The 279,787-nt window shown below is 39.0% G+C and overlaps 26 protein-coding genes and 2 long non-coding RNA genes across 43 annotated transcripts in view; 12 read left to right on the forward strand and 16 right to left on the reverse strand.

Moving 5' to 3' along the window:
- Nucleotides 1-242: 242 nt before the first annotated feature.
- On the forward strand, nt 243-22,775 carry antxr1d (ANTXR cell adhesion molecule 1d). Of its 4 annotated transcripts, none has more exons than XM_077729907.1 (19): nt 243-318; nt 718-1,179; nt 4,003-4,074; nt 4,427-4,498; nt 5,827-5,908; nt 6,007-6,037; nt 6,111-6,184; nt 7,208-7,276; nt 7,360-7,440; nt 7,507-7,567; nt 11,057-11,155; nt 11,698-11,767; nt 14,444-14,522; nt 14,757-14,852; nt 14,940-14,978; nt 15,807-15,905; nt 15,975-16,139; nt 16,251-16,331; nt 22,023-22,775. In XM_077729907.1, exons 2-19 carry the CDS (start codon nt 1,010-1,012, stop codon nt 22,281-22,283), a joined length of 1,701 nt encoding a protein of 566 aa, XP_077586033.1. In that variant the 5' UTR covers nt 243-318; nt 718-1,009; the 3' UTR covers nt 22,284-22,775. The 4 variants fall into 4 exon arrangements, with proteins under 4 accessions (XP_077586033.1, XP_077586036.1, XP_077586035.1 ...); XM_077729910.1 differs by lacking the exon at nt 22,023-22,775 and adding an exon at nt 16,966-18,153; XM_077729909.1 differs by having other exon boundaries at nt 255-312.
- A 2,605-nt stretch (nt 22,776-25,380) lies between these two features.
- Nucleotides 25,381-33,987, reverse strand: rrp12 (ribosomal RNA processing 12 homolog). Its single transcript, XM_077730306.1, has 34 exons — nt 33,790-33,987; nt 33,102-33,325; nt 32,903-32,986; nt 32,668-32,744; nt 32,494-32,599; nt 32,302-32,418; nt 31,725-31,863; nt 31,515-31,642; nt 31,118-31,216; nt 30,951-31,042; nt 30,752-30,863; nt 30,473-30,573; nt 30,284-30,398; nt 30,000-30,142; nt 29,788-29,909; nt 29,642-29,706; nt 29,055-29,217; nt 28,845-28,999; nt 28,704-28,771; nt 28,399-28,492; nt 28,157-28,315; nt 27,989-28,069; nt 27,820-27,925; nt 27,560-27,667; nt 27,278-27,435; nt 27,105-27,196; nt 26,878-27,033; nt 26,628-26,797; nt 26,431-26,538; nt 26,297-26,343; nt 26,115-26,190; nt 25,841-25,908; nt 25,684-25,766; nt 25,381-25,611 (listed from the first exon to the last, which is right to left on the reverse strand). Exons 1-34 carry the CDS (start codon nt 33,926-33,928, stop codon nt 25,509-25,511), a joined length of 3,858 nt encoding a protein of 1,285 aa, XP_077586432.1. The 5' UTR covers nt 33,929-33,987; the 3' UTR covers nt 25,381-25,508.
- A 441-nt stretch (nt 33,988-34,428) lies between these two features.
- Nucleotides 34,429-41,384, reverse strand: ubtd1a (ubiquitin domain containing 1a). 2 transcript variants are annotated; one of them, XM_077730433.1, is made up of 6 exons: nt 41,273-41,384; nt 41,057-41,141; nt 40,602-40,691; nt 36,974-37,201; nt 36,170-36,355; nt 34,429-36,096 (listed from the first exon to the last, which is right to left on the reverse strand). In XM_077730433.1, the coding sequence occupies exons 1-6, from the start codon at nt 41,336-41,338 to the stop codon at nt 35,882-35,884; spliced, it is 870 nt and encodes a 289-aa protein (XP_077586559.1). In that variant the 5' UTR covers nt 41,339-41,384; the 3' UTR covers nt 34,429-35,881. The 2 variants fall into 2 exon arrangements, with proteins under 2 accessions (XP_077586559.1, XP_077586560.1); XM_077730434.1 differs by lacking the exons at nt 40,602-40,691; nt 41,057-41,141; nt 41,273-41,384 and adding an exon at nt 38,933-39,292.
- A 703-nt stretch (nt 41,385-42,087) lies between these two features.
- On the reverse strand, nt 42,088-46,546 carry zdhhc16a (zDHHC palmitoyltransferase 16a). 3 transcript variants are annotated; one of them, XM_077729604.1, is made up of 11 exons: nt 46,427-46,546; nt 44,948-45,211; nt 44,666-44,860; nt 44,497-44,585; nt 44,129-44,157; nt 43,917-44,050; nt 43,693-43,776; nt 43,507-43,592; nt 43,198-43,321; nt 42,943-43,013; nt 42,088-42,859 (listed from the first exon to the last, which is right to left on the reverse strand). In XM_077729604.1, the coding sequence occupies exons 1-11, from the start codon at nt 46,448-46,450 to the stop codon at nt 42,757-42,759; spliced, it is 1,203 nt and encodes a 400-aa protein (XP_077585730.1). In that variant the 5' UTR covers nt 46,451-46,546; the 3' UTR covers nt 42,088-42,756. The 3 variants fall into 3 exon arrangements, with proteins under 3 accessions (XP_077585730.1, XP_077585729.1, XP_077585731.1); XM_077729603.1 differs by lacking the exon at nt 46,427-46,546 and adding an exon at nt 46,134-46,326; XM_077729605.1 differs by lacking the exons at nt 43,693-43,776; nt 46,427-46,546 and adding an exon at nt 46,134-46,335.
- Nucleotides 46,547-46,591: 45 nt separating this feature from the next.
- Nucleotides 46,592-48,304, forward strand: mettl18 (methyltransferase 18, RPL3 N3-histidine). The gene is made up of 2 exons (XM_077730233.1): nt 46,592-46,820; nt 47,215-48,304. The coding sequence occupies exons 1-2, from the start codon at nt 46,719-46,721 to the stop codon at nt 48,121-48,123; spliced, it is 1,011 nt and encodes a 336-aa protein (XP_077586359.1). The 5' UTR covers nt 46,592-46,718; the 3' UTR covers nt 48,124-48,304.
- A 22-nt stretch (nt 48,305-48,326) lies between these two features.
- LOC144205688 (uncharacterized) lies at nt 48,327-51,529 on the reverse strand. 2 transcript variants are annotated; one of them, XR_013328164.1, is made up of 4 exons: nt 51,481-51,529; nt 51,337-51,366; nt 51,064-51,178; nt 48,327-48,685 (listed from the first exon to the last, which is right to left on the reverse strand). It is a non-coding gene; the product is annotated as an uncharacterized LOC144205688 (long non-coding RNA). The 2 variants fall into 2 exon arrangements; XR_013328163.1 differs by lacking the exon at nt 51,481-51,529 and having other exon boundaries at nt 51,337-51,420.
- A 2-nt stretch (nt 51,530-51,531) lies between these two features.
- On the forward strand, nt 51,532-56,075 carry sufu (suppressor of fused homolog (Drosophila)). Of its 2 annotated transcripts, none has more exons than XM_077730232.1 (12): nt 51,532-52,010; nt 52,285-52,419; nt 52,639-52,775; nt 53,424-53,566; nt 53,775-53,860; nt 54,080-54,152; nt 54,419-54,572; nt 54,790-54,886; nt 54,988-55,122; nt 55,306-55,444; nt 55,649-55,717; nt 55,802-56,075. In XM_077730232.1, exons 1-12 carry the CDS (start codon nt 51,862-51,864, stop codon nt 55,889-55,891), a joined length of 1,407 nt encoding a protein of 468 aa, XP_077586358.1. In that variant the 5' UTR covers nt 51,532-51,861; the 3' UTR covers nt 55,892-56,075. The 2 variants fall into 2 exon arrangements, with proteins under 2 accessions (XP_077586358.1, XP_077586357.1); XM_077730231.1 differs by having other exon boundaries at nt 51,535-52,010; nt 54,416-54,572.
- Nucleotides 56,076-57,077: 1,002 nt separating this feature from the next.
- Nucleotides 57,078-58,508, reverse strand: npm3 (nucleophosmin/nucleoplasmin, 3). Its single transcript, XM_077729773.1, has 5 exons — nt 58,323-58,508; nt 58,018-58,103; nt 57,704-57,823; nt 57,492-57,585; nt 57,078-57,352 (listed from the first exon to the last, which is right to left on the reverse strand). Exons 1-5 carry the CDS (start codon nt 58,393-58,395, stop codon nt 57,228-57,230), a joined length of 498 nt encoding a protein of 165 aa, XP_077585899.1. The 5' UTR covers nt 58,396-58,508; the 3' UTR covers nt 57,078-57,227.
- Nucleotides 58,509-59,322: 814 nt separating this feature from the next.
- Nucleotides 59,323-71,183, reverse strand: oga (O-GlcNAcase). Of its 4 annotated transcripts, none has more exons than XM_077729546.1 (19): nt 70,651-71,183; nt 69,275-69,326; nt 68,937-69,034; nt 68,694-68,824; nt 68,136-68,307; nt 67,944-68,042; nt 67,579-67,863; nt 67,335-67,493; nt 67,073-67,257; nt 66,693-66,941; nt 66,412-66,615; nt 65,944-66,118; nt 64,255-64,308; nt 63,103-63,188; nt 62,019-62,123; nt 61,835-61,926; nt 61,486-61,678; nt 61,244-61,403; nt 59,323-60,837 (listed from the first exon to the last, which is right to left on the reverse strand). In XM_077729546.1, exons 1-19 carry the CDS (start codon nt 70,817-70,819, stop codon nt 60,701-60,703), a joined length of 2,805 nt encoding a protein of 934 aa, XP_077585672.1. In that variant the 5' UTR covers nt 70,820-71,183; the 3' UTR covers nt 59,323-60,700. The 4 variants fall into 4 exon arrangements, with proteins under 4 accessions (XP_077585672.1, XP_077585671.1, XP_077585673.1 ...); XM_077729545.1 differs by having other exon boundaries at nt 67,070-67,257; XM_077729547.1 differs by lacking the exon at nt 64,255-64,308 and having other exon boundaries at nt 67,070-67,257.
- LOC144205284 (uncharacterized) lies at nt 70,362-71,310 on the forward strand. Its single transcript, XR_013328044.1, has 2 exons — nt 70,362-70,501; nt 70,724-71,310. It is a non-coding gene; the product is annotated as an uncharacterized LOC144205284 (long non-coding RNA).
- A 1,398-nt stretch (nt 71,311-72,708) lies between these two features.
- wdfy4 (WDFY family member 4) lies at nt 72,709-117,037 on the forward strand. Of its 3 annotated transcripts, none has more exons than XM_077729529.1 (64): nt 72,709-72,821; nt 73,373-73,627; nt 74,790-74,901; nt 75,170-75,279; nt 75,501-75,626; nt 75,711-75,900; nt 76,246-76,435; nt 76,607-76,767; nt 77,648-77,880; nt 77,953-78,092; nt 78,640-78,770; nt 79,049-79,150; nt 79,523-79,713; nt 80,987-81,681; nt 81,769-81,859; nt 82,112-82,326; nt 82,407-82,501; nt 83,224-83,452; nt 83,554-83,630; nt 83,709-83,927; nt 84,014-84,192; nt 84,278-84,509; nt 84,883-85,028; nt 85,101-85,212; nt 85,294-85,484; nt 85,569-85,721; nt 85,814-85,887; nt 86,187-86,348; nt 87,062-87,156; nt 87,250-87,346; nt 87,450-87,652; nt 88,448-88,614; nt 88,767-88,886; nt 88,975-89,136; nt 89,217-89,375; nt 90,190-90,313; nt 90,423-90,574; nt 91,118-91,356; nt 91,446-91,561; nt 91,664-91,855; nt 92,529-92,638; nt 94,741-94,818; nt 94,917-95,108; nt 95,968-96,037; nt 96,136-96,341; nt 97,733-97,881; nt 97,973-98,084; nt 98,650-98,735; nt 98,815-98,877; nt 102,413-102,455; nt 102,865-102,984; nt 103,193-103,316; nt 103,408-103,517; nt 104,465-104,615; nt 104,871-104,962; nt 106,092-106,301; nt 106,372-106,492; nt 108,255-108,412; nt 109,145-109,303; nt 109,449-109,628; nt 109,783-109,965; nt 110,676-110,772; nt 111,362-111,491; nt 116,800-117,037. In XM_077729529.1, the coding sequence occupies exons 1-64, from the start codon at nt 72,801-72,803 to the stop codon at nt 116,813-116,815; spliced, it is 9,618 nt and encodes a 3,205-aa protein (XP_077585655.1). In that variant the 5' UTR covers nt 72,709-72,800; the 3' UTR covers nt 116,816-117,037. The 3 variants fall into 3 exon arrangements, with proteins under 3 accessions (XP_077585655.1, XP_077585652.1, XP_077585653.1); XM_077729526.1 differs by lacking the exon at nt 116,800-117,037 and adding an exon at nt 111,564-114,849; XM_077729527.1 differs by lacking the exon at nt 116,800-117,037 and adding an exon at nt 111,564-114,849 and having other exon boundaries at nt 111,365-111,491.
- On the reverse strand, nt 98,536-101,565 carry lrrc18a (leucine rich repeat containing 18a). The gene is made up of 3 exons (XM_077729531.1): nt 100,816-101,565; nt 100,654-100,738; nt 98,536-99,750 (listed from the first exon to the last, which is right to left on the reverse strand). The coding sequence occupies exon 3, from the start codon at nt 99,744-99,746 to the stop codon at nt 98,967-98,969; it is 780 nt and encodes a 259-aa protein (XP_077585657.1). The 5' UTR covers nt 99,747-99,750; nt 100,654-100,738; nt 100,816-101,565; the 3' UTR covers nt 98,536-98,966.
- Nucleotides 113,543-122,000, reverse strand: vstm4a (V-set and transmembrane domain containing 4a). The gene is made up of 8 exons (XM_077729530.1): nt 121,715-122,000; nt 120,362-120,811; nt 116,974-117,027; nt 116,777-116,884; nt 116,021-116,054; nt 115,798-115,946; nt 115,458-115,522; nt 113,543-114,327 (listed from the first exon to the last, which is right to left on the reverse strand). Exons 1-8 carry the CDS (start codon nt 121,761-121,763, stop codon nt 114,175-114,177), a joined length of 1,062 nt encoding a protein of 353 aa, XP_077585656.1. The 5' UTR covers nt 121,764-122,000; the 3' UTR covers nt 113,543-114,174.
- Nucleotides 122,001-123,250: 1,250 nt separating this feature from the next.
- c12h10orf71 (chromosome 12 C10orf71 homolog) lies at nt 123,251-134,063 on the reverse strand. Its single transcript, XM_077730107.1, has 2 exons — nt 132,090-134,063; nt 123,251-131,273 (listed from the first exon to the last, which is right to left on the reverse strand). Exons 1-2 carry the CDS (start codon nt 133,950-133,952, stop codon nt 123,906-123,908), a joined length of 9,231 nt encoding a protein of 3,076 aa, XP_077586233.1. The 5' UTR covers nt 133,953-134,063; the 3' UTR covers nt 123,251-123,905.
- A 6,684-nt stretch (nt 134,064-140,747) lies between these two features.
- drgx (dorsal root ganglia homeobox) lies at nt 140,748-146,439 on the reverse strand. The gene is made up of 6 exons (XM_077730064.1): nt 146,279-146,439; nt 145,762-145,862; nt 144,988-145,089; nt 142,696-142,868; nt 141,700-141,812; nt 140,748-141,612 (listed from the first exon to the last, which is right to left on the reverse strand). The coding sequence occupies exons 1-6, from the start codon at nt 146,334-146,336 to the stop codon at nt 141,278-141,280; spliced, it is 882 nt and encodes a 293-aa protein (XP_077586190.1). The 5' UTR covers nt 146,337-146,439; the 3' UTR covers nt 140,748-141,277.
- Nucleotides 146,440-149,565: 3,126 nt separating this feature from the next.
- Nucleotides 149,566-165,784, reverse strand: ercc6 (excision repair cross-complementation group 6). Its single transcript, XM_077730301.1, has 22 exons — nt 165,669-165,784; nt 164,759-164,928; nt 164,456-164,684; nt 163,036-163,156; nt 162,831-162,945; nt 161,489-162,191; nt 159,890-160,021; nt 159,383-159,541; nt 158,496-158,631; nt 158,216-158,386; nt 157,904-158,080; nt 156,365-156,481; nt 155,446-155,541; nt 153,897-154,115; nt 153,495-153,605; nt 152,768-152,887; nt 152,273-152,367; nt 151,665-151,810; nt 151,178-151,597; nt 150,941-151,112; nt 150,789-150,867; nt 149,566-150,343 (listed from the first exon to the last, which is right to left on the reverse strand). The coding sequence occupies exons 2-22, from the start codon at nt 164,916-164,918 to the stop codon at nt 149,900-149,902; spliced, it is 4,122 nt and encodes a 1,373-aa protein (XP_077586427.1). The 5' UTR covers nt 164,919-164,928; nt 165,669-165,784; the 3' UTR covers nt 149,566-149,899.
- Nucleotides 165,785-184,758: 18,974 nt separating this feature from the next.
- cxcl12a (chemokine (C-X-C motif) ligand 12a (stromal cell-derived factor 1)) lies at nt 184,759-190,805 on the reverse strand. Its single transcript, XM_077730369.1, has 4 exons — nt 190,641-190,805; nt 187,896-188,013; nt 187,070-187,153; nt 184,759-185,860 (listed from the first exon to the last, which is right to left on the reverse strand). Exons 1-4 carry the CDS (start codon nt 190,705-190,707, stop codon nt 185,833-185,835), a joined length of 297 nt encoding a protein of 98 aa, XP_077586495.1. The 5' UTR covers nt 190,708-190,805; the 3' UTR covers nt 184,759-185,832.
- A 19,908-nt stretch (nt 190,806-210,713) lies between these two features.
- Nucleotides 210,714-215,123, forward strand: tmem72 (transmembrane protein 72). Its single transcript, XM_077729996.1, has 5 exons — nt 210,714-210,867; nt 212,884-212,950; nt 213,999-214,070; nt 214,234-214,373; nt 214,463-215,123. Exons 1-5 carry the CDS (start codon nt 210,792-210,794, stop codon nt 214,870-214,872), a joined length of 765 nt encoding a protein of 254 aa, XP_077586122.1. The 5' UTR covers nt 210,714-210,791; the 3' UTR covers nt 214,873-215,123.
- Nucleotides 215,124-216,872: 1,749 nt separating this feature from the next.
- Nucleotides 216,873-230,287, forward strand: rassf4a (Ras association domain family member 4a). Its single transcript, XM_077729624.1, has 11 exons — nt 216,873-216,968; nt 221,402-221,470; nt 221,558-221,633; nt 225,904-226,010; nt 226,372-226,445; nt 227,274-227,446; nt 227,804-227,905; nt 228,540-228,591; nt 228,700-228,821; nt 229,447-229,544; nt 229,878-230,287. Exons 2-11 carry the CDS (start codon nt 221,418-221,420, stop codon nt 229,945-229,947), a joined length of 927 nt encoding a protein of 308 aa, XP_077585750.1. The 5' UTR covers nt 216,873-216,968; nt 221,402-221,417; the 3' UTR covers nt 229,948-230,287.
- LOC144205476 (C-X-C motif chemokine 10-like) lies at nt 219,218-220,905 on the reverse strand. Its single transcript, XM_077729872.1, has 4 exons — nt 220,786-220,905; nt 220,533-220,650; nt 220,381-220,464; nt 219,218-219,692 (listed from the first exon to the last, which is right to left on the reverse strand). The coding sequence occupies exons 1-4, from the start codon at nt 220,850-220,852 to the stop codon at nt 219,584-219,586; spliced, it is 378 nt and encodes a 125-aa protein (XP_077585998.1). The 5' UTR covers nt 220,853-220,905; the 3' UTR covers nt 219,218-219,583.
- LOC144205322 (uncharacterized) lies at nt 224,059-225,193 on the reverse strand. Its single transcript, XM_077729625.1, has 2 exons — nt 225,027-225,193; nt 224,059-224,624 (listed from the first exon to the last, which is right to left on the reverse strand). Exon 2 carries the CDS (start codon nt 224,621-224,623, stop codon nt 224,225-224,227), a length of 399 nt encoding a protein of 132 aa, XP_077585751.1. The 5' UTR covers nt 224,624; nt 225,027-225,193; the 3' UTR covers nt 224,059-224,224.
- A 1,048-nt stretch (nt 230,288-231,335) lies between the features above and the next one.
- kif11 (kinesin family member 11) lies at nt 231,336-239,658 on the forward strand. Of its 2 annotated transcripts, none has more exons than XM_077730362.1 (27): nt 231,336-231,444; nt 231,652-231,724; nt 232,496-232,625; nt 232,702-232,799; nt 232,936-233,014; nt 233,086-233,271; nt 233,374-233,498; nt 233,586-233,676; nt 233,991-234,136; nt 234,511-234,607; nt 234,773-234,868; nt 235,035-235,123; nt 235,201-235,288; nt 235,441-235,514; nt 235,592-235,706; nt 235,897-235,968; nt 236,194-236,329; nt 236,454-236,605; nt 236,707-236,829; nt 236,917-237,072; nt 237,366-237,493; nt 237,570-237,730; nt 237,807-237,925; nt 238,147-238,348; nt 238,562-238,734; nt 239,005-239,094; nt 239,165-239,658. In XM_077730362.1, the coding sequence occupies exons 1-27, from the start codon at nt 231,351-231,353 to the stop codon at nt 239,288-239,290; spliced, it is 3,219 nt and encodes a 1,072-aa protein (XP_077586488.1). In that variant the 5' UTR covers nt 231,336-231,350; the 3' UTR covers nt 239,291-239,658. The 2 variants fall into 2 exon arrangements, with proteins under 2 accessions (XP_077586488.1, XP_077586489.1); XM_077730363.1 differs by having other exon boundaries at nt 239,168-239,658.
- Nucleotides 239,659-240,126: 468 nt separating this feature from the next.
- paox (polyamine oxidase) lies at nt 240,127-244,143 on the forward strand. Its single transcript, XM_077729657.1, has 10 exons — nt 240,127-240,338; nt 240,411-240,587; nt 240,925-241,055; nt 241,121-241,302; nt 241,959-242,140; nt 242,218-242,387; nt 242,605-242,690; nt 242,970-243,082; nt 243,163-243,317; nt 243,392-244,143. The coding sequence occupies exons 1-10, from the start codon at nt 240,182-240,184 to the stop codon at nt 243,542-243,544; spliced, it is 1,506 nt and encodes a 501-aa protein (XP_077585783.1). The 5' UTR covers nt 240,127-240,181; the 3' UTR covers nt 243,545-244,143.
- Nucleotides 244,144-244,291: 148 nt separating this feature from the next.
- On the forward strand, nt 244,292-248,451 carry mtg1 (mitochondrial ribosome-associated GTPase 1). Of its 2 annotated transcripts, XM_077730365.1 has the most exons (12): nt 244,292-244,518; nt 244,605-244,669; nt 244,750-244,854; nt 245,224-245,310; nt 245,400-245,456; nt 245,639-245,729; nt 245,800-245,861; nt 245,922-246,018; nt 246,148-246,229; nt 246,306-246,418; nt 247,028-247,166; nt 247,869-248,451. In XM_077730365.1, the coding sequence occupies exons 1-11, from the start codon at nt 244,416-244,418 to the stop codon at nt 247,123-247,125; spliced, it is 960 nt and encodes a 319-aa protein (XP_077586491.1). In that variant the 5' UTR covers nt 244,292-244,415; the 3' UTR covers nt 247,126-247,166; nt 247,869-248,451. The 2 variants fall into 2 exon arrangements, with proteins under 2 accessions (XP_077586491.1, XP_077586492.1); XM_077730366.1 differs by lacking the exon at nt 247,869-248,451 and having other exon boundaries at nt 247,028-247,363.
- On the reverse strand, nt 247,243-249,398 carry sprn (shadow of prion protein). Its single transcript, XM_077730367.1, has 2 exons — nt 249,291-249,398; nt 247,243-248,326 (listed from the first exon to the last, which is right to left on the reverse strand). Exon 2 carries the CDS (start codon nt 248,324-248,326, stop codon nt 247,874-247,876), a length of 453 nt encoding a protein of 150 aa, XP_077586493.1. The 5' UTR covers nt 249,291-249,398; the 3' UTR covers nt 247,243-247,873.
- Nucleotides 249,399-249,628: 230 nt separating this feature from the next.
- echs1 (enoyl CoA hydratase, short chain, 1, mitochondrial) lies at nt 249,629-252,122 on the forward strand. The gene is made up of 8 exons (XM_077730329.1): nt 249,629-249,818; nt 250,442-250,639; nt 250,699-250,826; nt 250,925-251,024; nt 251,193-251,297; nt 251,540-251,659; nt 251,752-251,819; nt 251,885-252,122. The coding sequence occupies exons 1-8, from the start codon at nt 249,722-249,724 to the stop codon at nt 251,948-251,950; spliced, it is 882 nt and encodes a 293-aa protein (XP_077586455.1). The 5' UTR covers nt 249,629-249,721; the 3' UTR covers nt 251,951-252,122.
- Nucleotides 252,123-275,930: 23,808 nt separating this feature from the next.
- msx3 (muscle segment homeobox 3) lies at nt 275,931-278,190 on the forward strand. Its single transcript, XM_077730353.1, has 2 exons — nt 275,931-276,396; nt 277,135-278,190. The coding sequence occupies exons 1-2, from the start codon at nt 276,027-276,029 to the stop codon at nt 277,539-277,541; spliced, it is 777 nt and encodes a 258-aa protein (XP_077586479.1). The 5' UTR covers nt 275,931-276,026; the 3' UTR covers nt 277,542-278,190.
- znf511 (zinc finger protein 511) overlaps nt 277,628-279,787 on the reverse strand; it is a 3,254-nt gene continuing 1,094 nt past the window's right edge. Inside the window, exons 4-6 of the mRNA XM_077730352.1 lie at nt 279,719-279,787; nt 278,718-278,951; nt 277,628-278,595 (exon numbers count right to left, since the gene is read on the reverse strand). The exon at nt 279,719-279,787 is cut by the window's right edge and continues 56 nt beyond it. Of these exons, the coding sequence (XP_077586478.1) occupies nt 278,523-278,595; nt 278,718-278,951; nt 279,719-279,787 (376 nt within the window). The 3' untranslated portion in view covers nt 277,628-278,522. The remainder of the gene's footprint in view (nt 278,596-278,717; nt 278,952-279,718) is intronic.

Genomic DNA, 279,787 nt, shown 5'->3' on the forward strand with positions numbered 1-279,787 from the left:
GTGATTATTTGTACATTGAAAATATTCAGTAAAATGAATGCCAAGATACTAGTGATATTTTGGTAGTATTTCTATTTGGCATTTATGCTTTACATCATCAGGTTAGAGCATGGGTCTCTAACTCCGATCCTCCAGTCTGTTTCCCTTGTCTCCCCCCACCAACATACCTGAATCAAATAATTAGCATTCTGAACAAGCTCCAGGACAGCTTGCTGATTAGTTAATCATTTGATTCAGGTGTGGTAGAGGAGGGAGACATGGAAAAGACAGACTGGATAGGTGCCTTCGAGGACCGGAGTTGGAGATCCCTGGGTTAGAGTATGTTTATCCCCAATTTGTTGAATTGACAAACTATGAATCAGTGTGTGCTATGAAAGGTACTTGCGCATAGTATGCAAAATATGATAAGAAGCAAAAAAAAAAAAGCCCCATTGGTTTTGGCCAGAAGCCACATGCTGCTCAAGAGCCATGTCCGCCATCACTGGCTTAAGAGTTATTTTATATAGGGTTGTATAGAGTTATATTTACTGTTTGAACTTTAATGGCTGCAGTTGTACCATTTTTTTCCACATGTTGATTTTATCTAGTTTTTTGTTTACTTGACTAACATTTCACATTTAGTGCCTTTGTGTTGTTGTATTTGTTGCGGATTTTCTTCCTGGCCAACATTAAGTTTACAATATTTTTGGATTTGGTGTCTTTAAATCACTTTTCCAGTTATTCGCTCGGGAAAAGTGGAGTTAGGAGACTCTCCTTGGGTGTCGCTCCTCTCCTCCATCCTGCCGAAGCCTCGAGCTTTTTATTTCCCCCACCCCAGCCCAAAAGAGGCAAGATTTCGGGAGGCCGGCTTCCAGTCAACGCCTGCGTGGAACGACACGAGCCGGCTATACGAAGCAGAATCGGAGAACACGTCGATGATATATTCGCGGATGTTTGGAAGGGCAATGTGAATATTTGCGGGGAGCGGCGGCGCTGTTGCTGGAGAGCTGGAATCCGAGCGGGGGTAAAGATGGCGAGCAGGCGCATCCACAGCCTCCTTTTGCTGGGACTTTTCCTCCTCCATGTGTCGGCGAAAGGAGCGCAACAACAGGAGCAACGGCACGAGGGGGAGGAAAAGGGGGATCAAGAGGAGGAGAGGTCCTGCCAGGGCGCCTTCGACCTCTATTTTGTCCTAGACAAGTGAGTGTCTTTTATTATTTATGGCTTTTTATTACTTTCTCATGGCTGCGCTTCGCCACGCAACCGTAGAGGAGGCTTGGAAACGCGTGGTGGTAGTTCGGCGAATGAAAACTCGGATCCAACAGCTGGATCCAACTTGGGAACCCCCTTTGTTTTCTGTTTTGTTTATTCTTTTTTATATAATGATGACAAAGACAATGCAACTATGACATACTCGGTTGGGTATGGGTTTGGGGATTACTTCTGGTTAGTGCCTCAAGTGTGGCTGGGAACACTGGAGGTGGTTTTTAGTTGGGTTGTGTTGTTCTGTTGGGCCGGTTCTATAGCAAACGGAGCTAGCAGAGCCACGGGATGTGGGTTGGGCCAGGGAGGATTGAGTTTCAGGTTTATGACGCCTTGCCTCGACTGTCTGCCTTCCTGCTTGCCTGCCTGCTGGACACAACAGCTGCAGCAGAGCCATATGCAAGTTCTGTCCTGTGTGGGCTTCATCCATATTTTGTTGTTGTGAAAGTAGTCAAAATATAATGTAAAGCTGCACTATAGACCATATTAGATCACTTTTGTTTAATTGAATGGTATTGAAGGCTTTTTTATTGTCCTTTTACATGTAGAATGAGATTTAAAGTTTCAACATGAAGTGCATGAATACAACAACATAAATAATGAATGCATAATCCATAAATTAGTGGTCCTAATGAGATCGGCAGAGATTTTTTTCCGTTTACAGCACAGATTGCAGAATAAATTTGGTTTGAGCAACTAAATATTGATTTGGCTTGCTTTTACGTGTCCTTAAATACCCTGGTACTCACCAAAAGATTTGTGAAGTGAACAATTTCAATGACATTTCATTTTTTTGGGCGGTCCACAACAACATCTGTCAGTCGCTCTTCACTCTTTACCCTTTGCAACCAAAAGTTTAAGAGGAGCCCGGGGAGAGTGTGTCATGCATGACCAGCTCTCCTGGTGCTTGGATTTGTGCATGTCTCCACAGGCCTCCAGGAATCTGATGATTCCTCTCAAAGTTACTGTCCATTGACCCATTCAGTTCAGCAGCACCCCAGTAGGAGCGAACTGGAGCGTCCATTATGATGAGAGAATTCATTTAGATCAGGGGTGTTCAAACTTTTTCCCCCCAAGATCTACTTTTCAAGGAGTTAACCTTCCACTATCAACTTTACTGCAGACATGCCAAATTCTTAAGAGCCTAGATAAAGAAACCAACAGAGGAGGGATCAAAATGTTATTGTTATGCGGTCTGCCAATAGTACCTTGGCGATCTACCAAGAGTTCCTTGGCAATTTACAGGTAGATCGCGATATACGTAGTCTACTCTAGATAAAAGAACCATCAGCTTCCTGCCTTCTTTATTGTCTAACCAACATCAAATTAAATGCTATTTTCGCTTGAACCCCAAAAGAGGACATGTGCTAGTTACAGTGAAATTTGTAGTTTTGTGCTCCCTTTCTAAATTCTTTCAGTATATGCCCTTTTTAAAGTGTGTGAATATGGGTAATAGTGATGGGTTCATGTCTCGGATGGAAATCATGTGGAAATTAGAGTTAGATCATGTACAGTAGAAAGACTATGGGATTACTGCCAGACATTACAGTGGAGGAGGAGGAGACAATCCTTCCACGACTTAGCCCCGGGCGCAATTTTGCTCTGTGTAATATCATTTTCAAAAGAAAGTAATGGAATTAGACTGAATTGAATTAGCATCTACCAGTTCCCCAGTGTTGCTCTTGAAAATCCTTCATCTGCAATCACAACGACTAATACAAGTGCAAATCTTTGCCTAAAGGTATTGCTTGAATGTATCATGTTAACCCACCTGCATTAACGGCATCCACCAACTTTTGTTGAGCAAATAGTGATTGTAATGCTTTACTTTTCCATTTCAATCAACTTGTGTAACAACTACCCCCAAATTCTGAGCCTTTTCTGTTTTTGTCTTCTGAGTTTGTTCCAAAACTGAAAAACGATGTCAAACCCCTTATATGGTCTTGTAAAGACTGTTCCCAGCAAATCCCTCCTGGAACCTTTATCATGCCCTTCTGTCAAGGAAAAGGATAAGTGGGGCAGGAAGGGACTGGTTAAACGGGTGGTACAAAAGAAAGGCATCATGAATCCAAACTGCTGTGACTTTCCTTCACTTTACGAGCCTCGGACACCCTTTCAGAGCACCACCACCCACTGTCCTTGTCTGCTGTTTGATGTCATTGCAACCCCCCCTGCTGAGTACTACTTGTGCATCCCTCTGCTGATCATGTCGCTGCCTTTTCACTCCCTCAACCTGTTGTTAGCCTGCCTGTGCTCATCACCATCTGTTCCCTCTCACTGCCACACACGAGCAAGCAAAAGGCCATACACACACATGCGCCTGGACACATGCAGGCCAGCTGCCCCGCTACATGTTCACTGCTACAGGCTGCTGCATCTGTCCCACCCAGTCTAACCTCAACCCTCTGGCCCAACAGCAATTAGCCCCCATTAGCAGCCCCCTGGGACTGGGCTTCATTAAGGAGACGGTCATGTAAACAGTTGCAGCATGCAGCACTGTACAGTGCAATATAATGGAATGTGATCCAGGGTAGCCTCGTCATACCATCACACTTCCTTCATACGAAAATGAAACAATAACATCTATATAGTTTCTATATTTGCTCTAAAGTATCATTTTTATTTGTCTTTCAGAATTAATATTGTATAGTGTTAAGGTTTAATGAATGGGAGTTCCCTGATATGAATTAGAAACTGTTTTTGATGTTTTTTCTCAACTATTTAATGCAAAAGCAGAGTAAAATAAATCCTGTTTTACAGATCTGGAAGTGTAAAGCATCACTGGATCGAGATTTACTCTTTTGTGGAGCAGCTGGCAGAGAAATTCATCAGGTACATTGTTGGCATTGCCTCATCAGAGTCAATTTAATATTAGCAAAATGGGCAAAATTTGATACAGATACATATTAATGATCATCTTTTGTTGAATTTGCTGAAAGTTGACAACCAAGTTCCCCATAATGCAATGCAAATGTGGCATGATAAAATTTAATGTAATATTCTAAGGAATTTACGTTTCCCTATTTCTATTGCATTTGTGTACAGTCTTGCTTTTTTAATAGCAAGATTTTTTTTTATTATTGTTTTATCTCAGAAGTTGCCCTTGAATAGTTTAGTTATTCTCAATTATGAAATGTGTAAAAGTTGTGACTTGAAAATGTAAGTGTCATGTGTGTCTTTCTAGTCCTATGCTGAGAATGTCCTTTATTGTCTTCTCCACACATGGCAAAATCATCATGAAGTTAACCGAGAACAGGTAAGATGCAGTACACTTCTGTATTTTATGTTTTGCTCTGTCTCAAGAGGCTGTTTTTTTTGTGATATCTGTCCATGTCAAAAATACTGAGCCAATTTCCATTTAAAAAATGGATGTAGCAAAATCCACAATATAATATGTTTGCTTTTTTTGTGTTGCACATTTTCTTCAACCTTCTGGCTTTTAGCTAATGGAATGCTCAGCGCCTGGAGAGCGCCACATCCCGTTTCTGTTCAAGTCATTCTCTTGACCACAAGTTTAACTCTCCATCCAGTTTTTCCTGTCATAGCATGGGCAACGCTGTTTTATTTTTTTTATAGCATAAAAAGACCTCATCCATTTTGCTTTATGTCAGTGTAAGAAATAACAACCAGCTGCACCACAAACTGAAGTATCCAAGTTTTTTGTATAATTGCAAACAACAATAATTGTTTATATACTGTGGAATGTCATATTTTGCTCTAATTTTATTTAACAAAACTCATAAGAGTCGTGGGATGCTGTCGTCTATCCCAGATACCTTAGGCCACTAGATTGGGTACACTGTGAATTAGTTGCCAGTCTGTTGCAGAGCACAAGGAGAAAAACAACCATTCATTATAACGTTTGTAGGTGTCAATGAGCCTTCCATGCATTAGTTTTAGGTGTGGAAGCAAAAATAGTACCCAGAGAAAACCCACGCTGGTACAGGGAGAACATGCAAACTCCATACTGGAAGACCAGAGCCTGATATTGAACCCTTAATCTCTGAACAATGAAGCAAAAGTGCTAACCGCCATACACTCAATCTACCATTTTTATATGCAATTCATTATAAAACGTTTTTCTAAATACATTTCCCCAAATATTTTCATTCATTTTCAACACTGCTTATCGTTGCATGAGGAAGGGATGCCTGTGTCGCCTATTATAGCAGAAGTTGGGCTAATGGCAGACTATGGTGTAATCTGGTCACCAGTTATAGTCCTAGGGCCCACATAGAGATAGACAACCATTTGAACTCGCACTCATTCTGCCACTGTGTGGGATCGGACCCAGAGTGCCCACACCAAAGTCAGGCAAAAGAACCGCTGCACCATCGACTGGCCTCCCTAAATGTAATGTTAATTATACAAGCAGTGCAGAGGATAGAATTGATTCCACACTAATTATAGTGTGCAATTGCTGGTGCAAAATCCTAAGTATTCAAACATTAAAACGGCATGTCCTTGCTGTGAAAAAAAAATAGACTACTACACTTGCGACATAAAAATGGAAAATTTCTATCAAGATTTATTTTTGTTTGTTGGTGTTGGTGTTTTTATTTTTAACGATGCTTTTGGTTTCAGAGAAACGATCACTAGAAGACTCCTGGATCTAAAAAGTGTGATTGCAGGAGGAGACACTTTTATGAACCTTGGCTTGGAGATGGTACAGTCAAATTTATCGTATTTTGATTAGATTTTTACAAGTATCACAGAAACAAAAAAGGTCTTACAACGCCAGATTTATAATGTCTGTCTTGATAGGCAAATCAACAGATATATCAAGAAAATCAAGGTACACTCTCTTTCTATTGACAATATAGTGGACTCTTTAGTACATGGGGCTTGAACTTTTCGTTTTTCCACAGGGACAGCCAGCGTTATCATTGCATTGACTGATGGGGAATTGAACGAGTGGCAGTTTGACACAGCGCAACGTGAGGTACAATGTGACAATCATGTTTTAAAAAAACATCTGTTTTTAACCATGAGTTCAAGGAGCTAATAGATTGACTACATTTTAGAAAAGGGCTCGGCAAACTATTCCACATAGGGCTGCAGTGGGGGTGTTTTTTTTTTATTCCAAACTATAGAGAGGGCACCTTTTCACCAATCTGGTGTCTGACATGTGCATGACGGGATTGCAGTCAGGTGCTTCTTGTTTTCTGCAGAAATCTCATTAGTTAAATTGTCTGTACTGAATCGGTTGTAACAAAAACTTGCGCCCGCAGCGGCCTTATAGGACCAGTTTGCCTACCACTGCTTTAGAAACTCAGCTACCTTGTTCCATGGTGAATATTATAGTAACTGAATGCTGCCTCGCCCTGCTTACGTCTTGGAACAGAACCCCTTAGGGATCTCGATGTTTTGTAGGGCTTAAACAAATCAAGGATGCATTTTGGGCCAAGTCTTTTAAGTATTTTGTAGACCAGCAGTAGTATTTTATAGTCTATCCTTTGACTCATAGGAAGCCAATGTAATGATTTTATAACCGATGTAATATGGTCCAATTTCCTTTAATTTGTAAGAATCTGGAAGCAGCATTCGGTATTAACTGCAGGTTTGTGACTGATTTTTTTGTCATATCCTGTAAATGTACCATTACAATAGTACAGGCGACTAAAAAATATGCATGAATATGTTTTTCCATGTTTTGTTTGGTTCTTTTAGGCTGATGGTTTCTGATTGAGCCAAAGAAATCCCTATCTTTTGAATAAGATTTGAACCACTGAAACAGTGTTAGAGATCCCCCTACCTATTGTTCCAGTCTGCTCTGTAATATGTTGTCATCGACTAGGTCCATGCAGCACTGAGATCCAGTAATACCTCAACAGATGATTAGTCTTCGTCATTGTTCCGTCGAATATCTTTGATACACAGTCACAGTACTGTGGGCGGAATACAGACTGAAATGACTTATAAAGATTGCTTTCATCACTGAAATTGTTCACATTTTCCTTCCCAGGCTCAGAGGGCCAGATCTATGGGAGCCATTGTGTACTGCGTTGGAGTCAAAGAATTTAACCAGACCCAGGTAGGAAGCACAAAAACAAATAGGATGGATGCAAAAGTGTAACATAAGAAAATACGACATTGTTTTTGCATTATTGTTTCTAGCTTGCTACCATTGCCGACACTATGGAACATGTGTTTCCTGTGTGGGGGGGCTTCCAAGCCCTCAGGGGAATCATTGACTCGGTAACACACACACACACACACCAACATGCTAACTGTGTTATCTCATCAAAACATCTTGTGGTTTAGATCATCAAGAAATCCTGCATTGAAATTCTCGCAGCTGAGCCATCCAGCGTGTGTGCAGGAGGTAAGGTCTGTGTGGTGTGCAAGGTTCCCTCCTTAAGACACCAAAGCAGTTATGCGTGGGTGGGTGGGTGGGTGTGATTTTGTCAGATGACAGCCATCCAAAAGCTTTGGAGTGGACAAAGTTGAGTAATCGCACGGACGCTTATGGCCGCGCGGTGACACACAGCGTATTGTCATTCAGAGCCGGGGGAGATTAGCATAGTCGCTTGGCCCCCCCACATGTGGGCCAAAAGGGGGGGAGGAGGAGGAGGAGGAGAAACTGGAGATGGTTGGCGGAATTAGCCATGAATCTTTAAGCTTGGCTTCCTCCCTGGCCTAGTTTGCCACATCGTATATGCTAAATAGCTACTCTGGCCCCTTCAGCCTCTATTTAAAGCTCATCTTTAAGTATTGCATGCCAGATTAGGAAGTATAAAAAACAACAAAAACAAATAATCACCAAATGAGATAGTGCAGGACCAACAATCAATCGATCATGAGACTTATTAGGGAATATGGTTATAAATTATCATTGTAACTGTATGTATTAATTGTCGCTTAAACAATCCTACAATAACCATAAACTAAAGTAAAATACAAGAGTCAGTCACTGCTACTCTGCTTGAGAATTTTATTTTCTTTAAAAATCAATCTGCCTATTTTTGCATTAGAAATCGCACTATAGTATACGTCAAATTTTTGGGAGGGCAATTTTTATTTGATAAAAAATGAACAAAGTACCGACAGTAAAGCGTAGAACAGGCATCCATCCCCCTTACGCTACAGCGTTATATTTCCATTTGTAAAGAACGCAATTTTTATGTCAGAGCCATTTTCTAGAGCTGTACACGACAACATAAAAAAACAAGAAAATAAATTGCACACAATTAAATATTGCAGGAGGCCACCTGGCCAAAAGGAATCAATAAATTGAATTGAACCGTCATTTTATGAATGCTATTTATTTGATGTACTGGACTGTAATGTGGAAAGAAGAGAAGGATAAGATGATCATCCGAACAATGAGAAGGACAATAGTCAGTGTACTCATGTGATAATTATCTTTAGTTTATTGCCAGTGTATCAGCCGACATGTTGACAAATATTTTCCAGCAGATTCATTTGTTATTCGATTGATGAGCACCCTAATGGTCAGTGAACTAAGAAACTCACTCCGACCAAAACTTGACTCTGGCCTAATTAATGAAGGGCAGCCTCCGTAATACACTGAGCTTATTATTCCAGTGTGCATCCTTTGTTATTAAATGAAGCCGTGTAGAAATAATCACAGCATGTGTGCTTTACACGCACGTTATTGTTGTAGCGTAATGCAAGATTAAGCAATTGTCAAGCACTGGTCAGCGTCTTAAAACCTCCATCTCGACATATTGTAACAATATTATTGTCTCTGTGTGCAAAACGGGCTTCTTAACATGTGAAGATGTTGTTGTTTTTTTTTACAACTCATGCACACACAAATCCCTCACAATGATGTGAAGTGACCAGACTGAGCAGCCTGCAAACAGGCCATCAGACTGGACAGTGAACATTGGGCCACACTATCAGACATGACAGCACTGATTCCACACACATACCGAATGTTGAACCTGAGATCTGACCTGACAGCAGAGATTGCTGCTTTCATTAGCGTCTGACCCGTCCCTCCCCGCCGTTCACTCCGGCGTGGCCCCCTCCCTGCCCTTCGCTGTCCCGTCGCACTAACGTGATTGAAGGGCCGCCGTTCGGACAAGCCGTACCCCAATTTCTGTCGCAGCTTAACAACAGAAAATGCAAAACGTAGACGTTTCGTGAGCAGTCACACACATTTATACTCGTCAAACATTCAGGTGAAGATGGACAAGGACGTGCGGCCACAGTGGTGGGCAGCAGCATATGTATGTTGCAAGTCAGCAGGGTGCCACCAGTCCAGACATACCATGATTGTGACAGTGTTAACTTTTAAGCCTGCTACTGTGTGACAGAATGCCTGTGTAGAGACTAATATCATCTCTATATGATAATATCCATAGAACTAACTATTATTTGTTCTTTTTTTAAATTATAATGACAACAAAACAACTAATATTTCTTGTATTATTCTAGTCGTTGCTGTTATTCATGGGTTAAATCATAGCAGAAAAAGAGCACGAAAAGGGCAAAACAAACAGGAAATGAGCATATTGTATTATTTGCGATTGAGTTTGTGTGTATACAAACTGGGCTTCATATACACTATGCACTAATTTGATGTATTTTTTGTAAAGTTCTGAGAGATTAGTCACTTTTCAGTAACTTTAAAAAGAAATTCAGAACACTTTTGCACTATGGCACTTACCCCAAAACAAAAGATGTTTTGGTATGTACTGTATGATTGAACTTATATCCTAATATATGCCTATCATGCTGACCAATTGTGGGATGCAGATACAAACTTCAAACTCTAAAAAGGCATAGTATTGCCTCTCCAGAGTGTTTAACTACTATTAAATTATACCTGAACTAATGTTTTAACAATTATAAAAATGCAGTGACAGCATGCTTAAGGACTGTAAAAATACAAAGCCAAAAACAATGTAAATTGACATAACCCTGCTTTTAAAAAATAAATAGAATCAAACCTTGCTTAGATATCCAGTTACAATTTGCACTGTGCTATGAAACATATCATAAATACCTATGAACCAACAATTCCACATTTAAAACATGTCTAACATGTCAGCAGAAACTTGTCGTGTAGTATCTGGCGTGACCTTTCCAACTACAGTCTCACGTATACTCCAACACCCCACTGCTTTTATGCAGTGATCTTCACGCTGGGACTTTTAAATGTTAAAGGTATGACCGATGTTCATGTCTGTTAGCCGGGAGGAGGCTAGAGGTGGCCAGCAAACTAGAACGCGAACACTCTATATGTTAAATCGTAGCTCGGAAAAGGCCAAGGAAACAAGTACAAGAGACAAAGTGCAGATATCTTGTGGTTCCATAGGTAAGGTCAGACCCACTTTGCCAGCACTATGCTGTTTTCAGCCCCGCAGGCCATGTTTTTCAACCAAATGTTTTCTTCCCACTCGACAACATATGCTGAGATGCAGCCACATAGACACTGCGGCATATGCTGGCAAGTCCCAGTCAGTGCACTTTAACAGCGCCTGAGGGAAACTAAAGGTCAAAGACGCATACGCACCATGCACACACGCCTCACGGCTGGCGACCACATACACACACACACACACAAATGTGCACGCTCCAAAATACAGGAGAACTTTTAGCATTTACACAAATCAGAGCATATTCAGGATTTTTTGCACCTGCACGCACAAGCACACAGATATATAAACAAACTGTAATGAGGTGTACACAAGCTTAAGTGCACTGTGGAAAGAAGTTGGCCATAGGCAAAGGCAAAGTAATGGGGAACAATTGCACAAATGTTTGTTTCTTTAATTAGAGAAAAGGTTTTCAATGGTTGGATGTGTGGGAAATAAAATGACGCCATTGTGTGTTTTTACAGAGAGCTTTCAGGTTGTGGTGAGGGGAAACGGGTTTCTCCATGCCAGAAATATTAACCAGGTGCTCTGCAGTTTCAAGTTGAATGACACACACACTCTAGGTAAGTTGTGGAAACTCAATGGCAAGATCACAATTGGGCATGAATGGTGGAAGATTATGGGGAAAAAAATGGCATGCTTATTGAATTTTTACATTTAAAAACTAAACAACAGGTGCAATATAGGATGAGAGCATCATATTATAGAAAAATTCCAAAAGGTAGATGAATCTTCCAAAAAAAAATTATCAATCTAATGAAATTTGACAATGATCTGCATCACATTCAGCTGGATTTTCAATGCCCAAATTATAATTTGAAAAGATCCATATTTAAAAGTTATATTCAAATTATGTTGATCAACAGCAGTGTATTCTGACTTTTTGAAACTGCATTTTTGTGGGATGTGTCACTAAAATATAAACACCAGGAAACAAATGTATGCAGAACAAATTTTCATAGCGTGTACTCCCATGTTTTGGTGTAGTTCAAAATTGCACAATATTTGCATACTTTGGAACGTCAGTATACGATAGTACTAGCAAAGTTTGAGCATGGGGAGTCATTGGAAAATCTTAAACAGGCCTGATTTGAATTTTCTGCAGATGAGAGGCCAAATGGGATAGAGGACACATTCCTTCTCTGTCCTGCTCCTGTTGTCGAAGAGGTAGGGAGGTGAGTTGCACAATTTAGCCTTTTACCTATGCACTTTTCTTTACATATTTCGAGAGCAAACTTAGATGTCTTTGCCTGTACGTGAGTCCGATGTTGACGCCACGTCCTTGATAACATCTCGGCCAAAGTCACTGAGCGTGCGTGATCAATCAGAGTTTGTCACAGCTAACGAAGGTAGACACCGATCAGAGGAGGAGAGCCCAAGAACACAACTTAATGAGTGCCTCCTGGTTTAGACTTTCACAGCCTCCTCTTTCTGTATTGTCTGTACATATGAATATGTGTGGTATCCCAATGTGTGTCTGACACTTCATGGGGAAAGAAAGTGTCACAGGAGGTGGCCAGCGAGTGTAAAGTTTTCTCCAAGCATTTGCAGTTCTGCCCTCGGTGATGGCAAACGGAAGTTTTCTAGTGGGGCAGACAGAGCGCAGCTTTGGGCCGAGCTCCAAGTGGACCCAGGCCCGGCGGCGTTCCCGGGTCCACTGCCCCGGAGTCTGGTGCATAATTATACTGTGCCACCCCGTGGCTTCAGACACCTCCGAGTCATCATCTGTCTTGATGCTGTCACTCAGATTTCTTGTGTGGTTTGAGCCCTTCTGCAAAGTGATTTGTTCACACAGAAACACTCCATGTATGAAAATGGCGAAGAGAAATGTTGTTTTTGTAGTGCAGATGATGAGGACATTTATTTAATTTACTGATTTACATACATACACTAGTAAGGGTATTAAAAATAGATTCCGTGATAAATCGGAATATTATGGCTTATATTGATTCAAAATCAGTCTAAAAGGACTCCTATCCAGTAGTACACAGCCGCCATACTTTGCAATCTGCTGAAATAACTGCACATGTTACATGTTGTCAATCAAGCCTTTTTGTGAGGACGGACAAGAATATGGTGCATCATCATACGCCTGAAGTAGTGAATATTTTCATATAGCTGAAGGCCATTATTGCACAGTCAACGCTGCTTGACATCCTTACGTTCGACTAAAAGGAAGTCTGCTGTGAATAGCCCAAGGGCCCAAAGGGAAGCCCATCAATTGCCGGATGATCAGTGGAGAAACACACCTAGTGCACTAACATTTATCAATCTAATTCATTCCACCGAATGGAAGCTAGAGATGGTGTCGTGATTATATTTACAGCTATATTCAAGTCAACTGTTTTGGATAGATCTTAAGGGTGCCAACCGGACCTCGAAGACCTTCAATCCCTTCCTGTTTTATCTGAGCCGTGTCTCTTAGAATGAAGTCATTGACGCCGGCTTCACACAAATCTGTGTTGACTGCAATCCTTCCGGATTCACCGACAAAGAGCGCACACAAACATGAAGCAAAGACACATATAGTGGGGAGATGATGATTGATAGAGATTGATAGCAGCATGTCCCCCGACCATATGACCGGGGAATCTTGGAGTGGCACCTGCACTCCCCATTCTCTCCTCCCAAGTCAGTGAGACAGCCAGAGTCAAGTCAAAGTCGTTCTTATAGAGGCTATGGTGGGCAAGGAAATCAATAGGCATTGGCCCTATGGGTTCTCAAAAGGGAGTGATAATGCTGAAGGGATTTCAGACAAAAAAGGTTCTCTTCATCCCATCCCCCACTTGCGCTCTATGAACACCCCACCTTGCAGTGACCTCCCCCCGTCACCACCCTCTCCTCACATGTGGACCCGAAGCTCAATGCCCTCTTGTCTCTGTCCCCCCAAACCATGAGCAAAGCACAAGAAGCCTTTCTCCACTCTTTTCCCTAAACCAAGAACTACAATTTGCAGCTGCCTCCTTCACAGCTCCTCGATTCGGCTGTTGGCATCTTTTGTTTTGTTCTGTGCAAGACAAATCAGTCCATTCAGCCATTAAAAAGAGCTAATTGTTTTCATTCTGTATTTGCTTTCTTAATGTTGAATACCATCCACATTTGGGTTTATTTTGTGTGTTGTTTCTTTGAGTAAAATGCTATATATATGTATATATATTATTTTATATATATATATATATATATATATATATATATATATATATATATATATATATATATATATATATATATATATATATATATATATATATATATATATATATATATATATATATATATATATATATATATATATATATGTATATATGTATATATGTATATATGTATATATGTATATATATATATATATGTATATATATATGTATATATATATGTATATATGTATATATATATGTATATATGTATATATGTATATATATATATATATATATGTATATATATATATATATATATGTATATATATATATATATATATATATATATATATATATATATATATATATATATATATATATATATATATATATATATATATATATATATATATATATATATGTATATATGTATATATATATGTATATATGTATATATATATACTTTTGAGATGTAAGCAGGCACAATTAATTCATGGTGGTTTAACACACACATTTAAAGTCCCGAAGAGTAGTCATCTTTCTCATTAGAGTGTTGTGTTGAACATTTTTGAAACCCTCATGTGGATATTAACTTTCAACATCACTTGTCCTTGTCAGGGTAAAAGGGGGCTGGAGCCTATCCCAGCTCACTTCAGGCAAAAGAGGGATTACACCCTAAATGTACACTTAAGTATGTTATCTCCATTTTTGTTGCAGGGTGATCTACCTTCAGGTGAGCATGAATGAAGGCCTATCCTACATCACCAGTTCAGTTCACATCACCACTACTGAATGTGTGAGTACACCCCGTGCATCCTCTTAATCTATTATTTGATCTATTTCACTTTTCCTTTCAAAACTTCTTTTGGATTTCCTTCAGTCCTCTTCTCTTCTTTCTGAAGTCTCCTCTGTTGTGTGTCATCAGAGGAGGCTGTGAGTACTGGAATGCCCAGCAGCATAAGTTTGGCTCCATATTATTTTCTCTCTGTCTAATTTGACGTCTGTTGTTTTCTATGTTTCGCCTGGACAGTTTGACGGCACCATTGTGCTGATTTCTCTGCTGGTTGTGTTCTTGCTGTTGGCCCTGCTACTCATGTGGTGGTTTTGGCCTCTCTGTTGCACTGTGGTAAGTCCACATTTTACTATTTTTGTTAAATTTGGAACCAACATGTTTTGGGCCATTATATTATGTTTGACTTCATGTAATCTTCAGGTCATCAAAGAACATCCCCCTCCACCTCCCCCAGAGCCTGTAAGTACATTGCAATATATAGTACAGCATATATTATTTGTGTATTTCACCGTGAATGTGTAAATATCCACTGTAATATTAAAAAAAATATTTAAAGACAACTTAGCATGTGCACCCTAGCCGATTTTTTTTTAGTAATTTTCAGTTTCTGAAGTTCATAATGGGAAATATATATTTTTTTACATCTTAACAAAAAAAAATGTTAGTAGAAATGTTATCGTTGATGATTGTCTGTGTTATTTTAGCCAATCAAATGCAAGTATTCCAGATTGCCCACCCTCCCTCATAATGTCAGTTATACCCATTATGCCTTGTGTTTAATTCCTTAAGTGGTGGCATTTTTGGGGATTCAAACATTATTTACTCCGTTATCAAAAGTCTAAGAAATTCATTTACACGCAGGTACTTATTGGAAAATTGCCTAACAGATTAGTTTCATTTGAATCATCCTGAAGACATGATCACAGCTTAGAAGAGTGTCCTACTGGTTTGCATTTTTGCTTATTTAAAAGCTCATTTACATTCTTGGCATTCAGAAATTGGCTGGGTGTTAACACACTGTGGTGGATCAAATCAGAAGAAATTCATATTCCACTTTACAGAGAATTGAGCCAGATGGCCACCACAAGTATCGTAAGGCAGTAGAAATGAGATTCTTCTTGAATAATGAAACACAAAAAAGGAAATGTGACTTAGCAAAATGAGCCACAACTTCAGTTTCAAATGTTATTCACCTTGTGAAAAAATGTTGCATTCTCTCTGTGGGTATTATACAATTAATTATGATATGCCAGTTCGCGTATAGTTATAGTATTACTATTGTGACAGGAATCAGACGATGAAGATGGGATGCCCAAGAAAAGGTGGCCCACAGTGGACGCATCTTACTACGGAGGACGAGGAGTAGGAGGCATCAAACGCATGGAGGTACACATTTGGACACATTCAGCGCATTGTAGATATGGAATGTCATTGGTTATTAACATGTTGGCGCAGGTGCGCTGGGGTGAAAAAGGCTCCACTGAAGAGGGCGCCAAGCTGGACAAACCCAAAAATGCTGTTGTCAAGATGCCAGAGCAGGAATTTGAGCCATATGAGCCCAAACCTCGCAAAAATAACCGCCGACGTACCCAGCAGAGGAGATGGTACACACCTATTCAGGTTTGTCTTCAAACCATGCGTGACCTTTATTAAGACTTGTTGAGTATCTTCATGAATGATGTGGTTTTTTTTTTGAGTAATCAATGTGTGCAAAATCCCCCCCCAATCCAGGGGAAGCTCGACGCACTTTGGGCTCTCTTGAGAAGAGGGTACGACCAAGTCTCGCTGATGAGGCCTCAGCCTGGAGACCAGGTGAGTTCTTACTGGAATTCTTTCATTTAGTTTGTGACGAAAACAGAATGTGCACAACATTATGACTCGTGCATGATTGTAATATTTTGATGGGGTGGGTTGCAGCCACTTAAAAGCTTTGTTGCAAACAATGTGTTCATTTTGGGGACAAAGATAGAAAACATCTGCCGTCAGTTGCACAGACTGCTCCAATTTCATTTTACACTGTAATAGCAACAATTTTTCTCTTATTGTTAACAAAACCTTCACTTTTTACTTCACATTTCGGAATCTGTGCAATACTGTCAACCACCATTGCCACAGTGACATCATGGTGTAACATAAAGATGTTTAAAAAATAAGAATAGAAACTAGTGTAGCAAAGCGGCCACTGTTTTCTAACCTTAGACCCTCATACTGCACCCCCATAACCCTTGGGACATGTTTTCATCATCATGCTGGTTGCTATGGTGTAAAATCTGCAGTTGTCAATGGTCCCATTGTCACTCACTATATTAGGAAATGTATCAATTTGGCCTCTGTGTCATATATTCTTCGGCATGTAACAGTATGCCTATAGAGTCCATGAAAAAAAAAAAGATGCCATCAGTGGATTCATCCCCCAGTTGTAACTTGTTTTTTTTCTTCTTAATAGTTGCACAATTCATCTTTTTAGGATAGACATTTCTAGAGGTTTTCTCAGTCACTTCACAGTGACGCCTTAACAATGAGCGCAACTACCTTCATGCCCCATTAACTAAGAAAAATGAAAGTACTCTTCACATATAAACAAAAGAAGGAGAAAGTGAAGGGGGTGCACTTCCATGGCAAGTGAGAGCAAGTTTCGGCTGAAAGGCATGGAAGACATAAAAGACTGCAATGACTTCTTGTCAAAGAGAGCTGACAGTTAAGCATTGAGGAGTGACAAATTATGTAAAAAGAAGCAAAAGGAGGAAACGACAGTCTGACAATGTGAAGAGCATTGCATTAAATTGGAAGATCAAAACTACAATATTAGAACCATTTCAATACAAAAATATCTGTCGTGATTGATGAGCATTCCTCAACTTTCTAAGTCTTTTTTTGCCACCTTTTGGAACACATTGCTGCAATGAAATTTAAATTTAATGACTTTTCACGCCCCTAAAACTGGCATTTGAACATTATACATCTTGTGTTTTTGTAGTGTATAAAATAATTTTGAACACATTATACAAATTATACAGTAGCTATTTTTATTAGAGGTGTGACAGGATATTAAAATGTAGAAACTGGGATTTGGTTTCAAGAAAGCAAATAGTGAAAATTGTCTTATTTTTAAAAATGCAATTAGATAAAAGGGACAATTTTGGTTGATATTCCAAATGACATAGTGTGAAAAAATTAAAACATTATAAAAAACAATTGTAGCAATAATCAAAGCATAATAAGCAATATGTTGAGCTTTGAATCCTTAGCAGCAACAACAACGTGAATATGAAAAATGCAATTATTATTTTTTACTAGTGTAAAACACACAAACACCTTCATTCCTTGGCATTTTTCCTAAAAGACAACCTCTAGAGCGCCATCCATTTTACAGCATTTCCACCCATATTTCAATGCCCACAGAGCGCACCTTTTCATGACTATTTAAAAATACAGACTATGAAAAGAAATATTATCCTCTTCTTCCATCGTTGATTCAAATAGATTGGTCATGTACCGCTGTCAAAGGCAGCCAATGAGTCCAAAAATTGATCAACTCCAGTGACGAAAAAAGCACAGCAAAAGCTGAAAAGATTGTTGCTCTTATCCCGCTTTCTCCCCGCATTACTTTTAGCTGGCTGCATCTGCAAACGGCCATCAGCGTGCTGCCACTTTCTGCCACATGCTGTCTTTGCATTTTGTTTCTCAACTGCATGCATGTGTGTGGGCATCCTTGTCACTGTAAGTTGTGTGTCAGCACTGGCGAGTGAGCGTCACACAAACAGATGGGCAGTTTAAAGGCCACGAGCCATATTGTGACACAAGAGATTCCCTTCTTTTGTCCACACAGCTGATGGCACGGATGCTCCGTCACACAGCACAGGCCAGAGCCCCCCCCTCTTCCTGTCACCCAATCACTTTGCTTTAAAGCCTCACTTCGCCCTAATTTCATCCAACACATTTTATCACTCACTTCTTATAGCGTTTAAGAGACGACTTTTAATGTCTGCTACACGTCCAAAGAATCCGTCTCTTGTCCTTTTCGGGGGTGAAAGCTTGGACGTCACCAAGCGAAAATTAGCTTGCCAGTCAATTACTGGGATCATCCAATTTATGAATCTGTATGATAAAATGATAGATATCAATGTTAATTTTTTTTATTGATGGTAAAAAGAAGCGGCTGGGGAAAAAGGCCTTGTTCCATAAATTGACTAAAAATGGACAGAAAAAGCTGAAACTCTGGTGAATGGTCTTCCATAAACTGAATAATGTGTGGTTGTAATTTGAAAAAAAATTGCTTTTTAATCCAAGTCAAAATAGAAATTTTCATGGCTACGCATCTTTTTGGGTCACCCTGTATAATCTATAATTTAACCTTCATCATATTTTGATTTTAACCTTGTAAACGCTAAATTTTAATCTTGTTATATTCATATTACTTTTTCTCTCTGAATATTACAATGCATCACTTAACCGCGGCACACCTGATCATTGTAATGATCACCTGTAATCTGTCATTTAAACAAACTAGATAAAAGTCATCCACAATGTTGATCGGCAAATACATAAAAACGAGTTGTTGTTTCATCTACTCAACTCTGTAGTCAGTGCTGTCATTCATGCTCACATCTTATCTTTCTAAGAAATATATGTCATCTGAGGTTTGAGGCCAGTACTACAGTGTACTAGCGAGGAGCATGGTACACACGTGAGTGCTAGGCAGTAATGTCGTGCTTGGCGACAGGCAGAGCTGTCAAATCCGATGAGTGTCTCTATTCTCACGTCCTTTCTTTACTGCAACGGAACACCAAAGTGCACGCACAGCATATTGACTGGATCATATTTGTTTGTGAGTGAAGGGCAAAGTCTTGAGGCTTGGGAAGACACTGTAGGAGAAACTATGCAAGTGTTTTAGGCTCTTTTCCTTAAAAATCAACGAAGTAAACACTTGCTAAGAGGGAAAATAAAGCTGACAATAATTCCAACCAATCAGGGAAGTATAGTGTAATGTCCAGTTAAGACTAGATTCTCAATTGAAATACTTTTTATCCCTCATGGCATTTTTTTAAGTGCATGTGACAAGAAAGGAAACAATCTATCCTTTATGAGCATCCACAATTAATGCACAGCTATGGCCTGCTGACCTGCGCGGCACAATATAGAGATTTAAAACTAAAAACAAAAAAAAAGATCTCTAAAGTGGAAAAGTAGCAAGAGGGTGGGCCAAATCTGTGGAAAGTTGACACAAAATGAAAGTGCGGAATGCGCTTGTCTAAAATCCAAAAGAACACAGGAACAGGAAGTTTGCTGATGGCAGTTCAGATAAAATTATCTTGTAGATTATGTATACTTGTTGAAACGTGAGCGAAATAGTAGTCAGCGTTAGTTGACCTTAATTTCTCCCTGCGAGCATGCTAATGTGAATTGAATTGGAGGTTTTTAATTGGCATTTTACAATTATAATGAGATTTAAAGCTTCACTAAAAAGTGCACAAATAACAAGAAAAAACACAAATAAATAATCACTAAACAAGTAAGAAATAAGTAGTCAACAACATAAATAAGTAGAGAAGTGCAAACAAATGAACAAATCAATAATCAATCAATAATAAATGCTGTTGTCTATGATTACCTTGGTGTATAATAGATAAACATTTGAATTTAAATGCATTCCCTTTGCCATTCCTTCCTCAGTGAAGAAAATTAAATAATTCCCATGACCAAAAACCACATGATAACCGCTTAACATAATGGTAATTTTCCAAGATTTCTCTCCAATCACCAGCCAACCAATACACCCAATGAGCAAAGTTTACTCTCATTGTTGTTTGGATATAAATAACTTTTTTTCTTTTTTTTTCTTTTAAACACTAATTCCCTTGTCTTGGTCCTGACTTTACAGCCTCCTCCTCCCAAACCTCCCAATCCCTGTTTGTATTCATGAGCCACTGGGTCCATTCAGGCCATATGTTGCGGCAGAGGCATTTCCACACACACAACACACAACACACACTCATATTCATGAGCTTGTGTTCTCATTGTGTCCATATGCTCTGGCTAGTGTGGTGTCGCCGTTTCCCAAACCGGCCCGTTCGCCGCAGCCCGGTGACAAGACCTCAGCAGTCACTCCCCCGCATCCCTCCTCTCCCCAAGTGGACTGACCCCAATCAATTACGCACCCCCTCATATAGTACATACACTGATACAATAGCGCCCCTCAAGCCACAAAGCTACTTCTACTAGGGCCATCTAAATGGCCCCTGTGTGACTTTAGGGCCTCTCTGTTTAATAAGGTGTTATAATCAGACCACCAAGGACACAGAGAGCGCTCTTCTCCATCCCTCACAACAACGCTGACTTTGCAAGCAACCATTAATGAGGACAATAAGAGTATCGTCCCACTTTCTGCTGCCTTGTAAATCATGATTAGCACCCTCTGTTAACTATTGCTGGCATATTTAGAAATGGGCCTTTATGTACAAAACACATAAGACGTAATAAGGCACTTTCTGTTTGGTGTCACAGCACAAGAGAAGGAAAGGGGACGACTGCATAAATACATGCGCCTAATTTTGCAAGCGTCCCTGCTATTGTGCTGCAGGTGTGAAGGCAAGACAGGCGCGTCTCTGTCCGGCTGCAAACACTCTCGCCTCTGTCGCAACCAACTGGGATGTAACTCGCCAAGTCCGTCGTTTAGCTGCTCGTCGCTGTTTCGCTTCAAGACAGCAAACACTAAAACCTTATATCTCCTGTGTCCTAACTGTGGCCCACGGCCTAGTTATCATTACCCCGCCGCGAATGCCGGAAATATTACCGAACATGGCCCGCACAAGAATATTAAATTCGGGCCTACGTTGCACTTCTTAGCTTTAACACTAGATGGTGCTTGTAACTTAAACAGGGCTTCTCCATTAGCTCATGGGTCAAAAGCTGACAACACGAAATGAAATGAATGTGGAAAACTGTGTTTTACCAGTAGTACAAATATTGATTCATTTTCCGTAGAGCTTATCCTCACAAGGACCGTGGGGGGTGCTGGAGCATATCCCAGCTAACCGTGGGGACCAGGCAAGGAAGACAAAAGGAACGGACAAACATCCACCCTCACAAATATACTTTGGGGCAATTTATTCAACCAACCATAGTTAGCATATTCTCCCTGGGTTTTCTTCGTGTACTTTAGTCCCCTCCTACATCCAAAAATATGCTGGGTAGGCTGGTTGAACACTCCAAATTGCCCCTAGGTATTATTGGCTGCCAGTCCCCTTGTGCACTGCGATTGACTGGTCAACAATTCAGGGTATCCCCCGCCTGGTGTCCATAGTTCATTGGGATGGGCTCCAGCACCCCCTACAACACTTGATTGGTTCAGAAAATGAATGGCTTTATCATCCAAGCAAATTACACTAAAACCTCAAAAAAACACTGACAAATTTCTTTGTCAGCAATGAACAAATTCAGACACAATAGCTGAAACATAGCCAACACCAAATAGTTGTTTTCTAAACCTTTCTTTTTTTCCAGGGGCGCTGCATACGCTTTCACAGAGTCAGAGAAGAGTCCCCCACCTACACCCACGCTGTCGCCCCTAAACCCGCTCCCACTGCTTCCCTTCCTCCGGCCCCTGTCGAGCTGCGACCCCTCGTCTCCAATTCTGTTCCTCGCACCAAGCCCCCACCAAGAGAGCCCCGCACCACGCCCCCGTCACGCACACTCCCTCCCGGACCACCCCCTTCCCGAGCGCCCCCGGGGCCCCCACCTTCCAGACCCCCTCCCAGGCTGTGATGAGGAAGAGGGAAGGGAACGGAGTATTTTTCTCTCTTGCAAGCCTAAGGGTCTTGTTGCTGGACAGCAAAAGCATAGTATTTTTATCTTCACATGCAAACTAGCCTGATATTTTGTTACTTTAATACTCACATGGTGACTATTAGGAGAAAGAATATAAGGGTACATGTTAGATTTTAGATTGTTTGTGTACCTGTATCATGTTTGGGTTAATCCCATAAAACACACAGACAACCACTAACATCTTTTAGTAGTCTTCAGTGAACTTAACGTGCATGTTTTTAGAATGTGGGAGTTTAACCGAGAACCTCAGAAGTACAGGCAGATGTGCGAACCACTAATCAGTCACGCGCTTTGATTGTTGCATCATTTTTATTCTCACATAGGAAAAAAAAGCTTACCGCTTTGGTAGAATGTTCAGTGTTTTAAAATTCAAAAAAACAACAACAAAAAAATATTGAATTAAATGCTTTTATTGTCATTATGCAAATATAACGGTAACCATAAGCACATTGCAATGAATAGTGGAGAGATTTTTTTTTTTTTTTTACCCTTTTGAAAAGTTGCAAACATGGCCACGATTCTTTTACATTTCACCACAAGTTAAAACTTAAGTTGCAACTGCAGGGCAGTTTTTTTTTACAGATTTTATTTATTTTATTAGGCATGGCTGAGTCCAACACTATGGTTTTACTTTTTGTGATGTCAAAGTGTTTTTTTTTTTAATAGGTATTATTAATATTAAAAAAAGCCCATTAGACTGATACAATGTTCCCTCGCTACTTTGCGGTTCAGCTATCGCAGATATTTTTTGGGGAAAAAAATACAAATATTTGTGCTGTAGAGGTTAACTCGCGTGATTCCCATGTGAGAGGCTGGAGTTAGATTCCCAGATAGGAAACATTTTCCCTTAGTTGTTTCTATATAGTTGTAGTCAAGACCTTCCATTAATGACAAAAAAAAGTGTGGCTGAATTGTGGTGTAGAGGTTAAGTCACTTGCTTCCCATGTGGGAGACCTGGGTTCGATCCGCGGCCGAGACACTTTTTCACTTAGTTGTTTCTTTGGACTTCTTCTTAAGAAACTCAAATGATTACTAAGAAAAGTGTAGTCACTTGGTTGGCGCAGAGGTTAGATCACAGGACTCCCATCTGGGAGACCTGGGTTCGATTCCCGGTCGAGACACTTTTTCACTTAGTTGTTTCTTTGGACTTCTTCTCAAGAAACTCAAATGATTACAAAGAAAAGTGTAGTCCACTTGGTGGCGCAGAGGATAGTGCACAGGACTCCAGTCGGGGAGACCTGGGTTCAAATCCCGGTTGAGACACTTTTTCACTTGGTTGTTTCTGTGGACTTCTCCTCAAAAAACTCAAATGATTACAAAGAAAAGTGTAGTCACTTGGTTGGCGCAGAGGTTAGATCACTGGACTCCCGTGTGGGAGACCTGGGTTCGAATCCCGCTGTCGTTTGGCTGAAATTGGAATTGGAAAGAAGAATTGCTCAATGGAAAAAGAAGAAGGAAAAAAAAAAAGAAAAAAACTTTTTAATTTATATTAAACACTTAGTCATACTTTTCAGCAAAAGGTTATATTCCGAACTGCCTTCGGCAGTTCGGAAGACAGTTGAAGGACCTGTCTGTGCGAAAGGCGTTCTCGGGTCGGCCTTCGGCCGACCCTCGACCGCTTGCTTGGTCAGTGAACCGGCGACACCGGGAAGCGAACTCACGTTCTCTCGGTGCAGAGGCGAGTGTGCAACCCACTACACCAACTCGTGCCCCACTTATACATGGGTGTTGAAACGTTTTATCCAAGGAAATGGGGTGAAACACTTAGTCATTTTTTTGACAAAATGCTTCATACACCACTGAATACTTATACACTTAAACACTTAGGCATTAGAACTTATACTTTTAATTGAATAATATTTGGAAAATCTTTGCCTGCACTGGGATTCGAACCCAGGACCTCAGAGGTGGTAGACTGATGACTTATCCATTGGGCCACCACCCAGTGTGAGAAAGTGGTAGTACTTATACTTTCACCTCTTTCATTTACCTGAAACACTTAGTAATTTTTTTGACTAAATGTTTCATCCACCACTGAAGACTTATACACTTACACACTTAGGCATTAGAACTTATTCTTTTAAATGAATAATATTTGGAAAATCTTTGCCTGCACTGGGATTTGAACCCAGGACCACAGGGGTGGTAGACTGATGACTTATCCACTGGGCCACCACCCTTTGAAGTAAAATAGTAGTACTTATACTCTAATCTCATTCATTTAACTGAATAATATTGGGAAGATTTTTGCAAACACTTAGACACTTAGGCATTAGAACTTATTCTTTTAACTGAATAATATTAGGAAAATCTTTGCTTGCACTTGGATTTGAACCCAAGACCAAAGAGGTGGAAGACTGATGACTTATCTACTGGGCCACCACTCTAGAGGATTATGCAGTAGTATTTGTTGTTTTGTCACTTTCCACTCCCAGATCATACTTAGTACTTTATTCCCCATTACCCGCGATAACAGAGGGAACACTGTATTAATTTCTGCTATTTTTATAACTTTAGTACCAAAGATTACCTTGAAACTTTCTCAGTCAATGACTGAAATAATCACTCAGTTGCATTATTTCTGTATTACCAGTTTCAATAAAGTTTTTCTTTTTTTAATGTGGGTCACCTTCCATCTAATAAAAGTGATGTATTTCCTCAATATTCGAGATCCTTGCGCAAATATGCTTACAAGACCAATTATGATGTGTATTATTTAGTGCTTCAGTCCTTTTTTTGAATTAAACAAATTGGCTTTTAACTGCTGTCAAGACACTAATAATCCATCAGTGACATTTATGGAGCCACAAGACAAAATTGGACATTTTAAAAATGGTATTGGAGTGTATTCAATGTCATACTTTCGGTATAAACTTTGGGAAGGGAGGGTAAATGTGCGAGGTAAGCTAAGTTTTTCTATTTAGTTGGATGCAAAAATTACCATCTGATAAGCGGCATCTTCTCAAAATGGTTTATTTTATCAATAAAAGCATGCACCTTTTTAAATAGTGGGGAAACACTTTGTACTGCACGGTTCTTCATAGGGATGATTTATTAAGCAATATAACCCAAATATCAAATTTAGCAATGAAATAGTTCAAAATCAACCTTGATTTCCACTTTACATACACATGACTTTTAGAACAAATTAATTCCTATTCTTCAGACTTTCCTCTTGCTCTTCTGCTTTTTCCTGCCCGACATCGCCCCCTTCTGGGCTCCTCTTACCATCCCCTTGAACTGGCCCTGGAGCTTGGCCCGCTTTCTGTTTGGGACAAGCGCAACCTTTTAAGTGGTCTTCTTTTTTTAAAACACAATGATTATATATCATTCCTACCTGCGATTAAGCTGGGACTTCTTAAGCGGGATATAAGCATAAGGGTCCGGTTTGCCAGTCTTCTTAATGTCCCCCTTTCCTTTCTGTTAAAAAAATGATATTAATGCATTTATGTTGATGCAATCTTTGTATTTTTTTCCCCTGATGCCTGCTTTACCTTTGATTTGTACTCCGATCCAAAGTCTTTGTTGCGTCCCAGAGGTCTGTGAATGCCCGAGCCGCCGGCTGAGTGAGAACAAGAAAAGTTCCATTTCAATATAAAAAAAATGTCATACAAGTACTAAAAATCTTAGAGGATGGGTGCTCGGACAAAATAAATATAGTAATTTTTTTTAGTAAAAGACCATTTTTTTGTCAATTTTATCTCTGTGGCCTCTAATTTCTCGGTACAGTCCAACGTTTCATGATGACGTTAAATTTGTGCAGCGTACCTTTATATTTCGCCTGTGGTTCCGTTTCCATTTCGTCGAAATCGGCACTTCGGAATTTACTTTTTTGTGCCTTTTTCTGGAACAAAAACAAAAAAAAAGTGAGATGAATACAGGAAGGAAAAAGGTTCAGAATCAAGAAGAAAGTCAAAAAGTGTCAGACTTTGGAGGAAAAGAACACTTACGCTCTTCACTCCAGCTTCTTCCAAAATATCCTTCAACTCACCATCATCTGTAAGAAGCGTGATGCATTATGTCGAACAAGCTTGCAAATATTGAATATAATAAGTATTAATATCAGAAATATTGACTGCCATACCTTTCTGTCCATCTTGGTCATCCTCCTCTTTGATTATCAACCTCCCGTCTGACGTCGTCTTGAAGCCATGCGTGGCCTTGCCGCCCCTTTTCTTCCCGGGGTTGGTGGCTACCAGAGTGGAAACAAAAATCTCACTGGCCACTGTCACGAAAGCGCTAAAAGTGAGCCGTCAGAAGCCAGCCAACCCTCCTTTTTACCGAGCACTCTTTGTGAAACTTTGGGGTCCAAAAAGTTAAGCGGGTCATCGTCCACTCCCTCCTTGAGCCAGGCCTGACCCTTCTGCTGCTTTCCGCCTTTCTTCTTCCGCCCAACCATGACTTCGTCCTCCGACATTTCGCTGTCCGTCCCCGCTAAGAGGTCTTCAATACTGACCAGACCAGAAAGAAAAAAGACGCGGTCTCAGTTGGACATTCGTGTCAACGTCACGGGCCGTCAAAAGTGTCCTACTCGTCATTGGCAGCTTTGGGGCCCCGCTCTTCGCTGTCTGAGTCTTCCTGCTGCTTTTCCGCTTGTTTCTTCCTCTGGCAGCGAGCCTCCATCTTGCGAATGTTGGCAAGAGTCTTGTGGTACTCGACAGGCAGCATCGTCTTCACTAGCTCAAAGCTGCACACATTATACAAAAGTTGAATTTCTTCCCTGAACTGGGTAGATGTGTACTATATAAACTGACTTACCCAAACTTTCTGACGAGCTTGGTCAGGATATTCTTGAGTTTGCTTCTGAAATGTCTCCTAGCATTATCCGTGATACTTTGGATGCCTTCCATCTGACAGGGGAAAAAAAAAAAAAAAACGTTACAAACTCATGGGTAGGACTCCATCTTGTCGAGATGAGTCTGCCGCCTTACTATGACAGTAAGATGGGATGCCAAGGTCTTGGGGTCCATGATAAAAAGGATGACCTTGAGGAAGCTCAATGCCGCTTTGACCACTTCTCGGGTCCGAGAGGACAGTATCAGACACATGTTTTGCAGAAGCGTCTCCATGGTGGAAACCTCAATAGAGTCTGACATAAAGACAACCAGTTCACTCTTACAGTGGATATAATAAGTCAACGTACCTGGCTTAATTTTATTTTAAAAACCTATAAATGTATATGTATATATATATATAAATATATGTCGTCTTACCTCCATACTCATAAACCAGTCGTGTGAGCGCCATCACGGTACAAGTGATCATTGTAATGGATCCTGTGAAGCCAGCGTAGACCATCATCAGATACTGCTCGATGGCCTCTATAACACAAAGAAATGCAATTACAAAACTAGAAATGTACAAGCTGTGGATGTTTCAAAGTCCAGTTGGGACTAAATCAACAGTTGTTATTGTTAGTCAAGAAGTACAGACCTTTCACTCCTAATTATCTTTACATGGTCTTGTTAGTTACCTTTTTTGTCCCCTAAGAAGCGCACAAACGCATTTCCTATTTCAACCAGCAAGGTGTACGCATTTTTGCGCGCGCCGACGGACACTTCATTGGTGCACACGATGACCTGAAGACCAGAGAATTTAGGCATAAGGGTCAAAGCACCCTTACAGTGTATTTGTTAGATTACCTCCGGCAGGACAGAAGTGATGAAGTCAGTGTTCTCTTTGTCAAGTCTTTTCATCACATGGATGAGACATCTCAGTCGCGGCTGAGGACAATAAGTGCAAGAATGACATATCTCTACCAAAAAAAAAAGGATTAATCGATCATGCCGAGCCCATCAGTCATTTCTCACCCTTTTTGCCGGGGATGCAGCCTGTTTCAGGGTCTCCAGCAAGACCGTCTTCAGAGTGTCAAGGTTGGCCACGATAAATGACTTGCTCGCATCTCCTTCTCCAGCGCACATCTCTTCCAGCACGCGGTATGCCTTCTTCTGCATGCCCGGTTCTTTCATCTGAACGGAAGAGAACAGACAGTTGAGGGAAGTGGGAAATGCATTTGTGAGACCATAGCTTTGACTGCGAGTCAACAATAAACCTCCAAATACGGCCTGATGAGCTGAAATGTCTTTGTCATGTTTAGCTGATCCAAGAATGGCGCCATGGCGACAATAAGGTCCAGCATTGACAACCTAAGACAAAGTGAAGAGTGATATAATTGACAGTCTTGTGTACACTATTTTCTCAAATTGTGGCTGTTTATATTGTTCTTGTTCTGCCATTCCATATCTCCAGGATAGGCTGTATAACCCTAATGTTGTTTAGCAAAAAAAACATGCTTGTGTCCAGTTCTTTTAACATGTGATTTAACTCTATCACATAATTTTATAATAGTTAGCTTACCGTATGAACTCGTTGCTTTCAGAACTGGTCAATCTATCTGCGGCTTTTTGTAAGAATGTGTTGATCATCTAAGGGTGATTTAGGTAGGGTTCAATAAACAGAAGCTACTTCAAAGTCAGAATTTTTCATTTTGTCACCCACCTGCTGCTCAGTGACCGTCATGAAGACTTTGATGGTGTCCAAGACAGCCATCCTGTAAGATCCAGACACTCCCTCAGCAGGCGGCTGGCTGTACACGTTGAAGAGGATAGGCAGGAAGTTCTTGGAGAAGCGACCTACTTCGTCTTTTTCCTCCTCTGCAGAAAGAGAACAGTCAAAGGCGGCTAAGTGACCACAGGGTAACCATCTTACCAGTGGTGCAGCTCTTATTGATGATGGTGCGCAGGGCCTGGCAGATTGTGAGCCGCAGGTCAGGATACTCGTTGATGGCCATGCCGAGAGGCCGAGCGATCCCTTTGAAGGATGCAACCAAGTCTACGGGACAGGTGCAAAATCCGGGAAGCATAGTCCAAATCTGAAACATAGCACTTACTTGAAAACAAATCCATTTACAGTACATTCCATACAAGAAGAAAACGAGATGGAAAAAATGGATTAGCTGTGGCGAGCCCTCATAGAACAAGCTAAAAGTGTATTTGTAGTAGTCCTAGAGAAAAGTTGTTTCCTTAAAATGAAAGGCTTTTTTTATGTGCAAGTACACACAAAACTGTGTTCAGATGTTAGTTAAAGCATCAGTGTGAAGCGAGTGACAATTTTATTGCAATGCATTTTAGTTTAATACAATACTAGTGGGCATTAAATTGTATTGTATTAGTAGTCTGTTGTCACTTTTTCAATATTGACATTTTTTTTTATATAACTTTGAATGACCACTGATTAAAGTGGTGCCACATTGACATTATCATTGTGTTGTCTCAGAATATACCATAAAGGAGTACCTGAAGCTGTAAAGTGTTATAGACTTTGGCTTCCAGGTTTTGACCCGCCTCTTCCAACTCTCCAGCTACAACATACAGGACACAAATAATAATCACTGTCATATTCAAGTTATTTTCAGATCATTCTACCTCCATCAAAATTGTACCTCTCTGCTTGAGTGTGGAAGCTAGAGGAAGGAAATAGGAAATAAAGAAGCTCAGGCGGGTATTCTTCACATGATCGCGGATGACCGGCACCATCCAGCTGCGCGGGAACTCTAGGTCGTCGCTAATGATAACCAAAAAGACAGACACACAGTGCAGTTAAGTCCCGAAAAGATGTACTTATTAAGATTACATGTGAAAACTGAGCACTTACTCATAGCCAGTGATATTGAGAGGCACGACTCCCAATACAACCTCCGGGCCCATAATCTCCACAGCGCTACCGACCGCCAGATCAAGCTCGCCGCTGTATGGGAATCGAGGGGTGGCACGCAGGTCGGCGAGAGACTGCAAAGACTACAAAAAGAGGAGTCAGGAAATAATAGTGGTTTGCCAGAAACAATTGGAACTCCCTCTTATGAGCTGTACAAAATTACAAGAATGGGGAAAACGTTTCATGGCACAGAGACAATGTTTACAACTTGAGTGTGATCTTACCTTGGTCATAACAGAGTGTGCGTATTTCCCTGCAACCTTGTAGAAACAACCAAGTATTTGCAAGACAAATGGCCAGGAGGCATGGAAACGATAGGACAAGCCTTCCTCAACGACGCTGAAACACATTCATGCATATTAGCAAGATAACACAAGATCCAAATTGTTCCCACATAAAAACAGGTTAGGTACCGAAACATTTTGCAGATATAAGAGGGGTTTCCTGCAGAGGCTGTGGCAGATACCATGCCGATTTCCTCCATGTGAGGGCCCACACACTCGGTCAACAGCATCTGTAACAGGAAAATATTCATTTATCTGTTCATTTATTGACTGTAGTATTTATTCTCTTCTTTTTACAAGATATGTTTTGCCCCTACCAATCCAAAGATATTTATTAATTATAATTGATATTTGAATATCTCATCTTAAAGTCAAGAATAGAGAGGAAATAAAGTCACCAAGCGTTACCTTGAGCATATTGGCGGCCGTAGAGACCACCTGCGTGTGAGAGGACAACAAGCAGGACATAGTGGCCGAGAAGAGACGAGGGAGATGGCCTAGACTGAGGGAACTCTGCAAACTGAACAAAAGATCGACTCATACACTGGAACGCAATGATGACAACACATTTGAAAACTCCACAGATGATTGCTTCAGTATGTGTTACCATGTTAAGTGAACATGCGCCTCCTGCATGACGGCAAGCCAGGCGAGGAGAGGCTGCTGGTCATTTTCACTGGGCAGGTAGTCATATAAAGCCTACAGAGAAAGTCGGACACAATTATACTTGTTTTCTATTTTCTCAAGTCATTGTTTAGGGTCTTTTGGTCTTACTGTAATGATTTGTGCATTGAGCTCGGGTGATAACTTTGAGCTGGCTGGTTTCCCACTGAAGAGTCTGTGGAAGGTTTGCATGGCGCTAGCTGTCACCATCTGCATACAAAAGCCACAACAAGAGGAATTGTCGCATGGAATAATTTGACTCAACAATCAACATTGGAAAGTTGAATTTTTGAATCAAAATTTCAATTTAAAAAAATGGAATTGCCATCACCAGCAGATAATGAGCTAGTTTTAAAAAAAAAATTCTTTTAGAAGGTCAAAATTACTTGATGTTCGTCTAATTAAAAGTTAAGGAAAGCAATAAGATTGAATTAGAACACATTGGTCTACTTTATGAAGGAGAACCATTCAAGAAAACTGGCGTTTTTTTTCTTCTACACATTCTCACCACGTGGCTGAGTGTCATAACTCGCAGCAGCGTCTCACAACACGACTTGATGGCTCCAAGGGGGAACGTCAAAATGATCTCCTTTAGGAGCCCCAAAACGTGGAGTGTTGTGGTGTCTTCTCTGGTCCCTGAACACACACACACACACACATTCAAAAAATTACCAGGAACTTGAGGTATTTTGTGACAGAAATTTGAAAAAGCACATACCCCCTGCCTGCTCCACCTCCTTGATGCAGAACTTGGCTGTGGACGCAGCTGCAGGGTGATGGGCAGGGGCTTCATCTGTGAACAGGAAGTCACTCCCTCGGAGGATGGAGCACACACCTTCCTGCGCCGCTCTACGCACCTAATCGGAGATGGTGTTGTATTCGTTAACGATTACAGACACATATAGTTTGGTAAACAGTCCGACTGTGGTATCTCTACTTACCAACATCTCTATATACAAAATATTTTGGTAATCCCTAGATTCAAAGATTTAGTCTCGGGATAGAAATGTAAGTGAGTCAAACACAAAATCTGCACTTGTTCACCTCTACCTCTCTCAGCTATGAACTCGCCCTTCAACAATAGTAGAATATTTTTTGCATGTGTTTGTAACTCATTGAAATGGCTCAATTTTTTTTTTTTGCATGTTTCATACAAATTTGATATTCTTTTAGCACTTTTAAAGAGCTTAACAAAAAAAATCATGTTAAAAAAAGGAAAAACTAAATCATTTCATAAATAAGAGGTACCACTTTAAAGTTAAAGGGAAAAATGTAAAGAAGATGAGCCAGCTGACCTTGGGTTTGCTGTGCACGGTGAAGCTGAGGATGCCATGGTATGCTTGAAGAGTAGAAGGGTAAGTCCAAACAGTGGTATCTTGTTTTCTCAACGTGGTGGCTAAGCAGGGGAGAATCTAAGGGTGACAATAAAAAGACAATCAATCTGATGTTTCATGAAGCTATATAAAAAAATAAAAAGACATGCTCACCCATCTGAGAGACGATGCATTTTCAGACGAGGCCTGCTTGGACATGATGTTCATCAGAGCCTTGGAGGTGTCGGAGAATTTAGACTTGAGCACTGGGACGGGAACCCTGAGAGGAACCAACAACATGACATTTGATGTTTTGACACGATTGCACCCATTTGTGTGAATGCATACCTTTTCATAACGAGGTTTAGGAGATAAGCAACGGCAGATTGGGATTCCGGTGAATCCACCGCTTCCAGAGTAGTCATCTATAAACACAAACAACGTACATGTGTATATTTATATATTGCATTGAAGGCAGCAGAGGTTCCCAAACGGAGAGAATAATTGACAACATGACTAGATGTAGATCAAGAAAACATGTTTTTGAAGTATCACTGCCAAGTGCTCAAGTCAGCAGACTTACCAAAGCAGCAAAATATTCAGTTTCTGTCTCCTTCCCTCCTTGGCTACGTATCACCTCCGTTACGGCTGCCAACACCGCGCAGATCTTCAAAAAACATTTGAGAAGAACATCCCTATTAAAGTTGGCCTCGACTTCAACATTGAATCCTACAGATAGGTATTCCTTTTGAATGACAGATGTCATCCACTTCTCTTCATACCTCTTTATGAGACGCGGAGTTGGACTCCCAGTAGCGTTGTACCTTCTTGAAAGTTAGATTAGTACAGTCCGAAAGACCACTGAGGAAAGTTCCCGATGTCCTGTCCGACAACGCTTGATCTTCTTCCATCCAGGCATCTTTCTGGCTTCCTGTTCTTATCTCCAGCGGACCCGTCTGCAGCTCATTGTGGAGCTTGAGTGCATCAACTGTCAAATCACTTTTGCCTGCAAAAAATAAAATAAAAACCATGATGCAACGAGATACAATTTCATCTCAAAAGGCACTTGTAAACACCAGATAAAACACTTGAAAGTGGAATAATATAGCCTTACGCCGACATCTAAGTATGACTAATGTAAACTTTGAAAGATCTATTTAAAATAACTGACTCCTGAGACTAAAATCATTAGGTAAGCCTGCTTACACAGCTCAACACAGCCATAGTTGTTGTTGATATAATGTTTTGGTCTCCATGCTATTTCGCCATTAAGAGTTGAATGATGTCTGTTGATCATATCAAATCATCTTACGTATTAAGTTTTGCCTCGTTAATAGTGACTTTCCGTGAAATCTTACAACAAAACTACTCAAATAAATAACAATGTTGTAGATCGGAGATAACCAGCTAGCATTTGCTAGAATTACCCCAGCCCCTGAAATCCACGTGCATGGGGGGAGCCACATTTACCAGAAGGTCGGCTGAAAAATCGACTTTTAGCAGCATGTCGATGTTGGTTCGCCTGTGGATTTGAGTCGCTGCTGTGTCCTTTCTTCCATCGTTTGAGTTTCGAAGCCGTGCCAGATCGGATCTTTCCCTTTTTGGCCATTTTCACACTCAAGTCCACTGCTTGTAGACTGCTCGAGACAGATGACTGTCGCTCATCTGATGACGTCTTTAAACAGTACCTTGTTTTCCCTGCTGAGGGCGCTGTATACACGTCTTCAGTCAATACTGTTTTGGTTTGATTTATTTTAATTATATTTATTCATTCATCTTCTAAACTACTGCTGATGAACTAAGCAATATGTTTAGTTTTTGCTCAACTTTACATTGGCTGAACTCAAAGATGTATGACTCTTCCTTCCACAAGAAGGCATACCTCTGGCAAATATTGTTTATAAATCTGATAATCCTCTTTTGAGTATTCTGTATTGGGGGCGTGGATCTATGAACATATTTTAATATGAAAAGCAAGCTATAACGTGCCAGTTTTACACTATTGTACCATGGTTTAAAACTCAATGATTGTTTCACTTCATTTAAAAAGTTTAAAAGAGAATAGTAGAACGTGTTGACTCATTCCTGGAATAAAAAGGAGCAATCATCTGATAGTACATTGTCTTTATGTAGAATAAATAAAGAAAGTCATGGGATGACAACTGAGCAGCCAATTGGCCAAACAACACACGTGTAAATATTTACATTTCCCCTTATCATCCTCTTAAATTACAAACAAAAAAGGGGTGCATTGATTTTCTATGTTGGGACATGATGGGTTTGCCACTGAGTAAGAATACAAACAAGCAAGAAGGGGTGAGTGAAAGTCACAAATCACAAACAGTGACGTGTATTTTGCAATTGTACTTTTCATCTATAACAGGGTTAAGAAACCTGTCCAATATTTCCAAGGTTATGTCAACGTCATACTAAAATCATAGAAAACAAAGTATGAATAATCATCACATCATTTTCTGTGGTAGGTCATGTACACCACCTTCAAATTTTTGGCTAAAAAATACCCAAAATTAATAGATTCATTGCTGAAACAAAAAGCAAAATTTTTGTGTTTAGGCAATGTGTTTGTTTACATAATGACCCTCCAAAGAAAACAATAATTATGATGTGGCATGTGGCAAAAAATGTGTGTATTTTTTTTTATATATGTCTTAGAACATGCAGACAATACGCATTCTGTGTGCAACAAGTTGTGTGTTAAAAAAAATATTTGATGAATAAGTATTCTATGTTCTGACTATATTTGACTGATGTGCTCATTACGATATGATATACATACCCTATTTCTGTTTCGGAATTATTTCCAAAATATGTAACCACGCACAAAAAAAGGGGGGGAGAGAGGTCCTTTGCACACAGCAAACAAGAAAAAAAATAAAAAATAAAACTAACAAAATTAATATTTTTTAATTAACTATTGCCTATTGAACTATGCTATTACAAGTTTTGTGTTGCCAGAGAGGTTATGTCATCACTCGTCACTAGTAATCATAGGTGTAATCTTTTTGTGATCATTATTTTTAAAAATATTTGGATAAAAACCTTTTTAACATACATGTGTATTCTATATTAAAGATTTGGCTTGCTGGTGGTGCTAGAGGAAGGGCAAAAGTGCATCATCAAGTGTCTCTAAGTATTCAATAAATAAACAAAGCAAGAAATATTGACAAACAACAATATCATATTTCCAGAAAGCAAATATCCCTCAGGGCTAAGACCATGGGGATAAAATGTGTTAGTAATTTTGGGACAAAAAGGAGGGTTAAACCATATTTATAATCATACTATGTGGGCATTTGTGGTTTGAAAGGCTCTTGGAATTTGTATACATTTTGTCCCACTGACTGGAGGTTTTCCACCCAAGTTCCAAAGTGTTTAAGTGCTTTTTTTTAAGGACATTATTATTAGGAAAAGAAGGGTAACGAATATAAAAAGGAACATTATAAAAGCAATGCTCTTCTAGAAAATTTTACAGAAAACCCCAGTGCATAAACTCTCTGACTGCATCTTTCTTTCTGGCTATTTTTTTCCAAACATGGCTTACTTAGTTGGTTATAAGTGGAGGGTTCATGTTGACAATGACTTGAACAACAAAGTCTTTTTGAATTTTAGCATCCTGCAAACGAGTCTTGTCTGTGAGGAGTTTGCCAGAGAAGAACCACCGTTGGCGGGACACGTCAATGGCCTCCTGATTCTCCAGCTGCTTTTTCAGCTCGGCGATGGTGTCAGCCAAGCTAGCTGTAAGACGTACATCCTCGCCTAAGAAAAAACAAAAAAAGGTAGTTGTTTTTTTCCTCATGGATTGTCTTTGTTCTTGCATTTGTTTTCTCACCTGAGGACAGTCGAACGCGCAGCTGAAATTCTTGCCTGCAGGGAGGATGCTGCACTTGCTTTTGTATGGATTCAGAAATTTTGATCTCACTGCATGTTTCATTGATTAGATTGACAGGCGGTACCAGTGTGTACGCTGGAAGTTGATAGCGGTTTCCTAGTTCATCGTAACTCTCTGTGAGAGAGCCTGTGCAGATAAAAAAGGAAGAAGTCATTCAAGTGACAATACTCTAAATATAGATATTTCACACATTCCCATATGCTGAATGTCAGCAACATTCTTAAAAACAAAAACAAATTAAGATTTCTGATGTGAAAATACTTAGTATAACAGGTATCATTATTGTAAAAACCTTGAAGTTGCCCTTCTTTTCCAAGTGAATTCCACCAAAATTGAAATTCTGTTGTCAATATGTGTAACCTTCTGAAATAAGCCAATCTATAAAGAAGTGCTTATTTAATTTCTATTTTCCTTAGGAATCTGAGTAGTAATCACTGGCAGGAGAGCTGTAGTAGAGACAAAAATAATTCAACATTGACTAAAAATCTCATAGATTTTTCCATGTAGATGAAAACGCACATGCCAATGTCTTTTTTTTTTTATGTCTGTGTTTGCACCAATCCAGTGGAAGTGGTCACGCAGGGGTGTTATGTAATAACTATCAGTGTGGTAATCTCCAAACAAGTGATGTGTGGCCATCTGCAAACTGACCTCTGACATTTAGAAAATGATGACAAGGGGATTCTGCCCTTGAATTCAGAATACTACACAGTTTGCCTGCGAGGATGTCTATGCAGTGCATACCATGAGGTAATGTGATGCAAGCTCCGTCCACGATGGCTTGCGCTAGCTCCAGGTCATTGCATTCGGCAGCCAGGGCAGCAGCTCGGAGCGCATCCCAGATCTCTTTGCGGCCATCGAAAGCCGGAGCCGTGTCCCAAAATTCGTCCCGTTTACTCCTGAGCTGGCCCTCGGTCATCGGGTACTCGCTCTTCCACTTGGGACGGTCCTTCTTGAGGGGCTCGTTTCGTCCTGAAGGCAAATAAGCGACACTTTCAATCAGTTTGTTGTAGTGAAATAATTGCATAGTATGTACACAATTCTTTAAGTAAAATGAGACCAGAAAACCTTATTCAACCTTAATCCTGCCGCGGAATCTGCATGAATCAGATTTGCATTGCAAACAAACATGATGTATGTTTTGTTTTCATTCATTTTCTGAACCACTTATCTTCACAAGGGTTGCGGGGGGTGCCAGAGGCTATCCCAGTTAACTATGGGGAACAGGCAGGGGGCACCCTAAATTAGTGGGCCAATTGCAGGGCCATTTAGAGTGTTCATCCAGCCTACCTGGCATGTGTTTGGGAAGTGGGAGGCAACAAAAGTACCCAGAGAAAACCCACACAAGCCTAGGGAGAACATGCAAACTCCACACAGGGATGATCGACCTGGAATCAAACCCAGGACTGTGAGGCCAACGCGCTAACCACTCTCCAAACGGGCCGTTATACTGTTTATTGATATATTCCAATGTGGTATAGAAAAATACATATTCATTTCAGTATTGCTTTCTGACAATAACAACTTGGTTGACTATAACTTCATCAAAAAACATGAGCATGGTGATGGTGAAGCCCATTTAAATAGGGTGAATCTAAAATGAATACGGTTAGTCGCTGCATTCAAAAAGTGTCCATCATGTACTGAAAAATGAAATAGTCAGGCATGCATTGAAATTCCTAGGGGAAGATTAAATTCATTTGACCCATAAATAATTCAGCATAGTACAGTAGTCTCTCAGCCTGGCATCTCCAAATACAGTAATAGAAGCACTATTTGAAAAATTGTCATTAAATGAAAAACACACATTGACTTTATCAATCAAAACTCATCCTTATCTTGGTTAATAGTAGCAGATCTGACAGTTGTTCTAAATGTTATGAGAAGTGAGTGGTCATATGCTGAGTATTGTAAGTAGTATTGTAATCAGCATGATCATAATGACAACGTTCATTTAACACAGAGTTGGGGATGTAATTAAAGCGATTCATTCTGGTTAGTCTGGACTGAGTAAACATAGAGTATGCGGGACTGACTGCACACGGGTGGACACGCTTGGATTATAGGCGGTAATCAGGTGCCACATAACAGGATTTAGCGTTCTATGGCTATCCTCAACGGGCATTGGCTGGACACAGGAGCAAGCTTTGGCCAATGACAATCAACATCACCACGTGTAGTGCCTACACTAAAGTGATAGGTATAATACATGCAATACTATCTAATCCGCCTGTTTACCCACTGCAAGATTTATATTCTGTTCTAGCCATCACCATTGTAAACATCAAATTGGATCATTAATATTAAGTCCATTAGTTCATTCTGTTTTTGTTTTTGTTTTCTTTTAAGTCAAATTGTATGGGAAAAAAACTGTTAAAAGATTGGACATTTTATTTAGTAATCTTTTCCTGGGTCAAAAATTAATCTTCGATACTGACTGGCATTAGATGCCAATTTACAATTTGGTGCTGACCACATTATATTCCTAAATTTTAAAAAAAAGGAAGTATTTACAGTAAATAAATATGAGTGAAATGACAGTTTGTTTTTCTGGAAAAAATTGTAATAATTCACTAGTCAACAATAAGGATATGTTATCAAAACAATGAGCAAAAAAAAGGTATAAACTAAACAGCAAAGCTCTCTCGCCCAGCCTATCTATCTATCTATCAAACCAGCCATCCATGCATCCTTTCAACTTACTTGTCAGCAGTATCCTTACAGGTGGATTTGGAGAGTGATAGTAATTGTTTTCCCTGGAGTTGGGGACTCCCATAGCACTATTGCTATTTGTTGTAAATGCAGCCACACCGACAGTTGTGTCAGTCAAAAGGGCAACACACCCCAGTCTGTCTGGTTGAAATGACTGTCCGCACCACCATCTAACCCAAGTGCGTTGGAATAAATGGCTACCCTTCTCCACCTAGGCGCTCGAAAAACCAACAACCAGAAATATCTTGTCCCTGCTTTTTGTGGAAGGAGAGTTCAAACTAGGGAAAGTAAGCCCGACGTCGTGGTTGTCTTGACGGTTGCATCTCGACACAAGGTCTAATCCTATCACTTCTATTTTGGAGTCGGGATGAAAAGGCCAACCCTATTAACAGTCTCGTAAATTCCATCAGACATCCACTAGGCTTGAATCTGTGCACAACCGGCACTAGTGCAAATTGTCAAGTATACTGACTTCTTTGAGATCGTGTTTGGCAACTATGCAATGTAAAAAAATGCAAAAATAAGGCATGGTGTAGGTGAGAAGCAATGTTCCCGCAGTTTTTCATATGTCTGGGCATATAGACAACCTCCTTGAGCACACTGAGGATCACTGTGAGCAACATCAGAAGTGCTTGCAATGGCCACACACCAGTATGACACCTGCACTACTCGGCCTGCTTTCAAAGATCTGCACATGGCCATGGCTCCATTCAGACGCAATGAATAGTCATCCACTTAAATGCAGCCAAAATATTATCTGATGCCAAATCAACAAGAAGATTTAGCCACCTTCTAAACCAGATGTGGGCAATGCACAGCCATTGGGCTATCAATAACCTACAAGAGCCCTTGATACAACCTGATCATCTGTTGTACTACATTTATGCCACTTGATGGTGTAGTGGTTCACTCGCCTGACTTTGGTGCAGCAACCATGCAATCGATTCCTGCTCAGTGGCACTGTGATTGGGAATGAATGGTTGTCTATCTCTCTCACACACACACACACACACACACGCACGCGCGCACACACACACACACAAACACACACACACACACACACACACACACACACACACACACATACAAGCGCGTTGGCCTCACAGCTCTGGGGTCCTGGGTTCAAATCCAGGTCACATATCCCTGTGCAGAGTTTGCATGTTCTTCCCGGGCCTGCGTGGGTTTCCTCCCACATTCCAAAAACGTGCATGCTAGGCTGATTGGCCACTCTAAATTGCCCCAATCGATTGCGATCGGCTGGCCACCGATTCAGGGTGTCCCCCGCCTCCCCCCGAAGTCAGCTGGGATAGGCTCCAGCACCCCCTGTGACCCTAATGAGGATAAAGCCACTGATTCATGGTGTCCCCCGCCTCTAGCTCGAAGTCAGCTGGGATAGGCTCCAGCACCCCCTGCAACCCTAATGAGGATAAAGCGGTTCAGAAAATAAGACAAGACACACACACATATAAACATACACATATGCACATATACATAAATGTGAACCCTATATGATCATCTGTGACTTAGTTAAGTCAATGTTATGCATATAACTGAGCAGTTTTATTATATTTATTCTTTTATCTGGTTGTCTATTCAGAACAGTGATTCAGCATGCAACTCTACATCCGATTTAAAGAAAATACAATACATAGTTGCTTACCTCCGCGTTTTTTGCTCCTGGTCAAACTCCGAACACTCCCTTGGCCATCGCTCCTGCTCCTCCTCCCCACACAGCCCCCCATCACGTTACCTTCGGACATACGTAGAGAATAACATTGATAAAAGATGAATACGATGTATGGTAGACATCGGTGAAGGAAATACTAAAGAATTGGGGGGGGGGGGGGGGGGGGAATTTTCGTGACCGCTCAGTGGGATCTGTCACGTTTACATCACGTGTAAAGCCATCTGACCGTGGCACGCGTCACGGCCACGAGCCGCCACCACCACTCACATTTAGTGGACATTTATATTGCGTCTGTGTGTCTACACACAAACAGTTAAGCATTTTATTGGCAAAGTTACCATGGGTGTTTGTAAAAAAGAAAAGAAATAATGAATAAAAAACAGTAAAAACATTTTTTATGGGTTTACTTTGAAATTATTTTTACGTACCTGAAATCCAGTCTGCTAAATGATGCATTCGTCGCCAGTTGCCTTGCCACATCCGATCTCCGAGTTTTCTCACCTGACCGAGAAACTGTCAAAAAAATGTCAATTTGGGCTTTAAATGGCTTTAAATCGAACACGATCAAATAAATAAAAATGTTTAGAATCAAGACAAAAAAAGATAGCTTTCTTCCACTCAATCCTTCAGAACATCAAGGGTACCATCGGTTTGCATCCATAAAGAATTAAAGCTCGATCAACCTTCGCGCATGCGCGCGTTACATCCATCGCTTCAGGTGCAGTCAAGCTCGCAGAAGTCAACACTGGTCAAAACAAGAAGCCCTTTCACACTAATAGCTCTTAATAGCTCTAGTTATTAAACAAGATGATGCAGGTTGTAGTTCCAAAAAGATGCTATGAATTCCATAATATTACTCATCTAATCTCATTTTGTGAATTGATTATGTAAAGTAGCTATTAATTCATTATATGTGCTGCTTATCCTGAAAATAAAACATTTAATGTTTTTATAGAATTTTTATACGGTTTGAAACTACAAATAATCTAGTAATTTGTCTGGGTTCATTACAAATCTTAAAATAAATGTACATAAATGCATTATGTTAATAAAGTTCATTTATGCATAATTTACATGAATGCATGGTAGAGAATCATGTGGTTCATATTGACCTTACATTATTGTCCCACCACAACATTAATAATTCATAAATGACATATTTTCAAAGCCAGTTCATTCTGAATAACATTCAAACACAAAAGTGGTTGCAACACATTTTCTGTATTGTATTGTGACCACCATATTTTATTTCTATATGTGCATTGGAATAAAAGTCAAATCTGGGATGTGCAAATCATAATCCCTGACTACAGTATTGGCATGGCACTGTGTGCGTGTGCATCGACGTGTAGTCTGTCCGAACAAATTTGTGATGTAACAGACAACAAATGACATGCAGCATAAAGTTAAATTGTTTATGATTGGAAAGGTGCAAGACTGAACAAAACTAGTCCACAAATTAATGAAACAAGATTTATTATTTTAAAGATAAAAAAATCCAGATAAATAAAAGCATTCAACGGGGATCATCAGGCTACAAATGTGTTAGCTCTGGTACAATGTGAGTGGTCAAAAACCTGAAATTATTTGATTCAATTCAATCAAAGCGACAGATAAAATTTCAAACTCAGCGGCATTCCACAGTGTTTTTGAGGTATTGGAAGTTATTATACACCAATTTCTTACACTCATATTCACCAATCTTTCAATCCATCTCTCCTTTATTCGAGGTCGGACCACAAGAGCAGCAGCTTCAACAAGGAAGCCCAGACTTTCCTCTCCCCAGCCACTTCATTCAGGAGCCGAGGATCTACTCCAGCACCTCCCTGATGACCGAGCCCACCCTGCGGAAGGAAGAACAATTTTGGCCGCTTGTATCCAAGGTACCAAATGTAAACATTTTGTGTTTCTGTTGATCGAAAATTTTAAGGCCCAAAAAAATTTGGCGACTTTTCAATTATCCAGTTCAGGGCCCTGGATTCAAATCCAGGTCGGTCCACCTGTGTGGAGTTTGCATGTTCTCCTCCGGGTGAGTTGCTTTCGGTTAATATTCTAAGACTAATAAGGGATTGTTTGATGTATGTGTACCCCACTTAAAATCCACGTAGGCTTGGAACATCTTAACAGGTTAAACTGGTATTGGCTCCTTTTTGAGGGTGAGGTTCTCCCACGTCAAGCCATCCTCAAGGGGCAAGTGGCCGGAGGGCAGTAGGACACGCGTGAGCCAGTGACTGCAAAGCAAAGGTGACAGGTGGTCACAGACAAACGCAAACACTGACGGCACCCAAAGAGAAAAATGTTAACCAAAACACACCTTCTCTTCTTCACACCGAGGAAGACTTTCCAGTTATGCAGCTTGCCATAGTCGAATGGGTTTTTGTATACCTAACAAAAATATATACAATAAATGAACCAGCAATATATATTATATATTATTTTTATATACATACACACACACATAAAAATATGTACATACATATATATACATACATATATACATACACATCAACATATATACATACACATAGACATATGTAGGTATATTCCTCCGCATTTTCAAAGCACACACCTGTCCAATTTTCTCCATTCGACTCTTTTCATTTGAGTTGGTGTGCTTTTCTATGCTGGTCTCGCCTCTGGATATGAGGAGTGCATGCCAGGTGGTCAGCGCTCCCAGCACTACTGCCACAGTGCTGAAATTATACAACACACATCCTTTTCACGCTGTCTTTCAAAGTCAATTTTCCACTTGCGCTTCTATAAACAGCACCAACCCAGAGTACACAGCACATACATGTGCCTGCACTCCTCAGGCAAATGGACCACTACAATATTATTGATGCTACTTTGATAGTTTTTTTACTAAAAAACATTTTACCTGGTGAGCACCCACATGTAGATTATACTCTTATCCATCATCTTTTCCTTAAAAGAGTATGGTGGAGCAGGTGTCACATAATCGGTCTTCCCCAAACACAAAAAAAAAGAAAAAATACAAAATTAGTGAATAACTAGAGGGGAAAAAACTGTAACTCTTAGTGAGTTTATTAAATGAATTTAGTACCTGACCAGTAGGGAGAAGGCCGATTAAAGGTCCCATTCCTGTTACGGGCACCCCAGGTTTTTCCATTTCCAAATGCTTAAAACGCTAAAGCAAGCACCCCACATACACCAAGCATAATGTTAAGAGAGGCAAAGAAAGGCAGTAGCAATAATAAAGCATTAGAAGACAGAATCCCGAGAACCAAGAAGTTCAAAAAGGTGAATTTTCGAGTTGCAACCACTTACCTCGATGGCATTGTATGCAGCCAGGAATCGTATTCTGCCGCTTAAGCTGCAGTACAAACAGCCCAACGTCATAGAGACACAGAAGGAGAAGAAGTAGCGGTGGTTCAAATGACCCACGCAATTATTCAACCAGGCTGATTAGAAGACATTAAGGTTGGAAATAACAAATGTGTCACTGAGTGATGCTCTACAATTAATATGAGAAAGGATACGACAGTGATGGTCCATTTTCAGAATGCACCTGTACAAGAGAAAGAATTTAGTCAGTTCACTCTTGCCTGAAAAACAAATACTACGGTCATAGACAGCGGAATTTATAGACTTTATAGACTTTTAAAAGTACATATTGCCCATAGGCATGACTGTGAGTGGTTGTTTGTCTCAGACTTAACATTGGGCCCACATATTAGACAAACAATCTTTGGATCTTTCCAAACTTTTCCTTTTAAAGGTTGCACACCGAAAAAAAAAAGTAAAATAGACCGGGCCAGGAACTTAATTGAAATCTTATTAACTCTATAAGGCTGTTATCTTCCTAATTGCATTATTTGGGTGCATAAATGATGTAATATTGACTCACCTATTGCAGATGCCACAGTGATGTGCTCTTGCTGGTTTAGGAACGACACATTTTTTACAGATAGATACAAATGGAATGTCATTTTTTTCCTGAAAGCAATGCATGATATTCAATACACTGATTGATCTAATTAATACGTGATTGTGAGTGCTTTGAGTATCTTTCTTACAGTAGGAGGGTGCCCTGGAGAAGTCTTGACAGCCTTGTAGTAATGAAAGACAATCATGACAAGGTTCCAGTGTCCATAACAAATGTGCCAAATAAGCCACTCTGTAGAATATGTCCTGAGTGCGTTAGGTAAAAGGACAATATAGGCAACCGCCAGGATGGAGGTGGTCAATATAACAACCATCCACACAAAAACCTATGAACAAAAAGAAGAAAAAGTGCACCAAAAATACCTGCTTGAATATTGGGTTGGATTCCGTTATACGAGCGCGCACATACTTACAAGTCCAAAATAGCGTGTCAGATAATCCACGGTCCACAATACTGGCTCAAATATAGATTCAAAAACAACATCCGAGTCCGTAAGAGAGTTGTAGAAAAGTGAGTGCATCAATAATTTCATGTAAGCTCTCGTTTTGGACATCCAGAGAGGTAGCCGACATCCCGTCTTCCTGGGACACAGCCGCAATAGCAGGCATCGCAACATGTGCACCAGAGAGAAGGGACATGACCACCACCGCATCCTGCACTTGTACCAGGCAATCATCTACATGTGAGAAATACAAAACATAAAGAGGAGGTTAGGAGATACGTACACTGTTCTTGTTTAATCTCATGTTCAGCATTTTGAATTCATTATATCAAATTATAAATCAACCATATTATATAAGATGTTTCAAAAACCCAATTGAAAATAGAGTTTGTTTTGAAATAAAGTCACCAATTGCCATGCTGTATAAAATGATTGAAATGAAATATTTGTGGAAAAAGGTCTAAAATTTAATAATTGTGAGGAAAATATCTGTACTTGTGTGAATCAGCACCCCTTTCATATAGTTAATAATACACGTTTTATGACAGCAAACGCCATTCTCGTTGCAAAATCTGAAAACCTCAAAGTGGCTTAAATAAACTTCCACACAGACACTGACAAAAATTGGATTTCCCAAACAATAGCAACTAATCCCTTTAAACCAGAAAAGGACCCTTGAAAAATACTTAAATGCCTCTAAACTAACAAGACTGACAAAACCAGGTTTTTATGATCAACAAGGTCAATCAAGTTGGTGAAATTTTAATTTAAATAGCCAAACGAGTTTGGCTGAGGTAGAATGAAGATATTATAAGAAAAAGTCTGACAAACACATAATCATGTTTAACTGCATTCCAAATAGGGTGGAGTCAACTTTTTGGTGGTTCTTTGCGCTTAATTCAGATTTCAACAATAATGTATACCATACAGTAATAGTACATTTATACAATCATAACTGTAATATGTCCCGCTTTGATTGTGTCCATAAAGCCACTATAGTTTGACGTTATTATCGTGGATATTTAAAAACAAATCGGCAGCATTTAAATCCCCCTTTGGCCTCTTTTACGCATAGCTGTCATACCCGTGTTGGTAAATAAATAGGTGCACATCAGTATTACGGGAAACACATTTTTTTTTGTGGATGAGTACTTACTTTCTTATGAATGAAAAGCCTGGTTAAATACATCCCCGATTTGACATTTTCAAATGGATGCTAAAAATCGGGATTACATTGATTTAAAGAGCGACGGGACGCTGGATACAGGACAGGAGGACAAGAGGAGCGACTGTTGAGCTCAAGATTGAGCCATGGACTAGTGCGCACGCGTGGGTTTTGAGTTAATTGTATTCTGGTTGTTTTGTCACAGTACTCATTTGAAACATTTACATATACGACAAAAGTCTTACAAATATTGCTGATAAAATTCATATATAGTCGAGATTTACCGTCATTATCTTTGAAATGTACATGTGAATTGTAGTGCCGACATAGATGTCTCATTGATAGGGCGCTAGATGTAGAAAAGTGTAGTTGACGGTGTTGGTACTAGGTTGCCTTAAAACAGTCTTCTTCAACACGTCTTCTTCGCTCCATTGAATGGCACTGTCACAAAATGCATCTAGCGCTATTTATGTGATATCTGCACACGCAGCATGCTCTGCTAGTATCCTAACGTGGCTCGTTGCTATATACGATTAGATCTTTACTCCAAAACAAATCCAATTGTTGTGAGTCACTATGTCGTTTTGCTTTAATTTTGATGTTGATGAGAAAACAAACACCGATAACGCGCAGGGAGATGCGTCGTTAAATGACAAGACTGACAGCGTCGTAAAACCCGTAAGTAAAACGACAAACTATTTTTAGTTTGTATGCACATGATGAGCATAAGGTTTGTTCGTAGCTTTATGTAAACTGTATGACTGTCATAATATTCTTAATAGGGAAAAACTCCCATCGTTCATAACCGTGCATGCGCACGTGTAAATTCCCCCCACTAGAGGGCGTCCTCACAGTCAGTAAACCCAGCTCAAGTTATAACATTAAAAATGATTAGTATTTGATTGAAAGTGATTATGGCATCAATGGTTTGATTACTACGTGCATTTTAGGACACGAGTATTGCATGAAATACATAATAGACACGTTCAGTGCATAAGAGTTGAGAACCCTGGCTGTAAAAAAAAGGCTTTCATTTGTAGTAGTAACTGAATCAATTCTGCCATACTTTCAGGTGAACGAAAGTGGTAACCCAGAAGTGACAATAAAAGAGGCCAAAGAGCACTTTCCACCCTCTGATCATCAGCACCTGCTCAATGACGCCATTTACGAAACCCTGGCCATCGGCACTCTTCCACCCCTCCACTTTTTGAACGAGACTGTTTTTGAAAAAACGATATATGAGAGGGAGGACACGGAGAATGTTCTGTCCAACACGGCCAATCAAGGTTCTGACCTCATCTCGGGAGTATACGAGGGCGGACTGAAGGTGTGGGAGTGCACGTATGACCTCCTGGACGTCATCGAGAGGGAAGGCGAGACATTCGGCGGTAAGGACGTCTTGGACCTCGGCTGTGGTGCAGGGCTTTTAGGAATCTTATCCTTGAAGAGAGGAGCTGGGAAAGTCCACTTTCAAGACTACAACAGTACAGTTATTGAGCAGCTTACTGTGTCTAATGTCATTATCAATTGCCAAGAAGAGGATAGCGATGATGTCAATCCAGGTAAAGGAAAGTGTTTGAGAAAAACTGACAAGGAAGAAGAGTGTAAAATCAAACCAAAGCATGATGGAAAACATCTGTTGACAAGGTGCCGGTTCTTTTCTGGTGACTGGCGCACCTTTCTCCCTTTCCTGTCAAGTGAAGAACCACTGCTCAAATATGACATTATCATGACTTCAGAGACAATATACAATACTGATTATTACCTTGCATTACACAATGTTTTTCATAAACTGTTGGCACCGGATGGACGAGTCTACCTAGCAACCAAGTCTCACTATTTTGGCGTGGGAGGCGGTTTGCACCTGTTTGAGACTTTTGTGGCAGAACAGGGGGTTTTCACTGTAAATCACTTGTGGGATGGTGAAAATGGACTTCAAAGACATGTTGTCATTCTGCGTTTTAAAAAAGAAATGCCCTAATTCATTGTTTGCCAAACTTTTTTTTGAGCTGCGGCATACTTTTTGTATTAAAAAAATCTCAAGGGACACCAGCCTCTGAAAATTCATATACTGTACCATATGTTTTACAAGTGGAAAACATACATGGATTTAGTTGAAATTTTACTCACAGCTGAAGATGTGTACAATTGTATGATTAAAATTTCTTAAAATTATCCATGGCATCATGCAAGAGTCACTTTATTTTCTACCATACTTCCTTCCCCAATAGACATGTTCCAGTAAATGAGGGAGCGGTTAGAAGGGGGTTGTTCTAAGTCTGTTTAGACGCACCGGGAGTAAAGAAAAGGAAATGGGCTCAGTGACCTTTGGAGTGGTTTCCCCCGTGTTCAAACAGCAGCATGAAAGCCAGGCTTGTTTCTGAAGTCCAGCACCAAATGTCAATTGCAAACTTATCCAGACTGCCTGAGGATGTAAGTTGAAAGTGGATTCGGGCGTCACAGTACGTCAGTGGTCGCTCTCTGTGGGGTCTCTGTACGACTCATTCTGAAAAAGGACCTCTGCTTTTCGTCTTGTGCGCCTCCTATGGAGAAAATAAAGGAAAAATAAAGTGGGGAAGAAAAAAAATGTCTTGGGTGCGGTTTGTTCAAAAGCCCCAAGATGGTTACATCCTGGAACAATGCAAAATACTGCTCCAGGAAATGCAGTAAGCAATATTTACCTGTTGGAAATATGCACCAAGACTGGAGTAGAAATGAGGAAATGTTTTATATTTTATTATCTCCCTGTTTGCTTCTTACCCTAGTTGGCTGGGACAGGTTCCAGCGTTCTTCGCGACCCTTATGAGGATACGTGGCACAGTAAATTCAATTAATGACCTGATTCATTATTTTAATTTTCCATATCTCTCAGCTATTAAGTAACAATGCTGCCGCTCCTACTGGAGTTGGGCCATAGCCAAAATCAGATGTACAGAGTGTCAGCACTCATGATTTACTTTCCAGGGCCACACAAAATGATGCGGCGGGCCAGATTTGCCCCCCCGGGCCGCCACTTTGACACATGTGGTATATAATAAGTATGAAATAAACATTGTCTTTGCTGGTTATAACAAGCATTACCCGTTTAAAGAAAAAAAATTGTTATATAAACATTGACAAACACAGCTGAAAATTACCAAACATTCCTATTAAAGAGCTCGTAAATACCATTTATAAGAAAAACCCACAAAGGCAATATATTTCCCTTTTTGAGAACCAGTCTCAAGTTACAATTTGCATACATTGGGTCAGCATGCGTGTCTGCTTCGTCATCATCACGTCAGGCCGACAGCTGTACACAAGCGTGTGGGGGAATTCCTGGCTCCAACGGTAGACGGACCCTTTCCCCTTCTCCGCATTATGGGAACGGGGAGGGTTGGGGGAGCAGGGTTAGTCAGATGGTTTTCCTCAGAACTATTATGTGTTGATTCACATTGTGGGGGCGTGATGTTAACTCCCACTGTTTCCTTCTTACTGGGAAGTGACTGGTGAATTTACCGATCAGAGGGAGTGCATGAATAACTGACTATGCAGAGGGCGGGCTTGAATGAGGTAAACCGGCGGGTGATGTGAAAGATGAAGGTATTTAAGGTCGGACCGGGATGTCAAGTCAGTGTACCGTTCACTACAATGGGACATGGAGCCTTGAGCACGCTTTTATGCTTCTTCTTTTTTTTGTTTTTCTCCAGCACTGAAATATGCTTTTGTTTTCAACTTTTTGTCTAAAACATTGTTGGGATATACTTGATCAGGAGAGGCAAGTATGAAGGTTTGGAAGGTCAATTAGACTCTATTAAAAACGGACAGAATGGAAAAAGTTATGGGGTAAAGGGTTATTTAGTTACCAGTTTAAAATAATGACGGTTTTGAAACTTTGCTAAGGTGATTTAAGTTGTTGAACCGCTTGTTTCCCTACTTATGCTGTTGGATATTTGTCATTTTCTGGACATGCACAGGTGTAGCCTTTTAAAAAAAAAAAAAAAAAACTATAATTTTGGAAATGATTGGCATCAATCATATCAGCAACCGTACCACTCTATAGCCAATCAGGTTATGGAATGTAGTATACCAGGAAGTAGCAATGTTTCTATTGTTAGTGAATTTACAACTTCCCTATATAGTATTTCAATGACTGTAAATGAGGCTGTTGTTCACGAATGAGAGCTTTGACAACTGCTGAGTCACATTCAGTGAGTAAAGGGTGATCAGTTCTTCAGGCAATCAGGAAGAGATTCTCCTTTCGGTGGTCATCAACCATTTCAAGTAAATCGAAAAGAAAAGTGCTCCACGTTAGATTTCGACACTCTGAACCGGTTGCGTTGGAACTTTTGCAGTTTTGCTTTTGTTTCCCCAAAAAACAAATTAAATATGTGGCACACTAATTATTTTTAAAAATTGCATATTGGCTGTGTTATAGCTATTAAACAACTTGATGGATCTTTTTCCATCATTTTACCCCTGTTGAAATACTATGTTAAGTTGTTCAATTCCAAACCGTAGGTTAACATTTTTGAATTGTAAATGTTCACTATGTATGATACTATGAGTGTTCAAATGTGCTCTACCATGAGAACTGAATTCCATAGATGGTAGCAACATCAGGTGTCATCTATGGGCTCAGTTCTTTTAGGATGGCACTAATGGCGACAGGAAAGCAGACAATGGAAATCTACTACAGAAGAACTTTATTTTACTTGAAGTGTATGTAATTTGTATGGATTTTTTTTTGTGAGAAATAAATGTCATCATTTTATCAGCGATGTGAATTTCTCATGTTATTAACCAAACCAGTAACCCATCAATCATAATGTGATTTCCCTGTATGATTTTGTACACTGTCAATTTGAAACTTGACATTGTTTTGAAAGAGATTGAAATGAATAAAAAAGAGAAAACTTTGCAACTTGGAATTCTAAATTACCTTCTGGAGTTTGCATTTTCTCCCCATCCCTGCGTAGGTTTTCTTCGGGTCCTCTGGTTACCTCTCACATCCCCAAAACATACATTGAAGGCTGATTGGACACACTTAATAGCCCCTGGGTATGTGTGAATATAAATGGTTTGCTGGGTTCATGTGCCCTGCGATTTGAGTGCAACCAACAGCCCATAGTTGGCTGGGATAGGCTCATGCACCCCCACTGGTGTGGATAAGGGTTTTGGAAAATTAATTAATCAATTAATTCGTTTTACTTACTGCTTATTCCCACATGGATCACGGGGGTTTCTGGAGCCAGCCAATCGCAGGGCAGTGGAACATGAAAAAAAAAGAATTTACCACAAGTAGATATCATATGTAGACAGCAAGATGCCAACAGTCGGAGTCGGCGGAGGTGGTGACCTTTTCTGGCAGGCTCTACTACTGTGAATAAATGGGAGAGCGATTTTTTTTCCGGCGGCCCACACACATTTGAATCTACTTCTCTGTATATTTTATTTATTTACACCTACGACAAGCCAAGATCTTACCTCATTGGTTAAATGTGTCGTCAATCTGTGACGTTGGTCCGAATTCCTGACCAATCGCTCCCGTTATCGGAGAGGATGCTCAACAGGGCAGGCTGGCCCCCATCTGGGCGAAACACAACGACTCAAGTCAATAGCGGTGTTAAATTAGAAGTTTTATGTTTTTGTTGAACGCATATTCTAACAGGAAAAGTAGTTTTCTCAAAATAGTCCGACTTGCCTTGTGGTTTTTAGCCTTTTAAAGCTCGATTCGAATATGGATGAAGCACGGCCTAGCAGCGGTGCCCAAGCGCACGGGCTTTCGTCGCTTTTCCCCCCAGGACTACAGGCTATCTACGGGGAATGTCGGCGACTGTATCCCGATCAGGCAAACCCCCTTCAAGTTACAGCAATTGTTAAATACTGGTAGGTCAAACACCAAAACTTTTATTGTTGATCACTTTTTTGGAGCTTGAATTATGTTTACATGAACTGGCTGAAAAGTCTTGGCTAAGAAGCTAACAATCTAGTTACCCGATCTACTTTTCAGAGTGTATCGTTTAAGTTTTACGCTAACATCAGCACACTATTGAAGACATTATGTACCCGCCCCTCTTTGATAGTCACGTGGTCCGTTCAATCAAAAGTGTTAACAATGTGATGTTGTGACGTTTTCTATCATTTTTGTTTTGTTTTGCAGGTTAGGTGGTCCGGACCCGTTGGACTATATTAGTATGTATCGAAATGCGGGCTGTTCTAATCAAGAGGTTCAAGAACATTGGCACTATATCAGTTTTGGACTAAGTGATTTGTATGGAGACAACAGGGTCCATGAGTAAGTATTAAAGAAACTTTTTGTATTTATTTTTTATTCTTTTGCAAACGAAAGTTTCCACAAGCAACTTTTGTTTTCAACTTCTATACCACCAAATGAGCAGATTCCTAATTATCTCACCCCAAGATGTTTATTTTGATTTGTATTGTCCCTTTGGCAAAGCTCATGCATATGAAAGGTTTGCTGTTTTGTGACTCACTACTAGTGTGTTTGTGTTAGATTCACAGGAATCGACAAACCCAGTGGCTTTGGCTTCGAGCTCACCTTTAGGCTGAAAAGAGAGTTGGGGGAGACGGCTCCACCGACCTGGCCTGCTGAACTTATGCAAGGCTTGGCTCGCTATGTTTTCCAGTCAGGTAGGAAACAGTGCACTGATGTGTTGATTTGCATCGAGACCAAGTTGAAAAACACCATTTTTTTAATTATATGCTTGCACATGAGCAAAGATTGTTCCGGATGTGTAACTATTTTGGGTCCAAACTAAATGAAAGCGTTCAACATATACACATATAAATAGAAAGGTGCAACAATATTTTTCCCCATTAATTCTCAAAGAAGCATTTTCTCTGCTCTGCAGCTGGGATCAATTTGATCGTGGGTGGGCCTGGTGTTAGCTCCACAAATGCTAAACCCAGACTGGCCTCCTTCCCTTCACATTTACGTACTTCACTTGCAACTAAATACTGTGCATGCTACCTCCCAAGCAGATATAAATGTAGAATGACAGTTTTCTTGTCACCACAATATGACAAATTTTACACTCACCTTTTTTTTTTAACTTGGTTTTGGATTCGGCAAGGGACATTAAAAATTCTGACTCTACGAACACGGTTTACTCAATTTTATTAACCATGACTTTTGAAAACTACAGTAAATTTGAACAAAACTGGCCCATGCCGACTTGGTGTGATTTTAAAGATGTCACAGAACCTTTTGTTGGTGGTCCAAATGCAAACTCGTGCAGATGAGAGATTATAATTGTCTTTTTTTTTATGTCTCCACAGAAAACACATTTTGCAGTGGTGACCACATATCATGGCACAATCCATTAGATAACAGCGAGTCTCGCATTCAGCATATGTTGCTCACCGAGGACCCTCAAATGCATCCTATTCAAACTCCATTTGGAACCGTTAGCTTCCTGCAGGTTGGTTTGAGCGACACTTCAATAACAGACGTTAAATTCTTGCACATTTTAATTGATGGTTTATTTACATGGCTGTTTTGACAAAAGGGTTGTTTAACCTTTCGGAGTCAGCTCATATTATTCATAATTTTATTCTATGGCCACACCATCAGGCCGTCGTTCCGTGTCATGGATTTGGCCCACATCAATTTTCTATTGTGGTCTGCAGATTGTGGGTGTTTGCACTGAGGAGCTGCAGGCGGCACAGCAGTGGAACGGTCAAGGAATTTTAGAACTGATGCGAGGTGTTCGAGTGTGAGTTAAACTTACAAAGCACACTTTACTGAAAAATAGTCAGTTAGTATTGTTGGAAATTCTTAGGAAAAGGCTTTACAAAGTAATTAGAAAAAAAATTGCTGTATTTTGAATGGATTGATTTCTTAACACTTTAATTTTTTTTTTACTGTTTTCCTCAATGTTCCTACCACAGTGAGTATGAATTAACAATATTAATCCTAACTTTTACTTTTACAGAGCCGGCGGTCCCTGGCTGATCACAGACATGAGAAGAGGGGAGACCATCTTTGACATTGATCCACACCTACAAGTAAGGCTTAATTATGTTCAGTCCACTCAAATAAAGGGGCTTCGGTTTTCTTAAAAATGCAAATGCTCAAAGCCTGAGTTTACACCCTAAGAGAGAAGGTGAAGACTATCAGTGATTGACTAATAGGATCCGACATCCGTTTCTGGCCGCCATAAAAAAAATCAACTCTCTACGATGCACGGTTTTGGACAAACATTTTAGTATTTCATAGCACCGCTTAGCAGGTCTAGTGTTAATGATTGTGTGGGATTTGCTCATCCAAGCAGGACAGGGTGGACCACGGCATCGAGACGGAGGGCTCCAATCTGAGCGGGGTTAGCGCCAAATGCGTGTGGGATGACCTGAGTCGACCGCCCGACGACGACGAGGACAGTCGATCTATCTGCATCGGCTCGCAGCCCCGCAGGCTCTCCGATAAAGGTGCATGGAAATGTGTTTTTTTTTTAATCGATTCAGCGATATATTGCGCTATTGCATTGCAAAATTCTCTTATCCATTCAAAATCAATCTGAATCGATCTGGCTATCTCCCAAAATTACTGCACAAATAGTCTGCCAAGGTAGTAATCGTACTTTGTTAAGTTCCACAGTGGTAGAATTGTACGTACCATGGCTATTTACTGTGCGTTTATTGACAGATACAGAACAGATCCGAGAAACCCTGAGAAAAGGCCTGGAGTTTAACACCAAGGCGGTATTGCCCCCCATCAGTAGCCAGAAATATGACAGACCTCAGTGAGTACACACTCCGAAACTTTTCCACTGTTTATGGTAGTACCTCACACTTAAATTACTGCCACCCACCCTTTGTTGATATTTTTTTTCTGTGTTTTCAGAAGTCGAAAGGACAGTTTGGAAAGCGAGACTTCAACAGCAATCGTCCCTCACGAGTTGGTACGAACGCGACAATTGGAAAGTGTCCATCTGAAATTTAATCAAGAGTCTGGCACGCTGCTTCCCCTCTGCTTACGGTACCTCGCTTTTTAACTCTTTGCAATACAACCTGCTGTAGTCATAAGACTTAAATTGAGGAACATGTTTAGGTATTCTAAATTAATAATTTCAATGCAATACATTGAATTTAAAGCAACGTATTAAGGTCAAAAACGCTGCTTCCAGAGTTGCATAAGAAACCTAAATTGTCTGTTTCATAGGGGTCGCTTGTTGCACGGCAGACATTTTACTTTCAAAAGTATCAACGGTGACACGGCCATTACGTTTGTGTCTACGGGAGTGGAGGGAGCTTTTGCAACTGAGGAGCATCCGTATGCAGCCCATGGGCCCTGGCTACAGGTTAGCGTGCAAAAATTAGATCCTCAAATCCATCACATTCACCATTTTGGAGCTCGAACTAGATGGTCACCTCTGGATAGCCCCACACACAAATTGAACTGTGTTATTCTTTGCTTTGACCGTCAAGGCACCATTTAATATCATCTTGGGACACTGGAAAAAAGACAAAAATACAAGAAAATCCACAAATGTTTCTTGTTTTAGATATTGTTGACTGAAGAGTTTGTGGACCAGATGCTTGGGGACTTGCATGATCTCAACACCCATGAAAATGTAAGTAAATGTCACCAAATTGTTGGTATTTATTTATTCTGCATTGATTTTATTTCCATCTTCTAACTTTTCTTGTTTTTCTAGACAAAATTACCAAAGGAATACAGCTGGCCTGAGAAGAAGCTCAAGATTTCAATTCTTCCGGATTGTGTGTTTGATAACCTTCTGCAATGAGGCAAACATGCCTAATCTCATGGAAAAACAAGTCAAATAGACACATGCTCACAAGACACCGTAACATTGAGGAGTCATCGTTAAAGTCAAATGAACTCTAAAAGATCTGGGCCACACAGTGACATTCTTGGTAACAACTTGTTTTCTATTTATTCTTGTGGCCGCAGTAAAGACAAAACGTTCAGCTACTGGTCCATTTTTCGAAATGTCTTCTTTTATATTGCCCTGTCGTGTACATATATCAAATGCTGGACATTTTTGTTGTTGTTATGATACCAAAGTCGTGTGTGTCAATCACTGCCGGTGTTTTGAGTGAAGTGAGTCAATATTTCAACTCTTATCTTTTTTTGTATATCTGGTTAATGCTGCAGAAACATGTCTCTGAGCCGAGACAATGTATAAAAAGTGAGGTGGTTGGGGTACATTTTAGTTTTTATAAACCGGTCCATGTAGCATACAAAATGTATGAAAATATATAATACAATAACTCAACCATTTTGCCTTTTTTATGATTTTTTTTTTTGGCATTAGGCTGTAGGTTCATCACACTGTGGCATGGAAACATAGTTGTTTGTAGTAATGTCACAATTCACTGATGTTACATATTTAAGATGGCAATCTAGTCAGCCTTATCACCACTGGGCAGCACAAATGAAAGGATTTTGATTTTGTGAGCAGCTTGACAATGATTTTGTGCGAAAATCCCTCAAGTGCTTCAAGTTGGAAAGGACCACACGGACAAAGATATGTTAACTCAGTCACTGTTGACTTACTGCATAATGAACTGGTTAAATTGTATTTTAAGAATATCTACTTTCAGATGGACTTTATGTCAAAAGGAGATATTCTTTTTTTTTCAGCTATGGATATATACATAACATTGTTTTATTCGTCTGAACGTGCCGATTTTATTCCCAAGTACGTTTAAAAGAGTAGCTATTTACACAAATAAAGAAAACACTGAAACAAACATCTATCATTTGAACCAATGTTGGTAGGTTGCGTTTGCTTGTTTTCTATTGTTTTTATTTTTTAGGATGGGAGGATTCCAACGCTAATGTTCGCCGACAGGAATAAATGTCAAAGTGAAAACTAAATTGATCAAATTAAGTTCATGCCTAGCATGGATCACATTGGGGATGACTGAAGAATTGGACTCTTGTGATATGTTAATAAAACAAACAGGTGGACCCAAAGTTTTATTTCCTTACAAAAGAAGGGATTCAATTATTCCATCCAATAAATTTGGTGTACAAATACTTTCTGGTTCTACATGGTAAATCAATGCTTTCCTGAAACGTATTAACAAAAGGGAGAAAGAGGACCACTGTGGCAACTACTGCTGCTTCTTCTTCTTCTTTGCTGGTTTGACGGGACTGTGGTCGTCTTCCTCATCCATGTCATCGTCCTCCTCACTTTCATCGTCTTCTTCCTCCAAGTCTGACTCCTCGATTTCCGAAGCTGAATGGAAATAGCAATGCAATTGACCTTTTAGATTTCATCAATCGACACATTTTTTTTGTTTTTCCAAATAGGAAGAAGCCACATAATAGGATTATTCTAGCTGTAAATCTGACGTAAAAAAAAGGCGCTTGGTTACCGATTAGGTGCAGCCCGCTAATGGTCACTGGTCCTGAGCCAGACTTCAAGCGAATGGTCACGGGAGCCTTGAGTTCAAATTCACCCAAGCTTACCTGAAGAAAGCATTCATGAAAGGATAAAATATAGCAATCATAAAAATGTTCATCCATATAGTATACGTATGTGTGTGTATATATGTATATGTTTAAAAACAGATGGCTTGGACAATACCATTGGCAGGCAGTTGATGTGAAGATTAGCAATGGGTACTGAAGTTGTCTTTCCCTGGTGGTTCATGGCTGTCACCTCCACAACGTTACACTCCTCCTGGGCATCTTCCCCCAGACAAACCTGCAGGTCCAAAATGACAGAATATTTCACACACAAACCTACAGAAATATACATATGTTAAATTGCTAAGAACAGTCTACAGCAGTGGTGTCTTTGGTTTACCTATTTTCTTTTATAAAATTCAATTTAATACTAAGTTTGAAAATGGGGCGAAGAAAGTTTGAGTCTTTTATGTAAGGTCAGTTTTGGTGTACCGTTCTGAGCTCAACGAAGTGCTCCATGTCGTCATCGTCATCTCCTTGGAAGCAGTAAAATGGAACTTTGGAAGAAAGCTCGCAACCTACGAAACACGCACGTAAAAACGTAAGTTTATTAACATGTTTCAGAGAATGCAATAAAAGGCACACAAAACAATTGTTTAAGACACAAACATGTGGAAAAAGAAAAGGTTATGTCCACGGATCCATTGAAATATTTTCGTCGTTTTAACAGGCGGCATGCGTGATTTTCAAACCCACGTGAAGGCGCTGTATACTTTAAAATACTTTAAACTTCTTACTGAACAGGTAGCTCTCCAACTTTGTTTGCCCAGCCAAGCCGGCGTCTAATGATTCTTCGTCTGTGAAAGACATTCTGCCGGATGAAAGTGTTTTAAAAGGTTGTTGCTAACACGTTGGAAACCAACTGATTTCGCCGCGAGTAGAAAGTAATAACGTCGCAGGACAAATACGCAATGTTGACGTCATCCACGCGCGCAGCCTCTCTTCTCAGCTCTTAAAGCAAGCGTACAAATACGAGTGAAAAAGCAGAGATTAGAAACAATACGTTGTACTCGTGCAGGACCATAATGTGTGTGTTCATATTTTATTGCAATTAAAGTATTTCCCTGAATTCAAAACTTGCAGCACGCAGCGCTTTTATTATGGGAAATGAATAGAAGTCATTAGTAGCAGTGTGCAATGCCTCATATATGGCGACAGTAATGGACCGTATATCTTAATCATTACTTTTAAATAAATAAATAAATAAAAACAAATAAATAAAATATATATATTTATATATTTATATGTAGGAACAGAGTTAGAGACTCATAATGTTAACTGTTGTATTGCAGTAAAATTGGCCCTTCAATGCCCACAATTGTACCATTTAGAATGCTTTATTGTCAAGTTTATGCATCATACAAATTTTACATGTAAACTGCATCTGAACCTATAAAAATGAAAATGTACAATCCAATATGAATCCTTTCGGTCTATCAGAGTCCATCACTGTTAATGGCAAGTTTCAGCTACTTCTTTAACTCCGGGCCAAAACTAAGTTTTGACACAATTTAAGTATATAATACAGAATAACATTGGTTTGACAGAATCCAACATGAGTTTACAGTATCACGCTCACAGAGGTGAGTGGCATGCATTTTCCTTATGTGCCTTCCAGTGAGATTCCTCTAAATGACCACCAAGTCTGGCTGAAGAGCAGAGGAACACATTTACTTTTAACCAAAGTGCTTGTTTGTTCCCTCCATGATCCCCCCCCCCCCCCCCCCAAAAAAGACTGAAAATGCATTAGAAGGCAAAACATTCAACATGAATTACATCCCCAAAAAAAGACCATTTGGTGATGAGGGAGGAACAAAATGTCAGCTGTATGGTGCTAAACTACAAAAAGAAATATCATGGTAAGGAGAGCGTGTCAAATATTCCACAGCCCAGGTGAGAAAAAAACTCTGCAGTCACTCATGTAAAAACAAGACATAAATAAAGGGGGAAAGAAGAAAAAAAACCTCACAAGGCATCTCCTACAAAAAAGGGATCATTACTGTATACATTTTTGGTCCCGTAGTAAATTTGAAACTTAAGAATGGAGAATCTACTGATGGTGATACAGTGGGGAACATGTATGCCTCAGTTTTGAGATCAAGGGCTGATCAATAATTCAAAATGGTCCCTTGCTATGTTTGTGCATGCATGGTCATTTGTCTCCTTGTGCCACACGACTGGCTGGCAACATATTCAGGTTATACCATGCTTACTGCCTGCCAATAGTCAGCTAGGATGGGTCCTAGCACCCCCACAACACTGGCAAAGATAAGTGTCTTGCAAAATAGAAGATGAATGAACCAAATAAAGTTCCTTGGCCTTGATATAGATCAGTAAACAACTGACTTAAGAGGAAAAAATACACTGAGGAAAATATCCGAAAACAACAAAACCTTTTTGACACAGTATTAAATGGTTGAAAAAAAAAAAAGACACTTAAACCTAAATCTAACCAATCAAAGGCAAATAACCAAGAGGCAAAATGGTCAGTGGTGTGATGAGCGGGGGGCATTGATCGTGAATGAGCACTTCTTCACTATGTTTAACGAAAACCACCCTTAAGATTTTATGAATTCAAATTGTGCGATTTCACTCAGTCTAACGTTGAACATTGTCCTGTACAAAAAAAGAAAAAATATTCAACTGTGCCTCATGATGAGGCAGTGACTATGTAACATTGTATACATATGTGCTACGCTCGTTTCACAGCTAAGTGTGTGCGATTAGACACTTTAGGCAAGGGCATCCGTGTCGTATCTACATCGTGGTTGCTGGTTCGATTCAGCAAAACAAGGCGGCTAGAGTAGTCCATTATTTCTGGAGGGGGACACATGTTGGGGCTTCAGGCATAACAAACGCACCTTGACTCTTCCATGCTGATTCATCTCCACTGATTAAACTTTGGCCATTCTGGCTCATAATCAGCTCCCTTGAATGGACCAGGCAGGGATTCACACATGCTTAAAACATACTAACAAAAAAAAAAAAAAAAGCATGTGTCCCTGCTAGTAAAGGCGCCATGTTGTATTAAAACAAAAATTGAGCTGGCGTCTCATTGAAGTTTCAGAGGTCGCTGCAGCTTGGCCTTTTTTTAGTCTCCCACTAAAACATTGCCTCATAAGCTTCGTCCCATGATGATGATATCCTTGGGAAAGCCCTCCATCTTGGCCACCTCAAAACAGCCAAGCTTACTATAGAAGTCCAACATTCTCTTGTCAGTCTGGCGCACTTTGCAGAAAGCACCCTGGGAGCCTGAATATAAAAAAAGCAAAAGGAGAGCAGAGCATCATAGAACGTTCATTTAACCCAAAGTCAAAATGGATTGGATGTTTAAGGACGTCAAAGGCAACAACTGACTTAATGAGTGCCCTCTGAATGTTAAGCTAAACATTTGCCAATTAAAAGGGTTCTATAGTACTTGAATGTAAACCATAAAATATTTTGGTTTATTAATAGATCTAACAAGTTGTTGTAGATCTCATTTCTCCAACAACAAAAAAAAACCTGAAATAATGAAGAGAGGGAAATTTACATTAAAGGAGTTCAGAGAAGGTAAAATTATGATCACTTGCCATATTTGCAGCATTTAAAAAAAATCCCCCAGGAAGCTCAAGATTATAAGCTTTTTGTGTGTATTTAATGTCAAAACGAGACCTACCGTTAGCCTTGAGGGACGATAGTAGACATCCCATCATACTTTTAGCCACACTGGGATCGGTGACCTTGGCATGAATGTCAACCCTGATGAGTGAGGGGAAATTGGACAGAAAAGATTCTGGAAGGCCTTCCTCTTCTTCGTGGAAACTTAATATCATCTTCTGCGGAAAGGCGGACAGAAGAGTCAGCCAGTGAATGTCGTGCAAATAGGACGATGACAGAGTGAAGACTATGTGGTGTTACCTCAGCTTCCGTCAGATCCTTCTGACCGTCAGGTTTGTGGTACTTCTCTTGCATGAAAGGAATCCAGCTCATCTCGCATTTCTTGATAAAAGGTTTGACGTCCACGGTGCCTAGCGCGTAGCCGCAGATGCCTTCGTCATCCTCCAGCACAAAGCCATAGTCTGGGCTCAGAGACAGAAGACCTCCAACCATTCTGCCAAAACACATCATCCATTTATACACCAACAATATGTTAAAGTCGGGGTACAAATTAATTTTGATGAAATGCATTGCCATATTTTTCCCTGTAAGAAAAATTCAAGTAAAAATGTGTCTGTTAACATTTCCACCTGTAAAAAATGAGTCTTACTTATCCCCAATGAGGTCGGCTTCTTGCTCGGAGAACGGCTCATCCTCCATTCCTTCATAGTACATTTCTTTACAGATTTTATAGACTGAAGCCTGCCAAACACAAATAAAGACACTAGGTGATGATAGTTTCTTCAGAAAGGAACATGCACAAAAATGAACGCCAGACATATTGGCAAACTCACCTCATCTTTGGAAAAATATGGCCTTATCGAATAGATTTTGGAGGTTGGCAGCGAAGGTGGAGGCTGGTAGAAAAGATCGTTTGCCCCATCGATTGGCAATAATCTCTGTGGAGGTCAAAAGAAAGCGATTCAGTTTCCGTAAAATGCCTGGCTACTCAATTGCTACACTGAAACCACTGTTAAACCAAAAGGAGGAAGATAGTGCTCAAACAAGATATTTTGACTGGATATGATCCAACAAAAAGTCCCATTCCTTGTTGATCTGACAGTGGGCTATCAGAGCAAACATCACTGCAGTGTCATCGTTACTTTTGGAGCACAGCGCAACAACCAACCATATGTTTGCTAAAAAAATATACAGCAAAACAAAACAGGCGAGATCTTTTGGTCTGACCAAGGTTTTACTTGCTGAAGGAGATGCTCCTTTCCCTTGAGTAAGGCATCCTAATATTTCGCTGCGCAACCCTCCTGTTGAGAAAAAGTAATGAGGCTTGCGCTGAGAGAACTCCAGGGGGACGGGTGGGCACATGTCTGAAGCATTCAGGACAAGTGAGTTGGTCAATTTGCCATGTTTTAATTGAATTCCTCAGCAAGGTTGAACAGTGGTGATTGAACGCCAACGTTTGGGTTTCATCCTGGAATTTTCTCCCCATTGCAAATGAGCGGGCGCTGTCGCTTGCGCTGCGATGCTTACGCGGGCGCTTCCTGCAAAGAAAATGAGATGTCATGAAAATAAAAAAGGTAAAAAGCGCTAGCCGAGCTCGCATGCGCCGCCTGCGCTAAGGGAAGAGCAGCATCTCCTTGGGCAGTTGCTGAAAGAAATCCAAATGGATAAAAATAATGACTGTGAGCAGTTCCTTTTGAAAGAGCAACTTAAAAGTCTCTTTCACATATGGAATAAACTAAGTAATGAACCTTCAGAAAAGGTCAAGGCCGTTCAATTCCTCTCTGCTTAACAATCAGCTCACCTTTGACAGACCAAATCCCTTCATTGCCGCACTTTTCAACCTATTTTCTTTTTGGTTTTTGCTTAGAACACGTTTTCTTTTCGATTTGATTGCGACAAAATCTTTGAATTATATACCTGGAACTCTCCTGCTAGACCTCCCCTAAAGGCCCACGGTTCTTGGTCTCCTTTAGGGAATTGTGCTGAGGACTGACTACGACACCCTGTTAGGAGCAGAGCCAAGCGGAGAGTGTTACCAAAGCACGTGGCTCTTGCACACAAGTGAAAATAGCGGGGAGGAAGGAAGGGCAGTTACGGGTTTCTAAAAGCACAATTCAATTGGAATTCAAGCATTGAAAATAAACAGTGGCGCCTCTTTGAAACTGGATCAAGCAACTAAAGCTTACGTGACAACGATTAGAGGAGAATCAACTCCGGGTCAGTAGCACGGGCCTATGTAACTTTCACGTCGTGGAAAACCCACTACCCCATTAATTAAATGAAGACGCTTTTCCTGGCAGACAAACTACCGACCACAAAGAATATAGTAGCGTATTGCATGTAAGCTTCAGCTGCCGCCACCCCTACTGATCGGAAGTCACATTCTCTTCTCATCTGCCTTACACCTGACCCAAGAAGAGCCACGACAGGCCAAAACGCATCTGTCCTTTCTGCTTACCACTCCGAAGCCACAATTCTTAAGGTGTAAATGCAATATGGATGACTGAAAAACCAAAGTATGTCATAACTGGAAGAACAGAGTTATCATGTACTTAAGCGGGTCGCAATATGTGACCAAACAAGGGACGGATGCCTGCTTTACAGAACGCATCCTGATGCCTAAAAGCGCTTCCGACACAGCAAGTGGTTGCACTTATGGGGAAGACGCCAAGCTTTCTTCAAGTCAAATAGTGAAAAGCGTCACGGACTCATTTCACCCACATAACACGCAGGGGCTAGCGGCCAGAAGCGTATAGACGACAACTAAAGAGTACAATAAAAGGATTGTGCTATGGGCAACTTTGAAAGCAAAGGGTGAATTCCCTTGAGGTGTATCTGGCTGGTCTGAAACACTTCTATAAGCCTACTGACAGAGAAAAAAAGCACATGTTAGAGAAGCTGCCAGGGGGTAGGGGGGACATTTGGGTGTGAACGCTTAAAATCGCTGCGCCAAGATATGACTTCATCCGTTTTGGGGGGGCTGCTTCCTTTCCTCCAATTCATCTATCACAATTTATCAGTCGCATTCAAGAGAAAGGCATGAATCTGTTTCGCCCGCACTGCACATACATCGGCCACTGTCGATCCAATAGCAGTAGAAACTTGTACTGTGGATTCTTCCATCTGTACATAGTGAAGGGAGAAACAGTAGAAAAGGATTATTAATAGTTGCACTCAGTACAATAAGAGGGAGGTTGTGGCTAAGTGCCGGCTGCACAGCTTCCAGTAAGATGGGGGGCGCCAATTGTGCACATGACAATGCCGGCATTTAAAAAATAAAAAGGCACATTTTAAGATAAATGAGATGGTCACTATTCTGTAGCAGTAACATTTTGATAAAGGCTGAAATTGTGGCTTTGCCAATATGGGTTTGCTGCCTGCTGTGTACTGAAGTCCCCTGCTTTACCATATGAGAGAAACCTGTAAACAAAACTGTTAATAGAAATGAAACTACAGGCCATGCTGGTGCTTTATACTCTCCTTCCAGCACTTTGTTTTTCATACCAATTTATGTTACTCAACTGAAAAAGAGTGGATCATCCGACATAGTCAGGTAAGGAAGAAATATTGCACTTCTCGAAGTGATTCTGTATTAGAAGGCCTTTCTTCACAAATTTCTGGAACAGAAGTGTAGTAATCGGTGTGACTGATTAAGTTATATAGCTCTGCTGATTAAAAAAAAAGCTTTGTAAATCAAGTGTAAGGTAAGTTTAGCTTGAGTTGTTTGTCCCACACCTACAGGTGGACTTTTCTTTTTTTTAAATGACTACGGCCATGTTTCCAAATCTTTACAATGGCAACTTTATGTAGTAGATTCATCTTCTGTCATTTTAAAATAATCATCATAAAGAATATGCAGGTGACAGAAGCTGCTATTATTATTAACTGCATACCATTAATACATAATTAATTAAATTTAGTTGAATTATTTGAAAGCATTTATATCATAATTTTAAAAATATAAAAAAGAAATGAGATTAAAAAACAAATTAAATGTTACAATATCTATTTTATCAAGAGTAAAATAGTTGTACACCCCACTATAAACAATGTGCCACTGTTAAAGGGGTTGCTCATCTACGGTACAAAATAAACAAACAGGAAAAATACTACTTTGATTTGTAACAGGAAGGAATCCACCCTGATCCAGATTGGGTAAAAAGGATAAAAAGCCCTTTTAGATTGGAACACTGCATGAAAAATGAGATTTCCGTGTTATGCACCAGAATGGCCTTCCATTGTAAGTGAATCAACTTGCTGTTCAAGCTCGCGTCGCATGCGCGTAGGAATGGGTAGCCCCACGGGTGCCCCTCATCACAAAACAGAGATACAAATGGGCTTGCGTTTGTGGCGTTAGAAGGTACACAGCAAGCAGCAGTAGCCTCATATGGGTTCCTAACCACTGGGATTTGTTTGGAACAGTACATCAGGGAAGTGGTAGCAGCACAACCAGCATGTAGTCAGATTTAAAAGGGGCTGAAAGATCAAGGACTACGCCATTGTGGTGGAAAGTAGTGTAGAAAAATAAACTAACAGACAAAATTTTCAGTATGAAGGCCACACGTAGCCTGTATACAGGCTTGCCGTATTCTTTGGACACGCTATTGTGTTTTTGGTTAAAGGCCAATACTGAAAGTAAAATCTTTAGAGCAGACTTTGAAGAAGTCAGTCATTGCACAAATTAAGTCAATGTCTGCTGAAGACTAAACTCTTTCTATTCCTTGAGATGAAGAGCTGTGTGGCACCTCTTATACACACCTAGCCATTGGACAAAGGACTTGACCATTGAAATGATGCTCTTGATGTCCCAGATGTAAGGGTAGAGGTCATATAGGATGGTGCGGTTGGCTGAATTCGACAGGCGTGTAAACATCTGTATGACTGAGCCGCACATCTCCTCAAACTTCTCTGCTCTCAACTCCCATTCTGCAACCTGCAAGACAAAATAATGAGTGGAGCACCTTAAGGCATTGACAGAAAGAGCAAGTTGTTGTTGTTGCCGTGTCTCTGCCACAGGTAAACATATTGATGGTCATTTTTTAAATGGAATGTGTCATTTTCTCTTGTGCATTTACATGGTTAATCAGCGACATGTCCTGGTGAAAATTTCCCTGAATACTCATGCGTCTCAAAGCCAGTGTGGTTAAGAGATGAACAAAGTCCGTTTTCTTTTAAATTAAGGTGAGGGTGTGCCTTATGAACCAAAAACTAAAAGTATCATCCAACCTTCTCATCTTCTTTCATCTTGCGGTTAACACTAACAACGCTACTGTTAGCTCTCAGCCAGTTGAACTCCTTCAACATCTGCAGGGCCTTGGGGCCATGCTCGTACGGCAGGTAAAAGAGTTCGGCCAGCAGACACAGGTCCTCGATAGAGAGTGGCTCCACGGTGAACAGTGGCTTTTCAGTGGGACCAGGCACAAACACATCCTGCGGAGGAACATGTTTAAGCGAAGCCATTAATGGCTGAAATGTTTTGGCAAGTCCTCAAAATGTGGCTGTGGTACCTGCTTGAGTTGATCGTCTGTCTGCATGGGGGCAATATCACTCCCAGAGTCCTCCAGTAGGGACTCTTCAGGAGACTTGGACTCTGCCAAACTCTCTTTGTCCATATCCATGGGTTTAAGATCATCTGCCATTTTGTCAGCAGGGACTGGGACCTCAATTTTCTGCTCCGTGCTCACCACGACGTCAGGCTCCTCCAGCTTCTCCACCACCATCTCCATGGGTTCCTCGTCAAAATCCTTCTTCTCCACCTCAACAGATGCAATATAATCATCGATCCGAAATCAAACAAAACCTTTACAGTTCTAATACAATTATTTCTCTATTTAGTAAGTATTGCATTTTTCGGGTGAGGGTCTCGGAAGCAGTGTCTTACTACTACCTCCTCTTCCCGTTCAGGAGTTTTTGCCATTGGATGAGGCTCCAGTAATTGAGGCGGCATAGCTGGAGACATTATGGGCTGCTGGAACACAGTCGTCACCGTCGTGGCAGCGCAAAGAGAAGGAGAGGCCACCGAGGATACATCGATAACTGTACTTTTGGCACCACTTTGAGGCACCTGCCGGCCTAGAACAGCCAACCAAAATGTGTCGGTTACGGTGCTACCACAAGGTAGGATAAGAAGCGTTGAACATTTCTCTTACTGTTGTATTGATGAGGCACAACAAAATCTCCAAGCCATTCTGTGAGTGCAAGTTTCAGGGCCAGCTGGGGACTGTAGAGCATGTCAGTTTCCAGTTCTTCATCGCTACCCTCATTCTCCAACTTAATTTGGATGGAAACAGTGCTTTCCTCACCGTCAGCTGTTAAGAGGCAAAAGGATTTCAACGTTATATACACGAGTCGCTGTAAAGAATATAACTTTTACCCCGAAAAATCATTACGTACTCATGACTATATCCTTGCGCACGCCATTCATGTTAGACTTATACCAGGTGGCCAGGGTGTGAATGGCAACAAAGTTGGACTCGAACTCGCAGTTAGGGTTGGTGAGGACACCCTTGAGTCTGGGAATGAGTTCTGTGGATCGACCCTTGTAAGGACCCAAGAAGAGCCTCTTCTGGTCATAGTCATTGGCATGAATATTGTCCCAGATAACGGGGGCTCTTCTCAAAATTTTGGATACTTCCTCTATTGACTCAACTGTGATGTCTTTGGATACCACTTTTGGTCCTGCAAATAGAAAAATCGGGTTAGCCTCAACTTCAAATAAGAGGAGTAGTGATGTTTTGAAGGAACTGTGTTGCACATGCCTGTCCAAAGAATGTCGATCCCAGGGAGCAACTTTTCTCCTACCGTGTGAAGGTAAGGAGATTGAGAGACACTTGGGTAGCAGAAGGTTCCACAATACTCTGTTTATTTAGAGAACAGGGGAGGGTGGGTTCATTAGTGAGGCTAGGAATACAAGTGTGTAATTTCAGATAGTTTCTTTTTTTTTTAAATACCTGTGGGACAGAATAAAAAGGTTTCTGGCTCTCCAAGGTATTGGTAAATTTCATTGGTGATGGAGACCTGAGCGTGTGCAAAGGAGCTGAAAACCTCCTTGTCGGCAGGGCACATGTTGTGATCGATGTCATCAAAAAGTAAGGCAAATGACTTACAACCAAAGTGTGTCACCTAATGGACAGAGATAGTTTGGAAATAACAAAGCAATGGTAACCCACATGTTTTAAAGATTGGCTAGTAGCCTGAATAAGATTCATACATGCCCATGTTTTCTTTTTAATTATTACAGAAATGCAATTTTTAGACATGTGCAGACTTCTTCACTCGTTCTATTCATTCATTAAACCATTCCACATTTCACACACAGTAAGGATTTTTTTTTTCGAAAAATATCACATTTCTTCAGAATACCATATATACTTATTGTCTGTTGTTCATTTAGTTGTAGAGCACCATTTTTCTTAAGTAATATTTGGTGGGAAGAAAATAATATAACATTTATTCCCTCTCCTTCTATATTAGGAACATTTTAATTATTATTTATGTAAATGCAATACCTGGTCAAGTTTTCTCTTAAGTGCTGTGACCTCTTTCTGATTGGAGAAAGTGATGTCAAGTCCAGGAGAAATTGCATAGATGAACTCAATGCCGTACTCTTTGGCTGCTCCAATTAGAGTGATAAGTTGCTCTGGAGTTAAATGGGGAAAGAAAAAAATATGTTGTGATTACATGTAATGTACAATCTACACCAAAGTAAGGGCTAACTATAGTTATGTTCCCCATGTGCGCTTAATAGTCACCTGCTTCTTCGACAGAATACAGTTCCCTCCAGAACATTCTGTGTTTGTAGTCATCTTTGGGGGCATAAAGGTATGTATTTAGTCCCCATTTCTGCTGCCTGTGAAACAGTGATTGCATTGATTAGAATCCAAGCAGGCTCACACAAACTAAAGCTGTCCACTTTGTATTACATTTTAGACTTTTATGTGTGCCCCATGAGTGTGTGTGTATGTATGTGTGTGTGTGTGTGTGTGTGTGTGTGTGTGTGTGTGTGTGTGTGTGTGTGTGTGTGTAAATATGGTGGACAAGTATGTAAGAGAGAATCTTGAAACATAGATAGTGGCTGTTGTGTTCTTACCTCCTGAACAACTCTTTTCGTTGTTCCATTGTCCATGGTCGCCCATAAAAGCCTGCAATAACAACCAGTGTTGTTAGTCTTTATACACTGCTGTTAATAAAAGCGACACTTGTTCTAGAGGTCAAACAATAGCCAATGAAATCTAGAAATGATTATAAGAATGCCCACCCTCACTATTTACTCAACACTGTACATATTTACTGGACTGTAGTATGTAGAATACATGTTTACAAGCAGGTAGGCACATCATGCGAAATCAAAGATTGATTGTTGAATCATTTTATGGGGATTTGGGAAGAATACATTTTTGAGATAAACACAGTATCAAGAAAAGTTGACTGTTGTGGCCCATGTCTCGAAGTATAGTTCCCTTTCAGACATGAAAAAGTGCAGTAATGTACCGATATTAACTTCAACACAATTTGCCGGATCAGATGACTTGGTCATTTTTTTGACGATGTTGAACAACACTACCCAGACTGACAAGCTGAATAACGAACTTGTAACATTTGTTTGTCACTGGTCACATGACATCCTCCGTGCCAACCCATGCCTTCACATGGCCAGTGTTGCCAGATCGGAATGGTTCCCACCCAATTGTGCTATTTCAAAACCTCAAAGCAGGAGAAAAAATAATATTAATGAATAAATTTAGGATTTTTTTTAAATTATTGTTTTTATTGCAACAAAAACAACCCTATAGTTTGAGATTCCACTACAAAATGTCCCTCACTCCTAATATATTTTTGCAAGTGTATAAAAATTAACATGGAACTGCTTATTAGTTAAGGGCAAAAGTCGTATCTTGAAACGGCAGATTTTACTATAACCTCCAGACTACCAGGAAATAAAATCTTGTCCAATCACATTTATTTTGAAATTTGCCAATCTATGGGGAGTAATTGGAATACTGCAAAAGAAATTAGATATCCTTGGAAAGCTTTGAATGTCCTCTATAGAAGACGAAGGGAGTTTATTGTATGCACTTTTGAGTTTTTGAGGTTTACAAATGTCCTCTGCAGAGAACACATTTTAACTACTAGTTACTAGTAGTCTATACGTGGGCTGGAAACTCCAATTTGCATCTGGCAACCCTAGACACTAGACTTGATTTACACGCCCACTTTTGCACAACACAAGCTTTGAATTCCCGTGATATTTGGCCTTCCACTCATTGCCACAAAGTGGTTCATTTTGTGACAAATTACCCGAAAATTATTAGGATGTGTAAGTATATGTTTTTATGGAAATCATAACATCTTATTTGTGTGTGAAGGATCCATTACCAGACAAGGGGAAACAATGATAGCATGTCAATGTGGCAACAATCGCATATGCACATAACGCATGATTCTTGCAAATTTATTTGAAATTACCTTCTACCGTTCCACTGATGAATTTTCTGTGGCCCGTCGTTTCCACGATGGTCTCTTCGGACTCTTTCGACAGGCCTGGACTCGCGGCACAAGCCTCTTCCGAGACAGGGCTGGTGCTCGGTCCTGCTTCCACCTGCGTCGTCTCCAGCGCCTTATCCTTTTGAACCATTTTTTAAAAAATGGCACAAAATCCTCAAAGACGAAGGGAAAAGTCGGGATCGAGAGAAAGTAGTATTATTTTGCAGAACGCCGAGCAAGAAAAATGCGTCACGACCAAAGCGCAGCGGAGGTCTGGCGTTTTCGGCGAGCCTGTCAGAAATGGTGAAAAAGTGGTACTCGTTTTCTGTTTACTTACTCAAAATCTCTTTCGGAATTTACACAATTTTTTTTTTCAAGTTTTTAGAAAATGAACCATTATATGGTTGGTTTGATCGGAGCAGTCGCTCTTTCTACGGGAATTGGTCCCGTTTTATTTCAATTCGTTCTTCCTGTTTACACCCAGTGCGCATGCTTCTCAGACTAGTTTGAACTGGTTAAAACCAGATTTTACCTAACAACTAGCACAAATGCACTTCAACTGTCAAGATAGTTCACATCCATTCCATAGGAGTAACGCCCATGCACCAATAAACAACAAACGTGGCATCCTGTGAATGTTAATTATAATATCAAGATTAATGTTTTACCAAATGATATGGAACACAGATGTTTATCATTTTGTAGGTGATGCAGTTGAAAATAACTTTCAAGGGAATAAAAAACCCAAATCTAGACTCACTTTTAAAAAAGTTCATCTAAATATTAATGTTAATAAAGTATGTTCTCCAACTCGTTTTCGAATATCTAATAACACAATTATACATAAATGCTGCGATTTTTAAAACAATTTTCTTTAATCACGAATATCTTTTAATCTTGAAAGTAGCAATATACTATTTCCCCACTAGATGACACTAATTGTTAATTTTATGTTGTGATGTCCTCTCACATTACAACATAAATATGCTGAAATTGATCATTCTGTACTATATATGTAATATATAGGTTGATGGGCACTCCCATACAGTCAAACTTGTCTTCTTCTTCAGCAACTCAATGGGGTTGAGATCGGGTGACTGTGCTTATTACTCCATTATGTAGTTAAACAGTAGTGTATACAGTATATTCTTTAGGTATTATAATTATCTTATGGCAACAAGGCATCTTTCACGAACTTGATGCTTTGTTTTTGGACCATTCTCTGTAGTATACCTTAGAGATGGTTGTGCATGAGAATCACAGTGGAAAAGCAGCTTCTAAAATATTCAGACGAGCCCACCTGGCGCCAACTGCCGTGCCCCATTCAAAGTCACTAACATCCTTTTCTTCCTCTTTCTAATGCTTTGAAAAGCAGCAGACCGTGACTATATCTACATGCATAAATGCATTGAGTTTACAACCATGGGATTGTTTGATGAGAAATTTGCCTTAGTGAGCAGATAGGCAAGTATGCCTTATACAGGTATACTATGTTCATTCATATAAACTTGCAGGTGATCTGTAGTCTATGCCACTGCTTACCACTCAATTTGTGTGTTTGCTGTTCACAATCACATCCAAGCACGTTTCAATGTGTAGAATTAATCTAACAAGCATATTTTTAGAAAACAAAGGAAGCCAAATTAGTAGAAACACTGTGCAAGCACGGGACTTGCATGCAAACCTCGCACAAGCATGGCCATTGTTGTATTCCCCTTCAACATTATTTTTAATTGGAGGCGACACTTGCTCACTCATGTGTTTCTGCCACGATGAATCATATCACAGCAGCCATATCTATAAAAAGGCCAAGAGAATGAGCTGTGGTGGGAGGGCCTCATCCAATCGGCCCAACAATACTTTTCACTTCTGCTTCTAGTCAGGAGGCACATGACCTGAACCATCTGATGTGAGTTACTCTGCTCATTCAAAGTTCATTCTACTTGCTGCAGATTAGTGAGGGCGGGCTGTTTTACGGGAGTTTTTACACAGCACAATGCAGTAAGCGTCAGTCATGTTTTAACAGGTCTCTGCTCGCCGTTGCTGCTTGGAACGTGGATATAGGAGGAACTCAACTGGACTTCCACCAAGTCACTGACCCAGTTCCCCATTAAAAGTGTGGGAAGTCACAGATGGCTCTTGCACTAAGCCAGGTAAGAACTTTGCTGCTCTGTCATTGTGTATGTGCAGAATTTTTGAATGAAATGCTGATAAGACTCGTACATTCCATTCACTTACACGCCGAAACAGAGGTTTACCACATGAGTGATGTTAAATAATCAGTGCATTTGTGAGAAATAAGAGCTTTCTTTATCTACAGTCTACTTAGACTACTTCCTTTTTTTTCTAAATGACACGTCTGGTGGTTTCAGAGCATTTTGAAAAGTGATAATTTAATCAACTAGTCTAGCTCACTTGATAATGCTTGGTATTTTTTTATGAACTCCACTATGGGGTCGTGTAATCAAAATGAACATTTCTGGTTATTTTGGGCTTCCAGTTACGCTAATTGAAATTCAAAGGGTAACAAGTTTTGTGTATATTTGGATGAAGGACCAATTTACGTGGCGCATGACTGCCAGTTGAAAGAAATACATTTTTAAAAATGGTGCATGTCAAGTGAATGTCCCAAAGTGAAAATAATTTTTCCTAATGAAATGGAAGGGACTATTTATTTCAGAATGTTGTCAATTTTCCCCTCTAGGATGGTGGTGCAAGAAGGGAGAGGGTCAATAAAGAAACAGGTGAACTGAGTGCTTCAGGTGAGATGTCAATCTCTGAGGAGTTGCACGTGAAGAAACCTGAAGTCTTCTGTCAAGACACCCTGACTTCTGACTTGCTACGTGAAAAATTGCACCAACTTGCGATTCAATATTCATGTTTGGAAGATAAAGTTGACAACAGCCTTACAGTGAAGAGGGATGAGGATCTGCTCAGAATCCTGCCTCTCTACATTCAGGTATTACCAATGTCCTTTGTTTGTTAGCTAAATATCTGTTAAATTTAAAAAAAAAAACAGGTGGGAATACTAAAATCAATAACTTCTTTGTGACATTTTAAATGCAATTAATCAACATCATTGCAAAGGTTAAAGTAACAAAGCAGAATTCTGTAATGAGTTCAGATAACATAAGGTGAATGTTTAGCCTTTGGTGATGACATCCCCCAGTCTTTAATGTGTATTTATCTTTGCTTAATTGTCACCTGGAATTTCAAAGCCCTGGGATTTGCTTGAAACCAAAAAAGGCAAATAATTAGTTTACCTTTTAATTTTTTTTATTTACATTTAAACAAAAACTGAAAAACTGTAAAATACAGAAATAAAGAAATATATATATATACATAATATATTTATATATTAAAAAAACAAAATTGATCAGGTCAATTTGTTTTTTAAATAACACATAATATTCTCGTAATTAAGTAGTCCTAAATCTTTCATTGACCCCTAAGAAATTTATTTTAATGAGACACGCGACTTACTTTTGTGGGCCACAAAAATAAATATGTGGTGGGCCTTATATGGCATATATAATAACGCAAGCCTTTACTTGTTCATGTGTTGTACTGTGTTAATGAACTTACATGTGAGTGAGATTTAATGTGTAAACCCTATGACCAGCATTCAAGGATTTACATAAGAACAACATACTCGGTGAAATACAATATCCTCTTATGGAAGTGCAAGAGAACAGAGCCTACTGGTTATGTACATACCGGACCCAAGTAGAGCACCTTTTGTTTGGATGTAATTTATAAAGTGAATACAGTGGCAGTTTGCATCTTTTTAATTGAGTTATCAGTATTGTTTCCGACATTATGATTTTCTTTGGCTATCGCCCAACACTCTAACGATATATATTTAGCCCATAATCAGCTGGGATAGGCTCCGGCAATCCCCGCAACCTTTACCAGGATGCGCAGTGCCAAAGATGAATTAATGAATTTCTACATACTCAATTGAATGTACTGTTATACTATCATGCTTGGGTCAGACACTGATTAACTCATTGGCAGCCAATGACAGCACTGGTTGTCCTATTTATTCCAAGTGAAATAGTTTGGATGTCCACGAGTGATAAACAAGTTATGAGTATTAAAAAGGTTTCTCTTGATTGCAGGTGTGTGAGGATGGTGGAGGACTTGAGCAGTTGGACTTAAAGGGACTTGCAGCTTTCACCATTGACGCTGTCATCCATAACATTCACTACCGGCTTGCGGAGAGGCCTGCAGGTAAAGTCCCTAGAGACATTGTGATCGCAGGTCTATCGACTTCTTTACTTTTTTTTATCGGTGTCGTCTGTTTTATCCTCATAGCTGTTGTGCATTTCACTATTAAATGCCATGCAATATCAAAATATTAACATTCCTACTGCATGGGGGTAATCCTAGTAAAGTCCTCCCATGAAAAGTGTTTCTTTTTAAGTTAATGCAAGATGTTTCCACTGTTTTTTTTTCCATTCACTATTGACAAGGTATATTTAATCTTTTGTATACTTAGAGGATGCACGCGAGGAAATTGTGAAATTCTTCCAGAAGGAACATGAAGAGACACACTGTCCGGGATGGTTGTTGCTAAAATCTCTGTTGCTGCTAACTGCTGACAGTTCTGTGAGTTGAATTGACTTCCTTGTTGACTCACAACATCTGATAGAGAGTACTGCATTTTTCAGACTAAGTCGCACTCGACAAAGAATACACAATGAAGAAAAACAAATAATCTATAAATCACACCTTAGTATAAGAAATGTGATGAATCGACTGAAATAAATAATTAATCAATTGTCAAATACGTGCACGTAAATGTGAAAATATCAAACTTGTGTTTGTAGGTGGTCGTGTCATCAGTAAATCCAGAACTTCCCGCTGTCTTTGTGAAATGTTTGTACCTGCTTGTGTGCATCCCACCAAAGGAGAACTTGACCATGGAAGAGAGCTTTCAGGAGCCTCTAACACAAGTGATTGAGACACTACTCATTTCTCTTACATTTGTACCAATCAGAATCTTTACTGCATCCATTGAGAATACCATCCTTTGTTAGGTCCTTCTCCAACTCTGTAGGGATCCAGTAAATGTGGAGCGGCTGGTAGAGACTCAGGAGCTGCAGTGCCTTATCATTGGGCTTACATCACTTTGGGACCAGACCAGCGTCTCGTGGAGACATCAGGCCTCCCGCGTCCTTAAAGTGGTTTCTGGTGTAGCCACCAGCAACACTGTACCAAATTTACTCGGTGAGCCAATACTGAACCTTATCTATTCTTCCATTTTACACTCACTATGATTGAATACACCGTAGAACAGAGAATGAAATTATTAATTGGATTTGTGAAGAATTATTTACTCACAGTCATGTTCACTTTGCAATAATTACATTGTACAAAATTGGTACATACAAAGTAGGGTTCGGTGAAAGCGCATATGAATCTGGTGTTGTTCAGTAGCTTAAACAAGGTTAAGAACCACTGAATTAGGGTCTTTACTGACCTCATCGTAGTGGTTAGGTAAAGATGCACCTAATTGCATATATTTGTATATTTAGATGAGACAAATGATTGTCAAAATCTCTTGTTCTTTAGGAAAAAACTGCATTCGCATCTGCATTCAAAATCTGTTACGAATCGATTCACAAGTGTCTGGCGTGCTATTAGCGGAGGTGGCCGTGGCTGTATTCAGCTTCGTTCGAGACACATATTCTCTCAATCCAGCCCTCTTCACTGAGTTTGACTCTCACAATGGCTACAAGGCCCTGGGGAACATTCTCAAACGGTGAGATGATTTTGATATACTTCAACCTTTTACCAAATTTCAAAACCACATTCGCTGTAATGTTGTGAAATTACAAAAACTGTAAAAAAAAAAAAAAAAAAAAAAAATTATACTGTGATTTATTTACTCTGGTTTGCTCAAAAGTATGTATTGCCTTCCATTCCACAAAAGCTGTGAAGCAGGCGTGTCAGAGGAGGAATTCCATTCTGTGGAGGAGCTGCTGGCTCTCATTGCCTCATTTACACTGCTTGGCAAAACAGAGCTCAAAGTGGCTCTTTGTGTCAGCCATCCTCAACCTCCAGGCTTTAAATTTGAGCCACCCCTTAACAAAGGTGAGACCAAACAGAAGCATTCCTACTCCTTTGTTATCTCTCCACTCCCATGCACCACGATCATCATTGACTTGGAGTGCGTATTTGATTTGTCTTTTACACTGTTGCAACTGCCCACCTTGGCTTCCCATTACCCCCACCAGCACCCCACTGTGGTGTGCAGTGTCCCTCTGCTTAACAAGAAGCTGAGGTGATTATGTCTAAGATGATGAAGTGGCGGCTCCCCCTATAACACTATTAGGATGCTCCACATCTATTCACCACTGGCCTACAGCAAGCAGCCATCTATCATAGATGCACACACACACTCCAGATTCAAAACTCAGAAATGTTATGTCTATAATAAACACACACAATACACACATTCATACACACACACACACACACAATACACACATTCACACAAAACACACACACTGAGCAGTCATCCATCACATGAAAGAGAAGCTCTTGTTCCAGCAAAGGGATTTTAGAGTCTTGTGTTGATCTTATTTGCTAGTGGAATAATTCAACTTAAGTGTGAACATGAATTCTATTACTAAGCAGCTCTGTATTTACCCACAACACACGCTAGTGTGTTCTATGGCTAATACGATCACCTTCCATGTTCACCTTCTGATATGATGGCACGCAAACTATATTAAAGCAAATTAGACTCCTTTGTTTTTGCATTCATAGGTGTTATGATGTTTGTTTTCAATCTATCCTTGTATGTGCAACTTAATTTATTTACAATATCGAGCGTGTGCTTGATGTTGAAAGTTCTTTGTGACTTTTCGTTTGTGTTTTCTCTATCAAATTGAATGTTATGATTGGATTAACATTTCTCAGCTTCTGGTTTTTAAACAAAATAAGTACAAGTGATCCATTTTTTTTTTAGGTTCATCAGTAAAGAACATGCCTGCCTTCCTTCTGCTGCAGGCCTCCTTGTTGCAATCTGAGGATGCTTTACTGTGCTGCCAGATTCTAAGAACTTTGCAGATGATTTGGGAGAGAGACAAAGTCAATTTCTTTCTCTTGGAGTGGAGCACTCAGACAATGGCCCAACTAGCCGCATGCGTCGGCTGCAAACCTGCAGCCGTCCAAACGATGTTCTTCTCGATGCTTGAGATGGTAAGTCTTCTCATACAATTTTCTATGCAAGCATTATTTTCTACTACCAATCCAATGATGGTTCTGGTATAGGTGATCTTCAAGCTAAACTACATCCCCCATGAACCATTGCGGGTAGTGCTGGGTGTCTTGAAGCAGAGCTGGTCAGGGTCAGTACCTACATCAGTGACGGGAACACAATTTGGAGTGGCAACTCTTGCAAGTTTTAACAGGTATGCTGCAATGCAATGCAAAATTCAAGTCAAAATACAAAAGTATTAGTACAACCCAATTTAGCAAAAGTGGGTAATTCATGTCTTAAAGATCCCACAAAAAGGGGTCTTTATTTCATGATCATATTTCATCAAGATATTTTGAAAAATCATTTACTTTCAGTATTGTTTACCAACTTTGTGAGTACAGCATGTTGATTTTGTGTACAAAGAAGAGCGCATGCCTGTCTAACTCAATCTTTTCTTGGTGACTGTGGAAGTTTATTTGGTAGTGGCGCAATAAATTTGTTAAACACCAAATGCATGCTAGTTTGAAAACCCTATAACACAACTGGATCTGTTTAAAATATCAACATTTATTATTAGCAATGTACTCATTCAGGACTTTCTACAATGCAGTTTTTTCACTTCCCTAAATGGTCTTAAGCTTCCTTTAAAATTGCTGTACACGCAGTAATGCAACAGTTTTAAACTACAGCAATCTACAACAACTACCCTAATGATCTTTGAGAATGAGGACAATATGAGATGTTGGTTTCCTGTGTAGGATGACAGTGCACAGTGGGATGCTCGCTGAGTTGCTAAGTGACTGGGGCCTTCTGGACTTGTTACTTGGGGAACTTCGAAGGAGGGCAAAAATCATCCGGAAGGCTGGAATTGTCGCCCCTCTACAGTTAGGTAGGAAAGAAAATATGTGACTAAACCTCTGGTAGGACTGACCAACGCAGCCAGCAATCATTGATCGTTGATTATGATTCTATTACCGTAGTTTTCAGACAATAAGTCACATTTGCTTCTTTATTTCTGATCAATTTAAAATGTACCCCCTTATATATCCCCCCCTTTTATTGTGCATTATTGGGCTAGTGTGACTTATAGTTCGAAAAATACAATAACCATAGATTTAGAACTCTTCTTTTTTGTCAGCTCTGAGAAACTGGTCTTGTGTTCTGTAGATGCCGAGCAGCTGACATGGGTTGAGGACGCAGACCAGTTGCTCACTACTTGTATGCTCCAAGTTGTGTCCGCCCTCACTCTGCGTTCAATCAAAAACACTGGTAAAAAAAAAACACTCAAAAAGTCATAAAATGGCTAACCAATGCTGGTTTGATCTAATATAAAACACGGGTTACTGTATAAGTCATCAACAACAGACTGTCATTCGATGCATGCACTTCTTTTACTTCAATTTAACCTGCGAGTTTGGATTCTGCTGTCATTCAGTGTTTGACTTGTGTGTTAATTTTGGCATAGACACCTTCCTGCATAATGAAAAAATGTAATCCAGCGCGTTATTTATTTATTCATTCATCCATTTTCCTTTCTGCTCATCCACACAATTGTCAAAAGTGCATGCACCTATCCCAGACACCTTTATTCATTCTTTTGTAATACAACCTATGCTTAATTATTTTCTTTGTATGTGTCAGTTGCAGTGCGAGAGCTGGGTATGGTTCCATACATTAAGATTTTTTTGGATCAAGCTCAGTATCGTGGTCCCACACTGTGCATTTTGGAGCATCTCGCTGAGCTGAACCCTGAGGAGTTTATGAGTACTGCCATTGGGGCTCTCTGCTCTTCAACACAACACGAATTGGCTTTAAAGAGGGACCTACTAAAGGTAGGGACTCCCCACATGCACCCAAATATAGTACTACTACATATCCTAAGAATCCTTCTTTGCAGTGATCTCAACATGTCATCGAATCTAATCATAACAAATAAATTGTAATGCGCCTAAAATACAATTACAAAGTGAATTTCTTTTCAAGTGGGACGCTGATTAGATTATTGACAAAGCAGATTGATTTGCTGAACCAGGTTTAGCTGTTAACTCTGGATTGATTGGATTACTAGCTCAATTGTACTATGGACTGCAACTATGTGATCGGATGAATGGGCAAAGATGGCCACAAGTCTGCGTTCCTCTTACAGTGAGCAGGATTACCATTTTCACAGGGAAAGCATGCACACTTCTCACAGGGAGGCTAAAATCTACCAGGGATTGAACTGTCCATCTGGTAACTGTGAGGCGAAAGTGCTAACCACAAATTGCACCACAAAAAACTGCTCACAAAAAAACTATTGTTTTATATATGGTGGTCTATTACGATCTGAAGGCCCTGCTTTTATTTGTTATAGGTATTTTGAGATATTCTATAACTTTTATGCATTCGGAATTATTATTATTATAATTTTTTTGTATTTTTCTCATGCTCTTACTCATGGGCTTACATCATGATATGGTGTTTTATCATGGATTCATTGTCTCGTAATGAACAAGGTTTCTCAGAATCCTAGGATTTTTTTTTTGTGGCATACACTTGAGTTGGATTTTGAGAATTTCATTCCTCACTAAAATTGGTGTTGCGGAAAGGCTCACCGTTGGATGGGCCTGTGATCTAATTTAGCTTAACTAAGTTACACACCTACTGTGTGTGTCTGATTTTTATAGATGGCAATGAGAGGTGCTCTTACTTGCAGATATTGTGTGTGTTGTTTGGTGTGTCATTCTTATGCTTGTGTGCTTTTTGTTTTAATGTAGTTAAAGCAGGTGGCAATCAGATTGGCTCTGACCCGGGTTGCCAAGTATTCAGAGCCATTGTGATTACTCCGGTTTCACTTAATCAGGTTTTCCCCTGCGTTGCCCCTAACACTTTACCTACCTGATGGATTAGCTCTCCAAATTGAATCAAGCTAATGTGATTTCCTTGACCTCCAAAACTATTACGAGAAATGATTCATGATAGATCTGTATGTTTCATCTATTTTTCATCACATTTTTTAAATTGACTGCAGCTCATTTTGAATTGGTTCTGTTTTTGTGTCAACCAAAATTTTTGATCAATTTCTCAGATGCTCCTTTTTCTACAATGTTCTTTTCTCTTTGTCAGTCTATGTTAAAGGTGCTGGAGAGCCCAAATAGCTTGGATGCTTTTAGACGGGCTGGCGGTTTCACCGGACTACTCTCACTCGTACTCGACATGGAGGGTGCTCTGGCCGACCCTCCGCAGGGAGAAGTGTGGCAGTCCATCGGTCATCAATCCTTGCTCGACCTCATTTTTCTCACCCTGCACATCTTGTCATCTGCTGTGCATACACATGTGGTGAATGCACACTTTTTTCAGACAGGCGGGTTTTATGAAAAGCTGGCTGAAGCCCTCCTCCAGCTGGGCTGCTTTCACACAGATAGAAGCAAGTGGGAGGCAAATGAGGGAGGCTTTACCAGGACCGCAGAAGACCATGAACATCTTGGAAGGAACTTCCATCAGTTTGTTGAATTAGCAGAAGAGGCACCTTCATGCCACTCTACCCCATCTGCCAAACTATCTGTCACCCTTCAGAGTTGCATTCGACTCATTTCTTATCTTGATCACTTTGCCACAGGCCTCTACTCCCCCGTAGATTTTCAATTTGGCCTAGAACCTGAGAATGGGTGTCATGGGGACCAAAATAAGCTTAATGTAATATTGGGCCATGATTATATGCAGTCAGCATCCCCTCCAGTCCAGCAGCCAGAAGAGGAAATGCTTGGGACCTGTAGAACCACAGGAACCAACATATCCACTGTTTTAGAGTCCCATTCAAGGTGCTTCTTTAATTAACTTGCCCTACTCGAGTTGTTGCAGGAAAATTCAATATGCGCTAACAAGAATTTCTCTTTGACTTAGAGTAGCTTCACCTATGATCATCTTATCATTCACCCGGGAGCTATTCGAGTCGTTGTATCTCTCCTTCCATTCATCTTTACCCCTGAGGATATTCAGGTAATTGTAACAATGATGTCAAAAGGCAAAATCCGGGTCAACTGATCCCATTTATTATAAACTAATTAATGAATGTGTTTATTATTATTATTTTGTGAATAGTGTCTTGTTCCCCGCTAGACACAAAGAATTGGGAATGTGAATGTCTGTACAGTCTGAAGAGTTTTAATGTGCCACATGGGAGTTTAGTGTACTCGCATTGTGGTTGTTCTTATTGTGTTGTTTATCAGGAGATACATCTATTTTCTTCAGCTTTCAGTGGAGATCCAGCTTGCAGTGGTGAACCACATTCTGTCAGCCGTCAAAACAGAGCGGAATCGTCAGATCATGTGTGAGGGGGGGCTTGTCTCTACACTCCTGACTCACTGTCAAAGCATACTTTTAAGTCCAAGTGACCCGTTACATATAACTGTTACACAGATCCTGGAGAAGCTCTCATCCCAGGCCATTACATTGTCAGACTTCAGGTTAGATATGTTTACTTTTTAATTTGCCTCAACAATTATCAAGACAATATTTGAACAATTTGTGTTTTTGTTCTTTTCAGAAAGTTTCTGTGTCTAGCAGATCCTCTTATGTGCTTAGCAGCCAAAGCTGGAGTTCCTTCAAAATCAAAGTGTTCCACAATAGGGGAAGCAGCAGGTACTGAATTTTTGTTAAAAAATGCCAAAGTATTTGTTTTATGTCAATGGTACAGCTGAAATTCACCGATTACAGATTTTCTCAATTATATTTAATTAACTCTGTAACATTTGTCATTCCCCAATTATGTGAAGTGAAGCTTGCTTTTTTTGTTTTCATCACATTTTCTTCCCTTAAATTAGTGTTCATATGGACTATGGCATAGCTCCACAGTAACATGGTTCTATTTTTATGTTATATGTATACCAAAGTGACTTGTTCAGCAAGTTCTTTTGGTTTCTATGCATTTGATAGATTGGATTTTTTTATTCGGGCATCGTTTTTAAAAAATAAACAATTGAATCACATTACAATATTTTGAACTGGAACGAAATATATAAATTGAATACTACAAAATCAATCAGCCTCGTCGGCCACAACAAAACAACATGTTCGAAATGAGTAGGTAAAAATCAAGACTTTAGAAAAGAATAGAATAGAAAAGTTTACCGTCAACATTATTTTATGAGAATATGGCATAGCTTTAATGTATAAAATATTACTGCAGCATAACATAATTTATGCTACAGTTTCCGCACTCCAAAAGTGATGTATTGTAGAACTATATTCATCAAGACATTGCTCGTTTTTACTTAAAATGTCATTAATAGATAAAAGAAAATGTCCTATGTTGACATTTTTAACCATTAACAGCAGATTATAGTTTGCTCTGTTTCCTTCAGATCTCAGCACAAAGGAAGAAGTCACGATGACAGGGTCATCAACGAAGATGGAAAATCAGAGATTCAGCTTGTTACAATCCGTTTGCAGCAAATCATCTGCTGGTTCCACCATTCCCTCCCACCAGATCATTAGCATGGTTTCCATGACATCACCTCGCACCTTTCGCCCACATCGGACCTCTGTCACACCGGCTTTTGTGGAGTTTGACATGAGCGAGAGCGGCTATGGGTGTGTCATCGGTTGCACTATTTTTGATGAATTTTTGATCAAATCTGTCAGATTAAGTGAAGGAAATCAATTGGATTCTGCTACTTTGTTTTGCTGTACAGTTGCTTTTTCCTGCCCTCCCTGGCTACAGTGAAGGGAGTGACAGCCGATTGTATCTCAACTGGTGGAATCGGAGGAAGTAAGAGTTCAAATGTCTAAAATATGTATGAATACGTCTCAACAAGATGTCATATCACCTCTTTGTCTCTCTCCTTAGACTGCCGGGATTTTCCCCCCATAGCTGGTCTTTCGTTTTCATGCTGGTTTCAGATCAAAAAGTTTAGTTCAGCGTGTGATTCCCACCCGATCCGACTCCTGACAGTTGTGCGGCACATGTCACGAACGGAGCAACAATACATTTGTTTGTCTGTCTCATTCTCGGCCTATGACGGCTGTTTAGTTCTCTCCACAGAGGAAGAAGCCTTTACTTACTTGGGTAAGAATGATACAAATTTGGGCCATTTGGAACTATAGTTTGGATAGCTGTATAAACATTACACTATCAACTCTGTACTTGGACAGACATAATGGAATCAGAAGTGAGCACACCGACCTCTTTGCCTACATCTCTGAGGTTCCGTTGCTCCAACTTGCTGGTCCCATCTCAGTGGCATCATCTTGTTGTCGTCATGGCCAAAGATGTAAAGAAGAGCTGTGTGGCTTCTGCCTACTTCGATGGAAAAGTACTAGGAACAGGAAAGGTACAACATCTTGAGAGATACACTGTACTGTATATAGAGTTAATATCAATTGAACCAAAGCAAACCACGGTATCTTTCCAACCAGATGAAATATGTTCAGCCATTTCCTGGCAAGTGTGCTTCCATGGACCCCACGGCTGTTATTGACATTTATGCATTTATTGGGACACCCACACTTTGGAAGGACCATGCTGCTTTAGTATGGCGCGTTGGACCAACTTACCTTTTTGAAAAGGCTTTGAGCCTTGAGAGTGTGGGTGTCATATACACTCAAGGCACTGCCTATCTGGGAAATTTTCTGGTTTTGTGCAACAAAGGTAAGTCTATGGTATTTGTATCATTTTACTATTGGACTTCTTTCTTGATGAACTCATTGGTTGCTATTGACGCTGAGGGACATAAAATTCATTTTAATTCGGAGCCCAGCCCTGGCAGTCAAAATGGATTTGATGTATTTTGCCATCAATGTTAGGAAAACATCCTACCAAAGTCCAGGGTAGTAGAACAGGAGATTTGTACTCATTACGTTAAAACACTCTTAACATCTGTTTTCTTTTAGTTAATGTAAAGATATTAACAGTATTTGGGCTACACCGTCTATTTTGCATAATACAGTAAACAATCTTGGGGGGGTGGGATGTGAGATTATATTTTTATTGCACAAATATTCTGATTATTATTTTTTTTTAGGTACAGAACCACAGTCTTTCCCTCTCAGGTTGGTTCCCGAAGAGAGGATCATGTTTGGCATCAATCCTGCAGTTTCCACATTAACAACAGTTGTTCACATAAAACAGAACTACAATGAGGTAGACTCCAGATTAATTGCCAAAGAGGTGCGTCCAGACTACCCTACGTTACACCTTGGGTTTTTACGTGCATTATAAAAGTTGTCCATCTAACTCTAGCTAGGCATAACGTCAAGAGACCAGTCCACTCCTGTATTCCTGGCTCATAACATCAGTCAGCACCTGAGTGGGACCGCACGCACTATTGGGGCAGCATTGATTGGCCATTTTGGTGAGCTATGAAAGTATTCATTTCAATGTAATGTTTTCTGAAAACTCGCAAGTCCTTTTTTTAAGCATTTTACCGCTATAGGTGTCCGCACATTCATCCCCAAAAGTGCCGCTGATGGGTTTCTTTATGTGGGAGGGCCTGCAGTTGTCCTCAGCTTAATTGCAATGGCAACAGATGACAGCTCCTTATATGCAGCGGTTAAGGTTCTTGTCTCTGTTCTGGAAACAAATACCGCCATGCAGCTGGAAATGAACCGCATGGGTGGTTACAAGGTCTGTTCCATATCAAAAAAGGAATGACATTTTAACATTCATTTTTTGTGAATTGACACAAAAATGTGATTTGACATTTTTCAGTTGCTATCTTTCTTGCTGAAAATGAAGAGTAACATGGTCAGCCACAGAACATTTCAACTGATTCTGTACCTTTCGAGTTCCATAGAGCTGAGTTGTAGCTCGGACTGTCTCCCGAACAAAGCTGCTTTTCAGGCGCTGCTGTTGGACCAAGAGGTGTGTTTTCAAACAATGTCATTAAAATAGTCCTATTTGCCTATGTTTCAAGGGACTCTTTTACTAATTTAGTACATGCGTTGTCTTGTCAGGTCTGGAGGAACACTTGTGAAAATCTGGACCTCTCAGTCCTGAGCCACTTTGTTGAAATATTGAACTCCTCAAGGTATTTCCCATGGACCCCTCAGAATGTTACAAGATAATGCATCTTCAACCAAATCTATTATTTACTCACATGACATCATATTATGAAACGACTGCACACTAAAAGAGATAAAGAGTCTCTTGTTTGGAATAGACATCTGACCGTGTCAACATTGTCCACATTTCGCAGAACCCTGTCATCAGTATTACGCTTATGCTTCATGGGAAGTCCAAGAGAAATAGTTTTACTGTCTAGAAGAGCATGGACTGAGTTGAATCAAATGTAATGCCCAAAAATTGATTGTATCTCTGTGCCCTCAGCAATGTGAGCGGGATTGCAAAGATCATGCACAGAATGGGCGTGTTACCATATCTGCTTTTTGAGCTGTGTGAGCCTGCTGTGACCTACCAGAAAGTCAAACTTGTTTGTTCTGTCATCACATGTCTCCTTAAGGCTCACCTCACTCCTCTGGATATAAGCAGGTACTACCAAAACACATGCTGACTAGCTCCTTTTCCAAATTCATATTTCATCATTGTTTAGGTTTTGTAAAGAATGACATCATACTGTACATCGTACGTAATTAGGTATATACTATGCACTTAACATCCATAAGTTGTCACTCAACCGATGACACTTTAGAAATTATTGTTTTAGCAGCAGAAGAAGACATAATTAAGTTGCAGTCACTGTGTGAAGGTCACATGGAACAATTTCATTTAAGAAAAAATACTTAAAACCTGCAATTTACTGTTTAATTGCTTAGTCAGAGTAATAAACTATTTCTCACTTCCTGAGCTGGCAACTTCTGTCCCTGGGTATGAATGAAGGATTCATTGACGTCACATATACTCCCAAAATACCACAAACTATTAAAGGGCATCATTGACTATATTTGGCACAATTGTGAGTTACATGGTTGTTGTTTTTTATTCATAAGTACAATCAACCACTTTATCACGTGACTAATACACAAAGTAGGCATGTAACCTTTTAGAGATAATAGTTATTTGTGCATAAAGTTTCTTATATTTGATGTGAAGACAGGACAGTAGTAGTAAATGTTTATCACACGCTTCTATTTTGTTTTGTGGTGTACAAGGTAGGATATCCTTGATTATTTGAGAAGCTGTTCCTTTTAATATTTCATAGCCATAGTCTGTGTGATAATGCTTTGCATATTTTTTTTTGCCAGACTTGGCCTCTTCCTGATCTACACGCTACCGCCTCTTTGTAATGCGAGTGAAAATCAAGCAATTTTTGACTGCGATCTTTCCCAAGATTCTAAAGGTACCATGCTCATGACAGGCACGTTTTAGCTTTGAATTTATACAAAGCAGAAAAGTAATAATCCAGATATCTAACCCACCCAAATTGTCTCAGTCCAGAGTTCTGCTCCTTCCAGCCTCATCTGGATGCGCAACCAGCTGTTACTTGTACTTTGTAACATCCTTGGCTTAGACAGCCTTCTGATCAAAGAGTAGGTTCCATGTGTTACTGCTTTGCAAACCCAAGATGGATGCAATCAAATTTGCTATAATGTTGTGGGAGAAAACAACATGTGCTGTGTTTTTCTTTCAAAGTAAGCAGAATGTTATCTATGAAGCCCTGGGAAGCGATTGGGTCCTATTCTTTCTAAAGCCACATCTTCATTCCTCCACTGTGAAACTGGCTCTCACCCTTCTCACAAATTTCCTGTCCTGCTCAACACAGCAAAGTAACTTCAAGGAAGCTGTGTTTCCTGGAAGTCTCATAAGCAACATGAAGGAGCCTTTTGCCGCTATGGGTACACATTAGTTCAGTAATTGCTTGGAATTTAATAATGTATGTGGCCAGTTGTTTTTTTTTGGAATGCGTGTGATCCACCATCACCAAAAAAAATTATGCATGGTACTATAGGTTAGTTGAACACTCTAAATTGTCCTGAGGAATTAGTGTGTGAATGGTTGCTTGCCTTTTTGTGACCTGCGATAGGTGTCAACCAATTAAGAGAGTGTCCCATGCCCATACTGTGTATAGTGAGCTGGGATAGGCTCCAGCGGAAAATAAATAAATGGTTGGCAAACCACTAATAAATTACATGAAATTTCATGGATTAATGAATTAATTCTGGAATTCTGCTTATCCTAACAAGAGTTGCATAGGGCTGAAGCCTCGCATCGCCTGCCAATCGCAGGGCACTCGGAGACGGATAATCATTCACACTCATATCCAAGGACAATTTATAGTGTTTAACCAACCAACCAAATGTTTTTTGGATGTGGGAGAAAACTAGAATGCCCAGAGAAAATCAACATAAGCCCGGGGAAAACATACAGGTTGTGTGGAGTTTTTATGTTGCACCCTAACCAACATGTAACTCTTGATTTCAGAACTGTAAGACGCACGTGCTATCCAATTGAATATCAATTTCAATTGAATGTTTAAAAATCAACAGTTTTGTAGCATTAATAGTGGATTCATTCCAGTATGTATGATAAAGTACAATGGATTATTTTTCTTTTGCTTCTCTTCTGTAGCATTTGTAAATGTGCCGTCTCAAATCTGGACTTCACCCACCTTTTTTTTTGCTGTCCCACAGACAATCTACGCGCAAATTCTTGGTCATATGACTGTGCCAGTGGTACATGCCCAGGTTTTGATGTACTTCAAGGTCTTCTGGTCCATCATTTTCAGCTGCCGCAAGTCTATGAAGCTCTGGCTGCTTTGATGCTGGGAAGGACACTCAACCACTCTGCAAATGGAGAGGTGAGCAAGGCAGCCATTTAAAAACAAACAAATGGGGAAGTCCAATGTTTAAAATATCTGCATCACAGTCAAAGTTTTTGGGGATGGATGAGCTGTTCGTATATGTTTATTTTGGTTGATGACATGCAAATGTGGTCACACGTAACCTGCAGGAAAACTTGGATGAATCTCTTAAGTCGTTGATTGACAGCCAAGTAGACAATCCTGCCCCACAACTCTGTATGGAGGCAGCAACATTAATACTCGGACTGGTTAAAATAATTATCACGCAGGTAAGAACATAAAGTGTTCAATTGTTAGTACCTTGTGAATGACATTTTAAGTAGAATTACTGACAGTCTGTCATTCTTTCCAATCAAGCATCGTCCGGACACTAATGCATCATGGGAGTTGCAGCTTCCTGCAAGCGTGATGCGATTCTTCAGCATGCTTCACAAGCTACGTCCACGAGACCCACTATGGGCTTCCGCAGAGTTTCTGCAGTCACTTGTTGATGTTCTTTTCCCCTTGCAAATTGCTGAGGTTTGCACCCAAAATTGACATTTTTTCATGACTTTTATCTGTGATCTTGCTTTGCCTTATTATGGTATTTTTCCCCCCAGGGGGCTCATGTGCCTACTATAATAGGCAAATTTGATGATGATCACAAGATTCATTCACCCAGGAAGCCAGTGTGTGACTTTCTCCGTATTCTGTTGATGGACAGTCTTCTAAATGTCTCTAGCAACACTAACACACATCCTTTTGTGTTACTGGTGGAGGTAAATCAATATGGGAATTATTCATTTGTAAGGTAAAAAAATCATAGATTAAGGTTCATTTCAGGTTAGAGCGTCGGTTGGCCTCACCGTTCTCGGGTCAAGGGTTCGATCCCAGGTGGGGAGTTTGCATGTTCTCCCTTGACTTGCGTGGGTTTTCTTCGGGTACTTCGGTTTCCTCCTACATCCCAAAAACATGCCTGGGAGGCTGGTTGAGAACTCTAAATTGGGATAAGCGCGATAAGCGCATCGGCCTCACAGTTTTGAGGTCCTGGGTTCAAATCCAGAGCGCTCATCCTGTGTGGAGTTTGCATGTTCTCCCTGGGCCTGCTTGGGTTTTGTACGGGTACTCTGGTTTCCTCCCACATTCCAAAAACATGCATGGAAGGCAGATTGCACACTAAATTGCCCTTGAGGAGTGAGTGTGAATGGTTATCCTTCTCCACGTGATCTGCGATCGGCTGGCCACCGATTCAGGGTGTCCCCTACCTCCAGCTTAAAGTCAGCTGGAATAGGCACCAGCATCCCCCTTTGACCCTTGTGAAGATAAGTGGTTCAGAAAATGAATGAATGAATGTTCATATCATTACTGACTACGTGTACTCTGCACTCAGTGTAGGCTTTTTGTTGCATTTTGACCCTGCAGACCCATGACTTCTCCAGAAGGTGCCACTATTTGCTTAATTACCAAATAAATACTGCAGACTGATGCAGATTCGGATACAATTAGAGGAATAATGACTGTGTGGAGTGTTTTTCCAAGTCTCATGTTGCAGGTTCAAGTTCTAAAATATAATAATACTCATAAATATTAAAGTTCTGCCCAGATGGAGCTTCAATGGAGCAGAGGCAGAGTTTCCAGACTGAACTGCTGGAGTTCATCATGGACATCATCGTGTTCAGCAAGGATAGAGAAAACAACACTCACCTTTCATCACAAAGTAATATGATCATATTAATTATTTCTCTTTCTAATGGTGTCTTTTTCTTCCTCTATTATTGCATTATACTCAAATGTAATATGCTTTTGCAATGCTCTGCATCATTAAGGTTTGGAAGGCGAGAGACCTGCAGGCCAGATGTGCACATTGATTGGCAATGTGTTGCTCTTCAGTAAGATTTTGGTACAGGCACTTTACAACGGAACATTCCTGGGGGCCCCCGAAAGTTTGCTTAACTTCCTTGCAGACCAGATAGTTGTGGTAAGAGGAGCACTCCTGCTTTTTATACAAACACAAGGCTGTGGACCGTTTAAGGTAGGGGTGGGCAAACCGGTCCTCAAGGGGTGCAGTTTTTTGTTCCAACCTATCCTGCAGAGACAGTTTAAAAAACGACGTTTCTGCGGAAACAAGAAGCACCTGACTGCAAAACTGTGGAGAAGTTTGCCCAACCCTTGTTTATGGTGTATTCAGTATGCTAAAACCTGTGCACTGTGAAGTAAGAAAATAATTTTCTTCATTTTTGCAAGGTGAATCAATCTGACAATTCGTGTGCTTGGTATTATATCACAAAAGCATTTTCTACTAGAGGGATGCATTCTCCCGATTTTTCTTAAACATCTTGATAAATAAGGTTAAAAAAAAGTGTCAATATATCTAAGTATTTAAAAAAAATAATCGAAGGCTCAAAATAAGTACATTTAAGTGTTGATAAATATAACATAATGTAACCTCAGGTTTAGTTCATTGAAGCTGTAAAGATTCCCGCTAACAGTAAATTCTGACCAGTGCTTCTTGAAACATTAGGCTGTGGACAGAGGACAAGCTCACAAAGAGAAGACAGTGTCAGCCTTCTACTCCTGCACGAATAAGGTGCTACTCTACTTCCTGTCCCAACCCAGACATTCTAGAGTTGAATTGGAGGGCATCGTGAAGACATTTGAAACCATCAATGATCGCTGGGATGTTCTCTTGGCAACCTACAATTCAAATGTGAACTTTATCACATGTTTTCTTCATTGTCTGCTATTAATTGGATCTGGCAGGTAAACTTTAATACAGGGACACATGAGCACAGTCATAACCCATAATGTCAAACTGATATAATTATTATTATTTTTTTTTTTAACTCAAGTTACCCAGAAGGCTTTATGTGTTTAGCCCAAAGAATGCCCAGTAAAAAAGTCAACTCATTTCACTCTAAAGCACAACATGAAGTGGGCACTGAATCTAGGACAGGATTTCCTACTGGTATGAAAATCACCACTTAAGCATCACATTTTTCTTTTTGTATTCAAACACGTTTTTTTTTTTTTTTAACACTTTTGATCCAAATTTGCATTTGTCTTTCAGACGACAGGGTTCTAATGTCCTTAGCAAAGGCCTGCTGGTCTAAGGTAATAGCTGAGCGACGGCGCACCCTGGAAGAAGCGCACAAGATTGAAATCTCAGCCAACCACAATGATCAGAGGGCACCAATAAATATGACTGACATTAGCCCACTGTGGGAGGAGACGGCCCAAAAAATCTGGCTCAAGTACTCAGGTCAGCCCTTTTGCATTATTAAAAAAGAATTTAAAAAATAAAAATAAATTAAAAATATATTATTTATTATAATAACACACGAAGTATGTGATATGATAGTATAAAACATATTTTTAAGCCATTCAATTGTTGTTAAGCTCTCTAACATATCTTCCTGAACCCTTTGGCTTGTATACTTACACTACAATAATTATATTTGTTATATTTTTTAAAATAAAAACGAAAAAAAAACATGTACATCAGGTCAAATGTTGAACTTTGGGTAGTGTTGTTAAGATTAATTCAGTTTAATTCCATCTGTTTTGATTCATTGGACATATAAAATAAAGTTTTCGTCGGAAATATATTTCAAACACGATACAAATCATAAACTTATGCATTAATAGAAAAAAATCCTAGTGCAAAGGAATTACTATTGCGATACAATTAAGCACAAAAAAAAACACTGGAAAAGAAGTAACTGAGGGGTTTCCAGCAGATGTACATACTGACCCCTGCGGATGAATTTCTCTCACCCTGATGAAAAACTTTACTCCATTCTTAAAAGAAAGCTAAAATCAAAAAATACCAAGTTATTAAATTGACAAAAAGGACAATGAGCTGCTCTCGATTCATACATGCCATTTGACTTTTGGTACTTGACATTTGACATTTGTGTGGCCTTCTCACACAGGAGAACAGAATCAAGCACCAGCAGGCAGCACACATAAAAAGTTTGATGTGATCAGCAACGCAGTTCGTAATGCAATGGGGAGGCTTGACAAAGAGACGGTGACAGTGGAGGTACATGCCTGCATCCCCTCATTAATAAGATGCTACACTAACATTCCAAAGTCACTCATTACTGTATGTGTGCTATGAGCCATCTAGCCCTGTGGGAGTATATTTTATTATCATTATTATCATTATTATTATTCCTTAAAATGGATTTTGATGATTACAGACGATCGCCCCTGAGTGGGCATAGTAATTGATATCAGCTCGGCCCATCCACAAAAACATTCGCCTCGACACACTGTTTGTCGCTGAAGGTTAAAGACGAGTTTATTGTTGTTTTTTTCCCCCCGAAACACGTGGTCCACATCATTAGTTCCCCCACAACGCTTAAGACGTTGAGCCATCTGGAGCAGGGAGCGGGGACATATTACTCAGGCACACAGGCATGAAATTACCGCGTCTGTGTCTAACCCAAGTCTGTAAAGTGTGTATCAATGTGTGTGTGTGTGTGCCTGTGTGTTAGTAGTGCACATCTCCTGCCGACTGAAATTGGGTTGGCAATTATAGTGGTAGCAATCTGATGAAAACATTATTCATTTGATGTTATTCTTTATCATATCAGTATCTGACAGGGACTCAGACAGGGTGATGAATTGTTTTTCCACGTGAGAAAAATAAGGAAGGATGTTATCCTGCACTTGGCGGAACCACTCAGCCGATTCGAGATTTTCTGGAAAACTAATAGACAAATCCTCAGAATATTCAAATAATTCACACCCCGTCTCTGAATCTGAAACACATGACCTTTATTTGGGGATGCACAGTAGTGCATCCCTTCCAATTCAAACAAAGGATGAGGAAAAAAAGCTCATTATTGCACATCTTTAAATGTCAAGGGCACTGAGAGAGTTAACTTCACCATACAGTTCATTGACCTAAAAATGGTTCTAAAGATGTCTGTAGGTTTGGCGTTGAAATCTAGTGACAGATAGGCAGTCTCAATGCACGCTCTCTAAAGAATTATTTCATCAGTCAATGCCGTTTCCATAATCATATCTTATATTACGCAGATAATTAACAGTACTAATGATCACGTTAAGTTCATTACACACTCCCTACCAGCCCAGAATGAAGTTGACATTATGTTGTTGCCTTATCATCAAAGGTGGCGTATTGTTGGGAAGTCATTAAAATGGAAATGAGTATGATGTTAATTGCAATGGGAAGAGATGAGTTATGTATTTAATGCAGCATTTAAAAGCCAATGAGTCTCCTATCTGCTAAATAGGGTAATTAATGCTATATATTACTTATGTTTGTCCAATTGAAGGAACTAAATTGCAAGATGACTTGCTGTTTATCTGTCACGCCATGGCTCTAGTTTGCAAACTTCATTATTAATCTCCTCTCTGTAATATTTTCATAATCCTCCCTCCATTCTTCTTCCGAACAACATTCCGAAAAAAAAACACACTATGCCAGTTTCCTTCTTCAGTTTTTTTAAATCATATCTTCATTTTCATGGTTTGATTTCCAAATGGGTTTATTTTTGGCTGCTTTCTATAAAAAACACAACACCATATTGCTGCCTTTTGTTCTACAGTTCATTTATGAGGTTATACGGCGAAAGAAAATTATCTGTAAATAAAAGCGCTTCTAAAGAGTGACTGCGTGTTCATTTCTTCAGTGGAATGGCCGTCGTGGGTCAGCTGTGAGGATGGACACATGTTGTTTCACGCGTCTCTTAGCGAGCACTGCTGTGATGATGGGCTTAATGAAGCAGTTAACAGTGCGAATATGATCCCTGTGTGTCTGCTCAACATGAGCATCCTGCAGTGTCAACACGGCTCTGCTTGTTATTTTTTCTTTTCTCTTTTAATCGACACACACACACACATTTACCTTGCCCCCTACTGTGCTGTGGCTCCGTGATATTAATGTTTATGTTAATTAGATCACACCAACAAAGGATTACATTCTCAGACAAGGGTTATTGTAAGTCTGTAGCCACTAGCTTATTTGGCCCCTGTGAATGCAATTTAGAGTCAACGTAATTGTGTGAAAGCATTGTAATTGCATGAGGAAATAACAATATGAATATACAATCCCTGTATGGAAGGAGGAGCGATTACATTTGCATTTTATTTTTTTTGCTTGTCATTTTGCAGGAGTTTCTGTCCTACATGGAATCGTACCAACAAAGAGGCAACAGAATCTTTGGGAATATGAGAACAAATCATTTACAGGTTTGAAGCAAATACTGAGCAGAATGTGTTTTGTCATGATAAAGCAATTCATTTCTATTCGCCATCCACATCTTCTTGTCTTTTTGTTTACGGCACAGTTACGAGCCAGCGAGTGGGATCGGGTCAACTCCCAATGGCAGATTATCGAGGCGGAACTGTTGAGGGAGAGAGGTGTCTTCGGTCCGAGTCCGGGTGTGCTGCTGGGCCACAACTGGGAACAAGATGCAGCCGAAGGACCCAACCGCACCAAACTACGCATACGCAGAAAGGAACGGAGAAGATCCAGAGGGGTACAGTAATAAATGGAAAATGCAATCTCTGTACATGTTCCATTGGGATACTTTGTATTTACAGTTGTTTGTCGGCATTGTCCTGCCAAGGATTTTTTTTAATGTGCTGAAAACACCATCATTTTATTAGGAGGACATATAAGCATAATTGTTTTAGATGAGTCAGGCCAGTGGACGAGTAGTTATTAGGGTGTCGGCCTCACAATTAGGTAGGTCCTCACTGTGGAGTTTACATGCTCTTCTCAGGCTTGCGTGGGTTTTCTTCCAGTACTCCGCTTTCCTCCCACATCTCAAAATGATGCAGAGTAGGCTGGCCACTGATTCACGGTGTGACCCCTGCCTGCTGCTAGAAGTTAGCTGGAATAGGCTCCAGCACCCCCCTCCACCCTCGTGAGGATAAGCGGTTCAGAATTTGAATTAATGTTTTAGATGACATTCTGGGAAATTTCCATTTATGAAGTGCTGATGGTGAATTTATAAAACTATAAACTGCACTTTCATGTAGTTTTGTGAAAACGGACTACTAGAACCAAGTTAAAAAACTAGCCCAATGTTTTCCACAGAAAACACAAAGTTAAAGCATCAAAGACATAACAGATGGTCCAGCATTTGACAAGAATAAGCAGTGTTGTAAATTGTTAGATGGACGTTTTAACACAGACCCACCCACATGCTCCCGTGTGCAACTCTGCCCCAGCAAAAGGCATTCCATTCAAAAGAGATGTTGTCTTGTGCTAAGGGAAAAATACTGACCCACTTTGACCCGATAAGATTTGTTAAAAAAAAACTGAAAATATGTATTTTTATGTATATAAAATTTGCCTAACTACAAAATATATATATGATTATATTTATAAAGGTTCTAGGAGCTCTGTCTCTTGGTTCAAGAGCATCTGCAGAAACCAACAACAGGACAGAAAGAGCCATAGGTAAAAACTGCACACAAAATAAAAGATACATAAACCTATGACAGATTTTCACTGTTTAGTTTTTGCTTACTGAAAGCCTTGTTTTTCCTTTACTTTAGTACCAAAGATTCTGTGTGAAATTGGTGCTGAGGCTCAAGAAGAAGGTGAGGATGGAGGACAGGTTTTTGATCAGCTAACCTTCTTTCCTGTTTTGAATGAAACACCTGTCTCCGAAGAGGACCACTTCATATTCGAACCCTGTTCCCACACGCAAACCTGCGCTGACATTCGCATCATACTGCAGGAGCTCCATCCAGAGGAGGAGGTATTGTGGCATGACAGTCTTTAGTAGTCTCCTGGCCAAATTCACTATCATAATAACTATCAGATGTAGACTGAAGGACTCCAAGAGCTGAATACTGCTATCAGGATTCCTTTTTTTTTTTTTTTTGCTCATTACCGTAAGGCCCAGCTCAGCTCTTTCCATTCTTCCGCTGAATTAGACAGCACATTTTGACAGGGGTTCTCTTCGCGCTGGTAACCAGCCGTGCCTTTTAATGTTTCTGACAGATGTATTAATAAAAACAGTAGGAGGTGATGCAGGCTGTCTTACAACTGCTTAGTAAGTGTGAACTGCGTAGTTGTCTCGCAATGGTTCAAGTGCGTAAGTCCTGCTGTGCACCCTGTCAAATGAACACAGTCATTAGGTTTGAGAAATGCAAACGCACACATGGATGCGGTCTAACACACACCGTGGACAGTAACACACAAAAGCAGACTCACGTATAATTAGCTTCCCAGCGCCAATAGTGTGATTATGACAGTAATGTGTGTGGGGAGAAATCAATGGTCTGACATTAGGCTCTGTCAATATAGTCCCTCTTTTCTCTCTTTCCAATCAGCAACTAAATCTCGCTCAGGCTCAACGCAAATCTGTCCTCAGCACAATACACAGATAAGAAAACAAGTTTATTGTTATGTATTTAGTTGTTCATAATGGTAATTCGGATTCATTTTTATGAAATGTAGTTATTGTTAGGGCGAATTGAGCAGATTTAGCGTAGGCAATGATGGGAATTGCCATTTAGTCTAACCATGGGTAAAATGATGTGCCATGTCGGTGGGATTCACGTTGACTCTTAAAGGCTTTTATGTGACACTATTCATCATACCGCGTATGTTCACGTGGATTCAAACAAGAACTTCTGATCGTTTAGCAGGTTGGCTATTGTGTATATGACAGTGATTAATTCTCCTAATAATGGCCAGGCAAGACCTCCTCCTTTTTCACAAGTGGGACTCTTATGTCTGGGGGTAGGGAGTCTGATTTGATTAGTATAAATTGTGAGGGGCCTTGGGCTATGTTGGGGCCCCATATGGTTTTTGGATTCTGGGTCCCAGAGGAGCCAACACAAGGGGCAGCCAGGTGTGCACCCTCACTAGGAGATGGGGGGTTAGAATTAAACACATTAACACCGTGCAGTTAGCATTTGATCCAACCAGCTCTGAAAGCAGCATGTGGGCCCTTTTTGGTCATGAAAGAAGATGCTGGAAAAGCATCATTCTCTTTCCCATCAATCAGCTCTTTTAATGAAGTGTTTGATGTTGTCTTTTTAATAATGATTAAAATATGTGATTAAAATGATCAATCAAGTTCCGGCTGAATATGCAAAGCACAGATCACAAAGTGCTTCAATGAATTTCTTTCCTATACAGGTCATTGCAAAAATGTGTGTTGTGATGGTGAGCGGCCTCCGAGTAACGGAGGGAGTGCTGCTCTTTGCTCAAGAGAGTTTGCTCTTGTGCCAAGGATTTACTTTAAGTGTGTCTGGAGACGTTTGCTGTAGGAAGCACCACCCTAGCAGGTATGTGTTGGTTTATGGGTTTGTTCTTGCACAGTAACTAAGACACATTGAGTTGTTTTTGTCTTATTTTGCCATGCAATTCTTTCTCCAGTGTGCGGAATTCCTTCATCTCCAGCATGCTGAGTCAGGAATCGACACCATGCTGCAGGCGCTGGCTCCACAAGGATATCAAGGAGGCCAGATTCATGCGGTTCTTGCTTGAGGTTCAACTTACATTCATTACAAAACGAAATGCACACATTCTTCATGTTTTTGTTTCATTTTTCAAAACCTGACCATGATACATACTTCAAAGTCTAGTTGACACAAATGGTAAATTGTTGACAGACATGTTAGCCTTGAAATCCCCGTATTACGTATCCATGTACAATTGGATTAAATCTGTTTTTTATGCCTGTCGAAGAGTGCCAAAAATGAAAAATAGAAATCCATTTGAGAGTGTAAAAATATCTTGTCATTTTACACAAAACAAAGGTACAGACAAATTGTTGGTTACCCATTCATACAATGTATTTTTTTGTGTATTCATTTCGATACGCTAAGAAAAAAACCGGTTTTATGTTTACAGGGACAGATTTAATGAGATATTTAATGAAAAATCAACAGCGATAGTTTGGCATTGTTAGGAAATGTGGTATACAGACAAGTAAAAAATTAAAACAGCCGTAATTATACTTTATTTGTTGTTGTAATTCAGGAAATTCGATGCCTTTTTTTTTTAGAAGGTGGCAATGTTACAGTAAGATAAAACACTGTTGTCTTTCTTAGGACAATGCCATTGAGGTCTTGACAAAAAATGGCCACTCAGTCTTCTTAGTTTTCCCAAATAAAGATCATGTCTCCGCGTATAACAGGTAAAAACACTCATCTGAATAATACATGTAAAAAAATATTGACAATAATGTTTACCTTGATCTGAAATATGATTTGCAGGTTGTGCAAAGTGGTGCTATCATTAAAAGGCAGGGGTGTTGCTGACGTCATCGCTAATGCCAGGTAGTCAATAAATAGCAATTCATTGATACAGCAAATGTTTTCATTGTTGCTCTATTCACAACCTTAAATGTTGGATACATGAAAACGTATCAAATACTGCTTTCAAACGACTGATAGCATTCTATCTTCTTAAGTCTCCACATATCCTGATTGGCTGCGGCCACTGAGTTGGGTGTAATCAGTCCCGAATAAGACCTTTTTCTTTCAAACGTCTCAATCACACATTCTTTCAATTGCCCTCCTCCTGGGTCTTTACACATTTTTCGGCAGGTACGACATAACCTTTCCTTATGGATGAGGTACACACCATCCTCGTCTTCCATATCAATGAGTTGCAATGGGTTTCGTTTGACGTTGACCCTAGCCAGATCGCAGAGATCTATCACAAAGTCTGGAAGGCTGGTGAAGAGGTTATCAAACAAGCCTAACTCTTGCAGGCTTTCTCCAGGAACCATTGTGGGAAGCAGAGATTCCAATTTGTTCAACCCTAGATTTAGAGTGGTCAGGTTGGTAAGGGATGCCAGCGAGGTGGGCAAACCCGACGAGGTGAGACGATTGTTAGAGAGGTTGAGATATGTCAGGCCCGCCAGTTTACCGATGGACTCAGGCACTGACTCCAGGTTATTGCTGTGTAAATCCAGCCACCTGAGCGATGGCAGCTTTCCAATGTTGTCAGGGATTTTATCTATCTGGTTGCGGCTGAGATCCAACTCATCCATGTTTGTCAGTTTGAAGATACACTGCGGGAAGATAGTTATGCCCATGTTGCTAAGCGTGAGTCGTCGCAAACCGTTGGGTTTCATCCGGATGGCCTTCTTGGCTTCCTGGAGTGACACCTTTGTCCCTGTGTTGCCTTTCTTTTTAGTCATTGTGCTGCAACACCAGGAATAATCATGTCATTTGTATTTCTCATTTTCTGCCTTACATCGTCATTTGCGGTATCGGTAAATACATTCACAGGGTGTCTTTATGTGTATACTTGTGCGAGGCCAATGTGATTTATTCTCACTAAAAAAGGTTCATGTACAGCCAGAGGCAATGGGAAAAGCATTCTCTCTGAGGAATTAAGAGCTTGTGCGATTGTGTGAGTACGCATGGCTGTGTTATGTTTGAACTAGTGTGTGTTCACCCGGTGTTGCCCATGGGGGTATTTAAGAGCACGACTCTCTAATTAAGGCTAATGCTGGGGAACAATAGCAGAGAGGCGACACTGGGTAATGTAGCAAAAACAAATGAGTGCTGATACTCCATCACCTGGTGTGTTGTTTGGCCAGGAGAGAAAAAAAAAGTGTGTTTATTTGGTGTGCTTAGGGCATGCAAGTGTAATGGCATACATGACTTCATTGCACAAAAAGTGGATGTACATGAGTTAAGAGTCAAATCAGGACTTTGATAAATGATAGTTATAGGGTGTATGGAGTGTGATGAAGGCTTGCCCCTCATACCCCCCCCCCCCAATCTAAAAAAGCAAGGTGTGTGTGTGTGTGTTTGCGTCTGTGTTACACCCCAAGGCCCTCTCTCGCCTCATTCATCATCCTCAGGATGAGAGGGGCTATCCACTGGTGCTTGTTCTATTATAACCTCCTCTAGGAAACTATAGCATGAAATTATTGCCTGCAATTAGATAACACATACTGGGCCAAAGTCAATGATTGATTTAGTGTGGATTTACAAAATTTGTTCAGGGGTTATTAGATGAGGTGTGGAGTCAAGAATACGTATACATATGCTATTTGTTTTTGACTATTATCAACATCAATGGATTGATTTACTTACCGTGCACTTGTATTTTCAATTTGGACTCAATAATGCGGTCGGTGGCTATTTTCCGTTTTGAAAGTTCACTGACAGCATCAAACCTCTGTGCCCAGAAATAAAACACACATTAGCACATAAAACAAACTAATCCGAATGTAGCTGGTGTAATAAAAGTTATACCTGGGGATTGTACTCCACAAAGTCGAGAGGAAAGCTTGGGTAGGCAATGTTTTCTTTCCACCACACTGCAATTGCAGGTTTCCTCTTGTTTGGTTTGGTTACTTAGCAACACGAGGTCCTTTCCAGCAAGATTGTCATTTACTGGCCCACAGAGGGGCAAGCACATTTCAGAAGCAAATGAATGCTCTCCTAATCTAAATTAAACAACTTGGATGTAAAGTATATTGTGCAAGCAAATTACTTGATGAAATGTTCATTACAATCTCCCATAGATCTGTACGCTGTTATAAATGAAATAATGGAAACAATTGAAAATGTCAAGTGATCACATAAATGTAAATTGGTCTTTAACCGCCTGCCTAATATAACAGTAAGCAATTAAGTGTAACTTATTCTTTAATATAAATGTCACGTCAAGGAAAATTTAATTGTATACAGTATTTTTTTTAAAGCAATAGATATTCTCACGCCTGTCAATCACGCAACCCGCCCACCCATCTGTGCAGTCTGGCTTCCTTTTCGTTTGGAGTTCATCGCAGAAACTTGGATAAAAGAAATATGTCGCGACATGTTAACATTAACAAACTTTTGGAACAGGGAACTTCTAAAAATGCAGCGAGGACGTCCGCTTATGTCAAGTCATTAAAACCCACATTCGGGATGCGGGTGATGCTGCCGAAAGCGATGACGTCGAACAGGACGTCGCGTTGCACCAAAATTGCAGTTATTATTTGACATCTATTGCTCGCATTCTTTTCTATGCAAATCTGCAAATCATTAGGTCAGCCATGACGCGAGTTGACAACAAATTCCATGACAAAGGCACCACATCTCTATTCACGCCATTTGACGCATTCATGAGATGATTTTGCCACTTTCTTACGAATCACGTCAAAACGAAGTCTGACGGCACGACATGATATCGTAATGGTCGAAAATTGACGCAAAACACAAATCATTTTGAAAAAAGATTTCAAAGGTTGTAAATAGTTTTTCCTAATTATAAATAAATAGTAAATAGTACTACTACTACTACATAGTACTATTACTACTAAATAGTACTACTACATAGTACAATTACTACTACATAGTACTACTACCACATAGTAATATTACTAATACACAGTACTACAACATAGTACCACTACTAATCAGTACTACTACCTACTACTACTACTACCACATAGTACTATTACTAATACACAGTACTACTACATAGTACCACTATGAATCAGTACTACTACCTACTACTACTACTGCATAGTACTAGTACTGAATAGTACTACCACTACATAGTACTAGTACTGAATGGTACTACTACCTTCTACTACTACTGCCTACCACTACAGAGTACTACTCCTAAATAGCACTACTACTACATGGTACAACTGCTAAACAGTACTAATACTACGACTACTACTACTGATACTATTACTGCTACTACTACTGCTACTACTACTGCTACTACTACAATGAGTACTACTACAACAACTACTGCTGTTACTACTTGCTTGTCTTAGACTTGGAGTATAACAAAAAAGTGGTAAATGTTTCAGCTCTGGTGATGACATAAGCTTTTTGTTTTCTTATATACCAGGAAATCCCCCATTGTTGAAAAGGCAACCCTCCTTAAATGGCAGGTATGTCACTGCTGATCTGTTTGCTCTTTACATTAACTCATTGGCTGCCATTGACATCTCCAGACGTCAAATCCATTTGGACTGGGAGAAGCCGAATGAGTTCTTTCTTAGTCCAAAATGGATCGTGTCATCTTTGATGAGCATTTAAAGCTATTCCTCCTTGTTTAAATGAATTGGACATCCTTATCCACACCAGTGAGAATAAGTTGATTTTAAGACCTCTCTGTGAGTGAGACCTTTTATCATCAAATGCAAAATATGTGTTATGTGCTTAATTGTTGGTTTAGTTACTCTTTTCATACCATCCGTCTGAGTGATAATATTATTCACAGCTGCCTACTTTTTTCATAGTTGAATTTGCTTGATGAAATGTTTTCCAGTTTTTTGTACTTTGTTTTTCTTTCTGCAGAAAGGGGAGATAAGCAACTTTGAGTACTTGATGCATTTAAATACTCTTGCTGGGAGGACATACAATGACCTCATGCAGTATCCAGTATTCCCTTGGGTCCTTGCTGACTACAAGTCAGAGGTAAAATACATTGAATTAAAAAACATATAACCGGCAGCCTACTTTTAAAGTAAACACAAACCTTCTGAAAAAATATCATGCCTTTGAACAGATGTCTATTTTCATATATAACCCAGTATTCAATGGGTGATTTCCCCCCATTTTCTCTACAGTTTAATATGCATTTAAGATTGCATGAGTATTTTCATTTAAACTACACTTTTTCTAGACACTGGACCTTTCAGACCCAACAACATTCCGTGATCTTTCAAAGCCAATGGGTGCTCAGACAGAGAAAAGAAAACAGATGTTCATCCAGAGATATGAAGAAGTTGAGAGCAGTGAGATTGAAGGTGACTTTTTGGGATTCCATTTCCTATTCTTCTCACAATTGATTTGCGGTTTTATCTTCAATGTTCTCTGTGTTTCTATGATTTTTTTTAGGAGGGTTGTCAGCACAATGCCACTACTGTACCCACTACTCGTCAGCCATCATTGTGGCCTCTTTCCTTGTTCGCATGGAGCCTTTCTCTCAAACTTTTCAGACATTGCAGGTAACATACAACACAAATTCTGAGCACCAGTATTAACTGTAATTAATGCAGTCAATCCCATAGTGAAAATTGTAGCGTTATGTAACTTTCATCATTGATTCAATGAGTTGTTCATCATTCATTTAAATCATTTACCTCAATTTATAATCCTATAAAAAAGGGTCTGGAACTAAAATGAGCTGAAACACAGCAAGGTGAAAAGATTTCTCAAGATATGGACAGGGTCATTATTAATAATTAGAATGATTAAAATTCAAATAAGGTAACTGTAATGAATACATATTTGAAATGAAATTTATTTTTAAACTGATTTGTCGGTATAACCCGACTTGGGCACAAAAAAAATTTACGGCTCAAACACATGCAAGCGACTTTGTGGAGGAAAAAAAAACAGACAGAAGGAAAAACAAACACATTTTGAGGAATGAATTAGGTTAGGACGTTCCAATGGCATCTATTGTTTTTTTTTTTTGGTTTGGAAATAGATCATTGTGTGATTTCAATATATATGCAAATAATTGCAGGAGCCATCTAAAAACAGCCCATACAGATAGCCATCGTATTCACAAATTTCCTATATAGCGTCCAATTGATGATAATGAAAAGGCATGCATATTTGATAGTCAGAATAAAGCAATAAAGATGTTAGTCTGGTGAATTACTCTGCTTTTTTTTGTCTACTGAGGCGAACAACAGTCGTGTTGTAATATACATAACTGAATTTAGCTGTGTAACCAGGTTTATCAATATTTAAGCTATTTTCATTCATTTCAATGATTGTTTTATTCTAAATTACATTCCCTCTCATGAGATTTTCATCCCAGATTATAGGAATTTATGGAAGGATGAAACGCTTCCTTTATATTCGGTGTGGTTCACTTCTCTGAATAGTGTAGTTTTATAACATCGTATCTGTTTTTCTCCTTTTTCATCTTTGCTTCTCATAGGGAGGATTTGATATCCCGGAACGGATGTTTTATAGTGTAAACAAGGAATGGGAGTCAGCCTCCCGAGATAACATGAGTGATGTCAGAGAGCTGATTCCGGAGTTTTTCTACCTACCAGACTTCCTGCTCAATTCTAACCACATGCAGCTGGGTCAGGTTCTAAAATTGGATCCTCTTGATTTATGAAAAGATACTACACAAATGCTTTGTGATGGACTAGTGACCAATGAATTTAATTACCACTCTAGTCGGTCATATCACTTTGAAGTATATAACATGTTTACTTTACAAAGGGAGTAATTGCCGCATGTGATTTGGATTTTGATAAGGATTCACAAATTGCCTAAAATACCAGAAATGCGCCATTATTGCTAACATGCTGGTTTTCTCTTGACCTCGTCGTCAGGCTGCATGGAGGACGGAAATGCTCTGGGAGACGTAGAGTTGCCGGCGTGGGCCAAAGATGACCCTCAGGAATTCATTAGAATGCAGCGTGAGGTCAGTGACCTCATTCCCTCACTTTTGGACACTGTTGTTTAATTAACTTATGAGAAACTGTTAGGTTCATCAATAATTATATTTTAATATAATTATAAAACAATACAGGGGGACATCTGATTCAATTATATATATTTAATTAAATTGGCATCTCTGGTGATCATTTGCAAGGGAGAATACATTCCGACCTCATCCTCGTCACGAATAATTCTACCGTGCGGTAATTTCTCCTGCCCCTTTAAGGCCATAAATCAAAACAATTACAAGGTTATTGATTAATCCAACTGTGTAAGCAAAAGCAACATCTGCAACAATCGTAGCATATCAGGTATTCAATAATAACAATTAAGGGGAACTCTAAACAAACTCCATTGGAATAACTAGCGCGAACAGACAACCTAATGTTCTAATACAATATTAACCCAGTGCAGTTATTCCTTTTTAAAATTTACACACACACACACACACACACACACACACACACACACAAGCTTTATTATTCCTTTATATTTGTACTGTCTCTTATGATGGTCACTTTTCAATGAAAAGTGCTACACTAAAATTCTATGAAGCAAATTGGTAGGTCTGTTTCTCCTACAATAGTTAACGTCAGCCTCCCTTTGCACTTTCTCATTGTTTTGCTCTACTTCCCACTTTTATCCATCTATCTCGAGGGCATCTGATCTGTTATCATGGCACAATCTACTGAACTATACTCATAAAATTAGTAAGTTTTAGAGATGTTTTTTTTCTTCTGTACACAAATTGAATCGGGACAATATACTCTCATTATGAGTTTTTTTTTTTAGGGGTATGTGTGTGTGTGTTTATTCCAAGGTGGGATTATTAAGAATATTTGCCAGCAGGCTGCAGGCCATTGTGTCCTCTTTTTTTCTTATTAACTCTCAAAACCATACACTGACTAATTGGGCACAAATCTTTCTTTAATTCAAAAACCGTGATAACTTTGCAGCAACTGACTTCTTATGATTGCTTGTGCATTCGAAAACCAGTGGCTCTAAAATCGTATATTATAAGTTTGACTGATGACTTTATCCTCGCTCTTATAATGAAGCCCTGTTTGCCACAGTATTGTTTTGCATCGGTAGCTTTTGTTTTTTTGTACCAGGCCTTAGAAAGCGACTACGTGAATTCGCACCTCCACTTGTGGATTGACCTGATCTTTGGGTATCGGCAACAAGGCCCGGCCGCTGTGGAAAGCATCAACACATTCCATCCCTTCTTTTATGCTCAAAGAGGCCATCGAGATGTTAAGGATCCACTCATTAAGAGTACTATCATGGGATATATCAGCAATTTTGGCCAGATTCCCAAACAGGTAAAAAAAAAAAAAAGAAGGGATACACATTTCTTTACCTTGTAACATAAACCTTGTGTCCTTGCCGTAGCTCTTCACCAAACCTCATCCACCTCGTAGCGGTACCAAGAAAGATGGGCCAAGCCCATCTCATCCCACTCCATTTTTCTTCAATCTTGACAAATTAAAGACAACTGCAGAACCATTTCGAGGTACACGTGCGAAAAGTTACCTTATCAAGAGCATTATTTAATACTTTTGTAATCAGTTAATTTTGATTTCCTTAGTTTACTTCTTTTATTTATTTCATAATTGCTTAAAATTCTCAATTAATATATTAACATAAAACATATATTAAGCACACATCTACTGAATAATTGAAAACTGAATATTGTTAAATAAGGTAAACACTAAAAAACACTAAAAAACACACAAAAAACACTAAAAAACACACAAAAAACACTAAAAAAACACTAAAAAACACTTGAGAGAGAACATACAAACTCCACACATGGACCAACCTGGACTTGAACCCAGGACCCCAGAGCTGTGAGGCCGACATATTAACCACTTGCTCCAAACGGCCGCCCTGGCTGAGTCATAGTCCATTTCCAAATCCCCCCAAAAGTCTATATTATATATGTTATATATAATATTAAGAGCAAAGACAGCAGTGACTCTAATAATTGCAACAGTGCAGAAAATAGCATGCAATAATTGTCACTTTGAGCTGGCACCACTTTATGTTGCTCACCGCCTTTATTTTATCTCACACAATTTGACGCCAATTATTATATACAAGATGGGTCCCTGGCTCCTGGGGACGCTTGTAACTGTGCAAGAGCATCCATATTTTAATTTACACTATGGACGGGGTGGAAGGCACTATCTGTTGGAACTAGGATATGGAGATGACTCTTTTGCTGAGCTCTACTTAATAATCGGAATATCCCTACAGGCCCACTGGGGAAGAGGAGATGAATCTGCAAATGCTCAGGGAGAGATTCCTGCATATTACATTTCATATTAAATCTTAGAGCGTCTGATCTGATCAATAAGCAGATAGAGATGAATAGGAGGAGGAAAGCCAGAACTTGGCTTCTTTCTAGGGATTTTCAGAGCAGAGTTGGTGACAGGATGTAATGATTCCTCTGCCTATATATGTACGTCAATTGTAGGAACAATTACAGCTCCTTTTTTTACTCGGCTCACAGATTCTCTCCTTCACACAAGCACACACAAAACCTGGGAAGCTTACCGAGATGTTGGTATGCACTCCAGATATACACTAAAGTTTAGTTTAAATTGCAGGCTGCTGTGGTTTCCTTAAAGAAAATGTCTACTAACAAAGTTTTGCTGCATTATGGTGATTGAATTAAGTGCTGTATTTTCTTGGGCTAAAAGTAGCACTTTCATAGTTTGGCTAAGCCAGCGATTTTGACTTAATATGCACTGTTTTTCACACACAAAGCATATGAGAAAGACATTGCAGGCTCATCCTCTTCTTCCAGAGCTGGCAAGTTGCTCAGTAATTCTGAAGATGAAGGCTTTAATGGTTTTTGTAGTGATTTGGCATTAAAAGAAGAGTTTGATAAGTCATCTTTCTGGTGTATTTTAGGGTATAGTGATTCAATTATGGTACCTTAACAGCCTTTTTAGACTTTTATTCACTAGTTGGTTGTTGTTACTATAATTTATAATGTTTTGTTTTTCATTTTTCATTCAATTGAATTCCACTAAAGTGTGGCTCAACCCTTTTCATTATGTATTTTATATGTTTGGTGTGACTTATACGCAGGTGCAATTTATAGTCCGTAAAATACAGTCAAATAAGATTTTATTTATTTTTTTAATGTAAAATCTTACAGGTCGAAGTATTTAAGATGCAGTTTTGTGAAACATTTGTGCTCCATTGTGTCCCACTTGCAACAACATATCATGTGATTTGTTTGTTTGTTTCTTTATTTTTTAAAGAAATGCCTAAAGGTCCAGTGGGCCAAATAGTGTGTCTTGAAAAAGAGGTCGTGGTTCTGGAGCCAAACAGACTTCTCTTGTCTCCATCGTTGAGCTGTTTTTTCAATTGGGGTTTCCCTGACAACAGTTGCACCTTTGGAAACTATACCACTGAAAAGGTACTTTAAAATTCTTTTTAATTTGGGATGATGATGATGTACATCAGTTGGAGGTGTCCCAGATTTGACTATACGAAAATGGAGCCAGATCATATCATTTCCAGACGCTTGGAAATGGGTGTAAAAGAACGAAAAATATAGATTTCTTGATTCATTGTTTGATTGCTGCCTGTCAAATTAGATTTGACACCTATTGCTGTCAATGGTAGACAAACTGTGTATTTATATTAACACTACTGAAACTTTGCAGAACAAAGAAAAAGTATGAATTCACAGAAAAAAATACTGAAATACCTCAATTTATCACATTAAATGCCCGACTTAATGTTCACATTCTTGTCAGTTCATTTATAGAAAATTAAACGTAATTTGATTGCTGCCTTATTTCTTGCTGCCGCATATTTGTGCGCGTGTCGTTAAAACCAATAATAATAAAAATTAATCATCCTTTTGCTTGGGTATAATGTTGGGATTAATTTGTTTAAATGGGGGGGAAAAAGACATTTAGAAATGCTTGTCCCCTCTCTTATTAATACAAGATATCGGATCGGGACTATGTGCAGATCCTCAAAATAAAAAAATATGTCATCAGGCATCTTTAGGATTTGTGTGTAGGAGAAAGGGAAAGCAATGGACTGGATAGCCGATACAAGGATGTAGTTAAGGCCATTGAAATACGTACACAAGAGTAGTTCACTATCGCCTTGTCTTTTGCTTGCATGACTACCTCAGACATTTGCCGTGTGCGAGAGTTTATGCGCTTGGGGTCCAACAATGTGTGCTGCCAGTCCCAACCCAATGACTGTCATCACTGCAGGAAGCAGCACTGTGGTTTGTGTGTGGGATGTAATGTACACTAAGGACAAAGTCACTCACATGAAATTCAGACAGGTGAGTCTGCCATTTTTCATTGCCATCTAGATAAAAATGAACAGAGATCCTTTTGTATTGATTTCTGCTGTTTATTTAAAAATAGCTTTTAATTGTTTTGGAACACCTTGTATTATAATATAATTTTTTTTTTTTTTACCTTCAGCCACTGTATGGTCACACTGAAGTTGTAACATGCATGGCCGTCTCTGAGGTCCATAGCTTGTTGGTGAGCGGTTCCTGTGATCTCACGTGTATATTGTGGGATTTGGAAGAATTAAGCTACATCACTCAACTGGTTGGACATGCAAGCGGTGTCTGTGCTGTGGCAATAAATGACCTCACAGTGAGTTTGATCTGATTCTAGTCACTGTTGTTTGACTCAGTGCTATGAATATAGTGACTGGTCTTACAGCTGCTTGGTGTTGAGCCTCTTTTATTTGAGATGTTTGCACATGTGTACTGAAATGCATTAACTGATTTGCACTGATTGGATCAAGGGTGAGATTGCATCATGTGCAGGGCCTTTGATATACCTGTGGACGATTAAAGGTCAACTTTTGGCCTGTACTGACATGTCCTTTGGGATTCGAGCTGACATCCTTTGTGTGAGCTTCTCACAACGACATGAGTGGGACACCAGAAATGTTGTGGTCACTGGCTGCGCAGATGGCATCATACGGGTAACTATTTTACAAGAGCTGTTGTATAGAAACATAAGATAACAATGGTGTTTCTAGCAGAACTTTGGAGTGATTCATTTTATTGTCACCCTTTTTTAAAAACCCATAGCTCTTTGTCGATGAGGAAGAAATTCGCTTCTGTCTTCTTAGATGGGAAATGTTTCAGGAGTTGAGAGACATTACCTAATACGCTGACTTTGAGACATTTGTCTATCTGTTTTCTCTGTGTAAACAGATTGTATATTTACTTAACTGACCTTGACAAAAAAAATAACCATAATTCACTACAATTCACGTTTAGATCCCCAAACACCACCAAAACTCCTCCTGAATCTTTTCAACAATAATAGGAACAACAGAAATATTTCTCCTTGTTCACATAGTGTACGACAACATAGGTTGGAATGCAAGTCATTACTTTGTTATGAGCCTTACAGGTAGCAGCTTCGTGTCCATCAAGGTAATAATAAAAGCACACGGCCTGTGTATGTTTAATATGAGCACAATGATACTTTGCTGCAATCAAACTGCAAAGTCCTAAATTAGGCCTACCACTAGGGAACGGGTGCCAATACCAACACATGCGCACAATTGGTATTATTACTTTGTTATTACCCTGAGTTATGGAGAGTGCACTTACCTCGACGCGTATGTGTGCGTTTGCTATTATGTTGAATTACATCTGATTTTCCTTTGTGTCTTTCACACAGATATGGAGGACAGAGTACACCAGAACACAATTAACTGACCCTCCAGAAGAGCCCACTTCCCCAGGGCGAGACCCAACAGCGCCGATAGAAAGTGCCGGTAATTCTGCTCGTTTTACGATGTGATATAGATCTATTTCTAACAGATGAGATGACGGGGAGTGGCCCAACAGGAAAAGCTCACCAAAAGTATATTACTTTGCTTCCACAAGGAAAAACTCACCTCCAATTAGATGAATCCTTAAGTGTGAGATGATTATTTTTTAAGCGCGCCTATCCGAGCGAGGCGGCGAGCTTTTTTAGATCCCTCGCTAGTGGTAAGTCTAGCAGGAAGGATGTTGTTATAAAGTTATTAAACAAAGAAGCAGTAAACACTGATGAGTGAATCTGCTGACGTGCGTGTGTGCGTATAATTTAGAAAGCAATAATACCCAGATCCAATTTGGCATACGTTGGTTACAGCCCTATTTCACCTCACATGAGCAGTGCTTGGTAAATTACATTGAGACTGTTCTTTATGTCACATTTAACATTCATATTTCTAATATTTTTATTTTTTGGAATTTATTTTTCACCAGGGACATCAAATCAATCACAGAACTACTAAAATTCGTGCTACAAAGTCAGACAGAACACCCCCCATGATGATGTTATAACAGTCAAGTTATGTCATCATGATTTTTCCATAGCAGGCGGCACGGAGCAGGTTCGACGGTGGAAAAGACGGCTGGTGTTATGTCAGGAGCTGAACAGAAGTCAGGCTGTATCGCAGAATCGTCGCAAATATAATCCAGCTATCACAGCGCTGGCTATGTCCAGGTATTCACATAATGACGGCTACTATATAAAATGTGGTATATCATGAAGATTTGCTGCTTAATACTTTTGCAGGAGCCATGCAACGCTGTTGGCAGGAGATGCCTGGGGCCAAGTTTTCACTTGGACATGTGAATGAGCTCATATGTTGACATTTTTTCTTGGGGCCTGTGGATTGTACCTTGAATGTGAATATTTAGTACGATGCCAGTGTAAATATTGAATTGAAAACTTGATGAAACATTTTTAGTGATGCCTTATTTTTTGCTATTTTACATTCATCATCTCATTACATACCATACATTAATACATCTTTTACTGCCACTGCCAATAGATGTAAAATCATCCTTTTGTTGTAAATCTAACTTATTTTGTCAATGTTAGACGTTCTATCCTATTTATTTTGGAAGGGTAGCAGGGAACGAACATGCTTTGACAAAGGAGATAAAATTAAAATGATAGAAGTATCAGAGATGTCCCAAATTATACGGTAATGGCATTAGGGGGAAAATTGAAACAAGACTTTCTAAAAGGCAACTGGGGATTACTTTGCCGCCTCACTTTTTTCTCGTGCATCCAAACGCCTCCGTCATGAAGGAGGTCTCTGTCTTTAACCTTTGAGTGTGCAACTAATTGTGCTAAGTGAAGTAGCTTAATAGAGTGGAAAATAGTCATCGTAATTTTCCCAAAGAGCCGCCAATGACCTTCTCTAAAGACAAGGGCCGGGCTCCATTCGCTCTACATGGCTGGTTTTACGATAGAGATGTCCAAGCGTCGGCTTCTTCATAGTAATTAAATCAAATAAATTATAGCGCCAAGGCAGAACCATCTTGTAGCCTAACCCAATTATACTGCAGTGTAAAGCTAATTATTAACCATGATTACAATTAGTCTAATTTGAATAAATGTCGTCATTAGCGCCTTCATCGGTGGTGGACGAGAGCAAACTGAGGGGGATGATGAGGATCATCATCTCTGCCTCTCCCACTCTTAGAGAGTGTGAGCATCATATGCGTCCTACCTTTCTATTTTTCAGCTTGACCTTCACCAAATGCCTCACGACCTTAACCTTTCCTGCCCGCTTGAGCAAAACGCCTCCAGCCCCCCCTAAAATGCTCCTAATTGCCGAGGCTATTTTGCAAGGATCGACTCCCTTTGCTTCTCAGTTCAATTCAGTTTAGTCTCTGTGCTTGGCTTCAAATGGTAACATTGATTACAGTATCTCCACGAACGTTTGCCATATTCTTTCACTCCTGCTCTATGTTTTTGTATAGCTGGAATATATTTACCAAGTAAATATATTACTATTATTTCTATATTATTATATTATATGTAAGTATAGTATTCATATTAACCTATAATATATTTTTCTTCTATTATTATTATTGATGGAAGTTAGCCCACGGCTGCAAATAAGATTATATATGGTTATTCTATTCTAGAAGTTGATTCATAAGTTAGACGCATTGTTAAAGCCTTTTAACACAGTGGCTTGATTGATAATGATAGACATTAAATCCATTTGGACTTGGAAGATCAATGGCAGGGAATAAGGTACTAATAATGTTTGATTCTATAGTTTTTCATTTTTAAAAGATGTTTACTTTTTTAGGATCAATTTAAAAAATACTGTGATAATTCATTTTTCAATTTAAAAAATTAGATAATTGAAAAATGTTTTTCAAAAAGGACAAAACATTCATTTTCCTTACTGCTTATCCTCACAGGGATCACTAGCTGACTTCAGGCCATAGGCGGGGGACACCCTGAGACTCACACTCATACCCACGGGCAGTTCAGAGTGTGTGATGTGGGAGTAAACCAGAGTACCTGGAGAAAACCCACGCAAGCCAATGGCGAACATGCAAATTGGGATAGAACCCTTGTGAGCATACGCTGTTCAGTAAATGAATGAATAATTATTAATTTTCCGTCCTTAGCCTGACTTTGAGAAACGCACCCTACATTAGGCACATAGGTCATCGAGCACATATAGAGACAGAAAACCATTCACACTCACAATTACATTGCAATTACACCCAAGTCAGGAAAAAGAAGGCTTCTATTTAAAATGTTTTAAATATTTTGTGTGGAGAAAAAAAAAGAAACAATAGAGTAAATAGTCCCTGATTTCTGCAACCCCAACAGTCAACAATAATACTTTTCTGTCAAGTGATTAGTTGACTCATCACAAAAAGAACTGATGATTATTGAAATATCAAAATAATCATTTGTTGCAGAGCTACATTACATAAAGAAAATGCATGCATATTCGGGAAAAATTCAGTAGATCATTAAAAAAAACCTTTATATATGAAACATATTTTACATGGCCTTACAGTATATGCTATTTGTTATTTATTGAGGGGTCTTCCCACTGTAAACTACATATAAATGTAAAATGCTGAGGCTTGCAGTGTCACTTAAAAAAGAATGAGCACTGACAATGATTTCTATCCTGAGCGTCCACTCCGCAAAAACAGAGCATTCTTGTGAACATCTGGCTCACAGACCAGCAATGCCTATAAAGCAAACAATAGAATAAGACCCTAAAAATGGCCTGTTTTCAACCGGAGCTCCAAGACATGCAAAAAACCTCGGCAAAAAACAAATGCTAATTCCCAGAATGCATGTTCACAAATACTGTGGAACCCAATCATTTTGTGTCCAGATCCAGCTTCTATGTTTACACCTGCTTCTCCTGGAAAAAGATCTGAGCATACACCGTGTCTGGGTTTATGGGGTCAGGGTCGGGGCTAGTCGAGACGGGAGGTTCGACGGTCGGTCGGACCAGCTCCAGCTCTGCGTAGGTCAGACTCTCCTCCTGCCGTGCTCGAGGCTGCCGAGGGTACAGAAGGACTTAGAGAGGGAAAAGTTCATTTCGTTTTCTTCAGATTTCAAACATTGGTCTCAAAAGCGGTGAAAAGACTTTTCCAGAGAGCCCAATCATTCTAGAGTAGGTGGCGATGATGCAATATAGATTTGGCAATGAAGGGGGTGAAGATACTGATGTTGTCAGTGTATGAAAACAACATAGCCACCTTCTACATGGCCTTACTACTGTCAACGTTATACAAGAGGCTAGTCAATTATTGACTATTCTCATTACAGAGAGTCATTTAGAGCTGAGAAGAACAATCCAGCAAATTCATGAAATTTATGGTCAACTGGACGAGAAAGACACAAGAGGTTGAGACGTCAATGTCCAAGTGTTCTAACCACAAAAAAAGGGTACTTTCATGAACACCTTCCACAATATATGCACAATAATGGCTCAAATTTGACTGATTTAAGCTTTAAATCATAACAAAACAGAATGGCATTATTGTTGCTTTTCAAAAATAGAAATACTTTTTGTTTCTGGTTGCAACAACAGCATGGAGCGTTGTCAAGATTTCTACTCTGGATGGAGTTTTCAAGCTTTTGCGTTTTCAAACCCCCAAATCGCCTGCAAACAGTGTTGCATTTTCACCACTATTACTTTTGTTGTGTAAACGATGCTTAAAACTTACAGTAAAATGACACTTTTCAGTTTTTTGTCGTGTAAACGTGGTCTAAAAATGTATTACTGGGCTGTCAGGTAATGTTTAGATTTTTGTAAGGACACTTGCATGGGAGAATCTGTATTGAGTTCTTCACAAAATTCTAAAAATGCTTAGAAACATGGGAGTAGTTGTCTTCAGTGTGAACTTACCTGACAGTTTAATTGTAGAAATAAAACCAGTGAGGCGCCCTAAATAAATAATTGTGTTTGAGAAGCAATAGAGATAAATATAATTATCACGCTCATAACCAAATGAAGAGAGAGCAATAAACTCCTGTAGACAATCACGCAGTCATGAGACAAATTCCCAATTGCGTGTATTTCGGCAGCAGCAATTTTATAAGCGCTTTTTTAAAAAAAATGATTAAATTAATTTCCTGCTGTTACTGACATAAGTAGAGAAGAAGTGGAAGATGATGACTTACAGTGGCAGACCGCCTTGGAGGTTTTGACCTTTTGGGTTTTTGGGGTCTTTTTGAGGCTACAGGTACTGAAAAGCAAAACGTAGAATGGAAATCATCAGTCATTAATTACACTAAAGTAAGGGTCAGTCATCCTCAATATATTCTGTTTAAAAATGCTTTTAAAGATAATAATCATAGATTAACATTGGCTTCCATTTGATGTCATTTTGACAGTCTTATTAAACTTGAAAAATATGATGGAGAAGTAACATAAAGGTTTCAAAATGTTTTGTAAATCGACTCATTCTCGTGGAAACTACAGGCCTTTAAAGTGGTTTTCAAACTGTCCGGGTGTTTTTACCTTTTGGTGGTGTTTGTGGTGGTGGATCCTGAGGCAAATTATGGGGTTTTAATGCCACTTTTATTTCACTTTTATGTTCCGTGTACTTATTCTGTGCTCTTGGAGAGGAACTTGAAGAACTGCCAGAGCTGGTTACTGTTTCTCCAGAGCTGGATGGAACAGAGGAGTTGAAACTGAAATCTTTTTTTTGAAACATCTCAAGAATCAAACACTTTGATCGTACCTGCTCTCTGGACACTTTACCAGAGGATAACTTGCTGATGAGAAAAAAACAAACAAACACAAAAATAAGTTGATAGGGCAGATGTACGTTGGTATTTTAAAACAAAATCTGTTTGTTAATTCATGACCCTGTATTCCAAATTACACAATACTCTTTTCTCTTCACACTTTTTGTGACAGCTAAGAATATTCAAAGTACCGCTTAAGTTTTATTATTGGATTTGGGATGGCATATATTGTCTTTTTCAAGCTTCTTTAGTTGGTTCTTTTGGGGTTCTTCTAAAGACGCAGGGTTTCTCATTAATATGCAGCAGAATAAATGGATTTTGAATAGTTTTTCCACTAACTGGCAGTGGGCGGAGCAATTGTGTCGGTAGGTAACTCATGGGATTCGGCAACTTGGATGAGAGGCGAACTACAACCATTCTTCAATGACACCAAGCTTCACCATTTCAAAAATATTCAAAAATAAAACTTCCATTCACTTCAACAGGACTTTTTCCATTCCAAAATGCTTAAATTTTCTTTGAGTATTTCTATTTAAAGAAAACATTCACTCACTCAACACCAACTCAAAAATGGGTGTCATCGTCATTTTGAAAGCTCCTGGTTGCCCTCACTTTTGGAGGACGGATAAAAAAGGGCAGCTACTTGTATAATAAAGCACCGTGACCATTAAAACCTAGCATTTTCAGAACAATTTAACTTGCAAACATGACTACAATCCACTACAACAAGCGCACTTGAATCAAGTGACCTTTGAGCCTGTGTCTCCTGTAGAAATACTGGATGGTGAGCGTGAGAATGAAGAGAAAGATGGAGAGCAGGCCCAGCGAGCAGATCAGCACGGCGCAAACGTTCACATCTAGCAAGACAAAAACACGGAGCAATAACATTAAAAGCCAACCATTATTGCTGCAGAAACAACATTAGGGCTAAGAGCCGGGGGAATACCTGATAACAGACGCCAAATTCCTTCACCTCTACGAGTCTCTGGTGTAAAATGCACTGGTGAGAGAAGAAAAGAGACAAAAGCATTGAAGGGGGATAAAATGATCCAGACTAAGCATCTTTGTAAATTGTTGTTTTCTGAACAAACTGACCCACTCCAGACCAGACAGCCTCTGTGGTTTCCAGAAATATCACAAAAGGCTGACATGGAGGGTGAGTGGTGCACACACTAACACAACACACATAGATGGAAGAGATTGCTGTGAGTTTGTGTCAATGAATGATGTGGCGTGAATAGGCCAGGGGTATTTAGCAAAAGGTTGAGGAGAATGAATAAAGGCTATGTACATAAATGACTTAACCTAAGCACCCCTTAATGACTCTTTAATATGTCTTTTAAATGCATACGCTGCATAAACTCATAAGATATATCAACTGTGATTGGCTTGTCACATGTGAATATGGCCCTAATAAATGTCACAGGAGCAAGAAATATATATACCGCTTGTCAAATTGCACATCCTGGCCATTTTATTGGGTATATTTTGTTATATATATACATAGTGAGACTTTTTGCATTGTTAAGCCCCAGATTAAAAAAAAAATGCATCACTCATTTGTTTAGGGTGCCTGGTTCTGATTGCAACTCATTTGAAGTCTTCCCTTATAGAAGTATAAAATGGCAAAAGGAAAAAAACAATCATCACAATGTAGCATTGACCATCTGTTTTCCATATTGGTCTCCATTTGGGAATCATTTGGATAAACTCCCTAGTTGAAGTCCGTCACAGAAAACAAAAATCATGTTCTGCCTTAGAAATTGGTGTCAAGAGCTTATTTTTTCAAACTCCCTAGCCTCATGGAGGCAATTCATAGTAGGAAAAAAATGGATCTTGACTCTTGACAGACAGGTTGAGGCCCCTAAATATGCCATACATTCATTGGAAGACTAATAAACACATGGATTCGAAAAGGGTCTGATGCAAAGGTCTCTAATGATAAGAATAATAGCAATAAACATTTCAATAATGCATCTCTAAGTGTCATTTGTATCAAGTTAGATTTGTAGATAAGTGCAAACGACGGTTTTCTTAGGGTACTCATTAATAGAAAAGGCTAAGTACACACTTCTAAAAGAGCAAATTTTACTCAATTATCATGTCAGGAGTATCATAAAAAAAATCCAATCTGCCATATTATTGCTAAAGTATAATTTATTATTTGTTTTTAATGGAACTTGAAGAATTGAATGCATTTTTTTCACTGATGATGCCTTATGTAATTTTTTTAATTGCCTCAAATGCATTGAATTAACTCGTTAGGTTTTAAATGGCAACGAGGCATTAATGACATGTTCCCCGTGGCCTTAAAAGACGAGTATTTACGAAGAGTTATTATCCGTAAAAATTCAATGTTCCATTCTCAGTCAAATGAAGATTCCAAATTTACGAAACAAATCTCGTGTTCTGATTTGTTTCCTCTTATAATGTCAGCCCTTGTTTTTTTTTTCTGCTTCTGTGGTGTGTGCATGTCAGAGATGCCTGCGGTTTCTGTGGCTTCGTCAGTGGGGCACTGGCCTGAATGTAGGACAGGGCGTCGGCAAAAGCCTCTGCCATTGGACGGCACTTAAAAGTGTCAAAGTACCCAAAAACTTTAACGGATCCGCATCATATAGATAGACATCACTGTGGTGGCATCAGACCGCAAAAATGTTAGAGCACAATAATTATTTTAGTTCATCCTTGATGTGGGTTGTGGATTTGGGTGAGAAATGGAATGTTCTCCTGAAGGAGTCTTGAAAATGCTGATGTCATGTATACTTCCCAGTTGGTGAGCGCAGTAAGTAAGCTCAGTAACAAGCTACCTCGCTCTCATTCACAGAGTGATATTGTTGCTTGCGGTTTGGCTGTGTGAGCTCATTGTTTTTATATGGAAATACCACAGAAATGGGGAGACCCACACACACCGAGAAAGGGAAGGGGCACGACTCTATGCTAATGAACAAGCTGTAGTTTAATGTCGTATTCCATTTTACAATGTTTGCTTCTTTCCATGACATGGATTTCATGCGTGCAGCCCAAGGGGGACGACCTCAGAAAATAAGTTTTCCACGCAATAACAACAGAATTCCCCCTCTTCTCCATTCCAGTTGCTCTTGCCAATATAAATGAGGATTCTATTTGACATTCCTGGCTTGCCAGAATCAATTGATGAGTAAATCGTTGATAAAAACCGACAAGGCTTTTAATTAAATAGGAAATGCCACAATACTTGTATATGAGGTGATAGTATGTGTTTCTAGAATGGCAGTCAATCAAAATTTAATGGTGATGTAATCAATGTTCAGTATCTTTTGATAATTCAGAAAATGGGACACCAACAATGAATTGTGTTGCAATGTCCCTTTTTTTGCAATCTCAATATTCAGGATTGCATTAGAAATATTTATGGATGAATTACTTTTACAGCTAATTTGACATATAATATTTAATGCCAGAAGGGGTCAGAAGCTTTTGCAGATGCAGTATGTTATTCCAGCTTTTGAGCAAATAACTGTTGCTTAGGTAACACACATAATCTGTTCAATTTGCAATTGTACCGTTTTTCTTTCATCTGAAGCTCAAACTACTCACTGGCTCCCTCTTTTCTCGTGTGAGGCCACAATTTATCTTGGGGCTTGGCAAGGTGGTGGTTGTGAGACACACCTATTCCCATAAATCCAACCTCTCAATGCTATTTTGGATCTCACAAAACAGCAAAACGTGCATGTTGCTGATCAAATGCATTGTTTTGTTTCCAAGCAAGTCTCTATAGCGCCTGGTCTCGAAAACAATGTGAAGCCTGAGGCTTTTATCCCACAATGGCAGTTGACCGACCACACAATCCAAATCTGGATCTATGGATTGATTGGTTAAACAACAATCCAAACAAATCACAAAATGTTCATATACATTTTCATCTTTTAGATATTAATTCATTAATTTTCCACATAGATTATCCTGGCAAGGATCACAGGGGGTGCCGGAGCCTATCCCAGCCAGGCGGGGACACCCCCCTAAATAGGTGCCCAGCAATCAAAAGGTACAACGAGGCTCACAACCTTTTAAGATCACACTCGTACCTTGGGTCCTGGGTTCAAATCCAGGTTAGTTGACCCGAGTTTGCATGTTCTTCTTGGGCCTGCGTGGGTTTTCTCCGGGTACTCCGGTTTCCTCCCACATTGCAAAAACATGCATGGTAGGCTGATTGTTTTAGCATCAAAATTGCTTTGTATTTTACTTATATGTAATGTATAGTGTGAATACAGTGGATAACACTATATTTAATGGATTGGAATCACTTGAATTCAATCTAACACAAATTTAGCCAGCGTATCATCACAATTGGTTACCTGTCAGCTGTGTGGTGCTGCTACCATTGGAAGACACCCTCCATATGTTCCTGTACTTTCTTATCTCATGCACCCGACACGTGTAGAAGCCTCGATCCGTCCCGCTCACGTTGAGAATCAACAAACGGTAGACCTCTCCCTCCATTTGCTCGTGAAGACGAAACTTGGGTTGAGGGAAGCCACGAGTGTAGTTCCCATACAGCTTGATTTTTTTGATCCCCGTCTTGACGATGAGGACCTGGGAGGACTCGGCGGAAGTGGTGGGGGAAGGAGATATGGAAGGTAAAACAGGCACGGAGGAGGCCAGAGGGGAGAAGAACCAGCGAAGGATGAGTGTGCTGCCACTTCTTTTTCTTTGGGAAACCAGGCAGGACAGGGTCAGGTTGTCCCTCTCCGTTACCGAGACGACGGGGCTGGGGATCACCGTCACATTCAGAGCAAGACATACTTCTGTTGACAAAAAAAAAAAAACACAAAGAGGTTAAAAGGTGAATACAGATTACGCAAAAGTTTTGTTTTGGAAAGAAAAGTTAGAAATAATAGAATAGTCTCATGTTAGCTGCTATTTGTGTTCTGATGGATTTGAATGCACTCTAAAGACCCTTGACACACTAAGGATGTAGGAACTGCTAATTGCCATAATGTGATTAGACAAACACAAACAAATAGGGCACTCCATTATGTCATTTTATCTCTTGTGCAGATTTTTTTTAGGTGGTTCCCTTCACTTATAGTATTAAATGTGTTTGATTTGCTGCCAGCGCAACCTAATTGTCACATTTTGTTTACATTCACACGCCAAATCTTAAACTAAACTCTTGCCTAGAGTGCTGCTGTTTTACTTCCCAGCAGGTAGTGATGTTTTGTTCTGCTGCCAGCTGGGTAAACTCAAATCTGGAAGAGACACGCAGTCTGGACACAAGATGTGTGATAGAAGAAAAAAAAAGAATCTACTGTTGGAAACTCAAAAACTGCCTCAAAAAAACAAGACAAGGAGATAACATAGAGCAGATGCCAACCAGAATTGCTTTGGTTAATTTGGGAATCTCCCTGAGTGTCCTCGTGTGCTCCTAAAACTGAATGAGACAAAGTAGATTTTCCCAAATTTAATAAAGCAAACAAACCAGATTGTGTAAAGTCATCTTCTTATCGGATAGTTTCTTTCAAGTCACTTGTCAGCAATAGCACAATGACTACTTGCAACTTGAGTAGAGTGCTGTTTGTTTTATTCTTGCAGTGTAGTATCTTAAAGTATAAATAAACCTATCATTTTAGGTTTCATGTCTCGCACCTCTTTTTCTGAAGTTGTTGCATGCATGCTCACTCTAACCCTGCAAAACGAGAAAAACCTACCTATGAGCAGAACTTTAGTCAGGACCAGCAGCACCACAGAGATGTACATTGTCCTCTCTCATTGAATCCATAAACCCACAACACTGCAGTATGTATAAACAAACAGCGCACGACTGCGCGACCCACCGCAGTCTTCGGCCATATGAACTCTTCCTCTTTCTCTTCTTTTCGCCGTAATATGAAACACTAGTTGCTCTGTTCCCACTTAGGAACTCCCACTCGTTCTCCCAGTAGTCACTGACTCTCTCTCCTTCTCACATTCTCTCGCTCGCTTGTCCATGTCCTGCTAAAGTGAGGAAATGTCATTTCCCAAATTCCCGCAAGGAGGCTTGATTTTTAGAAGTTTTTCTGGTCCTCTGTGGTGGTTTGGGTCCACGTGCCCATTGCGATGCTTGCCATTTTTAGATGCGTCTACCAGAGATTGCTGAACGTGCAATTCCATTATCCGCAATTACTTGGGTAACCTTCTGTTTTTGTTCCATGAGAATGATGCATTTGTTTTTTCTCTCTCATCTGGCTGTTGGAAAGAGTGCCATAGGCTCGTCTCTGGCTGCGGTTGACAGACTCTCCCAGAGGAATCGGACCAACAGCTTTATTGGCCGGCCTGAATTGCTGAGGCAGGCACTTAAATACTACCGAAGCCAAAGTGTGCTGCAGAGGAGTGGGTGGTCAGTGTTTTTGTTATGAAAGGTTGGTTGTACATGCATGGAAGCATTTTAGGGCGATGTAGTAGCTCATTTAAACTGCGGAACTTGCAAGTAATGGTGGACTACCATTGCCGATCCAGGCCTCGTCTACTGGACGAAAGACTAAAGAAGAGAAAATACTTACGCAAGAGAAATAAGTCGGGGCATAGACAGATAGGCATAGGAGTTGACTTTCTCTTTTTACTGTTTTTTCCAATTGTCATAAATCAGTGGTGTGCAAACTTTTTAGCTCCAAGATCTGCTTTTCAAGGAGCCAACCTCCGCCATCTTTTCCTGACCAGCAACAAAGCTCACCAGTTATGTACGCATGTTGATTCACCTCGCATCACTGCATGAGCAAATATATTTATCTCTCCTATTTGCCATTACTAAATAGAATATTCACAAAAGTTAGAAAAAGTTAACCATTTACTGTAGCGGAAAAAAACTATTTAAAAAAGTTACTACCCGTCTGTTAGGATGACCTTGTGCTAAACACATTAGGAAAATGTCCTCCTCCTAAATGTAAACAATAAATTCCTACCATATCGTCTTTGAGATAACTAGAGAAAAGTACATTTACATGAGTTTTCCAAACAATGCTTGAGTGCTTGGAAATTTGTAGGCTCTTAAGAAAGTAGGGCCCACAAGGGGTCAATGTGAATGTTTATTTGTGTTTTACGGGCCAGGGAAATCAAGATTTTCTCCTTTTTCTATCATTGCTATCATTAAATCCCACAGGTCTAGTGTGCATGCATTGAAACGTTTGGATGGCTTCCACACAGAAATAAAATGACAACTCACGTAAGCTGCAAAATCTTTCTTTTGTTTATTAATTCTCTCAGGATCTATTGACACACACTAAACAGCCCATCGTAATTGTTGTGTGCAATCGGCAGAAAATATGTTTAATTTCAGTCATTCTGACCCAGGGAACATTTCAACAGTCAAAACAGATAACAGTAATATCTTCTTATTGCTTTTATTGTGTTTTCAAGTGACTAAATGTAATCTGCTGCAGTCAGGTAATTTTTGAAAGGTAGTCATTTGGCTGAGCAGTGATTGTGTTGAGTCAAGTGTATTTTTAGGACATACTACCCTAGTTTGTTTCACACCAACAACAAAAAAATCTCCAACATTAAATATTGACTTCTGTATGACACATTCCAATGTTTTTTTTTTATAGTGCTTCATTAAACAATGCTTTTCACAATCAGCAGGACCTTTACTGGCATGGTGGCATCACAAGACATGCATCACAAAGCCAAAAATTGTGCTATATGTTTACACAAGAGAGATTAATTGTATCTCACATTCACAAAGGACAATGGAATGGTGAACTCTGTAGCACAAGTTTTAGCCCAAGATATGTAAGCATAAATAATATACCTTACAGCATTTCACAGGGACAAACTGAAAACATTTCAACATTTTTCCAAATGGAAAACATGACTGTATGAATAAAATATACAATCCCCCCCCAAATGATTCTGATTTTTACCCTCTCACCAGTCAGACATATCCATAAAGTCATCCAGTTCACTCATGGATATTATATCACACGGTTGACACCTTGAGTATACTGAGTTATCATTTTCAAAAAGGCCGCCCGCAAGTTGTTTGTTTGTCTCGCAATCTGAGAAAGACTCGTGTGTCTTTTGTGTCTTTTTTGTGTCGTTGACGGTATCCATGTATGGGGTCTGCTCAGGGCTGTATCGTTGACTGTGGAATTTTCCACCAATTTCATTGGTTCGACTCGTGATGTAGTTATCTTTAAAATTTGCTTCATTCTGGACTGAAACTCCTGAGGATGACCTTTGAGATGACATAGAAGGGGTAAGAGGAGGTGTGTAAAATTGTGGATGAGATTGGTAGCCTGTTTGAAGTGAGAAAGTCTTCTCAGCTGAAGAGTCTTGAGAGAAATGTTGTTGCTCGAGCTGGGGTTGTGGTTGGAAATTTAGCTGAGGGAATACTGGCTGGGTCAACACAGGCTGGAGATGAGGTCGAAAGATGTTCTGGGCGGACTCGCGGACATTGAGCAGAACATACTTTCCTGTCTCTGGGTCTAAGAAAGTCTTTGTTTTCACCTCAATAGGTGCATCTACAAGAAAGTATTGGCCAGAGCCAAGGTCCTGCAACACCTTGCGCTGGGTCAGTGGATAGGACTGGGGATAGCTGGACTCTACATGGTACTGTGTCACCGGAGCTGGTTGGGTCGCATAATGGAGAGTGGGGGGAGAAGAAGGAACATATTGAACATTCTTTGAAGCAAGTGCAGGGTGGGTCATTTGGGCAGCCACATTAGGGGAAGACATTGGAAAGGAGTTAGGTGCGTGAGGGGTGGCAACTGGATGAGAGACAATGGCAGGCATGTAAGGGAAGGGATGGGCTACAGAAGCCGTGGCATGAACGGTACTGGATGGATGGTTCAAAAGTGCATTGATATGAGGGGAGGCGGTCGAACGGCTGGCAGGAGCCGCAGCGTAAGGTGGCTTGCATGATGGGCTGGGGACGTGAGGGGAAACGACTTGGTGCTTTGAGAATGCTGTGGAATGAGGTGAGGCGATAGAATTGGAAGTGGGTGAAGTGACCCCAGGGGTGGAGGCCTGTCGGGGCACAGGGGTGGTGACGTGAGGAAAAATAAATGAATGAACGGGTGGAGTGGTGTTAGGGGAGGTGGATGTAATGACGGCAGGGGAGGCAGCAGGGAGAGGCACGGGGGTGGCAGAGTGAGCAGAGGGGAATGCTTGGGATATTGGTGAAGGGGTAAGCAAGGAAACTGGGTGTGGCATGGCGTCAGGGTAATGGAGGTGTGGTTCAGTCGCAGTGGCATGAGGGGAGATGGCTGGGATGGCGGCATGAGGAGGGGTATGCAAAGGGAGGCGTGAGTGCTGCTTCTCTGTGTGTGTAGACAATAAGCTCGGCCCAAATGTTGGCGTGTGGGTGAGGGAAACGGGAGGGGAAAAATGAGGAGAAGCCACAGCATGGTGATTTGAGGACCATACCTCCTCACTGGAGGTAGATGCCGGCCTACTGGTGGTTTCCCGTTGCGATTTCCCCACCGGGTTGGTTGATGTGTTCTGCGTCACCTCTTTTCTTATCCTACGAGTAGTGAGCCTCTGTGCCTTGCGTAAGGCTTGATCACTCTTAGGGGGAACAGCTGGAGGTTTACCCAAACGAGACATATCACTGCCAAAGCTACAGACTGATACCGGCCTATCGCTATCACAAAGCCCTTTGAATTCTGTCATATCAACCACACTGTTTGCAAAACTTTGAACTTCCTCGGACATGTTACTGACAACCGACCGAGAGTCCTCCTCATCCAGAGCAATGTTTCTCCTGCAGAAGGGCCTATGATGTGGAAGAAAGGTTGAGTTATCGTTCAATGAGGGCACTGGTTGAGAGATATGGGATTCCTTAAAAGGAGCCAGTCGGTTTACTCCTGTGACCAGTTTAGAATTGATTGGAGTTCTAGTGTTACGCCTCATTATCTCTCGTTCATCTTCTCTTTTCTCTGCTCTCCACTCCATGGGCGAACCAACTCTGGACTCTTCCACCAAGTTTTTATGAAAACAGGGTTTTACTGATTTGAAAGAAGATCCTTTAGTGTTATCTTTCACTCTAAACATTAAAGGTTTACCTCCGAGAGCAGGGGAGGAGGTAGTGGAACGTGGGAGAGATGGAGCTGGCTGAGCTTGAGGCCCGTGCAACTTTCTCTGCGATCCAGATCTTTCGCTTGGCACAGACAAAGGGTTTTCTTGTTGTAGAGTTGGCGGGGAGTCCTTGCGTCTTTCATTGGGTTTCTTATGCGTGGAGGTGATGGTGTAGTACTGAAGAGCATCCATCAACAGTGCTTCTCGGTTCTCCTCCTCCTCACTTGTTGAAACTTTCTCTCTATGAGCTACATAATTCTCTTCCCTTTTAGCTGCAAAATCATCCTCCTTTTGAAGCAATTGAGGTGCGCGCACCTTCTCACTTCCATTCAGTTGTTTCTCTCTTAGTTTTTCGCCAACGATCTGTGTCTCAGATGGACCAGTTACCTCTTTGTTTTCGCATGCCGTCTTTGGGACACTTTTTTGCTTTACTCTTCTTTGCTCCTCATCCCGGTACTTTTGAAACGTTTGCAGCCGTATCTCTTCAGCAAGATTCCTCTGCTCAATCCTCTTGGTAAGACGTTGTTGCTCTATGAGAAAAGCTCCCATTTCTTCTTCCTCTTGAGCAGTTTTCTCTACTTGCCTCTGTTTCACTCTTCTCTCTCCTGGAGTCTTCTTATCATCCTCTGTTGGATTCCACCTCTTTGTTTGTTTTGCCTTTCTCTCCTCTTCCATTCTTTGAGCTGTTTCTTTGAGTTTTTCCCATCTCGCCGCTTCTCTTTGTGCACGTTTTCGCTCTTCGGACAAGAAAGCACTTCTCTCGTCTAGCTTTGCGTTTTCTTCTCCTGCAATTGTTTCTTCCAATCTCTTGCAAGCTCCTTCTGGCTGGTCTTTTGCATCTCTGCTTTGTTTGGCATTTGCCCCTTCTGGATGAATCTCCAATATGGCTTTTCTTGATGGTTCAAATTTGATTTCACTTGTGTTCTTATTTGTATTGTTGCTACTTTTTGAAGTACCGTCTTGGCAAACGGACTCTAATGTGCGTTTTGTGGATGAGTTATTCTCCATGAGCATCAAATGCTTTATTTTGTCATCTGGGCTTGGAATTTCAGATACATTTTGTTGTAACTGTAAACTTTCTCTTGGTTTATTGATTGAGGAACTGAGCATTTCTTCTTTGTTAAATTGACCTACTATTTTTCTACTAAGTTCAGGGACCTCCTGCCTGTCCACTTTAGTTTCATTGTGAGAGCCATGCATCATTTTCTTCTGTGGAAGATCTTGTTGTTTTCCCACAAACCCCTCTTGGTCTTTAATATCATAAAGGGTTTTCTCTGTCTTTTCCTTCTCTCCAAGTTTGAACATCCCTGTCCGTTGATGCTCTTTCTCTGTAATGGGAAAAACAACAGCTCTAGGTTGTTTGTTGGCATTGTTGATGACTTCCATCTTTTTTGGGTCAATTTTCTTGTTCACGGGGTGCTCTTGTGTGTCAACAGAGAATACAGGACGTCTGCTATGACGGGACTGTATCAGTGGAAAGAATCCTTCTTTCTTGTGAGGAGGGAATTCCGGATTTGTGTTTTCCCTGTCTTCTGAAACAATGACTTTTAATCTGGCATAGTCAGCAAGGGCCGATATCTCAGGAATTGTAGATGTTCTGACCTTCGGTTTTGATTTTATTTCTGGCTCCTCCCTCGTTAGCTGTGAATTCCTTGAGTTACGTCCTTCCCTCGATCTAAATTCTGACTGCCGTTTTTCCATGTCCACAGTTTGGGCAACCACCATCTTCTCACCGCTCAACAATTCTGAGGGACATTCGGTTTGTTTCAAAGTGCTTTTCTTCGGTATACCAGCTCTTTTGTGTTTTCTCATGCTCTCACCTTGGGAATCTAACCCACTTTCATTTGATGAGCGTTCTGAATGTTCGACTCCTTTTGGAACTTCTGAGACATCTCTTTGTATGTTATTATTTCTACCAGGTCCTTCCCATATCCCTTCAACTTGAAAGTAATCTCCTTCACTGCCTTGTTTATGTGATATAGTCCCAAGAGTCTGTGCTGTGTCAGTCTTCATGTCCTCTCTTGCTGTATTTATACTGTTGAGTTGCTCCATTTGCTTCATTGAGTCGGCCAATTTTTTTACACTGGCTAAAACATCTTGCACACTTAGTTTATCTTCCAGCTTCTGTTGTACCTGCTCCTCAATGCTCTTTAACTCAGGCTGTTTAGCTTTATGATCTCTCATGTTTTCACTCGCACTGGATGGTATGTTATGTTGAAGTTCCTCAACTGCAGTTACAAAAGGGCAAGCAACCATGGCTGCTGGTTTAACTGGGACGACAGTGTTGTCTTTATAAATATCATCCACCTGATTCATTATTCCCTTGCTTGCCTCTTGGAGTTTTAGAGATGTATTTTTGCTCTCAATCTTATTTAAATACATGGTGGTGCTGTCATATTTATTTTCTTCCACTAGGAGTGTGCTTTTATCCTTTATGGAGTCTGCAGATGGATTTATGGCCTGTGTCACATCCTCTTCTAGGGACGGTGTGGCAGATTGAATTACGGCATGCGCCATCTGAGAATGCTCAATCCAGTTGAGTCCTGAGGTTTTACCTTTGGCTGCTTCTTCTTTTAATTGGGGATCTGATTCTCCAATTTTAATTTTCTCTTGATCTTTGTCGCAGTTCTTTGTGAGGTCAAATGTTTCAAGTGTGTATCGTTCCTCCATTTCTGCTACCATTGCGTCTTGTTTATAATGAAGGAGACATGGTTCGTCTGTAATTTTATTTATAGAATTTGAAGGGGTCACATCGCATGCGGGCAAGGTTTCTTTGACTTGTATCTTGCTTTTGGGTTCAACGCTGGTGATAGAGCACGGCAGTGGGGAAGATTCAATTTTTTCAGTCCAATTCTCTTGGACACTTTTCTCTATGGTTTCTTCATTCTCAAAATTCACACAGGCATCGTGTATGGTTTTCTTTTCTATCGGGTGATTTTCCCTTGTATTCGCTGTACCTATTTGTATCAAACATTCACTCTTCTTGCTCATTTCCAAACCAGTGTCCTGAAAATATGTGTCATGCTCACTGCTACTATCTTTGCTATGTTCAGCATTTACCACTTTGTGCTCATTGTTCACTTTCACTTCCGTCACACTTATTCCCATGATCTGTAAACTGTCCTCAGCCACAGAGTTGTTGACCTGTCCAAAGACAAAATCTTTGAGAAGGACTCCCTGTTTCCCTGGGCTTGACGATGACTTTATGTTTTGAACGGGTGAATCCGATTTTGGGGAAAATGATTCAAAGGTCACCTTTTTGTTGTTTTCACTGCACTGTAGCACCATATTTTCTTTGGGATCCTTTGATTCCTGATCATAACTTTGTTTGGGGCTCTTGATTTTCTGATTACAAGCCTGCTGATCTGGGTTCTCAGATTGACCTGCTGTCGTTTTCATTTCTGGAGCTGTAGTTTCTGGTGAAAGGTTATTGCTCTTCGTGGGTTCTTGTGGAGTTCTCTCCTGGAATTGATTGATCATTTTATTGCTCATTTCTTCAGAGGTATAAACTTCTGGGCCTTCCAATCCTGAGGATGTCACCTGTTGTTTAGTTGTAGTGTTACTTGATGTAGGGATTTCATGGCCTTTGGCCACCTCATACGGTTTCTGCTTTAAAGGACAATCTGGTAATGGCTTAGTGGAAGTTTTATGTGTTAAGGCCTCCCGCAAAGCGAAACCTTCTATCAGAGCTGAAATCTCTTTCTCCGCATGAGCTTTTACTTTGGATGTAAGAATCTGCTGTTTTGTCTGACTTTTCTCTCTTTGGGAGGTTGCTTTCAGATGCTCAGATTTAGCTTTTCTTTCAGGATTTTGGACAGACTCGGAATCTGTCTGTCGTGGAACAGTACAAGTAGAGTCAGGATGAGTTAAGTCTTTGTTTTTAACATTATCAGTCTTTCCTTTATTAGCAATATCACCAATTATGTTTTTATCTGTACAAGCAGGTAAACTGTCTTCTTGTGATAGTTTGAATTCTTTGGATGACTCACTGTAGACATAAAGACTCCCATTTGCTTTATTAAAATTCAAATTGTCTTTATTATCGCTTTCACAATTAAGTGTGGTATTTTTAATGTTTGATTTGTCGTTATTATCTTTTGTGACATCAAATGACAAAGCTGATGAAGTCACGTTGCCGCCATTGGAAGAACTGTTACCCCCCGGTGTCATGTTCTGTAAAACTAAATTGTTAAAGCAATATTTCTCTCTCAGAGCGTGATAATTTTCATCTGCATGCTGATCTTGACTTGAATTACATTGAGCTGTCAGTTGAATGTCAGTCACATCTGCAGACACATCTTTGTTGTTGCCACACTCCTTTGTAATTATTGTACATCCAACTTTCTCCCTTTGCTCTCCCTTTGTTTTTTCCTTCATCTTTGATAGCTCGGCTTTGGCTTTGGCTAACTCGGTTTTAACACGCTCAACTTTATTCGGATCACTCTTCACTTGATGCTGCAGTGGTTTCGCTGGGGGCTTTGATGATCTTTCTTTTATGTGTTGGTATTTTATTAGTGCTACTTTAGCAAGCTCTACATTGGTTAACTCCACTTTGGCCAGCTCTACCTGTCTTGCAATCGAATATTTCTCTTTGGCATTATTTCGTTCTTCTTGTGGTTGATCATTAACTGTTGATTCTTTATCGGATTTCTTGTCACTCTGCTCATCTTTTGTCATTTCCTCTTCCATTTTTGCACTTACATGTGCTGTCTTAGTTTGTAGTTGCACTTTTTCGGTGCTGATTTGCATTGCAGTGAAGTCTTTTGTTTTTGCTTTCTGTATCTTTTCACCTTCTTTTTCAATTATTTGCCTTGCTTCAACATCAAGAATGTCGGTGTTGTCTTTTTGAACGGACTCTAGTGTTCCCTCTTTGGCTTTTAGATCTTTTAAGTCACCTTGAATTGCTCGGACTGATTCACTCTGCACACTTGTCATCACTTCAGCTTGTACTTTTAAATAGTTAGTTTCTTCTTTACCAACTTGAGTTAAAGCTGTCTGTTTCTCACTTGTTCTATCGTTTTCTTTCCCTCTCACTTGCTCCATCTTTTGTTCTTTTCTTTCATCCTGTTCCAGTTTTATCTTGTCTGACACTATTTTATCAGTTGTTGCTGTTTGTACTTGTTCTTCTTTAATAAAATTGATCTTTTGCAAATTATCTTCCTTAGAATGCCCACCATAAACCGACTGTTGTGCCTTGGACTGTTCTGTTTGCTCCGACTGTATTTGTTTTGGTGTGGTTTGCAAGGACTTGACTTCAAGTAATTGTTCGTTCTTTACTTGATGTAACCTTTTCCTCCTTTCAGGTAGTGTTGGCAAAGTATTTTGGCTGTCAGATGCATTTTTCTGCTTGGCAGCTTTTTCTTGTTCTTGCTCGAATAATGTTGCACATACTTTTCTCTGACTTGTTACTTGATTGTGTACAGTGTTTTCAGTTGTATTTACATTCCCATGATGGCTCTGTTGGAAATAATTGTCTATGTTCTCCTGTCCACTAAATGTTGGGATTTGTACAGATGTGTCATATTTTGGGGACTTCTTAGCTTCTTTATTTGTGTTCTGATGATTCTCTCTTCTTTGGTCATCACTATGTGAAATAGTCTCCTTTACAGTAGTTACTTTTAGATTTGTGTCAGGATTCTGATGTTTTTCTTTGAAATGTGAGGTGTCCAGTTTCCACGGAGCATCAACTCCTTTTGGAGATAGTTGTTTAATGTTTGAGGTGCCTGGAGCTGTCCAGCTTTCATTCGAAACATTACTATGATTTTGTTTTATCTGATTAAGTTGAGCCTTTTCTATGTAATGCCTCACATCTGCTTCCTTCAAATAGCCAACATTGCTAATTCCCTTCATTTTCCAGTGCATGTCTGTGGTGTTATAATATGATTCACCTGTGTATAACTCTCCTCCCCCTTGCATATCAGCTATATGCTGCTTCAAGGGAGTAAATGGTGGCTGAGCTTCACTGTAATTCTGAACAGTATTCAAATGATTGCCGCTATCATTTGCAACTATGTACCCAAACTGAGGGAGTACCTCATCTTGTCTCAGAGCTGCCTTGTGGTCTGAGATGTGGCCTGGATCAGGCTGAGAAATTATTTGAGGAGATAAATGACTGGGGCTATGATAGGGTTTAACATTGTGGTGTGAGGATGTTTCCATCCAGCTGGATTCCTGGATATCAGGTATATCAATCACAATGTCTTTGGATTCTCGGAAAGGAACTTCAATGCTTTTTTCTGTCGTTTCAATGCCTTTAAATTTGGCTGGACTGTATGTACTCTTCACTCTTTTCCTGTTGTCTTTGAGATTGAAGAGGAGGTTGCTGGCTCTGGATCTATAACTTGGCATCCTCATATCAGGGGTGCCCCCCCTGCTTTCCGCACGCACTGGTGAATGTTCCACAAGTTGGGAAGAAACTGGATCCCGTCTGCTTTCCTCAGGCTCTGCTTGTGACACAGGTGATGAAAGCAGCTGAGCAGTTTTCAAGACATCATTGATTCCATAGCTTGCAATGTGTCCTTCTGTTTTGACTGCACACAGAGTATCATTGCAAATTGCTTTCTGTCTACTGTCCTTCATCTGACGGTCACTGTTTATCTCAGACATGATCTTAATCTGTTGGTGCAGGCCCTTAACCGAGTAAATGGTTTCCTGAAAATGCTTAGGCATTTCTACAGTGGGTGATGCCGTTGATGGTCGTTGGGATTGAAGTTTCTTTGTTCCAAGACTCATTGTCTTTGTTGTGTGAGGATGATATACTGCTTGCTCAGACTCACAGCGTTTCTCCAAGGAAGAAGCTTTCTGGAACCTTGCTTTTGAAATGGATTGTAAATGATGGTTGGGAGCTACAGTGGTTGTCATTGCCCTATGATGCCTTCTGCTCCTCTCTTGAAACATAGAGAAACCGTTCATTTGTTGTTCCAATGAACGTTCCTTATACATGGGGGTTTTGCCCCACTTGGGGCACTCTGAATAGTGCATAAATCTTGAGACTTCTTGTTGTTGGGACCTGTTATGGTCTGCCCATACTTTGAAGGGACTAAACTCGCTATGCATAAAGAAGTTGGTGTTGCAGTTCTCTTGTGTCATCATATTTTGGTTATAGTGGGACATACCCATTAAAGACAAAGCAGTATTTATGTGAGCACCTGCTTCCGTGGAGTAAACGCTGTTGTTTTGGGATGAATACTGACCAACTATGGGGACATGACCATTAGTAAAGTTTTGCTGATATGAAGGCATGTTCATCAGACCTGGTCTATTCCATTGTGTCTCATTGTTCCACTCTCTCAGTTGATCATCCATAACCACACCTTCCTCTGTGTTGAATGCTCTGATAAGCGAGGAAACTCTTGAACGGCTTCGTCTATGCTGCAAACTCAAATCTGTAGCTCCGTTGCTGCAATAGCCTGTAGCGTCTTCTCCGGGAGACCTGTTCTCTTGGTTCATTTCCATAAAGCAGTCACGGAATGTGGCAGAAACCTTGTCATGCGTCCCATCTCCACGGCCTTCCCACTGTGAATTTCTGTCCATCTCTGCCCTGTACATTCCTTCATTGATCCAGTCCTCCTCATACTGTCGCACCATCTCGCTGAAGCTCTCGTGAGCTGCTCTTTTAACCTCCTCATTCTTCGCTTTTTCCCTTCCACCCTGACTGAAGGCCCGCTGTCTGTCTCTTTGGATGCATGGCGATGCCGGACCCAGGTCCGAGTCATTATAAACGGCTTCATCTCCGATGCAGAGGCTCCTAAAGGCTTTGTCTGTTAGACTGCGTACTTCGCGGTCGGTCTCATCCAAAAAGGATCCGCCACTTGAGGTATCGCTAAAGCCTCCGTCACTGTGCTTCCGATGTCCACCATTCTTTCGGCTGGAACGGCGTTTCTCCACTGACGTCATGATGCTAACTAATCCAAAATTAGATTAGTCATTCATTCAAATCATTACTTCGAGAAACGTTGTTTCACTGAAGATCTTAACACTGAGCTTCGGGTTCCAGCCGCTGAGGACATGTGGATCTTATTAATTATTTGGACAAATCCTGGGACAAACCTGCAAAACAAAAGTGAGCAATATTACTCTTTTATCATCTTCAGATCATGTTCTACATCATCGTATTTTACGGACTATAAATCACACCCTAGTATAAATCGCAATAGACAAAAAAAATGCACAATAGAAGGGACATAAATAAGTCGCACTGGAGTATAAATTCCATTGTTTGTGGATTTTTTTTTTTGATAAAATCCAAAACAAAGAACAGACATCTCATCTTGCAAGCATTTAAATGAAAATACTAATCATAAAAATTAGGATAGTGTCAACAAAAGGCTGAATCTTTTTTTTAAAGTTACAAATAAATTGATTTTATAAGTTGCAGGCGATTCAATGGGTTCAAAACTCCACCCAATCTTGAAATTATCAACAAATCTCTATTGTAATCTCTTCCAGTTCAGTGTAAAAAAAATGGGAAATTATTTAATAATGTGTGAATAATGTCATTCAATTTAAGTCACACCTCTGGCCAAACAAAAAAATGTGATTTATAGTCCAGAAAATGCGGTAGGTTAACTGTCAAAAATAGGATAAATCAAAAGCTAAAGACAATTGACACACACAAGGGCATGCTCAGGCCAACAGCAAAAGTAGGAAGTCTGGCTAGTGTTGTGTTGCTGTCTGACAGGGCTTTGCTTCCATTAAAAATCTGTTACTGTACAGTGTATGGCTCCTAAAACAGTTAATCCCTCCACTCAAAAAGACTGACCTTGCCGTCCGTGCGTGTTTGCAACAAGCGCCACTGTTGCTATGTACACCAAAGACATGCTCATGAGAGTTATTTTAGGAAAACATATTGTTTACACCAGCTTTGCACTTAAATGACCTTGTAAAAACATACTCTAATGTTTTAGTTATTTCTTCATTTATTGGTTTTTCTTAAAAGTAAGTTAGTTTTTATTTTGGCCATTTTGTCGGGTTGAACTTTTTTTCTTTCAAGATCTGTTTTTTACAAAACAAAAAATGCTGACAGCTTCACATTTTAGAAAAAAACTTTCTTTTTCATTGTTTATCTATCACAAACCTAACTGGATGAACTTTTTTCTGTATACTAAGAATTAACATATCATAGCCCAAAATGAAATCTGTAATACTGTAAAAAATAAAATAAAATGCAATAACAAGAACAGACAGACATTTGTTTGTCATGCATTCAATTTCTAAGTCACTGAGATGATTGGCTCAGTATGCCATCAACATAAAACAACATGTCTACTCTCAGTGAGATGCTTAAATGTAATCCTTGCTCTAAACTTTGATTTAATTACATTCATAACAGAAAAGGCTGACTCATAGAGGTACGTCGAGCTAATCAAAGCCACTTTCAGTTCAGTGCTACAAAGGCTAGACTACTAACCTCTGGAAATGCTTTGCTTCTCTTCACGTCTAATTCCAACCTTTGAATGCATCCACGGACAGCAAAGACACTCTCCTTCGCACTGTATTTGCACCAGGTTTTACATCAGCAAAGACAGTGAGATCTATTTTTTTGTTTTCCAAGAATAAAGCTTAGTCTCTTTTACTATTCCGCTGTTGCTAAAAGTCTTTTTATGTTTTTTTTTGACTGGACACACTAGTTTAAACAAGGCCCCTGTTGCACACTTTCCTCGACGAGACTGGTATTTTAAATGCCAGTTTTAACTCCTTCAATGTTCATAGCCACTGCAATGTACCGTATTTTGTGGACTATAAGTCAAACATTTTTTCATAGATTGTGCCTTGTAGTGCAAATAATAAAGTAAATGACTCTGGATCTTCTTGAAATGGAGCTCCAGAAGTCCCAGATTCACACATTTTTAATTAATATTTGAAATATTAAAATAAAACTCCATTTGGAAAATATCAGACTATTGACATGAACAATGTTTTAAAAAGGTAATGAAATCAAATACACAAGGACAAGAAACAATTTTACTTTATATCCAATTTACTTGCATGTTTATGCAAACCAATGGTTGGGGGAAAACATGCAGAATCCTAATTGTAAACAAGTGGTACTTTTTCCAGTTGGATGTCCACATTTACGGTAATTAAATCTCAAATGAGCACCAAATTGGTCAATGCACAAAACAAGTGTCTGCCTTTAACCACATTGTTTGGCTTTCTTTGCAAAAATAAGCCATTGCAGTGTTAAGAAGCAGCAATAGCATCACAAGCATGTCACTGGGTTTTATTTTAGCTCCCAAACTGATGAGAATCTCCAAGTTCATTAATATATCTCCTTACCTGGAAGCCATCCAGAAGTATTTGAAGACAATCTAAGCCAAACAGCTCTACTGCCAAGGTGTACCTACATCATATAGAGTACTTTAGATATGCATTGTTTATGTCATTTTAAGGGCAAATATATCTTGGGCACAAGTGTTTGTTCATACACAACAAGTAAATGCAATAAATGTACTTTTCTTTAACAGCAATGTGCTAAAAATGAATGATTTTGGTTCATTAAATCAAGTTGGCACTTTTGCTTCGTTGTTGCATGTTAGTTTATTTTTGAAAAGCCTGCAAGTTGAAAACCTGACACCACAGTGACGGGTCCAAAGAGGGACAGAATTGCAATAAAAATGGGTTTTTTATGATTTTTTAAAATATTTATTAATATTCCTCAAACACACTAATCAAATATCAGCTTTTACGCACTTGCATTTAAACATTTAGCCACATTTAATTTACGATATAAGACACTTTAATTGTCTTGGTAGCCTTTATCTCATTGGTATAGCAACAATGTCAATAAAGGTCTTACCTTCCTGCTTTATATTCCATTATTTGAGCCTTCCACTGATTTAAAACATCCCCTCCCTCCCCAAAAGGCCTTATTGATGGGAGGGGGTCCAGCCTGATGGCCGTACCTTCTTCACCTTCTTGGCCAAATCCTCTATGAGGTCCTTCTGGAGACCCGAGCTAGGTTGTGGGTCTCGGGCCGCAGGACAAACAGAAATAGAGGCGCTGTCCCAGAGCGAGTGTCCATCGTGGGGGGACAGAATGGGGGGCTTGGAGCGGGTCTACGAGACCCCTCGGTGTCGAGTATCACATGGATGAAACAAACAGCCTTGCAACTATTTATAAATGAGGACAGCTCACTCAGGAATGAGCTTTCAGCACACCATGGATACATTTATAAGGAAGTACCCTTTAGTGAAAACAAATATATTCCTGTATAGTTCATTTGCAAGTGTTTTAATTTTGGGACGCGGTGTGTCAATAACAACTCAATGGTGGAAATACATTTGGCCTCTTTTCGATCTTCTATTAGACTTTATCATAGGCAAATCTAGCCCATTAAAGCTCTCCTCTCGCCCCACTCGAGCGCAAAAGGCCACGAGGGAGGAAAAAGGGCGGCCCTGTGCCCTCCCACAGGCCGCTGCTATAATAGGAGATTGCAGCGGCAGATCATTTCCTGGGATTCTTGGCGGGTGCACAGCCGGCGTGGCAGCGTGATGGACACACACACATGGTGACCGTCAGGCCCACACACTCTCGAGTCTTGAGACCACAAAAAAAATGGATGTCAGTCTCTGGGGGATCAATCCTTTATAAACCACCACTACAAAATAAAATGAATAGAAGTTATTAGTTAATTATTATTATTATATTGTTAGTGTACATACACACATTTATGCAGCTCAATAAATGTTAACTCATAAGACTATGAATAAAAAATATTATTTTCACTCTAGAACCAGAAATAGGCTTTGAAAAAATCGTTTAATTCAATGACTCATGTTAATGTATTCTGACTTCTTTAACCCTTTATATGGCACTCAATTAACACACACATTTTGACTGTGAACCATCACCCCTTCCAGTCAATTTGAAATGAGCAAAAATAGTGATTTCACATGGCCTATAAAAAGACAAATAATTTAAATGGTATGTTTTGAATAGCTGTCTACTATATTAACTAATGATCATATTTTTGTTATCGTCCTGTGTATGATGAAGAAAAGAGCTCTGCTCACTAGCTCTCTCTAGTGGTAAAATGTCACTATTAGCGCCTCTTCACAGCTGAAAGTGCACATTGGATTTGCTGCTGTTGTAAATGTTCAAAATCTGGGCCCAGTTGGACAATAGGAATTGATCCTAAATGTTGACAGGCCTTGAGTGGGCTGAGTACGGAAGGAGGAAGTGGAACATGGCCCACCTGCACATTAGTGCCTGCAACATTCAAATCCTCATACGTTTAGAATATCACCATTCAGAGATGATCTTATTTGACTGTGTTATTGATCAGGTCTGTTGCATACGTTAAAAGCAGACATGCTAATTCGGAGCAGGTTCCGATGCCCTAAATGGTAGATTCTCTGTGAACGCTGGTTTAAGTTCAGGTGCGTTTTGTGTGTGTATATTTGTGGTTTCAGAACACATTTGACCACATGTCTGCAAAAAAAAAACATTTCATTACCGCAACAAAAGAAGGCCATTAACTGCAACGCGAGCGCTTCTATCAGCTGCTTTTCTCACCATGTTTGTCTGCTTTTTTGGCTCCTCTCCAGCTAATTTGATATAACAATGCAACACACAACGGCTCGTACAATCTTTAAAGATGCCACATGCTGCCGCTGAATGTCAACACCAACTTGACTTGTTTATGAAATATTAAAGCCGGGAATTATGCACAGAACTTAATGATCGTCGTTGTCATTAGAACTTCAGCACCCTTTGTTTTGGGTTGTAATGATTCAATTCCACTGTATTCAATTTTAGGAAGACGTTATGTGCCTTCCTACATCTTTTGTGAGAAGAGGATTGGATTTTGGTAGACAAATTGGAGCATTTTTTGGGGGTTGGGGTGCAATTGTATGCCACCTTGTCACTCTACTTGATGCCACATTTGAGTTAATAACATAGTGAATTATATGCAGAAGTAAAATAATATTTATGCTCATTTGTGACATTCTATGCTGGTTCTTTAGATTGAGTCAAACTAATCATTATTCCTCTTGAATTGAAGAAAATAATGACCAATTACAGGGCTCATTTTATAGGTATTTTGCACAGATTGTGCACGCAATGATGTGCGTATAAAGTGCCTTTATAGTTCTGACATGATATCTCCTCTTCTCGTCTCGGCAGGGTGTCACTTCATCAATTATTAAAAGCTCTACTTCACGGTAATACATAATTTGTCATCAATTATTCACGATAATGTGTGTGCAGTTGACTTAATTGTGTTATTGACTTATCAAAAGTCATTTCCTGAAAATCCTTAGGGATAGGATGTGTTGTCAGCTGACTTTGCATGGCTGAATGAGGAGGAAGTGATCAAATAAGGACAATAATTAATACCTATATTCTGCTAGTGATAAGAGGCCATCTTCTTCAAGTGGACAACGAATACTACACTGACTTGATCACATGTAATGGGTTTTATTAACAGGCAAGATTCCTCAAAGTAAATGAATGATAAACATTGGCGTGATGCTCTCCGGGCTTTAAAGAGGTGCTGCTAAATAATGGATAAGAACAGATGGCTGCTGGGAGAGCAACATGAGCAACTACATGTTTAATTGTTTTAAAGAACATGTCAAAACAACAGCAGGCTTGGATTTGCTTGTCCTGTCGCTAATACCAGCGTCGTGCTAACAAAAGTCAAACATCCATGATGGTTGATTTGATATTATATTATATTAAAGTGCACATTCACTAAAAAGATCAACAATGAGTGGTGTATGGAAATAAAAAATACAAAATGAAAAGAAACGCAGCAAAGCACTGCCATTAAGTCACACTTTACATGCATCGACATTCACAAAAAGTAAGCTTAGGCCCATTAAAGTGACATATTCACATTATATCTAGGGTAAAACAGGAAGGAGTTGACATAAAAACTCTACATACTGTTTGAAATGTCATTTTTATGTGATGTCACTTGAAGAGAAGAAGATTTATCTTGTCAAAAGTCTTTTCTCAGCATCCATGTGACCTTTACATACCCTGTACAACTAAACCTCTTAACAGAATCTTTTACATACAAGTACAATTACTAATCAAGACAATTTGTAGTATTGTGTTGCAAGAGTTTTTAAGGCAGATACATTGGTTTCAGGTTGTTTTTTTTATCACAAAGAAACCATGATTTTAACAGGGGTTATATCCACAGTGCAATTAAGCCCCAACAACAACAACAATGACAAAAAATACTTTTGTTTTTTAACAGGTCATACCTGGAAATGACACTAGAAAGTGGTAAATCAATGTAGACTTCAAATACTGCAAAATGCACAACCAATTTATCTTTTTCATATTTAGGCAATGTAATTTAAATAACATGAAATTCAAATATAAAAATATGAATGAAAAAATGACCCTTGTAAAGATAATGAGGAGAAATGAATACATTAAAGTATGTTAAAAGTTTAATATATAGACTATACTCTTATGTAGATTATTCTAAAAGTTATTGAAATTAATGGAATGATGCAAATAAATGTAAAGGAGAGAGAAAAATGATTGTTATTCTTACTATTTATTCCTTACTCAAATCTTATTAGATAACTCTAAATGACAAATTCAACTTTAGCAGCGTTTTATCAAATGATTCCTGTACTTTTTACCATCATTAGTATGTACACCAAAAAGAATTTAAAAAAAGTAACAAATCTTTCTCTTCTGTGATTTTCTATTGTCTTTTCCAGCTAATACGACATAAACTTTCACATTATAATTCAAATTCCATCCTGCACGTGAATAACATTGGACACTAACTCTATATGTCCACAAAAAAGTGAAAAAAAATCCCAATATGTACTTTAGTGAGGTCAACAAGATCTTTACAAATATTAATAACAATTCAAAATATTAAACTAAATCATTTTTTCCTCTTTTTTGACCTATTTTTGTGAAATTCTACACCACAAAAAACAATCAAAGTAACAAATGGTTGTCTTACGCTACTTTCTATTGTCATTTCCAGCCAATACAACAACAAAAAATCTCACCGTAATTCAAATTCTATCCTGTGCGTGAATCATGTAGAACTCTATTATCCCACCAAAAAAAAGGCAGAATGGATCCAAATGTGTGCTTTTATGTGGTCAAAAAGATCTCATACATTTGTCACAACCAGTAATAATAATCCAGAGATAATAAAATAAATAGTTAGACATCGTGCTCGCTCAGTATTTGTGCTTAGAAGAGCACTAAGTGTCCCTTTAGTGTCCGCATGCTCACTTCTTCTCCACACTTTCCTTGTTGGGGCAATGAGGGTGCTTGTCAGAAGCACCCCCCAGGACCTTAGAGGTCAGGTTGAGGCTGGAGGTATCCCCTCCTCTTGTTCCGCTCACTTCTACCTGAGCCAGGGGCCTCGCAGACAAGCCCCCGTGCCCGGACGACGCGGCGGCGGCGCCGAGCAAGTTGGCCGACTGCAGCACGGCCTCGGAGTGCTCCCGGGCCTTCATCCGTAGGGCGGCCACGCTGGCTGTGCGGTTGCCTTGACAACCGTAGGGTGGCAGGAAGGACAAGCCCATGGGGTCCGAAACGCAGCAGGAACACAAAGCGTTACCTGAAAAAGGTGAGTACGTATACCCTCAGCATTTTGGTAGGTTGGGGTAAGAGGAATGCTGATTATCGATGTAAGGGCGAGGATTACCTTTCAAAGTGGCCACCTGAGAGAGGGCCTGAGCATATGTGGCAGAGTTGAGGAGGGTTCCTGGTAAACACGATGGAAAGAAAGGAGCGCCGGGACCCACCGTCCTGTTCATACTGTCAAAAATACAGATGGAAAAGAGTGAATGGCTTTTTGTTTGGATTTCTCAAACCATTGGAAAAATCACTGAAACTAATAAGTATTTTTGGATAGCGAATAGTTGGGCTAGAATTGACAAATGTTTGATGGAAAATTCACAATTATCACCTGTCCAATTTGAGCTCATTTCTATTTCCAAATATGTAAAATTGGGCAAAAATGTCAAAAGGGAATTCATCTTTAAACTGTAAGTTTGAGATAAGCAGATGGTCGTGACTTTGAAGAGTAGCAAGGGTTTTTTATTTGTATTTTTTTTTTGCATCTCTATTAGGTACTTTTCCCTTAATTTTATTTAATTTCATGATAACTTTTAAGTGATAATAGTTTTGTTTAGTTAATGCTATATTGAGGACATTTCAATTCTAAAAGTGTTCTCCTATCAAACTATATTATTTGATAAAAATAAGGATGCATGTTTTTTTATCGATACTATCACAGCTTTAATTCCACGATGCGTTCATTATTATAGTTGCTATTTGCATTGCACTACGGCGAGCCCTTTCTAATATTTTGCTCAATTATTCATGAACATATGAAAGGACGAGACTACATACAGCTTTAAATGAATAAGTCAACAAGGAAGGAGCTAGTAAAGAAGTTTTATATATGTTTTACAGTCTACAGTAACCCAATGATATTTTAGTGCAGATTTACTTTTTTTTATATGAGTACACATGCAATCTAACCATCAATTCTTTGTTCAATAACACAAGCTTGTTTTGTATTGTATATATATATATATATATATCCAATTGGGGGTTGAACTCGATTGGTTCTGTGCTCAGATAAAATGAAATGACATGAAACATTAGGCTATGAGTGTAGAAGTTGCAATCTCACCTTTGCTGCATGTCCAGTGGGTCTTTGTGTTTCCGGTTGGGCTCCACGGGCGACTGAGAGTTGATGCTCCGCGCCGGAGGAGCTCCTTCGCTCAGCTGCTCTTTGCCTCCTTCCGAGTCGGCGCCGCCTCGTTCCGTCTTTCTCCACTTGGCCCTGCGATTTTGAAACCAAACCTGCGGTGACAAAAGAAACAACAATTGACTCTCTGACGACACCACTTAGTATTTCATTTACATCTTTCAATTTCTTAAGTTTTGAGGGAGCACTTTTTGTGATAAATCCCATTCTTTCTCAAACTGTGGAATGCAGTGCCTGTTTAAAAATTTTAAAAAATTTAAAAAAATTATATGGTGTAAAGATTTTAATTGTGAGTGTCGAAGAGCCACACCTTAAAAAAAAGATTACAGATAAAAAAAATCCAATTATTAATTGATTTATTTGTTTTTAATGGGCCTTCATTAATTTGATTGAGTTTTAAGAAATAATCTAATGAAAGAGTCATGAATTGAGGCAAATAGTCACACTATATATAAAATACCATAAGAAGCAAAGGGCCGCATGTGGCTCGAGAGCCACGCATTCAGCAACCCTGCTGTACCAGAATGAATCTGGCCGAAAGTCAACAAATCCCAAAAAGTTTTGCTGGGTTTGCTATATTTTTAGTACTGGGCTGTTAGTTCAAGATGTCTAGGGAAAGTTGATGGAAAGACTATGTATAATACTTTAAATAATGTAATCTATGCGAGTAAATCAAGTCGACATAATGTAGTTTTTTGATGGGAGTGTGTTATATATAAATAGCATAATGCAAAGCATAGTGCATCAAATGTAAATAAAGTAAAAGAAATACAGGAGTAGTATACATCATTTATCAAAGATTGGTGAGGTAAATCACAAGTGGTGATAATTTGTTTGTCTGCAAAATAAAATCATGTAAGTTGTAAATTACTTTGAATATTACATTTTATACATGATTAATGAAATGTATCCGCTGCAGCAAAACATGCATCACAAAAAAGGAAAATGGATGTGAAAAAGAACTTACATGGACAAACACACGCATGGATTATACGCTAGTACAATTCAAATAGCTAAAAAAAAATTGGCATATTGAGACAAAATTTCGAAAGAAATCATTAATACCACCAAATGTTTGCCTTCCAAAATCACGTCTTTTCAACCATTAGAAAATGAACGTGTTAACCTCAACAACATCCATTCATTATTCTACAACTTCCATGAATACAAATCTGAGCACAAAACTCTTGATGTAACAAGTTAAAAACAAAAGTATTCTTGATGCCTAGTGCATCATATCATAATTGACGCCACCATGTAGTAGTCGTGTGTCCAGTTAAGGTGCAAAAGTTGCCGCATACACGTTTGAGAACAAGACGCAGTGTTACCTTAATCGAATGAAGGTCAGAGCCTATAATACATTTAATTGAGCCATTTTTCATTATCATATTTTAATGACTTCCCACTGACAGTCGCGCAGCCCGAGAGAGGCGGCCATGAAGTCGTTTATTTGCCCATTTAGGGATTGTTTGACAACATCACATTCGATTAGTAGTGTATTGGAACGGGCATTAATCATCATGTGCCGATGAATGGAGGTTACATCTCTATTGTCTGATGTCAACAAGGCCCGGCAAACATGCAGACGGGACAACAATGCGGCCCGCCGACTTATCTCACCCCTGCACCTTCCTTCTACAAGTCAAGCCCGCCCCGCCGCAACCCCCTTTCTCTCTCAATGGCCTATAATTGCTCCATTCATCTCCATTTGCAGCGTGCGCCTAATGCAGGAGAGGCCTATTGACACTCGACAAAAATGGGAGGGGGGAAAAGGAGGGAGTGGCGGACAACGCTACAACAGAAATTACATTTATTTTCTAATAATAATGCAACTTTAATATCCCTGCTCACACAGATTGAATAAAAGCAATGCGATAATCGGATTAGGGGGAATAATTTGTTGACGCTTCCCAATTTAAAACGCGAGATTCCATTATCGGACCTGGAGCTATATAGGCTGACCCCGACCATTAGGTCCCATGCGATTACTCACAAAAGAAGGAGGAAGTGACAGACGACAACAGTTAAGGTGACCAGGTTTTTTTGCCGTCATATCAACCCACACTTGACAAATTGTACTGCAAATGGTTAATTATGCATGATGAGGGTTTTTTGTCTAATGACATTATTGAGATGGTGTGTAACACACACACACACCCACAGAGCCCTTTTTCTTTGCATTTAAGTGTTGCTAGTGATGCAATGGAGGCCCACCTGCACCCTGGCCTCTGTCAAGTTGATCTTCATGGCCAGCTCTTCGCGGGTGAACACATCCGGGTAGTGAGTTTGTGCGAAGACCGCCTCCAAGGCTTCGAGCTGTACACACACACACACACACATACACATACATCATTAAATTGAATTTTCAAAGAGAAAAGATATACATATGTATGCTTTTCAACTATAAAATACATGCAGGAACAAATAATTATTGCAATCCAAACATGAAAATGATGCATATTATTTGGAATTGTTCAAGTATCTGCCACTGTTTACTAATAAAATGTGTAAGGAAGTTTTTTTTAATGCAGGTTTTTTTTATGTTATCTATTGCAATTTATAAAATTGCTCATAGAGACTATTTATACTTTTTTTTTACATATTACTCATTTTTTTCAGTTACACCCATTTTGATATGATTTGAGTAAGATTGCACAACTTTAGGTTTGGAATTATTATAATGATATTGCCATTAGTAATAGGGCTGAATTGTAATTGTCATTATTTCTGAAAATGTCATTTTTTTGCAATTTTTTGCAACAGCAGCAAACGACAATGACATATTGTCTTGTCCAAGCACACTATAAAGCTAAAATACATAAAAACCTACATGAACACATTTAAAAATGAGTTTGGAAATTTTAAACTATGTAAACTATACAAAGCAAAAAGAGTAACCTTAAGTTTTTGATAGGGAAATTAAAAAACTGCCAGCATTTGCGTATTTGCGATCTTCTAGTTAAGAATTTAATGTGAAATAATATCTACCTGTTGCAAAGTGAAAGTGGTCCTGTTCCTCCGCTGTTTTCTCCGCAGGAAACCATCGTCAAAGTCAGCTGGGGTGTGGTTGGCAAAAGTACTTGAATTCACTAAAAAAAAGTTTAGGTGCACAATTAGTGAAAATGTACAAAATCTAATGATGTTCCTTTTATTCTCCTGCACAAAAAAATAAACATTTTGATTAAAAAAATCAACCACATGAGAATATCAGCTCTTGACTTTACATTTGCACCATAAAATATCGACATTGTTTATGTCTGACGCGGATAAAGAAGCCCACCAACATCTGTCCTTGTAGAATATCTCCTCCAAGGGCCTATACTACACTTTAGTGGTATCTATAAAATACACATTTGTTTACATGAGTGAATTCCCCACCAATTGCTGCCTTTTCCAATACAAACTCTATATATAAAACAGGAAGACAAAAGAATGTGTCAAATGAGAACATGAATAGAAAAAAAAGACTTTCTTTTTTAATATTAGAGAGTTAGAATGTACTTACATGTGTTGGAACGACAGCACTCAGCATCTAATTGCGGAGGACAGTGGAAGTAAAACATCCTGCGAGAGTTTCGCCTTCCGCTCAAAAAAAAGCACAAGCTCTACACGCGCACAACACACAAGTCAAAGTTGGCATGTGTCGTTGCCTTGGAGGAACATCCTCAAAACAGACGCACTTAGCGCACACGCACGTGTGTGTGAGAGACAAAGATTTAGTTGATGCTGCTCTGGAAGGAAGGAGGAAGGCTTGGACTCTGACTGGGAGGTTCCATTTGTCTCCTTTCTCTCATTCTCTCCTTCTCTCTCTCTCTTTCCTCTCTCTCCCCCCCTCTCTCTCCCCTTTCTCTCAACCCTAGGAGTGTCCAGATGTCAACCTTTTTTCTCACTCTATGAGACCATTTTAAGTCTCTAAGGGCAAGGCTATGAAAAATCATGCAATCAAATTACACCGGGACACACCATTTTTATTGAATTAAATCCGACAGCTGTTTAATACTTGTTTTAGGTGCCAAATCCTCAACTGATCTAAAAAGAAAATTCCCATCAGTAAATATTTTGATGTACTTTTGCATGCTTGTTTAGTAAAATAAATACACATTGACATTATTGACTTACATGAAAAAAACAGGCATGACAATGTTTAAACTTAATATATTTATTATGTTGTAGTACAGAGGTGGCCACATCCAGTCCTTGAGAGCCTCTCGATCCAGTGTGTTTTCCATCTCTCCCGCCTCTACAACATCTGAATCAAATGATCAACTAATCAGCAAGCTGTGCAGGAGCTTCATAACGATCCCCATGATTTGATTCAGTTGTGTTGGTGGAGGGAGACATGGAAAACAGACTGGATATAAAAAAAAAATGCTATTTTTGTTCAAATCAAAGTCAGCTGGGATCGGCTGCAGTACAACCCTGCCGCACTCCCCGCGACCCTAGTGAGGATAAAGCGGTTCATAAAATGAGATGAGATGAGATCATCACATATTGCAATATGATAATACTATTGCATTATCATACATTTTGAGCATTTGTGTTTTGAAGCAGCTTTCAACTCGGGACGCCATCACTGTCATTGACGTCCAAACAATTTAAACTTTTATTCTCTCATTACACTCATAAAAAAAATAAAATAAGCATACTTTTCATAACATATTTAAACTGTCTGCTATTGACGATGTTGAACGTCTAAAATATTTAAAATCCATTCTCCCTTCCCAGTCAAAATAAAGATAAAATCCGGGAATTTATCCTAAAATATTTCGAATGGCTACCATGGACAGCGACAGACGCTCAAACCAAAGTTTAAATGGTTTGAGCGTCTGTCGCTGTCCATGGTAGCCATTCGAAATATTTTAGGATAAATTCCCGTTTAAATTGTAAACATTCACTCTCCACCCCCAGACAAAATAAAATAAGAATACTTATCGTACAATTCTAAAATTGGCTGCCATTGACGGCGACGGATGGCCAAATTATTTAAACGTTCATTCGCCCCTCCCAGTCAAAACAGTTTGGACGTCTATCATCGTGAATGGCAGCCAATCTAAAGATGTTGTGTTCATCATTCCTGTTATGTTCTTTTTAATTTGGCTCGGCGAGCCTCATACAACTCCCGGGCCTCGGGTTGCACACCCCTGCAAGGTTTTCCGATGGTGTCGCCCAATCTCACATCTAATTGCCCCTAATCGGATTACGTCTGGTCTCCCTCTCCCCTCCCCTCCCTCCTCGCTTTTGCAAAAGTGCAGAACACGCCTTTTATTCCCAAAGCATAAACAGGCGCACATGCCAACGGAACTTTTTGATTTCTTTCACATATTAAAAAAAGAAAGAAAAAAAGGCAGCCCGTTTTTTGGGGTGTTAATGGCACGTCGGGGGTGCGTTAAGGGTCCACTTTACAAGGGCTTGCGCTTCTCCAACACTCGCACGGCCACATTTTTGATTTTGTTCACAGCAAGGGGTCCTGCGATTTATTACCCGGGCCGAGATGAATGACGTGCTGCGGGAGCCTTTCAATTAGTTTTAAAACACATGCGGGACGACGCCCGCGCGTCTTTTGCGAGGCGCACGCGAAATGAGGCTGCAGAAATTTCCAAGAGGAGCGCAAAGCAACATAAAGTGCACCAAATCCCTGCTAATGGCGCATAATTGGTTCTGTAATATCATTACAGGCGGATAATGGCCAGTTACACGGCCCCGCGCTATTAAGGCTTTCCCCGGCGTGCGGCGTTTATGTTATTAAAGGGGGAATATAATGATATTTTAGTTATTAAATGCGCGTAATTAATTTATGCACCACTGAAAATAAAGTTGTTATTATGACCTGCATGGCGAGGTGCGTGCAGAAAATTGAAATCAAATAACTTTAGCACAAGAACATTCGAGGAGGCCTCAATTATTGACTTTATCCAACTCGTGAGCCTTTTTTTTTTACCATTACGTTACGGGCAAAAACGTATATGCCAATAAGGGAAGGAATTTGATTCTGAGAGTACGTCTCTTCTCAGTCATTCATTAAAAGAATGAAACGCTGAATGCATGGAGGATTGGAGGAACATTTTTTTAAAAAAATGTGTGGAGTATAGCAAAATAAGGTTCATTGTTTCAACTATTTAAATAGTGATGAATTAAAACGAATAAAAATAATACATTGATAAAGAAAAAACATCAAAATATAATTACGTTTAGATGAAGTAGCAGTGAAAAGATTCAAATTTAAAAAATAAATTAGAATTGGGAAAAAAGGAAGTAAAACAAGCGTGCCCCATTAAGATCTGACATTTTATTTATTTTCAAGCATCTCATCACTCCAAAAAGCGTAAAACTCTGTGGCTGCCATTGATGGCAATAGTCGTCCAATCCATTTTTAACTGGGAACTTTTGATTGCTTCCAGGATTGGAAATGGGTTGGACATCTATTGGTGTCAATGGGTGTTTTCAATACCAATTTTCATTGTTTCCCCAACTACTACCTACCGCATCACATATACTTTGTGACCTGGGCTGATGGTGAATGAGTTTAAACAATATTTGGAAAAAGAAAAAAAAGTACATTGGAGTGACCATGCACTGTCCCTGAAAAGATTAAGATTGTGCAGTTGAGGATATTTACTATCCTTGTAAAGCACCAGTATAGAGAAGCGTCTTCAAAGTCAGTTTTTCCCATTTCTTAACCACTTGGAAGTTAACGGTAAACCATCTTGTTTTAAAAGGTTTAAATATTGCACATTCCATTTTGTTTTAGTCCCAAACATATTAAAAAATTTACAACACTTAACTGGTCGTTTCATAAAATCACACATTCTTCGACAATAACTGGAGCATATAAAGTAAATTGTAAGTTAAATTCAAGTCAAAACAGCAAAACACAGTTAAATACATGATAGGAAATTGTTAATACAAGTGCTTAAACATGCACTGGAGTTAATTTTCAAGAAAAAAAAAGAGTGTCATTGGTAAACGTGGATGACTTTGACGTGTCACACTAAGACAATTGTTTACAGTAAAAAAGACACAATAAAAAGTACATCTTATATCGTCACAAAATAACGGAAAGGATCCTTTTCAGCTTTGAGGATCCACTCTGGTGTATTATTTGAGGTGGATGAGGTCATCAGAATGCTTAGCGAAAGTTCTCTTTAAGCCTCCACAGGCCTTCTTGACCAGAAGTCCTTTGGAAGTCACAGATGCTCCTGAGCAGCTCTCGGAAGATGGGTGCCTGCTTGGGGCTGAGTCTGGGTTTGAAGTACTCCAACATTTCCTGCGTGCTGGCCTGCCCGTCCAGTTGCGCTTGGAAGGCCACAAAGTTGCGCAGGTCGGCTAGGAGCTCGTCGTGCTCGGTGTTGGGCACGGCACGCGAGTTCCCGGGCCCCTCGTCGTCTTCGTCTTCTTCTTCCTCTTGTTGGCTGGCAGAAGGCAGGCTGAGGTAGTTGCGGTTTTTCATCTGGGCTAAGAGGGCAGACGAGGCTAGCGGGGCTGGGCTCGGGTCACTTTCGGCGACTTCCCCACTGAAATGCGCCCCGGACACCGTCTTCTTGGCTTTTGTTTTTGCTACCATAGCGGCATCCTGGCAGAGAAAAGAGAATGTTGAGATGGACTAATACAGTTTGATCATTAACACAAAGAGATTTTTTTGTCATTAAAACTGTCATATTACCAAATATAAAATCCTTTTTAAATTATCTGAAGCAGCATATTGTTTTTTCCAAGGACTTAGAATTTTGGCGACCAATCAACACAGAACTATGCATGGCGTAATAGTAGGAGATTGCGGGTAATATTAAGACTAAAAGTCTTAAAATGACCAGGGTAAAGTCATCAATTTTTGGCAAAATAAAGATCAGTCTGAAGACAAAACAGCATTCGGCTACAGTCGTAACGTAAGTCGCAGCTTCAGGAATTTAAAGACTGTTTTGAACCAATGCACACACAAATGCTCATTTTGCTCTATTCTTAAAATTTGGGGGTTGTTCCAGATTTATAGCCGCCCTTGGGGTACAATGAAGTGTTACCTTGCATTTGTCCAAATTGGGAAGCGTGGGTGCAGATGGTCCGACCAGGAGTGAATTCTTCTTTTGTCCAAAGCGCTTCCTGGAGAGCAAAGTAAGCCTGCAATTAGGGCATCAAAGAGCAAAAGGGAGCAAGTCCGACTGACGGTCCGTACCGAACGGGTGGCGGCTGCGGCGCTCTGCTAAGAGCCCGCCTGCACTGCTGACGTGACACTTTGAGGGCCTTCAGGGCATCTTTGGCCACCTTGTTGGCTTCCGCTTCCACCAGAACGTAGTCGGGATTTGACGACTCAATGATGGAGTCGTGCTGCATCACACTGTGTATTCCTGAGAAGACACCAGCGTGATAAGTGTGTGCACACTTTCTAAATCCAGACGAGTTGGTTTTGTACCTGACTTTTTGAAGAGCTTGGATAAAACATAATCGTCAGACATCTTCTGCTCTTCAGCCTGCTCATCGGCTCCATTGTAGTCTTTCTTCTTTACTAAGTGAGAAATGCGGTGGCCCTCGAAGCGGGCGTCCTTTTCACGTCGACTTTTCTTACTTTTGTGTCTTTTCCCGTTTTTGGAGTCACAGTGCTTCCTTTTCTGTCTGCGCTTTAGGCACGTGTCATCCTTTAGTCTAGAGGATATAAGTGAATCTGCGTCTTGGCCATTTAGTTGTGCTTCTGTGTCCTTGGTAGTATGTGACTGACCCTGAGATAATTGTCCATTAGTAGAAGCTGAAGTATGGTCCTTCTGTTGGGATCTGGAGTGTTTACTATGGTGCCTTCTTTCAGGTTTTTTTGGTGCTTTGACATCGGATCCTGTACCTGAGAAGATACAGCAAGGAAAATGTAGTCAACCAAGTGGTTGTTCTGCAACTAAACAAGTGCGTACCTGCGAAGATAGCGCTGGTTTCTGTGCCCTGCTTTTCATCGGGGTCAGCTAGTGTGAAGAGCTCATAGACGTCGTTGGACTTGAAGAAGCGCCGCTGTTTAGGGTCTTTCAGGACACGGTTGGTCAAAAACTGTTTGAAAATTTGCCTGAAATGGTGCCAACAAAAAAGATTTACATTAGTAGTCATTTTCGGACACTAAGTCGCATCTGAGTATAAGTAGCACCAGCCAAATAATGCACAATGAAGAGCGAAAAAAAAGTATATATAAGGCGCACTGGAGTATAAGTCGCATTTTAGGGGGGGTGGGTATTTTTTATTTAATCAGAACCAAGAATAAATATGCTTCAAAGTAAAAATCGGTAAATGGAGAACAACAGGCGAAATAGTCACCTGTTTGTGTAATAATTCTTTTTTAAAAATAACTACAGCCTAAAAGGAATGGTGTTTTGGTGGTCAGAGTGGGAAAAAAACTAATGTAAGTGGCAGGCCCGTCCAAACAATGAAAAAAATTCTGATTTATAATCCAGAAAATACAGATGGTAAGTTCATTTGTTGTTTTACAACAGAGTTGTCGGACGAAAACTCAAAATCATCGGCGGTTGCTGACCTGTGGTAAATTTTCTCCTCAATGGTCCCTGCAGTGAGGAGCCTGTATACAGTTACTTGCTGCTTCTGACCAATTCTCCAGGCACGCTCCCTCGCCTGTCAAAAACATCATTTCAAGAATAATTTTTCAATGAATAGGGGGGAACTTTTGAATAAATTTGTTTGGATAATTTTTACTTTTTTTTTCGTAGACAATTAAAAGCAACTCCCCGCTGATAATAACAGAGTTCATTGAGTATTTACAAATTCTGTTTGTTAGTCCTTTTGTGTAGGGTTAGGGTTTTTTTTACATTTTCAAATGTAACTTCTTTTTTTTTATATTTCTGTAGATGTTAATATCTTAAATGTTAAAATAATTACATTGCCGAAAACAAAGTTTAGATTGACTTCCGTGGTGTTGTTTGCACTTTAGGATAATTTCCTTTAGGAGCCCTAATTTGCAATGAAAGTGTGTAATGTGATTGTGCTGAAATAAGAAAAGAGATCTATTGCCAACCTGTGTGTCAGTACTGGGGTTCCAGTCTGGGTCATAGATGATAACTCTGTTGGCTCCTGTCAAATTTACTCCAAGACCTCCCACTTTGGTCGTCAACAAGAAGACAAATATAGATTTGTCCTGGTCCAAAAAAACAAATACACATGATTAATATCACATTTTACATTACCCATATATATTACATACAATACATATATTACACTATAAGAAAAAATATTTTGACTTAACATTTGTTTTCATAAAAACTGTGACAAACATTCAGGATAAGTTTGAACTATTTGGTTCTTATTTTTCCTTTCCAAATTGACAATATAGTAGAAATTTTCATCAAAAATTAACTTGATCTTAAATCATGTACAGTAGCTATTGGCTGGATCTTGCAACATTTTGAACCTGATATATCCACTGCTGTACATATACGTATTGTCTTGTAAATTCTAACTGGCTACCTAATTTTACCAGCCAATTGCATTTTGAATTATTTGTATTTCAGGTACTGTCAGTTTTAATAGTTAATCAATTTGACAGGTGAAGCTGCTTAAGACAAATCGCATTCAAACATTGTTTAAGGAGGTAATAAGGAGCATCCAAATGAACAACAACAGCTTGCCATCAATTAGTGTTTCCACCTCAGGGTGAGCACGAAACCTTGGAAGCCTTTTTTTGTCCCCGAGGAGGGGATTTTCATGGGAAACATTCCGAGTCATTAGGGATGACTAATCCCTACCTCGTTGTAGCGGGCGATAAGGGGCTGTCGGGAAGCTATTGTGGTAGTGCCGTCCATTTTCACGTACGAGTACTGATTCTCCTTCACAAACACCTCCAAGATGTGCAACATCTGCAGGGTAAGAGAGGGGAGTTGAATGTGTGAGGAAAAATGGGGGGTGGGTTTGGGGGGTTAAGCCTAAAAGGATTAAAGCAGATTAATATTACATGGACAAAGATACCGACAGGGAGGGTCTCAGGTTCCCTCTGAGGTCTAATCTTATTGCTATCGACTCTGACAACAGATGCCTCAAAGTCTTCCTCCTGTATGCACTCACGCAAATTCTACAAGCACATGCATTGCCTGCGGAGCTAAATGTGGACGAGCCCATATTTTATACATCAATGAAAGTTTGGCCATCACCTGTCGAGACTGCGTGAAGAGCAGGACTCTGTTGCCCTGCTTGAACCACAAACGCAAGAGAGACTCCACCACGATCAGCTTCCCCGAACGCTTCCAGTAGCCAAAGTGCTCCTCTTCTGTCAGCTGATCCTCTGGGATCCCTCTCAGCAGCCGGGGGCCTCCCGAGAAAAGATCGGGGTGGTTGCACATCTTCCTCAACGCGATCAAACCTGAGAAAACCTAAAAAAAAAAAAACATGATTTTTAAATTTTTAAATAAATAATTATATGTAATAAATACTTCAAATACCAATAAGAATCAACCTGGTTCAATTTTGATTGTGACAGTTTATTCAGGATTGCAACTTTGGGATTTCAGAATCAGTTGACTTGGAACCAATCAGACTGGACAGAAGTCGTGATTTCTCGATAGTGGTCTAGATTTCCTTGAATTTCATACTTTTTTTATTATTAACTCTTTAACTGCGAACAGCAGCAATGGCCGTTCAATCCATTTTGACAGGAATGGGCTAGCAGCGATCATTTCACCGTTAGAGGATGTTTTTAGTAACATCAATTTTCTTCTCATACTAAAATTACTAACACTCAGTTGTCTGGACTCGGGGGCTGAGTTAATTTCACAAACAGTTCAAAATCTTGGGTGATTCTATTGCTTTCATTAAGCAGCACTTTTGAGCAAAGCATACAACTACCTCCTATTGAAGAGCAAGAACTGAAGTAATTACACTTAATACACACCAGTACAGGTTGTGAGAGAAACATTTATCTGCCTTAAGAGGGCCTTAATTGTAGCCTATAACAACAAATATGCTATTTTTATAACATCTGTGTCTTTGGTTTCCCAAATAATTTGTCTTTTATTGTTTTTTTTTTTTAGATATACATCTTTTCATTTATTTGTTGATTATTAGCACCCTGGAATGTTTGTGAAAGAAGCCAATTAATTAAAAACCTTAAGGAAACACTTTCCTTGTGTTAAGCGCGCTGTATCTTTAAACGGATAAACAAATAGTGGGATGAGTTGCATAACTTATTTACGGACAATTAAGGCCATGTTTTTTGATGAAGGCGCAGCAGCGGTCACTGCATTAGTAATGGTGGTTAATGGACTAGGAGTGACCGCTGAATATGTGTGTGCGTGCAATTTGCTGTGGTCACCCGGGCTCTCCAACCACGTCCATTTGGTTAGTGGTGATAAATGGCTTGAGGGGCTCTCCAGGGCCCAGCTAGTGTGAGAGAGAACAGCATCTGCACAAGCTCCACATCTTTAAAGACGACTAACGTAAGCTTGTTATGCATCTGACCAAAATGCATGTTTACAAAAAGAAAATCATATCGCCACCAGTCTCTAACCTTCAAAAAACAGCAATACATCAATGGCTTTAAGTGATGAAATCAATTTCATTAGTTAAAGGGTGGATTAAAAAACGAATAAATCTTATCGTGTTCCTGGAAGTTCTGTCCCTGACTGCAAGTTTGACTCTTTTAATGCAATGCGAATCAAACCAGCTAAGACATAAAAGTTGTGAGGTTGGTATAGCTCGGCGTACCTGCATGTCCCCGTTGAGTATCTGGTAAACTTCTTTGGAGTCTAAGAAGCTCTTATAAACCTGCCGCTGTTCTGGTGTTAACCTGCAAAATAGAACCTAAACATACAGAGGGCAAAGATCATCTTTAAAGCCACTGCTGAAGTGGAGCATAAAAAACAGCAGAGGAATTACTACAGTGGAAGAAACCTGCATTTTGGAAGCAGTGATGCCCCAGAGGGCAAACTTAATGAGCTGAAGTGAACTGAGGAGTCAAGCAGCCTCACACTCAAGGACAGACCAGAGACTGGCCACCTTAGTGGATGCTTGCTCCTTTTACTTTAACTGAACTTTATTAGCTAGCTTCAACTGGAAAAGTTATGCAAGTTTATGGAGTAAGTATGGAGTAATTCTTTCTTTTTTTTTTTACATGTAACACACTCCATTAATAACCTTAATGGACAAGTCTACTTTTTAAGGTAGCTTGCTTCACTTTATTCCCCCATTTTCATCAGGGTTAGCTTGAGCGATTTTCCCCACAACTAATGATTACTATTAAAATATCATTTAAATGAACATATTTTCACAGCACAGTAGAATAACAGAAGAATATTTGTCAGGATGCTAGAACCTTATTAGTCACTAACTGTTGCACACAAATAAATTAGTTATTATTATTGGTAATATAAAAAAATGCATTATTTCTAAGTATAGCTATTGTTTTTAGTCTGCTTTGAACTGTGGGGTTTATGCTCAAGTGCGTCTGATAAATGGATTTTTATAGGCTGATGAACTGCATGTTTTGAGTAGGATACTAAAATTTTGTACCTGGATACGATATTTTATAGCATAAATATTGGATTTTATCACTAAGATATTGTGGAACCTCCTATGACCTGGCCAAATTCTATATGTTAAATGTGATGGGATAAAAAAAAAATACCTGTTCATTTTTGTCAGGTAAAGCAAGATTGTCCTTGACGTCTGCCTTCATTCTACGAAGAAGGTAAGGATTGATGGTGTCCCTCAACACACATGCACACTTGAACGCCGTCTGGACCTAAAGGTACAAGAGTGAGATGGCTCATTATTGTACGATAACGAATAAAAGAATGCTGAAGATCCAATCAGTATGGATGTTTCCTAGAAGGAAGATTGTCATTTAGCTCTTCTGCCGCTCTCTCATCACCTCCTTTTAAGACATACAAGGCATTGACCACTGAGCAAAGTGCTGTCTGTCTCAGGGGACACAACTGGAGCCCCTCCCTAAACCACTAAAGTGGCCTTCTTCACCCAATGCTAAAGGCCAGTTGGTTTTTTTTAAACATTAACTCACAGGGCGTACAGAGAAGGGTCGAAGAGAGCACCTTTCACAGCGGGAAGAGACAATAATACGGGGAAGGGACTGGACATGGTGCTCTGAGAAGTGGACCGACCGGGCAGCAGAGCGTTGCTTTCTCTGACCATTTAATAACATTAATAATTAGTGAAGGTTTTTATTATCGACAGCGGAAGAAGCATCGATAGCCATCTTAAATAATTCAATCCATTCAGTCAGTGAGTTATTAACGAGCAGACACTAATGACAACGGCATACAATTTTGTTCCCCACTCTTGCCGCTGACTCTCACTCGCAAATGCACACACACAAAAAAAAAAGAAAACAAGCACTGGGGATGAACTAAAATTCCTTTCAAGGCCCTGATCTGCGTGTTCTATACATAAAAGAGTTTGGGTGACAATAACTTGTCAATTTTATAGTTGACAAATTATGTGACTCATAATATATATATATATATATCCTTTAAAAAAATGGTACCAAGCTTGGCTAAATTATTACAATGATAAAATAGCTATAGCGGTATTGGTATCAACATTTTGCAAAAAATGATTTTATTGTCATCTTAATTGAAACTATTTATTAATTTAAATGTGATGGATATCCATGGGGATGAGCAGGAAAGACTAGGGTGTGTCAGGACTGTGTGAGTATGACATGATAACTTATTATCTGCGAAGACAATAGACAATATAACTGGAAGGTTCATGCAGCGAATGATTGCGGCCAGCCGTCGAGTAGTCAAAAGCTGCTTGCTGTTAAGGGCTGCCAATGTGTTAGTATAATGGGGATTTTCACGATCCAATCACGTGATTGGAAATTGAATATAATAATATCTTATTGACAAGAACGGAATCAGGTAAAAAAAAAAGTATTTTTTGTATTTCTAAGTATTAACTCAATGGCTGCCATTGATGGCAATTCTGTCAAAATAAATAAATAAATGAATAAATGAATTTGTAAGATATCGGCACATCCTTATAATCAGGTGACTCCGACTCCCATGTAAAAATATGTGATTGTGACAATACTAGTTCATAATCTTTGGAATGATATTTCGATGATATTATTAAAACCTGAGTCAGGCCATTGTATGCCAAACGATACAGTAAATGTAAGAAAGTCAGTAAAGTCAGAAAGTACCTGGACAGGTGATGCATTGCTGTATCCTCCCATTGTGATGGGCACAGAGAATTGCTCCATGAAGACAGGTAAGGTGCCCAGTTTGCCAGGAAAGACGAAATCAAACAGAGACCACAACTCTTTCAAATTGTTCTGCATGGGGGAGCCGGACAGGATGAACCGGTGGGGGGTGCGGAACTAGGGAGACAGAAGAAGAAGAAAAAACTAAGTGAGTTAGAGCTGTTACACTTCCATACAAAAGTCCAACCAAGTGGGTGTAGATGATCACAAGTAAATATTCCACTAGTAATTTCTTTGTGTGTTGAACAACACCTGTTTACAGGCAGTGGTGACCCCTGCATTTGGATTTCTGATCTTGTGGCCCTCATCTAGGATTATGTAGTGCCAGTCGTAGCGCTGGAGAATGTCCTGCATGCTCCTCACTGCCGAGTAGGAAGTTATCAGGATGCCGTGACATGACGCTATCTCAGGAATCAGCTTTTCCTACAACACGTATGAAACAAAGGACATTTGATTCCTCATGCTTTCGCGACGTAATAGCGCTCTAGTGCCCCCCAGAGGAAAAATACGTCCAAAAAACACACACACACACCTTGTTGCTCGAGAAGGAGCCCGTTTCGTGAAGCACAGCCACCCTAAAAGGTGGCCACCAAGTGTGGAATTCCTTCACCCACTGGTGCATGACAGTAGCAGGACACACAATGACGGTGGGGCCCAAACCAGCATACCTGCAAGCAAATGCAGAGTATGCGTCAACAACGAACAGGGGCACGGGTTTTATTACCCCGGAAAATATCAGCAAATTTTATTGGTAAATTAAAGTCATAATTTCTAAACCAAATAAAACGAGGTAAAGGCAATTCCCATTTGAGTAGAAAAAAAAGTGCTTGCGTAAGGCAAAAAGTCACGGTGGCAAAAAGAGTGCTTACTTAAATAATCACTTTACAAATTTAGTCTAGAGAAAAACTACAGAAAACATACACAGACAGCCTGGAAAAAATGCACTAATGGCCCGGTATGAACCTCACCATCAGTGGAAGCTATTGATATTGGACCATAATTGAGTTTGCAAGCAATCAATTTGCGGACTTCTACAGCAGACAGAATATTGAGCCACGGGAAAAGTCCGCCTACCAAATGCACAATTGTTATTTGCGCAGTAAAAGCAGATTATCACCACCCCTTGCGCCATGTATTATACATTTGATTGATGGCCTCGCTCCCGCTGCGTAGCCAGTTCATGACTCTGAGATTCCTCTAAGTGTTCATGAAAAGGCTCACTCAAACGGTGTCAGTGTATTCTCTGATGTCTGCAGGACCAAAGTCAAGAGTCCGATAATTGAAACACGTTAAATAATTCAGACAGGCACACTCAAGCAGAAATCTCCCTAATCAAATATTCATACCATACAGACACTGAGTCTCAGGCCAAGCTTTGTGAGCATTACTTTTTTTTTTTTTCTTTCTGTGGACGCGTACCTGTAGTTGGATCCCCGGGTTCTTAATTTGCTGTAGCTGAGTCCCGCCAGGAAGCTGATGATCTGGATGGTTTTACCTAAACCCATCTCATCTCCCAGAATGCCTCCTGCCTGCTGACAATGGAGCTCCCACAACCACCGCACTCCAGTTTGCTGGTACCTGATCAAATAATTCAGTAGAAGTTTGTTTTAAGCCTTCATAGGGAGGTCATTTGAGTAAAAATACATTTTCATAAGTAAAATTGACAAGTGTTATTGTTGTTCATAACCAGACTGTATTACTGGATTTATTCATTCATTAAATTTGATTCATTTAGTTTTGATAAACATTTTATTAATAGAAATCATTTTCTCCTTTGATGTATATCTATACAGGATAGAAAAATAACGATTTATCATTTAAAAATATCTCATCGTATTTGAGCGCTAACATCCATAACCATCCAACCTCAACACACACCCTCACAGACGAAAAAAGAATGACCAAATCCCCATCTTTACAACTTACTTGTAAAGTTTCTTCCAGAGGAAACCAGGAACTTTAAAGCCTTCGTCAAACTCGGCATCGCTGTCGTCTGTCATCTCCTCACCCCTTTCCCGCCTCTCTTCTCTTATTTGAAGACGCCGTCGCTTCCACCTCCTAAAAGGAAAAAGTACAGACAAAACAAGTTGCAGCATTAAAAACAAACACAGTTGCTGCTGAATAGTATGAATAATAGAACTTCCCTCAAAGCCTTAATTATTAGGTTGAAAGAAGGCGAGCATAGATTCATAATATGTTTAAGATCTAATGAATGGATGGATGCCCTACAAAAAAGTGTGAGGAAGGCAACAGTTAACAATGGTCCCTTAAGATTTGGAGGCTCATCGGTCCCTAAAAACATAGGTAAATGTAAAGGCGAAAGGATTTAATAGTGGCGCAGCAAAAGGCAGTTAGAAGCAGAGTCGTCACGTAGCAAATGAAGATTGATACAGACAATTAGTAGTGCTAGTTCCCCAGAAAGGTGTGAGGTGGAGGGGATAAGAATCCATCTTCATTTGGGCCTGGTCCTGTCACCCTGCCACAAAACTGCTCCAATAGCTGGGCCTGTGAGACTGTGCTCTCTAATTAAGTCAAGACTAAGCATTGGTTCAGTTAATTACACTTTTCTGCCCCCTCTGCACCAACACCGTGGCTCGCCACTTTACCGCCTCCGCCCAAATACAAACTGCTGTAATAACATCATCGCCAGGCCGGTAAGGCCGGCCTCACCCGGCCAGGCCGTGTTGTCGCCGCCTAACTGCCATCCAATCATTGTAGTGCAGAAAAAAAGGAAGCATGCCAACACAATTTATTTGGCAGCTATAAATATGAAATCTCATTAGGGCTGCTCTTCCCCTAATTTGAGCATGAGAGGGAGTGAGTGAGTGCGCTTCTAAAACAACGAGCAAGAGGATAATTAGCGCAGATCGAGAAGGCGAAAAGAGCAGGGAGTGAATTTGCTACGTCAAGAAACAGCTGCCAATCTCATCTGGGATTAACTCTCCCTCTGGCGCCGTAAAGCCCGCACAAACCAACTAACTAATGCCAATAACAATAGTGTATTTACACGGCGCCGTTCCATATGTTATACAAAAAAAAAAAGAAGAAGAAAAAAAACCTCAACCCTGTCAATTGTCCACTATCCATCCCCAATAGGACTTGCCTGGTTAAACTTTGTCATTCATAACATCAGTGTAACCACTGAAGCAACTCTATAGCTCTCCTAAACAGTTTTCAGCATAGGAAACAATTAGCGTTGCCGATACGTCGCTAAAATGATGTCATAAGCATTCAGGAGAACTAAGATATAATGTGATGATGCTGCTGCGCAAAGTACTTCAAAATCCTTTTTTTTAATTCTACTTTTCAACCACCAACCCAAGATTGCCACAAGTTATGGACATCTCGGTAAAAAAGAAGCACTTGTCGCCCAATTCGAATTTTGGTGCAACATTAGAATATATGAAGTTCAATGATCCATTTGAACTGTCACCATAAATTTAGTAACAAATTCAAAGCCAGATTTTGCTATCATAACATGAGTAGTATGGTGGCCTTTCTTTTTGTAGCAATTAGAGACTGTACCTTATTCGCTGTCTGTAATAGTTTACATCTCCATCATCTTTGCATTTGTTATCTTTACTCTTGACGACACTGTCTTCTTCATCTGAACTCTCGGGGCAATAGTCGTCATCGTGTTGGTTTTTCTTGACAGGCCTCCTGCCTTTTGCCACAGCTTTCTTCTTGTACGGTTTCAACTCGTACTCATCACTGTCACGTTCACCCCCGAAGCCTTCCTCCCTCGCTTCCCGTTCTTCTCGGTCGGGATCGAAGCCTTCGTCGCTCGGCAGGTATTCGGAGGCGTCGCTGTCAACGTCCTCACCTTCGCCTTTCCTCTTTGGCTTTGCTGCGTGAGGTTCAGACTTTGGTCTGGCCTTTGGATGAGCCTTCAGAGCAGTTATCTGGAGCTTTCGTATTCGCTTTCGCATTTTCTTATCCTTCAGGGAACAGGGGCTTCCTTTGGAGCCTTGTCTTTGCGCACCAGGAATCAGCTTCTTTTTCTTGTGAGGAGTTTTTTTTCTTTCAGTAGCCAGCTTGGCCTGGTCGGTGAGGTACTGATCGAAGGCCGAATTCTCGGCCAGCATCAGTTTGCGAGGTTCCTTCTTCACTTCCTCCTTCTGTGGGATTCTCGTACCAAAAGGTGTCATGTGACCTGTCCGAATGAGCTCCTCCCACTCGGTCTCCTGCGCTGGCATGAGCATGCTGCCCAGGGTGGAAGGGCCAGCCTCTGGTCAAGCACACACAAATATTGGTCGGAATTAACGCCTGAAAGGTAAATGGTACATTCAACAAAAAGGGAGTTGGCTATTATGGTGCGTTACTAATGGCAAAAGAATAGTACTGTATTTTCCGGACTATAAGTTGCACTTTTCTACATAGTTTGGCTAGGCTTGCGACTAATACTCAAGAGTAACGTAGGTATATGCTTTCCTTTTTTTTCCCCTTAAGTTAGACCAGCGACAGTGATTTACGGGCTATACTTATCTGAAAAATTGTTATGTTAACATTTAGCTTCTTGTTCTCCATTATACTATTGTTATTTTGATGTTTGTTTCTTCTTGGTATCTGATAAAAAAAAGTATTATGCTCACAAAAATGCAATTTATATAATTTTTTTCTCTTCAATATGTATTTTTTGTGACTTATACTCCAGATTTATAGTCCGAAAATTATGGTAATGCAAACAGTACTGTTTATAGTCTTCCTATGTCATTATTTGAAATGATTTAAGATTTTTTTATTATTGTCTTAATTTGGAAAATCAGAAATGAATTAAAAATATATTGGGGTGAATAAATAAATAAAACATTTCAATACAATATTCAAAATAACACTCTGTGAAGGGGTTTATACAAAGTGGTTTTACCAGTGTCTTCTGCATCCTCCGCCAAAAGCTCATCTTCAAACCTCTGAGTGACTTCTCCCCCCAAAATAGCCTGAAGTCGCTTCTGTTTGGCTCGAACCTTTTTGAGCTGCTTCTCCTGAATCCAACAAACAGAAACAAAAAATATTTGCTCCATTCCCTTCACTTAAATTAAGACACACACACACAAACATTAGAATAAAGGTACCTTATTTTCTTTCTGTCTTTTGACAGATTCAATCTTTCTGCAGATGTCTTTGCTCGATGAAGCGTAAGGGGATAGCTGCTCAATAATCTTATTGATATGCTTCAGAGATATTGTGACGGACCTAAAAGTCAGACAGACATAAATGATCATTATTAACACATCCATTTTCTATACCGCTTAATGTCCCTCTGGTCACAGGTTTAATGAAGTAATGTAGCCCATCTAAACTAACTTTGGCTGAGAAATAAAGTACAAAAATCACAGGGCAAATAAATAAAAGAATACCATTCCAATTAGTGATTAATAACATTTAATAGCTAGATTAAAAAAACTGTGGATTTACAAAAACAGCTCACATTATGCAACTGAAGCTGTCACCAGATGACTCACTATGTGAGCTTTATCAAATATTGTCAGAAAGATATTAATTATTAACAGTCATTATTGTGTTTGTAGTTTACAATGGTGCAACATTTAATATTCTAAAGGTGTGGAAAATATTTTCATTATCTTATTTAACTGAATTAGGGATCAAAGTAGTACAAAAACCAAACAGTACATTTCTCATTTCTCCACCTTTGCACACTGCTTGCTACTAAAGACAATTTAGATTAAAAACTAATTATTTGTCCTATTACTGATTAATGGATTCATATAGAAATGGCATTCCATAATTATGGGATTAAATTAATTTGCTTTAAATGTGCAAAAGGTATGCACTAAGAAAAGATAACATATCAATATTTCATATTAAGATAGTTTTCCAAAGAAAAAAGCTGATATTTGCAAACTTCTTACTTTGATACACTGCAAAGATGACTTGTGTACTAAAATACAAAGCTACAGACTATTTACCATTTTTCCTGCTTAAAATGTTGTATTTAAAAATAATAAATATTAAAATAATAATATAGGATAATTTTCATTTTTTTAGAATTTATAATGAATAAATTCAAATAACTAAATTTGACTAAAAAAAAGAGACAGCATTTTCTGCCTGTAAAAAAATATATGAAAATATTTCTAATGATGAGACAAATAATCAACTATAAAAATATATATAAATACAATAAAAATAATACATTAGTGGCTGATTGGTTAATGAACACCAATTCCAAAGATATAAATATATAAAAGTATCCTTATACTTAATGAAGTGTCCATATTCACTTGCATATGGCTTCCAGCAGGATATACTAATAATTGTGGTGTATTTGAACATCTACCCCAACAAAAATAGATGAATATTTGAATGTATGTATTGCACATGTTACTCACTATTAAAAAGTATATAAAGTAAAATAAATGTACTGGATAATACCATGGGTATAGCTTGTTTATATTAATTTAAGAACATTTTCTATAAAGTGTTTTGTGAGTTCCTATTTGTTTTTTCACACTTTTCAAAGTTTTTCGTTACCTGACGTCATCCAGCACCGACTCATACTCCTTGGCGGCATCAGCTTTGGCAGCCGCCTGACTGGCCTCCTGGATGGCCTCGTCCACCTGCTGCAGGACGCCTTGCTCCAAGACATCCTGGTCATAAACGGCCACACCAAGACCGAGCAGCTCGTCGGCACCGGAACTGGCAGACGTTCCAAGGATGCGCTGGCGGTCGATCTGCAGTAAAGCCCCAGCTCTTTTTCCACCTGAACGCAACAGCGGATGACCATTTGAAACATTTCAAAAGCGATTTCATCAGTTTTCAAGGAACATTTCTCACCAATCTTGCTCTCTCCAACTTCAATGACAGCTTTGCTGGGGGAAGCAGCCTCTGGGCCATGAGAGGAATGAACTGAGCCTCCATGCTCATCTGAGGTTGTTCTGGTTAGAGCAGCAGAGTGAGAAGAAGACGTCTGGTCCTCTGATCCATCTACTGGCATGATGATGTGACTGCAACAACAACATGCAGCCATATTCATATCATACAATGACATTATGAAAACAGAACAAAATCGGATTATAGTGATACATATACTAATGTCTACGGCCCTTGTGTGGAAAAGTGTTTCAAAAAATGAATGAATTAAAATAATAGTATTGAAAACAATAACTGGGTGGCCCACCTGTGTGGAGTTTGCATGTTCTGCATGGGTTTCCTCCCACATTAAAAAAAAAAAAAACATGCATGGTAGACTGATTGGACACTGTAATTTTCTCCAAGGTTTGTGTGTGAGTGTACATGATTGTCCACCTCCTTGTGGCCAGCGATCGGCTGACCACCGTTTCAGGGTGTCCCCCTTCTGTGGGCCGGAGCCATATGTGATACGCTCCAGCACCCCCCGCAACCCTAATGCGGTTGGGAAAATGAGACAATAATAGACAAGGGACAAACAAGCACGCCTTGCGATCATCGTCCAGATATGCGACGATTTCCCGGTTGTTGTTGACAAGTTATTTAACACAATGCAATGTTTTTGTTTTTATTTAGAAATGCTCAATACAAGCGTGGCAGTGGGTTTCATGTCTCATAACAGTCTAAGGGGGCTAGGCTAGCCTGCTAAACGAATGATCAACCTTTCGAGATAGCATCTAAGTGTAGATCGAATGATGAAGCATAGATCCGATATAAAATAGGCACGATCTTTACAAAAATACCCCCAAGAGGAAGGGGAAAGTCAGATTATACTTACACGACGTGCAGTTACACAATGCCCTGTCACAGAATCTTCCGGTGCCAGGGATGTCGAGGCAGTTTTTTTGTTTTGTGAGACAGTGCCCTCTAGCGGTCTTTGGAAAGTTAGTACGTAGTAATAATTCTATTTTTGTCCTACAGGCGGCGCTTTGTAACCACTTTCTATTTTTGTTTCCCAATTGCGTAGCAGCCGAAGTGACGAGTTTCAGACAAAAGAGAACAAAATCATTTAGAGGATGTTTTGACGTCTTTGTTTGATAACACGTCACACCCATGTTGTTACAGTCATTGTCAAACAGCCAGTGATGTTCTCTTGGAAAGTTAATATTCATTGTATTAGATGATTTATAGATTAAGGTCGACTATGCATTAAACCAGGGGTGCCCAAACTATTTTTTACTGACCCACAACAAATTATGAAACTATCATTGAATAAGGCCCACACAAGAACCTTGATTCAGAAGATTTCAGAAGTCACAATTCTCTGCTTTAACACTAGATGGAGCTAAACAGTGATTCTCAGCGGTCAAACCCTGACATGTGGAAGTCAACCAATGTATAGATTAAAACCTTCAAGAAATGTTGAGAAATTGCTTATTTTGTAAATGCAATATGATACACACCGATCAATTTTCACAAGTGACCAGGTGACAAAATACTATTTACTAAATAGTTTACCTTGGATTCTTGGATAGGCACCAGAGACATTTGTGTAAAATCCATTAAAAAACGAACATTATTTCCCTTCAAAATGTTTGATAACTATGTATAAGGCAACAAAAAGTGTGTCAATATCAAGAATCATTATAGTAATAAAGCAAAAAAAATACTATATGAATGAAAAGTGCATTTTAGTCAGTTTAGTCATCGCAAGCATTTGAAAAGACAACACTCTATTGTTGATGTACATGTGAACAGTTCCAAATCGTTGTGTGCTTTAGGAAGTATGTTTTCAGTGTCTAGCAATAATAAATATAGTGGGGTTTAATTACAGCATGTTCTCGTGTTGTATTACAGAGCTGGTAGACTGGAAAAGAAGTCAGCATATCATGCAATGGTGCAATAATAATGCAAGATTTGATGTGTAATGGGAGATAATGGACATGCTAAATGGGGAACTTTTTCCAAGGGGAAAAAATGTTGTATCCTTATCGGAGCTGGTCTTCGGAGTGCTGAGTACAGAGCAATTTTTCATCGTGGTCAATGTTTTTAAAAAGCCACCCACACAGGAGTCAAAATGAGTCAAAATAAACATCTGATGAATCACTGGTGCTGTGAAAATGGTGATACATGTTCACAATGTTGTGACTGCAAGGTCGAAATGCAGTGGGGAATGTAAACTTTTCATCTGATCGGTCGTCCATCTTTCCGTCTTTCTAAAATTCCGTCTTTTTAAACCAACCAAAGGAGGTATTACATACCACGACTATCATTACAGTCCTTCTAATGCTTTCAAGGTTTCCAAACATTTTGGGATTGTATTTGGAGTACACATACGAGGACAATACAAGTGCCTGTACATTTTCTGACATCTCCAGAGTCAATATCTTGCTTCTGGACTGTCAGGATTTTCCCAAAGTAGTGCTTGTATTTTTTTTTTTTTTTTGGCACACAGCTTGAATTTATGAGGTTGTTGAAATGTGAGCCAATCCCCAGTCTCAGATATAAATTCTATTATGTGCACAAAAATTTCTCACTCAGGATTGACCATAGCGGCAGAAAAATATGATGAATTTCTACTGAGTTTTAATGTCCAAGTAATATTTTGCTTTCTCCATTCCACTTCACTGATCAGTAGATCTGCATGAGCTATACAACCCACTTTTTTATTTCCCTTGAGATGATTTTTATCTTGCACACCATTATAGACATTCGATTTTCCATCCATTCCTTCATTTTCACTCCATTTATCACAGCATATAATTCTATATACTTTCTAAAATGATTCATGAGTGCATTCTATAATTGTGTTTGAGTCACTTTTTGTAAGTAGACCCAGACCCATCATAGGATTTAAAAAAAAAAAACAGTTATTAAAACACCCTAAAACGACTGAGCAGCATAGACCATGTATACAGATATAAAATTCTAAATGCTGCCATGTGATTGGCGGAAACTGATTCATGTCTGACACTTATGAGGATAAAGTGGCTCAGAAGATGTGCTAATGAATGAAAGAATTTAAATGCAATACAAATGTTTTATAAATTGTCAAAACGGGGCTCAAAAGTTCAGTTTTTTTAATAAAACAGGGTTGCTGAAGATTTTTTTTCTCATTTTGGCAATTTTCTTATCTTTTATGACTTGGAATGTTTTTCTTATTTGAAGGAGAAAACAAAAGTGATTACATGTAGCTAATTCTGATTGTTTTTCATATAATTTTGCAGTATTGGTGTGCTTCTCAGGAAGAAAGTAGAGACAATCTCCTGATATTTTCAAACCTTAGACTAGTACTATTTAAAGCACATTAACACATAGCAAAATGTCACAAAAATGACATGTGTAACCTTTGATTTAAGCAGGGATCAATGGCTATTGACCGAGACTCACTCTTGAAACCAAGTGATTATTACACATTACAGAGGATAAGAATTAAGTGCATCCATCTCCAAAAGGCCTGCAAATATTTACTAAAAACTCAAAAATAAAACGACCAAATCTCATAAGGCTCTGACACGTCATAGGATTGAGTTGTAGCCTTCTCACTTTTCAATTTCAGTGTGACACAACCATGATTTGGGAAAACATGACAGAATTGGATCAATTACCACATCCTACACTGTGTGATATTGTGGAATTGCTTTGCTGGACCACACAAAGCTTGTGAATTGCCAAACTGTCCATCTTCATTTATAGTCTGTGCCTTCATGTGCGAACAAAAGCCGTACATACTACATGTAATGAATCCTACCTATGTTGATGAATTGCAGATTTATATGGCATAGAGGGGTAGAGTGCAACTCCCAAAGGGTGTGTGGTGTGTTAGGCTGCCGTGTTGCGCTGCTCACTAGTGACAGTTAAATAACACATGGGGTAAGATTTAAAGACTTAGCACAACAGGTTTATGTCCTCGGTGCTCACTGACTTTTGCTTCTCAGGGAAGTGGTTCCAAAATCTACTGTGTGTTTATGTGCATTGAAGGCAATACATGAATTGTTATTAGTGGTAATTCATCAGAGCAAAAGTTTCTCATTTGATCTCATCCAGGTTGTTGTGCTGCCTTTTTTTTTCCATATGGCCTTCATCAAAAGTCTGGAATAATACCAATGCCTTTCGGATAGATATTTGAGGAAAGTCAAAAGCATAACAGAAAGTGTTTTTTCCATGGATCCTTAAGAGCTTTTTGCGCTTTTTTATTCTTCTTTTTCAAATGACTTGTTTTGATGTCATGGTGCATTATAAATCTATTTCACGAAGGTCATAAGAGATATTTTTTAACATGTGGACTTTCCCCACTTGCATTTTAAGACATTTTACAGCATTTTTCCTCTAAATGAATCAGTCTATACATCTGTGTGTCTCCCCAATTGCAAATTCTTACCTCAGTAACTGTAGATCTACTAGATTTTATTTTAAACACCAAAGGGCATTTAACTTTCCTCATACTTGTTTTTTCTCGCGTCCTTGATTTCCCATGTGATTTTCTGATTGAGTACCAATTCTCTACTCCAAGTTAAATGTTGTCATTTCAATTTCTGTCTGAGAGAGGCCCGGCAGAAGAGTGGTTAGTGCGTCGGCCTCACGGTTCTGGGGTCCCGGGTTCAAATTCTGTCCCCGAATGACTTCAAAGCAGTCTAAGAGAGAGCTTTTTGTAGAACTGCTCTGACCTCAACCCGTTAGAACAAACTTAAAGTAAATGATGAGGTGGCTCGGACATCTGCAAGATGCCTCCTGGACGCCTCTCGGGTGAGGTGTTCTGGGTACGTCTCACTGTGAGGAGGAGGCCACGGGGCCAACCTAGAACATGCTGGGGAGACTAAATGTCCCAGCTGGCCCACTGGAATCTGTTTTTTCGTGTTTTACAGCCCTTCTATCTTTTTTTAAATTACATTTTAATATTTCCTATTACATTCCTTTTTACTTTACTTTGTACTTTTTTACTTTAATGATGAGTGATGAGTATGTTAATACTTTAGTCCTTTTTTCTGTTTATGTTTCATATGTACTGTTAACGGATGCCGTTTTTTATATGTATCGTATCTTGTGCTGACCCGGCCCATCTGTCAAATTTTTAAAGTCAATGTGACAGAATTGTCACAAGGGAGAATATCTGTGTGGCTATCTTATCAAGAGCCACCAGGTGACAGTATCAGTCTGTAAAACATGCATTTCTAGGTACTTTCATCTATTTTAATGAATTGTATCCCTGTTTTGTTTTATTTATTTTTTAAATTGTGCTACGGATAAATTCAATTCAATAATAGTTTACATTAACAGACTTAATCTAAGGAGTTATGCCTATACCTTGGATACACTTACTAATGTCAAGAGGCTCAGCCTGAATGATATCCTTCACTTTACATGATCTCTTGACAAACTCTTGAATTTATGCCAGTTTAGAAAAAGTGCATGAACAGATTATCTTCCATTTTGTATATTCTACTGTAACTAGATCTGTAACAAGTCCATATGTCACAGTAGGAACTATTTGTCTTTTATCAGCAGTTAAAGGTCTCTGACTGAAGAAACAAGAAAAAAAGGATGTTTTCTTATGCCGCAGACTGTAGAAAAAAAGTCACCATGTGTGTAGTTTTACCATGTCGGGATGAATGCAGTGTACATTTAGACCACATTGTATTGTACACTATATGGGGGACTATATTGGCTATGTTAATGTCTCCCATGTGCTTTGCTGTCTCAGTTAGTAAATGTCTCTCTGAGGGTCTGATAGTGATTACAGGGATGGGTTGACCTCTCATCAGTAGCTGGTTAATGCATCTGTTTGTGATTTTCCTCAGCTGTGCTATCATAAAGAGATGCAATGTCATAAAAACTCGTTGTGTGAGGTTGGTCTGTTATTTGCAGTTTAGGTGAAGTTTGAAATAGTGAGCGGACGGACTAAACAAAACTGGCAAAATCTGAACTAGGCTCTTGTTTGGAATTAAGTCTCATGGGGGGTTGGATCACTTCCACTTTTCTGGAATGTTTATTCTCATGAAATCCAATAGGGAAAAAAAACAGTCTGTTTTAGATAATTAATGTTGATTAAAATCTCACAATATGAGAAATAGGTGAGTTTTGATCTTTGATGGAATATTAATTAGTGCCCATTTTAAATGTAAGAGTTTTTGCTTATATATCAAGTCACCACCAGATAAATGTATGTGTTAAGACAAAAAATGGCTACTGAATTAGGATAACGTTTTTTTGTGATGGTACAAATTAGAAATAAAACAGACAGACAACTCCTTACATGTGTTGACAGAGTTAGTGTGTTTATTGTTCGGTGTTAGTTCACACTTTGTGTCAAACCGATGATAGATCCTCTCTTGTTCATCCTCCAGTGCAAACACCAGTCACTTTTGAAGTTTTATAGACAAGAGGAAATAGGGAGTTTCCCTGGGCAGAGGTATTCCTGTACTTGGAAACATAAGTAATTTTTTGGTACTACTTGGGTGTAAAGTCTGAGAAATGCTGCTCTGGGTGCTATTTTTGGATTCTATGTGGATTTTTTTATGATATGCTTTCGTGCCACATTTTAATTTCTTTGCTGTTCAGTTCAGACACAGCAGCTAAGCATTGCAGCGGCAGTAATCACAATTCCTACTTGTAAATACACACACACACACACACACACACACACACACACACACACACACACACACACACACACACACACACACACACACACACACACACACACACACACAATAAATAAACTTCCAGAAAATGCAATATTGGATAGTTTACTTGTATGCTGACTTGGTTTAGATGGGATTTTCCATTCGCTTCAACACAGACAGAAAGGTGCCTTTGAGGCGAATGGAGGTGACTTTGTTTTAAACATGAAAACAAGGAAGAACGCACAAACAGAACACTTAGATTATTACTATTGTTTTATATGCAGCATCATTAGGAATAAATGCTGAACTAGCAGATCGTTTGGGGAGTCACCATTGAAATGAGCGAGTCTTCATGTTCTAATAGCGAACCATTGTGATGGGGAACAACAACAGGAATTGGAGGCATCGCTGAACTGCTCATCTCAATTAAGGTTCACCAAAGGACACTGAGTAGAATAGGAGAATAAAAAAAAATATATTGAGCTTAATCATGCACGGATGTAATGGATAAAATGATTTGGAGTTGAATAACACAAGTGTGCAAGGGTGCACTCAGCTAGTTGATGAAGTTCAGGTCAAGTCTTGAGTTCAGATCTCATCATTTTACTTTGTGACAATGAGCAATGAGAAGTGATCTGGAGGTTCTGGGAACAGGAAGTCAATTCAAATTTCTTGCCAAGTCTGCATTATGCGAATTAAATAGAAATCCTTGTGAGAAATAGTCTATCGTGACACAGTTGGTTTAAAGAACTGACTTTGGTTAGTGATTTTTTTATCCAAAAAGTCATTTTGTTGCCGCACCAAAAGTTGCTGACCAGGGTGCACACAGCTTTTATCATATTTTTCTTAATAATACATTGATACTTTGTTAGTCATGTCTTGTTTATTGCAGCTCAGTATTTCATGTGTACTTGCCTACAATTTCTAACCACCCCTGTTTCTACAAAATACTTATTAAGTCTTATCCAAAAACATCCTTTTGAAAAATGTAGTACTATTGTGGGGATGTTATGGCACTTTCAAAAATGTTTAATTTTTTTCTTCTCAAATAGGTTTTGAGCTAAAATTGGGTCCGTACAGTTGTCCTTTTAGAGTATGTAAAACAGAGGCTTCAACAAATGAGCTCTCGGCTGATGAAAGTTTACATACCTGATTTACTTTTGTAAAGGATCAGAAGGTGTTGAGCCCTGGCTGTTGACCTCTCATCGTCAAAGACGTGCAACTGTGCCCTTCTCTGCCCTCCAAGTCATAAATTAGGATGAAGCTTTGTTCATGGGGAATCCTTCTGCTTGGGCCTTCTGCCGCCCTTTACTCAACATGATTAGAAGTCACCCATTTAAAGGCCAAAAGCGACTTAGAGCTTACCGTACGTAAAGTGGTGTGTGACACTTAACCTTTTCCACGTTCTACAGATGGAGTGATTTATTCATGGTTTGGTTTTCATTAATCCCAGATATGTGTGAGATTTTAATCTAGAGAAGTAACTACAGGGAGGTCGGTGACTTCCCGTCTAATGTGCTGTTGAAATTTTTCAGAAACCAGGCCCTGAATTTTCAGAACCAAAATAAACAGTGGCTATCCATCTTTCTTCGTTTCAGACTTGGAAGCTTTTCCAGGCATATATAAGATATCAGGTGTGGAGAACAATCAACAATCGTCCAAAACAAACCGAGTAAATTGAGAGAATAAATGACATTGTTATGCAATGACGTACTTCAGTTTTATAATGAATGTTGGCGCTGGTTTTCTGTTCTGCGCCTACTAAACTTTCAATGGCAAAAATGGCTACACATCAGGCTTTGGTTACTTGTGCTTTATGAGTATAAAAAGCAGTGACCCTCTTGGGCAAAAGTGTGCTTGTATCACAAAGAATTCAGCTCCAGGTCTTTATGCACTGCAAACATATGATGAAAAATTATACTATAATCATTGGAGAAGTAGGAGGGGCTCTGAGATTAATGATTGAATAAATATTTTTCTAAACTACGAAAACACAGCCATTTGATCTCACTTTAAAGTAAAAGTTGATGATAATGTGTTTATTGAAGGGCCGAGGTTCCAATTTTGGCATGCAGAAAAATATTTTGTGGTCCCCGTTTGACATCAAATCTTCGTAATTTAGCAGGTGTTTTGCAATGCATAAAACTACACATACATAAATAATTCAAAATAAATGGCACAGTGATCGAGTGGTTAATACATCAGCCTCACAGTTCTGGGGTCAAGGGTTCCATTTGTCTACTTGTGCCTTGCCTGGTGGCCATAGTTAACAAATAAAAATAAATAAAACATGTTTTCTTTCCTTACATTTATCTCTTGTGACCTCACATATCATTCAATCACTTTCAGCCCTTCCAAAATGAAATGGATTGGATATCTATTAATTCTAGGTAGATTATCTATAGCATGTCAATAGGTCTTTTCAACAATAATTCCCGTCTTACTGACTACGATAACTCATATTCTGTGATTTGGGATGGTAGTGAATGAGTTAAAACAATGATACATTTTCAATAGCTGAAGTAACCACTGTCCCTGAAAGGGTAAAAAAATAAATTAGAAAAAAAAAACTCAATTATGTTGTGTTTCCACCACTTCTTCCTTTGTGCCACTACCAACACACATAAGAGCTCCATCTGTGAAAGTACAATTACACCAGAGAAGAGTCCATTTCCACTTTAATCTGGGCTTCCTTCCTCAATCTCCTTACTTTCCTCACAATTATTTATAGCGCAACAGCAAGACATTTCAATTGTTTGAATGTTGGTAGAATAATACAGAAACAAAACTTGGTGTAGTCATAAATGATGAGACAAATCAAGAGAACATACTATTTCATTTAGCTTCATAGCCTGAAATGCAACATGCTTACTGATTGCCTTCTAAAAGTATCTTTGTAATGGCAGAACATTTTATGCAACTCTCATTAGTGTACTTCATGAAGTGCCTGAAAGAATGTATGAAATATGACCAGCTACATTTGGATGTGTATCAGGTGTGGTGGGGTGACATCAATTGTATTGTTCAAAATGTCAAAAGGATCCATTCATGGATTTGACTCATTGCCAAGAGTAGAATGATTGTTATGAAGCATTTTATGTTTTGTATACTGTGATAATCCAGAAGGTCATCGGGATCTAATGCTTTCCAGAAGACAAATTAAAAGCCTAGTTCTGACATCACTGCAGAGGAACCTGCTGAAATCTCTAAATACATTTGATGTGGGGGGATTTTACAGACATAAGAAAGGCCAAATTCTCTAAATATTTAATGCTAGTGGTACCTTGATTTACCAGTGACCCGACTGGTAAGTTAATTGGGATACAAGCATTTTTTGTTTTGGCTTGTGCAGCAAAAATAAGAACCAGAGATGATGGCAGAAAACTCAAATCATGTCACTATAATCATCAGTTTAGAAGACATTGAGCAATTCAAGATGTTAACTTCCACTCACTATTGAAGTTTGCTTTAGAATTTAAACATAAGACAATGGGAATTACAGATTTGAATAATAATAACAAAACAATAATAACAAAAATAACTATTGTCTGTACTCATAATCCTCTGGGGGGAAAAAACTATTATTGAAGTGTACAAAGCAAATATGAAATGAAAACAGCAAAAAAAATGTTGTCAAGATGGTTTAAGAGGATTTCCATTCTTTTTTTAGAAAAGGATGGTTATATGCTATACAATGTGTTTTAATTGTTTTCATAATTTTCTCTGGTTTAGTAAGGTCCCGAAAGACTATAAATATTAACTGGCCTCTGAAGGAGAAAGAAAGGCCTCCACGCTGGCTTTTAATAAAAAAATTTGTGCTTTTTTTGCTTAACAAATAGCAACCAGGTGCTGATGCAATCACTTTTATTGTTGATTGTTATCAGAATATTCAGCTGAAATAATGGTAATCATTTGTCCTTTGTTGATCTTTCATCTTAGTGCTGAACTTTCTCCAACACAACCTAATGACCCTGAGCCATTTGCCTCTGGTCTATGTTTAGTTACTTGCGCTTTTAAGGTCATGTCACTTTCATTGTCGCTTTATTTCAGTAGTTATTGTGTTTCCTGTGCACGATCATTTTTTATTGTCCTGAATAAGTTTTGCCTCCAAAGGGAGTCATGATGCTTTTTAATGGGGGTCTTGTTATCTAGCCTCATGTTTGTGACCCGGGGGGGAAATCAACATTGAGGATTGAGAACTTATGCACTGTGTCTTGAAAAACAGGAAAACTGGGATCAACATAGGAAAACAGTTGATGTATCACAATAAAACATCAAAAAAGACACACAAAAAGAGTTACTATTGTTTTTTTTAAAAAAATTATTTACCACATAACTTTAAAAGAATGAAACATTGTAATTTTTTTCATGTGAAAATTTGGGCTTTTTACCTAATGTTTCAAGAATTTTCTTCCAAAATATGATGATTTACATTAAAAAAAATACCTCCAACTACTGCACAGACAATATATATTGAAACTGCGGTGCTTTAGAACAATGAGCCTGACATTGAGAGGCGGATATGTTCTGCCTCTTGTCATTCTGCAACCTCAGCACATTTCATCAAAAATTAATCCTATAACGTCATACAAATCCCCCATGACACTATGGAACCCAATTTTTTTTTTAAAATGCATCGGCTTCCACAGATCCACAGAAAAGGCAGTGTTTAGTTTCGTGCCAGTCATCTTTCTTTTAAAAACTTTCCCTGGCCTTATAAACACAACTAAAGAAACACCATTTTGCAAATTCCAGAAAGCATAATGCAGACTGAGGATGAATGGCAAAGCATTTTTTATTTGATCTTGATTTTATGATGCTTGTCAGCCATTTGGCACACCAAGCTGTCCTTTCAGAACACATTAACATTGACAGAACTGCTAGAAATACAAGTACTTATCACGTTATGCAGTATTTAAATGGTATGTAAAATTGGCTTTGATTGTCTTTCTTGTTAAGCAAGTAAATGCTTGTGTAAGAGAACACACAGAGAGAATGGTTGCCAATCAATCGCAAAATACATTTAACACATTTAAAGATAAATCATTCAAATTCACACTGATTGATCTTAACCACATGTGTGTGTGTGTGTGTGTGTGTGTGTGTGTGTGTGTGTGTGTGTGTGTGTTTGCAATGTAAACCCACAAAGGCACCAGGAAAACATTAAATGACATATTTTATAGTGCCTGCGAGTAATAAATTCTAATTCTAATTCACATCTTTTTCCCCAAAATCCACTTCTTTATAGAATGAACTGCATGCAAATGTGAATAGAAGAGAGAGGTGAAAGTTTGTTTGGGTGGCAAATATTTGTACTTCATGTAAAAATTACTAGTGTGCAGAAATTAAACTCAGATGTGTAAATTCCTTGCAATGTTTTTGTTTCCAATCCACTTTTATAGAGTTGATGCAGAAAAGCGGAAGATGTTTATTGTGTATGTTTCATTGTTTAACTAAGACGACAGCACAGTTGGGAAGGAGACATTTTTGAGGCCAAATTTAATGCAAGACAAAGCTGAATTGTTATAAGAAATGCCAATGATATGATGTCAACAACATGATTGTTGTTTATTCAATTAATCTAATACAGAGCCAGTCTTTGCTATAGGAAATAATGGCGATCGCCAAGGGTGCAATCTATTTTGGGGGCGCACAATAGCCCTCAATATTTTTTCTAATTATATTACCAATTGTCTTGACTATTTCCCCTCATTTTCACTTCAAGCATAGACCATCTGCTCCATGGCGTACTTTGTAGAGGGGGAAATTGCCTCCTCCCTTACCCCTTACTTAGTGTACTGCATCCAGTCTAAAATGGGGTTTAATACATTTTTTCTTTCCATGACAAATTTCTTATGATGATTAGTATGTGATTATGCATCAGAAAGAGCCAGTAAAATCTAGATTTAAACTCAATTCAATCATCCACGACACAATAATTTAATCTCAGGTGTAAAAAGTGCAAAAACTAAACAAAAACATCTGCTACAGTCTAAGCACTCAATACAGATGTTATTTATTCAAATATTTTATGATTTTAATCTATTCTGGTTTCCCAGGGGGTGAATGGTTTGCGCATCGGGTGATGTGTGTGTGTGTATGGTAGGGGGTTTTGGGGGCAAAATGGGGTTGTCTACCCAGGACTCAAAATTAGCCAGAGATTTGAACTAAGAACTTTTCCACCAGGAGTCAGATGTTCTCTTCGCCAGATACTGACTCCATTCTTTTTGTGTTAAGTCAAACTCCACCGGCCGGCTTCATCTGCCTCTCTTTTGTTGTGCACTCAGAGGGGGTGTAAATAGTTTTAGAAATGAAGACTGCCAATGCACAGTATAACGATGCTTTTGACACTCATTGGACCTTGAATCCTGCTTCAGCCACCCACAATGCTGGTTTCCGCCATGAATCATAGCCTACGGTTAAGCGAAAGTGCACTTGTAGGGGCCACCAGGAGGTGAGAAATAGAGCCGTATACTTTTGAACTAATGCGTAACGGATATGATGTCAATTTTAATCAGAATGGCGAAAAGACTGCAGGCATAGTTTTCTTTGCATCATATGGCTGTCAACCAATAATAGGTTTGCTCAGTAAGCCATGTGTTGAGCTCTGTAAAAAAGAGCTACCATGTATAATGGCTCACAAACGTACAGTCATTTTAACAAAGTTTTTGTATTAAAGCCCTTAATCTAGTTTCATCTTAGATTTCTATCCCAGGAGTGACTAAGTGATATACTTAGTGGCTTATTTATATGGAAAAAATGTTTGTGGAATTTAGTGGAATTTAGTGGAATGGCTCACTTTAATGAATGGAAACACTTTGTTTTTGTGAGTAAGTTGACATCCGCTCCAAAAAAAAAAAAATGTTGACTGAAGATTTATTTATTCATTTCATATATGGATTTCTATATAAACCAAGTGGTCACAGAGGACAAAGAGAAAAAAAGGAAAATGGGGTACACCTAAGAGGAGCTCTCTTTTTTCACGCAAAGGAAGACTGTGTATGTGATGAAAAAAAAAATGTTCACACTCATCAGGAACAACAACCTCCCTCGTGCTCTTCTTCCTGCAGGTATTCCGAATTCCCGCGGAGTTGATGTTGACTCAGCTGGGATCAGTCTATTGCTGCCGTTAAGAGAGGTCTTCATTGGTCCTGCTGTTATCTGCCAACACCACCTAAACTCTCTTAAGCCCCTCCATATTATCCTTAACACTTACTGAAGACCACACTCTGCCTTCCTGTCTTATTTCCCTCCCGTGCCTGGCTTCAGCGCATTCTCTCTTTGGGAAATACTAACGCTATCATTTTGGTTCCAGTACACCGGCATCCGTGTTTTCATAGACCCTCTGTGAGGTCAGAGGTCGCCGAGGTCCTGACTGGGGAGATCTCCCTCAAGGGTTTCCAAGGACAAGTTCTAAACATCCTCCACTAATGCAAGCAGCTTGTGTCTGCCTCCAGGTCTGAGAGAGTGTTTGTCTTGTGTGATTGAGGGCATGACAACATTCCATTATTTGGGTGTTTAGGCTTCGGAATGAAATCTTAAGTGCATTTTTCTAAATTGCTGAATAAAAGCAATGACGTTAAATGTGTCTCGTGTAACTACAATGACGAGAAACTGCTTAAAAGATCACACTTGAGACCTCAGGGTAGTGTTTTGAAAATCTGCACTAGAAAATGTAGAGGCGCCATTTGATGACCTCATCTATCAGTATGAAAGTACAATCTTAACAGGTGCTTGATAATGTCTTCTGTCTACTCTTAGCAGTTGACCGGTTGTAAAATTGCATGTGAGGATATCATTTCAACCATTAAATTAAGTAAATTCAAGCTTCATCAATTCGTGATTATGCTCATTTAATGTTTAATGTCAAATTTGTTATTGTTACTACACAAAGAGGCCATTACAAATCAGAGTGAGTCACTCATTTGGGATTGTTTGCCACATTGTATTTATTTTAAGACAAATTTGAACATTAATCAGAATGACCCTCAAAATTTTCTTTGTTTTCATGAGATTGCCAGTTTGTCATTGCGCAAGCCATTGAACAAATGTTGACTTAACTCAAGGTTAATTATGTATTAAGTTTTCAGATGTATTTTATATTTTTGGTCTAAAAAAAGATGCCTACTGCAGTGGAAAGTAACATTATGGAAGGAACAGACTACTATAACAACACAATTTAAATCAAAATTACATCTGTAAGAGCTTGGGCAATGAAGCTTGAGATGAGTCTCCGAGGACAGCACAAGGCATAAATATTGTGGGATTTTCCCATTTACATGAAGCATGGCACATCTTCCAATGTAGTTAAGGCTTTTCCCATGCAGACATTGGGTAGAAATATGGTTTCTGTAGACTTTAACCCATTCAGTGATAGTGGTCACTACATGGATGGCTATTTAAAAGTTGTCACTTTAGACCAAGGTTGGCAAAGTCCGATGCTTGAGAGGCCCTATCCAGTCTGTTTTTCATATCTCTCTCGTCTACACCTGAATTAAATCATCAACTCATCAGCAAGCTGTCCAGAACCTTGATACCGATCCTGATTTGGGTTTAGGGTTAGATTTAAGGTTGGGTTTAGGGTAAGATTTAAGGTTTGTTTAGGTATTGATAAAAGTGAATGTTTAAAAAACATTCAATGCACAGGCAAAAGGTGGCCTCCCTTATTTTACCCATTACTTAAAAAAAACATTGTTCATTCCCAGTCATATTTGATTGGATGTTTACTGCCTGCCATAGCAACGTTCAGAAATCATATTCTGTGCATGAAAGGGTTCTAATTTATAGACTGATACAATTTATTGTGGGTAAGAACTCATGGATTTATGCAAAAAGGTGAACATGAGCTTCAGTTTTATTTGGCTGACGAAAGTTTCTGCTAATAAGAAAGACAAATAAACATTTTTACCCACTATGCCTGTGGTCACGATTTAAAACACAGACTCCCACCCTCACCGGGGATAAAACAACAAAGTTAAAACCTGTTTAAACACATAATGAGGCATGGCTCCATTGGGAATAAGCACAAGTCATCCTTACAATTTTCCAACTGAGGTGAGGAAATTTTGTCAAATCACACTCAAGTGTAATATCAGACATTTTAATAGGTTCACATAAAACATGGTCCTACTTCAGAAACTAAAGTAATTTTCCCAGAGTTTGGAAAAAAAAAAAAGCTTACCATCCTTTGGGGGTTAGTTGTGCAACTTTTTTTAAAGGTTTCATCTTTCCAAAATGATTTTTGGAGTCAGATTTGTTTCATTTCTTGAGAATCAGTGTTTTCCTTTTCTCCTGAGAAGGTTTGAGTCTTGACTTGAGCAATATGGTAACAAATATTCACTGGACTAAACTGAACATTTTCAATTGGGAATTGAAAAGATACAAAGAAATTCTACCACACTTTCATTGCAAGACCTAAAAACTCCAACTAGCTAAGCCATAAACAACAACTTGACTTGTTAAATGATTTTTTGTCTTTTTGTTTTTGCAAAAATAAAGAAATAAATACATCGTCTGTAGACGTTTCATCATTCATTTCCTCACCCCAACCCAATCTACATTGCAAAAACATCCACATTAGCTGTAAAGAAGCCTCACAATCGCACAGATATGCATGATTGTCAATGTTTATTTTTGTGATTCAATGGCAACCAGCCAGGCGTGTACTCTGCCTCTCTCCCAAAAGTCCCTAAGGAATGGCTTCACCTTAACGGTGACCCGAAACAGGAGAAGACTTAGAAAATGAATGGCTACATTTCACACTTTATACAATAAAATTCTAACTTATCCCTTTTATGCACAAATTATGATGTTTGCTGCCGTAATTTTACATTCAATTGTAGTATTAGTGTTGCACTATTCAGTGCCTGAATCGACCAAAGAAACGGACAACCATGCACACATAGGGGCAATTTAGAGTGTTTTTTCTCTATTAAACTCCAATTCTTTATGTGCGTTAAGCCTGTGGTGTTTTGTTTCAAAGTTGTCTTCCAACAAAACGTTATTCTTAGTTTACAGCAACATTCAGTGAACACATTAGAGAATAACGAAGGTCATAGATAAAGGTCATGATAATCTCAAGACAAAACAAAACCAAAAATAAAGAGTTCACTTTGACAAGTGTTACTGATAAAAGCACAGCAAGTAAACGTGACTCGTCTGTTTTTACAGCCATTTACTCAAGACCATAAAGCTGACACTGAATTGCTGTGATGCAAAGTATTTGGCTTCTAGTATATCACTTAACAACCAGAAATAGCTTTTATAATGTATCATTTCTGAGTGGTATGAAACATACCATTCTTTACTCCCCCACTAAAAGAATCCATCAGTCTGTCAGAGTATTGTAACTGGTCCAATCTATGCGTTCTTTTGACTTTCCCACATACTAACATTGTTTTTTTGTGTAATTCATTTTGGGTACAAATATAGCTAAGATTACACTTTAAGGTAGAGTGGTCACTTCAGTTAAAAGCTATTAGAAAGTTCTCACTTTAGACTAAAATTAATTTTTAAAAAAACATAAATACACACTGGCTACAGCCCCAAGTAACTCCCTAAAGTTTTTTTTCTTTTCCATACTATTTAACTCATTATATACCACTGATGGCAACAGACGTCCAACTCAATTAATTTGGATAGACTGGCTGTGAATGTTCATGTTTCTATGCCATTTATGGCGCCAGACATCCAATCCATTTTAACTTGGAGGGACAAACGAACATTCGGCATTCGCCGCCATCACTACAAGCCCCCCCCCTGTCAAAATAGATTCACAGTCTAGTCCCCTCAATGGCAGCGAATGAATAAAAAAAAGCGTGCTACAAGGGATCAGACTGAGACTTGTTTCTGTATGTTTTTTCCTAAAATGGATTAGTAGGACGTAGATGACGTCATTCTAGAAACGCTTTATCAACATGGTCAGTCCCTGAGTCACACCACGGTCAAACAGAGGGGTCTCTTTTATGCGCATCCCTTGAAGTTGAAGCCAGTACAGTCTATTTATGCCATCTGTACATAAAGGCCTGGCTGTTTTGTCCCACTTGAGCCCAGACACATTGGTCATGGGTGTCACATGGCACTCTCCACAACATTTGACAAGACATTTGGTTCACAATTGACGGAGACACCCTAGTTACATCAGCCAATTAGGAGGTGGGTGATAATCCGGGAAGGAATGGCGACCGACTGAAGCACAGTGTGTGCTTTTTGGGTTGCCGATATTAGAGCTCCTTCGGGCCCCGCAGATGGAGGCTCCCTGCTGCTGTTAGGGTGTCTGACTCCTTTGTCTGTCATCCGTAGCAAACATGTATAGTTTGGTGCTTCTTCTCAGATTTTAAATCCAATCACATGGCAGTATTGAGCTTGTATCCGTGCTGCGGGTATTTTTTCCTCTCGCCATTCAGTTTTATATGAAGATGGATGATGTTGGGACTCATAACCTTGACAATATTAACACATGAAAGGTTTTGAGACGGCAGGAGGGCCATTTCAGCCGCTCATACGGGCCCCTCTATTAGCCTCCCATTCGTTTCTAAACAGACACACACATGCTGCTGTTTTTACTCACCACGTGTTGGTCACTTTCAACGTCTGTCGCGGCAACAAACACATTTGGCTGACTAATATTGTCATAATTATGATTAATGAGTCTGTGGGTCACGGTCAGTGTTAAAGTAATTAAAAAAAAGCAGGCACATCCTCAATGTTGCCCCCCGCAATCAGCAGATCATTTAAAAGTCATTACATTGGATGAGTTTGTTTTTTTTCTTTTTTAAGGAGAGAGTGCGCAGAACCGAGTAAAAAAAAGTGCCGCGGGTCATATGATATGAGAATAGCGAGGTCTTGACTAATGTTTCCCTTGGGGAGGTTGTGTTAGTACACAGCATGGCCCAAGGCTGCCGCATGGTTTTAGGTGAGGGGAGTCAGGGTAGGGGAATGGGGGTAAATAACCACAGTTGCAGGAGAGGAGAATTAGGGGGAGGGCAATTCTGGTTGAGACAGAACAGACAGTGGTGGTGCACATTCGAAATTACACACAAATACTTTTCATTCATTCATTTTCTAAACTGTCCATCCTCACAAGGATCATGGGGGGTGCCGGAGCCTACCCCAGCCAGCGGAAACCCTGAATTTGTGACCAGCCAATCGCAGGGCACAAGAAGACGGACAACCCGCACAAATACTTATATCATATATAATAGATAGATAAAGTGATAAGCAAGTCCATTTTCTACAGCGTTTTTAAATTGAATGTATTCTATGTTAAGTGGTATTTTAACACGTATTCTTTCTTTTCCCCCAAAAAAGCTTGACATATTTTTGGGGTGCATAAGAATTTGGGAAGTGGCATCACCCGGAAGAGTCCTCTATCAATCCCACATGGCAGCACAGCATCTGCCCTGCAGTAGCTGACCTTGTTCTTTAAAGTAATTGGCGTAAAGGGTCCGGGGGTAGGTGGTTCAGGTCAATCTTTGTTTTTGGTGAAGTGAAGGCGATTTTTCAATTGGCCCTGCGGAGAATTCCTTAAAAAGTCCAAGGACTATTCTGCAAGTTGATATCTGGACATTTTTTAAACGTGGGTATCAATAAGTGCATGTTTCTACACGTTGAAGCACCCTTGATAATATGGAGAATATCTGAACAGTGCTGGTTTATTTCAGTCAAAATGTCAATAAGGCTGATTATATGTCATAAAGTCTTTTGTGCAGGACTATTTGGAGTGTTTAACCTCACTTTCACTTTAGCACCACCACGAATAGCAGTATATTTACTTTAATATATTTGCTTTTCTAATATTTTGATAACAAAAACCTTGTGGCTAATGTAAATAGGGTATCAAGCCGAATCATCATATTTTTTCATATCTCTCAAGCTTTTAAAGTTCATCAGTTAACTCGCAAAAGGGCCTGGGGACAGGTTTCTTGTGAGTCTTTTATCCCCCGATCTTTCACTCAATTGACCACTCACACCACTTATGTAAACCGTGGCATTCTACTTCATATAAAGCCACCAAAGGGAAGTTAAAAGTTCATTCTTTTTAGTTCTAATGTGTTCCTAATGGCTGCTTGTTCAGTTAATTATCTAAGGACAAGAATGCTTCTTGTTCCGTTACTTTAAGCCAAACACCTTTACATGAAAGGCTTTATGTTGCCCCCGATGATCTTTTTGAATGGGACACTCTTGCACTGCATTACCAGCTGTCAAGTTTAACTCCATGATTAACCACAGAGTGCCTGTGCAGTTGTGTGTTATATTTGAAGTCTGCACTTACCCTCCAAAGAAAAATAGACCAATCAAGATGTGTTGATTTTTTCATTTATTAATTGTGGTAATACTGAATAACTGCATATTGTTTTCAAAATAAAATGTCCAGACGGCTCAGTTGTGAAAGTATAGTTCCTTTCTTTAAATGCATTGAAGAGTACAAAAATAAAACATTTATAATATTCCATTAAAATTACATATAAATGTGGTTTTTATGATAGACTAGCTGACATCTTTCAGATTTAAAACGGTTACATGTGAATGAGACGACATTCATTGTATAAAATGAACAAAAGTAACAGAAACTGGGAAAAAAAGACTTGCGAGATTTGTGAGTGTTAAAAAAAAGAGTAACTCAGATATAAAGTGCATTCGTATCTGCATGAACGTACGATTTTATTCTGAAATGATTTTTAATTGACTTTCTGATAAAAATAAATGGTGTAAATAATGAGATTGCACCATGATATAATCCAACCAAATCAAGTTGATCATTGTTGGATGAGAAACAATATGAAATAAGAGTCTTCATTTTACTTTTAATTGTGGTGGACTTAACTTCACTACAATACAGGAACCTTTAAACCAATATGAGTGAAAAAACTAAAAGAAGTCACATTATCGCAAAGCATAGTGTTGCTCCTGTAACACTGGAGTCCTTAATTCTATTACAAAAACATCATAATTTGGATTTTTATCAATCTTATATGTAATACTCAGTCTGTGGGGTACCAATAGAAATTCCTGGGTGACAATTAACTTGAAATATGGGGTACATTTTCGCAATTTCTGGTGCGCAAGAGCCCCTTACTGATAAAGTCAGTTAACAAAAGAAGTGGAAAGATTATAGTTAGGAGAACAAAGAGATATAATTGCACTTTGCACAAATAACATATCTAAGAATGATCTAGAGACAACGTTAGTGGTGATGACGACGATGCAGTGATTCCATGCAAGAGACCGCAGAGCAGCCACGATAAGTGCTTTATAAAATAGCATTTTGATGACTACACAACATATACAGTATCAAGTGTATTTCTATACACAGTACTATATGTATGTGATGATGGTCCATATCCTCAGTGATGGCGCAGAAGGATCTTAATAGACACTTTAGCCAAGCCGTTTGGATTTTTTCATCCTGAAAGACAAAACAGATTAAAAGTTATTGTCATAAGAATCTTATAAAAACTATTCATTTTTTCCACTTTAAAAGTGGTGAAATTAAAAAAAAAAAAGAATTGAAAAGGCACTTGTTTACATGTATGTATTTTGACTTTTAAATTCGTAGTATGGCTTACAAGAAATAACATTATAAAATATGAATTGTTTGTGGCTCTTTTCGTCAAAAAGGTTCCCAATCCCTGCTTTAAAATATGAATTTGAGGCGATACTTTTATTTAAGGCCAGGTTAACAATTTACCACATTAAGCAATCTTTCAACGCCGCCACCCCAACCCAACACCACTCAAGGCTGTCACTAGAAACAGGACCATTGCAAACAAGCATCGTCGAGCTGTGTTGTCATGCGGACATGTGGTCACACCTCATCGGAGACACACACACACACACAAATCTGAGTGACTCAAGCAGTTTTTGAGACAGACAGTCTGACTACGCCTGTCTTGTCCATCTGTCAGTGGGTGCTCAGGTTGTGTGTGAGGATCCAAAAGTCAACTACTGTCAACACCTTTCAGTCTCACTAAGTGAGTGGCATCGTATCTTTACATGGATGAATGGCAGTCAGGATTTTTTGCAATCATGTCCTAGTAGCCTTGACAAAAGGGCAACATGTCTCTCTTCGTTGCTCCGATTTCATCAGAATGACTTTTTTTAAAATCTTGAAAGGCTGTAACAACTTCATGTTGCTATTTATCAAAGGTGAGGGCACTCTGATGCAAATTGTAGATACCCTTGAAAACCACAATTTCCCGTTTAACTAACGTCAAAAAGAAAAAAAACATCTTAAATCTGGTAACATTACAACTTTTTTACTCCAAATATTACTTCAATCTCCAAACATTACGCAAAGAGCAATTTTAACTAATTTTTAATTGGTTGGTTAAAATGTAGATTTACATTACATGAGCAACATGAGAGAAATGAAATGATGGGGTTTGAGTCTGTCATAACACAATCCCCTTGTTAGAATGTTTTGACTTCATCTGTAAGCAGGACCATTAAGAGGTGTCACTCCCAGCAGTGACCATTCAGCAAATTTGCATGTGCATTTCTCTTTTACATCCCAATTCAGCTTCCTTTGAATGTCGACAATGATGGGAAGCGAATTGGCAGAAAGAGCCAGACGAATATGTTCAACATGGACTGACAGCACATGTTTCAAACTTACTTGTTGATGGCATTCTTCAGGTACTGCTGCAGCCATCGGATTTCGGGGTTCACACACACCTCCTTATTGGTCTTCAATTTGGCGCTGTTTTGGAGAAAAAGAATACAGACCTCTGTCAATGTGAGATGAAAGAGTGACACATTGATATCATCCCAAAAGGAGTTAGCGCCGCTGTGTTAGTTTAGCACGGTAGTCTTCTTCAAGCGCAATACTTTGACAATGACCTGTCATAGTAAATATTTCACTCATTATCAAAATGCGGAACAACATGAGTACTATTTTAAAATCCCTGTCACACTTAATTATTATTCCCTGAAACTGAGAAGTTTTTTTTTGTAAGTGGTCAATGTCCAAGTATGGTCAAAATGTGTACATACTGAAAATAAAATAATGGGAAATTATGGTTTCATGGTTATTGACTACTAGGGAAATGACCAACACGTGTATGTATTTAACAAGTAATACTATTGTGTCCTATTTTGAGAATCACAATTTATTCTTTTATTCATCCAAGATGACTTGAGGCAGTGGTGGCAAACAAGAAGCTCTTGAGCCAAATGTGGCTCACGGCTAAAATGAAACCGGCTCTTTAATAAGGGACACATTAAGGAAAAGAAAGTAGCGTGACTACGTTTCCAGCTGACTGGCGCTTCCATCCGCATGCTTCGTTGAGCTCAATCTGCCCATGTGAGCGGTGGAGTGACAGAGGGGCGTGTGCGCATACATGTGTTCCCAACTCTTTTCTCGGGTCTGTCACCTCTTGGAGATTGATGGTGAGAAATGCACGACAAGGAGTAACCCTATTAAACGTTGACACAACACTCACATGACTTGGAAGGGGCAGTTTGGCGTGTGGATGAAGCGGAGCTCTCGAATGTATCCCCGAGGGAGGTTGTTGACTGTTGAGCGACAGTAGCATCTCTCCACCAAACTGATGGGTTTGGCTGTGGGTTAAAGACGGGAGCAAAGATGAAAATATGCTTCAATATTCCAACAGAGATGATCTGACATCAATGTATTGAAACAGTGGACCACACTGTGACCACATTACTAATGTTTTCCCATGAAGTCAATACAATGACACTAAAAATATATGTTTAACTTCAACTGGCTGGATGTATGTAACCACAATGTATCCCACTGGACATCTTCTAGATTTTCTCAAGCATTCCAACTTAAAATTCAATTACAGTTAAAGATAAATGATGTCAATGTCCCCATGGACCAATAAATTATCCATAGAAATACTGTAGTCTATTGTTCAAGTTGGATAGTAATCGTTTTATATATTAAGGAGGAAAGCCCAGGTTTTTGCACTTTAGAGGGCAGGGCCATAAAGGAATGAAAAAAAAAATGCAAGTATAAAAGAGTGACGTGTTGTGTGTGATAAAACTCACTACACACACACACGTGTAAAAACAGACTCCAGAAAGTGGCTTCGGAAGAATAACAAGCCACACAAAGACTCCTTCTTTATGTCTAATTGCATTGAAGATATCATTAACCATCCTGTATTAGCCTAAGATTACTGAATATGCATATGTATCTAGTGGGGTACCAAAAACAATCCTATACATCTTAATTTCATGTTAGAAACAGTCAGACGAAAGCTATGATTGAAGAATTGCCGCATCAAAAGCAGCCGGTAATGTTCTCAACAACAGTGTCTACATCAAATGATCCATGCACTCGTTCTTATTTGAAATGTAGTTACGCTTTCATTTAAAATCATTAGCTCTTGGGCCCTGTAAATAGATGATTAGAAATGGTGTGTATTGCATTTACAATTATAGCAGACGTACAATAGAATATCATTAAATATTATGATCTACTCCCATGAGACAATTGATAGATAGAGTATGATTATTATATTTGTGACGGACGTTTGGTCGCTGGTCTTTTGTTCGCCGGTCTTTTGATAGCCGGTCTTTTGGTCACTTTTGGTCGCTGGTCAAATGTACTTAGATATTAAAAAGCACTGAGATATTAAACTTCATCTCTCTTAGATATTAAACTCTCTCACTTAGATATTAAACTCTCTATCTTAGATATTAAACCCTCTATCTTACATATTATCTCTCTCTCGTGAATATAATTTTGAGAGCAGGCTTCAACAGTAAACTCTCTGTCACCATTTGACCGGCGACCAAATGGGACCAAAAGACCAGCGACCAAATGTCCAAGCACCATCATATTCACTGACATGGAACCTTTCTAAATTTGAAAAATAAAACTTAAATAATGATCACAAACTTTTCTTTGTGCATCACCTATTTTTTTCTCAAGAATAAATCTCACAAAGAGCAAAGTTTCCAATAATGTAGATTTTTTTTTTTTGAGTGGTGTTCAAATTGAGGCACACGTAAAAAGACAAACTTTGTGGTTTTCCTATGATGGACGCTTCTACTGTTCAAATCTCTTGTGCAAACTGTGGTCACGGTTGATTCATGATAATAAACAAATGGGATTTTTCTGAAGAAAAACCAAACGAAATAGAATTTAGGGAACTTCTGTCACTAACGTGCTATATCATAAGGCGAAAAAAGGAACAGATGTGGAGAGGGATGCAACGTGTGGGTATAGATTAAGTCCAATGCTAATTATTTTTTACACCTGATACCAGATTTGCATGAGAAAGAGCGCAATTTTCTGATGTCGCCATGCAGACTAGCTTCAGCAGTTTTTTGTTATAATGCGGGCTCATTTGGCACTAATTAAGGCGCAAACGAGGTGGAAAAACAAATAAACACGTTGATCTGCAAAGCGCCAGTGATCTTTCCACAGGAGAGACCCAACCACACGCATAAGTGCGTCACCTCCTGGTGATTTACGCACAATTCCAAAATAAGCGCTCTTTTTTGTTTTTCTTTCAGCTTAACCCTTTTATGTGCGAATTATTTCTTTTTCAACCTGACATTTAACTTTACATTTAAGAATGAAATACTAAACTCATTTTATATATTGTAAACGCTCACAAGTGTGTATTTCTGTTTATTAAATCCGATTCCATCATTAACATTTGATTAATGCTTTATATCGTCGTTGTAAAAAGGAGTATCCAAAAATACAATAACTGTTAATAATAGAATTAATAATACCCTAAAAATCTTAATTCCTAATATTTTGAAGACTCAAAAATAGCCACTTGCACTGTAAGGAGTTACATTTTCTGAATATCAAATAATTATTATCATGAATTCCCCAAAAAAACGCTCACGTTAGTGACCACTGAAACGGTTCATGTCAAAAGTGCTTAAAATCAAATAAAAGTAAGGAATGCGAAGCTGTGTAAAATCACAGCTTTTGGTTGTTCTTCTTTTTATTATCATCATTATTATCTTTATTTCCCATTTGTTCCTTCCCAAATTCCCACGAAATCTACTCCCTTTACATACACAAGAAGCGATTTCACAGAAATGACACGTTTGTTAATTTTACTTTGCACTTCATCTTTACACTTTTGTAGTGCCATGTTATGAAAAATAACGTTATCGCAAACATATCCATCAACACACATAAATGAACAATGAATGCATCAACCATAAAAAAGTACCAAATTGCGTCTCCATACCTTGCAATGGGGGAGCATATGTCAAAAGAATGAGCGCAGTTAAGACTGTAAGTAACTTCACGTCCATCGTAACTTGAATTACTTGGTCCGAAGTCCGCGTTTAAAATAAATCCAGACGAGTTGTGGAGGACGGAGTTGCTGCTGCATCCTTTTTAAATTGCGCATCAGTCTTGTACCCACAAAGTTGGAGAGAGAATTTCGTTTATCGTCCGCTAAAAATTTCAAAATAAAAGAAGATCATCGACGAAAGGAGTTCCTTACAAATTAAAGCCATTTTAGTGAAGTTTCCAATGAAAAAAGTATTCTTTAACAGGTTTATGTATAAATATGTGCAAAATTAAGGCAGAGGTAGACATCAAATCCATTCCGACTGTGATTGTTGGAATTGAATGATCATATTTCTCTGCCATAGACGGTGATGGACGTCCAATCCATTTCGAATGGACATTCAATGTCAATGGCAACAAATTATCAAAAAATCTCCTTAAATTTGATGGACAATTGCCTTGGTTCCTATTCCTATTTTGGGAGGAAATTGGATAGGAGTTTGTCTGCTGAACTCATATCGTCTGAAAACCCATAAATGTTAGATAGTCACATCACTAGGAGAGAAAAAAAAAGAATGAAGTCGTAATATATGACATGAAATTAAAAAAATGATCCACAATATGCTCAACATCCCCATGGAAAATCGATCATTGTATGAGGATACAGGATCAAATAACAAGAATGTGCCATACCATTAAAAGTATGAAGTCATAATTCTAGCAGGCGGAAATCTCGTGTGATGTGTTTTCAACAAATCTTCAAGGATATCTGAAGAAGAAAAACGGTGAGTATGCCATTGCCAATCTCAGCTCGTTGCTTTTACTCCTGAGTGCCAATTGCAATAAATATTTTATCGTCACCATTTCAACTTTTTTTTCCTTTCACTTTAAGAAAAATCCGGCAACACTGATATATATTCTCCAAAACCCAAAGTACTACACTCCAAATGGGCTGAAACAAGAACATAACCTGTTTATTTCCAACATGTATGTTGAGAGAAGGCAAGAGAAATTTCGACGCAAACGTTTGTTTTCACTTCTAGATTTCTCTGTCTCAGGGTCTTCATTAGGCCAAACTCATTTATAGTTTCACGGGTAACTGGAGTCGATTCACATGAAGGTGAAGAGTTGGGTTACATTGAGTGACTGTCTCAAAAAATAGACAAGAGGGGATGAAGAAAAAACACTGGCGTTGCAACACAAACACCAACACCCGAGTATATATGTCGTGTAAAGGAGCCCTGCTACTCTCTATTTGAAGGAACCTCTAAATAATTTCCTTGACACGGTCCACTGTACACTTCAACTGAAGAATTTGTGTGTTTTTTGTGTGTGTTCGCATTTTCGCTGCCAGTATCATTAGAGTGTTTAACAAGATGCAGATGTGAAGTCTGCTTCCAAACATTTGGCTTTCATCTTCAGAACAAACACTCCAGAGTATACATGTGGACCTGTGTATTGCGTTAATAAAATGTGTGTTGAGTGGATCCCCAATGGAGAGATCTGGGATCGAAATATGAATGTATCTTGGCTTTTCAGTTGGTTTCACAATGAGAACGAGAATTTGGCCAAAACATGGACAACACAGTCAGTCACATGTGACATGATGTTTTTTTTCATGTTTAGGTGGTTTTCTACGCATGTTGTTGTCTATGCTAGGAAGGATTTAAGATGAAATGGTTTAAATTATGTATAAGTTTTGCAACTGAGTGGCGCAATAAAACATAAATGTGAAAAAAATGCTCGGAATTGGAAACCTTTAGATTGCATTCAGGCTGGGTAAACCTAGATCTTGCATAATGATAGTACATACAAATTAGGAGTGTAACGAATAGGTTAGGTTTCATTTGGGTTTTATTGATAACGTTTATTACAGGGTATTAAAATATTTTTGTTTTAATTCATTGTAGTTATCGCCAGTTGTTTCAGAACCGATACCCAACTGCCAACATGATAATTTGGCCAATTACTTTTGCAACAATCAAAATCCAACTGATCCAAAGGCAGAATATGGATGAATATTTTCATTTTTTGATATGAAAGAAAAATTAAGTACAGTTAAATTATTCACAATGATGCTTTTAATAATATGCTTCTTTTAGACATTTTGAGATTGTCAGAATTTTGTCCTTAAATGCCAGGAGAAGCCATGGAGACCAGCGCGAATGGTGAGGATGAAAAACAAGAGCAGCATCAGTTGACAGTTGAATGGATAAATATTGACTTATCTCACAGGCTACAATAGAATGCTGCAGACATGTACGTGATGTAATCCCAGCCAAAAAGGGGGCTAAGTTTAAACACTCAACAGTATGCAAAGCTGCTTATTTATCTTCATTAAGATATATGTACACATTCTCTGTTTTCTGAAAGAATTAAATTAAATCATATTCTTTTCATTTCCTCTCAAAAAGTTGCTCCGGTAAAATGTTTAAGATCAGTATTCTTAGTAACATATTTACTCAGTTTTGTCTGAATGCGAAAAGACAAAACATCTCATTTCTTCTGAGTATCAATAACGATGAGTGTGCGACAGGTGGACCTGTGAAAAAAAAATCCATAATAAGGGGTGGAATGTTTTTGTGGGTCAACGGTTTTTACGTCATGTAAATGGAATAATCTTCAACAGCCCTCTCGACAAGACCAGGTGGCTTTTCACAAACTGAACTGAACTTTTTTTTTCTTTCAACGAGTAAACAAATGTGTTATGTCATTTCATGTTATGTGAGGTATGCAAACAGATTAGGGATGTTTTTTTGCATTAAAACACACAACTGAAAGTCTAGGAAGCCGGGTTGCTTTTTTTCATCAGTGAAAGTGAAACATTTCCTTTCCATTGTGTTGTGCTCATCTGATTTTACTGTGGTTGTTGAATTGCATAACTTCCGCGTTGATGCATCTTCACAGATTTAAACATTCACTTCTTGAGTGACTGCCAAAATTCCTTAGTTGAAATTATATGATAACCTAATGCAAAATGAAAATGGACAGAGTATGAAGTTTTGTAAGAATACATTCCCCTAATGTGAATGCTATGAATGGCTTCCTCCGACAGTAGAGCTCGTATATTCTCCTCTTTTTGCAACACATTTTTGTTCAATTTGTTTATACTATGGGATTGACAATATGACTAAATAATAAATTCCCCAAAGAAAAATCTGCAGTAACAGCGGCGTGCTTAAAGTATTAGGGGCCAAAATTGCACAACACCAAAAGCAGAAGGTCTCTTCTTTTAACTCATTGCCTGCTATTGACAGCATTAGACGTCCATTACATTTGAACTGAGAAAGTTGACACCAAATGAACTCTCTCTGATAAAATGGATTGGACTTCTACTAGTGAAAAAGTACTAATTTAAATTCACAGGAGAACATTACGATTGGCTGGTCACCAATCCAAGGGGCCCCCTTGACCATAGTTGGCTGGGGTAAGCTCAAGCACCCCCACAACCCTTGTGACTATAAACGGTATAGAAAATGAATGAATTAAAAAAAGAGAACATCGTTGGATCTGAATTAATTATTCAATATCTTCAAAATCCCCAACGTAGACAATTGTAGGTTTGAGTGGAGTTTTAATGTAGAATTCTGTTGCTAGTGTGTTTTGTGAGGTCTCACACCAGGGGTTCATCTTCTGTTCTTTGCATCAGTCATGCAGTCTTACTATACTCTTGATGCTTCACCATGAGCCTGCTTCTGAATCCAAGTGTTAAACATATGTTGATTTTTTTTTCTCTCTAGCCGTCAAAAGACTAAGCAGCTTTCCAGAGGAATTTATTCGTAGGACATGTGAACTTTTTGACTTGAATTAAATGTATTTTCATGAAAAACCGTGACAAAATATTGGAACAAGCAGTTTGTCCCATAATATCGGAAAGTCAGAAAGAAGAAACACGGTTGTCATCCTCATTTACTCGCTCTGATATAAACTCAAAAACAAAATAAAATTATACGATCAACATGCCTGACTACTTCATTGTCCTCCCAAGTCTTCACAAAAATGTCTGTGAATATTTGGGTTTATAACCTGATTTATGTACATATGTAATGTACCGCTATAGACGTTGCTGCAATAGAATATAAAAGCTAAACTCTGAACTTGACACCTATATGTGCTTTGGCAGTAATGTTCACACATGTACATGTGCTGATTGAACACTGGACAAACTATTTGAACTACAGTGCTTTCAGTATTTATGTGAAACCAATGCTGTCATTTTCAAAAACTTAAAAAGTTCCAAAATTGATATCTATCTTTATAAAAATAATTATAATTTTTTTTTAAAAAGCAAAGCCAAAACCACATCTAGCCTGAGTTAAAATGTTTTTGGAAAACGGCTTTAATAGTCATTTGACAGACCATGAATAATCAACCATTTCCTAAACCCAAGAACAGAATACAAAAGTATGAAAAAAACATGAAATGTTATTGTCACTCATAAATAAATCAAGAACATTTATAATTTGTCCAAGGGAGAAAAAAAATCAGTTTGCAAGTTAAGCCAATTCACATTTCAATGGATTGGACGTTTAGCACTGTCAATGGCAGGAAACATGCTGCGCTTTATTTGACCAAACCACGACAGAAATTACTTTACAGTAGTAATTTAGCATTAAAAGGTGGGAAAGTAGGCCTTTTTACTCTATCGGCATCAGCTGCACAACAATCCGGAGCAAAAAAAAATAAAAAATACTATTGGCGCAACACTAAAACATAACCTCAAGTTCATGGTCAATTTGGTAAGAGTCACAGACTAATGTCACAGCAAGCAAATCTTTCCTCATTGTACTGTATGCTTGGCAATAGCTAAACAATCCTGAAAATTGATGATGTTTATATTGGAATTCTCTCTTCTCTGTAATGTCAATAAATTGCTGAGCATTCTTCAACTACTTAGGAGAGAGAGGGCAGTCACCGGGGGTGGGTGGGTCTACGGCTGGCTGGACATATTATGGCCTAGTAGCCAGTTTTCACAGATCACACGGCTTTTTGAGAGGGTACGGGCAACTCGTCTCAGTGGGGGTTCAGCCATTCCCTCATTGAGGTTTTGGGATTCTGAGGGCCTTCTGGCTGAGTCTTTGTCTGGTTTCCTCGAAATCCTCCAGAGTGTCACGAGCCCTCCACCTTGGTACCGCCATATGGACCACCTCAATGGCCTGGCCATTGATGATTTAGAAATTGATGTTAAAACAAAGAAGGAACAATTACATAATAGCTTTAAACCCATCCAAAATGCTCTGAGAATGATTTAGACACTTAAGAAAAAAGCTGCTCAAGACAGTCTTTGTCCATATTTCCAAGAAGTTAGATACGATCAGTGATATGCTTTGTATTAGCTTCAAAATAGTGAGTCAACTGTCCATCATATTCATAATGAATGGATTAATGATTATTTGATTTTGGTGATCGAGGCAGAAGGAAACAAATTAATTCCTCAAATTCCTATGGCCTACCATTAGTGAATACTTGAAAGAAATGTTCCCCTTTAAAAATAGTTATTTCACTTAATTTTTAGATCTCAAACGGACAGTGAATCATTGCATCTAATGAAATGATTTTCTCTTAAAGGAACAGTGACTGCAACAAAAAATCAGCGTGTGCTTTTTTTAATGGTATGGCCAATTTGAGCTGCACCTGGTACTGATCTGCTTGATAAAGGTGGAAGTTCAATAGATTATGACACCTGGCACTATCCAGAAGAGGCACAGTAACTTCTCAGCAGACGGTTTGAATCGTTGAATGGACTTATTTTTTTTGAAGTCAAAACTAAAGATATATGGCAAGCATTAACACTAACCAAATTTAAAGAATTCTTTTGCTGTATATCTTCTTGAGCTCTCCATTCTATTGCAGCAGGCATATGAATCTACAATACTACTCAAAGTGAAGTAGAATTTTTGAGTTAGCAAACAGTACGTGCACAAAGGGCAATGTTGACAAAAATAAAGACATTTAATTAATCACTTTGCTTCTGAAAATGGTCATTTTGGCTCCACTCAGGCCATTGTTCATGTGAAAAGTTTATATTTTTTGGCCATTCCAATCGTGCGATACATTTGTGCGATTAAACTAACATGTGGAGCCTGTTAATAATTCACTATTCATTTATTGCTCGCTGTCGGGGAGGCGTAACATTGTCTCAGAGCCATTGATCTGGTCGTGTAATCGAGCTGGTATGTGGCCAAGTTGCGAGATAGTCAAACAGGTGAAGCAGTGCCAGAAACAGCTGAAACACCCTAAGAAATAAATCACTTTATAGCTTGCTTAAATAAGCACACACAACAGGAATAACACTCATCAAAAGTAGTACAATTTCACCCTAACGAGTGTCTAATGAGTTATTATCATATCAATCAATATACAAATTAGCAATGATCGTGCTATTAATCTTTGTCTTTCGAACAAACCCACGATGCATCCTTTCTCCACCTTTCCCATGAATCTATATGGGTAATGAAAAAGTGTCCTGGCTCTGTTTTCTGGCTTAGAAGACCATCACTAAATGTGTATCAATTTTGACGACAATGGATGGGGAAAAAGGAGCAATGTACTGTTTTGTTTTGCTGTCTTTAACCAATTCCCTGAAAGATCAACTTGAATTCTGGAATTCTTATTAAAAGCTCATCAAATACCACATTTCAAATCATCCTGATGTGTAGGACTATGCAGTTTATACACAGATCATACATCTCAAACCGGTTGTTCATCATGGAGTCGTTATAAGGTGCAGAAAGCATTTCCCACCCCAATTTGGCTGCAAAATCCCCTGCTTCCTTTTGTCACAACTGTTTAGAGTAAAACCCCCGAAGTCTTTCTATTCTCTGTCCTCTGCTGAGCCATAACAAAACAGCTGTTGTCCCTTTACAACTTTTTCCTGGCCAGGTCAAAACGTAAAACACTGAAAGGGGCATTTAAAGTGAGAGTTAAAGCTACAGCTGTCCATCAAAATGGCAAAAACTTTTAACATGAAAGCTACTTACTAGTGAGCAAATGTAGGAGCTTTGTAAAAGGGACGCGAGAACACGCAACTGGACCTGCAATTAAATTCCAATTAATCAGAAATAGGAAGTTGCAATAGCTGGGAGGCAAATACAAGATATTGTTACATGCTATTAATCCTAATTGACTGCTTTTTATGTCATTTTTCATTCTCTATATTTCTTTTGTGCGTCCTTGGAGTTATTCAGCATAGTCATGCATAAACACAAAACTACCTTGTTTTAAAGCCCTGTTATCACATGGGGGGACCTTCACTGAAAGCAACAACCTCGATTCCTTTTTTTTGTGAAATACTCCCAAAATGCAAAAAAAAAAACAGTTTTAATCCTATTTCACTGTTGGGCAGAAAACTACACACTACTACTATCGAATGATGTCACAAACATAAATGTTTTCATCACTGTAGTGGCCAGCATTTTAGTTGTTCCTTTTTTAAATAAAAAAAAAAAATCTATTTATTGGAAAATGGTTAATACTATATGTTGTGTTAGAATTGTGTGTTTGATTGTTTATTTTTTAATACTCCTAGAAAGGACTTAAATTGTGAACTAATTAAAATGGGCCTTTAATGTAAATTTCAAAAAAAAAAAAAAAAAAGCAAATATAACTAACATGCGACCTGTATTGGGAACAAGTATATTTGCCTAATGTTGTGACCTAATGTTGCCTGTGCTACTTCTGTTCATTTTAATGGGCTGCGTGATTCCGGTGGCCTCCTGTTGGCACTTTATGAGCAACACATGAACGTCATTCGTGTCCTCCAAGGAGCATTATGACAATAGAGCAATGTGCAATGAGGAAACAAAAGTGAAGGGGAAGAAACAAAGCTGGAGTCGGTCACAGTTGGGAAAGTTGGTGAAGACCATATCAGGCGAGAGAATTGATCGGCCTGCTAAAGTTCTGTTTGTAGAGCTGGCTTTGATTAAAGGGTGCAACCGCGCTCTGTTCCTCATTAAAGCACCACATTGCGGAGGTTAGGCCACCAGAGAGGCAGCCACTCGTTAAAGGGAGGTAGACCTCAGGGAGACCTTTCCCGCACAACTGTCCCCTGAATTATTTTACTCTTATTGAGAAGTTCTGAGCATGAATTGCAAAATTCAAAACAATTCCCAGATGGATACAAGTAAAACAATAGTTACTTCCATGTTTTTTCTGTACGTGCAATGGAAAGGTTTGTGACTACTAATTTCCAATTTCTGCTGTTATTTTAACGGCGCCTGATGGTGTAGTGGTCATTCGCCTGCTTCGGTGCAGGCAGGCATGGGCCCAATTCCCGCGGCTGGTGGTATTATCGTGAGAGCAGATGGTCCTTTCACTCTCTGTGTGACTGGCGACCGACCGCGTTTCGGCCGAAGTCAGCTGGGATAGGCTGCGGCACCCCCGCAATCCTTATGAGAGTGATGACAAATTAAAAGCTCATGCTAAATCGACAAAAAGTGATGTATCCTTCTTCGTAACAGACTTATTTATCTCTGCAAAAAGGATTGGGGCTAAGAAATCATTCAAATGTTTATGAGAGAACATGTTGCCTAAAAATACAAACGTTGAATCTTGTCTACCACACCATCCTCAAGTGAAGTATTAAAAAAAAAAAGTCCAATCCATTTGGCAGAGCTGCCAGTTCCTCTCATTGAAAATTGATTGGACGTAAATCTCCGTCAAAAGCAGACAACCTTGCAGTACATATACTGTAGAATGAGTGATTGCTTTGAACAATGTTGTATTGATTTGCTGTGACCTCACAAATCAAGAGAACAAGTGAACTGAACCCATGCTGGCAAAATGACCTCCACCACATAACACAGCCACTCAATCCCCCGCGGGGGTCCCAAGCACTCATTATTCAGGGTTTCCGTCAATTTGTCACCTGCCTGTGATAATACTGTTCATGTTTGGGACCAGCCATACTCCAATTCACTCTTTGACCTCTTATCACAAACACAAAATCACTTCTCAATCACACTTGAAGAACACATGAAATTCCTTTATTATGCTTCAGGAGCATATAGACAGTTTTATCTTTAACAGGGGACCACAACGTTCAATAATTGCATATTGTACATATGAAGTAACTACATTATTAAATTTCAAATCCTGAGAGCCGCCACACATGCGTGTGGGCTAATAATAGGTGGTCGTTCTAACCGCCACTTGAACTGCTTTAAGCCATTAAGCCATTCTTCCTAAGTGATCTGGTCCCTTTTACACAAAGATTTTTAGGTTTTAAAGGGCCTAAACCGCCTTGCTAAATGCAAATAGACATATTTATAGTGTAGACATAATCTCGTGGTATCACGAGCCAAGATTTGTCCAAATGTCGGTATTTACTCATCTTTTTTAGGACTGTTTGAATAAAATTGGTTATAAGTCTTTAGCTGCCATTGAGGGCAAAAGACATCCCATTTGAAATTGAAAGCCTTTATTGCCATTATACAATATGATACCAGCCAAAATGGATTCATATCATGAAATAGTTCTTTCTATTATTTCAAATTCAAGTCATGTTTTAACAGTCTCAAACATAATACAATGATAAAAAATAATTTTAAAACTGATAAATGTAAAACAATAAAACATACTGACTTAAATGAAACATCTACACATATACATAGTCAACTCCAAAGAAATATAATTAAATGATACCACCTTAGATTTTACCTAATAATTTCAGACAGTGTCTTACAACTTATTAGGAGGTAAAAATAGCATAAACCAAACATTATTGAGACTATTTTGGACTGAATTTTAAAAAAGAAAATATTAGTTTAATATCTTTAATAGATCAGAAAAAGTAGTTTTCTTACTCTTTTCTCTCTCCTATAAAGGACTGTGTAATTCATATCATTTTGCATGTGGGAGTCCATGGGAATTCAAGCATAGTGCGTGGACCCTACAAAGTCTCAGTTAACCCCACACTCTCGCGACAAAAGGCGCTTTGTTTGTCAGAGCTGTATGTGCAGTGAAAAGGTTTCAGGAGGTGAATGTAAAATAAGGTTCTCCTTTTTTTTTAGTCTTTTGCAACTGTTTCTTTCAGTTCCTTGCTTTACAAAAGTTTCTACGGTATGAACAGAGAATCAAGAGCATTCAAGATGTGTAGAATAGTCAAAAAGCTGTGATAATCTGGGTACTAACTGTTGTAATGTGAGCTGGCATTGCTTTCCACCGTGACTGTAAGTATGCCTGCTATTCAACCACTCTTGCTTGAATCCCATTGAATAAGACATTGACATTTGAAGTAATGAGAGCAACATTCCCTGGTCCCTCCGGCACCTCAAATTTACTAACTCTTAAAAAAAAAGGGACTTAACAAGAATGACAAGAATGGTGCTTACCCATATAGGCCTTAGCTAAAATCAGTGAAAAACAAGATGAACTGGGACAGAATGTTCATATAAACAACTCACTTTGTTCTCAAATATATAAGATTTCAATCTTTGGGAATACCAATTTTCCAATGAATGCAAGGAAAACCAATTTTCAACCTATTGTAATCTTTTACTTGTTATTAATAGCAGCCGAGTTACGCATATGTCTTTCCTCTCCAAGGTTTTGAGTACTCTATATTCTTGTTGGAAAACATAGTACAAAATAACAATCAGCAAACAAAATAATTCATTTCAATCACAGACACGACAATGTTAACTAAATAAGAAGCTGTGTAGATCAAATCTTATCAGGGGCTTAGTTATAACGTAGTATAAATTGCCGGTTGGCAGAATGAGATAATCAGAGAATTTTACAAGAAAGGTCTGCTGGGTAATACGGTGCAATAAAAGCATCTGTCTTTACTGCCCGAATGGTTCATGTTGGATTGTTGTAACCCTAATCCTTCCCAAAAAAGGTAGGTAGGTGTTGTATTGTATAGGTCAAAGGTCACGTCTAGCAGGTTACAGAACCCTTTGATATTCTAATGACTGTTCCAATATACAAAAACAAGATCCAGGTCACGAAGTCCCCAACTTTGTTCTTTATTTAAAATCTGATATTGCAAGTTCAATTTCATGCTAAATTGTGCTGAATTCATAATTTGTAGTTGTTTAGATTAGATTTAGTTTGTTTATGTGCGTCTTACGCTGATGCACCTGCACAAATTTGACATTTTAGTAAAATAATGAATGATTTTCTTATCATTTTACCAAATTTTTTTGTGTTTTTCATATTTTTCATACACAATTGGGAAACTGAGAATTTTTAGAGGGTTTAGTTGATTGTTTTTTGAAGATCACAGAACAAATGAGAGAATTTGCATATAAAATAAAAATATTATGCATATATCTCTCTCAATTCATTTTCTGTACCGATTATTCTCACAAGGGCCCAGCCCCACGCAATTGAAATTGATTGGACATGTATGGGCATCAATAGGTGTTTTGAATATCAATTTCTCAATTTTACTAACTACTACAACACATGCTTGGTTGTTTTAGGCCGCCAGCCATAGATCTAGCACAATAACCTGCAATACATTCCTTCAATCCACTGTGTGCACAGTCTAAGATTCAGCAGTGTTTTTATTTTAAAGGAAAAGACATGGGATTCTATCAGTAGCTTATAATAGTGATGTTCACACCTCTACGAGTGATTGCTTTATTGCGCACAAAGAATTCTTTGTGTTTATCTCCGTCTTTGATATATCCCTTCCTTTCCATATTTTACTATCCTCCTCTCTCTTCCTTTGCTTGTTCCAATTTGCTCTTATCAGGTGACCTTGGTTAGCATCCCTGTGTTGTGCTGTGATTTTGATAAGAGTTGCCCTGCTCTTAGGGTGGGGGCAAAAACAGCACCATGCGACCCTGCCTTCCTGTTGTCCGTCATCTACATCAGACCTGGCGTTCCCCCAGGGGGGCTGAGAAATAGCTGATAAATTGGGATAAAGGAGATAAGATGTTATTTAGCATTGTGGACTTAGATTTAATGAGTTGACAACTGCAAGAACAAAGTTACATTTTAAAAGGTAATTAGGGAAAATCGTATAAAGTGGAATTCCTCCCTAAGGCGATGCAAATAAGATTTTTTTTTACATTTATTTAATTATTAGAATACAATTAGCACGTATCTCTTTTGTTCCACTCCAAAATAAGCATAAATATAAATTCTGATTATATTTGAAGGCTACTTCTGGAATAGATTACAGCCTTATTCATGGTGCATGTGTATGTGTTTTGGGATCAACTTGCCAGTTCATACACTGACAGATTAGTTGCCGCCCCTCCATATTTTATTTCCAAGGTCTGAACTCTATCTGCTTGTCTGTCTACGTCTGCCACAGGATCCTTGTATGAAACGAAAATTATACTCCCAGTGGGTAAATTGTTCCTATTTATACAGCTGGGCGGCTGCGTGGACAGGCTTAGAAGTATTTGGACAACTAAACAATGTTAATTTGAAACCTATTAACATTCTGCTTCGGTTCAGGTTAAGGAAGACATTTTCAACGCTTAACAAGCCCAGTAAGGCACGTTTGTTTTCTGTTCAAGCGACCTGCCTAACAGTTTCATCCATGAAATCCTGATCGACACGTGGCATGTTCAATGGGGTGGGAGCCATAGGCGGAAAAATACAATGACGGAACTCCACTTAATGCTTGCTCTGTTCAAATATTTGCTCACATGTCAACTTTGAGTGGTTGAACCAGGGTGGTATTGTTTTTTGCTGTGTTTTATTGTTTTGGCAGGTGCAATTATTTTTTTCTTTAATCAAATCTGTCTGGAGCTTAAGGGGCTGATCCTGATGGATTACGCGGGTTTCCTACCACCCACATTAAGAGAAGACATACTACTTCCCACCCGGGCATGCATTACGGTACTTAAAAGCTATTTTGAGATGACATAGTCAAACAGGGCAAATAGAGTATTTTGCTACATATCATATTTACTATGTTACTATTTGTCCAACATGAAAATAAATCCTCTTCATGCCTCAATAAGTAAGCGTTGCATCTATGTAAGGTTTATTCTTTTATTTACATCTTTGCTCATGACAGCGTCTGTGAAAAATCTCTGTTGTTAGATGTTACTTTTTTATGGTTTTATTCTAGAAATAAATCATCCTAAACAAGACCAATTGTGTGTTTGGATTGAGGTCAGGCTTGCCTCAAACACTCTGAAGCCTATTTGTGTTTTATTACCTAAAAGTATGTACGTTGTTTTCCTCACTGTCAGTTTTCTGTAGTTTGTTAAGTGAGGGTGGTGGTTTTAAATAGACACAATATGATGACTGGGAACTTTATGTGAACCATTGGCTCATCATCATTTTGGTATTACTGCTAAGCTATACACACTAGGATCCACAATTTTGCCAGAAAACCACTACTAATATAGTATGAAGTCATGCTCATACGACACAGGTAATAAGAAAAGAAAATCCACGTTGAGCTCATTAAAGTGTGTCCGGCAATTTCTATTTTATTTGCGGCTTCCACCAGTCATAGGTTGGTTCTGTAACTGATTGATTGACACTGACAGCAATAGGCGTCCAATCCATTTGCAGGGGGAGGGTGGCATCAAATGAAAAGAGCATGAAACCTCGCATTATGCCACTAATGGAGTAGAGGTGCATTACGGTAGTAAATATTGATCGCCTTAAATCTTCTGGTTTCTGTTAACTACACTTTGATTTGGATTTTTTGTATATTGCCTATATGAATAGATTTTTAATGGTTAGTTTCGATGTATAGGCTTGTTATAGTAAAAATATTTGACTTAAGCAATCAACTTAAGATGGTCGATAGCATGTTAAATTCACCTACATGCTGATTACTTCCATGACTGTGATAATTATCGTGACTTTGACTATTGGAATGTGATGATATTCACGTCATTTTACGCTGTCTTCACTTTTTTTGATTTGCAGTCATCGGTTATTGTGGTGGAACACACACTGTGAGAAATTTCGGTATGTCTAAATTTATGACACTGCTCGATAATATGTGGTCAGAGGTTAAGGAAGTTAATCAATGCACAGGCTGACAGTCTTATAATAAAGACCGTTTTTCACAAAGCATCACTGAGATGTTTTTTTTTCATAGTGTGCCATTATTTAGCATTTCCAAATATATTCAAAGCAATGTGTGCAACTTTTATAATACATTTATGTTCAGATTTAATGATAAGCATTTTTTTTGTTTTTATGTGTTAATCAGCACTGTAGGCAGAGCTCCACACTGATCCCACCAAAGACTGGAAACGGAGAGGGAAAAAAATCACAAAATCATCTTTTTATTTTATTGTATGTTTTAGTTTTTTTGTTGGGCTCCAGAGTTGTTGATGTTTGTAATTACAGTAATTTTTCACATGTCAACTCCTATCACATTTTCTGATGAAACACCAGAAACTTTAGTCACGTTTTCACCTTTTCCTCTCTTAAAACGTCCTATGTACTCTTTTTCTTTGGCAAGTTACACACAAATATTAAAACCAAACAAACAATCTAAGCAAAGGTAGTAAGCTCCCTTAGTGAGTCTTTATTTGGTTTGAAAGATGTTTTTTTGTTGTGTGCAGCCGTTTCCAAGCCTTTCTATATGACCACACATACACAATCAATGTATGAGTTATTACCTTTCCGGGTTTTTCTATTTAGATAAATGACCCTGACTGCAAAAGCCCCCCCAGGGATGTTCCACCTCACGGTCCTCGTTTCTCTTAATCTGTACAATTGAAAGGTCCAGCTTGTCCATTTTACGCAAAGCACTCAAGTTTATGAAATCCAGTTGACCTTAGCGTTAACCTTTAACCTATTAATTTACACTTCATTTCAAATTCCGCCCAACTTTGGTTTACTTATTGGTTGTCCTTCTCCTTGTGCCCTACGATTGGCTGGCCACCAATTCCGACGGGTGCTCATAGTTGACTCGGATAGGCTCCATCACCCCTGCAACCCTTTTGAGGATAAGCAATATGGAAACTAAATGAATGTATAAAAGCTATTGAATATTTCTTGTGAGTTAGAAAATGATAGTGTCAAGTCCTGTGGTGTTTTAAGCCTAGGAGAGACGTTTTTCTTCTACTAATTTAGTCATATTTTCAATGTTAGAGCCCTATACATTAATTATTGGATAAATATCAATGTCAAACGGTAATACTAGCCACAATTTAACGGTTGGTGACCATTGACATGAGCATCTATTAAGATGTTAAATTTGTAATGGAGGTGAAGGGGGATTTTGAATTGTAGTTTGCAAAAGTGACAAACATGTGAGATAAACTACAAAGAACTAATGTGGTACAGTCTGCTAGTAAAAATGAGCTCCATACTAATGTTGTATAAAAGTATTGACTGTGCACTCACAGTGTAATACCAAGTCATGACAGCAACAATTTAAAAAGTGGCATTAGTGCAAGACAATTTAAAACATTCTTGCATTTTTACACTAATACCAATAGGGGTCAAAGTGCTACCATCAGCCTGCTGATGAAGCCCTTCTGTGTGGTCAAGCGGGGGTCACCAGATCACAGTGCAAGGGCATGAGGTCAGGCCCAAATGACTGCACACTAACATAAGGATAACGCATCCATCCAAAGAGGGACAGTAACACATCATTGCCATCCAGCTTGCAATAACCATCCACTTCACTCGTTTGGCAGCCATTGACGGCACTACAAGTCTGATTATTTTGACTGGAAGGGGCTAATGACCATTCAATTCACTCCCTCCCAATCAAAATGGATTGGTAGTCTAGCGTCAAAAACCAGGAGCATTCCCAGCCTACCATCATCAATGTGCCTCTGTTTGTGTAGTTTAGTCATACCATCATGTAAATTCCACCAAACGTATTTGGAGTCAATTTTGGGACTTTTAAAATAGCATTCTTTTGGAAGATATATATTGTTTTTCCTTATTTTTTTCAGCCATAAAGAATATTAGTGTTGTTTCACTCCTCCATCTGTTGTCACTCATAGCGTGTTAGCACATTCCAATATGGAAACTGCTATTTAGGAGAATTCTTCATGTGTGTGTCCTCCTGAGAACCCAATGTGATTTGTGATGGTGACAGGTGCTCATGCAAATATATGCGTGCTTGAGGCTCGCAGGAGCTGTTATCGCCACGAAATCAAGGTCACCACTTATACCAAAGAGAAAAGGGGCTTCTTTCTCATCAGACCAACACGTTTGTAAAAGCCAAAATAAACCAATGCGGCATTTCCGGCATCAAATGTGTCTTTTCCCATTACGCCGATGAGAAATGCCGCTGTTTTGATTGAGTTGAGAGTCATAAATGTGCAAATTATTAAGTGACTTTTCCACACAAGATACCTCTATCTTTATTGGATTTCAGGAAAAAAAAAAATGTTTTTCAACTATTATTATTGTGAGTATGTCAAATAATATGTATCACTTGTTAGGAATATTTTTTTTAAGTCCAGATCAAATCAGCATAATAAGAACATTTCACTGAGAAAATTAAGTTCATATACAGGTATACAACAATGGTAACTTAACAATATCTTATTTGTACAAATTAAGGAGCAAGCACAAATATGTAAAAGAAGTTGAATGATCATAAAATGGAAATATTATTATTACGGACCCCACGCATGAGGTGGTAACTTGACAAAACTTTTGCAAGATGATCGAAGTTATAAAAAGGTTAAAAAATACTGACTGAATCAAGTTGTGTTATCTGATTCCGAACCAGAATAGATCGTAATTTGCTTTACCCTTGGAAGAAGTAAATCACTCTGTTGGTCTCAAGGACATTTATATCCAGATTTCAGTGATAACAAAGAATGCATCATTGATCGATTAGTAACCTCCTCCTGTGTCCTGCTGCAGAATTTCATCCCAAACTGACTTTCCACATCAAATACAATTACTATTAGTCTGTAATCAAGCCATTGTTGAAGAATATTTGAGAAATTTTGAGCAATCTGTTTTCTGTCTTCATTTATGTCTGGCTCACTTCTTGCTGCCTTACAAAATGAACACAAGCACTACATCTTTCTTACTCCCCGCATTACCCCAGACATACGTAGAAGCATGGCTACTTCTGAGTCTCATTACACACTAAGGGAAAATACACTGTGCACTATCATCTGACAAGATCTCCTAGTAGCTGATCCTAGATTTTGCTCGATTGTCATTGGCACATTGTAGACAGCTTGGACACAGCATGGAAATGCTTAGTGAGAGGCTGAAGTATGGCCCTCACCCTGACCATTGCATGCCACTTCTAAAATACAAGCATGTGTAAAGGATTTGCGTGGATAATTCACTTAATGGGGGCCTGACCAATAACTGTGCTCATGACAGGGTGTAAAATAAGACATGAATACTAATTTCTTATCTTGTACTTGCAGTAAAACTACATAGGCTGCTAACCACCTATTCACATTTTGTACCTGACTACTCATTTATTTTGACCACTTATTATGCTGACTACTTATTTAATGAATATTGATTTATTGATTATTTATTTGTGCACTTCATGGTGAAGTTTTAAATCTCATTATATTTGTAAAATGAGAAGAAAAGGCATACAATTCAATACAATGCAATTCAATGAAATTCAATGCAATTCATGTTAATGCAGTTACGCTCATCTACATAAAAATATACAGTACTGACATTTCACACGCAAGTCAAATGAGAGTATAAAAGTGCACTAAAATTGCATGCTCTATATATCTTAAAGATTCTATCAGTAAATAACAGTGGTGAGAGGATAATGGGTTTGTCATATAAACCACGCGCACAGACGCACACACTCAAGCAGCAATGCCAGCCACCTGAAACATATTTCTGTTTAACCTAGGGTTATATTCACCAAATGTCGCTCTATTTGGTCACGATATATATCAACCAAACATATGTTTTATAACTCCCCAAACAGAGTAAAAGGATTTTCCTCCTAATCCCAAACAGACCATCAATGTCAGTCGGAGTGATGAAAGGATACAGCGAGCCTTCATCCGCTGGCTTCCATACACACAGTACAGCATGATATACAACAGCGTTTCCTCCACTAAGAACCCCTGCCATGCTCATAGGAATCTCCTGAAATCGCTGCTTCCCCAGGAGGACTACTACAGATAAACTTTACAGCTGGGCCAGGTTACTATGAAAGCTTTTCTTTCTCAGAAAGATATAACGAGCAGACTGCTGTGCTAAAAGTTGGAGGAAGATTTAAAGAAGCACTTTTTTCAAATATGCATATTATGTTTATCGGAATTCTTCATCAGAGTCCTGGATTTTTTTTCAGATGTACTTCCTACATTACGATTTGCATGTCTGAAGAAGATATGCTGCATCTTGGGCCAAGTGTGCCACATGGGAGGTCTGCGATTCTTGAGGGAACAATGGCACTTGGGTTTGTGATTCGGTCGCCGGGTGAACAAGGAACAGCATTTGCACTCACTCACATCACGAAAGAAGGGCTTGGAAGGACAGTCTGAATCTTTCATGCTGAACAAAAATGTGATTTCATCAGAGCCAAGGCCAAACTTTCTGTGCAAAACCTTGTGCGTATGTTTAAAACACTCATTTTACCATTTTCTCTGCAGGGGTGTGAGGAGAATGCAACAAATTATATATCATCACAGCAAAATACAGCACAATCTTTATGTTATTCAATATCATATGGTATTTTTTAACCCATGTTCTGGTGAGTGCAGGAATAGTGAACAGCATTGTAATGAGTGAGTTAAAAATAGTACAGAGATAGGTTTTAAAAATCCAAATAATATTAAATCCACACTATAAAAATCACTGTCCCTACATCATGGTTATTCACCTATTGCGTCAGGTCTTGGAGCCTATTTACTGGGATAAACAAGGTATTACTGTACTTGGAAATGTGCCTTTAGTGGTTTGAAATTAAAAGTAATTCAAAAATATAATTAAGAGTCTGTTTCCTTGTTATTGTAGGGTCTTCTATATGAATGTGACTCTGACTCATCAAATTAATTATGTTTTGACTAGGAGATCACAAATTTGCACAAAAAGTACTTGCACCATGCTAATCATGTGAAGAGTGCCTGACGTCAACAAGCTAAACGATTTTCATACTCTTACAAAAGATAGTTTTTCATTGGTTCTGACAGACACCAGATACCCACGCTGGACAGAGAAAGACTTGGCAGTGAGGTTAGGCAGGAGGGAGGTACTTTCATAAGCTGAAAAGTGACATAGGAGTGTTATGTTGCTGATTGTGATGAGGGGGAGGATGAGGCCGTGAAAGGCAAAGATGGTTACAGGGTGAAAGGATGTGTGAGAGTTCACAAGTCAGGTTGATGCATCATTTCTACACATACCAAATCAAACATTAGATGTGGGGAATCGTTAAATGGCTATAAGTCAAAATTGCAAGCCTCTGGTTTTTAGTTCATTGCAAAATAACTCACGTGATGACACACAAGATGACTTTACAATGCACATTGACCTAATATTGTAAACTCCGTTTTTAAAGGGCTGTTTTTCTGTCACCAGTGGGGTCGCTTATGTCAAATAAACACACAGTCCCTTGGGAAATGCAGTCAAGTTCACAAGTGCGTGTGTGGTTCAAGTGCAAGACGGTACAGAGCGCAAGTTAGAGTAAAAAGTATATTTTCAATGTTTAATATACCATTTTTGGCTAGAAATAAGTATTTTCAGATTATTTCCAGCTGAATTACTGTCTGTCTATCTCTCTCATATTGATGAATCAAATTTAGTAGTTTACTTAAGGCAGATAATGTTGCTTATTTCCAAGTTAACACTGAAAACAAGAGAATTTCAATGGTTGGGAATGAGAATGAGTACAATTGGGACCATCTTAAGTTTTATTCTACATAAGTATTATAGATTTATTATTGTGGTTACATTTACCAACAGAGACGGAAATATCACAACAAATAGTATAGTATGTTTGTGTAAGTGTGCAAGTACTTGTGTGTTAGTGTGTCCATAAGAAAGGGAGACTGATTAACAACTGGGTCATGAATGAGTTACAATCTTACCGAGGTCTAACTGAACAAAGCTAAGAGGCTTCAGCATCACGTCACAGATTAAGGATTAGCTATGTTTTTAGAATATTCACCTACAAAATATCTGATCACCAACTATTTCAGATAGCTTAACTGTAGCAAATGGTAGTTTTTATTTTTTCAGGGGGCCGAGAGTTTCTTCTATCATGAGCTACTCAGAGAGTTACTGGTGGATTATTTTGGAGATTGCATGCAGGATTCTTGGCATATCTACAGCTACGGGTAGGATATATGGTTATTTCAGATGAAACAGTATAAAACTATGATTTGTTCTCCTCTGCTGAAATTTATGAGGAATTGAATGTTACCACATGCTGTTTAAAGTTATTATCTAATGATGAATTTTGACTAAAATACTGCATAGTCCAAAAGAAAGAATACTAAATAATATTATAAAAGAAACGATATTATTTCAAAGCCCTGTTTATATTATAACAATATCCCTGCTTTGAACTATTTCTGACACCCTATAGAGGAAAAACCCATAAATTCCAGTCTTAGAGGTTTTAGCTCCATTCAAATTATGTAATCATTCAAAAAATATACTTTAATCATTCGCACTCCTCCATGTTTGTTACTAGTTTCATTATTGAGGGTCATCATCATCATCATCATCGTTCTTGCCAAAAGGTGACAATTTTTCTTTTTGGAATCCAAAATGACGCTGAACCATCCTGTGAACTGTAAATTAAAACAACCATAGGCATTTTCTTAATGCAATTCTGTCATAAAAGAAAACTACAACAAAAACAAACAGTGGATTTAGGAAATATAATACTACAAAACTCTATGTGGATCTTCTATTTGCTGCGGAATAAAAGGGAAACTATGTGGTGTGATATGATATGTTACATCCAAACAGTCATAACAGTTGATGCAGTACAACTTACTGCTTTGCTCCAAGTGTGTGGGAAATGTGTATCAAATGTGGGATCGGTAGCAAGGTCACTGGCAAGTCTGCAAGTCTATCGTGAAATTCAATAAAAGCGTGACAGAATCACAAACACTAAAACAGAAATGGTTCATATTTTTATCTCTCTATCTTTCCATTTTTTTTTAACCTTGGTGTGAACCACAAGAAGAAAAACAAACCAGATTAAACCTTCACGGCATTATAGCCGACTAACACAAAGTCATTTAACCATTTTGTCATTCAACCCTTATTGTACAAACTGAATAACCTGATTGGCCACCCATTACTCAACTTTTGGAATTGTAATGGTTGCAGACACTGCTAATTTTCCCAGACATACCAGACCATACGACAATGTTTGCTGCATCCAGTTGGTTTATAGGCTTTTTTTGTGCTCATGCAGTTTTACACACTCATGAACTTACTGTGCGTTTGCTAAGCCAGGTGTATGTGCTACATACGCACATTTATATCTGTCTGCCTCTGTGTGTACAGTGTTTATTCCCCTCACACCCAATAAATGAGCAGCAAACTTTAAGCAGCATTCGTCTGATTACTCTCTAGTGCCGATTGTATCGTTGCATTTCTGCTATGTCGGCCATTAAACTGTTTCCGTGTGCAGAAAGCAGGGCCTTTTTCCATCGTTTTTTTTGTCACACAAATCTTCAAGTAAAAAAGGATATTTTGCATGTGTGTGGAGGGGGCGGTGGGTGGTCATATTCTTGTAAAAATGTTATCCAACAGTTTCACAATCTAAAGTTTGTTTTTAGCCAAACCATGCTGTGTTCATTTTCTAACTCTAACATCACATGAATTATTAGAGAAGCGCACAGAAGCTCACAGAATCTCAATGGGTTTTCCAGGATGCTTCAGGTTTAACTATTGTGATTGCAGACAGAAAATTGAGCAAAGTGCAGTACTGCACGCTATTGATCACACAACTCACAAACTTTTTTAAAATAAAATAATATAAATAAATATAATAAAAAATAAAAGCATTTAATTCTGCAAATACAGTATGAATATGCTACAAAATTAGGCGGAACAACCCCGTGCGCCTTGATGCATTCACGCCAAGACAGGAAGAATACAAAAAAATATAATTAAATTGGTTTGCTTGAATGTTAAAATCTTCAATATAAAAAGAATAAAATTATATGAGTATAATACAGGAGGACTCTAGTTATCCATACTCTCTAGGAGTCGAATTCACACTCTTAAAGAAAGTCAGGACAAACTAAATGCTTTAGAAATTGTAAGTAAATTCTGACATCTATTGGACATATCTTGGTTTACACGCAAAGTAAATTGCATTTTCTTTTCAGTGTCGTGTGCTGTGGGAGTGCAAACCCTACAACAGGGAGACTTCAACAGCCTGGGTATCTACTTGCTGTAAGAACTTATTGGAATATTCTTATTTCACGTGAGATCCTTTCAAAACTGATTCAATTGTTGGTGCTCTTTCACTGAATTTACAGCATTAAAAAAAAAAAACAACTTTCATGGATAAAAGAGTTCAAAATGAGTGTGCGACCTGAATGAAGTTTACCATCCATTCAGTTTATAATTCATTTGAAAATAAATAAATGTATAAATGGATACATTTGACTTTCTTTACCGTAATACTAGATAATCAAGCTTGCACTCCCAGTTTGGGCTGCCTTGCGTCCAGTGTCATCTGGGATAGGCTCCAGCACCCCTGATGAGCATAAGTGGTGTTGAAAATGAATAAATGAAATCTTTGCAGGAGTCTGCGAGGCATTGGTTGAATATAAGTGCTTAAAAATCTCTTTTTTGTCCACTTTGTGTGTTAGTGTTACTCCATACTCACTCATAACAATTGATATGCAAGATTTTCGCTTTGTGTATGTAAAGTACAAAGTCTATACCAGTGAGTATCTAGGTATCCAAGTGTCTATATATTATCTGAATGAGATATTTCAACACTCAAAAAATTAATTATTGCCTCACATCAATAAAAATTTGAAAGCATTCAGTGTTTCTACATCACCGTACCGTTGATTTATTGGGCATTTTTAGCTCATTTTCTGCTCCCAAAAAGCTTGAAGGCTGAATGCCTAACATTAGTATCAGTTTGAGACATTTTCCAAGGAAATTGTTTTGCAAACTTGATGAAATGAAAAATAAAGTATATCATAAGGACAATAAACTAGTGCTGTTTAAGACTAACAGGAAATCTTCGCCCAGAGGAGAGACGCTAGAAATGTTTGTAAAAGTGTTTTTCTTGGAAAAACTATCCACGTGATTAATTTTATCCCAGGGCCATGTTTTCTGGTTCACAAGATGGCTATCGGGCTCTAAGGGGGATAATTACAGATTCTTTTTTACGATAAAAAAATGAAATTGCACAAAAAAGGACTTTGATAATTCAGTCTGCCATAAATAGATTTGTCCAAAATAATTATTTGTTCTTCACTAGAGTATCTTCTGCCGGCATGGTGATATTTGAGATGGCCTATTTCCTGGATGAACTTTTGCTGATGTGCCTCCCGTGAGTACAAAACTCTGATTTCTTGTCAAAGTCTTTTTTTTTTGTTTCGCAAATTTGTGTCCAAATCTAAAATATGTTCTATTATCAATTATATATCAATTTTGACAAGAACAGGTCATTAGCAACACAATTGTTGATGAGGGATTATCTGCCATCTCTGCAGCTGTCCACCAGATTGTCATCTCTTCACATTGTGGGGTAAAATGGCTAAAGTTGGAGGCTTTCATAAGTTCCTCTATTATTCCATCATGTCCGTGGTGTGTTTTCTGCATCCTGTCTTGGTGTGGCATGCAACTATTCCAGGTAAAAAAAAAAAAAAAAAACATTTAAAAGCTTCCCTTTAGAAGGTCAAACTTTCAAATTCCAATTCAGCTATATTTCAATTATTTCAGGGGCTATGCTACTGGTGACTGCCTTGTTCAACTTTATCCTCAGCAAGAAAAGAAAAACCGAATCTAAAACACCACAGGAGAGTTACCCCAGCCAGGGCCCGGCCACGGTGTATGTGACAGAGGGGCTGGCCTCGGACGATACGCTCACCTTCCTCCACACCGTAACGGGAAAAAGAGTTGCCCTGGCAACGGGGGTTGAGTGCCACGGTCTGGCTGAGAGTGGAGGAGAGAGCTTCCAGGCCATGCAGGAGCTGACGTGTATGCCAAAAGGGAGGAAGGGGAAGGAGAGGAGACCCCTGTGGATGAGTGGGCGGCAGAAAGTGATGGAGAGAAAGATGGAGGAGATGAGAGATATGGGGGATTCTGAGCCAGAAAGCACATCAGACACTGTACCTATGATTAATGGCTAATACATACTCTCTTCAATCTAAATGTGAAGCTTGGGATGGTGCTAAAATACTGTACAGTACTTGAAATAAAATGACTTTTCTTTGTTAGGGTTGGTGATATATCGTGCAATATGATTACAAATGTAGACGCTCTAAAATACAATACATTAGGTTTCAGTACACAGTAAAGTCTCATAATGATTGCTGTAAAAGAATAATAGGAAGAAGGGTAAACTTGTAAATGGACAAAGTATCACCATTGAAAACCATTGTTTACTTGTCCATTTTACTAGAACATATCTTTTGTTACAGTAAAAAGATATATATATATATATATATATATATATATATATATATATATATATATATATATATATATATATATATATATATATATATATATATATATATATATATATATATATATATATATATATATATATATATATATATATATATATATATATATATATATATATATATATATATATATATATATATATATATATATATATATATATATATATATAAATATATATATATATATATATATATATATATATATATATATTTTTTTTTTTTTTTTTTTTTTTTTTTTTTTTACTGTAACAAAAGATATGTTGATTTCAGAGGCTCCGCTGTGTCACTTTTGTAATCATGTGTGAGCTTTTAATAAGATTATTTTCATGAGTAGCCATTTGGTCCAATCTATGGCACACGGTGGCTTTTAGTCTGATTTAGTCCATGTTTGCAAAGCTTAAACAGACTGGCATGGTGACACTAATGCGAGGCAATCCAATCTAGTTAATGTACCATGCATTATTCATAAGGAAATCAAATGGATTAAGTGTTTCACTCCTCCGGCAGTATTGTTGAAAATATGTGAAATTTATGACAGGCAAAAAAACTGGAATTAAAGCCCCCGCAGGTGTCACGGTCACATTCAAATCCCCTCATTGTGTGTGTTTATCGGGTCTGAGTGGTCACCATGGCGACGGGGTTCTGGGAGTTGAGCCCAGACACTCTTGACCAAAAGCGAAAATTCAGATCATGTGTCAAAAGTGCCAAATTTATTGTCACGCAAAGGCAGTTGTGAAAAGCATGCTTGTGTCTTTAGCCAGTCAATATCCACGCTGTGGTAGTTCTTTTGTTCGAGCTGTAAAATCAATACCGTCTGCCAAAATGCTCACACTTGAATATACACACGTTTTTTTGTCCACTGTTGAGTGCCACAGAAGCGTACATGCAAGCCAATTTCAAAAATAGCTTATAGGTTAACTTGCTTTAGTTTTTTTGCTGCATTTTGAGTGTGCATGTGCTGAGTTTATGGCATGTGATTGGAGATGTTTTGATGGTGAGAACAGTGAGGCTTTGTCTGCAGTTCACTGAGGTCACATAATGGACAATGTTCAACATTTTATAATGAACTCAATTAGTAGGTGACTGCCAAATAAATTGTCATCCAGTTTTTTTGGGGGTTTTTTTTGCAGCCGTGTTCTTTTCTGATTTGCTCAACAAAGATGTCATTTCCTTTAAATGGCAAATCCCCATTGGGAGGGTGAGACTTCCTCTAGTTTTTTGTTCCTTTGATACAATAGCTCAGATAGAAGATCCGGCATGAAAAACAGGATGAGAGGTATAAATCTTGGGAAATCTCATGGTCGCTTCTTCCTTTAATCCCAGAGAATGGGACCAAAGCAGGAAACATGTCCACAACACTAAGCCTATCTTAGAAAAGACAAAAAAATGTTATATAGATTCAATTATCAAACATTGAAATAAGCATTAAAAACACCACTCAAAAAATATATAACTAAATTGACTAAATTGAATGAAAAGAACAGGACAACAATAGCAAAAGTAACTTCTTCAAACTTCAATTTCTTCCATGAAAAGGCTACAAATGTGACTGAATAATCTGCATTAGGACCTTGCTCATACTGAGAGAAGAATACAATACACAACAGGACCCGCCTATGTCGAAACGCTATTGGTCGTTTTTAATCATCATCTTCTTCTATGTGGTCCTCAGACAGCTCAGAGCCCAGAGGGGGCAAAAGCGGCTGCTTGTTCAAAGATAAGAAGGCAGGATACACCACATGAAGGACAGTGCTATGGTAAGAAAATTCTAGAAATTAAACCATTTTCTTTATATTATAAGCTAAATGAGGCTACATTACATCAACCAGAGAAAGCTCAAAATTGGACGCTTTTTATTGGCTGACCTTTCTCTCACAATTATAATTTCAATAATTGTAATTAAGTCAACATTCTATTGTTTTTTTTTTTAATTTCCCAGTACTGTGATTGTGTTGAATGGTGGATGCATAGTTGTGTGTTTTTTTTTTTTTTTTGGATGCCGGTCCCACAATGCTTCTTTGTCCACGTGCATGGAGTTTAAAAATGGCTAGATAAATTGAATTCAACTCAATTTGAACCTTTCTTTCTTATTGTCAACGGAACTTGAATTATTCATAATAAGGGTGTCAGACGGGAATCTATTTAAATATGTAAATATGCATGAGGGACATTTTTGGAAGCAATATTAACCTTATTTCCACTATTCATATTGTGTAAAATGGATATTTTAGGCTTATGGTTTGTATTTTCTTACAAAATATATATATATTTTGTTTAGGAAGGTTTATATGTCCTAAAAACAAAAAGGCTTTACAGAAAATTGGTGGCTACACTATGTCAAAATTTAATTGACTCGAATGTCAGAGTTTTTATCTTGTTAGCCTAAATTTAAGTAAAAAAGTATATGTATATTATATAAATAGTATGTAAAATGTATTTTTTCTATGCGAAATTGTGAACCTCACTTTCTCTCATTTCTTTGTGTACAGTAGTCATTCATTCTTCTTACCGCTTATCATCACGAGGGTCACGGGGGTGCTGCAGCCTATCTCAGTTACCTGTGGGTAGTCGGCAGGGGACACTTTAAACTGGTTTCCAGCCAATTGCAGGGCACGATAAGACACCTATGGATAATGTATCACCATTTTATCATAAACTAGATAATAATCTTAATCTTTTTCATTGGACTATTCTGCATGCAAACTCTCATTGATTAGCAACAGCATAAAAATGCTGTCTAAATAATTCAGACATTTTTACTTCAAAAGCTGGAGTGCAAAGGGGGTCAAAATCCAATTTGGTGGGACTTTTTGTGCTTCATTAACTAAACGCTAGATGTCAGAATATCTCTATAGTATATAGGCATATGCATCTGGAAAGAAGTGAGGACACTTTCATCCATCTCAAACATAAAATAAAATAACATTGTGAATCAATGTATTATATTGAAAGCATGAGTTGGTGTGACAGTGATTGAAAGGTTAGCATGTCTGCTTCATTGTTTTGAGATCAAGGGTTCAATCCCTGGTGGGTTCCGACCTTCCTGTGTGGATATTTTCACAGTGGCTGCGTGGGTCCTAAAGTTTCCTCCCAGACCCCTGAAATATGCATGGTAGGGTGATTGAACACTCCAAATTATCTTTAGTTAGATGAGAATTCCAACAGATATTCTTTAAATGTCTTTTACCTCAGCACAGAATTTAAAGTAATAAAAAAGAAATCTGCTTATTTTTGTGAATTTTGAAATCCAAACAATCTTCCTTATAGGACTGGAACTGTTTTTTCATTTATTATTTTTTTAATCTTGTGAATGTACTAATCCCAAGATTGTCTTTGGCAACATTTGGCCAAATCTCCCATTCTGTAATGCTATTTTTTGACTAATATTTTATGTATCCATATCATGGTCGATGCAACCTTCTACAAACTCCATCACTTGCACCCTGCTGTGGAGCCATTTGCAAAAATACAAATGCACACAAGGGAATATACCTAACAATTAATCTTTGGGATTTCACATTCCAAATTTGGCAAATTATCATAAAATTGTGGCCTGGTTCGGTGTACAGCTGTGACAAAAAGGCCTCTGTTAGTTAACCCAGTTTACTTTCATTTTCCATTCCCCACCAAGCCTTGTTTGCGTTTCATTTCGCAACAATCCTTATATCAGAGAAATCAGTTTGTACACAGTCAAGCAGGCAGGTTATGACACGACATCCATTGATTTTTTTTTTTAATGGCTGCGCAGAGTCATTAAGTGACTGCCTTTACAAGAATGTGAGTGGGCGCTTTAAACACTCACTCTCATTGGTCCACTTATCCCTTGAATGAGTTAATATAAAACATGATAAACTGATATATAGCATGATATCACACTTAACTTTCTGCCAATGTGGGTAAAAAATTCTTACTTTTTCTTTTTTTTCTTCTCTTTTTACAAACGTAGAACCTGTTATTTATTAACAAAAGCTGATGTCATGTGACTGCTGTAAAGAAACAATAGAACGAAAAGTAAAACGTTGTTTATTTACAAATCAACATCTCCATGTTGTTATAAAAATAAATAATACACAAACAGGTCGACATTATTGATTAGTTAAAGCTCTCTAGTCCTTTTAACATTTAGCCTCCAGGGCTTTTAGTAAACATGACATCTGAACAGATAAATAGTCTCCCACCACTAACTTGTAAAAAAAAAAAAAAGACAATCCGTTTCAAGCCTGGAGGGAAGAATGTGAGCTGCGTGAAGCTTCATGAAAAGTAGCGTAATGTCCAGCGGTTTTAAAAAGCCCTGATTATCAGCTTGTACTGCAAAGTCCAATGTGCACGCACTCCACTCTTAAACAGTAGCTTTTCATGTTTTATATTTCCTCTATTGACGTTTATTTGAGGCTCTCCCGCGGTGTCGAGAACGTTGGCGCTGACCTCTCCGCCTTCTCCTCCTCAAGCACAGCTTGGTGTTGCGCCCCAGGGTTTTTGCTCTAGAAAACAAAGCAATTTTAGTTTTTTAGTTGTTGTGTGCAATCAATTGAAGTACTATACACGTCTTCCACGCATTGCCACTTGGACTTGGAAAACAATGCAGAGAAAATAGCATTTAACGTCTGTGACCTCTGACCTCATGTACCATGAGTAATGCATTGTGCTATTATGTATATAGAGGTCAACGTTCATTTTTAACCTAAATCGATGGATTACATGGGGGTTGGGTGAGCATCACAAAGGTTGTTTTTCTGTATTTGGTCTTGCTTTTGGATGCATACAATCTATGTGTTACATTACATTAAATACAGTTCATTACAATTTTGCACAAAACATTCTAAAACAAGCAATAAATTAAAATAATATAGCTGCCCACGGTATATACAAATATAAAAATAATAATTATTAGGCCCGCCTCCAATTCAGACAACATAAAATGGATGATTCAGCAAAAAGAGAAGCTATCATAATGGGTTTTTAAAAATGACTTCAATTTCTAGCGACAACCAGTTAGTTGAAGGATGAAAATAAAGACGTGATTGACTAAACATTGAAGTTACTTGTTGGTACTTTTTGTTATTTTGAAACTGAATATTAAAGGGAAAAAAATGAACTGTCCAGATTGAGAATTCTCCATTTTTCTTCTGCTAAATCATAAGGCCTGAATATTTTTTGATTCCATCTTACCTATTCCAACACCGAATCAGCTGTTTACCCATCGCAGCATCAGGAGTCAGACACACAGGCTCACTGTTCCTCTTCAGCGTCACACTGTAAATACATACCAACCCATTTCAGTTTTCTTGCATGTTTGCGTGTTTGCAACAATGACCACTTACATCACAGTGACTTTGTCACAGTTGGGGTTCTTGGGGTACACGGTGAGCTCTTGCAGTCTGCCTCGCACACCCGCTTGAGTTTCAGGACACAAACATCTCCCCGGAACAAACGTGCTGTCTGCACAAACACAAATTAAGAGATTAAGAGAAGTCACTATGTGTCCTAAGATTAGGTTGCACAGAACCACGCACACATACAACTCTACAACGTGGTCATCAGTAAACGCCCTACATTAGCAAGCGGTGTACTCACCTGTGTTCAGCACAAAGCAAGCGACCAGAATGATGATCCTGCAAATGGACGGAAGGTTGAGCTTCATGTTTGATGATGACTTTGCCTTGACAATGATCTTCTAAACTGCACGCCGCTCCTTTATACTCTCATGCTCCTCCCCCGCACACTCGGGAGCTGGGCTTTCCACACCAGGAAATTCCCTACAGCACTTTCCTTCTACAGATGCTCCAGACAACCTGGACACCAATGCTTTAGCCTGAGAACTTTAAAAGACATGTTTAACATTTATACCAATCTGACATTGGATAAAGAATGTCCAAATATGGCTCAACACATTTTCTGAGTGTCCTGAAAATGCTATAAATTCATGTGGCTTGTTTTCATTCTTATAATACTGTGAAATTAAATACTAGAGACATAGTGAAGAGTCATGGTTTGTGGTTGTTTTTTTACCACGGGAAACTGGGACCGGGTTTTTTGGTTTCCAGATGTCCGCTAGAAAGATGATGCTGAAGAGGAATTCCACTGTTGAGCATGACAGTTACGTTGGAGAGTATATTTCAATTCTGTGCGGTGAAATGTAGCAAAGTGACTGAGAAAAACTGTCATGCTATTCTATTGTTTTTGGCCTCAGCTGGACTGTCATCAGAATGGGAGAACATCAATCTTTTGTGAAACTCACTGCCGAGAAACAAATACCCAAGTGAGTCTTTCTACATATTTTGCACACTGTGGTGATGCTACCGAAAAAGCATATGGAGCATAAATATTTCTTTTTTTTTTTTATCAGGTCTGACCTCTTATTGCTCCTTCGCACCTACAACTGCTACCATGAAGGCAACAACTTCCAGTTGAGGGCTCATGAGGTAAACAAACATAGCATTAAACAGTAACCAGGAAAGCATTGTGAGAAATCTATCACTTGTTTATGCTTGGCTGAGTGAAAAAACTGCCGTGGAAGTGCACTCATATCAAAATTTAAACCAGTTCAACCAGTGTTCTCATGCAAACAAAGGGGATTAAAACAGGCCGTGTAAAAAGTCTGCAACATAGGCACCTGAGCTCCAAAAAAACCCAAAAATCCCCATTTCCCTCCAGTTAATATGGAATAAGAGAGTGGGCCTCTCAGATATGCACTCATACACCCAACAAACCACTCACCAACTTAACCTTTTGGTGTTATGTGCAGAAAAAAATGTTAGCTGAAATGTAGTTATTTGTTTGATAATTGTTTTGTGGTATTTCTGGCCAGGAGTTTCCCTTCGTGTGCACCAGCAGGTTGCTGAGTGGTCAACTGTACATGTGCATGCGTGGGCAGCCAAGGGTGGTCATGATGTGTCCCTCATATTTGTCCCCTAAAGAGACAGACTCAAGATTTTGTCTCATTCTGGGAAAGTCCCACACATTCCCATCTTATGGCGACCACCGGATGGTTGCCAACATCAGAGTACAGTAACACAATAGAAGTGACTTGCGGTTTTTCAGTTATTCACTTGAGTCATTTGGCTCATTTCTTCAGTTGGATGGCCTTTCTGATCAACCTTTTTTTTTTTAAATCCGGTGATACGAATGAATGCATTTTTTTTTTTTTGCAGGGGGCTGTTAATGCTTCAGAATTTGTACAATTTTGAGTTTTGTTTATAAATGGGCCTCCATAGTACGACAAAACCTAGTGGTGAAACTTCATAGAAATATATTAATATACTACCCAGGAACTGCATTTGCATACTGTACATGCAAATAATGCTATATTGTTTATGCATGCCACCTACACAAAATTACAGCAATCTCACATTCCTAACAATCATTTTGACTGTTGCATATGAAATCGATTCTGTGTTGAAGATAAAATAAATATCTTATTAACATTTGAAAAAGGCAGACATAAAATAAGCTTTCAGATGAAGGTGAAAGCTACATTAAGAGCAGACATACACTAAGAGCAGGTAAACTAAATAAAGTGGTCCCAAGTTAAAAGCGGTCAGTTTAATAAATGATATTCCCTTCAAGTCAATATTATTCTATTCAACCTTTCTTGTTAGCTGTGAAGTCAGGTGATGTGTGAGTCATTTTGTAGGAAAGGGAGCAGGCTTTTGGGCTTGCACCTTCATGAAAATGAACTCAGGTTGTTTTCAGAGTTCATAATATGCCCTGACATGTTTGCTAGATAAGCTGGCAATTGTATCATGAATAAAGTGGATGCTTATGTTACAATGGAAAATTAATTTTGTTTAAGTCATAAATCCCTTTATTACCACTTGTATGTCATAATTCATACATCACTGCGATCGGCTGGCCACTGATTCAAGGTGTCCCCGCCGCCTTTAGCCCGGAGACAGCTGGGATTGGCTCCAGCACCCCCCACGACCCTAATGAGGATAAAGCGGTTCAGGAAATGAAATGAGATGAGAATTCATACATCATTATATGCACCTACAAAATATGGGACTCAAAAGATGGTACATATCATATCCTTTTTGGTTATCTGTTCCCTGGTTTGGTTCCGAATAAAAGGTTGGTGACGGGATTTAGTGAGTCAGATAGAAAGTGAACTTTTACAACAACAACAACAACAAAAAAAACTAAGCCAAACACATGCCTGAAGAGGCAATATAGCGCTCTCTTGTGTCGTTTTTAGTTTACATATTTCAGACTCCAGAGATGTAGCACAAACTTTTACCACTAGGTTGCAATAGTACGCTGCACTTTTATTTATTCACGTACCATTGTCAATTTCTCTCATTTTTCTCTCAACCGTTTTATCCTCACCAGGGTCGTGCAGGGGGTGGTGACTTTGGGTTAGAGGTTCGGGGGTACCCTGAATTGGTGGCCGGCCAATAACAGGGCACAAGGAGACAAACAACCATTCACGCTTACACTCGTACTTAGGGACGGAAACCGTAGTACGTGGAGAAAACCCACGCAGGCACGGGCAGACCCTACAAACTCCACACAGGTGGACCAGCCTGGATTTGAACCCACTGTGAGGCCAACGCGCTAACCACTCATCCTCCAGGCCACCCCCATTGTCAATTTAGGATACAGATATACAACTATATATAACTTTTTCTAAAAGGTGTTATGTTAAACGAGTCAATATGTTAGGGCCGTGGAAGCAAAGTATGCAGGTGGTTAGCACATCTGTCTTAGTTTTTAGGGTTGGGGTTGAAATTTGGGTTATTTTTGCCTTCCGGTAGACTGGCAAACAGCCCACAGTGTGCTCCACCTCTTGATCTCTGAAGAAGGTTGCTATTTAATTTGTTGTGACAGTAAAACATCTTCATCAAGTAGTTAATATGATTTTTGTTTTTTATTAGAAACTAGTGTACAAAAAAAGAGCGCAAACATTAGAGAGTGCCTTCACATTGCAAACAAATAAATAGTCATTCATTCCTAGTGTGTCAAAGTTCGTGTGAGATCACTTTTCACAAAAGTGCTCCCCTAATAAAGAGTTCCTTTAAGTCCTCATCTGAGCAAAGAGCCAATCCACGGGGTCTTTGCCTTGACAATCTTGTTCTCTCTCGAGATAACAATCTTCCATGATGTCCTCATTTATGGTTGAAGGCCTACAAGTCCTGCAGATGCGTGAAGAACCTCGAGGAAGCGATGTTGATGCAGAGTGTTTGATTTGAGACTTGGACAGCTGCCTCAGTCTGGGGGATCTTTGAAGTCTAAAGGCCCGTGGGCTGGTGGCTCCCTCTGGACAAGCCAGAGCTTGCATGCTGTTTATGTAGTCATCCAGGGACTGGGAGCTCTGGGATGACTGGCAGGCTGACGGGTGCAGAGCCGAGTCCTCCAGTGTCTCCAGGATCGTGGGCAAGAGAGGCAAGCAAAGCAACAGGCGTCTGTGTTTCATGCTGAAAAAAGAAGGAAAAATAAACTCTTAATATCACTTCAATATGTGCAGAAAAAAATCCCCTTTTACATCTTAGATAGTATTGAATTAATACAAGTGAAGGTAATGCACAGTTATTTTTATAGCACAATTCAAAGCAAGGTCTTTCAATGTAGGTAGTGTTGGAAATTATAATCATTTGTAAAGTCTCACAAATGATTAAAATGTGCTATCTAGTTTTACCAAACTGGTTAAGAATGCAAATATTTTATAAAAGTCTTCGGTACAAATAATAAGTCACAGAATTGAATATGTTCCATTGTAGCAGAATAGAAATTTGCAATACCATCGAATTAGTATTAGTCAATAAACTAAATTAAAGATTGTTCTTTGGAAGAAATTGAAAATAATAAAAAATGCTTACCTTATTGATAGTGTGATTTCAAAGCAGAGTGGTGTAGTTGAGTTCAGCGTCTCAGTCAAGTGTCTGACTCACGGAGTTCATACCCAAGCTTTATAGAGACAGCCTCCTCCAGTGTGATTAGGTCTGACTGCTAAATATAACTCTGCTGACCTTACTGTATGTGTGTGAGCATAGAGAAGCTAATAGAGAGGGTGTGTCCTTCCTTGGCTGTTGCGGAAGGCCTGGAGCGGTGTTTGCCGGGTTGGCCTCGTTCAATGTTTACATTGCAGCAACAATGAAGACCTGGGAGCAGTTTTGCCTTCCCTCCGACCTTGAAAAATTGAAGGGGCAGGCAGCTGCGACTCTCGATATTTCATTAAAAAAAGTATTTTACAAATGTAGACCATGTTACTCATGACAAAATCACACACTCCTGATTATTCACACATTTTACTTGTCAACAGTAAAATGTGTCATTGCATAACTGCAGATAATATGGTAAAAATAAAAAGTTAAATGAATTTGATAAGGTGGCATGGTTGTGATGTTTTGGGTTTGAGATAACATAGACACTTCCTTTGTGGTGTTGTTTTATTGAGAGGGAAAAAAATCAATATGTCTGTATTGTGGCAAGTTCCAAAATAAAAACAACAGCAACAATAACAACGCAGCACAGTTTTTATGTAAGACTTTATATTTTTACTTTAGCCCTCCACCTATGTGACCCCAAAACAGACATGACTTTATCCTAGTGCTATATTAAAAGCGTGGAGTGCTCCTGTTGCTATTTCTCCTAAATGGGTAGCATCTTGTGGTGCGCTTGTTCTTGCACGTACACCTGACATTAAGCCTTTCTGGCAGGATTTCCTCTCTGAGAAACGTGTGCCTGTGATTACAGGAGGAGGGGGGTCTCATCCTGGAGGGTTTGTTGAACATCCACTGGGGCCTGCACAGGCCAATTCGGCTTCAAATGTATGATGACAACGAAAGACTGCGTCTCAATCGGTATGATAGGCACAAACTCTAAGCTAAACATACAAAGATCACTACATTAAAATGAATACACAAATAAATAGATACAAAAAACACCAGTTTATACACATATTACATATTTTAAAACAAATACAGTGGTACTTCTACATACCAAAATATTTTGTTCCACAAGTGGTTTTGTACACTGGATTTTTTGTAAGTAGATTTGTATTTAAAGATGGCATAGACCTCTTAAAATGAAAGTCACATTGTGATATTATTTTTTTTAATTATTTTGTATCTGCCTATAAAATCTGTTTTTTTTTGTGATCAACCATGTTATTTAAAAGTAAAGTGAATATGCATCCACTACATGTATTGTTTTTACTAACAGGAATAAAATTGCAACACAACGATCCTCAACAGAGTCAAACAACAACTCTTTTAGAAAGGAAAATGGACCAGAAGGTGAGTAACACGTGCTCATTAATCCTAGACGCAAATATACAGACACACTTGATGTTTACAGATTACACGTTCAGAAGCAGATTACAGCTCTGCTTCAACCAGCACAACTCCGCGACTCACGTGCCAACCTAATCTGATCATGAGAGTCTGATCAATACAACTCACGTGTAGACTGCAACTAATTACAGCCCCTTTTTTTGCCACTTTGCACTATGCTCAACTTTCAGCTCTCATTTGCAACTATTATTTAGTGAGAACATTTAATGTATTAAGTTTTGAAATGTTCCAAAATCCCTTTTAAGATTTATGGAACATTACAATCCAGATTACTGCATTTACACCAACAAGTTGAACCATGTGATGTTTTTGATCAGGATTTATCAAATGCAATTTAGAGGCTTCAAAGTACCTGTAAAGTGAAGAAAATATATCTTGTAAAGTTGAGTCACTTCTGACAATTGTTATGGGTTTTGCAAATTTTAGGAATTACTAATAAGTATAATGTAACTGTAAACAAATCTTTGAACCTGAACTGCTAAAAAGATAAACAATTTTACACTAGACCCATGTAGAAACCTTGGTAAATTACCAAAATACAACAGCCAAACTAATGAAACCACATTCAAATGACGTAACTAATGTTATTTCAGAGATTGAATCATCGGCTATGATTTATGGTGATAGATGGCCCTTAATGGCACTAAAATGAGATCATTACCCTGCCAGACATTACAATTAAATGAATTTTAAGGCATAGCACCTGCACGAAATTGACAAAGGGATGCCTGTCAAGCCATTTTGAAAGTAGTTTTTTTGTTGCTTATTTAGGAGGTAGCATGGAAGGCGTACAGGAGGAAGAAGAATCTCCACAGTTGCTGAGGACCAGAAGCGACGCTTCTTTCATGTATGTGCAAAGGAGGTCAAGGACAAACACCGCCAGAGACCTGCAGCGTTTACGCACACACAGGTTCTCCATTAATGGACACTTCTACAACCACAAGGTACAAAGGCACAGCCTAACAAACAGTCACGGGTGCAAATGGGATGGTCTTTCCTGAAGGGATGTTCCTGTGCTTGCACTGTTCACACATCACAATATACGGATTTTATTAACGAGCCCTATTAGGAGCACTTTACCACTTCCTCTTTGACCATAGTATGTGTGTGTGTGTGTGTGGGGTGGTGTCCAACCCTGCAGCTGCTGAACTACTGACTTCCCCTCTGGACTATACTTCCTGTACAAAATGTTTATAGCCCTTAAGTGTGGAAATTAAGAAAACTCCTAAACACTCTAATACTGTTTCAGTTCTATAACACACTGCAGTAACAAATGTATGTTTGTTTCACCCTATTTACAGACATCTGTGTTTACACCGGCCTTTGGTTCTGTCACAAATGTACGAGTAAACAGTGCCATGACGACGCTACAAGTGCTTAATATGTTGCTACAAAAGTTTAGGGTAAGGCAAATTTGCGTAAATAATGACGTTGTTTTAACATCCACTACAATTTACATGCTTACACAGTAATTTAATCATGGTCACAATGCAGAATCTGTTATTTATTTTATTTAGAATGCATTTTATTAGATTATTGCTTCATGATTTTATCAACAGCTATAAAATATAATATTGGAAGAGTACTATTTTTTTTCCTTTAGTATTCATTTTCTGAAACGCGTATCCTCACGTAAAATGAGGATCAACCTGGAACTGAACCATCAACCATAAAACTGTGAGGCCGATGAGCTAACCACTTGGTCGCCGAGCGATTTTCCTGATTAAAAAAAAAAATAATAATCCTATCATTTGATGGTATTTCCAAACCTATTTTATGTATGAATTTGTAAAAAAAACTTTTTTTTATATAATCATATTACTGATACACACCAAAAGACATGCAGCTCATTAGCCTATTAGAACAATTTTCAAATATTTTTTTTTGAATTAGTACAATATTGAACTCGTTGAGTCAGAGGTCAGCCATTGTTATTTCTTGAAAATCTTGTTTAAAATAAGGAAGGTTCACTTATAGTGATGAATGCTATGAAGAGTAATCCCATTAATATATGTTTCAATATTTATGCCTTTTAAGGTTGAAAATAAATCAGAAGAGTTTGTTCTTTACATGGTCCACACATCTGGTGGTAGGTGAACATTTTCACTTGAGTGAAATTAGTTTTTATACCATTTTATCTTTCTATTCTAATATTTCTCTTAATTACAATTATTGTTATGATTGTTGTATGATTCAGAGCGGACTCAATTGAGAGAGAGTGAATACCCACTGGTGACCCGTGTCCTTCAGGGACCGTGTGAGATGATCTCCAAAATCTTTATTATGGAGACAGACCTTGGAGAGGAAGTCACCTATGATGTGAGTCTCATTTTCCTCACCTTCTCCTCAGGTGACCTCTAAAATAAATTCCAGTAAAACGAGCTTTGAGCCTGTTGCTCGGATCTGAACTCGAAAGCACAGTTGAACAATTCAAGGGTAAAGCAGCTTTCAATTGGGTAAAGCAGAAATCCTGTTTGTTTCTCATCGGCATCACTCCAAGTCCCAAGTCACATCCTGTGTACAGTACGTACGTGCAGCACAACACTAGCTTTTCATTTGCTGATGACATTAACACCCACATCCAAGCATGGGTGACAAGACAAGAGTGAAAATTTAGAACTTGGTTATATTCATGCGCTCTCGTCTTAGAAGCAGGGTTTGCTAAGGCAATTTCAACTTATTTCTAAAGTACACTCTCTTGCGCGAATCCAAGGTTTAATGTGCATAATTTGTTTTTGTTTTTAACCAACTGATTTGGCCCCATTTTTGAGCCCCTCAATACTGACATATACTACTATGTTTGCAAAATAAATGTCATAAACTGAAAGTAGTTGAATTATTATTTGAAATATAGTGAGTCTGTGCATAAAGTCAACATGAAATATTTTTAACCTGACTGCATCATAATAGATCAAAATTGATACTCATATTTTTTTCTTGCAAGGTTGCTCAATACATCAAGTTTGAAATTCCAGTTTTGGACAGCTTTGTGGAGAAGCTAAAAGAGGAGGAGGAGCGGGAGATAAACAAACTGACAAAAAAGTAAGTTAACAGTGCAAATGAAACAATCGCTCCCCCATCTGAACATGTCCAATTGGTTTGGCGAAGCCAATGTGCATATCTCCTGCAGATATTATGAAATTGAAACAAATCTGCAACCTATCAATGGAGGCAGTGTTACTTCAGTGAGACCAGCGTGGTTATACGAATGCCTTTTCTATCGGGACGGACTCAGTGTGATCATATGATGTGATAGCCTTCTTTTTCTCCCCCAAATCGTTTTTCATATTGCAGATTCAATTCCCACGATCAAGTTTATATTTATTTTGATTCCCCAGTACTAATGCAGTCGTGTGGTTTCTTTCTTCTGTACAGGTACATCACACTAAGGTCGATGATTGTGCATCAGTTGGAAGGGAAAACACACTCCTCTGACCCAATATAAGTGTGTGTGTGTGTGTGTGTGTGTGTGTGTGTGTGTGTGTGTGTGTGTGTGTGTGTGTGTGAGTGTGTGTGTGTGTGTGTGTGTGTGTGTGACTTTTGTGTATTTTTATGACACATTTTTTTACTGCTTTCAATTTGTATATGCATTTTTGAAATGTAATGTGATTGTATTTTTTTCTATGACTTTTACGATGTATACTGTAATAAATCAACTGAATGGTCTTAACTTGCTGCACTCCTCTTCAAAACAACAACAACAACAGCAAAAATCAAGACATATCATTTCCTGTCTGCCATAGTAAATGATGACTACATTAGCATTGTCCTTCTGAGGGACCCTTTCTGCCAACTAGTTCCCATGCACCTTGTGTGTGTGTGTGCATGTGTCTGTGCATGTAACACAATGCTATCCTCAGAGAGGAGGGCCATTCCCTGTTTCCCACACTTTGGAAAGGAGTAAGAATTGTTGACTATTGTCACTTTTGCAGGGCCAAGCTTGAACTTTGGTCAGACCACTATTATTATTCATTGATTAATGCAATAACTACTATACTTTATATTTTGTCCCACATGCGTGTGCCCTCGGGTGAGACTCGATGAGAGACACATTTGGTATAACCAACTGTTGTTTGGCTTTGGTTGTGGAATGCATTCCCACAGACCAGGATAAAAAGTAAATCAAATTGAACCATTTCTGTGAAATCAAAGTGAATATCTTTAAACATGGTCTGACCTAGATGGGTGAATTTATATAAAATACACTTTTTAAAGCTTGTTTACAAACTTCAGTCACAAAAATGCACCCTGCACATTTCCCCGAACTAATAAATACGATGTAAATAGAGATAAGCATAAAAAAAATTATGTGTGCATGGTTGTCTGTCCCCCTGTGCCCTGTGATCGGCCAGCCACCTATTCAGGGTGTTGTTCCCGGCCTTTAGCCCGGAGACAGTTGGGATTGGCTCCAGCACCCCCACGGCCTCAATGAGGATAAGGGGATCAAGTTGGTCATGTGACCAATCACATGACTGTTTTTGTTTTCTTCTGATGTGAGCGGTTCCTGTTGAAATTAACAAAAAATCGATTCAAATGTTTTCCAATTTGCCTGTAAAGTCGTAGGTTTGTGCACACAAACGCAATGTTTGTATGTATGATGCTTTGTGTATTTGGTCATCAACTTTAAAAATGATCTATTTTACAAAGCAAAATGATTGTAATTATTGACACTTTAAACCAGCAATAATATTTATTCATTTGTATTATTGATGGTGATGTTACATACAATGATTATTGGAAATACATTTACGAAATGTTCAGTAAAGACAACATTGACTGCTTCATATTCCCATGATGCTTTGCGAGGGGGACAACGTAACCATCTGGTCCAATGAAATCATTGGTTTCATGTTCCTCTTTGGGGATTGGCTTAGTGATTTTTTTGAAACAATCCTCATTCGACGAATAGGGGGAGTGGAAGGTATTTCAAACAACGCTTTCAGTAAGTAGCTCGCTAATTTCGCTTGTCATTGTAAACCTGCTATTTTCGTATAATTTGTGTTTTTAGGACTACATATTAATAATAATAATAACAAATAGGCTTGTCGACATTTGTGATCTTTTTCTTAACTTAGATTTATTCTTGTTTTTGAACGGCAAATTAAGTTGCCCATACGTGAACTAGTCTTCTTTCATTCTGTCACTGCAGCCATGGCGTCGAGTCAAATATCCGGAGCCGATCGGGAAAAAGGGAAAAATATCCGAGTGGTGGTACGTTGCAGGTGAGTACTTTCCCTCCCTCATCAGCAATTCTTCTATTAGTATGCGCTACGGCATCTTCGGGGAAGTTAGTGACTCCTGTCAATGTGCTATTCAGTGCCACGTCTAAACTATTGAATTCTTCGTAGGATGTTGCGTTTTAGCTAAAAGTGAAGGCTAAACACACACAAAAAATACAATGATACTGTATAATTGTGAATAACCAAGCGGAATGGTCTTTTGCTTTTGAAAAATCCCCCGTCACTCAACTTTATTATTACTATTAAGAAATGAGACTGCTGTCGAGCCATCCACACTGGCATTCATAGTTTATTGAATGTGTGTTTCATTCTATCTTTGTTGTTGTTCTATGCCAACGGTAGCACTCGTTTGCGATGCTTAATCTATGTCAAGGCCACGATAGAGCTCCACGATAGTATATCCGGTTTTCAAAGTAAAAGATAGAATATTAGCAGCCATTGAAAATATGTTCATTGGTAAAAACTGTGTTTTTTTTTTTTTAAATAGAAGACAGATTTCCTTGTGGCTATTAAATATACTAAAAACAACCTTATGGGTAAAGAAATTATGTGTAATTATTTGGTGCATGTTTCAACTTGATGATGCACCAAATAATTGATACTTATAACTTTGAAGTATCATTTTGTGTCCTGTTTCAAAAGGTGTAATGATGATTGGAATACATCCAGAAATGTGTTGATCCACAAATGCAAACTTGCAGACAATTTCAGATTTATTTTTTGTTTTTGCTGTGCTTTTTCCTCCTCTTTCAGACCTTTCAACACTGTGGAACGCAATTCCTCCTACAATGTCATTGACTGTGAGTCAAAACGGAAAGAAGTTCTGGTGAAGACGAGCAGCATTCCTGAAAAGGCATCCAAGAAAAAGTATACATTTGACATGGTCAGTTTCTCTCTAATCACTTTGATACCATTTGACAGAAAGAGCTACAGTGTTTTGACCTCGAAGCATCTCATAGGTTTTCGGGCCCTCCGCCAAGCAGATAGATGTGTACCGGAGTGTCGTTTGTCCCATCCTGGATGAGGTCATTATGGGTTACAATTGCACTATTTTTGCGTGAGTACACACTTGCACTTGACACAAAGACCTCAAAGACGTGTTTGCTAAAAAAAAATTACAGCAGTTTATTGAATTTGTCTTTTTTTTCTCATTGGGAAATCTTCAAAATGATTGAGCATTCTTCTCTTGTCAGTTACGGCCAGACAGGAACAGGAAAGACGTTCACCATGGAGGGAGAAAGAAGTCCAGACGAGCAGTTCACCTGGGAGGATGTAAGTTACGTGTGCGTGCCTTTCTCTGCGAGAGGAGTCTCCTAACTGATGTCCTCTTGTCATGCTTTTAGGACCCCCTGGCTGGCATCATTCCAAGAACTCTCCATCAGATTTTCGAAAAGCTGTCTGAGAACGGCACAGAGTTCTCCGTCAAAGTGTCACTCTTGGAAATTTACAACGAGGAGCTGTTTGACCTGCTCAGCCCCAGCGAGGACGTCACCGAGCGGCTGCAACTTTTTGATGACCCGAGGAACAAGGTGCACGATTTAAGAAAAGACAAAGAACAGCCCCCACCCCCAATCTTTAAAAATAAAAATAAAACCTTATTAGCAATGCACTAATCTGCTGTTTTCTGGTAGCGTGGCGTTGTGGTAAAAGGCTTGGAAGAAGTGATGGTCCACAACAAAAATGAAGTTTATCAGATTTTGGAAAGGGGATCTGCCAAGAGGAGAACGGCTTCCACGCTCATGAATGCTTACTCCAGGTCAAGCTCATCTCCTGCAACACACTTGTAACAATTTTTAAAAAACTGCTATGACTCACTTATTTTTATTTTATTTTTTTTGCACAGCCGCTCTCATTCTGTCTTCTCGGTCACGATTCACATGAAGGAGATGACTCTGGATGGCGAAGAGCTGGTCAAGATTGGGAAACTCAACTTGGTAAAACAGATTTTTCATTCTTAGTTCTGAAAATCAAGCAAGATGCAAGGATACTCAACTTAGACTTGAGTTAAAAATTAGGTAGTTAGAAGCTAATTTGTTACAATTTGTGCCTGACCAGTCCTGTGTGGAATTTTCAAGTAAACCAATATGTGCATCACATAGTTAAAATGTCTAATTCCTCTGTAAAATATACAGTATAATTAATATTTGCAGGGGTGAGAAGCAACAAGCATCTTTGCTCTTGCATTTTTCAGATTTGTCTTTTTTTTCCCCCCCTGAATGATGAATGTCATCACATGAATCTATTTCAGGTGGATCTAGCAGGTAGCGAAAACATTGCTCGCTCTGGAGCGGTGGACAAGCGGGCACGAGAGGCCGGAAACATTAACCAGTCCCTTTTGACGCTGGGCCGTGTCATCACCGCTCTGGTGGAGAAGAGACCTCACATTCCATACAGGTATGTGCGGTACTCTGACATCCTAAAAGGCTAGTGATGTATAGAAGTGTTTCCAGACTTTAAAAAAAAAATAAAAAAATTATGTCCGATTTTTGGACCAAAAAATAATGATAAATATATATTTTTTAGTATCAAAGAGAACCCTACTGACACCACATTGAGGAATGTTTACAAATGCGGCTAAACAACACTTTTTTTAAACTATTTTTGGTTTCTAAAGAGAAGTGTGATACAGCGGAAATGTTTGCTATACAACAACCAAATCTGATACCATACGCTCCACCCATAAATAGCCTAATTTCTTCTCTAATAAGGATACTGAGTATAATTAGGAGGCAACGCCAGTGACAGTGCTTTTGTTGAACTTCCTTTAGAGAGTCCAAGCTCACCCGGATCCTACAAGACTCTTTGGGAGGTCACACAAAGACCTCAATCATCGCCACTGTGTCGCCATCTTCCAGTAACCTTGAGGTGTGTTTGGCCCACTGATGAACAAATATAATTCTAAAGTGAAAATGACAAAAACTTGAAAAAATATAGGCAAGAATAAGGCACCACCAATTCATGCAACAGGTCAACGTAGCAGTGTTATGATTTGAAATGGATCCCCAACAGAGGTTTATTTTGCTTTTGCAGGAAACGCTGAGCACGCTAGAATATGCCAACAGGGCCAAGAGCATCATGAACAAGCCTGAGGTGAACCAGAAGCTCACAAAGAGAACGCTCATCAAGGTAAGGTCGGCAGCGCCTTTCTTTAAGAAAAGATTACAACGAAAACAGCGCACTTGTGATATACAACTGTATCCAACACAAATAGTGCAGAACTTTACTTTGGGTCCACAAAAACTGAATGTGGAAAGAGAAATCCTCATTCCATTAGGTCTTTGTGTCTTTGTAGGAATACACAGAAGAGATCGAACGCCTCAAGCGAGACCTAGCTGCCACCAGGGACAAAAACGGCGTCTACCTTTCGACAGAAAATTACACGTACGTATGTGCGTGCTTGTGAGATGATGTGTTGACCTCTGCGATTGTCATGTTTGGGGAAATGTGTTGCCTTTCAGGAACATGATGAGGAAAATTACCGCAGACAAGGAACATGTTGTGGAGTACACCGAGCGCATCACCTTCTTGGAAGAGGAGATTAAGAAGGTGGGATTATCTTGTAGAAAATGCAGCTAATGTATATTGTAATGGAATTTTCTTTTTTACTGATGAATTATAGTTGGGGAGAAATAGACATGGTTGCAGACATTAATGTTGAATCGGGTTTAATCCTGAGATAATCCTGATGTTTTGTACAGGTGAGCGAGCTGTTCATGGAGAGCAAAAACCAACTGGAGCAGTGTGTTGCCGAGCTGGACGACAAGCAGCACAAGTGAGGAGCCTTCTTGCCTTCCTTTCTTTCTCTCATTGGAGATCATTAACTCACCACTTGTGTGTTTTCATGCATAGACTTGAAGAGACTAGCAAAGACCTTAAAGTCACAAAGGAGAAGTTGGCCGAGGAAGAGTTTGTCAGTGGAGAACTGCACTCTGCCCATGAGAAGCTCCACAGTGTGGCCACACAGGTCTTTTTCCGGACGTGTTCATTTATTCTATCAGAGCTGGACATCACCTTATGGATCAGTTGTAGCCTTTAATTGGAACTTTTTTAGTGGGCAAAATGATTTTTTTTTAATTTTTAACATTCATTCTGGAACATCTCAAGGTTTGCTGTATTTTTGCTTTTTATTCATGATTTTAACTGTTTATGTACAGTTGCTGAGTACTGCAGAAGCCAGTACCACTGATGTTTCGGGTCTCCATGATAAATTGGACAGGAAGAAGCTGGTAATGACAACTTATCTGTTGCAAATGCAAAAATATTTTCAACAAATGGTTTGGAGAAAGATATAAAATATAATGACACAAAAAGCTATTTCAGAAGTCTATTACGTCTGCAGCCATAGATTTTCAGTGTCAGAATTTCTTGTGGGAAAAAAAAAACATTAGTTTTAGTGAATAGAAAGAGTTTTCTGTCAGGTGATGACAGTTGTTCTCATGGCCGACACACAGGTAGAGCAACACAACACCACGGCGCTGCAGAGTTTCGCCGAGGATTTGGAGACAGCTCTCGGCACCATAAAGCACACCGCTCAGCAACAGAGTGACATGCGACACCGTGTTCTCAATGGCTTCCCACAGGCTATCGGTATCTATTAAGTTTTATATGGTAGTGAACTTTGGCCTTATCCCACCAGGCGAACTACCAACATTTGGCTAAAATTTCCAGAGTTAAATTTGTGTTATTGAAAGGGATACATGTGCTCTCATAGATGTGGTGGTGGCGAGTACAGTGAAAGGTGTGGAGAGTCTGTTGGACGGTGTGGGGCAACTGTTGAGCAAGGGTGTTGCACGCTGTCAGGAACGAGTGCAGAATCACAAACGGCTAGGCTGCAAGGAAAAGGAAGTCTTACAGGAGCTTCTGGTGAGTGACCAATGAAAATGGCACCTCAAATACTTAGCATTCCTATTTATTTGTATCCTCCCCCTTTATTTCACTGCATTTTTTGTGCATGGGTCTAATAGGGAGAGCACCAGAATGATATGACAAAGGTTCTCCATGGGACTCTGTCAGACCTCTCAGTACTACAGGAGCAGATGGCCTCTCTTAGGACCAGCATGGAGGCGCAGAAGGCACTGGCTGACCAGGTCATCAAATCAGAATTTTGAATCGAAAAATGTGGGTCGTAGTTGTCCCGTTCTCACCCCACTCTATTTCGGCCGCCTCAACCTTAGGTGGAGGACATGAAGGAAACGGGTCAATTCCTCATTGGGATGGTGGCAGATCTAGCGCAACTGCGTGAGGCCATGGTGCAGCAAGTGAACGCACTGCAGGATGAACGCAATCAACTCTCCGTCCAAATCCAAAAATCTCAAAAGAGAAACCAGGAGGTAACATGCTTTATATATGCTATATTAAGGGACAAAGTCAACTTAGGCACAGCAAAACTTTGTTGTTACAGTATTGGCATTTATTAAGAATTCACTCTTTTGTCTATCAATTCCTTTTATTGATTAGAAAATGTATACTATTGGTGTCCTTGAAGCCCCAGAATGTGAGCTGCTGATTTTTCTTATCTGAAATTACTGAAGTTTGATGCAGAGAAAATGCAGGATCAATTACTAATGAGTTTTGAAGGCAAGAAAAAAATCTTCATTTGAAAATGTTGTGGTACCTTCTCCAGAGAACAAAACGGACCATCCAGATGCTCCAACAGCTTGCCGAAGAGTCACAGGAGGACTACAAAAACCTGAATTTATCCTGCAGTCACCCGAAGACCCCCTTTGACACCTTACAGGAGAAGCTCAACAGGTGAGCCACTTTTCCACATGATCGGCAGAAAAGCGCATACGCTTGCTCACGTCTCCTGCCCTCTCCTTCCCTTCAGTGGGTTCACTTCAATGGAAAACATCGCGTCTACCCGGGGAGGTTCCCTGTGCTCCGCTTCCACGTCCCTGGCCACAGCGCTGCGTCTTAACGCAGACGAGAGCCGACAGACACTGGAGGGAGCCGGCAGCCGCTGCGAGCATCTTCGGCGTGACACGTCGAGTATGAGAAACTACTCTTACAAAATCCTCAGTGATGAGCGCTTTTTTACTCCCCCATGGTGTCCACTCGAATGCAGGTCTGCTTGAACGAGACCAGGACTGGTGTCTAAAGCTAGAGGAAAACGCCAACAAGCAAGCACATGAGCGCCTCTCCTCAGCAGAAGAGGAGTCAACTGACACTCAGATTCTCACTCAGGTATGGGCAATGTAATGCAGCATGCAACAGCGGATTTATAATTACATTTGTTGCCAATTCATTTGACTATCGATTATTGTCATCAACTACTATTTTAAGAAATGCGGCAATTTTAAGTTTCCTCGGTTTGAATAAACTTTGAATTTGTCACAATGTAGCCTAATGATGCATAATGACCTCTTCTAGATGCATCATCTTCAACTAATATTTTGGTCCTACAGAACATGAAAACGTATGGCACCGAGCAGCTATCCTTACTGGAGGCGGGGCTACAGGCCCAGCAAAAGAACTTGCATCGCCAAACGTCATTAGACTCTGGCGCCCTGAATGAGCAGGAGGCCAATATTCAAGAGCAGATTGATGCCAGTCAAAGGCTGGTCAAGAACTTCCTGCGTGATGAAATGCACAGTGACGTGGCTACCGGTAAGGAAATGCTTTTGCCCTGGAATGTTTATTTCATTAATCTGTTAGGCATTTTGTTTGAAGTAAAAGTAAACCCAAAACAATATTGTACTTCATTTTTGTTCTTCAGCAATGGGATAGTAATTAAATATTGCATTATTTAAGGATATTATGACCTGGTTTTACACTGTTTATAAGATTTTGGTTGACATCTGTCATTCCGGCACCCGTTAGGTCTGACACCTCAGCGACGAGCCTTCCCGTACCCGCAACGAGTCGGCGCTATTCAGAGCCGCACAGAGATTCTGGAGAGCCTTAGAAGACAACAAGAAATGTTGAAAATCTCCATTAAAAGTGTGGAGGAAGATGTGGAACATGAGGAGGAGGAGGATGAAAAATTCACCCAGGTGAAGAAGAAAAAAAACTTCATAACTAAAACTGAGCACTACCATCGCGCCTTGACTTGTGATTATTTTTGTTATTTCAAAAGGTGTCAACTGCTATTCTCTGTATCTCTTTTTCGGAACAACTTTATCCTCATTAGGGTCGCGGGGGGTGCTGGAGCCTATCCCAGCTGATCGCAGGGCCAAAATGGGCCGTCCTATCTGCACACCTTTTGGTCTTAAAATTGACCGGTCTGAGTTTAATGAATTTACTTCATCTTGTGCTGTGTTCAGGATTCGTGCAACGAAAGCGTGGCCACTGAAAGTTCGTTCGGCGACGAGAACCTCATCTTCAACGAAAGCGAGCGCGTTCCGTTCTTCAAGGTACATTAGAAAGGTGTCCTTTAATTTAGTTTTGATCATTTATTCTGACTTTCCATTGTTTGTTCTCCAGCAGAAGGCCAGTAAAAAAGAGGCCAAGGTCGGCGGCAAGGTCAAAGCACTTGATTCCAAGTCAATCCCCACGCCACAGTCCTCCAGACTTCCGCTACGTGCTCAAAACTATAATCAGGACTATTAGCTCTTATTTTCTGTTCAAAAAGATGTGTTCCTTGTTTTAAGTGTTGTCATTAAAGGTTTCATATGTTCTGCTTTTACATCTGTTCTATATTATGATCATTGAAATTAATTTTTGGTTAATGACAATTCACCCAGGGGGAACTTGAATGTTTTGTCAGGGTCTAAAATAAACCACCTTTTATTAGACATAGACAGAAGGTCCAATATTTAAAGTAGTATCTTGTTTTTCTTGTCTCATACAATCATGTCTTGGGTTAAAATTTTAATGTTGTTTTATTGTTGTTAATTTTGGTACTTATCTTGTTTTAAGTTTGGTCTTACATGAATTATTGTAGCATTACAAATAAAAGCGAGTAGTTTGTTTTTCTATTTTCAGTGTACAAAGTCATTCATTTTCTGGATCATTTATCCTCACAAGGGTTGGGGAGGATGCTGGAGGCAAACCCAGCTGACTTTGGGTACCAAGTAGAGGTCACCTTCAATCAGTGGGCAGCCAATCTCAGCACGAGATGACAGCCAACCATTCAGTCTCACATTCATACTGAGGGCCAATTTAAAGTGTTCAACTAGCCTACTCTGCATGTTTTGGGGATGTGGGGTGGAACTGGAGTACCTGCAGAAAACCCAATGCAAGCCTGAGAAGGCATACATACTACACGTGTTCTAATTATTATTATTTTTACAATTGATTATAATTTAGTAATTGATTTTTTTAAGTGAATTTGAAAATAAAAAATCAGGCTTGCAAATACAATTTTTATACAAGATTTTTTTTTTTTTGCCACCGTCAAATTCTAAAGTCAAACTTTATTTTGGAACTCATCAAACTAACAACCGGAAGCAGAGTAATAGTCCATTTGTCTTGACAGCGTGTTTTGCTTGTGTTCCAACCATGAACTCGTCCGTTTCTGACGTAAGAATAGTCATCGTAGGATGCGGGATATCGGGGATAGCTGCCGCACACAGGCTTCTTAAATCGGGATTTAATCATGTGCGGATACTCGAAGCCTCCGGGAGAAGCGGAGGGAGGATCAAAACTGGAAAAATGGGTAAATTAACCCGAAAACATGTACCACGTAACATTCAGGTCACTCTTAACAATATTTCTTGTGTGTGTGTAGGTGATAAAATATTGGAGATTGGGGCCAACTGGATCCACGGACCATCTGAGGAGAACCCAGTGTTTTGTTTGGCTCGGCAATATGGCCTGCTGAGTCCAGATGCCCTGACCCCGGAGAACCAGGCAATGGATGTTGGAGGGCATCCCCCTTGGACCCCCAATGTCTTCACCAGCTCAGGTCACTGTTGAACAACTATAGCAAGGGAGGTGAACACGTGGCTCTCGAGCCGCATGTGGCTCCCTGCCAAAATGAATGCAGCTCTTTGCATCGTTTCATGTTTATTTATTTTTTATTTTCTCTTAAAACACACTCAAATTCATCATTAAAATCAAATAACTTATATTTCAATGTGATTTGGCAGATTGGATTTTTTTCTATGCTGCTTGTGAGCCAAGATGTGGCTCTTTTTGACTCTCACGGTTTAAGATTTGACCTCTGTGTGACACTTGTTCACCAACCCTGAACTAAACAAACATGATGTGGCACACTCATGTGGTGCTCTTCCTATGAAAAGGTCGCAAGTTGAAACTTGAGGACATTCACCCAGCTGTGGAGCTGTTTGCTGAGCTTCTGGAGGAGAGTGCAAAGTTTCAGGAAAAGGGTGGAGAACCTTGGCCCAGCGTAGGCCAATTCATACGCACTGAGGTATGACCGTCATATCCGTATTCAACCATAACTTGAGAGTAAAGTCTTCTCTTGTGTTGGTGCAGGTGTTGCAAAGGTCAGCAGAGAAGTGGAAAGCTGACAATGCAGGCTCCTTGAAGCGCTGCATGATCAGCACCATGTTAAAGGTGGAGTGTTGCGTTAATGGCACTCACAGCTTGGATGATCTAGGACTAGGGGCTAATGGCCTCTATAAAACAACGCTGGGACTCGACTGCACATTTCCAGGGTTTGTAGTCCAAACGGATATATACATATGACACACATTGTGTGAGTGAGCTGAACTAGTTCCTTTTAAAATTGGTGTTTAAGTGGATTCTCAGAGTATAAATCTTTATAAATAAATAAATAAATAAATTATATATATATATATATATATATATATATATATATATATATATATATATATATATATATATATATATATATATATATATATATATATATATATATATATATATATATATATATATATATATATATATATATATATATATATATATATATATATTTATATATATAAATATAAATTAATATTTATATATATATATTTTTGGGGGGGTATAGTTATCCAAATTAACTGTTATGTTAACAGATGCGTATTTGACAGGTTGTTCTCCATTTTACTATTGTTACTCTGAAGTCAGTTTGTTTAGTTCTTTTGATCAAATGAAAAATTGTGAATTGTACTCCAGTGCAACTTATATATATCTTTCCCTCTTCATTGTGTATTGTTTGCATGGTGCGATTTATATTCTGAAAAAAATACGTCACTGAACTTTAAATTGCTTTCCATGGAAAATAACTTTCAGTTTCAAATATAAATCCCTCTACTACAGCCAAATAGCAATCTAATGTTGTGTTGTATATACTGTCACATTTCAGTGGTTATGAAGGTCTCGTAAGAAACCTGATGTCGGAAATGCCTGCCGATGTGGTGACCTACAAGCAGCCAGTTCGCTGCATCCACTGGAACAACTCTGACAAAAGAGACGTGGCTGTGAACGTCGAATGTGAGGATGGGAAGGTGGTGGCTGCCGATCACGTGATTGTCACAGTTCCTTTAGGTATTATCACACTTTAGGAATAGAATCCTGTTCCTTAAGACATAACATTGAAATTGCTCCCTGTTCTTTTTGGTCAGGCTACCTAAAAATGCATTATTCTTCACTGTTTCATCCTCCTCTTCCTCTGCACAAAATATATTCCATCCAGAGATATGGTTTTGGTACCAACAATAAAATATTTGTGGAATTTGATTCACCCTGGTGGGATCAAGATTGTGAGGTCATCTACATGGTGTGGGAAGATGAGGTTGGTCAACAAATGAAGCTGTGGAATTTCTATATATCCTGCTTAATTGTAGTATAATTCAAAGAATATATCAGTGAAAGTGTGGTTTCAGGTTTTTATCTTGCTATGGCAGAATTGTAATATTTTACCGCTGTAAAAACACAAGTATTACCTTTTGCTGCACTTGTGATGATTTATCTTTAAAGCCTAAAAATTAATCTGTTATCACATTGTACAGGATGCCATGGTGGACCAGGTGGAGGATATTACTGGTTCCTGGATAAAGAAATTGTTCGGCTTTACTGTGGTCAAACCGAGTGAAAGGTCAGCACTTTTGGTTCTCTTGAAATGTTTTTTGGGGTAGTTAAGACGATACTGTATGTGTGTAATACATTTATACTCGGGGATTTGATTTGGAATATATATTTTTTAAACCTTCTATTCAAAAATTATGATATTTTTCCACAAGCATTATTATTACTATTATTTCCCACACCTGAAAACCAGCCAAAATGCCTATACTCAGGGTTCTTTCTTGCACCTTTCAAAACATACATGTTGAATTCATTAAAAATTGATTTTTTTTGAAATAAAAACCCTCAGGTTTGGCCATATTTTGTGTGGCTGGATTGCTGGGCATGAAGCAAGTTATATGGAGACATTATCCGAGCAAGAGGTCCTAAATGCCGTCACACAACTTGTCCGCAGGTTCACTGGTGAGTGTGTCATTTTTTTTTTTTGGCTTCATTCACAAGATTGATGTTTTACAGTTATTCTGATGGTGTGGATTTTGCAGGTAATCCCATCATCACTCCACGCAGAGTTCTGACCTCGCAGTGGTTTCACGACCCTTGGACAGGCGGATCGTACAGTTACCCTTCAAGGGGCTGCTCATTGCAGGATATCGAGAACATGATGGAGCCGTTGCCGTCCAAGCGATCGGTCTCACGGGTACTGCTCTTTTTAAGCATTTTTTTTTTAATGTCGATATTAATTCTCCAACTTCAACTGTGTTTCGTTTTTAGTCCCTGCAGGTGTTGTTTGCTGGAGAAGCGACTCATCCTTTCTATTACTCCACTGTCCATGGAGCTCTTCTTACTGGCTGGAGAGAAGCTGACAGGCTCCTAGCTCATTACGCTTCGACTCTTCCTGCACAGCTGCCCAAGTCAAACCTTTAAAAGAAGAGTGCAAGATTATGTGATATCACTTCATTTTAATCATGGTACAGATTGTTGTGGGAGAAAATGGAACTGCTTCAATGCCAACAAAGGTGAGGTTTGAAAGAATGAGACGTAAACCTCTCTTAATATCAGCTAAAAACTGCTAAATTATCTGCACTAATAGACTCGTCCTAATGCTGTGTTATTAAGCCTTACTCACAGATACAAGTCTCACAAATTATGCCTTTGTATACTGTTGCAAATTTGTAATATGTAATTATATGCTCATGTTTTGGAGTGTGATCATTTGTTTTAAAGTAAAAATATAGTGTTTGATTTTGTTTCAGAATTTTATTAAGTGCTGAATTTTCAAATCTACATTTTGACACAATTCCACTAAATTTTAACTTGTTTTTGCACATGTTTTTTCTCTGGAAAAACATCATAAGACTTACAATTTTTCCTGTCATGTCATTCACAAATTCATAGAATACCCTTCACAGTGATAGATGTCAAATATATTTGAAATGGAATAGACTATTACCGTCAATTCAATACACTGTTAATACTTCAGGTTTTGGATGTAAATAATGACATTAAAATAAAATAAAACCCCATTCATGCATTGCGTTACCAAATTACTTCCCTTTCCCATTTATGTGTAGCATTTCATTTAGTAGTCAGCAGAGGGCAGCAATACACCTGCAGCTCCATTAGTGTCAAACGAGAAAGAAAAGCGGAACCATTAAATTGAAAATATTTCTCAGTCGGCTTGTAAACAGTGGTGCGCATCATGTCAATTTTATAGTTTGTTGTTTTTTGTTCAGCTTGCTCGTGAAATTGATACTGATGCTTGCCAATGTAGAATTAAATCAAATTATTAACGATTATGAAACTGTACCGATCACTGTACAATGTCGCTAAATTTCGAACCACATTTGACTTTGGAAACCGAGAAGTGGCTCACTGGTTCCCTGGACACATGGCTAAAGGTGATTACAAGTACACGAGTACAGTACATAATTATAAAATAAGCAGTACTATTATCCTAAACGCAAGTTTTTGGGGCCGAGAGCAGGAATGAAGCAGATGAGAGCCAGTCTGAAGAAAGTGGACTGCATCGTTGAAATCCACGACGCTCGAATATCCTTTTTTATTTGATATTTTTTGAATTGACTTTTGTGCTTAAGTGCTGTTTCGAAAATATCTTTAATATGAAGCACATTCCCTTCTCTGGAAGAAACCCGATGTTTCATGAAACTCTGGATGTGAAGCCACATTTGCTGGTGCTTAACAAGATGGATTTGGCTGACCTATCAAATAAACAGGTACATATGTACTGTTTGTTTTAATTGGAAACTAATTAATTATGTTCAGAAAATTGGTTGCGTTCATTATTATGTGTTCTGAATTGCTCTCAGTAAGTTAATGAAGGAAATCTGAATCCGTTCAAATGGAACAATAGAACGTGTCATGACTTAGTTATAGGCAATTTTATATTGAAACTGATTGAGCTCAATAAATGTGATAATGTCTACATTTTTTTTTAGAAATGAGTCTTGTCTTATTGATTATTATGTTGTAAAAAAAATATTTTTAAAATAGACACAACCATATGCCGCAGGGTTCAAAACTGGTATGAGGAAAGTAGCTGTTTATAGTTTGAAAAGTGAGCTAATCTCTTTTTCTACTTGCAGAGGATCCTGAAAAAGCTCAGTTCTAAAGGAGTGAATCATGTTCTTTTTACTGACTGTCTAAAGCAACAAGATAACAGTATCGCAAAGGTATGTGAAATCTTCCCCCAGAAAACCCACCAAAATCAATTACCTTAATGATTTTAGTACATTTACATTGTGCTCTTTTTTTTGTGCAGTTAGTGCCGACCGTCTTGGAGTTGATCACGAACTCGCATCGCTTTAACAGAGAAGAGGTACGGACAAAGTAAAAATGAGGAAATTCAACCCCAAAATACTAAAAAAAAACAAAGTCATTAAAATCAGGATGCTAAATATAAATATTACAAGCGAGCAATGTATTACAAATCATAACACTTATTTAAAGTACACATTTATTTCATGTTAATCTCATGTGCTTTAACTGTTTTTTTTTAAGTGTCATAATTATTGCCTGATGATAATTGGAGTACCCAATGTGGGAAAGTCATCACTTATCAACTCACTAAGAAGGACACATTTGAAAAAAGGTAATATCAAAAGAAAAGATCATGTTTTAAAATATGAGTTAAATGATTGAAAATGTCAAATTTCTTCTAGGCCGTGCGTCTCGAGTCGGCGGAGAGCCTGGCATAACGCGAGCTGTCCTCACTAGGATTCAGGTCAGTGTTTTTCTGGTTTCTAAAATAGCATTACTATACATATGTGCATATCATTCATAGGTGTGTGATCGACCTGTTATGCACTTACTGGACACACCTGGAGTCTTCCCGCCGAAGATAGAGAATGTGGAAACAGGCATGAAGCTAGCATTATGTGGTGAGCAGATTTTATTCATTCATTCATTTTCTTGCCGCGGGGGGTGCTGGAGCCTACTCCAGCTGACTTAGGGTAGGAGACAGGGGACACCCTGAACTGGTAGCCAGACCAAATGTCATCCCTGTCCAGGAACTATCCTGGATCATTTAGTGGGTGAAGATATCATCGCTGACTACTTGCTGTATTCCTTGAATCGTCTTGAAAAGTTCAGGTAAAGAAAATGCCTGCCTTGTTAGTACATGATCAGTGTTGAGCTTTTTGGTTCTTTTGTTTTGTGTGTTCTGAAGTTATGTGGAAAAATATGGCCTGCAAGAGCCCAGTGATGACATCCAACATGTCCTTAAACACATTGCTGTGAAACTTAGGAAGGTTCAGCGCATCAAAGCTCTCACTGGAGTGGGTAAGAAAGATTTCTCTGAATATAATAAGTACATTTGGTTATAGACAACTAAAAAATACAAATAAAAAGTTGCTTTTTTTGTTTAAATCTGCTGCATGCATGTACACGTATTTTTTAAATTCTCGTACATTATATCAATTAATTGACATCATTAATATATATTCCAAAGAATTAGATGTAAAATATTGCTTATTAAACCATGAGGAATCTGTTCCAAGAACATGAGTGCCCTCTAGTGTTCACCCATGGATAGGCATAAATATATTTTCCACCATCAAAATATAACGATCATATCTGGTTTTCCATGGTGTTTCACCAGTTAAAAAAAAAAACCTGGAACTTGAAATCTGCACTTTTGAGAAATGATGACTTTGGCGGTCTATGTAAAACAGTTCGTTTTTTTAAAGGAATTTTAAAAAATGCCAAGCTCAACTTAAGACTCAAAGTAAGGTTTTCTTAAGGATAGCAGCATTGTCAAAGCAAAATGAGGCTATTATTTATTAATATAATTCAAACCACACATACCTTGTTTCTAGGATTATGGTATTGTAATAATCAATATGGTATCGTGTCCTTCATGTGACGATAACAATGTTTATTCTTCTTTAGGCAATGTTATTGTCACCGTTCCCAACTACCCAGCAGCTGCATACGACTTCATCCGGGCCTTTAGGAAAGGAGAGCTAGGCCAAGTTATTCTGGACTGAAAGACCACATTTTCATGAATGTACTCGGACATCTATATTGTGTAAGTAAAAAATAAGAAAAATAAAAAAATAATAATCAAGATATGATTTGAATGAAAAAGCCTAGAAACGCAAAACTTGGTTTAAAAGTGTTTATTTGCATTAAGACAGTCCATGTACAGTCCACAAGTGACATATAGATTAAGGAAGGTTTTCTGCTCCAAATAAAAGAAAATAAATATTTGCGATACATCTACAATTTTAGCAGCACCATACTTTTACACCTGACTCACAAATATACAGATTTTTAAAAATAAATATTAGCTTTCCTTCTTATATAAACCCCAAAACCCCAATTGGCATCTTATGAAATATAAATAGATTTGGAGACATGGTTTTGTTCATGGAAATCCACAAAGAAAAATATTTTAAAAGTTACTACTACTGAAGAATTTTGATCAGGATGATTCTTTTAGGCTGGCGAATAGAAATATGTATATATTGGCTGTTTATTCTTCTGTGTTGAGTTTAGTTGTTGTTACTGTTTTTTTCGTTTTTTCCCTTTTTTTTTTTACCCGTTTGGACCTGCATAAACGCAAGTTGGTGTTTCAGATGTGAAAATTAGTGATTAGTGCGTTGTTAGTGCGTATAAGTAGACAGTGCAGCATTCCCTTTGTGGTTAAAACAGTGTCTTTGAAAGAGTCTTTCCTGTTAAGTCCAACTTATTCTGCATTACCCAAGTTCACTGCCATTCTCCTTAAAAGCTCATCTACAACATGGAGTCCCACCAGAGAGTATATTTGGAGGAAAGTGTTGCCATGGTGATAGTGAACATTTGGCAGACGGATGCTCTCACAGTGGAGCCAGACATATGAGCATCAAAGTAACCAGTCCTGTTGTAATAATCCAGCTCATCGTCAGAATCGGCATTGCTGCGACGGTAGGCCGACGCGTACCATTTTTCTGCCGTCAGAGCCACCGCGGCCCCCGCAGCGGCGGCGGCGGCCACCCGCACCGGGGACGTTCGGCCCGCCGCTCTGAAGCGAGAGCGTGGGCCGCCGTAGCCGCCCGCTCCACGGTAGGATCCCGCCGTGGAGCTGCGGGCGGAGGTTCCCCTGGACGATCCCCGAGATCCCCCGCGTCCCCCTTTACACAGTGCGGGCTCGCACAGGAATGAAGAGAGAAGGAGAAAAATCCAGCAGGTTACGAGCACCTGGTTCATCTGGGTAGGATTGCAAGAAGGCTATGTTACTAGGATGTCATGTTGGAATTTGTGCTTTATGGTAATTGGCAGTTTCATTTAAAGAGTTGAATTCATTTTCTATTACCATGGATGTCAAATGTGAATGTGCCAAACTACAATGTTTGATTAAAAATAGAATATGCATGACAGCAATTATAAATGGAGAAAATCTATCGTTTTAATGGAATAATGGGTTGTTTTGAAATTTCAGGTCAATCAACATGTCTCAGTAAGAAGCTACTAGAAAAAGAAAACATGCCCAAAGAGCAATACCAGAGGTGTTTTACTGGGCAAGATTTTTTTTAAATTGCAAATAACTTGATCCAGTTTGTAGAAATATTCCACTCTTGAGGCTCCAAGCAGAAAGACATCAATTGCATTTGGATGTTAGGTAAACACTGATTTATTTTATTTTTTGGTCTATTCATTCAGATGTAAACAGAAAAGTCCATTATTTTTTAAATACCAGCTCTGGGGGTATTCATGACAACATGTAGATTAAGCATTTTATTTCTGGAAAAAAACAGTGCTTTGAGTGAATGCAATAACAATGTCGTGCACATTGCCTATTTGATTTAAAAACTAAAAAAAAGAATCCGATTCCATCAAATAATAAACAAGTCTGCTCGACAAAGACTACCAATCCGCACGAATATGTCAAAACACACATGCAATGTCCACAAAAGAATCATCTACATGGACATTTTTGGAATTATACTGTATATTATTGACAATAATGGCCTAAATAGGACATATTTTGGTATATTGAACAAAATGTGAAAACAGTACGACCACCATCCTCACTCATTGAGGAATGCATTTTAATCTCACCATGCTAATTATCCAGTAGCTCATTGTTGCCTTTATAATAACCTTTGTGGTAATAATAATACAAATATCATCATCCCATTGCTATGAGATCATCCAAGTGGGTAGTTCTTACCTTGTCCCTGGATTATCTTTATCACAAAAAAAGGATGGTCGGAGGATGCTGGTGCGCGTTCACTAGGATGCGGGTGCGGGAGCGAGCAGCGCGCGTGCACGCTAGCATCGCTTTGGTGTCATAGATATAAAAATAAATAAATGAAAATAGCCTTCTTATCATGTCTGTTAGTGGCATGCATTAACTCGCCTACATGTTTCATTTGTTAGTGTTTTTCCATTTTAAATGTGCTACTATATGTATTTTAGTATATATACACGATTCAGCAGCTATCTGAGTAGTAACGTGTACATCTACTAGAGGGCAGTATAGCTGGGTTGTTGTTTCAGAAGGCGACTCGTAGTCGAAGAAGAAGAAGAAGAAATATACCAGGAAAGACCAGTGTAGTCCAAAGTTGACAGTCAACTGTTTGACAGTTTTTTTTAGCGATCATGGCGTTTATTTGCCGAAATGCTGCTGCGCTGCTAAAACCGAGCCGGGGAGCCCCCTCCTTGCTCTCTGTCGCTGCCGTTCGCCTGTGCAGCTCGGGTGAGTGTTTTCAAACAACACGTGGAATGTTCAATGTCAAGTAAAACTGCGCAACTCTGTCCCTGCAAACGTCTCTGTATTGCTGCCCATGTTGCAAAACTAAATCACTACTATATGAATTAAAAGGGGTTACTGTATGTTAGGGATGTGTTTTGTCTCATATCTGGCGATACGATTCGTATCCCGATTAATCCCGATGCTTGACTTTAAGACAATTGTTGCGATTTATAGCTCATCTCTCATTTCATTATATGAACCGCTTTAGGCTTGCGGGGGATGCCGAAGCCAATCTCAGCTTGCCTATTGGCTATTTAGTGTCAAATCAGCCTTCCGTTCGTGTTTTTGGAATGTGGGAGGAAATTGGAGTACCTGGAGGAAACCCACACCGGCCTGGGACAACATGCAAACTCCACACACTCGCCTCGATTTTTACACATTTTTCACGTCAATTTTGCAGGAGTACTACTCATTTTTATCAAGTTACCCCTGGGAAGTACTTTGAACATTTAGTCATGTGAGGTTTAAAAATATGATGCATTATATTTTTTTTCAGAGGCAGCTATTCTATAAAAGATTACAACAATTGTGTATGACTGAATTAGTCATTCTTGTGGCCCCTGCAGGTGCCCTCTACGAGTATATCAAGGTGGAAAAGCGTGGCGTAAACATGAATGTGGGTTTCATCCAACTGAACCGACCAAAAGCTCTCAACGCGCTGTGTGATGGCTTGATGAAGGAGGTGGGTCAGGCCTTGGACGCTTTCGAGAGAGACGCAGGAGTGGGCGCCATTGTCCTCACCGGCAGCGACAGAGCGTTTGCAGGTGAGGTTTGAAACTTGAAAACTCTTTAAGTCTTGACTTTTTTTAATTTTTATTTTTAGCTGGGGCAGACATAAAAGAAATGCAGAATCGAACTTTCCAGGAGTGTTACGGCGGTAACTTTTTAGCACACTGGAATCGAGTCTCTACGGTGAAGAAGCCTGTGATCGCAGCTGTCAATGGATTTGCCGTGAGTGTCTATTTTTGGGCAAAAATTTGCAAAACACAGCAAAAGTGAATGTTTAAGCATTTGATAGCTGTTTTTCCCCCTTTCTCCGTTTTTTTCAGTTGGGAGGCGGTTGCGAGTTGGCCATGATGTGTGACATCATCTACGCTGGGGAGAAGGCACAGTTTGGCCAACCTGAAATACTGTTGGGGACCATTCCTGGTAAGGCTGTGAAATCGTGTATTAAGTCTATCACAATGCTGAGTTGGAGTTACTCATATATTTCTTAGGTAGGCTATGAAATTGGCATCAAAATCTGTTCTGAGTGGTCTTTCAAAATCGTAAATGCCACTTGATTGGAGCTTACTTTACCTCGATGTCTCCCTCTAGGGGCTGGGGGCACCCAACGTCTCACCCGTGCAGTGGGCAAGTCCTTGGCCATGGAGATGGTGCTGACCGGAGACAAAATTAATGCCCAAGAAGCCAAGCAGTCAGGTAGGTACAAGAACAATCTACTAGTACTTTGATGAAAGTAGAAATCACTTGCACTGAAATTGATCTCAAATCAAACCAACATTCAACCATGATTCTTTATGTTGAGACTGCGTGTATTGAATTAGTTTCTAAACCAGTGTTTTACAACATCTTGTGCTTTTATTGCCAATACTTTCAGGGCATTCATTTATTTGTCTTTTTTGCGTTCATTAAAGATGTGAATTTTGTCTTACTGACTATAGGGTTGGTGAGTAAAATTTTCCCTGTCGAGGAGCTAGTGTCGGAAGCAGTCAAATGCGGTGAGAAAATCGCTGCTAATTCAAAACTGGTGTCAGCTATGGCCAAAGAGGCAGTTAATGCAGGTCAGGTCTCATTTAAATCAAACATATCTATCTATCTATGTATATCAAAGAAGTTTAAATTGATGTTATTTTGTCCCTGGTCAACATTTCAGCCTATGAACTGACATTGGCAGAGGGGAATCGTTTGGAAAAGCGTTTGTTCCATGCAACTTTTGCAACGGTAATAGAGCACAATTTCAAGATATAGAAATTGGAGATACATTATGTTACACTTTTGATTTGTAGGATGATCGCAAAGAAGGCATGACTGCATTTGTGGAGAAAAGAAAAGCCAGTTTTCAGGACAAGTGAACATGGGCAGCTCATTGATGGATGGCCGTAGAACAAGCAAGTTTTTTTTTTTTAATGGACTATTAAGGAGTACACCTGTGGATTTTTTCCTATCATGTGAAAAAAAAAATCATGTGCCGTTATGAAATAGAATCATGCAAATGAAGTAAGTATTAAAGGAAAATTGACAATATGGTTAAGCGTGCAGTACATGGATTCCGCCTTTTTGCAGTACAAAGTCATTAGCCGGATTATTTGAAGCCTTTTTTCACTTTTGATGAATCTGCCTTTTATTTTATCACAAGATGTTCTTTTTTTCAGATGACTTAGGGCGGGGGCTGGCAACCATAGGTAAAGACAGAATACTGCTCAGTGTTAATGTTAATGTCATAATGAGGAAGGGTGGGCATTTTGCGATACTCGACTTTGATGGCTTCAAATTGTACAGACACATCCCCAAAAAATTCAACAAGCTAGTTTAGCTATGATCCCCCATTTTGCCTCAACTCCCAGGCCTATTCAAAGCTGCTTGTAGCTCCAGTTGCCTTTTTTTTCTTTTTTTTTTTTTTGTCGCTCTCTTGGAACAAATCTTTTCAAAGCAAAAGAAGCTTGTCTCCTCTCTCTGCGGGATACGCAAAATGTCTGCAGTGTCCAAGGGTTCCCAAAGAAGAACCCCCCTCTGAGGGCTGGAAAGAGGTCAAAATAATAAATGTTGCTTCAATTGAGGCTCTCCGAGCACACAAAGGAGACCAAAACGTTATACTGAAGCAGCGCGGACCCTCATGGTGTGATGAACTCATTTAAAGAAAGACAAAGGAGAGAGAAAGCAGCAGGAAGACAGAAAGGGTGAGTTCTACTTCTGCTAAAGTCAACTGCTCTCTCTCTTGTATTCCCACTGACTTAAACCCTATTTAATGCACTCTAGTGGCCACTTACATCTGTCGGCTATGATCTGATCACGGCTATAATTTACTTTCCTAAACATCACATTCCCCAGTCATGACATGAAAAAAAAAAAACTGCTAATAGTATGTAACTAGTACTTTTTGTGAGCAGGATTATGAATTGAAACCAAGAGCAAATCATTTATCCACACAATTTATTTACTTCATGATTTTTTTTGATTATAGTTACATTATTTGCAAATAGCTAGCAACTACCAAACCTTATTAAATAACTGAATTAAAGGCGTTTTATTGTCATTACGGAAGTAAAATGAGATTAAAGTTTCGCCACAAAGTGCACAAATAAGAGCAACAGACAAATAAATCAATAAGTAATAAATAATACATGAATAAGTAGTCAACACAACAACAAACACATGAACAGATAATTCATGAATAATAAGTACTACATAAGTCATCAACATAGATAAGTAATCATAATGAATGTGGTCACATAAATTAAGTACTACGTATATACAAAAGTTACTGAAGTGGTTAGTTTTTAGTGCTGTACAAAATTAGTCTTGATTAGGTCGAGTTGAGTATAGTGACGCCTTTTGGGGAAAAACTGTCCTTGAGTCTTTATCTTGGTTGTTATGGTTCTGTAGAGCCTGCCAATGTAAAAATAAATATGAGAATATAATGTCAAATTACTTCACAAAGAGTGAATCTCTAATGTAATAATTGCTGGTCAGGTGGTGTAGTTTGTGATTCCGTAAAAAAAATTGTTGATCAATACTGGGACCTCAATTACTTTGTTCTGTGTATATTATTTTTATGATGGATTTTTAATGTTATCCAATTAATTTTATAGTTTGTCTCAATTTTTGACTCAAATGTATAAGAAGATGAATAGGAAGAAAGCATTTCATCTATATCTCAAACTTGTTAAGGGTGAAAGGACTCCAAAGCATTTTTGACATCCAGCTGTGAGTCTTGACTTGAAAAAGCATGTTGGGTGGGGGGTCATCTGACAAATATTTTAATTATCACACATTCTTGGCTGCAGGGATTGTTTCGGAATGTCGCCACTCATCTCTGCTTTGAATTATCAGCGGCGTGGGGGCCAGCCACAACAAGAAGCAACAACAAGCTGAAGATTAACCGCGGTCAGTGCAATTAATAACGTTCATGACCCTTAAATAATCATTTAGATGTGTATATTTTAATTCATCTGCTTCAGTCTTGCTGTGATTTTCTGTCAAAAGACTGTACACACAAGCGTGTGTATCAGTATTAACAATTAATCTGTTTTTCATGGGAAGTACATTTTTGTCCAAAAAGTCAGTTTTTTACTATTCGAACTGATTTTGTAACCAGTTGTGTACAAAAAAAAAATTGTTTTAAAATGATAAAAATGCCAGTGCACAGAAGGTGGCAGTATTGCTAGCATCCAAGAGTATTCCACCCACTGTAATCCAAGTGTGGCCAAATTGTGGCGTAGAGGTTAAGTCACTTGTCTCCCATGTGGGAGACCTGGGTTCAAATCCCGGTTGGGACTCATTTTCACTTTGTTGTTTCTGTGTTCTTGCAATCAAGACACTCAAATGATTACAAAGAAAAGTGTAGTCCACTTGGTGGCGCAGAGGATAGTGCACAGGACTCCAGTCGGGGAGACCTGGGTTCAAATCCCGGTTGAGACACTTTTTCACTTAGTTGTTTCTGTGGACTTCTCCTCAAAAAACTCAAATGATTACAAAGAAAAGTGTAGTCACTTGGTTGGCGCAGAGGTTAGATCACTGGACTCCCGTGTGGGAGACCTGGGTTCGAATCCCGCTGTCGTTTGGCTGAAATTGGAATTGGAAAGAAGAATTGCTCAATGGAAAAAGAAGAAGGAAAAAAAAAAGAAAAAAACTTTTTAATTTATATTAAACACTTAGTCATACTTTTCAGCAAAAGGTTATATTCCGAACTGCCTTCGGCAGTTCGGAAGACAGTTGAAGGACCTGTCTGTGCGAAAGGCGTTCTCGGGTCGGCCTTCGGCCGACCCTCGACCGCTTGCTTGGTCAGTGAACCGCCGACACCGGGAAGCGAACTCACGTTCTCTCGGTGCAAAGGCGAGTGTGCAACCCACTACACCAACTCGTGCCCCACTTATACATGGGTGTTGAAACGTTTTATCCCTGGAAATGGGGTGAAACACTTAGTCATTTTTTGGACAAAATGCTTCATCCACTACTGAATACTTATACACTTAAACACTTAGGCATTAGAACTTATTCTTTTAACTGAATAATATTTGGAAAATCTTTGCCTGCACTGGGATTTGAACCCAGGACCTCAGAGGTGGTAGACTGATGACTTATCCATTGGGCCACCACCCAGTGAGAGAAAGTGGTAGTACTTATAGTTTCACCTCTTTCATTTACCTGAAACACTTAGTAATCTTTTTGACTAAATTTTTCATCCACCACTGAATACTTATACACTTAAACACTTAGAATTAGAACTTATTCTTTTAACTGAATAATATTTGGAAAATCTTTGCCTGCACTGGGACTTGAACCCAGGACCTCATAGGCAACAGACTGATGACTTAGCCACTGGGCCACCACCCAGTGAGAGAAAGTGGTAGTACTTATACTTTTACCTCTTTCATTTACCTGAAACACTTAGTCATTTTTTTGACTAAATGTTTCATCCACCACTGAAAACTTATACACTTAAACACTTAGGCATTAGAACTTATTCTTTTAACTTAATAATATTTGGAAAATCATTGCCTGCACTGGGATTTGAACCCAGGACCTCAGAGGTAGTAGAGTGATGACTTATCCACTGGGCCACCACCCAGGAGGGGAAGCAGTAGTACTTGTACTCTAATCTCATTCATTTAACTGAATAATATTGGGAAGATTTTTGCAAACACTTAGACACTTAGGCATTAGAACTTATTCTTTTAACTGAATAATATTGGGAAACATTTTGCTAACACTTAGACACTTAGGCATTAGAACTTATTGTTTTAACTGAATAATATTAGGAAAATCTTTGCCAACACTTAGACACTTAGGCATTAGAACTTATTGTTTTCACTGAATAATATTGTGAAAATAGTTATTATACTAAATATTATTACCTAAAACGAGGAATAATAATATTTTAGAACAGAATAAAACCACAACTAAACATGGTTTAGAAGCTGTTAAAGCAGATAAGAAAAAAATGACTATTGCACTTTATATATTTCAAGAAAATAGTGTATTGTAGCAGCAGCGAGGTGTGTGAAATTGTGATTTATGTGCAAGAAATATAGTAAATAGGATCTGCTACATGCATTCAAACAGTTTGATAAAGTGGCTATGCTCTCTTCACTACACACCTCAAACAACAATAGCAAGAACGACGTAATTCCCTGTGGATGCTCAAACAACTTAAATGAGACCACTGCCTTCAATCTAATGGGAACAACCCTTGAGTTGGTGCGCCCTTTGAGACATAGGGGCTGTCAAACAAACGTTGAGGCCTGGAGTTGTGATGCATTACGGGAAGCTTGTGTCAGTCTCATAGAAACCACAACCTTGAAAGCAAGGCCTCAGGTCTGATGGATAAAGTGCGCCACAGATTGGAGTGCCACACGCCCACTACATCCCACCCTCATGTCTCGCACACATTGGTGGAGAGGCTTTCATGTGCGTGCGGGCCTGAGGCCCAGCGGCCTCAACTCTAGCAGTCGGGATCAACCACATGACCACTGGGTAACCCGTCCCAACTGGACTCTGTGGAAAAAATATGCCAATTTAGAGAAAATTTGGAATTAGAACTCCATTTTTTTTGGTTAGGTCAGAAAAGGTTTGAAAGTATCAACACAGTCATCATTAAATTGGATAATTTAGTTTACATTTAGAGTACTAGAAAATCGATTTCTTTCATTTCCTCCACTATTATTATATATTGTTTATGAATATTTTATGGCAAAAAAAGGCTTACATTAAACTAGAGTTAAGTAGTAGAGATAAAAGTCGAAATTAAATATAAAAAAAACCCAATAACGTTTGGTTGTTTAAGCTAAAAATGTAATAGTGAATTGAATAGTTAACCCTGAATTGAATTCCACCAATTGCAGAGCACACAGAGACAAACAAGCGTTCATCACTCATACTTAGGGGTAATTTAGAGTTTTTGTAAATTATCATTAATAATAACATTAGCCATAGTATGCATTAATGTGAAATTTCAAATATATATTTAGATATTTTTAGATTTTAGCAAAATTATGTATGTTACACTGAATAGATTTCGGTTGCTGCACTACTTGATGCATGCAACTTTTGTGACAGGTTAGTTTAATAACCATTCTTAATAAAAGTGAGTTGGGAAGAAGCTGTAATTCTTGTATAAGATTTCAGAAAATCATTAAACATCTATTCTATCTTAGCTTATTGATACCGTAATATATATAACAACCCATATTGTGATGGAATATTAACTTTCATATTGCACATCACTTGTATAAACAGTATTAAAATGGGAAACAGGCTCCTTCTAGTGGTATGAAACAGAATACCACTCCAATACTGAAGTACTATCTCTTTTTAAGATCAGTTTACAATGCACGACCTGTCACTTATTTAGAACAAATGCATGAAATACCTCATTGGTAGATCATATTGTGAGAGAACATAACGGTCAATCATTCTGGCAAATCCAGACATTCCTGTTTGTCTGGCAACATATTTTTAACAACATCACAATAGATATCATTCATCCATTGCCAGTAAAGCACCTTCTAAAGTGGGGAATCCACATGGTACAGTAACGGCTAAAAGCAAACGTGAAAACAGCTCATGAACATTCCACCTCCAGACAGAAAAAAATGATTCAATCGGATTCAAATGTGAGCCATAGTTGCAATGATTTCCCGCGCACTCACATGAGTAATTACTCAATTTCCAGTAGAAAATGCTAACAAAAGGAATTCCATTTTTCTTGACAGTATTCATTGAAGTTCATTTTGACTGCCATGACATAAGAAATTACAATTTTATGCAAGTGATTCATGTCCAAAAACATTTGCAGATTTTCCAGAGAGAGAATGCTATTACCATGTGTGCAAATGACCAAATCTTGCAAATGTTGATTTTATTTTATTTTGCGACTATTTTCAGTATACACTTTAAAATTTATATTTTTTTATTTCTATGTACAAGCATACTTTTTATTTTCAAACACAATGTAATAGAGGCTTACAATTAATTACATTAGATATATAATGAAGGAGCCAAATATTTATACTATTGTCTGATTAACCCTTTATTCAATTATATTTATTTTAAAGTTGATCATGTATGATGAGTACTAAATTGTTTGAGAAATGATACCATTCATTAAAACTTGATGTTGGTGAAAACACCATGGATTACTTTCCATTGGTTCAACTCTAAAAAGAGCTTGTAGGTTAACACAACTTAAATTAACACAATAATTATTCATTGAGGGCGCCCCAGTGGGACGAGTGGTTAGTGCTTTGGCCTCACAGTGGGAGACCTGGGTTCAAATCCAGGTCGGTCCACCTGTGTTTGCATGTTCTCCTTGGCCCTGGATGGGTTTTTTCTAGGTACTCCAGTTTCCTCCGTGAATTATTGTCTGTCTCCTTGTGCTCTGCAATTGGTTAACCACCAATTCAGGGGGTCCCCCGCCTATGGCCCCGAAGTCAGCTGGGATAGGCTCCAGCACCCCCTGTGACCCTAGTGAGGATAAAGTGGTTCAGAAAATGAGATGAGATATTATTCATTGAAAGTTTTCCTCCAAAAATTTAAATAGATGGTATATTTTTTTAAACTACAAGGGCGGAATTGTTATTATTTACTTTTTGGCAATGTTTTAGGAAGGATTCCTGATACTTTCTGGCCTATTTTTTTTCACTTTAAATCTACATTTGGGGTGTTTTAGCATCCTTGTTTGGAATGTATCAAAATGTGATTCTTTATGAACTTTTTGGGATTAAATATAAAGCAGGGACATTGGAAAAATGTGGTAAATAATCCTAAATAGTGCAAATCCTACTTTTTTCTTTGTATGTGAGTGACAATCGTCACAAAAATTGTGAAGTCAACAAGCCCACAGACACTGGGAGTTGTCAGGCAAGATTGTGTGCAGTGTGGAAGAAAAAAAAAACATTCACACTTTCACACAGTGTTATAGCACTAAATACCAGCGGCAGCCAAGAATAAATTGCCTGTCTGTTACTATTTAAATGTAGCAGTAAGTCTTGATTTACGCCTGTAATTCTGGATGCCGAAACACTGGATGAATGTTACAGCTCGGAGCAATTTATGGCTGAAACCAACACCAAAATGAATATTTGACTTAATTGCCGTTTGCGGAAGAATGATGCTGGCTTGACTTTACATAATGTTTCTGTTGCCCAGATGTTGTGTGTGGGATTCAATGTATGCTTAGCTTCGTAGTTTGCAGTTGCAATGTATTTTTTTTAAACTACAAAGACATCCTGGGCTATTATAGAGTTTGTAATGGAATTATAAATCATAACATTGCCAATTGTACTTTGATGAAAGCAGTTATTTTGTTTTATGGTCATTTTTGTTGTTTAATTTCAACTCACAGGGTACTATTGAAGTAGTCATGATCAGTCAAACCTTACAGTCAAAATGGATTGGTCAAGAAATGCTCAAAAATTCCAACATAATATCTCATTGCACAACATAGATTAGAAAAATATGCAAAAAAATATGAAACAAGACCCAGTCACCACCAATATTGTTCTGGTTCTAACAAACGATTAAGTTTTGAACTGTTAGTGACAAAGTGCCTAGATTGGATTGGCTCCCTTTGGATAGTTGATACCATTTTACGAATACTTAATCCACCACAGACTTTGTCTCTGGTGGCCCCCAGATAAATTGAGTGTGAGACCCCAAAGCAGTATTTCATCTGTACATGTACTCAGAGTTCCCAAAACATGCAAAGACTGGAGTAGTGCTAAGCATTTTTCACCATTTCTCCAAGGGACATTTCAATTGCCAAATCCAGAACTGATCACGTCACTTTGTCCCAATCCTTTTTGGTGAATCCCTTCCGTCTGTAAATCTGTTAAGCCAAGTCCTGAGCCACTGTCGCCCCGACTTTCTTGAAGTGGCAAACCACAAACAAACAATAGTCGAGAGGAGATGAGTTGCTGTGAAACCTCCAAACACGTCTTTTGAATCATAATCATCTACACATTGTCTGCGCCACATAAAATCACAACCCCCCCCCCCCCTTCTAAAACAACCATAAGCTCCAGGCCACCGTCATTACTGACAATAAATCACATGAAGGTTGTCTCAGCATTTGAGGCAAAACCGCCACTGAGTCTCTCCTCGCACTCTTCCGTCATCTCCCCAAACACTTGCAACTTTTAGGAAAGCTGGGGTTTTCTAAATGACTAAAATTAACACAATGATCTACAATTAACTTAATTGATGCTTTCACCAATGCCCATTAAGCCCTCATTAGACATCTCTCGGTGAAGTTGGACCGCACAAATTACAGGGCTGCGAGAAAGACCTCCACGGCGGAGAGGACGCCAACACCAATGCAGTGACGAGGGATAAGTCTGACTTACGGGGAATCTTTCGCTCAACATTTGAGTGCATTGACAAAGGCTCAGCTTTGACGAGGGGGGGGGGGGGGGTCGATTTCGTATGGGGAGAAAGGTACACTCGTTCCTGAGCAGGTAAACCCCCGGAGCGGGACAAAATGAGGCCAGCCAGCGATGAGACAGTCAGTCTGGGGCCTTGGACCATGTGATCGTCAGACTTATCCGGCTACAATGGAGCTGGTGACAGCTGAGGAAGAGGGAAGATGAAACACACTCCCAACCTTTGTAAGTCTTGTATCTGGTAGGGGCAGGACAAAATAACAACATGACAAGATATGAGCTACGCCTCTATGTTGGACATTAGCAATTTTGTAATGGTTTCACATCTTCTCCTATTCCCAGACGGAGCGCATAGAGTTCCCAGCTTTGTCTATTCCTAAACCGTGTGTTTTGGTTTACAGCGTATTGTGTTTTGGGTTTCGTGAATAGTTCACCGCCATCTTGTGGCATTTTAGACTGCTGTGGAAAGATGTATAATTACTGCAGTTATTGTAATTTCATTCCTTTGTTATGATCTGTCATCTCTTCTCAGTATTTGTGAAAATTGGTATGGTTTTATGTCAAAGAAAAGTAGTAGCATAGATGCAATGTTGACTAGCATTGGAGAAGTATAGGGAAGTTCAGAAGAGGTTCTTCTTTTAAGATCTACAGAAGGCCTGTGACAGGGTACATAGAAAGGAATTGTAGTACTACATGGAAGAATGGAGTATAAATATGTCAGAGTAGTTCAAGACAAGTATGACAGTTGTACTGAAGTGTGCAGTAGGAGTGACAGAAGAGTTTGGTGTTGAGGTGGGATTGCAACAGGGATCAACTCTGCGCCTCTTTTTATTCCTCATGGTGATGGATAGACTGACGGATGAGGATGATGGACAATGTGAAAAGCAAGTGAAAAACCATGGCCGGGCATGCTGGAGGAAAGTGTCAGGTGTGTGATGTGGTTGAAAAGTGTCAGCGACGATGAAGGGAAAGGTCTACAGCAAGAGAAAGAGATGAAGATCATGATGTTCTCCTTAGGAGGGTCCGGGTTGGATAGGATTGGAAAGGAGCCAATAAGAGTGTGAAGGGGAAAACGGTGATTGGGTGCGGCGAAGCAAAAGTGTTGTAGTAATAGTAGTAGTGTCTGGTACCAAGCTAGTGGGTCTGTTTAACAAAACTGAGCATGCTTGATTTGCCAATTCGTTTTTAACTTCCTCGCTTGTGAGTATAAACTATGGAAATATATTACAGGCATAATAATTAGAGGGAAAGCACAAGTGGTCCACTCAATCTCAACACAAACACGCACCATTATCCACCCTTCATCACACTCCTCATAAACTGAGTAAACATGTGGAAGTGGTTAAAGCAAGTTAAATGGCAATTAAATGTGTTTGCCATGTACTGATTAGGCATATTTTCCACGTGTTTTGAGGCTTTTAAATGACAGCCTTAACTGTTCAGGTGGGTCTTTGATGAAGGGACACGCCTACTTTCGAATAAATCGCACAAGTGTGATGAATGACATAAACACCAAACCCCATGGGAACATCAAAAAGGAACTGTAAACATCACTGACCTAATAACTACACTTAATAGTGGCATCTTGGAGTCATATCAGTCATTATGTCTGCTACAATTTTAGACTTAGATATTCCTGAGCTTTATGAGATCCACAGTCACGCAACACAAAACTTACTGAGGTTACACTTCTTGAAACTTCCCCATTTCTTCCCAAAAAGTGGACAATTTCATTTCGAACTTGATATTAACATCAGCTCTTATGCCGTTAGACGTGCATTTTGGTGAAGATCGCGAACATTTTAAATACTACATTAACTGTAAGCAAATAAAAATATCGCATTTTTTTGTTAACATTGGTCCAGCACTTAGTAAGATGCTTAAGTTAGCAACTATGGAAGTGTACCACTCAATTAATATACCAATAGTGGACATTTTAGGAAAAAAAATCATGAATTGTACAGTATGAGTTAATATTAAGTCGTGTAATGGGCCAGCTGTGGAGGCGTGCTACAATAGTTATATGAATAAAAAGTAAAAAACAATCGCCAACATGAAAACAAGCCAATACCGATCCAATGCAGAGGACGAGGAACAAGTATAGCAAATGAAAAACAAGACAAACCCAACACACAAAGCCTATCAAGCAGGAACGGGAACCAGATTTCAGATTGACAATAATGACTAGCAAGAACCCCGCAACTTTCCCTTGGATAACATGCGTTTAAATACTCTGCTGACAAGATATTACACAGGTGAGACACAGGTAACTCCTCCCACTGCTACACCCTAACCCTAAACACAAAACCCAAACCCTAAACCATAAACCTAAACCAAAACCAGAACCCAAACCCCAAAGATATTTTTGATATTTATTTTGTCCCATTTCCAACTCTGGTCTTCTCAAAGGTGCTGAAAACAATGAATCCCATCTCATCTGATGTCTTAGAGTCCGTTTTTTTTCCATGCTGTGGTTCAATGGTACTTAATGGGCTTGATGTCTCAGTCCAAACCAAACCAGTTAAATATCAAGCTGGGAAAACAGGGACTTCAAAGTCGCGGCAAAGCTTTGTAAACGCAAAATAAGACTGCAGTGTCGTGTGATCATCATTTTGGGGGTCATCACAACAAATGACACCTTTCACTTAGAAGAAAGAGAGAAAAATGCCCCCAGGACGAGTGCATCAAACACTCTGCCCCCTCCTGCTCTACTCAATGAATGCCTCCTCGCTGGAGTCCGTGGCAGCCCTGGTTGCCAGCTGGAGTACCCTCTAACCTTTGACCCATGACCCCTAGCGGCACCAAATTCATCACAGTGCTGTCAACTCCACGCACACGACGGGGTATACTTCCACCACGACACAGAGGAAGGATGCGTACAGGTGTTGAAAAATCATACAGGTGCGGCAGATTGACTATTACGAATGGTTAAAATGGCCTCCGCGACATGGCGAGATTCTACTCTGTGTGGCTTTGCGTGTTACGGTCCCATCTGTCCCTATACTTCTGGGCTAAAAAGGGAAGATCCTGCTGTTTCTTGATGGAAGGCTGCTTGCTACACAAAGATCCGGTTACATGAACCAAGCGCTTTCATCCTTATTAAAGAAACATGTGCCTTCTCAGTGCAGCTATCTTGGTAAATTTGACTTCCCTATTTCCTCTAGCAATGGAGATATATTTTGTCTGTGTCAAAGGTTTACTACTGCAAATGAATTGAAATGAAATGATATGAAATTTAATGCAAAGGAAAGAAGAATAAGTGGGCCAGATCGGGACAGAGAAATTATTGTTTTGTGAACAAACAACCCTCAGAATTTGCCAGGTTGTAGTAAAAAAAAAAAAAAGAAATTAAAAGGGTGAGAAAAACAAGTCAGCCAGTTTATAAAGTTTTTAGAATGGCAGCTGATGTTAAACTGATTTTGTTCATGTTTTTTTTGGGTGGATCCTGGAAAGTATAATAGTATTTTTATCCTTTTATCGAGGAAAGATGGGTTTAAGTCAAAATGGATTGGTGTTCTAGCCCCATCAATGGTACTGGAACATGGGCATTTACAGCCAGCCAACCCAAATGAACTGAATTGGACATCAATGCAATGATTTCGCCCTTATCCTTAAAAAAGTAATAGACTTTAAAATGTTACTTTATTACCACTGTCCATTAATGGCTTAAAGGCATTGCCATATATTCAGAATTCAGAATAAAATTTCAATAAGATGAAACTGTATTCTTTCCTTTTTGGGCAGAAGGGAGTCACGTAACAGAGAAGAGTCTGAAAGTTTAAAAAAGTAAATACATTATGGCAAATTTGTTCAAATGGGAGGTCTCAATGCCAAGATCTTACCTCACTTCCGAATGACATTTACAATATTCATGTATAATTTAAGAAGCACTACAACAATCCATCATATTTAACCGAGCTGTGCACAACTTGATGCTAATTCATCTTTTACAAGCATGCAAAATGCATATATCACTAACTCAATGTTAAAGTAGATACATTTTTCTCCCAACACTGATTCACCATTGAGTGTTTACTTTAAAGAGGGAAAACGTGCAAGAGCTCAATAATTTGTGTCTTCAATGATAAGACCAAAGTCAGTAGATGCACTTAGTATTTAACGTTACTGATAGTGTGCAGTCAACTGGGCAGGAAGAGAGAAAAAAAGCAGAAGCAAAAAGCTGATGATAAGGAGACACCGAACAGTAATGTTTACACTGTATTTCAAAGTGATTTAGAAAAAGAGCTTTCAGTTGGACACAGAAGGCTGTGCAGATGGACTTTTGTTTTCATGCTACTCGTCAAAAACTTGTTATCAAAATGAAAAATCACTTCTATATGAATAATGATTTCCATGGTTTATAGAGCAAGTGATTATTTTTGGTAAGGTCACAGAATATATGTTGTGCACTAAAAGAGAGAAATTGATATTGAAAAAACATTGACGCCAATGGAGTTAAGCTAAGTAAAGTCACAAGAGGTTTCTTACAACAACTATATATAATATATAATATATATATAATATATAATATATAATATATATAATATATAATATATATATAATATATAATATATAATATATAATATATAATATATAATATATAATATATAATATATAATATATATATATATATATATATATATATATATTATAGAGCATTGACTTTTATGAAAATAATAAAAATATTTTATTTTTTAAATCTGTGCATAAGTGTGTAACTATATCATTTTTAAAATGATTTTTATGAATAAATACATTATAAAAAAACAAATCTATATACAAATATTGAAATGACTCAAAAAATGCACTTTTCTCACTGGCCCTAATAAAACTTGAGCAGATTTTTTAGGTTTTCCCATTTTTAAAAACCTCGATGCCTTTTGAAGACTAACAAAATAAGTTAAATGCACTTCAAGTAGATAGCCACAGTATTCTGCTCTAATTAGCCTAACTCAATAAGGATACTCACTGCATCTTCCTCAAACATGTTAGGCAACACAAGATGAAACCCGGCTAAAGGGGGTTATTATTACATTATTGCTTGACATAGGCCTATGAACTTATCCCTGCGGAAAGACGCTCGCCAAAATGGGATTTTACTAAAGTCTGAAAATCACTCCCAGCTGGCCCGAGTGCAGGAAATGCTGTTTTCGTCTCCAAACCTCAGAGCAAAATAGTACATAAAGTTTTGGCGCATTCAGGAGCACATTGTCTGTCCTGGATTTTATATCATTTACAGTCACCCTTGCTCTTTGGCCTAACATATCTCTTTGGCATATTGCAGAAAATGGTTCCTGGTTTAACAAGATGTGCAATACTATGTCATCCCTCTTGCATAATGAAGTCAAGAATTGCTGCGGGGTCAGCCACACCGTGACCAAGAGCGCTCGTGGATATTTAAAGGTCCTAGAGGACATCTTAGCAGGCTTTGGTCTCATGCTTATGAAAGCAGTTTAGCGATGGCCCAGGGCCAGCAACAACAGAGTGGAACTGATTAAGGAAGGGTAAGAAAAGAGAGAAAAGGAGATAGCGTCCGATAACATCTCACCCTGCGCGACTACAACAGAGAGTTTAAGACGCTTAAATAGTGTTTAAACACTTGTGCCAAATGTAAACAATAATAGTAAGGTGTACGAGAGCCAACTGTTTTCGGAAATAGCCATGGATATTATTATGACTCATAAAAGAGAGTGTTTTAGTCTTTGATCACTCCCTAAATCCAATATAGATTTTTTTCCCTGATTTTTTGGGGTCACACAATGTATGGGTTATATTAACTTTTTTTTTATTTTTTATTTTTTTGCTATATGTATAAAATGTTAACATAAGATTTAAGATTCATTTTCTGATAAAATTGGCATCATCAGTTCCTAGTTTATATTTTTTAGGTGGAATTGAGTTTAAAAAAATAAGATGGAAACAGTTATATGAAGACAATGTTAACAAATAAGATTTAATTTCTGATAAAATTGGCTTTGACACTTTCTCATTTATACTCTTTAGTTAAAAAAAGAACACATTTCAAAAAAATATTGATATAGCGTTGGACTGGATATCATTTGAAAAGGTAAATGGACATTTTAGGAGGCTATTTTAACTATAGAACAGAACAGTGTAAAGTAGGGCAGAGTAGAGTAGTACATTATTATGAAAAAATATTATTAAACATTAGTATTACTAGTAAGAGTTGAAACATTCCCAGTGGTCTTCAAATGGGACTCAAACAATTCCGTCATTCATGACTTGAGTCAAGAAATGAAAAAATTGATTATTACTCTGACTCATTCTCAAATGATTATTCTCATAACAGAGATTAATTCATGGGAATAATGAAGCAGTTACATGGTGCTTTAAGCATTTACAATATTTACTCCTCCCCTCCTTTTCACTCCGACTCAGTTGCAAACTCTTCATGTGTCAGTAAAGGCTGTTGCTAATAAAAGTTAAAAAGCAAATGAAAAGGAGGTGAGAGGGAACAGAGGGAGGGAGGTGCATTCTTCCTTCCAAGCATGGGAAGTGTTTGTGCAAAAGGGATAGAAGGGGCTAAAAAAACCAAAGGGAGGTGGTGATCAGAGCGCTTTGGTTTCACAAACGCACCCCTAAAATGCCCCGCTCAGCTTTTAAAGGCAGAGCCGTTTGACTCTGGAGGGGAGAGAACCACGCCTTCCCCAACTTTACAGAGTCAAACCATCGTCTCCTCGCCCCGACATGGTTATAAGCAAGACTATAGCGGCACCCTAAAAGCTCATCTCCATCTTCTCTGTCTCGGGAGGAGAAGGCGGCCATTGTGTGCCGGCTCCTCTCTGCCCAAGTCAGTTTCCTATTGAGGCGGTGAAAGGCTCTTTGAGGGGCCCCCGTTTTGGCTGCGCAGCTCACCTGCAGAGTGGAAACTATGGGTCTATTCTGAAGCTCAGCAGCTGCCAGGGCACAGAGGCTGGCACCCAGTGGGAAAGAGAATAGCCACCGCCGACTCTTTCAATATGAAGCCACTTAGTAACAGAAGGCATGTGCCAAGCCTGCAAGGGCAGGATGAAGAGTCACCCTTTGAAAATATCAGTAAACACCCGTCGCGGCTTGTTTTCTCCCTTTTTTTCCCCCTCACTATCTCTGCTTCAGCCACCTTACGTATACTAGGACGATGGAAAAGGGCCAACGCCTGGGATGAGGCTCCTAAAGCCGCCATCACGCCAGGCAAGATGGCAGAGAAGTGAGCGACTTCAGAGGCAACAGGCCGGCGACACAAAGCCCCTTTTCTGTCCACCGCCTAGCTCCCACACTGGCGCTAATTTATGATGCCCTCACAGTGATTTCCACAGTGAGAAAAGTTCAATTGTGTTTTCCAGCTCATTAAGCATCAACACAACAAAGCTTTCATCTTCTTCATCCCGCCGCTCTTTCTCTCCCTCCGCCCGTCATTGGCTTTTTACTCCACTGCCTACTAATCTGCCTCTTGTTCCAAACATCCAATCTAAAAAGATAAAGTAGACGAGGTAAAAATTGCTTTTCTTATTAAAACTATCTCTCAAACTGTCTCTGTCTCTCACTCACTTCTCGTCTTTCTTACGCCCCCCCCCCCCCCCGCCCCCCTTTTTCTGTCAGCCCCAAATTCCACTGTTCCCCTCCTAAGCGAGAATTTAATGGTTGTTTATTCAGGGGCCTCTACTCTGCCCTCCCATCTCTTTCACAGCTTCTTGAGACAACGTGGCACCTATTGTCACTGACCAAGAATCAGTCCGACATATTTGTTCGGGTTGTCAGTGTGCTGAGATCACAGAAGAACGTCGGGGCATTCTCACGCAGATTGACGATACGTCGAACACTTAAAGACGTCACGTCTCTCTATTGAAAAGTACTACAGCAAGTCCATAAATGCTACTGGAGTAGTTCGATGACACGCTGTCACCCAGAGATTCAGATCCAATGACGTCTGGAGTGAAAGGACGCCAACACAAAGTCAATCTATTCCCACCATCGTGTGCTAGTGTTCAAGTGCCCCTGCTTGCAACCCCAATTTGTTCCACTTCTGACTTCTCCAATGCCAATCCTGTCACAGCTTCTATCAGTTTAAAAATACATATATAAGCAAAGTAATACTAATCTGAAATGAAGTACTCTTTACTATACATTACTAGAACTTCCATGAAACAGTACTCTACTTCATTAATTACTATAAATCCAAGATTAGTCCATTTTTCTATGTACAACATGTAAACACACACACGAGCACACACACGCATGAAAAGACAAGATATTTTGTCAGAATTTTCTCAATTTCCCACGAATTGAACCTCGTGTGTGTGTACTTGAACTTACATTTTTGCATATTATTGACTGTTTCAAAGTGTTGAAACTGAACTGCTCTTTTAACTTTTTCTCATTTCTCGTTTCCATCTGAATATTCCACCTCGTGGCAGATGACAACAATATCTAACAAACAATATCTTACACCTTAAGTGAGTACAACATAATTTACCAAAATTGATAACATGAAGCACAAGTGCTGTTGAAAAAAAACTTATATTAGAAAGCAATCAATGAGTTCAGTCATTTTAGATTAATCAATATCATATTCTACCATCATCAGCAAAACAAAATTCCAAATAATTACCTCAAATTGTGGACCCAACCCACTTATTGCTGCAGTTCATATGGCGTCATTTATAAAGACAAACGTCTCAGAAATAAAATCCACAACAGAATAAATCTATAACCATTTGCACAACAAATTATAATCCGCTTTAATAATAGACAACCATTATTGGGTGTTTTTCATTAGAGATACATTTTGGAACCCTTTTGTGCTTGTCTCAGGTTTCCTGCATTAGGTCCAAGTCTTGCGCTGTCATCGCCCTCAAACGAAAGACGCCAACTTCTACTATCATGGCCAGACAATAAAGAGCCTGTGATAATTGGCCATCTCCAGGCCCCGTTGGTGGCTCACGCTCTACGCTCTGCATCAATGCCATTATCGTGACTTGGAGTCTATGTTGCCCGCCCTGCTGTCAGCACCGATCCGGAGCCCACCCCTAGTCCACACGGGGGTGTCTAATTCCATTCGTCCCAGTCCGCTCAAGCCTGATCCTAACAATGTACAGTATCTCTGTTCACCTGTTGGCACTCCTCGCAATGGGGCGCCGTTAACCCAACGCCCGGCCATGTGAAAGGCACCTCCCTGTCGTCATCGTAGCCTTGGTCCCACAAAACGCACGGAAGAATAACAAACCACTCACCGCTCACCTTTCAGCACTTTCTCTGGCAGCTGAGTCATGCGAACATATAGAGGCTACATGAAAAGCACTTAACCAATCAACCATCCGTCGAGCAATTACACAAGAGTATCAGAGTCCCTTCGGAAAATGTGGACCCGGTAACGGCCCCTCGGAAAAGATCCCACATCCATGCTAATGCGGCACTTTCTCCAAATATTTGGCTCAACTTCAGGATTTTTGTTGGCAGGGATGCGTGGATAATTGGCTATAAAAATCTTGTCAGAATAGACTATTGTTTAACAACATTAACACCAGACAGAATGCAAAGCACGACTGGATTGGTGGTAATAAGGCAAAATAAGGCAGGGGTCGGGAACCTTTTTGTGAGCTATACTACGAATTTAAAAGTCAAAATACATACATGTCAACGAGTGCCTTTTCAATTTTTCTTTTGTAATTTTACCACTTTTAAAGTGGAAAAAAATGTATATTTTAAAAAGATTCTTATGCTGCTGCCAATCAAAATGAAAGGATGCATTCCAGAAGAGTCTACAGCAAAAAAATGAAGATTAAAGCAGTTCTAGATGTAGTATCTCAAGTTCTATCATCAGCAGTTTCTATATTTTAGCTCACAGGTTAGCAAAGAGCCATATGCACTTGTCCAAAGAGCCACATGTGGCTCCCGAGCCATAGGTTTCCTACCCCTGGGCTAAGGGAACGCAAGTACGGTTCGGGGGTCACAACCATGCCAACTAATAGACTTAATGTGGGCTGGACCAGTTTATTACTTGTCATCAATGGCACTGAAAAATGGGCATCCACATCCAGTTTAATTGAATTGGACATCTATTGTAATGTCAATAGCTTGCAATGATTAAATATTGTGTGCAAATACACAAAAAAGTATTTCTTTGTGTGTCATGATTGGACATAAACCAGAACGTGAGACAGGCAAAAAAAAAAGTGGCAAAAGTGCTGGTGCACAAAATGACAAAAACCTTCAATACCAAAGTGACAAAAAAACCAGAAGACGCACACCGACAAATAAGCAAAATCATGACTTACGTGGATGGGGAAACACAAGGTACATGCAGCGATATTCCCAAAAAATGGTGTCATCAAACATTTCTCTAGACATTTCTCTTGATTATTAAATTCAGCTGGCCTTGACAGCTGGCCTAGACAGGAAGGGAAACCAGGAGGGACATAAGAGTTGATTACATACATATCACCCAGACAGCACACACATACAAAAACCTCCACCCAAAAATGTGACAGAGTGTAACTTTCTGAATTTTCTCAAAGCACAACAATGAATAAATACACCAAATTTCTAGGGTGTGTACAATGTGTCAAAAAAATAAAGATATTTTGGTAATTGATCAAAAGCATGTATGGCAACCTTAACTGTCTAAAATTGTTTAAAAAAATGAATAAATAATCTATTGTCTCACAATCATTGGAGACCTTAATCAGCAAATTTTAGAAACAAACAGTCTTTGATGTGTCATCAATTCCGGTTATGTTTTCCCTTGCAGCATTTCAAAATGTTCCCACATATATTGTTAGAGTTTAACACCCACAAGGCTACCAAGAGAAAAGTGGAAAAGTGTTGAGTACGTGTTGGTGATGTAACGAAACAGTGACGTTGGGGTTGACAGGTTAGACATGACACTGAACAGGTCGAGGGAGAGAAAAGCGACTTGAAGGAACCACAGATCGCAACATGAAAAGACTCATCAAGGCCGGCATGCTGTAGCTAGCACTTCCCTTTCCAGCTTTGATCAGATAAGAAAGACCTCGGGCCCTCAACATCAATTTACCACGACCGGCATGACTGAGCACGTACGTCTGCTGACTTGATTATTTCAATCATGACTGTAAAGAATAATTGCCTAAATAAACAGTTTCTTATGTCATCAGAAAGAATGTGACAGTTCAAAAAATGTACATGCTGATTCAGATGAGTTTTCAAAAGAGATTTGGATATTGCTGGAAGTCAATAAAGCTCCATTGTTTTCCACCCAACTCTGTGTTAAATAAAATTTTAATGTTTTGTTATTGTGATCAATTTCACTTTTAAAAATACTTAAATTTGTTTTCGAACTTGGAGGTACCCATTTCTGTAGATTAGCTAATGATTTATTTCAAGGGTATGTGAGTATTGTTATAAAAACCGCAATGAAAGTATGTCAACTGAAATCCTATCCGGATATACAGATATGGTAAGATGTGCTTATTTTTAAAGACACTCTCACCACAAAAACTTGCCTGCTGTGTATTTTCTGTTTTGCCAAATGACACCACACCCTCACCTAACTTTGCCCAGAAGGAGAATGACAAAAAAAAATCCTCATGAAAAGGAAATACATTTTTAATGAAATAAAACCTGCCCCGACATGCTTGCTTTAAGGAAGAAAACCACACTTTTCTTATTAAACATTTCTTGCCTTTGCAAATAGGAGCACAATTTTGATCATTTTAAAATTACCAAAGTGGGTTATTTTCAAATTCTCATACTTGAATATTTACCAGCAACAATGATAGAAAAGCAGATGTAATAAGTTAAAAAAAAATACTACAAAGTTTGTTTTGCGTACTTTTTTTGGTGTTGAGCCAACAACAATTATTTCTTGCTATTTTCTGCTCCTATTTTTACTTTTTCTTCTTTTCAAAGCTGAAATTCCATGCTGACTTTTCAGGAATGTACGCTTTGAACGAGTTAATAACAAGTACATACTGTATATTCTTAAAATAAACAAAACATGGCCGCTCTGCTAACCCAGATCCTTTTTCAAAGAGTGAGAATCAAAGCCAAAGTTGCCACATTCACATTAAGCAGAGAGAAGGCCATGTTGAACACTAAATTACAGGCAGTGAAATGTTGTCTGGTTACTCAGCAATCTATCAGTCCCACACATAGAGAGAAAGAGCCAAGGCGGGAGGGAGGGACGGGCGAGGGGGGCGACGGGTCGCTGCGAGAGGGGGGGGTTAGACATGGAGCAGACAGGCGCCAGTCACAGCAGGATCAAAGTGAGAAAAGTACCTCGGGGAAAGAAACGGTTAACTCCATTTAACCAATTGTTCCGCAGACAGTCAGTATGCTACTGCCCCCCTGCAAAAACAGCTCCCATAAGGAAAAAGAAAACATATTAGGTTTCTCCGAAAATGATTTGACTTGATTTGAAGCACGCCAAAGCTAGAGCCAATCGGACAGGGCCTCTTTAATGGGGCCCTCTTCAACTTGATTTGGGGTTTCACTGTCCAGGGGTTGCCTGACAAAGAACACAATAGCTTGAAATACGGCCAATACGCAGCCATAGATCATTTGATTATTACTAGCCTGAGATACAAAAAGTTTACAGTGACGATAAGTACACGATGTTTTCGAGTATGGTAAATAACAACGCCTCTTTTTTAATTAAGCATATTGGTGAAAATGTTCGATTGCCATCAAGTGAAACTACTCGGATGAGGATGTGCTCATTCTTTTTTTTTTTAAACATTGAGTATTGAATGAAACAATATTGACCACTAATGACACAATAAAACAACAACAACAAAACTGATGATTATTATAGCTAGCTAACTAGTGGGAAACGACATTAGTGGCTCTCTTTTTTCCTGTATTGAGATGGAAACAGTACATTTCTTTACTGGATTTGTTTTAATGTAAATTTCATAGGTCAATAATAAACAGCTCTAACCACAAAATGTCTCGTTCAAATGATCTCAATTGCACTGATCTATTCCAGTGTTTCCCGACCAGCGTATCATATCCAAAAATAATCTATCAACAACGTGTCTTTTTTTTTGTTAACTTTCTGTGCCAGTGACAGTAAGGACCATAACAAGCTGTCCTACTCAGTGACAGAGACAAATAACCAGTGTATCCACTTTTTGTGCCATGCCAAGGTCAAGTTGTTTATTTATAAAAACGAACCCCTTATGGGTCATCTACAATATTGTGTTTCATCATCAGTTTCAACATTATTTTATTTGCGATTTTATATTCGATGACGAGATAATAAAAACGTTGAAGAGACACCCGTCCAAGGTCGTTGGGGGGGCTGGAGCCTAACCCAAATGACCTTGGGAGAGTAACACACTCCATCGTCAACTGGTCGTCAGTCAATCACAGTGCAATGAAGGAGTCAACTGATCCCCCCAAAAAAACTAAACTAAACTGCAATTTCCCGATCATCAAGATAGGACCCTGCATGTGTGGTTTCTGCAGTATATTTTGGATTTTGAAACAAAACTTTGCTATTTTGAGTGACCGACCAACAATTTCCTGCATGCATCCATCATTTTTTTTCCCCTTTAGCGTGTTTACAACAAAACCGCAACTCGGTTGTGACGTCGTTCATGATTTTTTTGTGTGCAAAAGACTCGTATTTCATATGAAAACCAAGGCATCTTGACTGGAACGCGGGTCGTTAAAGATACAAATTAACTCCCAGTGTTCTACTCTTATTTTGTGCTGTAACTGAAGAAAATGTGCAACAATGGGGTGTCACATTGAGGCCATTTTTTAATGCAACACGTTAAAAGAGTTTGGGGTTAAAATCCTCATACAAGATTATATTTTCTCAGCGTTCAGTCCAGAGTGAATCTTGGCTCTTAACCAAATTAGGAAAGGCTCCATTTTATAAGCAACTCTTGTGAGGACACATAATAAATAGATGGGATGATAACTTTGTTTATTATTAAAAGCAGCAAATAATGTTTCTTTGTCAAACTATTTCCAGACTGTCAAATTAAGGAACGTAAATATTATCTGCGGCACAGTTAATGCAATGAAATGAAAATACTCAGGGTCTGATGAAATGGTTTCCTATGCACGTTATTGCATTATTACAGCAAAGCCACATCTCCATCAAGCGGCATACTTCGGTTTGGTTTCCCACAGTACAGTGTGGAATTCCAAGTCAGCGGTTAACTGTGCACATGAGCCATATTTGTAACTGAATCAAAGGTACGGCTTATATGCGCACAAGACTTGCTATACCCCCTTTTACCAGTAGACGTCGGAAAAGTAACATCTACAATGTGTTGGTTATTTTCTGTTTTGCTGTCAGAAAACAACCACTGCTGAGTGAATTAATTCCTTATGATACTATTGACAATGCTTTTGATTCATACTGTATCTCAGGAAACCACATGTGATGATTTTTCTTAAGATTTTCCCTTTAAAGTAACACATTTAAATCATGGATATGGAGGTGAAAATTATGAATTAAGGGCAGCTTGATAGTCGGGGCGGCTTTTATGCGAGGGCATCAATAAATAAATAAATAAATAGCTTGAATGGGACAGTGTTCTATCTTGGGATTCAAGAGGGCACAAAGTTGTAAAATATATTTATGGGTGATGGAAACAACAGTCCATTTGTTTTTAGTGTGTATCCTTATTGAAGTGCTGTTTGATGTACCTAAGTGATTTCCTCGTTGAGCAAATCTATGACCATTGCTCTTTGAACAGTAGTTTTAGAATGAAATACTTACTAATTCATTCGTTTTCTAACGTTAAATTAAGCCTTACATGCACACATTATGATTTTTTGACTGACCCCATCAAGGCACTCACTTAAATCATTGTGTTCCATTGATGGCGCGAAACGTCGAATACAATCAATTCATGAGAACAAAGGTTCATATGTTCCTCCCAGTCAAAATGGATTGGACTTCTAACGCTGCCAATGGAGCTGAAACATAAGCATTCATTACCAGGATTCCGGGTTAAAATGAATAGGACGTTTAATGCCGTCAATGCATGAAATTAGATGACAACATGGGAAAAACTAACAAACAAACAAAAAACAACTTTAGTGTTACTTGGTTCTGTAACCAGTGTGTGTTTATGTCTACTTCCAATAGCTGTCCACTGTCCCTAAAAGGATTCATTATAGGTGACAAATGTGACATTGAACATACGATTCTGAGAAAAAATGTCACCACAGAGTCCGAAGGCCCATCAAGACAAAAATGAAAATCTAAAACGAGCAAACTACAGTAAAGATTGCCAAAATAACAGGAGGAACCCTACTGGAATGTTTAGGGGTGGGGGTACCATGCAATAGAAGGTTTTTAGGCTCTCAAATGAAGCCCTTGGTTGAAATGGAGCATCATCTACTTACTCGTCAGGGGGTGGATCTGCCCAATCGGAGAGCGCCTGGGTGGAGTCACGGAGAAGAAAGTGTGCGATACACTCACTGGTTAAGACACTTTAAGCCGTGAGGGCCAAGTTAGTGCGCCGTTCGACTATTTGAGCAAAAGGATCATCCTAATAACTGGGGAAAAGCGGGCAAAGAAAGACGGAGATCGGAGAAGGACATTTGTATGGCACCTCAGCTGTGCGTCATGAATCCTGCGCAGGGATCGCCACCTTCGGCCGCAGTGGGTGACACTTCCTCGGAGGAACGCGCCTCCGCAGAGGAACGCGCCTCCGCAGCCGAACGGCCCGACTTGTCACCTGGCCCCAGGTGTAAGGGCAAAAGCGCGGAGCTGCCTTTTAGCGTCGAGTCGCTCATTTCGAATGGGACTCACGCGAGAATTCGACAGCGATCCCCGGAGAGGAGCAACGTGCGGATGGAAGAAGACACTGGGTGCGCTTCACCGGTGGAACTTAATCGCGTCAAAGGGGAGAACTTGGACGTCAACGAGAAGGAGAGCAGCCCTTGGTCGCAGTCTTCCTATACATCACCTCCTAGTGAGTGAAAGCACTTCATTATTTATCTTGTCCAAGAACAGTGTGTATGTGTGTGTGTGTGTGTGTGTGTGTGTGTGTGTGTGTGTGTGTGTGTGTGCGTGTTTTTTTATTGTGATAACGGAGCCCTGTTAACATTTTAATAAATAGTTTTAAAGCACTAAATTGGGTTGGAAAATCAGTCACACCTTCAAAATGCGTCTGTTTTTTCCATATTCACATATGTTTTGTTTGATAATGTTTATATATTTTTTAATTTACTTAAATATATATATATATATATATATATATATATATATATATATATATATATATATATATATATATATATATATATATATATATATATATATATATATATATATATATATATATATATATATATATATATATATATATATATATATATATATATATATATATATATATATATATATATATATATATATATATATATATATATATATATATATATATATATATATATACTGCTGTGTTTTTAGAAAATGTACTGCATACCGTAATATTAGGAAACCTCACGCACCACAATGACAATGATAAAGTGATCAAATGTCACGTTACTACCAGTAAAATCTTGGAATGATATTAATCAAGAAAAAAAGGTCACTATTTATTCTATTTTCTTTTTAGTGCGCAGGTATCCCTTTAAAATAAAATAAAAAGTCCACTAACTTGAAAGACTTGGAATGAATAGAAATGTATCCTTATTTCTACTCGCAGGACTCCCCAGCCCGAGCCAGTGCAACCTTCGCAAACACAAGAACAACAGGAAACCCAGAACTCCGTTCACCAGCTCTCAGCTGCTGACCCTGGAAAGAAAGTTCCGTCAGAAACAGTACCTGTCCATCGCCGAGAGAGCGGAATTCTCCAGTTCCCTCAGCCTGACAGAGACACAAGTCAAGATCTGGTTTCAGAACCGCAGGGCCAAGGCCAAGAGACTGCAGGAGGCCGAGCTGGAGAAGCTCAAGCTGGCTGCCAAGCCGCTGCTGCCGGCCTTCGCGTTTCCCTTTCCCCTGAGCGCCCCGATCGGAGCACCGGCCCTCTACGGGGCCATGAACGCACCACGGCCATCCATACCCGTACCAGGACTATTCGGTGGACCCTATGGGATGTACTACTTATCTTAACACCGCATCAAATGGACAGTTTGCCGGAATATGTGTGCCTTTCCTTTTTAAAAACCAGCTCCTCTGCCACGAAACGAGTAGAAATCTTATGAAGAAATGTGTCAGAATATTTATTTAGTAAAAAAAAGCACTCGCGTCTTTTATAAATATCTTTCGTGATGAATATCAAGCTAGACAATACTAGATCATTAAATATTCCACTGCAATCAAAATTATTCCTGCAGTGTGGAACCCACATCTAATAGGATGTATGACCGTGAACATTTTTTTAACTATAAATGAGGTATTTTCTATCAAATTACATTTCTTTAAGACAAAGTTCATTATATTTTACATAATGTAGTAAAAGCTGAATTTTTGAAAAATATGAATAAGTACCAATGTGTTTTCAATCTTTTTGTATCTTTAAAATACGAGATTTGATCGAAAATAACACACCAAAAATGCATCATGCAAGCCTCCCAAAATTGTTATCCAAAGATACGGAAAGCAGACAGTCAAATAGTATGTTATATGTTATATTAAACACATTGTTCAAATGGACCAGATAATATCTGGTGTGCATGGTCTCTACTTTATACCAATTGAGTCAACATTTTACTTTTTCACAAAATTAAGTTCTTTTTTTCAACATTGGTATTGAAATGTTCCTTTCAATGTATTTTTTGCAGTTGTTTAAAAGGCTCTTTAAAAAGAGTAACCAACCATTTGCATATGTAAATAATCATTGATGACTTATTTTACATTTGAGAGTGATCGAAGTGTATTTCTTACCTGTTGGCTGAAATAGCGTTTTTGAAAAATTAAAAAGTTATAAATATATTAAGGGTTGTTATTTGTTTGTCAGTTTTGAAACCATAATATGTGTCAATATGTCACAGAAAAACTGTCTAAATAAATACACACCAAAATGTTGAATTTGTCGTCACATGAACTAAAAGACAGAAATGAGCAAATATTTGTGATTTCTGAAGTTTTTGTTCATTTCCTCCTTCCTCTGTGACCTTTGAAACCTCGGGTGGAGCCATGACCAAAGCACACAGTGGGGGGAACCCTAAAAGAAAAAAAAGAATATTTAAACTTATAGATAGGAATACTGTTGAGTTTAAAAAGTCATTAACCTTAACGGAAATACTGTTAACAGTACGGAAATACTTTTACAGTACTCTGACTAACCGGTAGGAATATCGTGGACTCAAATGTTGGTTTGAGTTGGGACCTGCTGGCTGCTCCTCATGTGAGGAGGAGGCGCCTTCTTCACAAAAATGACTCTCTTTTGTGGATAAGGACATTTCCATGGATTCTTCTTGATCTGCCTGTTTGGACTGCCCTTCACACAAAAACACACTCACATTGTCCTCTACCTCCATCGCAGTATCTGCCTGTTCCCGCTGGTTTGTCTCTTGATTTCTTAAAAAAAAAAAAAAGTGAGGAGTTTTAGTAAAAGAGAATTTACGACAATTAAGTTGTAATGAAATAAAGGTCACAAATCACAATGGAGGAAAAAGTTAAATTTGGAGTTTTAGCAGAGTATTAACTTCCTGAATTCAATAAATGGTATTTAAAGAGCTTGTTGGATTTGTTTAGGAATGGTTTTAATACAAAGTATGTTTTACTATTATTGGAGCATTTTTATACAGACTGTTTTATTAAAATATAATAAAATGTTTCCTCACGTGATTTATGTTAGTTTATCGGAGTTACTACTTCCCCTTGGGCACATTCACATGACTCAAAATTGCCATTCCAACTCGTGATGTTTGACTCCACTTCATCATTAAAAAACTCTCCAGACATTAACATGAGCATACACAAATTGTGATATTAACTGTAGTAGGCAAATTCTGCTTGTGAGCCTATTTTGCATTTTGGTGGTTGTGACAAAGTTGATTTTAAACCAATTCTTGTCTTCTATTTTATCCCTAAATTCATTTGATGCCTTCGACAGGGCCACCTGCCATGTTTTTGGGGATATGGGAGGAAACCGGAGTACCCAGAGAAAACGCAAACTACACACAGTGATGACCGACCTACGATCAAACCCTTGACCAAAGGACTGTGAGGCCGACGTGCTAACCACTTATTCTGATCATTTATTTTATATCAACAGGGAAAATATAAATGCAAAACGTTGCTGCCATCTATCGAAAAAAATGACTAAGTGCACTCTTACTTACCCCTTCTCTCTTTTGGGTTTGTCAAATCTGAAGTCTGGAGGGTACTTGTGAATTCGTATCAGGTGGTCC

This window comes from Stigmatopora nigra, chromosome 12 (assembly GCF_051989575.1).
Source record: "Stigmatopora nigra isolate UIUO_SnigA chromosome 12, RoL_Snig_1.1, whole genome shotgun sequence".
In the NCBI taxonomy this organism is placed as follows: Eukaryota; Metazoa; Chordata; class Actinopteri; order Syngnathiformes; family Syngnathidae; genus Stigmatopora; species Stigmatopora nigra.

Excerpts from the sequence above, each read along its gene's own strand:
- antxr1d (XM_077729907.1), top strand. The coding sequence starts at position 1,010 with ATGGCGAGCAGGCGCATCCACAGCCTCCTTTTGCTGGGACTTTTCCTC. Across the intron at positions 1,180-4,002 it reads CTCTATTTTGTCCTAGACAA|ATCTGGAAGTGTAAAGCATC; the intron begins GTGAGTGTCTTT and ends CCTGTTTTACAG. Across the intron at positions 5,909-6,006 it reads TGAACCTTGGCTTGGAGATG|GCAAATCAACAGATATATCA; the intron begins GTACAGTCAAAT and ends CTGTCTTGATAG.
- rrp12 (XM_077730306.1), bottom strand. The coding sequence starts at position 33,928 with ATGGCCAAAAAGGGAAAGATCCGATCTGGCACGGCTTCGAAACTCAAA. Across the intron at positions 31,643-31,724 it reads GGAGGTGGAGCAGGCAGGGG|GGACCAGAGAAGACACCACA; the intron begins GTATGTGCTTTT and ends GTGTGTGTTCAG. Across the intron at positions 27,197-27,277 it reads CATCCCATCTTACTGTCATA|ATGGAAGGCATCCAAAGTAT; the intron begins GTAAGGCGGCAG and ends TTCCCCTGTCAG.
- ubtd1a (XM_077730433.1), bottom strand. The coding sequence starts at position 41,338 with ATGGATGTAACGCGCGCATGCGCGAAGGTTGATCGAGCTTTAATTCTT. Across the intron at positions 40,692-41,056 it reads TTTAGCAGACTGGATTTCAG|GTAACGTGATGGGGGGCTGT; the intron begins GTACGTAAAAAT and ends GTATGTCCGAAG. Across the intron at positions 37,202-40,601 it reads CAGGAGCAAAAAACGCGGAG|GACGAAACGAGCCCCTCAAG; the intron begins GTAAGCAACTAT and ends ATTTGCCTTCAG.
- zdhhc16a (XM_077729603.1), bottom strand. The coding sequence starts at position 46,166 with ATGTATTTAACCAGGCTTTTCATTCATAAGAAA. Across the intron at positions 44,586-44,665 it reads CTCCAGGGCACCCTCCTACT|GAAAAAAATGACATTCCATT; the intron begins GTAAGAAAGATA and ends CATTGCTTTCAG. Across the intron at positions 43,593-43,692 it reads GCCTTCTCCCTACTGGTCAG|ACCGATTATGTGACACCTGC; the intron begins GTACTAAATTCA and ends TGTTTGGGGAAG.
- mettl18 (XM_077730233.1), top strand. The coding sequence starts at position 46,719 with ATGTCGTTTTGCTTTAATTTTGATGTTGATGAGAAAACAAACACCGAT. Across the intron at positions 46,821-47,214 it reads CTGACAGCGTCGTAAAACCC|GTGAACGAAAGTGGTAACCC; the intron begins GTAAGTAAAACG and ends CCATACTTTCAG.
- sufu (XM_077730231.1), top strand. The coding sequence starts at position 51,862 with ATGGATGAAGCACGGCCTAGCAGCGGTGCCCAAGCGCACGGGCTTTCG. Across the intron at positions 54,573-54,789 it reads CCGCAGGCTCTCCGATAAAG|ATACAGAACAGATCCGAGAA; the intron begins GTGCATGGAAAT and ends GTTTATTGACAG. Across the intron at positions 55,445-55,648 it reads CCCATGGGCCCTGGCTACAG|ATATTGTTGACTGAAGAGTT; the intron begins GTTAGCGTGCAA and ends TTCTTGTTTTAG.
- npm3 (XM_077729773.1), bottom strand. The coding sequence starts at position 58,395 with ATGTCTTTCACAGACGAAGAATCATTAGACGCCGGCTTGGCTGGGCAA. Across the intron at positions 58,104-58,322 it reads GTTGGAGAGCTACCTGTTCA|GTTGCGAGCTTTCTTCCAAA; the intron begins GTAAGAAGTTTA and ends CGTGTTTCGTAG. Across the intron at positions 57,586-57,703 it reads ACATCAACTGCCTGCCAATG|GTAAGCTTGGGTGAATTTGA; the intron begins GTATTGTCCAAG and ends TGCTTTCTTCAG.
- oga (XM_077729545.1), bottom strand. The coding sequence starts at position 70,819 with ATGGTTCAAAAGGATAAGGCGCTGGAGACGACGCAGGTGGAAGCAGGA. Across the intron at positions 69,035-69,274 it reads CGAAAAGAGTTGTTCAGGAG|GCAGCAGAAATGGGGACTAA; the intron begins GTAAGAACACAA and ends ACTGTTTCACAG. Across the intron at positions 64,309-65,943 it reads GTCCTTTGTCCAATGGCTAG|ATGGAAGAATCCACAGTACA; the intron begins GTGTGTATAAGA and ends CACTATGTACAG.
- wdfy4 (XM_077729526.1), top strand. The coding sequence starts at position 72,801 with ATGGCTCTTGCACTAAGCCAG. Across the intron at positions 109,966-110,675 it reads GCGCAGATGGCATCATACGG|ATATGGAGGACAGAGTACAC; the intron begins GTAACTATTTTA and ends TCTTTCACACAG. Across the intron at positions 110,773-111,361 it reads AGCGCCGATAGAAAGTGCCG|CAGGCGGCACGGAGCAGGTT; the intron begins GTAATTCTGCTC and ends ATTTTTCCATAG.
- lrrc18a (XM_077729531.1), bottom strand. The coding sequence starts at position 99,746 with ATGACTAAAAAGAAAGGCAACACAGGGACAAAGGTGTCACTCCAGGAA.
- vstm4a (XM_077729530.1), bottom strand. The coding sequence starts at position 121,763 with ATGTACATCTCTGTGGTGCTGCTGGTCCTGACTAAAGTTCTGCTCATA. Across the intron at positions 116,885-116,973 it reads AATTTGGCGTCTGTTATCAG|ATGTGAACGTTTGCGCCGTG; the intron begins GTATTCCCCCGG and ends TTGTCTTGCTAG. Across the intron at positions 116,055-116,776 it reads CAGGAGACACAGGCTCAAAG|CAAGTTATCCTCTGGTAAAG; the intron begins GTCACTTGATTC and ends TTTTCTCATCAG.
- c12h10orf71 (XM_077730107.1), bottom strand. The coding sequence starts at position 133,952 with ATGACGTCAGTGGAGAAACGCCGTTCCAGCCGAAAGAATGGTGGACAT. Across the intron at positions 131,274-132,089 it reads CAGCTCTGAGACAAGATGAG|TCGGAGCAAACAGAACAGTC; the intron begins GTACTCCCTCAG and ends AAACAAATACAG.
- drgx (XM_077730064.1), bottom strand. The coding sequence starts at position 146,336 with ATGTTTTACTTCCACTGTCCTCCGCAATTAGATGCTGAGTGCTGTCGT. Across the intron at positions 145,090-145,761 it reads CCACTTTCACTTTGCAACAG|CTCGAAGCCTTGGAGGCGGT; the intron begins GTAGATATTATT and ends GTGTGTGTACAG. Across the intron at positions 142,869-144,987 it reads TGACAGAGGCCAGGGTGCAG|GTTTGGTTTCAAAATCGCAG; the intron begins GTGGGCCTCCAT and ends TTGTCACCGCAG.
- ercc6 (XM_077730301.1), bottom strand. The coding sequence starts at position 164,918 with ATGCCAGTAGATGGATCAGAGGACCAGACGTCTTCTTCTCACTCTGCT. Across the intron at positions 153,606-153,896 it reads TCTTCACGCAGTCTCGACAG|ATGTTGCACATCTTGGAGGT; the intron begins GTGATGGCCAAA and ends CTTACCCTGCAG. Across the intron at positions 152,888-153,494 it reads TTATCGCCCGCTACAACGAG|GACAAATCTATATTTGTCTT; the intron begins GTAGGGATTAGT and ends TTTTTGGACCAG.
- cxcl12a (XM_077730369.1), bottom strand. The coding sequence starts at position 190,707 with ATGGACGTGAAGTTACTTACAGTCTTAACTGCGCTCATTCTTTTGACA. Across the intron at positions 187,154-187,895 it reads AACTGCCCCTTCCAAGTCAT|CGCCAAATTGAAGACCAATA; the intron begins GTGAGTGTTGTG and ends TCTCCAAAACAG. Across the intron at positions 185,861-187,069 it reads CTGAAGAATGCCATCAACAA|GATGAAAAAATCCAAACGGC; the intron begins GTAAGTTTGAAA and ends TTTGTCTTTCAG.
- tmem72 (XM_077729996.1), top strand. The coding sequence starts at position 210,792 with ATGAGCTACTCAGAGAGTTACTGGTGGATTATTTTGGAGATTGCATGC. Across the intron at positions 214,071-214,233 it reads CTTTTGCTGATGTGCCTCCC|CTGTCCACCAGATTGTCATC; the intron begins GTGAGTACAAAA and ends CCATCTCTGCAG. Across the intron at positions 214,374-214,462 it reads GTGGCATGCAACTATTCCAG|GGGCTATGCTACTGGTGACT; the intron begins GTAAAAAAAAAA and ends CAATTATTTCAG.
- LOC144205476 (XM_077729872.1), bottom strand. The coding sequence starts at position 220,852 with ATGAAGCTCAACCTTCCGTCCATTTGCAGGATCATCATTCTGGTCGCT. Across the intron at positions 220,465-220,532 it reads TGTGACAAAGTCACTGTGAT|TGTGACGCTGAAGAGGAACA; the intron begins GTAAGTGGTCAT and ends ATGTATTTACAG. Across the intron at positions 219,693-220,380 it reads CTGATTCGGTGTTGGAATAG|AGCAAAAACCCTGGGGCGCA; the intron begins GTAAGATGGAAT and ends TTTGTTTTCTAG.
- rassf4a (XM_077729624.1), top strand. The coding sequence starts at position 221,418 with ATGGGAGAACATCAATCTTTTGTGAAACTCACTGCCGAGAAACAAATA. Across the intron at positions 226,011-226,371 it reads GAAAGACTGCGTCTCAATCG|GAATAAAATTGCAACACAAC; the intron begins GTATGATAGGCA and ends TTTTACTAACAG. Across the intron at positions 226,446-227,273 it reads AAAGGAAAATGGACCAGAAG|GAGGTAGCATGGAAGGCGTA; the intron begins GTGAGTAACACG and ends TTGCTTATTTAG.
- LOC144205322 (XM_077729625.1), bottom strand. The coding sequence starts at position 224,623 with ATGAAACACAGACGCCTGTTGCTTTGCTTGCCTCTCTTGCCCACGATC.
- kif11 (XM_077730362.1), top strand. The coding sequence starts at position 231,351 with ATGTTCCTCTTTGGGGATTGGCTTAGTGATTTTTTTGAAACAATCCTC. Across the intron at positions 231,445-231,651 it reads TATTTCAAACAACGCTTTCA|CCATGGCGTCGAGTCAAATA; the intron begins GTAAGTAGCTCG and ends CTGTCACTGCAG. Across the intron at positions 235,707-235,896 it reads TCCACAGTGTGGCCACACAG|TTGCTGAGTACTGCAGAAGC; the intron begins GTCTTTTTCCGG and ends GTTTATGTACAG.
- paox (XM_077729657.1), top strand. The coding sequence starts at position 240,182 with ATGAACTCGTCCGTTTCTGACGTAAGAATAGTCATCGTAGGATGCGGG. Across the intron at positions 242,388-242,604 it reads ACATGGTGTGGGAAGATGAG|GATGCCATGGTGGACCAGGT; the intron begins GTTGGTCAACAA and ends CACATTGTACAG. Across the intron at positions 242,691-242,969 it reads GTGGTCAAACCGAGTGAAAG|GTTTGGCCATATTTTGTGTG; the intron begins GTCAGCACTTTT and ends AAAAACCCTCAG.
- mtg1 (XM_077730365.1), top strand. The coding sequence starts at position 244,416 with ATGAAACTGTACCGATCACTGTACAATGTCGCTAAATTTCGAACCACA. Across the intron at positions 244,519-244,604 it reads CCCTGGACACATGGCTAAAG|GAATGAAGCAGATGAGAGCC; the intron begins GTGATTACAAGT and ends GGCCGAGAGCAG. Across the intron at positions 244,670-244,749 it reads TTGAAATCCACGACGCTCGA|ATTCCCTTCTCTGGAAGAAA; the intron begins ATATCCTTTTTT and ends AATATGAAGCAC.
- sprn (XM_077730367.1), bottom strand. The coding sequence starts at position 248,326 with ATGAACCAGGTGCTCGTAACCTGCTGGATTTTTCTCCTTCTCTCTTCA.
- echs1 (XM_077730329.1), top strand. The coding sequence starts at position 249,722 with ATGGCGTTTATTTGCCGAAATGCTGCTGCGCTGCTAAAACCGAGCCGG. Across the intron at positions 249,819-250,441 it reads CGTTCGCCTGTGCAGCTCGG|GTGCCCTCTACGAGTATATC; the intron begins GTGAGTGTTTTC and ends TGGCCCCTGCAG. Across the intron at positions 251,025-251,192 it reads ACTGTTGGGGACCATTCCTG|GGGCTGGGGGCACCCAACGT; the intron begins GTAAGGCTGTGA and ends GTCTCCCTCTAG.
- msx3 (XM_077730353.1), top strand. The coding sequence starts at position 276,027 with ATGGCACCTCAGCTGTGCGTCATGAATCCTGCGCAGGGATCGCCACCT. Across the intron at positions 276,397-277,134 it reads TTCCTATACATCACCTCCTA|GACTCCCCAGCCCGAGCCAG; the intron begins GTGAGTGAAAGC and ends TTCTACTCGCAG.